General features: G+C 41.1%; 6 protein-coding genes, 2 long non-coding RNA genes and 1 pseudogene across 13 annotated transcripts; 3 read left to right on the forward strand and 6 right to left on the reverse strand.

The window, feature by feature from the left end:
* Positions 1-240: 240 nt before the first annotated feature.
* On the reverse strand, positions 241-44,166 carry DCAF10 (DDB1 and CUL4 associated factor 10). Its single transcript, XM_041763173.1, has 7 exons — positions 43,517-44,166; positions 34,340-34,453; positions 23,097-23,294; positions 13,361-13,563; positions 10,955-11,068; positions 7,959-8,104; positions 241-6,788 (listed from the first exon to the last, which is right to left on the reverse strand). The coding sequence occupies exons 1-7, from the start codon at positions 44,065-44,067 to the stop codon at positions 6,420-6,422; spliced, it is 1,695 nt and encodes a 564-aa protein (XP_041619107.1). The 5' UTR covers positions 44,068-44,166; the 3' UTR covers positions 241-6,419.
* LOC121495564 (ATP synthase subunit ATP5MJ, mitochondrial-like) lies at positions 19,359-20,026 on the reverse strand. Its single transcript, XM_041763185.1, has one exon. It carries the CDS (start codon positions 19,674-19,676, stop codon positions 19,494-19,496), a length of 183 nt encoding a protein of 60 aa, XP_041619119.1. The 5' UTR covers positions 19,677-20,026; the 3' UTR covers positions 19,359-19,493.
* LOC121495566 lies at positions 43,533-46,746 on the forward strand. The gene is made up of 3 exons (XR_005989017.1): positions 43,533-43,605; positions 45,198-45,358; positions 46,625-46,746. It is a non-coding gene; the product is annotated as an uncharacterized LOC121495566 (long non-coding RNA).
* Positions 46,662-70,870, reverse strand: LOC121495565. The gene is made up of 2 exons (XR_005989016.1): positions 70,763-70,870; positions 46,662-46,902 (listed from the first exon to the last, which is right to left on the reverse strand). It is a non-coding gene; the product is annotated as an uncharacterized LOC121495565 (long non-coding RNA).
* Positions 58,977-59,451, reverse strand: LOC121495563 (annotated as a pseudogene).
* A 1,523-nt stretch (positions 70,871-72,393) lies between the features above and the next one.
* EXOSC3 (exosome component 3) lies at positions 72,394-77,467 on the forward strand. The gene is made up of 4 exons (XM_041763183.1): positions 72,394-72,753; positions 73,649-73,798; positions 75,646-75,797; positions 77,086-77,467. The coding sequence occupies exons 1-4, from the start codon at positions 72,430-72,432 to the stop codon at positions 77,285-77,287; spliced, it is 828 nt and encodes a 275-aa protein (XP_041619117.1). The 5' UTR covers positions 72,394-72,429; the 3' UTR covers positions 77,288-77,467.
* A 567-nt stretch (positions 77,468-78,034) lies between these two features.
* Positions 78,035-94,320, reverse strand: TRMT10B (tRNA methyltransferase 10B). Of its 4 annotated transcripts, none has more exons than XM_041763176.1 (9): positions 94,271-94,293; positions 87,344-87,546; positions 86,814-86,922; positions 86,082-86,206; positions 84,116-84,268; positions 82,900-82,978; positions 82,165-82,232; positions 80,090-80,213; positions 78,035-79,529 (listed from the first exon to the last, which is right to left on the reverse strand). In XM_041763176.1, the coding sequence occupies exons 2-9, from the start codon at positions 87,527-87,529 to the stop codon at positions 79,423-79,425; spliced, it is 951 nt and encodes a 316-aa protein (XP_041619110.1). In that variant the 5' UTR covers positions 87,530-87,546; positions 94,271-94,293; the 3' UTR covers positions 78,035-79,422. The 4 variants fall into 4 exon arrangements, with proteins under 4 accessions (XP_041619110.1, XP_041619108.1, XP_041619112.1 ...); XM_041763174.1 differs by having other exon boundaries at positions 78,036-79,529; positions 94,258-94,320; XM_041763177.1 differs by lacking the exon at positions 78,035-79,529 and adding an exon at positions 80,975-81,193 and having other exon boundaries at positions 94,258-94,320.
* A 4,406-nt stretch (positions 94,321-98,726) lies between these two features.
* On the reverse strand, positions 98,727-191,239 carry FRMPD1 (FERM and PDZ domain containing 1). Of its 3 annotated transcripts, none has more exons than XM_041760619.1 (16): positions 191,219-191,239; positions 148,747-148,851; positions 134,106-134,263; positions 133,136-133,238; positions 130,271-130,316; positions 122,695-122,802; positions 118,783-118,878; positions 113,887-114,012; positions 112,896-113,015; positions 111,762-111,898; positions 110,538-110,664; positions 110,322-110,417; positions 108,247-108,429; positions 107,237-107,384; positions 104,546-105,352; positions 98,727-101,223 (listed from the first exon to the last, which is right to left on the reverse strand). In XM_041760619.1, exons 2-16 carry the CDS (start codon positions 148,845-148,847, stop codon positions 98,843-98,845), a joined length of 4,737 nt encoding a protein of 1,578 aa, XP_041616553.1. In that variant the 5' UTR covers positions 148,848-148,851; positions 191,219-191,239; the 3' UTR covers positions 98,727-98,842. The 3 variants fall into 3 exon arrangements, with proteins under 3 accessions (XP_041616553.1, XP_041616552.1, XP_041616554.1); XM_041760618.1 differs by lacking the exon at positions 191,219-191,239 and adding an exon at positions 190,765-190,895; XM_041760620.1 differs by lacking the exons at positions 130,271-130,316; positions 133,136-133,238; positions 134,106-134,263; positions 148,747-148,851; positions 191,219-191,239 and adding an exon at positions 124,317-124,435.
* A 59,124-nt stretch (positions 191,240-250,363) lies between these two features.
* Positions 250,364-254,573, forward strand: TOMM5 (translocase of outer mitochondrial membrane 5). Its single transcript, XM_041760406.1, has 2 exons — positions 250,364-250,558; positions 253,948-254,573. Exons 1-2 carry the CDS (start codon positions 250,438-250,440, stop codon positions 253,980-253,982), a joined length of 156 nt encoding a protein of 51 aa, XP_041616340.1. The 5' UTR covers positions 250,364-250,437; the 3' UTR covers positions 253,983-254,573.
* Positions 254,574-265,280: the final 10,707 nt, after the last annotated feature.

Below are 265,280 nucleotides of genomic sequence, written 5' to 3' on the forward strand. Positions count from 1 at the left end.
GGGGGTTATAGGATTGAAAAAGTTTAGAATACCTCTACAAGAGTCCCCAAGCCACTGCCCGTGTCACAGCATTTTGCTTAATTCTGATCTGAAAATAAACACCTAAGCAATTTAATTTTAGTATATGTGCTGAAGCGAGCATAACACCTAAGCAATTTAAGTAAAAATTTGAAAGTACTGCTAAATGCAAGCTTCCTATCAACCTTTCAAATAGGTTAACCACACAAAAAGTGTGTCAAATGTTTTAAAGTAGCATTTATTTTTTAGAAGCACCTCGAGGTAGACTTCCACCAAAACACTCAGTGCATATATTAAAGTTTTACTGAAACCTTCAAATTGCATGTAGGTATGTATGTACGTAGATAAAATCACTTACAACTCCACATTCATCATGAATTCAAGACCATTCAATTGAAGCAGTAAAAGCCAAATACAGATTTAGAAAGCTTTCCTAATTCTGAAATGAAGATATGTGAAAAAGTTTGTGGGAGGGAAAGAGTTTTGATTTTAGGTTTTAGAAGTTATTTTACTAAGTCACTTTATGGCTAGTTTTCAATGAATGTGAATATCTTTACTGGACAGTAGATATTTACTGTTCCCACCATGTCAACATGGTAATATTGAAGCAGGACCAGCTATGTAATTTGGAAGCCCAGTGCAAAAGAAATATGGGCCCCTTGTTCAAAAAATTAAGAATTTTACAATGGCTTCAGCAGAACCTTACACCAAATGTGGGGATTTTCTCACTGCAGGGCCTTATATGACTGCACTGGCCACACACTCATGAAGGCAACGCTACAACCCTAGTTACCTTTGTCCTTGAGTCCATAGTACTGGACAAGCCATATAGTAGGGACTCAGATGTTGCTTTCTTTCTTTTTTTTTAAGATTTTATTTATTCATGAGAGACAGAGAGACAGAGAGAGAGAGAGAGGCAGAGACAGGCAGAGGGAGAAGCAGGCTCCTCGCAGGGAGCCTGACGTGGGACTCGATCCTGCGTCTCCAGGATCATGCCCTGGGCTGAAGCCGTTGCTAAACCGCTAAGCCACCCGGGCTGCCCTCAGATGTTTCTTGAATGAAAAATGGAGTTTTTCAGTTTTCCAAAGCAATGAGAAATAGTTTTTCTGATCTATGACCAGAAAAAAATCTTACTATATGATTTCTCTATTTGCACATCACATTCTGGCCTCATGGAAATTCAAGGCCACGTATGTCTAAAGTTCATTTGATTCATACAACAAATAATTTATTGAACAATTACTCTGTCAGATTCTGGACTGGGCACTGGGGATAGCAGAAAGTGAGAGTTCCTGCCCGCAAGGAGCTTACAGTCTAGCATAAGAACTTAACAATACCTCAGAGCCAAGTGAGAAGACTTTCCAGTATCTAGGATATTATCCAGAACATTCTCAACTTTCCTAAAAATATGAGTCTAAAATTTACCAGAAAGCACATTTTAGAAATGGAAGATGCAGTGAAATTTAAAAGAAAATCAAATTTCCAAACTTTAATGTAGACACCATGAAACTGAAATAAGAAACTTAGGAAAGCTGAAGATTCTATTTTAAATACTATAAACAAGATTTAAATTTTAAAATGATTTTATTGTCTCTGGGTGACATTTTCATTTATAGTGACATTCATATACACATACATACACGAGGTGTGCATATGTGAGATGTGTTCCTTGGAGCTTTTGATAAAACCTATATTTCTATTCATTTACAACTAAAGCAGCAGCATACAGGTTAATTTGAGACTTTCCTTTTGATAATTTCTATTGTCATTTGAATGGGAGAAATTCTGAGGAATCTTTGGGGTATAAATTTTGGTACAAACTAAAACTCTTTGTAACAATGTGTGATAATTTAAACATGTATTTTAATGGCTATTGACCAAGTTTAATGGCATCAAAAATACTCAAGTCTATCTGGATTTAATTTTCATTGTTCCCCCTTCCCTCCACTGATTCTCCTTATTTTTTTAAAGCATGAACGATCCATGTGCAGATACAGAGCCTTTGTTGTTACTTGGCTATACTTTGGTGCGTTGCTGTTTATTCCTTAATGTAGCAGCATCCTTAGTCTGTAGTATTTTACTTGGTGGCAACTGAAAAAATCACTAGCCTAGGCCTTACCTGGGTACTTCTATTATCCAGAAGGTTATTGTGAACCGGTCAGAAAGCTGGTGAGCAACCAAAAGAGCGGTCTCAAAGACTGTATATGGGGCTCGTGTAGCTCTTTAGACACCAAGCAGGCTTGGTTATTGCTTGTCCCAGCTTGTAACAGATGAACACAGCACATATGACAAAGAGCCTGTTAGAGGCAGGCAGGTGGACACTGTGGTAGGAGACAGAACAAACTACCTAGCAGATAGAAAAATTTTTAAATAAAAAATTCCCAAATCCCAGCAACCTGAGGCAAATGATCATATAGACCTCAGGGCTGGGGGAATTATTTTACAATAATTGATATTAACTTATGTTTGTTATATAGCCCTTTACATTTTATGAAGTATTTTACATACATCAGAGCTCATTGGGTATTTGTAATAACACATGAATATAACTTTTACTTTTCATCATGAAAAAGTGAATTATACCGAGCATGCTGTTTAAGAAGGCAGGGAGGTATACTAACATATCTGAAACACTTGCATCAAAAATAGATTACAAGTTTTAAATTTTGGCACTTAAGAGATATGTATTAGTTATCTAAAAATTCACATATATGCTTTCTTTCATGACCAACACAGGGTATTACTGCATGAGTTTTCATAGCTCTTCGTGGCCACTGGTCATTAAATGGGGATGATTGTCATCAGTGTTATCAGACTAGTTTTCTTGCTAAACACAAGCTTTAACAGATACTTATGGATGCCAGTACCATATATTGACTTATATGGGAAACATTAGGCTTCTAAAAGATTCTCAGAGTGGTTTTCCTATATTGCACTTTCTGGAAAACAAAACTTAAACCATGATATGCGACTGTGGTTCTAGAAAGGAGAGGGGAAGCTTATCCTTGCTTGTTTTCCTAAAATTTTTGGTATAGCCTCATCTTAGATATAACGAGGAGAAATAACAAAATATACATGTTCTCTGGGCTTCTGAGAAAAAAAGGATCACATACATTTTCAAAAGATAGAGGTCTTGTCTGCTTTAGCCACTTCATTTTCACAATTAAAGATAAGGAACTACTAAATATATTTTATGTTCCTAAACTTAACATAGCATTTCTTTAGAAAGTTTTTTCAAGATTCTTTTTAAGTACAACCTACCCCTCAAGGTGAGGCATGAACTCATGACCCCAAGATCAAGAGTTGTATCCTCTATGACTGAGCCAGCCAGGCACCCCTGTAGAAAGCTTTTTCAAACAAGTATAATTTATACTATATTTACCAACAATTATACCACATTATCATTTATAATACATTCACCAATTATCATGAATAAAAATGATTAACAAAATTTATAATAAACAGATTAGATTTTATGCTGTTAAGTGAAATGAGACCTTGAAATTGAGATGCTGTTTCCTTCAAGAGTCTAGCATTCTTGATGCCCTGTAATTCCTGGATTAATATCCCCCTCATGAATTTTTTGATCAGGACTGTACCTCAAAGAGGACAAAATTGGTTTTGTTGAGTTTGCTGGCTTATTTTTAATTCTCATCTGTTTGGCTCTATTTTTATACAAGACTATTTATCCCACATTTTTCTTTATTTTACAGCTACTTATCCTGCTTGAAGTCTTTCAGTTAGGAATGGACAGTCTGTGTGCCCTGTGGTTTATGGTGCTCATTTTCATGGACATTTTCAGTCTTCTAATCGGTTCCTTTGGATGGTGTGGAAGGTAAGCCAGCACATGCCAGCTTCCCATCCTTTATAAACAAAAGGGCAAAGTGGTTGAGTTCTAAGCACAGGCTTTAGACTAAAACAGCTGGGTTTGAATCCATGTTGCCCTCTTCCAGTGCCAGCTCTGAGACTTTCAGCAAATCACTTAACCTTTTGCATCCTCCATTTCCTCCAAAGTTGGTGCTCATATCACCTACCTTGCAAGGTATTTTGAGTGAAGGTTAGCAATCAAGTGTGTAGATTATTTGACACCATAGAAACTCTATAATGGTCGAAGAATCATGGACTGAAATTCAGAGTTGGGCGACATGTGGACATGCAACTCTCCAAAAGGGATGCAATATGTGGAACTTTTTTTTACCAATATAATTATTGTACTTAGTAGCTTATTTTTAATGTTAACATTGGGTGTGTTTGCCTCCAAAACATTACTTTCCTTTAAATATGTGGGGTTTTTTGAAAAGTTTATGGCAAACTTGTGTTTTCATTATACTTTGTGGTGATTTTCTTAATGGCTAAAAAAATTCGAATTTTTTAACAACCTTGGTAAAATGATCTAATTTTTAAAATTTGTCCTAGCGCCAAGGATTGTTCCAAGCAAGACATAGCCTCTGCACATGTGTGTGAATGAATGGCTGTCTGGTAGGGTCTACAACAAAATGTCATTTTTATTCATGTGTTTGGGTTGCTTAGCCCACTTTAAAGAAATGCTTCAATATTTCTATAAGATTTAAGATTCTTTTCTTAGGGCTGGAATTCTCAGCATCTACTCCCATGCCTTTTTCAATCTATTAGCCAGTTTAAGGATAGTCTCAATAATATAACTTAAAAACAAGATAAAGTGTTCATAATTCTTTGTTTTAACAGCCAGCATAATACAGTAGAAATTGCCCTGAGCAAGGAATTAGGAGATAAGTTCTGCCTCTGCCACTAATTTTGTAAGATAACTTTAGGCAAGTCACTTAACTTTTCTCATTCATCAAATAATGAGATTGATTACATTTTCTACCTCTAAAGTGGATTTCATTTACTACTTTTTTAAATAATCAAAATGCCTTCTGGGAGTTAAGCACCTGATAGGTACAGAAGTACTTACTGATGTTTAAGGTAGTGTTTTTCGAACTCTGATCCAGGGACCACCTGAATAAAGATTACTTGAGGTTCCCATTAAAAATACAGATCCTGTCCTCTCCCTGGCTGAATCAGAACCTCCTAAGGTGAGAGCCAGGTTTCTGTGTTTTTCACAAGTTTCTCAATGATTGTAATGCACCTTCATGTCTGAGAACCACTGGCCTAAGTGAACATGATCTGAGAGGGAAAGAGCTAGCTTGCGGCTTAAAATTACTCCAGCCTCTGGTGGATCCCTCCTAAATATAATACCATTCCAAGTGGAGACTAGAAGAAAGCTGCTTGCTTCAACAGAGCAGTCAGCCCTGTGATTGACCCTTGCTTCATGTTTTTTACTTGCTGTGTTCCATAACAAAATACAACAGGTCTTCACGTCAGCTCTTTGTCTTGACAACCAAGTGGCGGACTACTGTAGTTAGGTCACGGCTTGAAGAGGGCTGCAGTTCTCCCCTCCCAAATGCTAAGGGGGTTGAGCCTGTGCCACCTGGCTCAAGGAGTAAAGATGAGGAAAACACAACCTCTTTACTCTCACTGCCCTCTCCACTCTAGTATCATAACATGTGACCCTGTGTGAGTCAAACAGTTTGGCAGAGAAAACAAACTCTAAGCCACATTATTCTTATCACTCTGTGACCAGACAGTACACTAACTTAATGACTTCTCTTCTATATAAGAGAAATGACCAAAGCCCATTCCTTCTCCTCTTTTCCTTTCTAAATGCTGTTAAAGGGAACAAAATACCACATAAGGACACATGCTAGAGATTTTTAAATTCATACAAGTAAATTACAAAGAGAGGCGGTAGTTTTTCTAGAGTTTTACAACAGAATTCCCCTCACGGTGAAAAAAAAATATGTATAATTTTAACAGGAAACTTAGAAGACTTTTTTGTTGTAAGATCATCTAACAGTTATGAGAATAATGCCATTATCTGTGCTCATTATAGAGAAACATAACAGCAACTTTAAAAGGCCAAGTATGCTGATAAGTGAAGATGAAATTTCTTTTTCAATGACCAGTATGCTGACATCAAACTTCCGGGTTTTATTCAATACTAGTGTCATGGGTTTCTCCTAACCCAGCCACAACTCCTGCCAGATGTTCACAAAATTCACACCGAAATCAAAAAACAAGATATAAAGAAACTTGACAAGAGCTACCATGCAAAATAACCAGAAGAACCGAAGTTCAGGTGGCACAGATGAGCAGGAGCAGAGGAATGCGGCAAAAGCTGCTGCTGCGTAGAGTCTAACTTGGTGAGGCCCCTACGATGCCGGACGGCCAAGTCCTCAGGTCACAGGTGTGTTCGTGGACCCATAAGAACTGGGATCTTGACCCAAACTTTTAAGATCTTCTAAAAAGAAAATACTTCACCTAAATTGAAGTAATTTATAAGTCAAACACCAGAAAAGTTCCTTATTTGATGTAAGTTGTGCCTAAAACTTTGGCTGATACAAAGAAACCCGTCCACTAAGGCACCCTGAGGCAATCTGACAATGTGTTGGAGAGAATTTTGTTGTCAGTACCACATCATTGTGAGAGTACAGAGAACGGATCACCCGCAGGGGACTGGCTTCTTTGGGCAAACAGTCTATTAGTTCACTGCACTGTTTGTCAAATCCCAACAAGCGAATCCCGTAGCCATGTGGGGAAGAGATCATTCGCCCATCAGGGCTGAAGCAAAGTTCTTTGATATAACCCCTGCCTACATTGGCTTCTTCAATGTAATGAGTTAATCGTAGAGAACAACGAGGTGAGACAGGTCGCACGGGAGCTCCTTCTTGGAATTCATAGACACAAGTCCACTAAGGGGAGAGAAGAGAGACAAACCAAAGTTAAAGAGCCCCAGGTAATGCTAGATACTTATTTTTGTAAAAAGCTCAACAGACTGCCAAAGCCACAGAATTGTTGCAAGAAATCAAATGACTACCACTGCCCTTCTCCCAACTACTAAGATGTGCAGTCCCCAAACCTTCTTATCTTCAAAAAAGCCAAGGTTATTCTGTGTACTATGATGTGTTCAAGCCTTTTATTCCCTCAGGCTGCTGTGACTTCTATGGTAATAATTCCCTTTTGTGAAAGTAACAGCCTTGATATTTACAAAATTCTAGAGTTCAGACATCTAAGCCTTAAAATATTTCTCTTCCTACATATTTCAAAGGCTCTTTGAAGTTGTGACTTCTAGAGCTAGTGAGATCCTCCTGCTTTCCAGAGTGACAAGATTCATGAGGTCATATAAGGCCCTTTTCCCTAGTCATCAGTTTAGCCTTTTTCCAATTTCCCCCTGGTTTTATTTATTTATTTTAAAGATTTTATATTTATTTATTGAGAAAGAGAGCATGAACAGTGGGGAGAGGGAAAGGGAGAAGCCGGCTCCCCATTGAGCAGGGAGCCCGATGCCAGGCTTGATCTCAGAACACGGAGATCCTGACCTGAGCTGAGGGCAGATGCTTAACCATCTGAGCCACCTGGGAGCCCCTTCCCTGGATTGATTGATTGATAAAGATTTTATTTATTCATGAGAGACACAGAGAGGGAGAGAGGCAGAGGGAGAAGCAGGCTCCATACAGGGAGCCCAACGTGGGGCTCAATCCTGGGTCTCCAGGATCATGCCCTGGGCTGAAGGTGGCGCTAAACCACTGAGCCACCCGGGCTGCCCCCTTCCCCAGATTTTAAAAAGAGCAAATTCCAGTACTCAATTGGCTTAGCAAAACCTTACATTTAGCCAGTTTGGCTGAAGCATCTCCATCTAAAGTTTATTATATAACAGGTGTGTGGTGAGATGAAGGAGGCAAGAATTAAGAAGCTGGGCACAATCTGAGCTGATACTGGTTTAAAGTATTTCCCAGTGTGCCACACTGTAGAGGAGGCTGCAAAGGAAGGAGAGGTTCAAGGGATAAAGATTCGATGAGCATATACAGCAATGGCTATTTTTTAAATTAACTGCTTTAAAGGTGGAGTGCTGCTACTCCTACCTCCTGATCATCAGTGTTGCTTGAGCACCGAAGCAGAGTGGCCCAGCCTTTTGGGTGCAGCTGTAAGGACGTGATGCAGTTTCCACGGTCTCTCTCACCAGGAACCTCAGGGGTTAAGACTTCAAGACTATTTCGTGGTGATACTCCTGATAAGAAAATTAGGATATGAGATTTGTATTATCAAAGGCAGCTCATCAAAGCTTTCATTTCTGACAGCCACACTGCCCCCAGCCTTCATTCCACTGTCAGCCTCTTGTTCTACCACATGTAAAAAAACAAAAAACAAAAAACTATGGGGGTGCTTGGGTGGTCGTTGGGGGTGGGGGTATGGGGAAAGGTTATGACTAGGACTAAAGAATCCAAGTTCTTGCAGCGAGAATCCCAGTAACCTAAGACTAAGGCATTAAAGTGGACTAGGGATCTTTTTGATTAAGATTTACAACTCAGAAAACTTTTAAGAAAGTTATGTGACATGAAAGGAATGTAGAAAAGTAAAAGGTAATTCTCATCTCAGAGGACCTATATTCTCTAGAGAAGGAAATATGTGGAAGCCATGCAGACTGCCTTAATATAAATAAAAGGCTATCAGGCAGCCTGGGTGGCTCAGCGGTTTAGCGCCACCTTCAGCTCAGGAAGTGATGCTGGAGACCCGGGATCGAGTCCCATGTCCCATGTCGGGCTCCCTGCATGGAGCCTGCTTATCCCTCTGCCTGTGTCTCTGCCTCTGTGTCTCTGCCTCTCTTTCCCTCTCTCTCTCTCTGTGTGTCTCATGAACAAATAAAATCTTATAAAAAAAAAATAAAAGGATATCATGTGTGCAAGGAGCAGGACTTATGGCCCCCAAGGGCAGTATTATAAATAACCAAACGGATCTATGATTTTGGAGGCAAAGGAGAATATTTCACATACGAGTATGTCAAAACAAAGGAGACATTACCAATCATACATATGACTGGTACTCTGTTAGGGCTCATCATGTCCTTCTTCCTAGCCCCCCATGATAGTGACTGCTACAGCAAGCCGTTACTACTGGGAGTTACATCCTATCCCTCAGGTATGCGGAGAACCACTTTCACAGACATTATAAAGAAGCAGTTTAGAAATTTAGTATCAAGAGAAATATTTCAACACTTCTCTACCTGTGGAAGGAAATGCTGTGAAGATTGAGCTCCTTCTGTCAGACCTTTGTGAACTGTTTCTCAAATAGATGTTATCTTTTAAAGTTTCCCTTTAGATTACTATAGCATTGATGGAAACCTGTGAAGCTCTAAATTACATTGTTATAACCAAACTATATCTAAATAATGATTTCACATGTGACTGAACTTTAATAACAATTTTAGAGAAAAACAAACAGCTATTTCCAGAATTAATTCTGAAACTTGAACAGAAGCAGAAAAGAAACCCATTAAGTAAGTAGTGGTTTTTGAGCTGTGCTCCTTGAAAGTTCCTTTAGTGCTGGCAAAAGGAGGGAACCACATGGGGATGGGCTAGGAAAGACTGGTCAAGGAATGCTTTAATTTCACTTGAATCAGTTTTTGTACTTTATCTGTGCTATAATATAATCCACAGCAGATTTCATGTCAAAAATGGAGTTCTAGGGGCACCTGGCTGGCTGGCTCAGTTGGTAGAGCATCTGACTCTTGATCTCAAGCTCTGGAGTTCAAGCCCCACTTGAGGTGTAGAGATCACTTAAAGTTCTAATCCTAAATGAGCTTGAGAGCCTCAGCTCTTTTCAATACTGTATCTGTCAAACTATGGTGCTAACATATTCTGACACCCTGAAGACCCAAGATTGCCAACATTCAGAACAACTTTATGTATGAGCCCCACTTTCTTCTCCATACTCTGCCTAGGCTCTCCATACATCATTTCTTCTCCCATTCCCAACTCTATATCATGAAACTGCTGTGTAGTTTGATTTTGGGGTTTACCACTGCAACAAGCAGTCAACTACTTTTTTTTTTCTCATGTATGGTTTAGTTCAATAAAGATTTTTCTCAAAGATTTTTAAGAGCCTTGGCTTGTTTTCTGTAGCCAAAGTAGAAAAACAGAATCTATAAAAGAAGTTTATGCTACAAATCAAAGGAAAAATGTTACATATCTGGGCATAAATCTCTAAATTTATCAGGAGGAATTTTTAACCTTACATGTCATAGTCTTGAACATCCAGAGGAAAGTAGATAGGTTGTAGGTTTAGGAAGGGCTCTCAAACCATTCATCAAGTATGCAATTATCAAACACTTACCAGGTGAGGACACCCAGGAAAAACACAATTAGAAGTCTAATGGATAGTCCCTCCCCTAAAGATCTAGGTAGAAGCCATGTGCATCTCCAAAAGGTGACCCAAAATTTAAAAAAAAAAAAAAAAAAAAAACACATCTGGCCATCAGTCCACAAAGGGGAGGACAAACCAAAAATGCTTAGATGTGAAACTGGTATGGATTTGCATACGTAGAAAGCATTTCATTTAGGGAGTGGAAAGAATAAGCTAAACAGCTAGTTCTGCCAGAGTGGTGGGGAAAAATGGGCAAAAGCAAAATAGGGCCAGGTTGTAGTCTACTTTATCCCACAACCCCTCCAAGGCTGTCAGGTGTTGCTCAGATAAAGAAATGGCAGAGCAAAAAGCTACCGGGCTGGAACCAGGTGACTTTCACAAGTACCTAACAAACTCATCACGTATACAACACCATCACATGCATATCTTATTTAATTTCCTTAATCTTGATTGGGATCTACATGTCCTAACTACTTTTTCTCCGATCTAGACCAAACTAAGTTCAATAAATAAAACCAAAGCTCAAATTCCAACAAAGATTTAAGCCCAAGATATTCAACCCTAGAGACTCTGGTTATCTTCTGAAAATGAATGACTGAGGGGCAAAGAATAACCTCTTCTTTATTGGCTTTTATTTGTATGGATTAAAACTAAACCAGAGAAAGCTCTTTGGTAGACCCTGTTGTTGCAAGATTATAAAATCCCACTTTTAACCTACCTTCTCTTTGTGTGGCTCGTGACATGTGTTTCTCAGAAGATGAATTAGAATCACTATGATGACAAGGTGAACCAGAAACTCGAGGACCAGATGAACTTGATGAAGTGGTCAGATCTTGAAAATACAAAAAAATTCTGACAAACTCAGCAAAACTCTAGTAGTGTCTCTTAACTTTTTAATCTAGTTGAAGCATATTGTTAAAATCCATCTGAAACATGGCAAGTACATGGCCCCTTAAAGCTTCCTTATAGGATGCCTGGGTGGTTCAGTGGTTGAACATCTGCCTTTGGCCCAGGGCGTGATCCTGGAATCCAGGATCCAGTCCCACATTGGGCCCCCTACATGGAGCTTGCTTCTCTCTCTGCCTATGTCTCTGCCTCTCTCTCTCTCCCCATGTCTCTCCTGAATAAATAAATTTAATCTTAAAAAAAAAAAAAAGCTTGCTGATAACTAAGACCAAGGTAAGCAGGGCAGCTCTTTGAAGTGTTCTATCTAAGGCCTGGGCCCTTTCTAAAATCTCTTCTCCCAATGACTTAAGTGAAATATGACTAACTAAAACAGGAGCATCTTTGGGTTTCCCCATCACTTATGTAGTAAAATGGAACAAGAAAATTCAGTAAATATGAAAACTGAGCTTGTTGTTCATCAGCCCTTTGAATCCTAGAATAGGGTCCAAATACCAGCTCCATTACTGAGAGCATTAAATGATCCTTCTTGAGCATGCCAAACAATTGTTATCATTCATGAAATTATGTGAATACTATCTTTGAAATGCAATACCAATTTTATACTGGTATAAAATGAGTATCATTAAAACAAAATCAGTATCAGATAGTTGGGTTTGATGTATTATTCCAAATAGCAATCTCTATTTTACCCTACTCTTCTAGTGGTCCCAAACTTTTATGAGGATGTCTTCATCTAATTCCCTTTGATTTATTATCAGAATTACCCTTAGAAGAAATGTTCTTCGTTTCTTTTTTCTTTTTTTTTTTTTTAATTTATGATAGTCACACATTGAGAGAGAGAGAGAGGCGGAGACATAAGCAGAGGGAGAAGCGGCTCCATGCACCGGGAGCCCGATGTGGGATTCGATCCCAGGCCTCCAGAATCGTGCCCTGGGCCAAAGGCAGGCGCTAAACCGCTGTCCCACCCAGGGATCCCTTGTTCTTCGTTTCTGAATAAAAGAAATGCCAACCAGATCTTCTAAATCACTACTTCTTACTAAGCTAAAGTTGATTATTAATGTTGAACCTAAAAATAAATTTCTGAATGTAAAAGGATTATACTCACATATTTATGAAATCTCTTGCTTTGCAAGTAAGTTGGTAAAACTTAAATTTCTGCTTTTAGCAGTGAAGTTGGGCAAATGCAGTACAATGGAGCCTGCACTTTCCCAAGAGTCTTCAGAAGTGGCCCTGCCTTATGCTTACAGGAGAGCGTCTAACCATCTGAAGCTGATTTTAAATAGCAATTTATACACATTATGTATTTTGAATGCTTAAGTCTTTTTTTTTTTTCTGGGTTCTTTTTCATAAAATGCAAAATTATAAACAATAGGTATATTCCTGGAACAGCCCTCCTTTTCCCAAGGTGATGAAATATAATCTCTATTCACATAATATAGATAAATTATAGTGCCTAAGTTTTCCTGAGCTCCAATTTCACTGAAGTTTAATGGAATCAGCAACAGGAAAAAGATTACTACCACTTTAGGGGCGCCTGGGTGGCTCCGTTGGTTAAGTGGCCAATTCTTGGTTTCAGCTGGGGTCATAATCTCAGGGTCCTGAGAGAGATTAAGCCCTGCATTGGATTCCCCACCCCAATGTCTATACCTGAGTATAGACATCTGGAAGTCTAGGATGTAATATAGACTTAAAACTCTATACTGAATATATCTTAAAAGCCATGCTAGGTGGGGTGCCTAGGTGGCTCAGTCAGTAAAACATCTGTGACTGGACCTCAGCTCAGGTCTTGATCTCAGGGCCATGAAATAAAGTAAGATAAGATAAAATAAGACAAAATAAGATAAAGTAAGATAAAAGCTCTGCGGGGTTTCAGAAGCACTTAAAGATTGATCCTACCTTGAGCCACCACTAATTTTTGAGATAGCAATGATTTAGAAATACTGATGATTTTTGGATAGCAGAAAGAACTAAAAGAAAATATTTTTATAGTTAGCAGTTTCTCCTAAATCATTGGTGATACAGAAGCACAAAATAATGCTATGTCAGAGATTCAAACAGTTCATACTTCCTTAGGAAAAAAGGTCCGACTGAGCTTTCCAAAAATATCTTCTAATTTCCTTCCCTTCTTCCTGCTGTCTTTCTCAGAATGGAAGCATATACCATCCTTTTGTGTGAGACTCTCTGGAAAACTCTGTTTAATCAAAAAAGAAAAGCTTACCTGAACTTGATGTAGTTCTTCTTGCTCTCAAAATAGGATAGCTGCCTACTTCTAAGGACTTGGTTAAGTCAAGATCATGCAAAATCAAGAGATATCCAGAGGACGTTGAGATCAACATTTTGGAACAATCTGGTGTTAATCTCATTCGCATAAGAAAACGTGTGTGAAAGAACTTCTTATGTGGACACCCATCTTCTGTACACCTACAGAAGAAATCAAAACAAAACCTAGAATTATCATAAATATACGATTTGGTGATAGTTATACTTTTGGCTTTCAAACTATAATTTGCAAAGTATGCTTAACCTTATATACATGATAATTTTTTTCCTCACCATCCTTAATTCATCTCCAACTTTGTTTTATTCTTTCTGCAATTAAATATTTTTAAGTAAGATTTCATTGAGGTAAAGTGTCACCTTATGTTCTGAAAATCTTTCTTTGATTAAAGATTTTTAGCTGAGCATGTAACTTCAGGTTAATTGTATCTTTCCAAATATTGGGGATACATATTCTATTGAACCCTGGCTATTTTTAAGTCTGCTGTTAGTACAATTGTTACTTTGGACAATTTATTATTTTTTTTCCTTTGGTTGATCTTTCTTTGGAATACTTGCAGTTTCACTCTGATATGTTTAAATTTGGATTTTTTATTTTATTGGGATTCATTTGACTTTCTAAATCTTAAGATCCAAGACCCCTGGGTGGCTCAGTGGTTGAGCATCTGCCTTCAGCTCAGGGTGTGATCCCAGGGTTGTTGATTGAGTCCCGCATTGGGCTCCCTGCATGGAGCCTGCTTCTCCCTCTGCCTATGTCTCTGCCTCTCTCTGTGTCTCTCATGAATAAATAAAATCTTTAAAAAAACTTAATATTCATATTATTCATATATTCTGGGGAAATCTCCATCATTTTTTCAATATTGTCTCTCATTTATTCTTTTGGAGCTCCAAACAGATGTCTGAAACCTTCATATTTGACTCTCCCTCTCTCATAGCTGCTATTTCATGTATTCTATCTTTTCATTTGTTACAATATAGATAATCTATTTTTTAAAGTTGTGTCTAATCTGCTACTTGACCTATCCTGGTTTTTAAAAATTATTTTTAATTACTAAAAACTATATACTTTAAAATTTTTAAATTATTTGTTGTGATAAACAGGAACACTACTGACTTTTACATTTTGATCTTCTGTCAAGCAATCTTTATGAACTCTTATGAATTTTGATAATTTGTCAGCAAAATTTCTATGGTTTTCTATATAGTTAATTGGAACACAGCATTTGTGAATTGTCTCTGGCTGCTCAGAGACTATACAGCACACTAAAGTATTACACAGTTCTTTACAGAAAAATTTTCAACCTTTCATACAATCATATCATCTGTGAATGCGATTTTCTCATTTTTTCCTTTCCAATCCTTATATATTTATTTTACTGCACCAACTAGGACCCTGCCTTCTCCCACTCCAAAACAATGGTAAACAGTAGTAGTAATAGCAGCCATGTTTTCACTTCCTATTTTTATTTTTTTTTTAAATATTTATTTATTCATGAGAGACACAGAGAGAAAGAGGCAGACACACAGGCAGAGGGAGAAGCAGGCTCCACGCAGGGAGTCTGATGGGACTTGATTCCAGGAATCCAGGATCACGTCCTGGGCTGAAGGCAGACACTCAACTGCTGAGCCACCCAGGCATCCCTCCCTTCCTAATTTTATAGAGAAGACTTTTTTCATCATGGGACTTGAACTCACAACCTCAAGATCAGCCAACTGTGCCAGCCAGGCACTCCTATAGAGAAAACTTCTAAAAGTTTCACCATTTAAAAAGGTTTTAGGGATCCCTGGGTGGCGCAGCGGTTTGGCGCCTGCCTTTGGCTCAGGGCGCGATCCTGGAGACCCGGGATCGAGTCCCACGTCGGGCTCCCGGTGCATGGAGCCTGCTTCTCCCTCTGCCTGTGTCTCTGCCTCTCTCTCTATCTCTCTGTGACTGTCATAAATGAGTAAAAATTAAGAAAAAAAAAAAATAAATAAAAAAAATAAAATAAAAAGGTTTTAGTGTATCCTTTGATGAGTTTTCTTCTATTTTTAACAGCTTTGAGATATAATTTACATATCATAAAATTCACTTAAAGTTTACAATTAAGTGATATTTAGTAAATTTATGGAGTTGTGCAATCAACCCAACTTTATTTTTTTATTTTTAAAGATTTTATTCATTTATTCATAGAGGCAGAGAGAGAGAGAGAGAGAGAGAGAGAGAGTCAGAGACACAGGCAGAGGGAGAAGCTGGCTCCACGCAGGGAGCCCGACGTGGGACTCGATCCCGGGTCTCCAGGATCACACCCCGGGCTGCAAGCGGTGCTAAACTGCTATGCCACCAGTCAACCCAACTTTAGAACATTTTCATCATCCTAAAAAAATGCTTCCTGCTGGGGTGCTTCGGTGACTGTCAGTTAAGTGTCTACCTTGGGCTCAGGTCATGATCTCAATGTCCTGGGCTCAAGCCCCACATCAGGCTCCCTGCTCAGTGTTTGCTTCTCCCTCTCTGCCTCCTCCCCACTGCTTGTGCAGTCTCTCAGGTAAATACAATCTTAAAAAAAATCCTTCCTGCCCACTAGCAGTCTCTCTCTGTTCCTACTGCCAGTCGCACACAGCCACTAATCTACTTGTCTCTATAGACCTGCTTATTGTGGACATTTAATATAAATAGAATCATACAAGTGGTCTTTTGGTTTGGCTTTTTTCACTTAGTGTACTTTTTTTTAAGGTTCATCTATGTGTAGCACATATTAGTACTCTGTTCCTTTCATTACCAAATAGTATTCTATTGTATAGATACAACCACATTTTGTTTATTCATTTACCAATTGATATTTGTACTGGTTCTATTTGGGGTATATTATGAATAATATAAGCATTATTCTGTTATAAGCATTCATGTACAAATCTTTGTGTGGTGATAGGTGTTCATTTCTCTTGGACAGATACCTAGGAGTGGAATGGCTGGTCAGATGATAGCTCTATGTTTAACTTTTTAAAAATTTTTTATGTTTAACATTTTAAGAAACTACCAAACTTTTCTAAAGTGGCAGAACCATTTTACATCCCTATAAGCAATGTGTAAGGGTCCAGTTTCTCCACATTTTTGCCAATACTTGTTACTGTCTTTTTAAATTACAGCCATCTTAGTGGATCTGAAGTGGTTTCTCATTTTGGTTTTGACTTATATTTTCCTTATGACTAATTATGTTGAACCTTTTCACAGGCCTATTAATCATTTCTATTCTCTTCCTTGGTGGAATGTCTATGCAGATATTTTGCCCATTTTTAAATTGGGTTATTTGTGTACATATAATTATGTTTATATAAAGTGAGTTCTTTATATATTTTGGGCACAAATCCTTTATCAGATATAATTTACAAATATCCTCTCTCATTTTGTAGTTTTTCTTTTTTTTTTTTTTGTAGTTTTTTTCACTTTCTTAATGGTATCATCTGATACACAAAAGTTTTTAATTTTAATCAAGTCCATTTTATCAGTTTTTAAAAAATCACTTGTGCTTTGGTTTGCATGAAGATTTACTCCCATGTTTTCTTCTATGAATTATACATAATTTTAGCTCTTACATTCAGGTTCAAATCCATTTTGAGTTCCTTTTTTTGATATAAGGGTCTATAAATTCATCTTTTTGCCTGTGAATATCCAGTTGCTCAGGTATCATTTATCAGAAAGACTATCTTTTCCTGAAGCACTGAATTAGCTTGGCACCTTTGTTGAAAATCAACTGATCATAAATGCAAGGTTTTATTTCTTGACTCTCAAAATTCTGTTCCTTTGATTTATACGCCTATCCCATGCCAGCAAACACAGTCTTAATTACAGTGGTTTTGTAGTAAGTTCTGAAATTCAAAATGTGCGTCTTTCAACTTTTTATTCAAGATTGTTTTGGCTATTCTGGGTCATTGGTATTTCCATATAAATCTTAGAATCAGCTTGACAATTGGTCCAAAAAAGGCAGCTGGAATCTTGGTAGGGATTGCATTGAATCTATAGATTAATTTGGAGAGAACTGCCATCTTTAAAAAAGATTTAAGTGGTTTGTCCTCTGTAATCTTATTTATTTTTTAAGTAAGCTCTACACCCAATGTGAGCTTGAACTCACAACCCTGAGATCAGAGTCCTGAGTCAGCCAGGTACCCTAAGAATTACCATCTTACTGATCCCAAATCTTACAATCCATGAGGATGAAATGTCTCTCCACTCATTTACACCTTCTTACATTTATTTCAGCAATGTTTTTATAGTTTTCAAAGTACAAATCTTGTACTACTTTTGTTAAATCCATTCCTAAGTACGTTATTTCTTTAGAGTCTATTATGAATGGAATTTTCTTCATCCATTTTTAGATTGTTCATTACTTAGAAGTACAATTGATTTGTGTATATTAATCTTGTATAACTTGTTTACTAGTTCTAGTATTTATGTGGAATCCTTAAGATTTTCTCTATATAAGATCATATCTCCATATTAAGACAGTTTTACTACTACTTTTCCAATCTGGATGCCTGTTATTTCTTTTTCTTGCCTGGATGCACTTCCAGTGCAATCGTACCTTCAATATTGAATAAAAGTGGTGGAGCAGACATCCTTGACTTGTTCCCAGTCTTAGGGGGAATGTATTCAGTCTTTCAACATTAAGATGATTTTAGCCAGGGGCACACGCCTGAATGGCTCAGTTACACACCTCCTTTGGTTCAGGTCATGATCTCAGGGTCCTGGGATAGAGCCCCACATCATCAGGCTCTCTGTTCAGTGGGGAGTCTGCTTGTTCCTCTCCTGCTGTCCCTACTTTCAGCTTGTATGATCTCTAATAAATAAATAAAATCTTAAAAAAAATTTTAGCCACAAATTTCCTCATAGATGTCCTTTATCAGATGTCTGGGAATAAAAGTTCCCTATTATTCCCAGTTTTATTACAAATGCATGTTGGATTTTGTCAAGGGCTTTTCTGCCTTTCTTGAGATTATCCCATATATGGGTTTTGACTTTTATTAATATGCTGTTATTACAGTAATTGATTTTTGGATATTAAACCAACCCTATATTCCTGGGATAAATTCTATTATGATATAGACTTCTTTTTAAATGATGCTAGGTTTGGTTTGCTAATATTTTGTTGAAGATTTTTGTATCTATTCTTCTTTTTGTTTTTGAGGAATATTAGTCTGTAGTTTTCTACAGACTTGTCTGGTTTGGTATCAGAGTAATAATACCAGACTCATAAAATGAGTTGGGAAGTGTTCTTTCCTCCTCTATTTTCTGGAAAAGTTTGTGAAAGATTAGTATTATTTTATAAATGTTTTGTAAAATTCATCAGTGAAGACTTTTGGATCTGGGCTTTTCACGGTGGAAAGATTTTTAAATTACCAGTTCAATTTTTTACTTGTTTTAGGTATGTAGGTCTATAGATTTTCTATTTGTTCTTCAATCAGTTTAAGTAATTTGTCACTTTCTAGGTATTTGTTTATCTAAGTTGTCTAAATTGTTGCTATAAAGTTGTTTCACGTATCCCTTTATAATCTTTCTAATCTCTATAATACTGGTAAAAATGTCTCTTTTGTTTTTAATTATGATCAAATATTGAATTTTACTCCTTGATTTAAACAATCATATGGACTTGTTCATGTGATAAATTATATTAATAGAACTTTTATTGATATATCTCTTTTAAGATTTTAAATAACCTCTACACCCAACATGGGGATCGAACTCAGGACCCCAAGATCAAGATTCACATGCTTTTCCTACTGAGCTAGCCAGGGCTCCAGATATATCATTCTTTCATCCCTTGCATAAACCTAACTTGGCTATGATATTTTGATTAATATCTTACAGGATTCAGTTTCCTTTTATTTACAATATTTGTATCTATATTCATATTACAGAAAGACATTTCAATTTTTTTCTTATCTTTCTTGATTTTTTTTTCACTTCACAGTTACATTTATTCACGCTGCAGCAGACACGACACGTGTACACGTGTACGTCGGGACTCCATGTTCCCAACTAGCAGAGCATGCAGAGATTTACAGCCAGACTGACGTTCCATCTCATGTGTTCCCCGAGCTGGTTAATGATGGCCATGAGCAGGGGCAGGACTCGAGGCTTTCAAAGCTTTACTTCTTTTATCAGCACTCCTGATTTTATAAATGATGGCACTCATCAACCCCATTCCTAACCAAATTTCCTGGTAAGCTTGGGTATAGTAGGGCTTCATGGGGACCCAAACATTTTTAACAAGGTTTTGAAGCATCTTGACGCGACACTCCTGGCTCAGGCCGCTGCGACACTACCGCTATGGACTCAGAAAAGCTTGATTTTATGTATAGGTTATACTAGCTTCATACATGAAGTAAGGAGAATTCCCCTTACTTCTGGAATCTGAACACTTAATAAAATTGAAATGTTCTGCTTCTTGTACCATCTTGTAGAAGTCACCTGTAAAACTAACAAGCCTACTGTTTTCTTAGTAAATAAATTTTAATTGATATTTTCCATGTCTTTAATGGCTATGGCAGAGGCAATATTTAGAATATTTAACCAGAAAGCAATGCATGAAAACTAGCAGGCAGAATTGATGCAATTCACAGTGTTGGAACTGGGTCCTAGAATCATTCTACTCTAAAATTTTAAAACTCCCATAAGCAAAGGGTATATCTTGGCTGTCTATAAACCAGGGTTTGACTCTTGGCTCATATTTTACTGTCTTATTGACAGTCATGTGGGCATGTTACCCAACCTCTCTGACCTTGATCTCTTTAGCTCTAAAATGGGAAAATACTTAACTAACTCATGAGGCTGTTCTCAGAATTAAATGAGATGCTGAACCAAAAAAAAAAAAAAAAAGGAGGGGGAAGGTGAGGGTAGTTTAAGGGGGACTTTAGCTACTAGATCGTAGGGAGATCTTGAGGGAGGTATCCATAAAAGAGGGGCCCAGGTAACCACAGGGTGCCAGGATACAACTACCTGGGGATGATTTAGGATACTGGCTATTTATCATTTAACTACAGTCACCACATTTAACGTTTGTATTAACTACAAAAGTATTAGTTTAATATTTTAACCATGACTTCCGCTAAATCAGTGCATACTGGTTAAATATCAGTCCAGGTAATAGGTGTATTTCAAATTTTCTATTTCTCTCTTGATCAAGTTTTGCTAAGGTGTATTTTTTGAATAAACTATTTCACCAAAGTTTTCAAGTATACTGGCATAAAGGTGATCTTATTACTTTACTGTATATTTTTTTTTTGTTGTTTCCTTTTTTTGTTAAGATTATCCTTTTGTCTTATTTATCTGGATGAATCTTCCTAGATAATTGCATATTCAATTAGCTTTTTCAAAAAGCAGGCTTTTAAAAAAACTTTATTGTATTTTCATTTTCAATTTCATTAACTTCTGCTTTTATGTTTATTATTCCATATCTTTCATTGGGTTTACTCTTTTTTATCTTTTTCCAGTTTTTTTTTTTTTTTTAGCAAAATGCTTATTAGTTCACTAATTTTTAGCCTACTGATTTCCCTATGATTTCTTCAATCCATGAATTATTTAGGAAGTGAGTTTATAAGTCTCCAAACATGGGAATTTTCAGTTAGCTATGTTAAACTATACTGAGGTCAGGAAAAAATCATTTTTGTGATAACAAATCTTTGATATTGGTTGCAACTCACTTTGTAGTCTAGTATATGCTCTATTTTTGTACATATTCTAAGTTAGCTTCAGAAGATGTATTTACTATTTGCTGGGAGAATTGTAAATATGCCTAATAAAAAAGTTTATTACAGTAAAATCTCCTACGGTCTTACTAATTTTTTGGTCTATTTTATCTATTGTAAATTAGAGAATGGTGTTAATATTTTCCACTAAGATGGGGAGTCTCACTTTTTTCTTCTAATTCTGTCCATTTTGCTTTTTATGGTTTGAAGCTATGTTATTAAGTGCATATATGAATTCTTTTATGTTCTAGTGAAATAAACCTTTTAATATAAAATACCTTTTTATCACTAATAATGCTTTATGCCTTAAACTCTATTTTGTCTGCTATTAACATATATATAACTGTTTTTCTTTGATTTGCATTCGCCTGTTATTTTTTCTCCATCTTTTTACTTTCAGACTTTCTCATTTGCATGTTTTAGATGTGTGTTCCTTGCCAAGAACATAGTTTGGTTTTCTTTTTTAATCCAATCTAACCCTATCTATAATATGTATTCACTGCAATTATTGATATTTGGATTTTCTGCCTCCATATTTTTGTGCTTCCTGATTTATCTCTTTTTTAAAAATGATTTCCCCCCTTCTCTGCCTCTATTGGATTGATCATGTTTTACTAGTTTTTGTTGACTAATTTGGAAGTTACCATTCATATTCCTATTCAAATTTCATTTCTAAATTTAAAAAATAAACTTCTAAATTTTAACAGATATACTTGTCTTAGTCTAAAGAGATCCACATATCCTCTGTTCAAACAGTATGTATAGTTAGAAATCTTAAAGAATATCCCTTTCTTTTAATATATGACCTCTGAAAAGAGTATTTCAGAAGTAGGCCTGGTGCATTATTGTATTGTCATTTCACTATAGCTAGCAACAGGTATATTTTCAATATTTCTCAAACTTCAACTCTTTTTCTTGATTATTATTATTTTTTTTTATGTAGTCACCACACCTAGCATAGAGCCCAGTGTAGGGCTTGAACTAACCACCCTGAGATCAAGACCTGAGCTGGAAAAAAAAAAAGAAAAAAAAAGACCTAAGCTGAGATCAAGAGACACTTAACCAAGAGAGCCAGGTGCCCCAAACTTCAACTCTTCAAATAATCAATTTCTCTACATTGAAGTGTTTCACAACAGAGGCATTACTGACATTTTAGATGGGACTAGTCTACTGTACAAAATGTCCCATACAGGATGTTTACAAACTCTGATCCCTGTTGTAAAATGCTAGTAGAAATCCTTTCTTCTCCCTATGGTGTCAAAACTGCACCACACATTATTTCCAAACATTTCCCTATAGATCAGTACCATTCCACCTGAGAAACTATTATTTTAATGCATGAATAAGGGTACAAAAATTACAAAATAAATAGGTTTAGAAATGAAAGGTTGAGGAATAAAAAATATTTCAGTTCCACAGAAGAAATAAAAATATTTTCCCTTAAATTCAGGAAACTCATGTATAAACCAGTTTTCATCATTAACGATACTACTTGGTCTCTTTACCATATAATTTTCTCCAAATGTTTTAGTTTTATTTTTTATTTATTTATTTTTTTTTTAGTTTTATTATATGACTAAGTGCAAGTAATAAAAAATGGAATCATTTTTTGATTGTTTTCCTCAAAGTTAGGTTCTTTCTCCTAAAGAGATATGAAAGCTAAGACAAAACACTGACTTTGTTTACCCCATCTTAAACATTTTTGGGGAGCACCTGGGTGGCTCAGTCAGTTAAATGTCCAACTCTTGATTTCAGCTCAGGTCATGATCTCTGGGGGTTATAGGACTGAGTCCCACACTGGGTTCTGTGCTCAACGGAGAATCTGCTTGAGATTCTCTCTCTCCTCTCCCTCTGCTTCACCTCTCCACATGCTCACTCATTCTCTCTGTCAAATAAATAAATCTTTAAAAAAATTTTGTTGTTGTTCACAATCCTAACACGGTCTCCTATTCACAAACCTGTTGGTGTCCCAAATAATGACATTTCCATCAAATCCTGATGTTACTAAGAGTCTTGTATTAGTATCATATTCGATGTTCTTCACCCAGCTAGTGTGACCGTGTAAAGTGCATACTTTGGTGTTGAGTTTTCTCAGATCCCATAGTGCTATTGTAGTGTCATCAGAGCAGGTAGCAAACAGCCGGTTATCAAGAAATCTACAAAGCAGAAAAGAAAAACTGGTTTATTTAATCTCTTGTTAAAGAAAACTTGAGAAACAGTCTCTATATTACCTAATCAAGAAAACAAACGAACAAAAAGCACCACAAACTAACTATATAAACCCAGTGATATGGATATCAATAAACAGTACGCATAATTCACATAATCACAGGGAAGGATACTATGTTTTAATGAGGACCACAATGTAATTTTATCCAACTGCTTTATATTATTGATTTTTATTTGGAACTAAAAATAGGGGTAGATGTTTGGAGAACAGTGCTAGAAAGAAAGAAGAAAAATCTATATAGGAAACACAAATGGTAAGAGAGAATTTAATAGGAGACAGGAGATTTTGAAGACTTGATTGTAGAGGAAGATATGTTAAGCAGAAAGGGTTCATAATTATGAGAAATATTTACTTTGCTACAAGTAATGTCTTTCTATTTAGAAGGCATTTACATATAAAATTTGCTAATAAAATGCCATATTTTTTAATCTATTAATTCAAAGGCATTCCCCCAAATAATCATACTTAGCAGTATTTTATTAAGACCAGTTAAGATTACAAGATACACCAATAAAATACTCTATCATTCAAACTTTTAATTTTAAACTTATTTCTCAATCCTTAGAATATATTTTATACAAATACTATTATTTTTTATAATAGACTACTAATAACACTTGAATTAAAAAAATTTTTTTCCACACTTGAATTTCTGCCTAATTCAACATTAGGATGCTTTCTCTAACATACACTGTTATACATTACTTCCTAACCTCTTGCAGAGAGAAAAGAATTCTAGAACTTCCTCCAAGATAAAATTAAATAGATTTATCAGAAACCACCCTCAGTATCCACAAATACCATTAACAATCTTCCTAAAACTTAACACAGTTTTAAAATTCCAGGCTTTTATACAAACTGTTTCTGTTACTTGAAACCACTTTTCTCCTACTCCTTGACCTAACTAACACTTGTTTCCTTTTTATTATTCAGCTATCATCCCCTTGAAGAAGCCTCCCTCTCTAACCACCCTGGGGTAGATTTATGAATCTTCTAATCTCCCAAAGTACACTATGCTTCTGTCACAACAATTAATAAACAGTGTAAGGAATAACTTTATAAGGCTATAAACTCCTTAAAGATGGGAACTGTCTACATAGTTCATTGTTAGATCTGTAGTACCCAACACACACAGTGGCAGGCACATAATAAGCACTTAAAAATATTATGCAAAAAAAATATTATGCAAGAGTGAGACAGTTTACTGCCTAGTGGAGAAGAAATTATAAATACATAATTGTGCAAAATAAATGTGTGGAATAAGCAAAGAAAAATGTGGTCAGGAAAGACTTCATAATGGTGTCATTTGAACTGACTTTAAAAGATGAAGCAAGCACTCACTAAGTGGCCAAGGGATAAGCAAAGGTACAGAGGCATGTAGAGAGATGGTATACTCTGAGAGGCAACAGTAGTTAAGAGTACTATGTGTGAAAAAAAAAAAAAAGTACTATGTGTGGAAAAGTAGAGATAAGAGGAAAATACATCATGGATTTATTCTATAGTGATTCTGAATCACTACTTTTTTTTAAAGATCTTTGCTTTTTCTTTTTAAGGTTTTATTTTAGAGAGTGAGCAAGAGAGAGAACAAAGTAGGGGGTGGGAGAAGGAGAAGCAGACTCCCCACTGAGCAGGGAGCCCAACTCCGGGCTCGATCCCAGGACCCTGAGATCATGACCTGAGCTGAAGGCAGACTTAACCAACTGAGCCATTCAGGCACCCTCCCACCCAGTAACTACTTCTTAATTATAAATACATGCCCATTGAAAATATTTTTAAAAATATTTTATTTATTTATTCATAGAGACACAGAGAGAATGAGAGGCAGAGACACAGGCAGAGGGAGAAGCAGGCTCCATGCAGAGAGCCCAACGTGGGACTCAATCCAGGGTATCCAGGATCACACCCTGGGCTGTAGGCGGCGCTAAACCGCTGCGCCACCAGGGCTGCCCGAAAATATTTTTTAATGGAAAAAAAATCTACCATAAAAATAACCACTGTTATTGATAGCCTCATTCCTCTATTTCAAGCCTAATATCATGTCATAAATATTTTGCCATGTTAACGATTTATTGACAAAATGATTCTTAATGGCTGAACAGATTTACTGAATGAACCGTAATCTTTTCTCTTTTTTTTAAAAAAAAAAAAAAAAAAAAAAAAAAAACAAGCAAGTGTTGGGTGTTTATACTGCTTCCAATTTTTTACTACGGTTTATACTAAAAACTATAAAATTGTTTTATTTAGTGTAAAAAAGTTTACACTAAAAAAACCCAGCTAAATATTAATCACATCCCTAGTTATTTTTCTAAGTATATTCCCATAAAAATGTTTTGCTAAAAAGGGATTTAAAAAAATGTAAGGCTTTTGATACATACAGCCAAACTGTCCTCAAAAGAACACATCAATATGTAGTTCCACCAATAGTTAGGAGTGTCCCATTTCTCTAAGCCCTGTCACACAGATTTTTTTTTTAAGATTTTATTTATTTATTCATGAGATACACAGAGAGAGAGAGAGAGGCAGAGACACAGGGAGAGGGAGAAGCAGGCTCCTTGCAGGGAGCCCGACGTGGGACTCGACCCCAGGTCCCCAGGATCACACCCTGGGCTGAAGGTGTTACTAAACTGCTGAGCCACCTGGGCTGCCTGACTTTTAGGCTTTTTAAAATAAATATATTTTAATGACTTCCTGACAGGAATTATATGATTAAAAAATATATGCAATGACAAAAGACTACTACTGGAAAGTCAAAGTTTTAAAATAAACTGATAGTCATCATAGGGCATCTTCATACATTTTAAAAATTTAGGGAAAAAATAAGATATTTTATTTAGTCTACAGAAAATACTTAAAATGCACATATGGATTCAAAACCCTGGTGGCATTATACTGCCTTAGGCCACAGTGGTCCGCCTTGAAGGCTTTAGGCAAGAGAATGACTTGATTAGAGTTTCAGAAAGATCTATGAGGTAGGCAGTTTCCAAAACTCTTGGATTTTCATAAAAAATAAAATGAGAGGCGCCTGGATGCCTCAGTTGCTTAAGCATCTACCTTTGGCTCAGGTCATGATCCTGGGGTCCTGAGATTGAGCCCAATGTCAGGCTCCTTGTGCAGTGGGGAGAGGCCTGCTTCTCCCTCTCCCTCTGCCTGCCGCCCCCCCTGCTTGTGCTCTCTGACTCCGTCAAACAAATAAATAAATAAAATCTTTTAAAAATAAAATAAAATGAAGTAGAGGATCAGTTTTAAAATTGTTACCAATAAGGCCACTAAAAAATTACCATTGTTGAATGAAAAATATTTTAATACCAATGATGTATAAAGAATATAATCTCGGAACAAAAGCTAATAATTCAAATTGAATAAATTTACCTTAATGAAAAATTCAACACTTTGACTTTAGTTTTCTCATTTTGCCTCATATTTTTCCCTGTTAAAAATCTTGGTGTTAGAGAATCATTGGTGAAGAGAATAGATAAATTATAGAAAATTAAGAATGTAGATTAGGACACCAGTTAACATACTAACAATTCTTATCTTAAAGCAAGCAGATGTAGAGAATGTAAAGTATTAGACAAATTCTTGGAGATGTGGCTTAATCTTCTCAAATTAAAACTCAGTCTAGCCTAGTAAGTTAATAACTGTAAAGTGTTTTTAACTCCATAGTCTCTTATAAATAGGAGACACTCTAAACACTGAAGCCTATGAGTTTATGAAATATAAAACTGCTTCATATGTTCCCATCAAACCCCAACATATAACTATTAACAGTTCTGGATAAACTGGACATTGGATAAATTGAGGTCTTCATTATCAGAGGATACTTGGTGAACAGCAATTGAAATAGAATTTCCTTAAAACAGGTACCAACATGTCATCATACAAGGGAAACAAAGTGTTGTCTTTATTTAAAAACTAAAAGTCATAAAAAAATTTTAACATTTACCTTACATTTATTTAGCTAAATGCAAATTCTTAGAATAAGAAAAATTAAATGTTTGAGTTTTTCTCCATAATCTTTCCAATGAAATTATGATAGCAAAATATAACACCTTTATTTGAGTTTTATACTATAATTTAAAAAGAATCAGTTCTATATAACCTTCAAGGGCTTATCCATTTCAAGGGTGTTTCCTTAGTCCCATGAAATATTCATATAATTCTCTGAACTATCATGTCCTCATTTCTGTCCTTTCCTTTTCTTTAATTGGTAACTAGTCTATCATTTGCCAATGATTTTACATGTCATTGATTAGTTTTCTAATGTCACTCTCAGAGTTCTGTGAAATCCTTTGCAAGATAAGAAATTTCATGTTCCCAGTGTTGAGCACTGCATTTACATTATAGTGTTTGAAATATACCAATCAGGAAAAGACCAACAAAGACAGTAGGAGGGAAAAGCAGATCTTGGAATATTTAAATAGGCACTATTTTTTTAACTGCCATACCACTAAGTGAATATTATGATAACCTCAACTACCCTTGTAATGTCATAACTGAAGGTTGGAGGCTTGATCATTAAATGGACTCTCAAATCCACATACAGAGCCTTCATGAATGAGAAGTAAACCTATGTAATGGGCTTAAGAATTTAAATTACACATTTTCCCCATATGAAGCAAAGAAAATATTCTTCACAACTATGAATTTTTTTTAGTTTACAAGATAAGCAAATCTTAAAAACTAAGAAATGAACTAGAAGACATTACTAAGTATGTGTAAAATCACTGTGGAGGAAATGTATCCCCATATTTCTGAACAGTTCAGTGAGGTGGTCTAACTGAACTGAACATGAATTCCAGCTCCACCACTTGCTACATATTAACCATGTTGGGCAAATCTCTATCTAAGCTGCAATTTTTTATTCCTTAAAATGGGTACAATATCAGGATATTGTGAGAATTAATATTGCATGAAAAGTGCTTCACAAAAGGTTTGGCACATGGTAGGCACTCAAAAAAATTAAAGTTAGTATTATTAATAAGTAATGCACATTTAAGCTCCTGCCAGAGGACCCCTCAGATCCTCATGCAAAACTCTTAAGTGATATGTCCTTCTAAAAAAGCTTTAAAATCGTTTTTCTAACCAACAGATAAGTGAATTCAAATTTGCAGGTGTGGAGTACTAAAGCAGATACACTGATAGCAGCAAATGAGAGCCGACATTGATAAAGAACAAATTCTAATAGTAGATTAGTCAGAGATCATTCTGAGTAGGGGCAAACAGCACATCTTTTCTTTTTTGAGATAGAAAATTTTAAGTTGTAAAATATTAAAAACATATAGAAAATTATGAAGAATATAACAAAACCTGTGATACCCACCACCCAGCTTTCTCAAATTTTAACACTGTTATCTTTCAGATTTTTTTGAACATTACAAACACAACTGAAGCACCCTGAATATCCCTCCCCAATCCCATTCCCCTCCCTCCCTCTCCAGAGGGAACCACTATCCAAAATTTGTTTGTCACTCCCCATGCAAGTTTTTAATACCATGAGTTCCTAAGTATGTATCCATAAACAATGTATAGTTTTGTTTTGCATTCAATTTATTCCGTTAATATTTAATTAGCACCCACTATATGCTAGGCACAGTTCTAGGTGCTAGGGAGCAGAGAACAGACAAATACATGCCCTCATCAAACTTATGTTTGTATATTTTCAAACTTTATATAAATGGTATCACACTGTTCAGCTCATTTTACAATTTGCTTTTCTGACTCAACTTTGAATTTCTGAGAGGTATCTCAAATGCTGATGCTTCCAGTTCATTTATTTTAACTGATGTATAGTATTCCATTGTAGGAGTATACTGGAATTTATCTTCCTTTTGATGGAGATTTGTTTCCAACTTGTATTACTAACGATGCTATAACAAACCTTTACACAGCTCCTTGTTTACGCATGCTTTAATCTCTTAAAAATAAAAATCTGTTTGATCCTCAATTTTGCCAGGTATTCCTGAATTGCTCTTCAAAAAATTTTACCAATTATACTCCATCAACAATGTCTTAGAGTTTCTACTTCTCAACATTTTTGCCAATACTTAGTATTTCTTCATTGTTTATTCTTATTTGCATTTTCATGATAACTAGGAAGTTTGAAAATGTTTCCAAATTTATTGCTCATTTTAGCTTCTATGATTCTCTGCCTGTTTTGCTCCAGGGTAATTGTCATATATATTCTGCATACTAATCCTTCTGTGGCTATGTGCATTGAAAATATCTTCTCCCACCAGCTTATAGCTTATCTTTTCACACTGTTATTTATGTCTTTGGTTAGAATAAAGTTTTAAATTTTAATGCAGTTGAATTTAGCAATCCTTTAATCTATGTTCTTTTTTCTTAAAAAATCCTTTCTCATACTTAGAATGTAAATATATTCTATATCTCTTCTAAAGCTTTAAAGGTTTGCTTTCATAAATAGGTCTTTAACTCACAGATATTTCCTATATATATAGAACTAATTCTCTTTTTTCCTCCCCTCCCCCAATTTGTAATCCCCCTGCAGTCATATATTAAATTTCCCTATATGCATGGGTCTGTTTCTGGAAGTTCTACCCCATTTCTTTAGGCACTTAATCTATCCCTGTCCTAAGACTGTTTGGTATCTGGAAGCCTGCCAACTTAGTCTCCTTCAAAACTGTCTCAGATATTCTTGGCACTTCCCTGTTCAATATGAATTTTTAAGTCAAGTTAAAAAAAAAAGGTTGGTATTTTGATTAGAGCTGCACTAAATGTATAGACTAATTTGGAAAGAATTGACTTCTTTATGTTACTGAGTTTTCTTCCTCAGAGAAGACTTGCATTTGTTTTTGCAGGTACCTGGCAGTACTACCATCCTAGATCCAATTTTAAATTGCTGGCTAGATGGTTTTGGACCATATGGTAGTATGAATTTGGGCCCCACACATGCATGAATGCTGACTTATGGTTAGAAATTTACTGAGGAAATTTTCTGACACTTCTCTACCAATGTCATGATCTACATGAACAAAGTGGTATGTTTCTAGATCACTGTTATGCTGTTAAGAATAGCCCTTTGGAGTACAATTTTCTATTAGACTCCTCATCTTCAACTGGCCATAGAATCAACTCTCCTGTCCACTATAACTCCTTATACATATCAAAACAGAAGCTCAAGGTCACCTGCATTTGGCAGATAAAAGCCAGGGTAAAAGCCAGCTGAACCTGTTTATTTCTTTGCATTCTGGCTTCTACTTCATTTTTGTCTCTAGGATTCCTTTCTTATCAGCTCAACTTTACATTAAAAAAATATTTTAAAAAAATCTTATCCCTCATTTATATTTTTAGTAGAAAGGTTGTCTAAGATATTTTAAAAACTTTTATAGCTTAATTTTTATCTATTTGATTTACTAGTTTGGGATGGAAATGTATTAAAATCTCTCTCTTATTATGATTATAAACTTGTAATTCCTTTTCTGCTTTGATTTGGGTTTGTTGTTTTTTGAAATATACAAATTTCAAGTTGTATACAGAAGTTCATAATTATTATATGTTCTTAGTTGATTTTTCCATTTATTAATGTGTACTGTTACACTTTATCCTTATTAAAATCTTAGGTCTTCCATCTGTCCAATAAGGATAATCTACATTAGTTTTTTTAGTGTGGTATCTCTCTAAGGAATATACAGATGATTCTTGTTTTTGTTCAAATTGCTGTTTCTGTGTCTTTTAATAAAGAAGTCAATCCATTTATACTTACTATGAACTACTCATATACTGGGTCTATTTCTACTTCTTGTTTTCTACTTATCATTCCTTTCCTTTCCTTTGTTTTATTTATTTATTTATTTATTTACTTACTTACTTACTTACTTTTTTAAGCTTTCCTATCTTCCACTGAAAACTAATCAAGCTTTCAATATTCCCTGTCCCCCCACTTCTACTGCTTTGGAAGCTAGCTACATACTGTATGTCTGCTATTTTACTTACCTTTAATTTAGTTTTTTTCATTGTATATATTTAATTATACATTGTTCTGAAAGAGTCTAAAATTACTTAATATTTCTATCTTCTTCCTGAACATGACATGAACCTTACAATATTACACACAACCTATTTGTTGTTACCATCTAAAGCTATACTGTCCAGTTCAGTAGCCATCAGCCACATGTGATATGTGGCCTTTTCAGTCCTTGATATGTGACCAGTCTGAACTGGGTTGTACTCTAAGTATAAAACACTAGATTTTGAAAAATTTCCATTAAAAAATGAAACTAAAATATCTCAAAAAATTTTATAATGATTACATGTTGAAATGATAATATTTTAGTCCTACGAGGGTAAACATTACTAAAAATTAATTTCATGTTTTTTTCTTTTTAATTGACTAGTAGAAAATAAACCTAGACTTCTAGTTTAAACTTTGTTTTAAATATGCTCCCCCAAAAAACCTAAATTATTATCTTTCTGCTATTAATAATTATAACATTTGTCATTTCACCTAATTAAATTCTTCATTATGGGATAATAGTTTACCTGGATATGATATGGCATTGGGCATTATTTTCCCTTAGTATTTAAGATAGTACTACATAATCTCCTAGCATCAACTGTTGCTGATGAGAAGACTTCTGTTATAATGCTAAGTTATACCTCTGTAGGTAATCTGGCTTCTAACTTAAGTGGCTTTTAAAATTTTCTCCTTATCTTGGATATTCTAGAGTTTTACTACAACCTGTCTAAATGTAGATAAATTTATCTTTATTTAACCTACTTGACACTCTAGAGTTTACTTTTGATGCAAAGATTCAGGAACTTCTTCAATGCTTAAAATTTTCTGCCTCTCCACCAATCTCTGCATCTTCTTTTTCTGTAATTCTCAAATATATACATTGGAATCTCTTAATTAATTCTCTATGTCTTTTAAGTACTCTTAGTATTTTTGAACCCATTAATTCCTTCATCAATGGCATAAAGGATAAAATTTATCCCATCTTTTAATTTTTTTATATACTAAGTACATTTTTAATTTCTAAGAATTGTAGTTGCTTCTTTTCCACATTAACCTGTTTCTTGTTTCAATTCTTTTGTTTCATAATTTTGAGTTATCTTTAAATGGAAAGTATCAGTTAACTTATTTCTTTGAGCATCCTAAAAATGCTTTAAGGTTTCTTCCAATCAATGGAATACTATGCAGCCGTTAAAAAGAATAAGATCATCCCATTGGCACTAACATGGAATGATTTCTAAATATGTTATAAAGGGAAAAGCCAAGGTATATAATTGTGTATGTAGAATGCTACCATTTATATAAAAGTGTATGTATGTGTGGGTGTATATGCTTGTACATGCAGAGACTATCTCAAAAAGGATAGCAAGAAATTGGTAATAGTGGTTGCCTCTGGGGAGGGGAACTGGGTGGCTAGGGGACAGAGGTGGGAGACAGACTTACTTTTCACTGTTTACCCTTTTGTACCTTTGAATTTTGTACCACGTGCATGTATTACCTAGTCAAAAAAAAATAAATAATTTATTTTTAAAAATAAAGTCTTTGTTGGACTACTCCATAAAATTAATTTCATCCAGAAAAAATGCTTGTTTTAGTTGATTTTGTTATATTAATATTAAATGTCTTCATTAGTTTTAGAATTTTGGTTATAGGCTTATTTTAAAGTAAGCAAGGTTTTTAATTATTTTTTCCTCTCTTTCCTATTTAATGATTTTATAACTGCCCCCACTTGGATTTCTAAACCCCTAATCCACAATTGGACCTTATAATGACATTAAGGCCTCCAGTTTCATACTGATATTGGAGCTATCATACATATACATTCAATCACTGACTCAGTAATAACTTTATTCAATTCCTGGCCATAAGGTTGTATCTTATCAGCCAAAACCCATGGCCTCAGGTAGTGAATAGTTGTTTTCCTTTTTTTTGGCCTTTCACAAATGGGACAGGTATTCTAGCCAATTGCATGGCTTTGGTAGTAATTCGGGCTCTGGTTCCTGCCTCACATGAAGTACTTTAGTACTTTTGATTCTTGACAGGAACCAAAACTACTACACTTCAGTACCAGACTCAAAACCCAGTGGCCTTGTGGTTTCAGCCCTGTAACAGCTTGTGTCTGTGTTCCATTTCTGGCCCACAAAAATGTTTATGTTGTTTCAGAGCCTGGCTATATCTTTTGTGCTATTTAATCTATTGTTCTATGTGTTTGGAGCATAGAGGTACATCAAAATTCAGCGTGTCACCATGACTAGAAGTAATTTCCACATTTCTTTTTTTTGAACATTATAAGTAATCATTATAAAAGGAATATAATCTTATTACATAAGTTTAGTAAACAGAAAATTACTCATTATCCATTCATTCTAAACCATCCCATGTTAGCACTGAAAAATACTTCCTTATCTTCTGCTTCATGTCATATTTTTAACGATTTTTATCATGATTTTAACCTATATTGTCCCAAGCATTTGTCCATGTTGTTATGTAGTCCCTGTGACCATCATTTTAATGACTGCATATTAATCCACCAAGCTGTTCAATTGTTATTTACTTCCCAGATTATTGAGAATTTAAGGAGTTTCCAACATGCTTTTAGGAAGAAGTTCTCTGTGCATATGTGTTTTTTCCTCTCAAAAGTTTGGATTTGGGATTAGGGGTGAGAGAAGCCTAGTGATGGGACTGTCATAATTCTATACAGATCACTAACCCAAAGACATTGCAGGATTGTCATAGTACATGGTTGAGGTTCATAATGATGACCCTGACATATGAAGAGAAAAGGTAAAATCATATGGGAGTAAAAATGCATGTCAGAAAGATTCTAATCCAAAATGGTTAACAGTAAGTTTTGTAATTAAAGGGATATATTTCACAAGGGATAAAATTCACAATCGTAAATGTGTATCTAGCACTGCTGGGCAAAACATTACAAATTTTCATTAACTTTCAAAATAGAATATTTTGTGTCACACTGTAAATTTCACTATAACACTAACCTGATATTATTTACACAGTCTTCATGAGCTTCAGAAAGTGTTTTTATGTGCTTTGAAGATATAGGGTCAAAAAGCAGAACTTCAGTCTGTTCACAAGCAACAGTCAGCACTGACCTGAAAGCAAAGAACACATTTTTCTTTAGTTTTCTAGCATTCTCTTATTACTGATATTCACTTATTTATAATTATACAAACTATAATAAATAACTTCTTTTTGCTCATGTTAGAAGCAAATATCTCAAAAACCGAAACTATCTGCTTTTGGCAATAGTAGGAAATGGTACTCTCAAACATTATAGTGGAGCATAAACTGGTACAGCTTAGGTTTTGAGAGTACCTGATGTATCAAACTTTTTAATGTGTGGACCTTTTGACTGAGCAATTTTTTATGGGAACTTAATCTAAAGAAATAATCATTTATAAATACAAAGAAGCATATATAAAGATATATTTCACCATAATGAGGAATTGAAAGTAACCTAAATGTACATGAAAGGAGAAATTATTGATTATATAGCCATGATATGTAATACTTTGCAATATGATGCAACATTTATTTTTATTTTTTAAAAGATCTATTTATTCATGAGAGACACAGAGAGAATGACAGACACATAGTCAGAGGGAGAAGCAGGGTCCCGGCGATATGGGACTCGATCCCAGGACACTGGGGACCATGACCTGACCCGGAGGCAGACTGCTCAATTACTGAGCCACTGAAGTGCCCTTATGGTGCAACATTTAAAAGGAAAGGGATAGTTTCATATGGATATGAAAGAACTCCAAAACATATATATTTTTTGAGAGAGAGGGAGAGAGAAAGAGCATGCTCCTGAGAGAGAGCTAAGGAGTGAAGTTGGGGAGAAGCGGAGGAAGAGGGAGAGAGAGAATCCCAATGCAGAGCTCAATCTCATGACCCTGAGCAGAAATCAAGAATTAGACACCTAACCCACCGACCCACCCTGGTGCTTCCAAAACATTTTTTAAAAATATTTTATTTATTTATTCATGAGAGAGAGAGAGAGAGAGGGAGGGAGAGAGGCAGAGACACAGGCAGAGGGAGAAGCCGGCTTCATGCAGGGAGTCCGATGCAGGACTTGATCCCAGGTCTCCAGGATCAGGCCTGGGGCCGAAGGCAGCACTAAACCGCTGAGCTACCCAGGCTGCCCCCAAAACATTTTTAAATAAGAAAAGCTGGTTGTAGAAAAACATGCATAGATGAGGCAACTTAGAAAAAAAAAAGTCATATATGGCCAAATTATATATTTCTGTATCAATATCTATTAAAATGTACTGCAAAAGGTTTGGCATATATCCTACCAAGCCAGTTAGATATAGTCAAACTTAATTTTTCCTTTATGATATTTAGTACTGTCTCATTTCAGACCTTTCCTTTTTTTTTTTTTAAAGATTTTATTTATATATTAATGAGACAGGCAGAGACATAGGCAGAGGGAGAAGCAGGCTCCCTGCAAGGAGCCCGATGTGGGACTTGATCCTGGATCCCAGGATCACACCCTGAGCCAAAGGCAGATGCTCAACCGACTGGGACACCCAGGCATCCCTAGTAAATGTTCTTTTAAAATTTTGTTTGTTATTGGTGTATAGAAATGCAGTGGATTTTTAAAATTATTTATCCATCAATCTTGCTATTTTAATACTTTATCTGTAAGTTTTATACTTTAGGTTTTGTTGATAATCATACATCTATAAGCAAATGCTTTGTTCTTATTTAATACTTATTTCATTGCTGCACTGGCTAAGACTTTCAGTACAATGTTAAATGCAAATGTTAATGCAATAGGCACTCCTCTCATTCCTGTTTAAGAATACATTCACCGTTTCATCATTAAGTACAATGTTTGCTGTAGTTTCTTTTCTTTTTTGGGAGTAGATTCCTATTATTGGATTAAGGAAGTTCTACTCAAAGTTGCTATTTTTCCATTAATATATTTTCAGTTGTATAAAATGGTTTCCAACATTTATTGAAATTACCCTAGATTTTTCCTTCAATATGTTAGTGTAGTGATTTACATTATTTTATTTTCTATACTTTTCATTTCTACCATATTGCTTAATTCAGTTGGCTAAAATGGTGGGCTCAATTTCTGGCTTCCCTTCTTTTGTAGATCTTGGTCCTGAAATTTTTTTTTAAATTTTTTTTTAAAATTTATGATAGTCACACACACACACACACACACACACACACACACACACACACACAGAGAGGCAGAAACACAGGCAGAGGGAGAAGCAGGCTCCATGCACCGGGAGCCGGACGTGGGATTCGATCCCGGGCCTCCAGGATCACGCCCTGGGCCAAAGGCAGGCGCCAAACCGCTACGCCACCCAGGGATCCCTTGGTCCTGAAATTTACCTATTGCCTTAATTCTCCAATCTCTTTAAACATAATCTTTTTATAACTTACATTAAATATTTTATATTTCTTCTAGCTTTTCTAATTATTCTCTGTTGAAAGGTTGGTCCAAACCACCTACTCTATTTCTGGAAAGCTACAATCTCTATCTCTTGCATCTGAAATTATGTCCCCTTTCACTCTGAATATGATTTACTTGGGGATTTTTTTTTTTAAGGATTTCATTTATTTATTCATGAGAAACACAGAGAGAGGCAGACACAGGCAGAGGGAGAAGCAGACTCCATGCAGGGAACCTGATGTAGGACTCAATCCTAGAACTCCAGGATCACGATGCCCTGAGCCAAAGGCAGCCGCTCAACCACTGAGCCACCCAGGTGTCCCTGGGGATTTTTTTTTTTTTTTTTTAAGATTTTGAGAGAGTGCCTGTGAGAGCAGGAAGAGGGACAAGCAGATTCAGCACCAAGAGCCTGAGGTGGGGCTCCATTCGCACACCTGAGTTTGTGACCTGAGCCGAAATCGAGTCACTCTGATGTCTAGGGGATTCACTTCATCAATATGAGTGTTTTTCATTTTTATTTGTCTTTTCAAAGACAAGATTTTCTCTGTTGAGTATTTGTATTGAAATTCTACTGTTACTATATTTCCTTCCTTCTGCTTTCTTCAAACTTACTTTGCTATTATTTGCAGATAACTTCACTATTCCCTATTTCAGATGGATACTTAGCTCATTAATTTTCCTTGTCTTCCTTTTTCCAGTTTATTAATGATTGTAACTTTCCTAGTAAGTACAGTTTTACTTACAAGTTTTTAGACATATGGTACTTTCATTATCATTTAGTGCTAAATATTTCTAATTTCCATTATCATTTATTTGGCCCATATATTATTTATAAATGTTTTCTTAACTTGAAAACACATGAGGTTTTTCTGGTTATCTTTTTGTTATTCATTTCTAATGATTACATTTTGTTGAGAAACTCTATGATGATCTTTTTTTTTTTTTTAAGATTTTTATTTATTTATTCATGAGAGACACAGGCAGAGGGAGAAGCAGGCTCCATGCAGGGAGCCCGATGTGGGACTTGATCCTGGGTCTCCAGGGTCACGCCCTGGGCTGAAGGCAGCAGCTCAACCGCTGAGCCACCCAGGCATCCCTTCTATGATAATCTTTTGAAATGTGGCCTTATCAGTGAAAATTTTATAAATCTAACATGTGTTTGAAAAAAAAAAAAAGCAAGCAGGAGATAACTGTTACATATAGTCAAGTATGAGATTTTAAAATGTTTGAAAAAGGGGATCCCTGGGTGGCTCAGCGGTTTAGCGCCTGCCTTCGGCCTGGGACGTGATCCTGGGGTCCCGGAATCGAGTCCCACATCAGGCTCCCTGCATGGAGCCCTGCTTCTCCCTCTTCCTGCGTCTTTGCCTCTCTCTCTCTGTCTCTCATGAATAAATAAGATCTTTTTAAAAAAATTGTTTGAAAAAAAATAAATGTTTGACATTCAATAGCAATATAAGTTAACATATGAATAAAAATTTTAAAACATCTTCAAAATAAACTAACCTATAGATTATAAAAATGTGTGCCAAGTGAAGTTCTAATTAAGTTGCTCATCAAAGTATTCTAGTAATTTCCATTATTTATCAATTTTTGGAAATTGTTGCCATAATCTTTTCTTTGACCCAGATGCCCTTGTCTGCACCATGAATGGATGTAGGAAGTTGCATAAAGCCCCTCCAAGAATGTCCACATTAATTAATTTGTAATGGGGGCATTTGGGTGGCTCAGTCAGTTGAGTGTCTGCCTTGGGCTCAGGTCATGATCTTGGGGTCCTGGGATCGAGCCCCACATCAGGGTCCCTGCTCTGCGGGGAGCCTGTTTTTCCCCTCTTCCTTTCCCGTCTGCTGGCTGCTCCCCCTACTTGTGCTCACACTCTCTGTCAAACAAATAAATAAAATCTTAAAAAAAATTTTTTTAACTGTCATCTTTGTAAGTAAAAAAATTATTTAACATTAACAGAACTATTCATGGGGCTAAATATTCTTTTTAGCTTTTGCTGAAATATATTAACAATTTTTTAACACTTGCTATTTTGTACATTAAATATGTGTTCAATTATATTAATAACTATGCCACAAAACGATCTGTTGATTGTCATGTTTAATTGTATCAGACCTAATCCTTCAGCCCAGATGAGAAGTAATATAATACAGCAGTTAAAAGCATAAGCCAGAATGACCTTCCTGCTGTTGTTTCCTCAACTAAATATTCCTGGTACTGAGATTTATGTTGGTGGTCATTTTCATTAATAAAATGAGTGTCGCTGACACCCATGATGGGCAGGTATTCAGTGGGTTTTAGCAAAACGATCCCACTAAATAATGGTGAAATTCAATAGAAATGATAAAATTAGGGATCTGTATCCCAGGAGTACTGACATAAATCATCCCCATAGGCCCCACTCATCTGCTGTGGATTGAAATCTGTCATGGGAGTACACATTATACCAAGAGTATGTTTGGATACTGCCTACAATAGTGTTACTTTCATCTGACTGCCCTGTTCATCTCTCTGGAACTCCCCAGAGGCTGCAGTTCTCACAAATGACTATGTGAGAATGACTGTGAGATTGCCTGTGAAAGGCAGGCAGCCCCACACTTAGGGAAGCCAAATGGTCACTGGGCATTATCTTAAAGATTTTTTGTGGTGGGGAGTGTATTTAGCATGGATAAAGAGCAATTAAAACTGATGTTATAGCTCTCAAGTGAGATGTTTGCTGGCAGCTTGCAGTGCTAGCTCTTAATTCTGTAGTTGGTATATAATGGGTTGCTCTGGGAGGTTCCATGGAAGACATTCAGTGATCTTGGGGCAGTTAACTATTTAACCACTATGGACATATATCAATACTTTAACAACTGGTACAGCTGAAACAATGTGTACTAGCTGAGTATCAGGTATGAATGCAGTATACTGCTCGTCAGAGCAAGATTTTATTAAGCGGTGGTGTTTATCATATGTTTTGTGTCTACCTGACTGAGGTATACTATAATGTACATTAAAATCTTCCTCTATGATAAATTTGTCCGTTTTCTCCTTAAAGTTACCAATTTTTGATTCATAGATTTTCAATCTAAAAGACTCATTCAATTCAAAACTTTCAAAATTTCAAAATTCAAAAATCTTTCTCGTGAATTGAGCTTTCATGAACATGATGTGACCTCCTATCTCTAGTAATTTGGCCTAAAATCCTAGTTTGTATAGTAATATAGCTCACCAGCTTTAGAGTGTGTTTGATATATTCTCGTCTATCCTACTGAACATCTAGTACTATTATATTTACTGTAATTAGCAATATTTGGACTTATTTTTGGCCATTCTTTGTTTTTTTATTTATTATACCTTTTCTACTTTTTTTCTTTCCCTTTCTTGTCTTCTCTTGGAATATTTTTTTCTCATTGCACTATTTTTTCCTCAAGTATTCTGGAAATAATATATCTTTTCTTATCTTTTGGTCTTGCAATCTTGCAAACTTTAATATGCAAACGTTAAAAACTACAGTTAATATATATCAAATTCTTCCAACACCCCTTCAAAATTTATTATTTTCTTCAATTTTAGTTCCATCTTTTTAAATTATCACCTCATAAGTACTCCTTTGAAGGTCTTTTTTCTCTAGCTTTTAAGATTTTAATATTTGTTTTAGAGTCACTGCATGCCTAGAAAGGATTCCTGCTTGGGGTCTATTGGGCATCTTAAATCATGATCTTGTGACTTTCTTAAGTTCTTCAAGTTCCCAGCTATTATCTCTTCAAATTGTTTTTTTGTTATTTTTCCCATTATCTCATTTTCTTCAGGAGCTGACCAAATATATAGTATGCCTTTTTTGTCTATGCTCCATGTCACTAAACCTCCTTCATATTTCCAATCTCTGCATCTTTCTGGCCTCCAGTCTAGATAATTTCTTCATTTCTATTTTCCGATACTACTCTCTATAGCAGTGCCTGATGTGTTTTCATAAAAGAAAGCCTGACAAATTTCCACACATTATTCTCTAATCTATTAACATCAAATTTCATTTTATAAAATGTCCTCTTAGGAAGTGATACTTCTTTTGATTATATTGTTACTGTAAAAACATTTTTAGAATTCTTTAGAAATTACCTCTACTCCAGGTATCCTTTCATTTCTTTTTTAGTGTCAAATTTTTCCAGTCTGGTCTCTATTAAATTCCTAATTTTAATTCTAATCTTCTGTGTCACTTCTTCTCTGTACTGAGAAGTCCTCATAAATAACAGTGATAATGGTACCCAGTAAGCTGATTTAACCCATATAACTGAAGGATATAAGAAATTATCTCATTTAACACAGATGTCATTTTTCTAGAAAATTAAGTCCTATAAAAATCTGAAGCATATTAGACGTAGTAAGAATACTAAAAAATTATAACGTTTAACTATTTTCAGCTATCTCCTTGACACAGATGAAAAAGAATGGCAATGTGTAATATTGGCAAAAGTATGGGAAGACGGGCACTTACATATGTGTGTGATAGAATGAGAATTAGTAAAATCTTCACATAGGGGAATTTAATAATAGGTCTCCAAAATCTTCATAACTTTCACCCATTCTAGAGAATTATCATGAGGATATAAATTTAAAAATGTTTCTAGAGGTTTTACTTAAACTAATGAAAAATGTTAAATAATGTAAAAATATATTAACATAGGTAATTCACAATATATTGCATGAAAAAGAACAGGCAACAAAATAACATGATTCCATGTTTATATTAAAATAAACATACGCAGGGGCACCTGGCTGGCTCAGTTGAAGAGCATGTGACTCGATCTCCGGGTCATGAGTTCCGAGTTTTACATTGGGTGTAGAGATTACTTAAATAAATACCTTTAAAATATAAACAACACACACACAAAATTCCTTGGACAGCCTTTTAAACTCTGGGATTATAAGTGATGTTTAACTTCTTTCTGTTCATTTATTGCCTAGATTTTCTAGAATGAGTACATATCAATTGCAAATTAAACATTATTAAATTATTTAAGTACCAGAGTGCCTAAATACTTTTTACAAAAATGTTTGTACGGGACTATGTTGTCCTGGTTCAAACAAAACTATCAGTAATATATTCCTCATTCTAATAGCACTGGCAATGGGAATTTCCTCTTCATAACTCATTCTACCCCTCTCATCATGTACCTAAAATCTCACTTCCAAAGAGTAAAAACAGCTATTTCTGAAAGCCTGACAGAACAGATAGGAGGGTGAGAGGAGAGGAGTTGGGGTATGGAGAAGAAAGGAACTGAATGTTTATGAGGGAGAGATTCTTCGTATTTTGGGAGGAGCTTTAGGAATAGGGCTTTGTTGGAGAGAGCACTAGGGAAGGGAGGTTACATGAATAAACGTTAGTAGTTCCTCCTCCTTACCTGTATTCAGCACATTCATTGCTACAGGTTCCACCCAACTGCTTAAGTAGACACCCCAGAGATCCTAGTACCAAGTATAATTAGGAAGAAGCAAATGCATCAATGAAGTGGAATATGGTGTACCTCCTCACTGTGATTCCAAATTCTGCTACTTTTCTCCTTCCTAGCACATTTTAGTTTTTTCTTAAGCAAAACATTTTGCCTTGTTAAGCCATCATCTTTCAGCTTCTCTAACATGACATACTGGCCCTCCAACCATAAGTCCTTTGACATACCAATTCCTCCATCTGGACTACTTCTATCTCCTCCCCCACCCTATCTTGGTTAATTCATCTTCTCATTTTTTTGTTTTCTGGTTAAATGTCACTTCTACAGCAAAACCTCAAACACCCTGGTGTGTACAGTTGGTTCCTTCAAGCCTTTATCTCGATTTACAAATACACATTATGAAATTTTTAGCACGGTTATTTAGCATGTAGTTGAACCAGTAAGTCCCAAGTTTAGTAAGCCTGGTGGTGCCATTAGCTGGTTTGGCTCACCACTGCAACTTCTGCATCTGGAACATAGCAAGTGCTCAACAAGTATTTATTGAATGAGGGAATGAATAAGCGGACAGCTACGCAAATGACTAGAATCCAGAGGCCTTGATTAGGTAGGAGTTATTATATTAACTATCTCCTCTCAGGGTGGGACTGTGTGTAATTTTCCTTTGTTGTTGAACTTGTTCGTGTATTCACCAAAGTTTAAAAAAAAATACATACTATTTTGAAAATTCCTCATAACGCAGAGTAAACCGAGACCGAACAGGAAATATTTAATCTGCCAGGAGACAGAAGCACGTAGTCCCGGCTGGGGAAGTTCACAAATGCCCCCGCATCCCAGGACACCCCGCTGCCGCGTCTTGGTATCCTCCAGGAGCAAAGGAACACGCATGTCCCCTCACGGCAGGTCAGGCACAGAGTACATGGAATCTGCAGGCTCCCTACCCTTGCCAGAAGCTTCGGTGAGAAAAGCGCAAGCCTGGGATGACAGGGAAAGAATGAGCATCTCCTCAGCGCGTTGTTTGCTAGGCCTGTGCTGTGTACCAGAGAACCCTAGCTCGGGCCTGGCTCTGGCAGACCCGCGGGGCGACGGGCCCCACGCGTTTCTGCTTCACAGAGCTCCGCGTCCCGAGGCGCACAAACGAGTGCCGGGCCTGCCTACCTCCGAGGGCCGGGCCGGGACCTCCAACAGCCACACAGCGCTTCAGAAAGTGTCGGGGGGCCTGCAGGCCGGCGGCCCCCGAGCGGGCCGCCGCCCACGGGCAGCAGAGGCAGGCGGAGGCGGGCACCCGCCCTCCGAGGGGCCGCGCTTACCCGTCGGGCGAGTACTCGAGGTTGAAGACGGCGCCGTGGGTGCGGGTGCTGAGGTACACCGAGTCCGCGGGATGGATGGAACCATAGAGGTTAGTCATGGTGCGGAAATTGTCCCGCGCCGGGTCCACGAACAGCCCGCGGCCCAGGCTGCGCTCTCTCAGCCACCCGAACAGCCGGGCGCCGGGGCCGCCCAGGCCGACGCCGAGGCCGTGGCGGCCCCGGCTCCCGGCCCTGCAGTCTGGCCCGGGTCGCCGACGCGGCGGGGAGGGCGGTGACGGCTCTCCCTGGGCGGAAGCGGCTGAGGAGTCCAGGGCTCCGGGCGGCCCAAGCTCCCCGACGCGCGCGGCCAGGGGCAGCGAGGGGGCGCCGGGGCGGCGAGGGCTCCGGGAGGGCGACGGGGGAGGGGCTGCGTCAGCCCCGGGCTGCGGCGGAGCGGGCGGGGAAGGGAGCGGCCCGCCGGCTGCCGCCTGCCCCGCGCGGGGTGCCGGCTCCTCGGCCCCGGCTCCGGCCGTCCCATCCTCTCTGGGACTACCGGGCCCGAAGGGAAACATGACCGACGCACCCGCCCCCCGCTCCCGGCCGCTGCCCCGCCGGCAGACACCTCAGCGCTCCCGCTCCAGCCGCCACTTCCGGCGTGCGACCGCCTAACCCCGCCGGCTGGGAAACGCGCGCCGCCGCGACCGCCATCCGTTGGGGACCGCGAAAGCGGGGACACCGCCCATGGCAGGTGCTTTATGCCGGGAGCGACCAGCTGTGTCTGAGCGTAACTGGGAGAACTCAGGGCTCGGGCTGCACAGGGCAGTGTTAGCATCAGGGCACCCCTGCGACAGTCTGTAGTTGTCAGTCATCGTGACTGTGTGTCTGGGGATGCGTGGGCCTGAATAGTCAAAGGGGTGGACCAAGATTATGTCCTTATCCCCAATTTACTCTAAGGTCACAAGGGGAAAAAACTTCCATATTATGTGCAGGCCCCACATAGTAAGTGGCACGGTATATTGCCTACTCAGACTGGGAGTCTAGGACTCAAGTTCACCGTTGCCCTAAAAGCCCAGATCTGCGGCGTCTCGGTGGTTCAATGAGTTAAGTGTGGAGCTCTTGATTTCAGCTGAGGTCATTATCTCAGGGTTGTGAGATGGAGCCCTTCTTGGGTATCCCCAGCTCAGTGGGAGTCTGCTTGAGATTCTCTCGCTCCTCCTCTCTCTGCCCCTTTCCCCTGCTCTCTTTCTCAAGTAAATTTAAAAAAAAAAGAAAAAAAAAAAAGAAGTCCAGGTCTATACAGAGCCTGGAAAATGGTGTCTATCAGTGCTCTGAATATTTGCCCAACTCCCAGCTACTGCCCAGTAAGGTCAAGATTTTATCAAGGCCGAAGTCTTCCTCTCCTCAGGAAGGAGCATATATCCAGCAGGAGTCACTGAGTGGAGCTGGAGACCTAAATCAAATCAACCTTACAAGCAACAAGAGCCCCAGGTCAAATCCTGCTTACATGTTTCAGGCAGGGCACGGACGGCATGACGGGTACAAGGCCCTTCAACCAGGGCTGTTAGAGATCAATATACAGAACTTATTTGTAAAAGAGTTAATGGGAACTGATGTGTGTCTTGGGAAGGGAAGGAGAGTCTACAATAAAGCAAGGCTTGAGGTACAAGGGAAAGGTGGATATAAGAACTGACAACTCTTCTAGGCCTTGATCAAGAGCTATGTTGTAGAAGGCTCACATGTGATGACAGGAGGAACCTGGAGGATCTTTGTAGAAGAGCTATCCTGTGAGGACAGATCTGAAGGATCTCTACAGTAAGAATGAGATTCAGAAAGGGCTGAACATTCAGCAGGTCCTCCCATCAGGTAAGTTAGTTCTTCAGCTATTGTCCATGAGCTGATTGAAAAAAGGGCAAAAAGCAAGCATCCTGAATTCAGAGATCAGGCATCTGATCCTCTGGAGATACTCTCCATGTTGCTCCACAATGTAGACGGTGTAGAAGTCTATTCTGTAATTAAATAATGTCCCTTAATGACCCCCAACTTCTGGCTGCTTAATAGAGGCCCTCTGTTTGGCCCCTAAATTATGGCCAATGGCTAAAATTTTATGGTGACCATTTACCAATACTATTTTTAATAGGTTAAGTAAAACAATTTTAAAAGGTTACATACATATTCCGAAGTATTTATAATATAGTTCCAACAGAAAAATACAAGCTCTGCAATGAAAGTTTGTGCTGCCTCAAGGTAACAGATTCACAGTTCAGGCAATTCAAAATTAACACAGTATAGTGGTAATAGTAGTAAAAGTGGTTAAGAAATATTCACTAACAATTTAGAGAATCTAGAGAAGCCAAATGGGAAGAAAAATTTTTGTAGGTTTGCATGTACCACTATCAGCTAGAAAATAAGAATGATTCTTGAGAAGCTAACCAAAAAAACAAACAAACAAAAAAAAGGCAGTAGCAGCTGTAACACAGAACAAGTCATTCAGTAATGCTAAGGGTTTTGTTTTCTTTCTTTCTTATGCTTCTATTTAAAATGTGAGTCCTCACTTATCAAATATTTTTTGCTAAAACCTAAAATAATAAATTATTTAAGGACTAAAATTCTATTGAGATGACCATGATTTTACAACCCATCAGTTAAAAAAAATTTACTAGAAGTTAATTGAGAAGGCACTAAAGATAAACTTTCTGTGACTGCTATTTACCCACGGCCTTTGAGAGCCTTCAAACACAACCATGTCAACAGGAATGACTGCAAATCACAGTTTATATAGACCAATTTCTATGTAACGCTATTTCTGAATACTAAAAAACTTTCAACTTCAACAGCTCAGCTTCACAGATATCAGTTCATCAGAAATGCCTAAGCATCCTCTGAACTTCTTTCCCTTGATGTTCCTTTCAGATCACAACACAAGGAAGCAATTGGCAAATGTTTCCCCTAAGCCCGGTATCACATGTCCCTGGATACTCCCAACACTTAGGATCTATCTCATTGAGCAGACAGAAAACCAGTTCATTTACTCTCTTCCCTATCTATTGACTAGATGTTTTTTAAAAATTACTTCCTAAGTGATGCCTTATAATATCATGTGCCTGAAATAACGCTGGTCTTTCTGTTTAGGCTTTATACTTTGGGAGCAGCAGATTTACTCCTGATGTCTTTGACATCATTCTTTATTGGGAACAAGATTGACAAAATGAGCAAGGCAGATGGACAAGGCAAAAAAAAAAGGCTGAAATGGCAGCAATATCCCAGGCATTTTCCTGATTGAAGCCATGCATCTCGAGCTTTTTGAAATGGTCATCTATTACATCATCAGCTTGGGAAATAAGAAGTACAAACTCCAGCATTGCCTTCGCCTGAGCAGAGAGGTTAGACTTTCTCCACTTCACGCAGACCTGCAAGAAAGCACATGGTCAAAAGCAGAATCTCTGTTCATCACAATACAGCTGAGAAAACAAAAGGCCTAACAAAATGAAAAGACCGAAGGTTAGAATAAAGGGGCAAAGTCAGGACAAAATAAACTTTCCAGTGTGATGCAAACTTGAAACTCTGGCTCAATCCCACCTCTGCAAAGAAGTCTTCTTTGCTCACTCAGCTACAAGCTCCTCTAAATACTCATGGCACCAAAAATCTCAGAACCAAGACTCAGAGACTCTAAGTACATAATGACTCCGAATCCAAACTTTTTCTTACTAGTAAAGTGAAGCTCAGATAATTATCCCTTTGTCCCCAATTAATCCCACACAAGACATAATATATGTAAAATTAATAGCTAACACTTAGCAATTACTATGTGCTAATAAGAATGTGCTCAATGCTTCATATTCATTTTGTTATTGCTTACAAAAATCCTAGGAAGTAGTATTTTTATTATTGTCCCCATTTTATTGGCAAAGAAACTAAAGCTCAGAGAGGTCAAGTGACTTCCCCAAGGTCATAGAGTTGGAAAGAGGCAGAGCTGGGAACTGACTCTAACTGTATTTGATTCCAAAGATTTTATTTATAATCATTACCCTTGCTCAAGAAAAATGCTGAAAACCACCAAACACCTAAAAATAGAAGAATAGTTCAGCAAACCATGGTATGACAGCCCACACTATGGCCACCAGAGAAGCAATGATCTTGGATGAACAAAGGTCTGGCAAGTAGACAGGAGGCTCTCAGCAGAGCAAAGGGGGAGAGGATGTACCCATCCCAAAATTATCTTCAGGCTGGCACCTGAAGCCCTTTAGGAACAGTTTACAAGGTCTCCACTCAGGTGGGCTCAGGATGGTAAGCTGGGGGGTGGGAAGACTGATGACGCTCGACCTCAGGAATAAATGCAGAGAACTGATGTTTCTGTTCCCTGGCCCAGAGGATCAGGAATTTCAGCATAGGGATCAGGACTTTTTAAGTTTGGTGGTGACAAACCCATGTTTGCTGTGTCTTTACCCTTAGTTCATTTCTCTGTGAAGAATTAGCATGACCTCTGACACCCAAGGGCCTGGCTTTGGATGAAGGAGATAGTAAGTTGTTGGCTGGGGGAGTGAGACCCATTTCACAACCCCTCTTGGTGGGAAAGATAAGATGGAGGCAGTTCTAGAAATGAGAGGCAGACAGGTGTAGGCTTGGGGCCAGCAGCAAGAAATAAAAGAAAACCTAAGAAACTGGTTTGGGCCCATGAGGAATAATTAGTGGCTAAATTCACACTGGCAAATGCAAACAATATAATGAACAGAAACAGTGCAAGCTTTGAAAATGGACTGTCATATTCTAGTTTCATGCTCCATGTTAAGTGACAGCACTGAACGTCAAGGATAAAATGGTTATAATAAGGCTCAACTTGGAGAGGAAGCTATATGCATTTGAGAGGTCTGTCAGGTATCCAGGATCAGGTCTGCCACAAACCTGGGGCTCAGCTAACCCTAGTCCCAAACATCATGTACACAAAGAAAGAAAGCAGGTGGGCACAGTGATGAGACTGGAAGGGAACTCAAGCAATGGGAAGAGCTCAGGGGTGGGGGGCGTGGGGAGAAGCAGGTGTTCCCTGCACCACATAGTGGCATGGACCTTTCCTTTTCCTTAGATATGAAGACCCCCTGAAACTGGCACAGGGGAGGAACATGGGCACCAGCCTGGTCAGAGAGCACTGGGTTCTTCGAGTAGACCCTGTACCAGGTACTGTGTACGACCATGCTGTATGGGCACCTGTTGGCCAGGCTGGTCAACTACAATGATGAGTTCCTTGTCAACTCAGATGAGCTGGCTTAGGAAGGGAGGGGAGAGGACCTGTCCTCTCAGGACAGATATCAGGTCAGAAGAACCTAGACAGGTTCAGCCATATTTTTTAAAGGTTTTATTTATTTATTCATGAGAGACAAAGAGAAAGAGAGAGAGACAGACACAGGCAGAGGGAGAAGCAGGCTCCATGCAGGGAGCCCGATGTGGGACCAATCCCAGGTCCACCGAAGGCAGCACCACACCACCGAACCACCAGGGCTGCCCGGATCAGCCATATTTTAGCAACAGATTTGCCCACCTTCTCACCTACCCCTTCACTTAAGCATTCATTCCTAGTCTCTTGCTATCAACTACCCTATTTATTTTCTTCATAATACTCAACACTTCTGAAGTTAACCTATTCTTTTATTTTCTTTAGTTGTTCATTCTTTTCTCCTCTCTAACATACATCTGAAAGCCTAGAAATTTTTCTGACTTGTTCAGAGGAGTGCCTGACATATAGGGGTTGCTCAGAAAATATGTGTTGAATATATTACTAAAGTTCCAGAAACAATTTCTGAGGCCCACCAGGTACTGGACTAACACATTCAAAAGAGGAAGGAAAAAGAAAAAAAGACTTCCTAACCTCAGGGGACCTACTACATGGGGATAGGGAGAGGCAGGGAAGGAAGGAATTCATTTTGGCACTGGTAACATTCTGGGAACTTTACATATGTAACCTTATTTCATCCTTGTACCAGCACTACAGAATGGGTATTAATACCATTTTACTAATAAGGAAATCAAAGCTCTGAGACATTTAAGTACTTGTTGAGGTTCATCTGCATCATTTATGGCAGAACTCAGATGTGAACACAGGATCTATCTCTTCCCACCAGGAGACGGGAGCTGTGGAAGCTGTGAAAAGGTAGGGCAGACAGCACTTTGTATGCCACTGGAAAAGGACAGATGAAGGATGCTGTGGGGGGTCACAGAAGGAAGTATCTCTTTTAAGTAAAGACAGGTGAGATGGACTTTGAAGGAAAGATCAGACTCACAAGGCATGGACAGGAGGAAAGGCATCTCAGGGGCACAACAAAGGGTGGACAAAGGTAAAGAGTGGATAAATCATGAGACCTGAATGCTTCAGAGTAGAATTAGGTCTACTTTCATTCCAACAGATGGAACACACAGAGAGGCTGAGGGAAATGAGGCTGGGAAGGCAGGCTGGTGTCAGGCCACAGAGTCTCATTGTGACATGCTGTCTCCTCTTCAATAACAGAATCTCTTCATTTTAGCCATGCATATGAGCACACAGCCTCCCTTGCAGCTAAGTGTGATCATGTGATTAAGTTCTGGCCAGTGGGATGTAGACAGAAGTGATGTGTGTGACTTTCATGTCATGACCCTAAAGGGAAGGAATGTGTATCCATAAATGCCCCCTTTTTGCTCTTTTTGCTGGTAGCAGTGGTGAATCAGCATGAACATGTAGGCAAAGGCAATCCCACACAGTAAACAACACTAATTTGGTCCTTAGCAGCTTACATAGGGACTGTAAGGTGAGAAGAGAGAAAATAAAAATCTTGTTTAAACCACTGTATCTTTGGGTGTGGATAACAGCAACCTAACTTGAATCCTAAGTAAGAAACCCATGATTGCCAGGCTGAAGTCCCTGAACTTCATTTAGGGGGTTATAGGGAGCCAGAGGGCTTTTAAGCCCAACATAAGAAAGATGAACCACAGTCATTACCTAACTTATTTAAGTTCTATATTGACAGTTATATAGTTAAATTCAGAACCCAGCTTCAGAATCCAAAGGATATCTCAACAAACTAGTCTTTCTTAACTTCTTTCTAGCTCCACAGTGATGTGGAACTATGTGAGAAGGAACTCTAGCAAGCAAGCATCTGGATTTCATCTAAGAATGATTTAGCACTGTTTTTCTATTTACCTGTTTCCTTGTTGTATGTGGCATTATAATAAGCAAAGAAGGCTCTGAATTCCAATGGCCAGTGAGACAACATTTTGAAAATATTTGTTAAAAATCCTGTCTGCAGGAAGAAGCACCATGGAAACATAAAATGAAAATTAAGAGCAGAATAGGTGGGACACCTAGGTGGCTCAGCAGTTGAGCATCTGCCTTCCACTCAGAAGGTGATCCTGGGTCTGGGGATCGAGTCCCCTATCAGGCTCCCTGCAAGGAAGCCTGCTTCTCCCTCTACCTAGGTCTCTGCCTCTCTCTCTCTCTCTCTCTCTCTGTCTGTCTCTCATGAATAAATAAATAAAAATCTAAAAAAAAAAAAAAAGAGCAGAATAGGTAACAGTAACTGCTAGTCACTATACTGTCAGTTGAATGCCAGATGCTATCATAGGAAGGCCACAGCCTTGGTGTCGAAGTACCCACACATACCTTCTTCACCTTTTAGGGTATTTTTATAACTTATAGTGTTACTTCTAAAGGTACTTGTGATTTTTTGATAAGTAATTTTGTGAAATTTAGACAATGTTATAACTAAACCAAAAGACACTTCTTAGAATTTAAGCTTTACTGATTTCCTACCTTTTTACAGAGGGCCTGGTGGTGCTCATTTCTTTCTTTATCTTTTTTTTTAAGAGGCTCCACTGGGTGAGGAGCCTCAGCGTGGGGCTTGAACTCACGACCCTGAGATCAAGACCTGAGCTGAGATCAAGAGTTGGACACTTAACTGACTAAACCACCCAGGTGCCTGATGCTCATTTATTTCTAAGAATTAAATTAATAAGAAGCCTTGATACTAGTAAAGTACTTTGGTTTTTTTGTTTTGTTTTAAAGATTTTATTTATTTATTTGAGAGGGGGAGAGGACAAGAGTGAGACGGGGCGGGGAAAGGAGAGGGAGAAGCAGATTCCCCACTCAGCAGGGAGCCCAACTTGGGGGCTCAATCCCAGGACCCCAGGATCGTGACCTGACCCAAAGGCAGACGCTTAACTGACTGAGCCAGGCAGGTGCCCCTGGTGAAGTACTTTGTAACGTTCTTTCATACATCCCTCTCCATAACTTTGTAAGGTAAGGAAGGCAGTTATCACTATCCCCAGTTTACAAATAAGGAAACTAAGGCCCAGAGAGGTTGACTTGGCCAAGGCCATGCCAAAAGTAAGAGGCAGCCTTGGAATTTTGACATTGGCTTTTCAGTATTTTTCCTTTTTTTTTCCCCCAGTATTTTTCCTAATGGGATGTTATGGCAGACAACTATTGGCTCCATTGTTGTGAAGCTCCAACTAATGGCTTCAGCAGCCATTTATCCCCTCCTCCCTTGACAACAGAACCTGGATATTGTTCAGATACCAGACTGCCACTGGTTTCAGGGAAGGTTAAGCCCTTCTCTAACCCTAGTGGGTGAATCCTGATTGGTCTAAACCAATTATGGTTATTCTATTCCAATTCTTGGTGATTGGTCTAGGAATGGGCATGTGACACCTACTGAATAAAAAACAAGGGGACATCAGCTGGGAGCTTTCTTCTCACTCTAAAAAGAATATGAGGAAGAGGTGCATTCTCCTAACCCCTGGAAAGATGTGATGTATTCTGCTACTATATGGCAATCTAGTGACTAGGAGGGGACAAGTGTTAGCCCAGAGTCATCACACAGAGGAAGACAGAACCAAAAAATGCTAAGAACCTCATCCTGCTCTACCACTTAGCCACTGGATTAAATAACTCAGGAATCATCCTGTTGTTATATGGGACACTGAACTGTCCTTACAGTTACATGAACTGGACTGGGTTTTGTTACCTAAAGTTGAAAGCATCCTGATGAAAGATGCTAATAGTCTGTTACTGAGCTAGAAGACATATTATAAAGAACGATATATATATACCAGCTGGGGACAGGGACTAGGAAGTAGAGAGGTATGGACAGGTGAAAGTGGTACTGAGTTAGAGGCTGAGGGCTCCAAACCTTTCCCAATGGAGCAGGTGGATTTTTATCTTTTTTATATAATGGATTTCCATACAAGATTTTGTTTGGAAAAAAATCCTCTAAGTTCTACCACCAAGTTTGAAAAATAAAAGCTTACAACAAATGTCTATGCTCAAAGAAGGGTCTTGTAATTTGGCAACATAGAGTACCAATGTTAAAAAGTACCCTAAGGGGCAGCCCGGGTGGCTCAGCGGTTTAGCGCCGCCTTCAGCCCAGGGCGTGATCCTGGAGTCCCGGGATCGAGTCCCACGTCGGGCTCCCTGCATGGAGCCTGCTTCTCTTCTCCCTCTGCCTGTGTCTCTGCCTCTCTCTCTCTCTGTGTTCTCGTGAATAAATAAAATCTTAAAAAAAAAAAAAAGTACCCTAAGGAAAAAATTCAGGCATGTTCAAGAAAGAAATGCACAAATATCTAAGTGTCCAAGATTGGGAGACTGCTGTAATAAATTAAAATATCTGTATTATACAATAATATATTATGCAGCCACTAATTATAATGATGTTTTGACCTATAAGATGTCCATGATAACATGATTTAATTTTAAAAAGCTACATGTAGGGGATCCCTGGGTGGCTCAGCGGTTTGGCGCCTGCCTTTGGCCCCGGGCGCAATCCTGGAGTTCCGGGATCGAGTCTCGCGTCGGGCTCCCTGCATGGAGCCTGCTTCTCCTTCTGCCTGTGTCTCTGCCTCTCTCTCTCTCTCTCTCTCTCTCTCTGTCTATCATGAATAAATAATAAACTCTTTTTTTAAAAAAAAGCTACATGTATATGGGCGCCTGTCTGGCTTAGTTGAAGAGCATGTAACTTCTGATCTTAGGGTTGTGAGTTCGAGCCCCACGCTGGGTGTAGAGATTACTTAAATAAGTAAATAAACTTTAAAAAAGTTACATGTATATGTATACAAAGAAAATAAGAAAACACATCAGAGGGGATCCCTGGGTGGCTCAGCGGTTTAGTGCCCTGCCTTTGGCCCAGGGCGCGATCCTGGAGTCCCGGGATTGAGTCCCGCATGGGGCTCTCGGCATGGAGCCTGCTTCTCCTTCCTCCTGTGTCTTTGTCTGTCTGTCTGTCTGTCTCTCTATCATAAATAAATAAATAAATCTTAAAAAAGAAAAGAAAACACATCAGAATGCAAATAGTGGATGACCTGGGTAGAATCAGATTTAAGTTTTATTATTTTTGAATTTTCTCCTTTTCTTATTTTTCAGCATGTAATTCTAAGCAGCAGCAAGACATCTCTCATATTGTTTAAGCAGATAGCATGTATCTCAGTGGAAAAATCTCTACACCATATTATAGTGCTAAAGGAAACTATAAGCAAACTTCACAGGTGGCAGAGGACAGAGTGACAAAGAAGAGTCCCAGAACATAAGAGCCTGTGCCTAAGAGGAAAAAATTTGTCCTTCTCATTGGGATACAGCTGGACCCCAAAGGAAGGGTCTGTCCACAGAAAACTTGGGCAGACTAGGGCAACCAGTTCCAGGGCTTCCATTGCGGCCAACACAGTCTGCACTGGCTGACTCCCTACACGAGGGGAGGGTCTCACCCCCTTTTCTACCTCCTTCATGAGCTCTACAATGTCAAAAGACCAGTCCTTCTTGTAGGGAATGGGGTACAAGCTGATGGGTTTGGACTCCTCTTCCTGCTGAGTCTCATAAAGACTCAAGGTCAGGATCACCACAGGCAACTTTTCCCAAACGCTATTCGTCACAAGGTAAAGACAAGACTGCAGGAAACAGAGACAGGTTTGGATGGGCTACTGAAGGACTGGCATGGATGGCCAGTATACCTGGGCCTAAAGGAAAAAGATGGCAAATAGGTTCCACCTCCTGGCATAACTCCCACTGATTATAAATCTCGTCTTGAACAATCATGAAAGGGATTCTGGGCTCAGTAAGAGATAATCAGTAATGTCTGACATGGGTAGGTGATATGAGGCAAGGTGCCCAAGTAATATTATTTTAAAGAGGTCAGATAAATGTTTGAACCTCTGGGTTCAAACACAGAACTGTCTGATTCCAAAGTCTATGTTCTTCCTACTTTGTAGTAGTACTGTCTCTTTTTTTAAAAGTCTAACTAAAAATTTTCAAAAAACTAACAATATTCTAAAAGAAGAATGGGAAACAAACACATAAATTTGAATGAGCAGCTCCTTTGTGCCTTTACCACACAAAGTTCTAAGAGGGGTGTGCTTTTCTAGAAAGTGTGTGGTCGGGTTTATCTATGAAAGATAGTGTAATGTAGGGCTGTCTGAAGCCAGAATGCTGGATCCAAACCCTGACTAAGCAAATAGGTGAGCAGAAGCAGGTTCCTCAGCTTCATCTATAAAGTATAGATAGTAATATCAAATTCAGATATTCAATTCAGAGCTGTTATGAGGACTTAATGAGTTAATACATATAAAGCTTTTAAAATAGAGCCTTGCTCTTAGTATACACTGTAAATTAAAGGAGATGTTACAGGTTTAAAATAAGGGTTCAATGAAAGTATACTGGGGCACACTTAAAAATCTATCAATTGACATTTGCTTACATATTCGATACTAGACCCACAGAAAAGATTTGGACAACTCCCCTCACACCCTCTAGGAACCCAGGATGGGCTGTATCTCCTGTAGCAGCCCACGTGCCTAACATCCACATTCACATTTGACAACCTACTGAAGGGGAAGGTCTAGGCTGTCAGACTTTGTAGCTTTTTAATTTCAGCCTCCCCTACCCACTAGCTGGATGGGACAAGTATCTGAATAACCAGGCCATAGACCAGCCATTAGGCTCCCAGGCCAAAAAGCCCTATCCACATAGATTCATACTCTATGAATTGGGAAATCAGAAGTTAGTTAACTGGCAATGAGAGTTTGGGCTGAAAAGTATGAGACAAGGCAAGGCCACTGGAATCATGATGGGCATGAGTACACCAGAGTGAGAGAGAAATCATGAATAAGCAACAGTTATGAGGGAGAGAAAAAATTTAGGGTGGAGGGTAAGGAAGAAAATTGGTGGTAGGAGGAAATGCAGATAGATAACAAAGACAAAAGGCAGTTGAGACTTGTTCATGGCAGAGTTCCCAGGATCCTGCTGCAGATGTCCCTTGAAGTACCAGAATGAACTCTGAGTTTCATTTCCCATGTGGCATGACTGCTTGGTTTCCAATACTTAAGAGGGCATTGACAAGAAGAATCAGAGATAACAACCAAGAAAGCAAATGTATCATTCCAATCAGGGAACCTTCTGTAACTCAAAGAAAACAATGTAGTCAGGAGTGAAATGGCCCTACCATATAAACTTAAAATAAAAAGCAAACACTCATAAAATACTTAGTACATGCCTAATATTATTCTGGCTGCCACATATATGTATCTGTATATATCTTTCTCTACCCACTAGCTGGATGGTGGGGAGATCTCTCTCTCTCTCTCTCTCTCTCTCTCTCTCTCTATATATATATATATATATATATATATATATATATATATATATATATGATTTTTAAAGATTTTATGTATTAGAGAATGAGCATAAGTAGGGGGGGAGGGACAGAGGGAGAGGGAGAAGCAAACTCTCTGCTGAGCACAGAGCCTGATGCAAGACTCAATCCTAGGACCCTGAGATCATGACCTGAGTCAAAGGCAGATGCTTAACTGACTGAGCCACCCAGGTACCCCACTGGCTGCCTTATATTAATTCAAAACTCAAGTTATGTTGTTATATTATTATCCCAATTTTAGAGATGAGAAAACACAACCACAAAAGAGGTAAGTCACAGCACCTGCAAGTGGTAGTGACAGGATTCAAATCTAGGCAGTCTAGCTCCAGAGTCCACAATCATAATCATGTGCTGTGCTATGTTTAGAGCTCACTGGCAAGGATGGCAACTACTTTTTCAAGCCTCTAAGGGGGTGCCTGGGTGGCACCTTGGTTAAACATCTTACTCTTAGTTTTGGCTCAAATCATGATGTCAGGCTTATGATTCTGAGTCCTGCATGGAGCCCCATGTCAGCCTCTACACTCCACACTCAGTGGGAAGTCAGCTTGAGATTCTTTCCCTCTCCCTCTTCCTCTGCTCCCCGCCCCCCACCAACCCATACATGCTTTCTCTCTCACTCTTAAATAAATAAATAAATAAATACTCTTTAAAATAAATTTAAAAAGGGCAGCCCCAGTGGCCCAACATTTTAGCGCCACCTTCAGCCCAGGGCATAATCCTGGAGACCCTGGGATCAAGTCCCATGTCAGGCTCCCTGCATAGAGCCTGCTTCTCCCTCTGCCTATGTCTCTGCCTCTGTCTCTCTCTCTCTGTGTCTCTCATGAATAAATAAATTAAATATTTTAAAAATTAAAAAAAAATACAACCCCTAAACTCAAAGTCACTCTATAAATCTCAGGTCTGGTCCTCCTTTTCCCCTAAACACTTGGAGACATTTTCATTGTGAACCTTTGAATAACCAGAATACTATTAAAAAGAACAACTTTCCTGTGAGTAAAGTACCATACCAGGCTTATTGGTAGGAGTTTTGTAGACATTGTCTTGGAACATTAATATCACCACTGTATTTCTCCCTACCGGGGCAGCCTGACTCAGCTACCCTGAGGGAGAGCCAGCTCAGTAATGCCATTTGCTCTTTCAAAAGGAGCTGAATGTCAAAGTTCAAAATGAGGCCTGCTGTTAGCCTAATGATGAGCTGTAGTAGTCATCCCTGAATTTTAGATACCTGAGACAGTGGAAAGGCAGGTGTATCCTTGTTCTGGGCACACTGCCCAGTTTATTTCTGGTTTGATTATAAATTAAAATAAAAGCAACCCAAAGGTGATACTATTCTTGCCAACCTTTGAACCTATCGTGGAGGTTCTGGATTAACTCATCAGAAATTGAAATTTTCAAGTGAAATCTGATTATTGAGGGTTAACTCAACTGTTTTTCCCATGAGTGTACATGGGGCAGCACCAGTGCCCACAGAAGCTGTATATTGACTACATGGAAGTTCATTATATGAACCTGTCAACTTTTATATACTTAGAATCATTCATAATAAAAAATTAAAAGCTAAAATTAAATTATTTTTTTAAAACCTGTGGAACAAATACACACAGACACAAAAGTCTGCAAGTTGTTAGCTCACAAATACTAGCTTAAAAAGCCAACTACAAAAGCATTTGAGTTATGAACATGGGCACAGTACTTGAATTCTTAGGTAAGTAAATAAATAATAGTTCTTTTCTTTTGGCCAATGAAAATTGAAAACTTTGGGGGTTTTTTGTTTTATTTTATTTATTTTATTTTATTTTATTTTATTTTATTTTATTTTATTTTATTTTATTTTTTGAAAACTTTGTTTTATATAAAAAAAAACCAGACACTTCATGATTCTACAATATAGAGACTGGAAAAAAAAATAGACTGGGTTCCACTATCATTCTTCATAATACAGCACTAGCAGAGAACTTCCCTAATCTGGGGAAGGAAACAGGCATCCAAGTCCAGTAGGCACAGGGAGCCCTCTCAAAATTCATAAAAATAGGTCAACACCCCAGCATTTAATAGTGAAACTTACAAATCTCAGAGACAAAGAGAAAATCTTGAAAGCAACTCGAGACAAAGTCTTTAACCTACAAGGGTAGAAACGTTAGACTGTCAGAAGCCCTACCCACAGAGATCTGGCAGGCCAGAAAGGATTGACATGATATATTCAGGGTGCTTAATGAGAAAAATATGCAGCCAAGAATACTTTATCCAGCTAAGATCTTGTTCAATATAGAAGGAGAGATAAAAAGCTTCCAGGACAAACGGAAACTAAAAGAATTTGTGATCACCAAACCAGCCCTACAAGAAATATTAAAAGGAATCCTTTAAGTGAAGAGAGAGCCCAAAAGTAATGTAGACCAGAAAGGAACAAAGATAATATATAGAAACAATAACTTTACAGGTAATATAATGGCACTAAATTCACATCTTTCAGTAGTTACTCTGAATGTAAGTGGGCTAAATGCCCCAATCAAAAGACAAAGAGTATCAGATTGGGTAAGAAAGCAAGATCCATCAATATGCTGTCTGCAAGAGATTAATTTTATTTATTTATTTTTATTAACTAAAACAGTTGACAATTTTATTTTCACATTTCACAATACAAATGAAAATTGCCTTTTTTTTTTCTTGTTCTACTACTCCCCTGCAAAAGCTGTTCTCTCTTTGATAGTAAGGGGAAGCAAGTCTTCCTTGTCATGCTGTTAGAAAACACCCAGAGTCACAGGACCATGATCTCCTCGTGAAGTAGAACAAGTAATACAAAATGAATATAAAGAGGTTCCTGTCTCTCCTTATCTGTCTGGTCGAGTCATTCCTGGCCGAGTGGGCACTATCAAGGGACAGGCAGGAAGTCTCATCATTGGGGCCCCAGGCATCATTGGCATGTGGCCTCCCATAGGTGGCCTCATTCCGGGAGCAGGTCCCACTGGCATCATCCCAGAGGAGGGCCCATCGCTGGCATCACGGCAGGGCCCCCCATATGGGGGGCTGACATCATACCAGGGCGAGGAGGACCTGGGAGACTGGGGGGGAGGTGGGATCATTGCCCCTGCAGGAAGAGAAGCAGAGAATGGAGTAGGAGGTACCTTTCCTTGTTGAAATGCAGTGATTGTTTTGTCGATCAGGCTCTGAGCCTGCTCTTCCATCCATTTCTGATAGTAGTCTTTCACCTTCTCTTTGTGTTTCCTACCACTGCAGTGTGTCTTTCTCATAGATGGAGTCATGGGTTAGGTATGTGTCACAGTAGTCACAATAAAACTTAGGCATGTTAAAAAAAGAAAAAAATTAGGCATGTTGCTCTGCAAGCCGTTGGCCACTACAAGAGATTCATTTTAGATCTAAAGACACCTCTAGATTTAAAGTGAGGGGTTAGAAAACCATTCATCATGATAATAGACATCACAAGAAAGCTGGGGTGGCAATCCTTGTATCAGAAAAATTAGATTTTAAACCAAAGACTTTAATAAGAGATGAAGAAAGACACTATATCATAATTAAAGGGTCTATCCAACAAGAAGCTCTAACAATTGTAAATATTTATGCCCCTAACATGGAAGCAGCCAGTTATATAATCCAATTAATAACAAAATTAAAGAAACACATCAATAATAATATAATAATAATAGGGGACTTCAACACCCCACTCACTGCATCGGACAGATTATCTAAGCATGAGATCAACAAGGAAACAAGGGCTTTGAATGACACATTGGACCAGATAGACTTCACAGATATGTTCAGAACATTCCATCCTAAAGTAACAGAATACACATTCCTTTCAAGTGCACATTGAACATTCTCCAGAATAGATCACATACTGGGTCACAGAACAGGTCTCAACTGGTACCAAAAGATTGGGATCATTCCCTGCATATTTTCAGACCACAGTGCTTTGAAACTGGAACTCAGTCACAAGAGGAAATTTGGAAAGAATTCAAATACATGGAGGCTAAAAGTCATCCTACTAAAAAAACGCATGGGTTGGGATGCATGGGTGGCTCAGCAGTTAAGGGTCTGCCTTCAGCTCAGGGTGTGATCCTGGAGTCCCACGATAGAGTCCTGCATCGGGCTCCCTGCATGGAGCCTGCTCCTCCCTCTGCCTATGTTTCTGCCTCTCTCTCTCTCTCTCTCTCTCTCTGTGTGTGTGTGTGTGTGTGTGTGTGTGTCTCATGAATAAAAAAATAAAATCTTTTTAAAAATGTATGAGTCAACCAGGAAATTAAAGAATTTAAAAAATTTATAGAAACAAATGCAGGATGAGCACTGGGTGTTATGCTAAATGTTGGTAAATTGAACTCCAATTTAAAAAAATTTTTTTAAAGAAACAAATGAAAATGAAAGCACAACTGTTCAAAAGCTTTGAGATGCAGCAAAGGCAGTCTTAAGAGGTAAGTATATAGCAAGACAAGCCTTTCTCAAAAAACAAGAAAGGTCTCAAATACACAACCTATTTTTACACTTAAAGGAACCGGAGAAAGAACAGCAAATAAAGTCTAAACCCAGCAGAAGACAAATAATAAAGATTACAACAGACATTAATGAAATAGAAACAAAAGAACAGATCAATGAAACTAAGAGCTGATTCTTTGAAAGAATTAATAACATTGATAAACCCCTTGCCAGACTTACCAAAAAGAGAAAGGACCCAAATAAATAAAATCATGAACGAAAGAGGAGAGATCACAACCAACACTGAATAAATACAAACAATTATAAGAACATGTTATGAGCAACTATATGCCAGTAAATTAGGCAATCTGGAAGAAATGGATGCATTCCTAGAGACATGTAAACTATTAAACCAGAAACAGGAAGAAAGAGAAAATCTGAACAGACCCATAACCAGCAGGAAATTGAAGCAGTAATCAGAACCTCCCAACAAACAAGAGTCCAGGGCTGGATGGCTTCCCAGGGGAATTCTACTAAACATTTAAAGAAGAATTAATACATATTCCTCTGAAGCTGTTTCAAAAAATAGAAATGGAAAGAAAATTTCCAAACTCTATGGGGCCAACATTACCTTGATCCCAAAACCAGACAAAGACCCCACCAAAAAAGAGAAATAGAAACCAATATCCCTGATGAACACGGATGCCAAAATTCTCACCAAAATACTAGCCAATAGGATCCAACAGTATTAAAGGACTACTCACCACAACCAAGTGCGATTTATTCCTGGACTGCAAGGGTAGTTCAACATCTACAGATCAATCAGTGTGATACACTACATTAACAAAAGAAAGGACAAGAACAACAAAAACAAAAAAAGAAAAGAAAGGACAAAAATCATATGATCCCCTTAATAGATTCAGAAAAAGCACTTGACAAAGTATAGCATCCTTTCTTTATTAAAACTCATCACAGTGTAGGGAACAAACCTCGATATCATAAAAGCCATATATGAAAAGCCCACAGCGAATATCACTTTCAATGGGGGAAAAACAGAGCTTTTCCCCTAAGGTCAGGAGACGGCAGGGATGTCCACTATCACCACTGCTGTTCAACATAACACTAGAAGACCTAGCTTCAGCAATCAGACAACAAAAAGAAATAAAAGGCATTCAAATTAGCAAAAAAGAAGTCAAACTCTCACTCTCTACACATGACATGATATTCTATATGGAAAACCCAAGACTCAATCCCCAAATTGCTAGAACTCAAACAGGAATTCAGCAAAATGGCAGGATTAAAATCAATGCACAGAAATCACCTGCATTTCTAAATACTAACAATGAGACAGAAGAAAGAAATATAAAGGAGTCAATCTCACTTACAATTGCATCCAAAACCATAAGATACCTAGGAATAAACCTAACAAAAGAGGCAGCAGATCCGTACTCAGTATTATAGAACACTCATGAAAGAAATTGAGGAAGACACACCAAAAAAAAAGGAAATATTTCATGCTCATGGATTGGAAGAAAAGATACTGTTAAAATGTTTCTGCTACCTAGAGCAATCTATACATTCATTGCAATCCCTATCAAAATACCATCAACTTATTTCACAGAGCTGGAACAAATAATCCTAAAACTTGTATGGAACCAGATAAGACCCCAAAATAGCCAGAGGAATATTGAAAAAGGAAACCAAAACTGGTGGCATCACAATTCCAGACTTCAAGCTATATTACAAAGCTGTGATCATTAAGACAGCATGCTACTGGCACAGAAACAGACACATAGATCAATGGAACAGAATAGGGAATCCAGAAATGGACCCTCAACTCTATGGTCAACTGATCTTCGACAACACAGGAAAGAATATCCAATGAAAAAAGTATCTCCAGCAAATGGTGTTGGGAAAATTGGACAGCCACATGCAGAAAAATAAAGCTGGACCATTTCCTCACACCATACACAAAAATAAACTCAAAATGGGTGAAAGACCTAAATGAGACAGGAATCCATCAAAATCCTAGAGGAAAATACAGAGCAACCTCGGCTGCAGCAACTTCTTGCTAGATACGTCTCCAATAGCAAGGGAAACAAAGGCAAAAATGAACTACTGGGACTTCATCAAGATAAAAAGCTTTCACACAGCAAAGGAAACAATCAACAAAACCAAAAGGCAACCTACAGAATGGGGGAAAATATTTGTAAATGATACATCAGATAAAGGGCTAATATTTAAAAATTTATGAAGAACCTATAAAACTCAACATTTAAAGAATAAATAATCTAATCAAGAAATGGGCAGAAGACACGGAGAGACATTTCTCCAAAGAAGACCTACAAATGGCCAACAGATAAATAAATACTCCACATCACTTGGCATTTGGGAAATACAAATCAAAACCACAATGAGATACCACCTCACACCAATCAGAATGGCTAAAAATAACAAGTGAGGGAACAATAGATGTTGGTGAGGATGTGGAGAAAGGGGAGCCCTCTTACACTGTTGGTGGGAATGCAAGCTGGTGCAGCCACTCTGGAAATCAGTATGGAGGTTCCTCAAAAAGCTGAAAATAGAGCTACTCTATGACCCAGCAATTGCACTACTGGGCATTTACCCCAGAGATACAAATATAGTGATCCAAAGGGGTGCACACTCCAATGTTTATAGCAGCAATGTCCACAACACCCAAACTATGGAAAGAGCCCAGATGTCCAGCGACAGATGAATGGATAAAGAAGACATAGTCTATACACACACACACACATATATGTATATATACATACACACACAAAAACACACACAATGGATTACTAGTCAGCCATCCAAAAAAAAAAAAAAAATGAAATCTTGCCATTTGCAATGACGTAGATGAAACTAGAGGATATTAAGCTAAGTGAAGTAAGTCAATCAGAGAAAGACAATTATATGATCTCACTCATATGTGGAATTTGAGAAACAAAACAGATGATAGGGGAGAAGAGGAAAAACTAAAACAAGATGAAATCAGAGAGGGAGATAAACCATAAGAGAGTCTTAATCATAGAAAACCAACTGAGGGTTGCTGGAGGGGTGGTGGGGTGGAGACAGGTAACTAGGTGATGAAGATTAGGGAGAACATGTGATGTAATGAGCACTGGGTATTATATAAGATTGAGGAATCACTGACCTCTACCTTTGAAACCAAAATACATTTTATGTTAATTAATTGAACTTAATTTCTTTTAAAAAGCAAAAAAAATTGGTAAAAATTTTGATGTCATCAAAATCCAAAACATTCTTCAAAGATAGTCACAAAAATGAAAAACAAGTCATAGACCGGGAGAAACAATGTGTAAATCATATATCTCATAGAGGGTTTCTATCCAGAAAGAAAAAATATATATATTTATTTTAATATATATGGTATAAATCCACCAGAGAACAAGAACAGAAGAGCAGACAACAGCAGATGAAAGTTTTCAACAAATGTTCACAAGACAGAAAATGGAAGTAGAAACTAGTAGAGAGAAGGCAGTTTCCACCTGAAATAGTTGCAGGTGGACTTCTTAAAAGACAAGAGAATCTATTTGCTCCACAGGACTCCCAGGGAGGCTCAGCTCTCGAAGGTACAGACACTATTCGTGGTAAAAGGCAGAGGGCAGGGAGAGCAGCTCAAAGTCTGTATATCACTTGGCCCCTACCGCGATGGCCAGGCTGCTATCCCCACCTTCACCTCCAAAACAATGGCTAGGTATTTACTGAAGAAATGAACTGCAGGTAAGGGTGGTTGCTTTTGGTTAGGAACTAGAGAAACTTTTTTCACTTTCCCATCTGAAACTCTGTACCTATCTGAAACTCTGTACCCATTAAACAGTTATTCCTATTTCCCTCCTCTCCCAGGTTCTGACAACCATAGCTGTTTTTCAAAAAGTCATATAGACTTTTATCTCCACAAGGCTTTTGGAAAAAGAGCCATTCCATAAGCTTGTGGAAACACTATGTTGTGCACCTGAAACCAATGTAACATTGTGCATCAACTACACTAAAAAAAAAAAAAATGTTTTTAAGGCTTGTAGACTTTTAGAACCATTTATCTACATTATTTAGATAAAAATTAGAAGTGAATTGTCAGGAGAGGGGTTTGTATTATTGTTTTTCCTCAAACACATAGAGGAGTGTTTTTCCTCAAACACTTTAGAGAAAAAGTATGCTAAATAATCTCTTGCAGGAATCTGTGACATAAAATATTCATAAAGCTGAAAAAATACTTAGCAATCTTAAGTTAAAAGCTCTTCCTGTACAGAAATTCCTTCAGGCTTTCATGCAATGCCTTTTGATATATTACATTCTAGGCATGTGTGTGTGGATGTATATAAATTTGGTATTTTTAAAATTTTATTTATTTATTCATGAGAGACAAAGAGAGAGAGTCAGGGACACAGGCAGAGGGAAAAGCAGGCTCCATGCAGGGAGCCCGATGCAGGATTTGATCCAGGGTCTCCAGGATCCCACGTCCCAGGCCAAAGGCAGGGCTAAACTGCTGAGCCACCTGGGCTGCCCAAATTTGGTGGTTTCAATCTCATATTTCCTGCTATGATAGATTATGGATAGGGAACTATGGAAATACAGATGAGGGACAGTTAGCTCCAAACCAGGATCAGAAGATATTCCTTGGAGGAGCTGGTGATCCAGCCCAGTTTTGAAGGACAGTTAAGAAGGGAGAGGGAGAATGGTTTGCTAAATTAAGAATTTTAAGCAGAGGGCATACATAGCATGAAGAATGGCACAGATCAGGACACATAAGTAAGAAATTTTCAAGTGACTTGGTATCACTCAGAAGAAAGTCAAGTCAGAGAGAAGCAAGGTGAAGATGGCAGGGTGAGCTGAGGCCAGCTGTCACACAGTCTTGGTTTTTTTCTTATAGGTGACAAGATGACCCCTGGAGAATTTAGGCAGGAGAAAGGGGCATGATCAAAGCTGTGTTTATTTTTTGTTTTGCAGTAACTTTTTCCATTATTTGCTCCACCTCAAGAAGGTATCTATTTTGCCTATCTTCACAATATTTTTTTAGTTATGAAAAATATCAAAATTAGAATAGAATTAAAAACAACCCTATGCCCATCATCCAGATTGTAGATGTTGTTTATATAGTCTAGATACATGTCCCTTATCAGATACATGATTTTCAAATATTTTCTCCCATTCAGTGGGTTCTCTGTTTACTTTTTTTTTTTTTTTTTAGATTTATTTATTTTGGAGGAGGCAAAAGCAGTGGGGCGGAGGGCAGAGGCAGAGTATAAGCAGCCTCCTCTCTGTGCCAATGCAGGGCTTGATCCCAGTACCCCCAAATCAAGACCTGAGCCAAAATCAAGAGTCAGTTGCTTAACCAACGTGCCACCAAGGCACCCCTCTGTTCACTGTAATGGTACCTTTGAGGCACAAAGCTTCTAATTTTGATAAAGTCCATTTTTTTTCCTTTGGGTGTTTGTGCTTTTGGCAGTGCTGTTTCTAAGAAACCACTGCCAAATCCAAGGTCACAACAACTTATCTCTATGTTTTTTTCTAAGAGTTTACTTCATCATTTTGAATGTGGATATCCAGTTGTCCCAACATCATTTGTTGAAAGATTTTCTTTCCTCACGGAATTGTCTCAGCACCCTTACTGAAAATCAGTTGCCCACAAATGTGAGGGTTTACTGCTATGATCTAAATTTTTTTCTTTGATCTGTGTTTATCCTTATGCCAGTACTGGTCTTGATTACTGTAAGCCTTGTAGTAAGATTTAAAATCAGAAGTGTTAAGTTCTCCAACTTTGTTCTGATTCTCAAGTTTTCTGTCTGTTTACTTGTTTTTGCTATTCTGGATCTCCTGAACTTCCATATTAATTTTAGGATCATTTTGTCAATTTCTGCAATGAAGATAGTAGGGGTTTTGACAGGGATTGCTTTGAATCTGTATATATATTTTAAAAGATTTTATTTATTATTCATGAAAGACAGAGAGACATAGGCAGAGGGAGAAGCAGGCTCCATGCAGAAAGCCCGGTGTGGGACTTGATCCCAGGACTCCGGGATCATGACCTGAGCCAAAGGCAGCTGCTCAAACACTGAGCCATCCAGGCATCCCTGAATCTGTATACTAATTTGGGGAGTTCTATTATCTTGTTTTAAGGATTTTATTTATTTATTAATGAGAGCCACAGAGAGAGTCAGAGACCTAGGCAGCCTGTGGGGAGCCTGATGTAGCACTTGATCCCAGGACTCAGAGATCACACCCAGAGCCAAAGGCAGATGCTCAACCACTGAGCCACCCAGGTGCCCCAGGAGTTCTATTTTAACGATATTAAATCTTCTGATTCATGAATATGAAAACTCTTTCCAATTATTAAAATACTTAATTTCTCTTAATAATGTTTTGTAATCCAGAGTTTAGGTTTAGCATTTCTTTTGTTAAACTTATCCCCAAATGTTTTGTTCTCTTTGATACTATAAATGGAATTGTCTTATTTTTAGTTTTCCAAGCACAGAGAAATGCAATTGATTTTTGTATATTGTTCTTAAATCTAGCAATCTTGCTGAACTCATGTTAGTTCTAACAGCCTTTTTTTTTTTTTTTTTTTAGTTCTAACAGCTTTTTAAAATGGATTTCTTAGAGTTTTCTACATACCAGATCATATCACCTCCAAATAAATAGCTCTACTTCTTCCTTTCCAGTCTGGATACCTTTTTTTTTTTTTTTTTTTTTTTCTTGCTGAACTGTTTTAGAGCCTCCAGTACAATGCTGAATAGAAGGGGAAAGATCAGACATCCTTGTCTTGTTCCTGATCTTAGGGAGAAAGTTTTCAGTTTTTCACCATTAAGTATGATGTTAGCTGTGGGTTTTGGTAGATTCTCTTTATTAGGTTGTGGAGGTTCCTCTCTAATCCTAGTTTATTGAGGGTTTTAATCATGATAGGCTGTTGAACCTTTTAAAATGCTTTTTCTGTATCTATTCAGATGATAATGCGGTTTTTGTCCTTTTGTTATAGTATACGAATTGATTTCATATGTTTCTGGATCCTAGGATAAAGGCCATTTGATCATGGTGTATAATCCTTTTTATATGCTGCTGGATTCAGTTTGCTAGTATTTTGTTGAGGATTTTGCATTTATATTCATGAGGGATATTAATCTGTAGTTTTCCTATCCAGTCGTATCTTTGGTTTTTAGTTTAGTTTATTTTTTTTTTAGTTTATTTTTTTTAAATTTTTATTTATTTATGATAGGCACACAGTGAGAGAGAGAGAGAGGCAGAGACACAGGCAGAGGGAGAAGCAGGCTCCATGCACCGGGAGCCCGACGTGGGATTTGATCCCGGGCCTCCAGGATCGCGCCCTGGGCCAAAGGCAGGCGCTAAACCACTGCGCCATCCAGGGATCCCGTATCTTTGGTTTTGATACTGGGGTAATACTGGCCTCACAGAAAGAGTTAGTATGTATTCCCTTCTCCTCCTCCTCTTCTTCTTCTTCTTTTTGAATTTGTAAAGAATGAGTATTCTTTAAATGTCTGGTAGAATTTGTCAGTGAAGCCATCTGGACCTGGGCAGACTCTTACCATAACTGCTGTTACTGACAAGTCCATTGATCTCACAGCTTCATGAGACCTTGAGCTAGTTACCAGTGTACTGCCACAGTGCTCTAAGCTCACCCTTCCTGCCTGCTCTGAGAAAATGGATCTGGACCTTTAAAGCATTTTTCCTTTGCAATCTAGCACAAAGACAGGCTTTATATGTAGAAGACCCTGAAAAAGCATTTCAGGAAGAATAGATTTTGCTTACTGGTTCCAGTGTACATTCTGGTACACTCCTGGAGCATGGCAGCTTCTCCAGCATCTGCTCCTGCCTCTCTTGGTGGCCAGAAGCACCCAGCAGCCAGCAGTTTTCCCTAGGACCCTATCTGGAAGTTTTCTAACAGAGGCTTCCAGGAAACGCTTCCCCAGAATGGCTTTCCCCAGAACCCTAATAGTCCCAGCAAGTTCTGGAGGGTGGATTTCATCTCAAGATTTATTTATTTGAATCTTTTTTTTAAAAGATTTTATTTATTTATGAGAGAGAGAGAGAGAGAGAGAGAGAGAAAATATGAGGCAGAGACACAGGCAGAGGGAGAAGCAGGCTCCATGCAGGGAGCCTGACATGGGACTCGATCCCGGGTCTCCAGGATCACGCCCTGGGCTGAAGGCAGCACTAAACCGCTGAGCCACACGGGCTGCCCTCAAGATTTATTTATTTGAGAGAGAGAGAACATGTGCACACTCAAATGGTGGGGAGTGGGGGGGGGACACAGAGAAAGAGAGTGAGAGGGGAAGCAGACTCTCTGCTAAGCACAGAGCCCAATGCCTCAGGCTGATCTCAGGGCCTTGAGATCATGACATGCTACAGCCAAGGGTGGGACGCTTAACCAACTGAGCCACTCAGACACCCCTGGAGGGTGGATTTCTAAGCAAGCTCCACTGGTACAGGATCCCACTGACTTCTTGCTATGACACATCCTCTCCAACAGTCTCAATCAGTACTGGACAGCAGGAAGAGACTTCCTCAGTTGTGCTACCTCACTGCTAGGAATAATGGCTGTTCCTTACATCTTTAGTGTTTACTTGCCATGATTATTTGTGATTAAAAACATCTGTAGCAAGGAGACTCACTTATAAGGGACAATTGTAAGCATTTATATTTAAATTATTTAAATAAAGACTAACAATACTTACATAGACTCAATTTTTTTTTTTTAAGATTTTATTTATTTATTCATGAGAGACACATAGAGAGAGGCAGAGGGAGAAGCAGAGGAGAATCAGGCTCCATGCAGGGAGCCCGACGTTGGATTCGATCCTGGGTCCCCAGGATCAGGCCCTGGGCCGAAGGCAGTGCTAAACTGCTGAGCCTCCCGGGCTGCCCAGACTCTTAATTTCTGAATGTAAATCAGCATGTAGTTCATTTGTAATTTGAGAAAGACCAAAAAAATCTTAAAGGTTCACTCAATTATCACTTTCTTTGGGACACCTATTCTGATACTTTCCTCCCACAGAGTGGTAACCATTTTGTCCTGTCTACCCTCGGGACTGACAGCCTATCAGGTTGTTACAGCCACCATAACCCTTGATATTTTCATGTGAAGACACTGAACTCTCCCAGGGCAGGAGCCATGATTCTGCTGACTCCTCAGCTCACTTCCTGGCTCAGAGCAAATGCTTAAGTAGTGTTGTTGATTCTAAGGAAAAAACAATATCCCTCTCCCCCATTCTGCCTGGGTGGCTCAGTGGGTTGGGCGTCCAACTCTTGATCTCAGCTCAGGTCTTTTTTTTTGTTGTTTTAAGAATTTATTAATTCATTTATTAATTCATTCATTCATTCATTTATTTGAGAGACAGAGTGTGCAATGGTGGTGGTAGAAGAAGCAGCAAACTCCCCTTTGAGCACGGAGTTCGATTCCAGAGCCCCGAGTTCATGACCTGAGCTGCAACCAAGAGCCCATGCTTAACCGATTTAGGTATCCAGGCACCCTCAGGTCAGATCTTGATCTCTACCTAAAAAACAAGCAAAACAAAACGGCCCAATTTCACCAGTCAACAAAGAAAAGCAACCATGAAATGCTACTTTTGCAGCTTCTCAAGTCGCAAAGATTTCCAAAGAGGAAGTTCTGGGAAATCGTCTGGAAGGCTGCAGTCTGCCAACCTTTTCAAACATCAATCTGGTAATTTCGTGGAAGAGAATCCTGAAGGTTGGAGAGGTGTATGCCACGAGCCATCGAGGGCAGCATCACCCTTACAGCTCCGGCCTCCCCCAAACAGGGAACGGGCCTAAGTCACCGGGGTGGATCTGCGGGGAAGCCGAAACACCGGGGCCAACGGCTAAGCTTTCTCTCCACCCGGGAAGGCCTGCGTTAACCGTATGGTACGGGGCTCCTCCGCATTCCCCAGCCCCACCGCCACTTCTGCACCCAGAAACGGCAGCACGCCCCTGTGGAAACGCCAGCTTCGTCACCGGGACTCCATCGGACCCCAACGCGGGACCCGCATGTCGCAGAAGTCGGTGGCCGCGGCTGGGAGCCGGGCTCTGCACACTCGCTGGAGGCCTCGGCTCCCCACCCACCCGCACGCTGGCGCACCTCCTCCATCCCCAGCCCTGCGCGCCACGCCAGCCCGCACGGTGCGCTTTCACTCACCCGCGGCAGCAGGGCACCAAAGCCGCGAAGCACAGACGCACGGAAACAGCTGCACGCGGCTGGCGGGGTGGGGGTGGGGGGAGACACCAAAGGTGACCTTCCCGCGCGCCCCGCCCCTGGACCCGCCCCCGGGGGCGTGTCAGGAGTAAGCCACGCCCCCAGATCTACGGCCAGCCACTTCCGACCCCAGCTGCCAGTCTTTAGGAGACTGCCCTCCCCTGGAGCTTGGGGTTTCGTCTCTTGACTAGAGAACCAGTCAGGAGGTACCCACGTGCCACCCCTATCGGGTGGTGGACTTTGAAGGCCTCTTTAGCCAGGTTTGGGCCAAGTATTTTTTCCAAAGACTTCTCGATCAGCATGGGGTGCGGGAGGGACCAATCCTGGGACCACTCCCGACCTCTCTGTCCAGCCCAGACCAGAGGCCATTGAGCTCCCTTTGGGCATGGCCTTGGGCCAGCCACCATCTAGGCGGCCTTGGTCATCGAATACCTACTGGTTGCAGGTCCTCTAGTGCTGGGTTGGAGTGGGAGGAGGGAAAAAAATCTGCACCATCCCTCCTGCCAGGATAAACCAATCAACATAGGCTTCTACAACACTCTGACTGCAAAACAACAAAAGTTACGTTTCAGTTGGCCTCTTAATACTCTTACTCGGTCGGCTTGCCAGCACTTTGCCAAATATGGAAGATAAGTTAGAGATGATCTGTCTTAAACGTCCCCCAAAACTAAAAATTCACGTTGGAAGCCAGTGCCTCAAAGGGAAAGGCAAAGCCAAACCCTCCCAGTCCCCCGGAGCTCTCAACCCTGCTAGGGAATTTGACCAACCGCTAACTGGAAATCCTGGTGTACAGAGGAACCTGGATTTCAAGTAAGAGCAGTCCTGATGTTCTATGGATTTGGAATCCAACTGCTCACCTGGTCAACTAGTGTGTCTCAAGGAATGTAGCTACAAGAATCTGATTGCAGTTACTGATTTCCCCAGGCCATATAGGGGTAGGTGAATTATGTGAAAATGCGCATGCGTATGTGTATATTTTAAGGGGGAAAAGGTCTGCGGAGAAATACACACTAAAATGCTAATATGCACTGATTCATCAGGTCCTATCTATTTAGGTGACAGAGACTGGGCAACACAGAATTATCTGGCGGCCTAGCAGGAGACAAATGGGAGCAAGACTAATACCTCTTATTTTCTTTCTATTCTCTTTGTTTTCAACAGTGTGAATTGATATCTTCTCTAGCAACCATAAAAACAGGTTTTATTTAGAAAAAGGAAAATGCTTTTCCTTCAGAGGGCTGAGTCTTGGGAGGAAAGGATCAATCCCGAAGCCCCTCGGCTCCGTCGTCGAGGTTCCCACGGAACCACACTTGGGAGCGCCTTGTATCCAGCGGTGCAGCCCGAGACAGCGGAAGTGAGGTATCTGCCATCGGCTTAAGCCGCGTGTTTCTCGTACTGATCTGCAGAAAGACCGCAAGAAAGGTGACGGACGGGAGGTATTACCGCAGCCACCTCGGCAGGACCCCCGCCCACAGCTCGCAGGTTTCAGGGACGTAGATGGTTCGGTTCCTATAGACCGCTACTACCGGAAACGGAACGCCTCGGGCAGGCTGGCGATTGGACGCGGGGCCGGAAGCGGAAGCTGAAGGTTGCGTGTGGAGGTTCGCGGTATGGCTGAGGCGGTGGGTGCTGCGGCCGAGTCTCTGCCGGGAGACCGGGCGCGTGCGGCGCGCACCGTGCTGGATCAGGTGGTGCTCCCGGGTGAGGAGCTGCTGCTGCCGGAGCAGGAGGACGCTGAAGGCCCAGGGGGTGCTGGGGAGCGACCGCTGCGCCTGAATGCGGGGACGCGCTCCCGGGGGCGCGTCGTGTGCGGCCCGGGCTTGCGGCGCTGTGGCGACCGCCTGCTGGTCACCAAGTGCGGCCGCCTCCGTCACAAGGAGCCCGGCGGCGGCAGCGGCGGTGGCGTTTACTGGGTGGACTCACAGCAGAAACGGGTGAGTTGGGGGACTCCGGAGAGGTGGTACGGCCGTGAGGGGGGATATCCTCGCTCTGCATGGGCCCTGGATCTCTTCTCTGCGAATGCTGGTCCAGAGCCACCGTAATCTTGTGCGCACCGCTGCATCCCCCTCAGAGGGACTGTGAACAGATGGAACGTGGCCCGAGAAGGAGAGAAAGGAGACTGGAAATCTTGGCGTCTAAGAGGATAGGGGTTGTGAGACAGGGTCATTGCCTACAGAGTCTCAAAGGTCAGGGAGCGCCAGAACCAGGCTCAATACGTGGATGTTACAGGGAGTTAAATTTCTCTTAGAGTAGGTAAGAACTTTAATATGGGAAAGTTTGTCTAGCAATGAAATAGCCTTTCTCGGTTGTAAGGACCTCGTCCCCTGTACCATTGGACTTCATATGCCAGCAGAAGCTCTAGGAACTTTTTTTTTTTTTTTTTTTTTATAGATTTTACTTATTTATTCATGAGAGGCAGAGACACAGGCAGAGGGAGAAGCAGGCTCCATGCAGGGAGCCGGATGTGGGACTCGATCCCAGGACTCCAGGATCAGGCCCTGGGCCGAAGGCCGGAGCCAAACCGCTGAGCCCCCTAGGGATCCCCGCTCTAGGAAGTTCTGATAAGGATACAAGAGGTGTGGGATACTGGCCCAAATGAACAGAGTATTAGAAGCTGTAAACCTGAGAGTTTATGGTGTGATATTTTTTTTCTTTTACTGAGAGTAACATCACATTTGTTGTTGATTTGTATTAATTTGTAAACTTGAACTTCAAAATATTTTTTAAATAACTCTAATGACCACTAAGGACTTATTAAAGATATCTTCCAAGATACCATGGAAATGATTGTCATCTATGACTGTTCTTTCATTCTGTTTTCTTCTGTAGTATGTCCCCGTGAAAGGAGACCATGTGATCGGCATAGTGACAGCTAAGTCTGGAGATATTTTCAAAGTTGATGTTGGAGGGAGTGAGCCAGCTTCTTTGTCTTACTTGGCATTTGAAGGTGCAACTAAAAGAAACAGACCAAATGTGCAGGTAACGATGGGAGCTTTTGGTTTCAAAAAGAAGAAAAGAAGAATATCCAGAAACACTCAAATAACCAAAAGGCTACCTAAATTGTCTCCTAAGCATGATCTATTTTCCCAGCTCTATGGGGTCATCTCTGAGCATCTGTGTAATCACTTTGGGGTCCAAGAGTTCCTTCCAGTGCTCCAGCTCTAACCAGAGTCACATACTTATTTTACATTTGCTATATTGGGGGCTGTTTCATCTCTACTGAGTTGAAAGGTTATATTTGTTCTTTCTATTGTTTTTTGTTATGTCCATATCCACTGGACAAGGAAGTAAACCATAGGCTGGGGAAGAAGGAGGGGTAGATGGTGCAAATTGCCATATCAGCCATCTATCCATCCTGATTGACTGGCATCTCACAACTTCAGTCATATCACCATTTCCCAACAGCTTTGATTCTGTCTCTGATGTTTTGCATGTTCATCCCTGTATATCTCCATATTGCAAGTTCAGACCTTAGCTATTTTTTGACCAGACTTGGTCAGTGACCTCCTCATTAACATCCCTGCCTCTACACTTTTGCCCTCTCAAAAGCCAACAGCCTCACACACTCTCCTTTCTCCAAAAGAGGGAAAAAAGTTTCTTTGAAGCCTATAGATTTCATTGGCATTATACTCCAGAAGTCCTTTCTTGTCTACAATTGTATCTATGCTTGAACTATCTCAAACTATTTATTTATTAACTAAAGATTTTATTTATTCATGAGAGATACAGAGAGAGGCACAGACCTAGGCAGAGGGAGAAGCAGGCTCCTTGTGGGGAACCTGCATCAGCAGGACTCAATCCCAGGACCCTGGGATCACGACCTAAGCCAAAGGCAGATGCTCAACCACTGAGCCACCCAGGTGCTCCTATCTCAAACTAATAGCACTACTGAATTCATAAGTCCCTGCTCTTGTGCGTTTGCTCGTGCTGTTCCCTTTATCTGGATTGCTCTGTCCCCTTAGCCTATGGAACATCTCATCTTTTGAAAACCAGGCTAAACACCACCACCTCGGTAACACCATCCCTCATCTACAGTCACCTTTCTTATAACTTTAGCACCTCTTAAATGAACTTTGTTATTTATATGTACATCCTCACTGCCCTCCACGACCAAATGCTTCTAAAATACAAAGAATGTTTTTATTTCTCGTTAGTTGCCAGTCACCAACTAATAGCAGATACACAACAGAACAAATTAATTCTCCTCCATTCCCTTTGTTTCATCATTTTGAAGTTCAACTCTGAGGTTTTATTTTTTAAAGATTTATTTATTTACTTGAGAGAGAGAGAGAGAATGGGAGGAGGGGGAGAGGGAGAGAGAATCTCAAACAGGCGCCACACTGAGTGCAGAGTCCAATGTGGGGCTTGATCTCACAAATTCCCTAGAGTAGTGCTAATAGAACAACTGTGATGACACTAATGTTTTATATCTGCATGGACTAGTATGGTAGCAACTAGCCAAATGTAGCTGTTGAGCACTTGAAATGTGGCTGATGCAACTGACGAACTGAATTTTAAATGTCTAATTTTAATTAATTTAAATGAAAGTTTAAATAACTGCATGTGGGTAATGGCTACTATATTGGATGGTGTAACCTTTGAGGATGTTCTCTTGTCTCTGAGATAGCTCCCAGTCTAAGGAGGGCACACTTCCTCATGTTGTCTTTTTAAAGACTCAACTCCAGGCTGATGGGTATTCTGGAGAACAGTCCCTTAGTCACAGAAATACAGATGGCTGACATTGCTGCCTGTGAGAAAGAACCAGTAACAGCACCTGTAGAGTGATTTGCTGAGAGGAAATGAACTGTTTGAAATTCTCATTTTAGGTTGGAGATCTCATCTATGGCCAGTTTGTGGTTGCTAATAAAGATATGGAACCAGAGATGGTCTGCATTGACAGCTGTGGACGAGCCAGTGGAATGGGTGTGATTGGACAGGACGGTCTGCTTTTTAAAGTGACTTTGGGCTTAATTAGAAAGTAAGTCTTGATGCCTTCTGGCTCACCTGTCCTCTTTTATAATTCTACCTTTTTGGAAAGTTGTCTCATCTTTGGGGTTTGGACTCTTTTGTAACAATGTCTAAATTTCCTCAAATTTAAAAATCATTGTCCATTTTAAACTCCTGCATTTAGTCCCATTCTCTCTTCATGTGAATATGTTAAATTCACATGTATCTAGTGTAGTTTTTGTGTTGATGTGGAGTCTGGCCTTCTCTCCCAGAAAATCTGCTGTTCTTACAGCTGATATACTGCCTCCAAATATAAAAACTGGCCTTTCCTCCTAAGTCATTTGAATACAGAAGCAATTTACAATTGTATAAAATCAAAATTTCTTAGTAATGGGGGCCAGATGCAGGTAGGCTGATGTGCTCTTCAGGCGTATGCATACATTCATTAAGGCTCCTGCTGTTCTCTCCCACTAGATTTAATAGTCCCAGACATAGATTCTGTTAGGTGTTTAAATCTTTACCTATTAAAAAAGCTTTACTCCTAGAACCCCTGAGCCTCAGAGTTCAGCGTTGCATGCCTCTCTTTGTTATTTATTCTGCAGATTTGGACAATTAGTTCAAGACAGAAAAGCATTATTAACCAAGCAGCATCCTTGTAGTTTGAAAGTCAATGCTTCTCTCCACGTACTGAATTTAATACCAGGGAATAACTTACATTGTCAGGGAAATAAGCTTAAACTGTTCTTTTAGCACCATAGATTTAAAAAAAAAAAAAAAAAAAGCTATGAATTCTAAAGCCTAGAATTAAGGTACTCTGACAGTATTGGGGAAGAACTTTATACAGTTTTTGTAAAGTTGGTGACACAGGGAATTTATTTTATTTATTTATTTATTTATTTATTTATTTATTTATTTATTTACAGATTTTATTTATTTGAGAGAGAGACCATGAGTAGGAAGGGTGGCAGAGGGAGGGGGAGCTGCAGACTCCCCACTGAACAGAGAGTCCAATGTGGGGCATGATCCTAGGACCCTTGGGATCATGACTTGAGCCAAAGGCAGACACTTAACCCACTGAGCCACCCAGGTGCCCCAGGAGTTTGATTTCTTTGTAGAGGATAATCCACTGTGTGACCTGTGGTATACTGCTAAGTGTGCTTGGATGAAAGGGGGCAGCAAATGTCATGTGTCTTATTCTTGGATGATGTTGATGGGGTTTTGAATAACTATGGAGAGCTGTCCAGAAAGTAGGAGTCTTCTTCTAAAAGAGAGTCAGGTCACACTTCTTAAATTTAATTTTCTTTCCATTTCTTCACTAGGCTCTTGGCTCCAGACTGTGAAATCCTACAGGAAGTGGGAAAACTCTACCCACTGGAGATAGTATTTGGGATGAATGGAAGAATATGGGTTAAGGCAAAGACCATTCAGCAGACCTTAATTTTGGCAAACATTTTAGAAGCTTGTGAACACATGACAGCAGATCAGAGAAAACAGATTTTCTCCAGATTGGCAGAAAGTTAGATGGAATTTTTTTATGGGTCAGTTGACCCAAGAGACTATGGGTTTCCTGGGGAAAAGTTTTTCAGGGGACTCTCTCCCCATTAAACTTTCAGAAGACAAAATGTGAATGTACATATTGTCTTATCAAAGTCCTAAATATTTTTTTTTTTTTTAAAGTCCTAAATATTTTTATAAAAATGTTACTAGTTGCCACTCATGTTCTTGTGGGTGAGAAAAATCATTATAAAATAATGATGTATTTTTTCTTTACAATAAAGTTTACTAAAAGTATGATCATTTATTTGACATTAACTCCTCTAGTTTTGTTCAAGGGCAGCTTTTATAATAAATCAAAGTAAGTGTTAAAATAACAATTATTTTCTGATAATAGTAAAACATGTTCATCAAAGAAAATATAGAATACGTAAAGAAGCAAATACACTATGGACACAGTCTATGTGAATTTTTTTCAAATTGGAATTATGGGATTCTACTTTTTATACTACTTTATAATATACTCTGTCTGAACAACATTTATTTCTTATGTGATTGTTGTTAAAAAGGCAATAGATCTCATTATTTTCATATTATAGGATATTTTGGGGATGTCCAGCTTTTTGTTTAATAAATGTTTTTATTTTATTTTTTTAAAGATTTTCTTTATTAATTCATGAGAGACAGAGAGAGAGGCAAAGACAGGCAGAGGGAGAAGCAGGCTCCATGCAGGGAGCCCGACGTTGGACTCGATCTCGGGACTCCAGGATCACGCCCTGGGCCAAAGGCAGACGCTAAACCACTGAGCCACCCAGGTGTCCCTATAAATATGTTTTATAAATAACACTGATGAGGATCTCTGAAGCCAAGTCCAAAACTTGATGCCTAGGGTTTTAAAAAATGGTAGAGGTGATAGAGTTGGAGAGGAAATTCTTCCATGCTGTTTGGTGTTTTAAGCTAAGCCTTTAGAGGTGAAAATGAAGCCTGGCAGATGATCCAGGTCAGTGTTCTGGGGTCAGAGACCTCCCTGAGAGTATGAGTTATCCTTGAAGCCTAGCCATAGGAGGGCCCTTTTGGATGACAAAGATTATAGAACTCGTTCAATATGGTGCTAAAGACCAAGGAGCATTATATATTCCCAAAGATATTTCCTGAAGATTGGCTGTTTTTAAGAAAAGGACACTGATATAATTTATAAGGTGATCATAGCTCCTTAAGAATTAAATTCTGATGGGGAAGGGACAGAGCGGAGGAGTAACGTTTTGGTTCTTTTGAGATCTAGAATACATTCTCTGAATTTGCTAACAATTTAGCTTTCAAGTTTACTAACCCAAACTGGTCAGAGTAACTGAAGCAACTGTACATAACTAAGACATGAGAGAAGGGATCACTGAGATTTATGTAATGAGAGGTGATCCAACATGCTTGTGTCAGAAGCAATGTATTTTCTGGTTATTTTTAAATTAGACTTAAATACTGTGGTTTTGCTTTTCAGTTTGACCCGTTAGTTACAAATATATATGAAGAATCTAATTTGTACAAAGCTCAGAAGGGATACAAAGGGATACTCCCACGAAGTGTCCTATTAGGAGGCTACTTTAGGAAGAAAGCCTCCACTCCCACACTCAGAGCAGGGGAAACACGGTAGGAGCCAAAGGTGGGAATGAAGTGCTACAGAGACTTAAAGCAGGGCTAGGTTAGGACAGGCGAATCCTGTGAAACATGTCAAGCATATTACTGAGTTGGGGAAAATGAGCAGCATCAGAGGAGGCTAGAGAAAGTGCTACAACTTTATGATGACAGTTGAGTGAAAATTAAACTTGATGTAACAATTATTTAAGCTATCTCTAAAGAGTAGATATTTCACAAATAGGTATATAGAAAATGAATTAATACATCCAAAGCCATATAGTTTAGGGCTAATTCCTTGTTATGTAAACTTTTTACTTAGTCAATATATATCTGGGCTCTTCCCATGAGCCAGGCACTATGGGAGATAGAAAAGAGCATAAAATATGGTCCCTGTTATTAGTAATTTATATTCTAGGGAAGAACCAGGATGTCAAGGTAAAGGCAAGTGTGTGCCATTGCCAGCCTCTGCTCTGCTTCTCTGTCAAAGCACCTTCAGCAACTTTGCCTCCTGCAGCAACTTAGGCTGTCCATCATTCCACTGGGTCCTGAAGAACGTAGCCTTTCCTGGAAGAAACTCCTTTCTTCAGTGCTTCAGGCCAGTTTTGAGTCTCAAAGTATGTGGACAGGATATCAAATACTGTTAGAAGGGTAAAAAGAAAACAGTGACCACACTGAGGAAAAAGAACTAGTAAAGGACTAATGAGGAAAAGGGTGTTCTGGAATATTTCATTCAACAAAACTACGCTGCAGCACACATGGACCCAACTGCCCACAGGGACCTCAGCCTACACAGATATGAACGAGCCTTTACCGACAGTGCTGCAACACTGAGAGGAAAATAGTACAATGGGAACACCAAGGGGGGCCCCTGACCTGGCTGAGAGGGGGCAAAGAGGGGCCGAGACACTCCTAGGCTGAATTCTAAAGGACAAATGGGAATTCACTGTCGAATGATGGGTTGAATACAGGGCATTTTAGGCCAAGGGAAAAATTTCAACTACCTTTAACATAGTTGGGATCTAGGAAGAAAATGAAAAATGCCTCTGAGAGGCCACAATACCCGTCATAAAGTGTATGCAATAAAATCTGAGCACATCAGTCAGACAGGGTTGCTTCAAGGGCCATTTATACTTCAACACAACGCAAAGAAATAGCACCAGAACTAACACATGTTAAGTGTAGGCCATTCAGCAGTACCTTGATTGATGGCCAATATCTCTGAATGATAGTTTTTCCCATTCTGGCATCTGACCATGTATTCCTGGATTGGCAAGCGGGCTGTCTTGACAGAATGTTCTTGGGCTTTTTGAAATGTCACCTTCTGTAAATCACAGTTAAATATTTTCCTTTTAAAAATAACAAAGATTGTCATTGTAATATGCATAACAAACTGAAAAACCTCATTTACCACCACTCCAATTTCCATCTGTAATCATTAATTACATGAAAAGTGTATTAAAAATCAGTAGCCTGGGCAGCCCGGGTGGCTTAGTGGTTTAGCACCGCCTTTGGCCCAGGGAGTGATCCTGGAGACCTGGGATCGAGTCGCACATCAGGCTCCCTGCATGGAGCCTGCTTCTCCCTCAGCCTGTGTTTCAGCCTCTCTCTCTCTCTCTCTCTGTCTCTCATGAATGAATAAATAAAATCTTAAAAAAAAAAAAATCAGTAGCCTATGGCAGAGTAGAAGGAACTGCAGGTAATGCAGAATATTATTCCATGTGAGAAATGGCTTGTGCAGCAAACATCTCACTTCCTTAGGAGTCATCTATCCACTAGTTTCCATTTACTGCTACTTACAACCAAAAAGGAAATAGAGGCCTATCTGCAGCCACAATCTGTATCCAAAAGTTCAAGAAGTCTAATCAATCAGAGAACACTCCTGACCCTAACTCAGTAAGATACAGTTCTGGATATCTGGAGTTTTTAGCCCATTGCCATTGGGCAACAGCAAATTACAGAAAAGAGAGAGGATTCAAGTCAGATACACCATGAGCAACAAGACAGCATTAAGGTATGAGAGCACACAGCCCAATTAAAAGGGCTCTGAAAACTGCAGAAAAGAGTCATAAGAACCCAACAAACCTCCCAAATCCGAGGCCATTTAGGATCGGAGTACAGTAACTAATATCCCTTTAAAGATGTCCCTGAGGGATCCCTGGGTGGCGCAGCGGTTTGGCGCCTGCCTTTGGCCCAGGGCGTGATCCTGGAGACCTGGGATCGAATCCCACGTGGGGCTCCCGGTGCATGGAGCCTGCTTCTCCCTCTGCCTGTGTCTCTGCCTCTCTCTCTCTCTCTCTGTGACTATCATAAATAAAAAAAAAAAAAAAAAATTATAAAAAAAAAAAATAAATTAAAAAAAAAAAATAAAGATGTCCCTGAGTCATGAACTGAAGTTTAAATTATATTTGCTATCTTGTAAGAAGCTCTGGAAAGATCATCTACCTACTTAAAATTTGAGGATTAAAGAGAAAGGTTTAGATTACTGGGATAATTAACATCCTTGGGTTGGGAAGGGGCCTCAATAGTTAACCATTCCATTCTAAACATTCCTTCCAATCTTGGTGTATCCTCTATGGCCTCCCTCCTAAGTGGGCTCTGTCCTCAAATGGACAATCCTTGTCAAAGGGAGTTCCATGCATCCTGGGGAAACCTACTCTAGTTTTGACAGTACAGGTTAAAAGGAAATTCTTGATAGCCAAATTTTCAGTTTTCTCTGAGCTTTTCACTCATTTGTCCTAATTGAATCCCCTCAGGGCCACACACCAAGCAAGTAAAATGGCTCTTCCACAAGAAGGCCATTCCAATAAAACTCCAAATCAACAAAAGAAATCTGGACTGTCCTACCGATGTTGAGATTATGAAATAAGTCTTATGTCAGCAGAAAAGATGGCCTAAGAAGGAGCAATCTCCTCTCCCACAAAGAACAAATAGCTGGTAAGAATGCTGAGTCAATATTTCATTGGTCAATATCATATCAGAATTACCCTTGCAGAACTAAAAAGAGGAGAGAAGAAAGGAGTTCAACAATAGCTATTTATCTAATTAGCAAACATTCCCATTCCAGTTCCCAACTGGGCTGTCAGGTCAGGATTGCTAACGCTGATGAGGACAGGGAGCTTCACAAGTAGAAGGGTGAAGCTAGGTAGGATAGGTTCTTTCTTCTTAGTCTTGAGTTTTCAGGCCTTTTGCATAAGGTTATGATAGGGCAGCTGCCTCTGAAAGTAAGCCCCACTTTTCAAAATACAGCTGTTAGGTCTGAAATGTACATTTACCTTCTGAATGCTTTCGTCCACAAGTCCACCAAGGATGTAAACTTTGTTTAGATGAATATCTTCAAGAGCTAATGAAAAAATGAAGGCCATTGAGATCAAATCGGTTTTATAATTTCTAAATCCAAAGAAAGTAAAAGCAAAGAATTATTAATGATTAAAAGTAGAAATTTAATGAAATAGAAAACCAAAAGGTAATTTGTTAATTCTCTGAAAAGACAAAGCTTTGGCATATCTGATCAAGAAAAAAAGGTAGTTGATTCAAATCAGTATGAGGACCCAGAAAAGAGACAAAATTAAAATGACAGAGGAACGTGAAATAATTAAAAAAGGATACTAAGATCAACTTGATACCAATAAATTTGAAAATTATGTGAATTAGTCAATTTTCTGGAAAAATATATGTATTTAACATTGATCCAAGAAGGGCCAAGGAAGGGAGCTGACTGGGGAAACTGGGAAAGATTACCAGGTAGCTCACAAGGTCCAGCCGAGGCTGAAGACCCAAATCTATACAGCTGTGCATACATTGTAGGAAACATGGAAAGCATAGTGATGTATCCATCCATAAGACATGTGTAATTAATATTCATTCCTTTTTCTTTTTTCTTTTCTTTCTTTCTTTTTTTTTTTTTTTTGATAACGCTTTGGGTGGCTTTAACAAGTTCTGATACAGAGAATAGTCAAACAAGGGCTAAGAACAAAGTGCTACATGAATCCATGCAGTCAAGTACATACCGTGTTCTGAGTCAGGAGTCAGGTACACAAGGGTTTCCAGAGGAAATAAACTAAAGCAGTCTTCCTCTGTTATGTCTAGCTGAAAAATGTAAATAATCCAATGTAGTGTGAACTAGGTTAAGATGCAGCCCACACTGCAGCAACTAGTTACCAGGCATCTATCTATTCTGCTGGGTATGGCCCCTATGTGCATCAAGGAGATACATGTCTGACAATCTGTTCTCAGAAGGTGCTCAGCTGGGGAGGGGAAGCAGAAAGGACACTCAATCCTACAAAATGAGACAAAGCAACAAGAGGCCCTAACAGATGTACAGGAAGGCTGCCCCAGGATGACAGATGAGGGAGTGACAATACTAGGGATGACCTTCTACTGAAGGGAAGGCTGGAACTTGGTTTCTGAGAGGAGGTGAGATTGATACATACAAAAGGAAGAAGCACTGAATGTGGGGAGAGTCACGGAAGAAAGGCATAAAGACGGGGAAGCAAGGGAACTCTGCAGCCCTAAGAGTGGGCCTGATGGGCTCACATAAAAGAATCATAAAACACTTGTAGAGAAGAAAAGCTGGAAATGGTTGTATTACAGAACAGACTGTTAAGACGGTAACAGTGACCACAACTAACAGTGTAGGACCATACAGGATACTTTGCACGCTCACTGCCTTTGTGAACCTCCCTGGGAAAGTTCACACAGCCCAGTCCCAACTATATAACACAAACACATAGGACATATTCAGTGGCACATCTTAGGAAGTGATCTGGACTACTGCCTGTATTACAATCACTACATTCATTAGACCCTAGGGAAAGATGTAAAAACTGAGTATTCCCTAAAACTCATCTTGAATCCACATTACTTCCATAGGGATTTTCTCTTCCCCCACAACTCATGTTCCCTAATTCTGTATCACTATAATCAAGAAAGGAGTCATGGCATTTTCCCCAATCCTTCATGGAGCATACAGGCTACCATACAATATACAAGATACAAAATCCAGTCCTAGAGACTGGTAATATTCAATCACCAATGCAGTGGAAGGCTGAAAGTTTAGAAATATAAGAACTGATAAGAAGTTCTAACATTTTTTAAATTGCAATAGTGAAAACAAATATTTCACACGTTTTTATATCAAAATATAAAAAAGTTTTAAAAATTTACTATTAGCACACAACCTACTTTTCAAATGACACTTCAAATAAGACACAAAATGAGGCTTACCAGGTAACTAGAAAATCCATCATTCATCCTCAAACACTCTTCATAGAGGGGACTGTCTGTTGTGAATCCAGTGAGGTAGATCCAAAATGGCCTGTCAGCTTTTTTATTTGAACCATACAACCTTCGGATCTGTCCAGCCAGTCTACCTAATTCCTTCAAAGAAATGCCGATGACTTAGCTTGGAAACATGCCCACTCTTTCTAAATTCATTATCAACAAATGGTTACTCAGTAAGTTCGCTGAATGCTACTCTGGGAAATCTCATAAACTAGAAGGGCTCCTTTTACTCTAGGATCTAGTATGTATATGTGGGCCTGCATGTTACACCTAAGTTAAGGTAATGACACTAGCCCAAAAATAGTCGGTTAATGCAAAAACTGAGTACTCTCCCTCCTTCTGGACCTGTTGTTATATATCTAATATGATATATGGAATTGTTCTTCTAGCTCCTATCTAAAATATTACCATATGTTATTTACTATTTACTTTAACAAGGTCAGAATACTATACATTTTCTAATACTCCATCAGATAAACTTGGCAGGTTCTCCCTAACTCTGGAAGATTTACTAGGGTTGGAAGTTTTAACTTTCTCTCCTGATTCAGAGACAACACCCTTAAGAAAGGTAGTTAAACAATCTGGCCTGATTTGGTTCAAAAGAAAAAACATTTTTCTTTAAAAAAAAAGATTTTATTTATTTACTCATGAGAGACAGAGAGAGAGAGAGAGGGAGGGGCAGAGACACAGGCAGAGGGAGAAGCAGGCTCCATGCAGGGAGCCCAACGCAGGACTCATCCTGGGTCTCCAGGATCACGCCCTAGACTGAAGGCAGCGCCAAACTGCTGAGCCACCCAGGCTGCCCAAGAAAAAACACTTTGGGTTTGATTTAATCTGATACCTCAATTACTATAAACAGTAGAAAATTCTTGGTTGACCTTTCAGAGGGCTTACTTAGAGTTTCCATGTAAGAACCCCAGATCTTCAGTCTTTCTAATTTCTCTGAAAAACATGCAAATACCAGCACATACAACAAGAGATGTTGGCAAACAGAAAAATATGTTTTGTGGTGGAAGGCCTAAAATGAAGGCCCACCACTGTGTGTTAATTAGACATCTGGTGAAACCAGATGGGCCCTGAAAAACTCAACTGAAAGTTCTCCCAATTCTCCCTCCGATAAGGTGCCCTAGCTAAAGAGCCGTTTCTATCAAAGGGACCAGGCATAGTTCCTGCTTATCTGCAAGGAGTGAGTTTCAATTCCCTGCCAGCCTAGGAACTTTTCCCAGCAAATCAATCACATCTTCCTTAGGAACCAAGGGGGTATCCCAGGCTCATGACACTACAAAGCTTGCCTCCCACAAACCCTGGTTGTTCAATCTGTTCCTGAGTGTAACCCTCTATGGCCCTACATGGCATGCAGTGTCATCCTTTCCCTGGGCTGAGTACAGGTGACTAATAAACTGCTATCACTCTTATCTGTCCAATGTCAAGTGTGTTTTTTTTTTTTTCTGTCTAGGGTGGAATCCCTCCTTCACAATAGGGTGAATGGAAAACCATTAAAACATATATTGTAGGAAGAAGACCTTCCACCAGGGCATGTCCTCACAACAGGCAACCAGGCAACCAAGCAAGTATTTCTCTTCCCAGTAGAAAGCCAGATTTCATCTCTGGCGAACTGAACACAAAAGGCCCCATCTAGACTAGGGACACCATGAACACAGAGGCAACAGTGTACAGCTCAGAAAAGAAGATAAAACTTTGCAAACTAAACTAGAAGTTATCTATTCTTTTTCTGATTCATAACAACAGCCATCTTGGAACTGAGTGGCTTAATGCATAAAAAACTAAACACTTTTGCTGGTTTACTATGGAATTATAGAAGCTGGAACTATGGAATTATAGAAGCTGGAATTATAGAAGCTCACATCCCTCATGTGAGCAGGAATTCAGAGTTTAATGGATGTCCTACCTTCTTAGACATGTGGTTGGTCATACTCAGATCAATACAGAGTCTTGGTCCTGAGTGTTTGGCTTCCAAAAGTCTCTCCTTGGTTAAGGATCTCAGAAAACGTTTGCTGTGCTGGGGGCAGATGCCTAGAGTGAAATTATCAGAAAGGAATAAAAGTGGGAAAATAAAGGAATACATTCAGTAAGAAAGAAATATTCCCAGCCAACTGAGTACTTTTTGCATACAAAGAGAAACCTGAAACTCATGCAATGTATCCGTTCATTTGGGTACAGCAGAGTCGGGAGGAGTGTGGGCTCTGGAGCACATTGCCAGGTGTAAATCAGAGTTCAATCCATTCATTTATTACTAGATGATCTTGGGCATGTTATTTAATTTTTGAGCCTCAGTCAGTTTACCTACAAAATGGAGATAATAAAAGCACCTATCCCTTAGGGTAATGCATGTAAAAATCTCAGCAATGAGCCCAGCACAAGGCACTGGGTAAATGTTAGCTGCTGATTTTGTCATTCCTTCTGCTTCTGAGCTTATAAACACATAGGTGCACTAGATTTGTGAAAGGCAGCCTAAATTCTGCTTTGATACTTTGTTTCCCAACAAAATAGAAAGGTTCTACCTCCAAGATGTTTTTTACTTAAAAACAATATTCCCACTCTCCCAGGAACATGCAGATACCAGTTTGCTAAGATATAAATATGATTACACCAGTAATTTGATGTATTGATGTATTGTTACCTGAATTTTCTACACGATTGGCCTTTCTTCTTTCTTTTTCTTGCTTTCTTTTGCTCTTCTTTGCTGCAACTATCTTTTCCCAGTGTCTCTGTTTTCTTTGGACATTTTTCTTATGTTATCCAGAAAACAAAATTGAGAACTTCGTAAGCATTAAAATGGAAAATGAATATTCAAAAGTTACTTATTTTTTTTAATCAGATTTAAAGTTAGGAGAGAAAAAAAGATATTAGAAAAAGATTGGATTATGTTCAGAGAAAGCAGAACCCCAGAAAAAGAGATGTGATGTGTCCAAAGTAAATGTATTAGGGACAGGGCCTAAAGCAGACTTTAGATTTCCTGATCCTTCGAAGGTGTATCAAAAATTCCCCTTGAGCTTTATTTACTCTTCTTATGAAGCAAGTGAAACTGAAACCTTAAACCAGTTAGCAGGAAATTCATCCAATTTTGGAATATGCCAAACTCACTCCTAGTCTGTTACTAGTACCTAGGATCATCCCAAAGCCAATGACCAGGCAACTCGCTGCACTTACTGAGCACCACGTTGCACTGCCTGTGGGCAGCGTCTCTCCCTCCCGATGCTCGCATTCCACATCGATCTGTAGAAGCTGGAAGCTTTCAGAGATGCTATCTTCACCTGTGTCCTCTAGGATGACTTCTTGTTCCTGCAGCAAGTTTGAGTCTGTTTTCTGAGCACTCCCTTCCAATTTCCAGTCCATGTGCTTAGTCTTCTGTCCTTCTCACCCAGGTGGGAAAAAGGCATAATTATGTGAGATGTTACATTATTTCACTTACAGAGGTATCAAAGAGTGTTATTGTGTTGCTGAAAGAGTAAAAGAGTGGAAAATATTAACACAGATGTATCAAACAGAAAAGCATCTGTGTCTTCCAGAGAAATGAGTCAGCACAGGAATGTTTTAGTACTAAGGACTGAATCCACTTCTTAGAAGACAAACAAAACTGACACCTCCAAGCAATCAACGATTATTCACTGCTGCAGTGGCACAGTTAATCCAGATATTTATTGTACTCTTCAAAATCCATGTAGTAGTTGAGGGCCGGACAGAAATAGCAAAAGCCACCTCCTCCATTATGTTTCAGTTTATATTCAAAACTATTCCTTTAGCAAACATTTACTGAGTATCTACTATATGCAAAGTCCAGTACTAGAAATATCCTAAGAGAATAAGAGCTAGCCAAAAAATGGTAATGAGTTTCCTGAAACCAACCAAGAATCCTTCTGGGTTGCTGGTGATGTTTCACAATTTGTTTTTCCAAACTCTCTCTTCCCTCTCCCAACTCAGTTAAGTATCACTGCAGCTGAAAGCCACAGTCATCATTGAGAATATTAATATCCATCAGAAGTGCTGAGGTAGGAAAATATGGAGAACCACTGCTATGGCACACTTAACCAATGTCATAATTTCAAAGTGCTGTTCAAAATCCCTGGGAATGTTGTACATAAAAAAAAGCTCCCATCTATAGCTAAGTGTCACAAGGAATGATATGTCCATTGCTCTGGCTGCTCCTCTGAGTCCAGCATGCTACCACCATCCTTGGAAAAGTATTATCTCTGCAAACGTAAATCTATGTAATATGATTCATGCATATAATTTTTAAAAAAGCCCTATTTATAAATGAAAGGTAATGATCCTCACTCCAACCCCTCTCACCTCTAGGGGCAACTTGTTAACCAGGTGTTTTTAGTTCATTTGATAACTGACTCCTTAACATGAAATCATATGCTTTCATTTCTTCTTAAATCGTCACCTTTGAATTATATCAACTCCCTATGAAACACTTAAATTCAAATCACCTGGGCAGCCTGTGTGGCTCAGTGGTTTAGCACCGCCTTCAGGCCAGGACATGATCCTGGAGACCCTGGATCGGGTCCCGCGTCAGGCTCCCTGCACGGAGCCTGCTTCTCTCTTTGCCTGTGTCTCTGCCTCTCTCTCTGTCTCATGAATAAATAAATATAATCTTTAAAATTAAAAATTCAAATCACCTTTATTTTTAATTTTTCTGTTACACCAACCTTTAAAAATTTTTTGAGGTATAATTTAGATACAGTAAAATGCAAAGATTTTAAGGGTATAGCTCAGTAACGTGTGTGAGGGAGAAATATACCAGTTCAATGAATTTTTGATAAAAGCATAAGGCCTGTGTTACTCACACCCTCATCAAGATATGGAACATTTCTATCACTCTAGAAAGTTCCTTTCCTTCTGCACTTTCCAAGTCCATCTCCATCCCATTCCCACAACCACACAAAAGCAACCATTGTTTTTTTTTTCTATAACTATAGATTAACTGTGCCTATTATAAAACATCATATAAATGGATTCAACCAGTGATACTGACAGTTTCCCCCTCAACATGTTTTTGAGATTCATACATGTTACTTCATGTATTAAGTTTATTCCTTTTAATTGATTAGTGGAATTCCATTCTATGACCAAATCACAATTGGTTTATTCTCCTGTTGTTGGATATTTGAGATTTTTCCAGTTTGGGACTATTAAAAATAAAGCTGCTATAAACATTCTCTTACAAGTATTTTTGTAGATGTATGTTTTCATATCTGTTGGCAGAGTTGAGGGACATAGGACAGTTGCCTCATAAAAGACTGCCAAAAGTTTCCCAAAGTAACTATACCATTTTACAGTGCTGTCAGCAATGAAGGAGACTCCCGGATGCTCTGCATCATCACCAACATTTGCTGTTGATAGATTTCTTTATCTTAGCTATTCTTGTGTAGTGGACCCGAGTTGTGTTTTAATTTGTATTTTTTTGACTGTTAATGATATCGAGCACTTTTTAAGGCAATTTATTGGTCATTCATAATATATCTTTGTAAGATTTCTGACCAAGTCTTTTGCTCATTTTAAAATTATCTTTTTATTAATGAGCTGTGGAAGTTAATCATATTTCTAGACACTAGTCCTTTTTCAGATATGGGTATTTAAGAATATTTTCTCCCCATCTGTGGCCTGCCTATTCATTTTCCTAACATTGCTTTTTGTTGACCAGAAATTAAAATTTTTAATCAAGTCTAATTGATCATTCTTTTTCTTTTATAGTTAATGCTTTCTGTGTCCTTTAAGAAATCGTTGCCTACCCTAAAAGCACAAAGATATCCTATGTTGCTTTCTAGAAGCTTTATAATTTTAGCTTTTACATTTAGGCCTATAATCCATCTCAAATTCATTTCTCTCAAGGATAACAGTCTTGTCCTGCCTATTGTCCAATGCCTGAAAGCAGTCTCTTCATATAACCTGTCTAATTTCACAGCTTGTTTTCAATCATAGGAAGGTAAGTCTAATACCATACCTCTGTCATGATAATTACCAGAAGATATTTTTACTATGTTTAATATCTTTAAACTTCTTGTTCAACAATCTCAGGGTTAGGCTCTGAACAAAAACACCCTTATCTTTCCCTTCCTCTCTCTTCCTCCTTCAATGTTCCAATTTTGGTAAGCGGAAACTTTAATTTTACATGTTCAAGACAGGTTCTACATTGTGTTGTGTCATCATTTTTAATCCTTTTGAGCTTTGTCTATCCCCTTGGTTGTTTCTAAGTTTTGTAAACCAATAAATTGCATTTACATTAACCGTGTAAATATTACCCCTTACAGAGCCGAGTAGTGTCTATTTTGTTTTCTAATTTTTTTTTTGTATTTATTTTATTTGAGAGAGAGCTCAGGAGCACATGTACACATGCAACTTACATGCAGGGGGAGGGGCAGAGTGAGAGGTAGAGATTCTCCACTGAGCTCAGAGCCTGACAGAAGGATCAGAGCTTGATCTCACCACCCTGAGATCATGACCTGAACCAAAACCAGACTTGGACACTTCACCGACAGCCATCTAGATGCCCCTGTTCTCTAATGTTTTGACTGCAGTTCCTGTTCCTAGCAATCATTTATAGTGTAGAGCTCATTTTTTCTTGTACTCCATCAAATGCTCAAAATCAGGCCAAATATTAGTTTTATTTTTCATTTAGACATCATAAGTTATTGTAGTGGAAACTGCAGTCTTAGGATTTAACCATGCTTCTCAGGTTCCTACATGTGAGTAGTGGGGTAATAGCTAAAACACTTAACTCTTTGTCACCGATTCTATGAGATGGGATAACACTACATGCCAGGACTGGTGCAAGAACTACACATTCATTTACCTGACATGGAACAACTACACATGAAATACAGGCTGTTCAAACCCCAATCGGTGTTATTCTATTAGTTTTTCTAAAAAGGTAAGCTTAAAAAAAAAAATAAATAAAAAATAAAAAATAAAAAATAAAAAATAAAAATAAATAAAAATAAAAAGGTAAGCTTCTGAGAAGTTTTGGGTATTCATCACATATCATGTGAACAGCATATGACCACCAGATATATTCCTGAAGATGGCCAAGTAAATTACATTCTAGATTTTCAAAACTAAAGATTAGAAATTTGCGTTCATTTTCTTGTACAAGGTAACATTTACTTTTGCTTAGAAATCCTTTAATACTCAGTACAAATTTTAATGTATTTAGTTATACCATTGACTGCATCACTATGAATTTATGGCATACATAACATTTAGTACTGCATATTATTTCTAGAGAAATGTGGAAAATACCAATTATTCTTAGACATTTCCAAAGTGCTGTATTGTTCACATATGAGCAGTGATGTTGATTATAAATACCTTTTTGAAGAAAAGATAGCCAGACCTGTTATGACCATTCCTTTTTTTTTTTTTTTAATTTTATTTATTTATGATAGTCAGAGAAAGAGAGAGAGAGAGAGAGGCAGAGACATAGGCAGAGGGAGAAGCAGGCTCCATGCACGGGGAGCCCGACATGGGATTTGATCCCGGATCTCCAGGATCGCACCCTGGGCCAAAGGCAGGCGCCAAACCGCTGCGCCACCCAGGGATCCCAGTTATGACCATTCCTTTAGATGACTGGACAAATCTTATTGTGCCAATCATCAGAGTCATCATCTGCATTCTACATTTAGGCATTCAAAAAAAGGACAAATGAAAACTTTAGGATAAACTGGTCCAATACCTAACAACCTCATTGTTATCAAGGTGAGAAAACACATCAATTTGTTAAATGAATGCCAGTTTGTTAACAGCCAAGTGCTTTCCCTTCTCTGAACTCCACAGCATCTTGTATCTTTATCTGTTTGTCCATTCATTCAGTTAATAAATATTGACCTCCTCCTCTTTGCCAGAGCCTTTGGGGAATGGCTGGTAGGCAATGGATGTAGATAGCTCATTCAAAAAGTCTGGCTTGGAAGGAGAAAAGAGAGCCAGTGTTGGAGTAGCTGGAGGGGCTGTAGAGTTTTCCACTGTTGTTTAGAAAACTGGAAAGTCTATGCTCATGTTTTCTCTCCCACCAAACTGAATTCCTTTGCAGGAGGGACTGTGTACTTGTATTTACATAAACACTAACAACTCACAGTACAGAACCTTGCAAACAGCAGTGTTTGAATAAATGTTGTTAAACGAAACTGCATTTTACCATTACCATCCCCATTTCCTCCTTCCTATTCCCCTCCTTGTATCTCAGACCTCTCCAAGTTCCTATAATCCCTGAGGATGTTTCTCAGGAACCTGGGATACAGCAATATTGAAAATCCAATGAAGGCAATTCCAATCACTACCAGAAGAGTCTGCAATATAGCAGATTGGGCAGGGACCACATCTTCTTCATCTTTGTATCTTTAGAGGCCAGCACAAAGTCTGGCACAAAATGGAAGCTCAGTAAATATTAAATAGAAGCTTGCTACCTATTGATCCTCAGAAAACAAATGTGAAATTGGACATCACAGAAGAACAAATCTTTATCATCTGTGGCCAGTTTTAGCATTTCATTTTTTCATTAAAAAGTGTTTTCTGGGGTCGCCTGGGCAGCTCAGTGGTTGAACGTCTGTCTTTGGCTCAGGGCGTGATCCTGGGGTCCAGGATTGAGTCCTGCATAGGCCTCCCTGCGAGGAGCCTACTTCCCCCCCTGCCTATGTCTCTGTTCCTCATGAATAAATAAATACAATCTTTAAAAAAAAAAAAAAAGGTGTTTTCTGGTGTCGCCTGGGGGAATCAGTCGGTTGAGCATCCGACTCTTGATTTCAGCTCAGGTCATGGTCTTAGGGTCATGGGATTGGGCCCTGTGTCAGGCGTGGCATTCCACTTGGAGTCTACTTGAGATTCTCTTCCTCTGCCCCTCTCCCATGCTCTCGCTTTCTTTCTCTAAAACAAATAAATAAGTCTTACAAAAAAGAAAAAAAAGATGTTTTCTGAGCCTCTGTTACAGTCCAGTACTGAGTATTGGAGTTTCTCAATTAGTTACTAATCATGTAACAGTTACTAAGCACCCAACATAAGAGTGCATGCTGAGGATTTGAGAATGATGTCCATTCTGCCTTCACAGGGCTCCAATTATCTGACTCAGCCTTGCATCATAGCTGGTCTGTTTCCCCACTACATTATAAGCTCTTCCAGGGAAGAGACGATAAAGAATTCAGGTGCACACACTCAGTGACCAGTACTGAGCCTTGCAGAATGAAAAGCATCATCTTAAATGTTTGATAATTATGTTACCCTTCTGCTCACAACTATGCAATGTTCTCCATTTCACTTATATACATAACTGAAATCCTTACAATGGCCTATACTGATCATTAAGGTCTGCATCCCCCCCCCCCCCCCCCCCATCAAGTGTCCTCTGCACTTTCTGGTCTAATTGCTGCTCCTAACACACCAAGGATAGTCTCACCTCAGGGCTGTGCACTTGCTCTCATTTCTACCTCCAGTGCTCTTCCCCTAGATAACTATATGACTACCTGCCTCATTTTATTCTGATTTTCATTATCCGACATGTTTTACTTACTTTTTATCTGAATTTCTCCATGCCTATCATGTAAGCAGGTGTTCTGTTTGCCTTGTCCACTACCCTGTATGCCTACAAAAAGGCTTGGTACATAACAGACGCTCAATAAATACTTGCTGACTTGATCAATTCCCCACCCCACTCTCCATCTCTGAGTTGGCAGAGGCCTCGGATCTTTCCTCACCCAAGTCCCACCTGATGAGCATATCCCTTGACGCTAAGTGATGGGCCAGCCTCTGCACGCTTTTCTCATTTTTTAAAATTTAGTTCAAAAAAATAAAATAAAATTTAGTTCACCGAAGCTGGCTCCAGTCCTCTGGCACCTTCAGCACTAGAGCACCCAGACCCCCGACCCGAAAGTACCCCACCTGTGGGCCCCGCCTCTCCTACAGGCTGCTAGTGTGAGGGCAGGCGGCAAGGGAAAGCACCAAGAAGGTGGAGGACACGAGGCCACAAGACTGTCGAGAGTACCTCCCCGGTGACTGTGCCGCCCACGCACGAGGTGGCAGTCCCAGGCCAGACCCCTCCAGCCCCAAGTCCGCCCCGCAACGAGCCCCAGGCGTACCTGAACCCCTCACCTCACGCAGCCTCCGCGGCGCACGTCAAGCCCCGCCTCCGGCCTCACTTCCGGTTCCTGCCCCTCTCCGAATGGCATTCTGGTAGTTGTAGTTCTCACCCTGGCATCTAGGTCCAGTCCACCAGTCCACCCGCGCTGACACTAGGGTGTTGCCTATGGTTTACGCAGATGTTGATTGCCTCGCCTGTCTGAGCCTGTTTCCCGGCTGTGAGATGGAGATTACAATCCCAGCCGCTCCCAGACCTCACAGGGTAGCGGCAGGTAACCAGGGGTTTTGAGGGCTGTCAAGAACTGGGCAATTGGGAAAGTGGGCTGCAACCAGCCTTTTTTTTTTTAAAAAAAAAAAAAGATTTTATTTGATTCACGAGAGACACATAGAGGCAGAGACACAGGCAGAGGGAGAAGCAGGCTCCCTCTGGAGAGCCGGATGCGGGACTCAATCCCAAGACCCTCCCTTCACACCCTGAGCCAAAGGCAGATGCTCAACCAGATGTTCCCTGAAACCACTCTTCCCCCCCTCCCTTTTTTTTTTTTTTTTTGAAACCAGTCTTGAGTCACCTTTCATTTCAAGCCTGGGGGCCTTGCCCTCCTCTGGGCTCCTCTACAAGCCACAGAACCCACCAGCTGACACAGCCTTCCCTGAGCACACAGCGGCCCTTACCACCACCTGGCTGTTCAGGCAGAGAACAAAAATATCCCGGTTTGGGGCCTTAACTAATGAATCTGGCCTCTGGCCATTCTCCCTTACTCAACTCACCTCACAGATCCATGGGGAAAGTCAGGCTCAGAGACATGAAGAGACTTGTCCAAGCCTTGGTCTGATAAAAATTATCAACCACTCTTCACTCTTCCCCTTATTCCCAGGGGTCTCACCCTTTCAGAGAGACCCTAGCATGAATGAGCTGGAAATATCTCCTGCCAAAGATACCACAGCCCTGTTGGATTCCTCCTTGACCCCACACTGTTTCCCTCTCTGGACTTTTTTCCCACGGCTCCTCCAACACCTCCACCCTGTCCCTAAGCCTTCAGTTCATCCTTTATTGGCTACTACAGCAATTTAAATTTTTTTTATATTTTTAAGATTTTATTTATTTATTTATGAGAGACACACAGAGAGAGAGAGGGGGGTGGGGGGTGCAGAGACAGGCAGAGGGAGAAGCAGGCTCCATGCAGGGAGCCTGACGCAGAACTTAATTCTGGATCAGGCCCTGGGCTGAAGGTAGTGCTAAACCGCTGAGCCACCCGGGCTGCCCCTACAGCAATTTTTAAATGCTAAAAGTAAACATTCTTTATCTCCCAGAAGGCTTTTCCCAAAACCCAACTATAACACCTCTTCTCTGCTCAGAAGCTGGTCCTGGATTTCACTCAGCTGGGCTTGGGAAGTGGCTCAGATGGTCTTCAGTGGCTCCCATCACACCTACTGGTCCCTGCACTTTGCACTCCCTGCCACTGCTCTTGTATCTCTTCTTGCCCCTTCCACCCTTCACCGCCACCCCCCAAATCCCACCACGCAGTGGACATCTGTTTCCCAGATGATTGTATGTGTCTCCTCTGTTCCAAATTCTAGTGGCTTCCCACTGTACTTGGATATAAAGTCTAACTTTCCCCAAGCCTTCTGGACTGGTTCCTGACTGCCCCACCAATCTCATCTATCACTCTTCCTCTGGCTTGCTGTGGTCCAGTCACACCTGGCTTCTTGAAATGCTTCAAGTATACCAAAGATTTGCAGATACTGTTCCCTTTCCTCTTACTTTTTCTATGGCTGGCTCCTTCTTGTCCTTTAGGTTTCAGCTTAAACCTTCCCTTTTCAGAGAGGTCTTCACTGATCACCCAGGTAAGATTGGCTCATCCTATCCACATCTTGGCACTCTTTGTTTCTGTATATCACCTGTCAGTAATCTTTTTTTTTCTGTGTTTTTCCTACTAATTTTAAGTTCCTGAGGGAACATCTATCATGTTGATGGTTTGGTTCCCAATGCCACTGCATGGTTTGATGATAGAATCACCAAATGAGTGATTTTTCTCCTTTCTTAACACATCCCAAACTTACCTTCCTATCTGCCAAGTCCAGGACAGGATACTCAGTAGCTACTCCATAAATACTTCTTGACATAGTAGTTCTCATTAATGCTGCCTTCTACAGGAAGCCTTCCACAATCACTACTCTGTCCACATCTCCAAAATGACTCCTCTTCTTTGAGCTCTCACAGCATCTTATCTGTCCTCTTTCATTGTCCTGAGCCAACAGTGCCTTATATTATAGGTCTCTATCTTTACATGTCATCCTATCTCAGACTAGGAGCTCTTGAAGACAGGATTCTCATCCAATTATTTACATCTGTAATCCTGCATCAGGCATCACTTGTGATGGGTGTAACAAATGTTTTTATAAAGAAATAGATCAGCCAATGTGATGGTGAGTGGGAAAAGGATAGAGAAGTGCAAATGTCTGCTAGTTTCTTAGTCATTAAACACGACTCTTGCACTGCATCACATTCTGCGTATTTCATCTAGGGGCCTATGTATCTCAAAGTGCTAAACAGGACCACCCCGACCCCACCCTTCATTTTAGCCTCTCAACAATGAGGGATTTCCCAGAACTTCTAGAACTTAGTACTCCTCAGGGGAACTGCAGAGTAAACTACCAACTCCATACAGTAGCAACCCAAGAAAGTTAATGGATTTGAGGGGAGAGCAAGTGAAGAAAGACAGAAATAAACATTTGACTACCTATGCCAGAGGCTTCACAGTCTTCCTGCCTTCATGATTATTTCTCACAATAACACTGAATGTTTATTACATAACGATCTCTAGTTCAGGATGTTGTCCTGTTGATAAGAAAATGTATTCAATGTATCTAAATAAGGCATCTGGTACACTGTAGGCCCTCATTAAATGAGACTAGTAATAGTTCCTTTTGTCCATTGGGGAAACTGAGGCCCAGAGCAGTGCCTATAACAACACTATCAGGATTCAAGCCTTGGTTGAGTTGAAGTCCTGAGCTCTTTAACTTGTGAACCTATAAATCATGTCCATGTAAATAAGCTGCATAGCTTTTCAGAGCTTTCTGCTGGTAAAAGTGTTCAAGTCCTGTTTAATTAACATCATACAATTTTTATTATTTCAGTGTACTATTGTTCCTATTTTTCATGGCCACAAAGTCACTTCAAATCTATGTTCAAGAGCCTTATTTAAATTTTATTCAAAATATTGTGTGAAAAGAAATAGGCCTCTAAGAAAATTCATCTTTTCCTGGCACGAGTACTGGTTAACTGGTTAGTTAACAAGTAACTGGTAACAAGGGGTGAGAAGAGTATCTTCTCTTCTCCTAAAATATTGCTTTCCTCTGATTCCCAAGATCTTAGGTACTTAGGTACTCATTCTGCTCCCTGCTTTTTCTGGGTGAAGGAGAGGAATTAGGGGGCCAGTGCAGACCACAACTGATCAGGAGTACCAGAGGGACAAAGGGACCCCTTACATGAACCTTAGTAGCCCAATGTGAGCATCTCAGCCAGAACTGGCCTGGACAGAGAAGCCAGGCTAAAAAGACATCCGAAGGGTATCTTGGAATCAGTTTTCCCGGGGTCTGAAAACAAAATGTAAGAAATGGTTTCATACTGGTTGAAGCATCCATAAAGTTTGGGAGTTATTATTAACTTTTACTATTTGCTAGATTATTTACCAGATTTCTACCATACAAAGCAGGAACTATTAATATTTAAAGAGAAAACCAAAGCATGGAGGGGTTAAGTAGCTTGTCCAACATCCCACTAAGATTAACTGAGATTAACTGGCTCAACTGAAATTAGTGAGAAAAGTACTAAACATATTTCTTTTGCTCTAATATTACTCTTAAAAAGGCAAATCTAATTCTGGGCTTTAATGTTTGCCGTTTTGGATATTTACAACAAAAGAAAGGGTGCAGTATTCAGATGTGCCCTCAATTTCAGAGGAAGCATGGAGCACACACTCCTGGAGGTGGGTCACCATGCAACTAAGGAACTTACTGCCACCTAGTGGCAGCCTATACGTGTCCTGGGAAGGCGGCCAAGAATACCTGGCCAACAAGCCAAACCTTATGAAAGTAGAATCTATCAAATGTCACATGTATTCACTCCTATCTGTGAGAGTTATTGCCAAATCAGTGTGATATGAGAAGTCAGGACCATTTTTTCAGTGACCGCCACCTTCCTCCCTCATTCCTGTCATCTTGGGATAGTTTGTGAATTCCTCTTGCTTCTTTCCACACCCCCAGTATAAGCTCCTGGTAGGGCATAGTTTACTGATGGCAATCTACTGATCTGTACTCCCCGGGGGGGGGGGGGGGGGTCTGTGAGCATCTTAACCAGGGGCAGGGACTTGTCTTATGCAGTGTATCCAGTGACTGTTGAATGACCATGAGTGAATGCTTTGGACTCCAACTTATTATCATCACTCTGTATGATTCAGGCCAGGATGAAGCAGCAGTTTATTTTAATATTCTAGTAAACATTTTGGAGGGGTGGGCGGAGGAATGGAGGGGCTTCTCAGGAAAGTGTCCAGGGCAGGGTAGGGGCCTGGGCAAGCAGCCTGCTCACAGGGCAGCGGATGCCCGGAACTTCTGCGTCAAACAAAATACGGCAGCAGTGAGGGCTGTGCACCGACGGGCCAAGAGTTTCACACTCAGATCATGGTAGCCTCTCTCACAGGTCAGCTTAGCAGCCTCTACAAATTGATGGTAGGCGTACACCACATCCCTCAGGTTCCCTGCTGCTTCCCTGTGCCGACTGGAGCAGCGGCTGCAGTCTGTGAACTGGAAGCACAGGCCGGCCAGCTGGACCAGGTGCTGGAAGGTGTCCCGCACGGCCCCCTGCATCTCTTCAGGGGACTGGTCCATTCTGATCACATGTTGACAGCTCGACAGGAGTTTCTGGGAACCCATGCAGAGGCGGCTCCGGCTTTCTGAAAAGTGCCAGGTGCACTTCTCCGGGGGATGTTTGTTCCCATTCCCCCAGGCAGCTTCTAAAATATCTTGTAATTCCAGTAAGCTCTCTCTGAGTTGGATGAAGCCCTCTGGGGTGCTGGCAGGGGCAGCTTTCAGCTGTCTCAGAGCCCTGGAGCAGTACTCTGGCCAGATGTGGCTCTTCCTCGGCAGGGGCTCGGCACTGCAGCTGTGGGTCCGGGCAGGCCTCCAAGGTAGAGCCAGCCGGCTTCCTGCAGAGGGTGGTGAGGTGAGGGGGGCTGTGGGGTGTGCTTCCAAGTCCCTGTCTTCTTCCTCTGTCTCTGGCTGCAGGCCACGGAAGCACGTGGCATAGGAGAACTGGCAGCTGCACTGCTCCATCCCAATCCTAGGGGCCACTGTTTCATTCGCACCCACAAACCCCAAAGATGTGGCCATCCTGAGACTGGCAGAAACTTTAGGATGGCTTTCTGGGGCAAAACACAGGAAAGATTTCTCAGCAGGAAGGCAGATGCTAGAGCTTTTGCCTTTGCTTTCTGACAATGAACAATGATTTGAGCCTTCTAAGTGGGGCTCCTTTTGGGGACACGCTAGTGGCTTTGGCAGAGAAGGACCTGGATTAAAACAGATCTGCTGTGTAGTGTCCCTAGAGGCTGTATCTTTCCCTATCATATGGTTAAGTGGCTCTGCCTTGACCCCCTCCAGAGGGAAGGCTAATGGAATGGTCTGGCCCCCAAACAAGAAATCAGGGTCTAAATCCAGCTCTTCCAAGAGTTTTTGCTCTTGGGCCTGGCAGGTTTGGCTTGGGGTTTCTCTGCTCTGTCCTTTGGGGTCTGTGGGGGAATGTGGCAGGATCTGCTCAGTTCCTGTTACAGGAGACTTCAAGGAGAGGGAGGCTATTATTTCACCAGCTGGAGCGCTGACACCAGTCTGTAGCACAGCATTCGACAGGTCACCCCTGGAGTCACCTGAATCTTTCCAAGATTCATCATGAAATAAATCAGTGCCATTTTTGTTTGTAATTTCTCCATCATGTCCCAGAGATAGCTGTCCTTGTTGCTCCTCCTCTGAAGGGAAAGAAGCCATCTTCTCTTCTGAATATATTCCATATTCACCACTTCTAGGCCTGAGTGGAGGAGACAACAAAGGCTCTGTGCATTTGGGGGCAGTTTCTTGCATAGGATTTATAAACAAAGATCCTGATCTTGTTTCAAACTGGACTCCTCCCAGCTCTAGTGTGTCTGCTTGAGAGGCATTATGCGGCCCTGGGCTGATGGCCTGGCAGCCTCTATCTGGGTTGGGGTCAGTACTGGAGAGGGAGGAAGTACTGTCCCCAAGCTCTAGGGTGATTTCTTTGGGGGCACTGCCATCTGAGTGTTGAAATGGAGACAAGGTTTGGGAAGGCTCTGCCCGAGAATTATCTGGGTCAGATGAACCTGGGTTGGAACAGAGAGGGGTACTCGCTGGGGAGCTGGCAACAGTGGCAGTCAGGGGGGCATCCCCAGAACTCTCTTTATGGTTGGGGTCAATCCGGAGGCGAATGGCAGAAATAGAAGACACTCGAGAGTCAATGACTGACTTGGTTTCCATGGTCTCAGGCTCCATCTCCATGACCCGGGAGGCTGGGTTTTTGCTCTTGGGCTTCCTCAAGGGACCCAGCAGTCCCAGGGCCTTCGTCTCCAGGAGGCCGGGCTCACTGTGCATGTCCTGCAGAGAGGATACAGTTGGGGAGGGTGCACCGAGGGCTAGATAGGGCTCCCTGTTGTAGTAGCACACGTCGTCCACACTCTCCAGCGAGGCTGATGGCACCAGAGGAAATGAAACTTGACAGGTGTAGTCAGTCTGTAGGAAAGACCTTCTTTTTCTCAGTGTCTTAGCATACTTCTTCACACCTCCCCTTCTGCTTGGTTCTCTTCCATCTGGCCCAGGATTCAGGCCGTCCTCAAGGGTGCAAGTGCTAACCTTATTCTGTGAGTTTGTGGCACTGGGTTCTGCAGCAGAAATAGCTCTGGGCCCTGAGAATCAAGAAAGGAAAAGTATATGAAAAGCAGAAAAACAGAGAGACTTACAGAGCTTGGGCCCAGGGCTCAGGGTTGCCTGAGTTCAAATCCTGGCTGGGCTGGGTAACCCTAGGTATGCTAAATCTTGACCTCCTCAATTTGCTCATCTAAAAGATAGGGATGATGATTGTAGGAGATAGTTTTTGATTCTTGGTTGTCCACAATAATTTTATTGTCTTTTGGTCACAGCATCCCAATTTTTTTTCAGGGAATGAAATCTCACCAATGGTTACAGTCTGCTAGAACTCTTCATGACTATACCCTAATTCACAATAAGCCAGGCAGCCAGATTTATTATCTAAAAAGTCAGCCACAAATTTCCTAGAACTTCACACTTGAACACATAGATTTAAAATAATAAGGGGTGCCTGGGTTGCACAATTGGTTAATCATCTGACTCTTGGTTTCTGGTTCAGGTTGCAATCTTGGGGTGGTGAGATCAAGCCCCGCATCAGGCTCTCTCTCTGTAGAGTAAATAAATCTTTAAACAAATAAAATAATAATAAAAGTAGAGCACATCTTTTGCAGCCACATTACCCTGATAACATGATGGGGAATCCTGTCACCTAGTCTCCAGGCCTGGTTATTGCCTGTGTCTAAACCAGCCCTTCACCTTTGCTGGCAATTCTATAAGCTCTCTGACATCTTTTTAACATGTCATGTCTCCAGGCACCTGGGTGGCTCAGTCAGTTAGGTGTTTGACTCTTGGTTTCAGCTTGGGCCATGATCTTGAGGTCATGGGATCAAGCTCCATGCTCAGCTCAGAGTCTGCTTGTCCCTCTCCCTCTGCTCCTCCTCCTACTTATGTGCTATCTCTCTCAAATACATAAATAAAATCTTTTTTTTTTAGATTTTTAATTTATTTATTCATTAGAGACACACACACACAGAGAGAGAGAGAGAGAGAGAGAGAGAGAGGCAGAGACAAAGGCAGAGGGAGAAGCAGGCTCCATGCAGGGAGCCTGACATGGGACTCGATCCCCGGACCCCAGGATCACACCCTGGGCTGAAGGCAGGCACTAAACCATTGAGCCACCCAGGGATCCCTCCCCATAAATAAAATCTTTTAAAAAAAAGTGTCACTACTCAGTTGTGGATGTGAGGGATTTTGTGCATACCAGAATGGATGTTTCTGAGTGAAGAAGCACTTTGTAAAGAAGTCCAGGTAATCACCCAGAGGAATCAGGATCATATCCCAGCCCTTGAGAAACTGAGGGTTCTTTTTTGTTTTTTGTTTTTTTTCCTTTTTTTTTTAAATTTTTATTTATTTATGATAGTCACAGAGAGAGAGAGAGAGAGGCAGAGACACAGGCAGAGGGAGAAGCAGGCTCCACGCACCGGGAGCCCGACGTGGGATTCGATCCTGGGTCTCCAGGATCGCGCCCTGGGCCAAAGGCAGGCGCTAAACCGCTGCGCCACCCAGGGATCCCAAAACTGAGGGTTCTTATACTCAGATCAGTTGTTTCCAATCTGGCTGCACCTCATTTAAAACCTTATCAAGTCCTAGGCTGCTCCTCAGACCTCAATCAGAATCTTGGAGGTTACCACCTAAGAAGCTATAGTATTTAAACCAGGTCCCTTGGGTTATTTTGATGCCCACACATGTTTTGGAGCTGCTGCCCTAGGCCACCTACAGACTCACCAAAGACGTTTCTGAGGCCTAAAAAGGGAGAGGCTCCCACAGTGAGTTAGGGACCAGAGTCCAGGCTCAGTGGTCCTAGTTCTGGGGTCTCTCCCCAGCAACTCACTTGCTCCTTGTGAGAAAAGAAAGTGTTCTGTATGGGCTTTATATCCCTGGCTAGATTCCTGTAAAGGAATACCGACTGATGGTCTCTGTTGGGCCACTATCCTGGCCAATACAATGGTTGGCCCAGCAGGGCAAAGCTGAGGGCATGGATGGCAGTTAGGCTGGGTTCTTTGGAGAACAGTGCAAATCTGCTCCTAAGTTTCTCCTTTTCTAGGGGAATGGTCAATTAATGAACTCAGTAGATGGCGGAGAGGTCATTTCTTCATTTAGCAAAATTGCCAGGCGCTATGTGCTGGTGACACAGGGCTGAGCATGAAACACACAGCTCCTACACTCCAAGGAACTCTTGATTTTTAAGTCAGGAAGAGAAACATCAACACACAAATCACACAAATAAATAGACAATTATAGGCAGTGCTAAGTGCTAGGTGGGAAGCCCCCAGGGTGGGCTATGAAACATAGCCCTAGTCTTGGTGGTCTGGTTAGTTTTTTTTGGGGGGGGGAGTGAATTTCCAGGTGGGGCCTGATAGATGGATGGGAAATTAGCAGCCAAAGATCATGGTGAGGAGTGTTTTCGGAGGAAAGAGCAGCATGTGCAAAGGCCAGAGGTGGGAAAGAGCTTGGCACTTTTCAAGAACAGCAAGGAGGTCTGTGTGGTAGGTACACAGAAAGAGGGCTTAGGAGGGAAGAGAGAGAGAGAGAGAGAGAAAGGTCATGTCATAGAGGGTCTTGAGTGGCCTTATAGGGGCTGCTCAGGAGCAGCTGGCCTCTCTCCCACCAGCAACAGGAAACTGTTGGAGGGCAGGGAACAACAGGGAAGGGCTGAGACAGAAATAAAAGGGCTGCAGCTTCCCCAGCTTCTGCTGGGTCACCATCAATGTCTGTGTGCTTATTTCCAATTGTTTTTCTTTAGCATGCAGAGTATGTGTGTGTGTGTGTGTGTGTGTGTGTACATGCATGTGCATATCTAGGTGTCCTGAAAGGATCTCAAGTCAACTCAGGAAGTCACTCTACATGGAAAGACATCTCACACTCCATGTGGAGGAAAGGATGAGGAGCCAGAAAGAAACAGGACCAACAGATCCCCTGCCTTTTCTTCTGATTCTCTTAAGGGGCCACCAATGGCCTATTGGGTTCTCCTTGCATTAAAGTCTCATTTAATGTAGAATCAGGGTTGATAAGGATGCAGCCACTTGCCTCTGCTGAGCACTGCTCTCAAACACTTTTCTATTAAATTCTGTCCAGCTCACAAGGCCCAGCCCATTTGTAACCTCTTCTGGGAAGCCTTTCCTGATTCCCACTCTTGAATTAGTGCCTCCCATCTCCACTCACCTATAGTTCTCTGAACCTCCCTTGTAGCCCTGACTTAAAGTTGTGACACTTAATATTTGGTCCACTGAGCCCAGATGGGCCTTCTCAAATAAGGACCCTGCTTTACCCATGTATTTTTTGCTTCGAGCTTGGTCCCTGCCCCTGCTGGGTGTTCAGGAGCTGTCAGCTGAGGCTACAGACCGGCTGGGGAGGGCTCACCTGAGAGGGTGGCTGGGGGTGTGAGCTTATCAGCAGCATCATAGTATTCCTCATCTGAGCTACCGTCCTCAAAGGCCAGTGGCAGATGCGGGGCCAGGGCTTCCAGAGCAGAGCTGGGTTGGGCCTCAGTCCAGCCCTTCTGACCCCAGGCTGGCAGGCCCCTGCCCTGCCGGGAAGCTGTGCTCTCTGAGCTGTTGCTCAGGTGGCTGGCCAGGGAGACACTGGAGCACAGGCTATAGTAGTCGGTTCGGCTGCCCTCATATAGCCTAGGGTCCAGCCTGACTGCACTCAGTTCTGGTCCCCAGCTGAAAGTCTCAGGAGTGGGGCTCTCAGAAAACTCAGTCTTCTGGCATGGATGACTGGCTCTCTGGGCCAAGTCCAGGAGACACAGGAAGCCATTGGTTTCAATCCTGCTTCTCTCCTCTTGGCTGCTGGAACCAAGAGTCTCTGGGAAGCCTGGTGAGTTAGAGTGGAAGAAGCCAGACCTGCTAGAAGAGCAAGTGTCCAAGTCATCCTCTTCCAGGGCATCCATAGACTCACTGGAGCCACTGGTCCTACAGCCTCGGCTCTCAGTGTTGGCAGAGTCAGAAGCCTCGGACTCAGCACTGTCTGTCATGCTGCTGGCCCCGGAGGTGCTCGGGCCCCTCCTGGCCATCTCAGGCATGGGGCTGTCCCCAGGAGGCTGCTCCTCTTTTACGAGTGGTCTGCAGGGGCCCAGCTTCAGCACGTGCCCGTCAGAGAGAGGCTCCAGCATGCAGTCCACTTCAGAGGACTCCTCTGAGTCACTGCACGCCCTGGATTCGTAGCCTGTAATGCAAGGGACACCAGGGGTTATAAGACAGCATTCAGGGACCAGCAGAGGCTCATGTCCTCCCGCCCTTTACTCTCTCTGCCCTCCCATCTCCAGGGTGGCCCAGCCCAGATCACACTGTACTGACTGACACAGGACTCTTGGGATTCCAGAGTCCACATTCTCCCTGCACATCAGGGCTACTTTCCCACATCAACCGAATTGCATAATGGAGACAGGATTACTTCTGAGGAAAGCTATATATTCATGGAAACATGGAGATTATGTGGCTGGATTTCACTTTGCTATGTGCAGCATCACCCGGATTTGCTAACACCCTTCTCAGATCCCAGCTCTGTCCTGTCTGGGCATCAAAATCAGATGAGGAATCATATTTAAAAAATAAAACAGATCCTCAGCCCTAACCCTGATGTACTAAGTCAAATATCTAGGGGATGGGGGCTAAGAATCTGTATTCTTAGCCACCTTATGTGGGTGTCTGAAGCCAATAGGCTGGCACCATCTTGAAACCTGGCTTTGGAGACCCACTGATACTATGGGGTTTTTAGAACAGTCAAAACTCATTTAGCTCCTGGTACTCAGGAAAGATTCATGGCAGGAAAACTGGGGACACTGAGCCAGGCCTCCAATTTCTCTTCTACCATAGCCTCCATCGTGATATTTCTAAAAACTTCTCTCTGGCCATATCATACTCTACTTAAACCCCCTAATGGCTTCCTCTACACAGGGAAGAGCCTAAGTTCTCCTACTGGAGTTAAGGTCTGTCAGTGTGGCCCTGACCCCTCCTCAGCAGCCTGGTTACCCCTTGTAGGCTTCACATGCTCCAGCCACTATACGGAGCTTCTCACAGATCAGGACCTTGTTCTTGTGTCATGTATCCATGTTGTCCCCTCTGCTTCAAATGATCTCTCCTCTCTTCTTTGCCTGGTTAGCTCCACAAGTCTTTCCAGATCTATTTCAAATATTGCCCCCCTGTAGAGCATCTTCCCTCCCACTGCCACCTGCCCCAACAGAAGCAGTCCCTCTCACTACCAGACCTTCACAACTGCCCCACTCTGCATTGTCTGATTAGACTCTAAGGTATCATCCTTTGTTTATAAACTGTGTTAAAACCAAAAGCATCCAAAACTCATCACTTCCTGATTATTTTACTTTATCTTACTATCATCTAATCTCTTGAGATTGTTCATGCCCATTTGATCTAAATGGAAGAAATGCCATACAATGTTGTGCTACTGAGCATCTCTTCCCATCTTCACGTTCAATGATATCACATTGGTAGCCTGAAATTAGCCATAGTGAGAGTGTTACAACATTTATCAGCAAACCAGTGGGAAAATGCTGTATTAACAGTGCTGAAGCCAAAGCCTGATAGAAACTGGGAGCTGGCCTGGGAGTCTATGCATCTCATCTGGCCTCCACTACTTCATTCCTTATACATGGTTTCTTTCCTTCTATTTCCTTCTATCTCTGGGTACTTCCTTCTCCTAAACACATAAGGCTGAGAACTTCTATTATAATTCACGAGAATGCAACAGAGCACCTAGACATGGAATAAAAAGCTAGGTCATCTGTACTCTCTGAATAAATGAATGGCTTTTTTTTTTTTTTTTTTGCTGGCAAATAAAGACAAAATTCAGTGGATCTTAGAAACAATTTTAGGAAATACTACAGGGAATCAGAGATGTTCAACCACATTTTGTGGCTTTAGATGACTCTCAGATACAAAGAAAACTTCTCTATTTAGGATTTTAGAAAGATCAACTGTTTACCAGGAAATAAATGAAAAAATAGCTCTTATCAACTCAACTCAATTCACTCCCTCCCTTTAGGCTGTGAAAAGGGCCTGTCCTTTATAGGAGCAAGCCTTGGCACCTCACCTTCTTCAGCAGATACCCGGTGCACCTGTTGTTTGTTTCCCGGCCACAGGAAAATGGAGGTATCTGGGTCGACAAATAGCCTGTAGTACCCAGCAATCAGGCAGGCCAGGTCTTTTGCACTGTTGGATTCCAGCAGCAACGTCAGAACCTTTGAAAGTAAAGAGAGCTTTTATATAAAGGCCTAAGGGACAGTCTGAAGGCTGACAACTTCTCATTGGCCCCGCATGGGGCCAATGAAAGATTCAAAGTAAGTCTAGCCATGCCCCACAGGCAGGCCTCCTGGTATCTCATATTCTCACCTGCAAGACTTGAAATAAGCATGCATACATAGGGCCAACCACACGTGCAAGTATATACACACTCATATACACACAATGGGTTTCTCCCCTTGAATCTTACAATGTCTCCTGCCTCTTCATTCCCTAGTCCAATATCCCCATCCCAAACACCCCACCCCACCCTGCTCATTCATACAGTGGGGTCCCCTTCAAGATCTGATCTGGAAAAGGAAAAGGAGAGCAAATGGAGAAGGTGGAAGCAGGTGATAAAAAAAATAATAAAGCACCATCCTTGAACATGTCAGAAACTAAAGCAAAGGAGGGTAAATGTAGGACCTTGCAGAGGGGGTTGGGAAGTACTCTGCATCATTTACCCACTTTCATTGCTGTCCTCAAAAATCTTGGGCAGCCATCCTGGTCCCATGCATGTGATAAAGTCATCTGCTGCTCCCATCTAAGTTTCAAAAACCCATAAGGAAAGTATATATTCCAAGCTCAGTTTATACCAACCTCAAAAGCCAAAAAACCCTCACCCCTTTTAGGACCTTCCCAGGAAAATGCACCATATTCATTACTTTCCTTTTGATGGTATAGGATAGATGATTAATCCTCTTCAGCAAATGCAGGATATTAGCCTTTGTTAATATCCATACTCTCATAAATAAACTACCCTAGGATAATTGAGCCCCAAATTCCAGAAGTTGGATTCAAAATGCCTTCCCCATGCATTACCTTGACGTCCTGAAGATACACTTTGACCATGCTCACTTTCTCGGACTCCTCTGTCAGCTCCACACGGCTGATGTTGGCAAACTCTGCCAACGTGGACATGATGTTGAGTTTGCTACTGATAATTTGGCTAATCCCATACTTGGCTCCAACTAGAAGGGCAATGTAGGATTCTCTATCCTGTAACTGCATTCGGTGGAAGAAGAATTAGTTTTCATTCACAAGCTAGTGAAAATACATTGCACATGCAAGACATGATACCGCTTTCTGCAAAACTCCATGATATCTATTTCAGATCCTCCCTCACCCCCTCTTCCCTAGATTACCAAGCTAGGCAAGAGCCCAATCTGGGCCCTATCTACAACTAAAAGAGTATCTACGTGTCTCCTATAAGATGCTTCACAACAGAGAGCCAGACCATGGGACCCATTACCTGTTCCATAAACACAACCTGTGCTTTCATACCTATCTGCCCATATTCATGCTGTGCCCTACTGAAATCCTGACCCTTCTTTAAAAGCTTCCATCAAAATCTACTGCCTATGGAAAGCAACTGCTTGATCTATCTCCTCCAGCCAGAGTAGTCTTTTCCCTTTGTGTCGTTCCCATACCACAGCCTCTGTACTGCTCTGATAGCACTGAGCTGCCACTTCTAACTGCAATTATTTGTATCCAAGTATCATATTCACATTAAGTTTCCTGACAAGAGTCTATTTATCTACAGTTGGTGGCATCCTTGCACCCAGCAAGCATCCTGAGCCAGTTCAATGGGGCTGGCTTCTTCTCCCATTACCAGTTCTCACCCTAGATAGGAAAAAGTAAAGGGAGGCTGGGGACAGGAACTTGACAGCTGGGAGGGGACAGGACTAGCCCATTGGAAACATAGAAGTTTTTCTTGTATCTTCAAGCCTTCCTTTCTGTGATTTAGTCTCTTGTCCACCTTTTTGTCACCTTACTTGTACAAAGACTCAACTATTTTTCCCTTTCCCAACTATCTGATGCTCTTCCTTTCTCTCCAAACATTGATTCTCTTTTTCCACCTGATTAAACTGACCCATTACTGTAAATGACTGAGAAGCACACCAAATACACTGAAAGGAGCTTTGTTAATATATTGAAAAACCTTCAAATGGGCAAATTGTCTGGTTTTGTGCAGGAGTCTGGGGTTGTCTGAACAGTGCAGCGGGGGAGAGTCCCTGTAGGCCGCAGCCTACCAGTCATGGACGGCTGCGATGCATAGAACTTTAGGCTTAGGCTCCAGAAAGCAGGCTGGGGGAGGAATGAGTAATGGAGCAGAGGACTCTTTCGCTTCTCCTTTCCCTTCTCAGATACACCCTCAGTTCTTCCCTTCTGAACAATCAGGATCCCAGCCCAGCTGTCAATCTAACATTCTCATCCCCTTTTCACGATCTCCAAGTCTTCCTCTTCACCTTCATATACTCAAAGTGCCAGAGTAAACTGTGTACACTTCCCATCCCTCAGAATGCCTTTCCTCCATATTGAAATCTGGCCAAATCCAACCTTCCTGCTTTTCCCTAATCCCTTCTCCTTTCCATATTCAACCCGAAGCTAGCAGTGGTACCCTCTGTCTTCAGACTCAGTCTCAGACTACAGCAACAGTCCTGTGCCTTTCTCATGGCCTCACTTGGTCTGTTGGGTACCTTGCTTCACTGGCAATCACGTCTTACTGAGTTCTGCCTCCCCCAGCATGTGTCACAGGGCTGGCACCAAGCATGATAAACACTCCCCGATGGTATAATATTTTGCTTCCCAAACAAATTCTAGTATATGATGGGGCACTCAGGAATTGTAGGCTAAAAGACACTGATCTTCAGAGGACTTCTACAGTCTCTTATAAGAGTGGGGGGTCGGGACACCTAGGTGGCTCAGTGGTTGAGGGTCTGCTTTTGGCTCAGGGCATGATCCCGGGGTTCGGGGATCGAGTCCCACATCGGGCTCCCTCTGAGGAGCCTGCTTCTCCCTCTGCCTGTGTCTCTGCCTCTTTTTCTGTGACTCTCATGAATAAATAAAATCTTAAAAAAGAGTGTGTGGGGGGTCCACATTTCTATAATACGTACCATTAGAGTAGCATTAAAGATTTTTCCACCATATGTCTTGAGTTCCCCAAGGATCTGTAGATAATTTAAACGTAGTTGGGCAGCAGATATAAGTTGCTTAAATAGAGGGAAAAAAAGACTTTAGAGTTATTCACTTGCCTAAAATCCACACAATGTTGAAAATGCTTTCCCTGGGGTGGGGGGTAGGGTTGGTGTCAGCAGAGGCCACAACATTACCTTTTGTCGGGGTTCCAGCAAATTCTGGTTCCTCTTCATGTGGAAGCTAATAGCTTTCTTGATGTCTTTGCCTTTCATGTTTCGGAGTAAAGTTGGAGATATAAAGTTCTCTATTCCCCAGTCCTTCCTGCCATGAGATATTGGAGATACCATTTTTACAGTATACTTGGCTCTAATGAAGAGCATAATTACATTTGATTCAGGAACTTAGTGTTCATAGAATGCTGCAATCATGAGCTTCTTTTTCAACAGAAGATAGATATATCTATATATACATGTTAATGTAAATATATAAAATATATTCATAAATTTGTGTATTAAATATCACATTTATAAATATGTAATACACATACACTCTCTCCACAAAACCACACCCATTCAGGAGTTAACCCCGCTTATCTTTCTGGGAGCTGATTACTTTTGGTGTGGTATGATATTCTATTAATCAGAACAGATCTCAATCCTTTTCCCTACAGTATATGTGAAAAATAATGATCACATATGTATAACACGCTCAACGAGGCAACACACAGCACCTGTGAATCCCTGAGGCCATGCTTCTGAATGGTACCAGCCTCACAGCCTCAAAATTCCCCCCAAAAATGGATAAAAATATAGATTCTCAGGTTCCACTTCCTAGAGGTTTGACCCAGTACCTTAGAACAGAGCCAAGGATCTGTTTTATTTTTTAAATATGATTCCCTGATTGATTTTCATGTCCAGACAGGACAGAGCTGAGATTTGGTGAGTGGGTTAGCAAACCTGGTTGATGCTGCCCAGAGCAAAGTGAAAACTTATGCTAAGCATCAGGTGGTGTTGAAATCTGAGGACTTGAAACTGCCCTTAAAGAATACAATGCAACACAACCGGTTCACACAAAATTAATTTCCAAGGCACTTCTGCCCTCAGGAGAGCTTTACATGGACATTGTCAACTGATTTCCAAGACATTCTCTCAAGACCTGGGAATTTACAAAGGGATCCTGTGTCCTTCCATCTGCAGTTGGCTTCTGCCCCAGAGGGAGCCGCCAGATTCTGACATCTGGAGGAGGTGGGCTGGGTCAGAGACAGTGGGGAGGGAAATGGATGCAAAGACAATGGACAGACGGGTAGGTAGTCAAGTATCAGCTTTCTGTGGAACCTGGCCATCCTGGCCAGGGGCCAGCCAAGTTATAAATGCAACACAGCTGCTGTTGATGGGACCTAGAAGTCCCCTGCCACTCACTCTATGTACTTCAAAGAGATCTTCTGTGGCTGAGCACATGCGTAGATCCGCTCCTGGATGTGCAGGGCTGCGAGTCGGAGCGCAGAGCTACATTTCATTTCTACAGCAAAGCGCTCCTGGAGCACATCGCTGCAGCTCTAGAAGAGATTACATCAGAGGAATTGGGAGACAAGAATAGATGGATTGTGTTCCTAGTTCTTTTAGGCAAAAAGCTTTGAGACCTGGCTCTGCCAATTCCTGGCTGTGTGACCTTGGTTAACTTACTAAGATTCTGAACACTGAACTAAGACTCTACCCACTGCTAAATGAAGATAGTTAAGTTTACCTTCCATGGTTTCTGTGAGGTTTAAATTAGGTAACATATGAAAGCAGGCATCAGGACACAGCATTATACAAATATACAGTAGTGTTGTTGTAATTATTTGCTGCCACCATTTCTGTAAGATTTGGACAAGTTAATCCACCTAGTTTGAGTTACCTCAATTGTAAAATGGTAATGCCTCCCAAGTAACTCTTTTTTATCAATATAAAAATGATGTGATAAATCTCACCCAAGCAGGCAGAGTTGGGGGAACACCAAGGCTCTGCCACCAAATGCATGACCCAGGCAGATCATGTGACTTCCCAAGACTCCGTTTCATCATTTCTAAAATAAGGCTTCAAAGCACTAATGCCCCTTGTAGCAATAAAAACTGAAGCTCTAAATGGTAGTAGAGGGATGCCTGGGTGGCTCAGTAGTTGAGTGTCTGCCTTTGGCTCAGGTTGTGATCCAGGAGTCATGAGATCGAGTTCTGAATCGGGCTCTCTGAGGGGAGCCTGCTTCTCCCTCTGCCTGTGTCTCTGCCTCTCTCTGTCTCTCATTGATAAATAAATAAAATCTTAAAAAAAAAAAAAGTGGCAGTAGAAAATGTATCATCCACATTGAGGACTAAGCCTAAATTTCATTAATACATAGCAAATCTCCTAACAGCAATTCAGCGATGGAAAGGGAATTTCGAGGGATAATCAGGCCTCTCCTTCTGATAAAGATAATCCCTACCAGGGAGTTGCTTAATTGCCTTAAGCTCATGTTCAAAATAACCCAACGTGCCATCTTTGAGAAACCAGTTATTTTAGGAAGAGCAGACCAGTCACCTGCAGATAGAGGTATTCAAAGGCCACCGGGTCTTCTTTCAGGAGGTCCAGGGGGTCCTTGGGAACAAAACACACCCTAAAGAGGCAGCGGTAGTCATGTGACTCCTCCCTTTCTACCACCTACAATGGGTAAGGGAGATATGGTTAATCTTTTAATCGCCTTTGTTCTCGTAGCTATTCCACAAAGCAATTTAAAAAAAGAAAGATAATAAAGTCCCCAGAGACTTCAATTTTAGTGCTTCCCAAGACAGCTGCAGACCTTTGTTGCTGACTTTCCCATGGGTATAAAATGTAAAAGGCTCAAAAAGTAAAGTTTCTCACTGACCCCGTCAAGTTGCTCCCCTTTCCAAAAGAAATCTGCTCACAGGTCTTCAATGCCTTTTCAGAGATAGTCTATGTGTATATTTGCTTCTACATATGTGTATTATTTTCTCTTCCATAAATAATAGTATCATATACATTGTTTTAATATTATACACCTCACTTTTCTACTTCAACTATCTTGAGGATCTCATTTGATTTTCATTTTCAATGTCAACGGAATAGAAGCATTAAAAATTTGGTACACCAAATCACTGAATGGCTGAAAGATTGAGTTGTATAGACAGACTGTGCCCTATCCATCCGTCAGGGACCAGTTCAGGGAGTAAGTCTTACAATAAAGGGCTTAGACCCAGCAACAAATGCTTCCCTGACTTCTCAAAGGTCTTCAGTGCTGGAGGCAAAAAGATGGGGTTCTATTGGTTTCATTGCCTTCACTCAGTGACCTTATCTTTCAAAGTCACTGTCTCCATATCTGTGAAATGGAATTCCCACATACCTACATACTGATGTGAAAATCAGTCCTGATTCTTGCCCTGTTATCCCCAGGCTGAGTGAGGGCATGAGAAAGTGGGTAAAAATTGCAGAGATGCTGAAACCTAGCCTTGAAGGTTCTGGCTGAGGGATGTGGTTTGCCCAGCCAGGATCTCCTCACAAGGAACAGGTGTACCTGCTGGATGAGCTCCTCCTCGTGCAGCAGGTGTAGCCGTGAGATATTGTACTGCTCTTCCAGGGCCAGTGCGAAGTACTCCATACTTCGGATGGACAGCTTCTCCTTCACGGTGAGGATGATGTCCTGCCAGGCACAGAGAGGCATAAGGGTCACCTGAGGGGTAGGCTGGACTTTGTGTTCAGGCACAGAGCAAGGGGGACCTCCTCGACCTTCTCTATGCTTCTCGGTGTAGCTGGGGAGAAAAAAGCCTGTGCTGACAGGGTCCACTGCCAATTTAGGTGGCCAAACAATCACAAACTGCACGTGGGACTTCTCATCGCCTCTCATGGCCCCATACCCATTGTTCCCCCTCTCCTTGGGGCTCCAGCACCACCCAGACAGCCATCCTGACTTGCTTTATTGGAAGGCTGAAGCCATGTGCTGGGGCTTATGCCTCTCTTCAACATCTCTGGATTCATCCTCTTGCTGGGATATATGCATCTTCAACTGCTAACCGACAGAAGCCCACCACTCTGCAACTGGGAAATCAATCTAACATTTCTCAGCCTCAGTTTCTTCCTGCAAAATGGAGGATAATGATGCCTATGCCTCAGAGTGGCTGACAGCATGGGATGATGATTACTGCTGTGCCATTAGAGTTTGCCATGCCACGTTCCCCTCCTTCACTATAGCAGCCTTTGTCATCACAAAGTCTTTGCTGCCACAGGGCATTTGCCCATGCTGTTCCCTCTATCTGGCACACTTTTCCCATTACTCTTCACAAGGATGTTTCCCTCTCTTCGGAAAGGCTTTCTCCAGTCACTGCATCTAAATGTGATTGCCCTGGCCATTCTCTGTCTGAGGGTCCTGTTCATTTCCCTCATCAATATTTAATATTATGTGCTTCAATAACAGGTATATTCTTTAATAATAGATAGTAAAGTTAAGTGACTGGGTTCTAGAGCCAGACTACCACTACTAGCTGTGTGTCCCTGGTTAAATTCCTTACTCTCTCTATGCCTCACTGTTTTTATTTGTAAAATGGTAATAATAACACTTATCTCATGGGGCTGTTGTGTGTGTTAATTTCCCCACTGAAGGCACTTAGAACAGTACCTAGTAGATGACAAGTGTTCAATACATGCAAGCTGCTAATAGTTGTTTTCTTGCTTCCTATCTTTCACCCACTAGATGGTAAATTCCTGAGAATATGAACTTTGTCTGTTTTGTGCTCCATTAGATCTCCAGAGCGTGGCATTCAATGGCATTCAGTAAACTTTCACTCAGCAAATAAATAATCATCACAGACTCATCAGAGAAGTCCTGCTGGCAGCTCAGGTTAGTAGGTGCCAAAGTTTCAGGTGCTACTTGCTCCTCATGACCCCCCATTCTGAATCCTCTTTCTGCTTGCTCTATCACCCTCCATAATGCATCAGGGATTAAGTCCTGAAGAATCTATCTGCTTCTGTAACTCAACATTATCTAATGGTTGCTTTGAATTGGCCTTGATGGAGAGCCCAATTCCTGACTCCATCCCCCTCTCCATCCTCCTATGTTTAGTGTAGTCTGAGGCTCAGCCATTCCTCCGCTGTATAGAGTGGGATCCTATTGACCACCCTACCACTGTCTGACCTCCACCTTGCATCTAGAGCAGTGGTTGGAAAACTATAGCTCAGAGGTCAAATCTAGCCCACTACTTGCTTTTGTAATTAAAGTTATATGGGAGCACAGCTATGTCCATTTGTTACAAGAGCAGAGTTGAGTAACTGTGACAGAGACCCTACAGTTTGTAAAACCTGAAATATTTAGTATCTGTCCCCTTACAGAAAAAGTTTGCTGACCTCTGACCTACAGAAAGCTGTCTAAGCCTAGGACTGACTGACTGACTGTATACTGATTGTGCTTCCTTGCTCAAGAATAGACCCCCCGCCCCAGCCTGCTAGCCCAAATCCCAACTCCTCAGCTTAATACTCAAAGCTCTCGGGTATCAGGTGTCATCAGGTGTCAATCAACTTCTCCCACTTGATCTGCTGCTGCCTCTTCCAATGCCTTCCACTCACAAGCCCTCTACTCCTGTCAAACGTTCCCATCTTTGGGTGTTTGTTGGTGCCATTTCCCATGCCTGGGACACTGTCTTCACATACCACTCAGGGCCCATTCCTGAGCACACTGCACTTTCCTCAGTTCATGCTGAGTTATCCCCAGGTCTCCCCTCTTGCCCCCAGCCCCACCCCAAGTCTCTGGGCTCCCTTTAGGTGTGACTTGGTATATGTATTGCTGTGTCACTGACAGCTTTGTAGGCACACAACTGTTCACTGTATCGAATGTCGTATTACTTTTCTTGACTTAGAAAAAGAGGGTTTTCTAATATAGGGACTGGGATCCCTGGGTGGCGCAGCGGTTTGGCGCCTGCCTTTGGCCCAGGGCGCGATCCTGGAGACCCGGGATCGAATCCCACGTCAGGCTCCCGGTGCATGGAGCCTGCTTCTCCCTCCGCCTGTGTCTCTGCCTCTCTCTCTCTCTGTATGACTATCATAAATAAATAATAAAAAAATAAATAAATAAAAAAAAAATCTAATATAGGGACTCTGCTTCTCTTGGTAAGGGAGCTGGGAAGAGAAGTCAGTTATGAATGGATGGTGATTTTTCCTTTGTCTGACTCACAGGATTTGTTTGTATCTCCCCCCGCCCTTTCTGTCATAAAGAACTAAAAGATTTGCTTTAAAAAATTTGGTTCCTATAGGGATCCCTGGGTGACTCAGAGGTTTAGTGCCTGCCTTTGGCCCAGGGTGTGATCCTGGAGTCCTGGGATCGAGTCCCACATCGGGCTCCCTGCGTGGAGCCTACTTCTCCCTCTGCCTGTGTCTCTGCCTCTTTCTCTCTCTCTCTCTCTCTCTCTCTCTCTCTCTAATGAATAAATAAATAAAATATTTTTTAAATAAATAAAATCTTTTAAAAAATTTGGTTACCATAGATAAGTAAATGTAACCAGTATTATACCAGCTAAAAACTTGCCCATTTCTCCAACTCTATCATCTGGGATCTAATGGTGCGTGCTTTTATTATAAATCCTCTCCAAGTCTTTTTGGCCACCAAAGTGGGACTCACTTTAAATAAATCATCCCTTCCATTCCAATGCACTTGGATCAAAGATGGCAGAAGTAGAAACCTTGTCTAATTCATTTGTAAAACTTTGGTGCAGGATAGTGTGTCCAGATAGAAGGTCCAGGGCAGGGTCCAGAAACAGACCAAGTTTGAAGCCACTTATGAGCTAGCTGACCTTGACAATTTGGAGATCTCTTGGGCCTGTGTTCTCATCTGCAAAATGGGGATAACACCTGTCACTTCACAAGGTTACTGGGGGCATTAAATGAGATAGTACATAAGGAAGTGCCTGGGAGAGCAGGCATGTAATAAATGCTTAACAAATCCATTCTTCTCTCCTTTTCCTTCTCTGAGTAAGGGCTTTCCAGCTCCAGAGAGGCTTTCTCTGGCTTCTCCTAAGTCATGCTGAGGGAAGACTGGGATAGGGCATTTGGAACAGCTCTGGGAATTGCCAAATGAAAGTGACAGAGAGGAACACTGGCTGGTGCATGTATGTGTGGAGGGATACATGAGAGAGAGAGAGAGAGAGTGCACGCGTGCATGTCTTGGCTACCATCCATTACCTATAGATGCACTGGCTCACCTGAACACCCTTTATTTGCTTCTTCATTGGAGCCTCGCTCTAACACAGTCTACTCCTTCATTCAGAAACCATTGCGTTGTCCCTCACTCTCTGTGAATAAAATCCAAACTCTGTTTCCTGTCATTCAACACCCTCCACAGCTAGCCTTGCCATCTCCCACTCCTCCCACAAGAAAATGGCCTATGCTCCAGGCCCGTAGGACAGATTACTACTTCCTGGGCAACATTTGCCTTACTGGTTCTCACATTAGGAATGTAACTTCCTTAGACTGACGTGTACCCTCCAACCCCCACCAACAGCCCTGTCCCCCACCTTCCCCTGTTGAGCTCTTGGTTGCCCTTCAAAGCTCAGCTCAGGTCCAGCTTTTTTTTTTTACAAAGCCTCCTCTGACATACTGACAGAAAGAACCAGATGGTGCTCTTTCCCTGGCATGCAGAGCACACTTCCTTGTCCCTCTCTTTGCAGCTCTTATTTCATCCTGCTCTGGACTCCCGGGAGCTCCTTGAATGTCTAACCTCCCTCAACTAGACTGTAAGTTTCTGGAAGACAAAACTACCCTTTACCTAGTTTGTACCCCTCTCCCCACCCTGGAGTATAGTATCTCCCTCATATGGAGGTACCTGTCAAATATAAGTTGAACTGACTTCAACCCAGAACAGAATATGCAGATGTGTGGGCCTGCTCTGATACGGTGCTTTAGTTTTTAGCTGCACTAGTCTCTGGTAGCAGGTGGAGTCACATACAAGAGGCAGGGAGCCCAGAGGTCAAGGGTGAAGGCTTACAAGTTGCCATAGGACCTTGGGTACTTCATCCCTCTGAGCCCTCATTTCCTCCCCTGGAAGATGGTGATAAAAATACATCTTGCTGGGTGGTGTACAATTAATGAGGTAACACAGTGCTTGGCTTATGGCAGGTACTCAGGCCATAATGGTTACAGGAACACCAAGGCAGCTGCAGGGCAGGATACCTGGGAGTCCCGGGAGCCAGCAAATTCTCACTGGGAGAGAAACTCAAGTTTACTCTTAATACCTTCACAGTTGGGATCCCTCGGTGGCGCAGCGGTTTGGCGCCTGCCTTTGGCCCAGGGCGCGATCCTGGAGACCCGGGATCGAATCCCACATCGGGCTCCCGGTGCATGGAGCCTGCTTCTTCCTCCGCCTGTGTCTCTGCCTCTCTCTCTCTCTCTGTGACTATCATAAATAAATAAAAATTAAAAAAAAAAATACCTTCACAGTTGTGTTTGCCTCAAACTTGAAAGCTTTGGTCTGTCCATTCTCCAAGTACAGCTTGAGCACGTTGGGCATACACAGCAGAGAATTACCCTGGAAAACACAAGAGTAGTGTTGAAACTGGCCTTTCCTTTCCCTGCGTGTGACAAGTCCTCAGCTCCCCTGGCTCTGCTGGGTGTGGAGAGCAGGATCCTAACTTCCTCACTATGCAGTGGTTGATTCTTGGCATCTGGAAATTCCTCCAGTGGACCAGGTCTATGCCACACAGAGACAGGCATGCTTTGTTCCAGGAATATCCACTAAAAGTGTCAGATATGAGATGGTGGAGAAGAGCGAGCCCGGTCACGAGCATACCCATGGCACTGCATGAGTCCGAATGAGGTCTCACAACCATCAGCTGCAACCTCAATACCTTTGGTTATTACCCTTATGTGATACAATTTAATAAATCAGAGACAAGCATGTACACTCTCCCCAGAGGGCCTTTCCTGGAGGGGTTAGGGGGCTGACTGGGGTGGGAAGCTCCCTCAGAGCTCCTCCCTCCCTGCTACCATTTTCCTGCTGCATTCCCTGTAGTGAAGCATCATCAAAGTGCAGAGGGCTGCTCCCACCTTCATTCATCCAAACCATCGCCCCAGACTTGCAGAATCTCCTAAGGGATTCAACCACTCTTGGAAGGTCTTTTTGGGAAGCAGGCATGGGACTCATCTGTGTGGTAACCCCATGCCAGCCAGACTTCCTGGGGTGGGGGAAGGCAGATTCCCTTTGGGCTTAGGAATCCCCCTAGAGCTGGCCCTCATAAAGAGTGACCTCTGAGTATTTAGCTGCAAATAAAAAGGGCTCTTGGGATTGGTATCCTTGAGAATCAGTGAGTAAGCAGCTCTAGAGTCCCCAAGATTTGAGCTCAAACTGCCCCCGCTTTAGTCTCTGCAAAGAGTTTGGGTATAAAGCCCATTTGGATAGAGAAGCCTATCATCCTTTTCCAAAAAAACCTGACAGTCTGCTTTAGATGAGAATTTTGTATCTTCTAACTGTAAGGGCACTTGTATCTTTTAGGTAAGACTCATACTCATCACTCTCTATAATTTAAAAAAAAAAAAAAGTCTTTTTGTGAAAGAAAAGGGAGGCAAGTTCAGATCACAGTGCCGCTTCATAATCTGGGATGAGGGATTGCAAACTGCTGGCTCTGCTCTCATCTCACGTCTCTGGTTTTGGGTATTTAGAATGACCTTCATCTTTGGATTTCCCAAAGGCAAAATTTCTTCTTTGGGACTTTATTATTTGGGATTTCCAAAAAATATGTCCACAACAGCATCACATAACTACCACCATTTACTTTTCTTTAAGGCTTCTTCCAATTTTTATCTATACCTGTAAATCGTTTTTAGAGAATGGCAATAATAGAACACACACAATTTCTATCTTCATTTTTACTCAACACGTATTTCATACACTTTTTCCTAGAGGTTTAATGTTTGTAATTTTAATGAACTCATGATTTTCTATGGATTTGAAATATCAGAATTGATTTAACTACTCCTTGGCCCTAGACATTGAGCATTCTTTTCAAAGATTTTTTTCTATTTTATATGTCAGTACCATAGGTACTTTGAACATATGGATTTTTGCATTTAAATTATTTTATAAACTAAATTAATAGGAATGTGATCCTTGGGCCATTTTTTTATGGTACTCATTATGTTTTGTTTCCCCTCCCACACACAAAAACAGATGAAACCAAATTACAAAGCCACCAGTTAGTGCATGACTGTGGCTACTTCGTCAGCATCAGGCCTTACATTTTTTTCTTTATTTGTGCTTGGTTACTAAGTGTAAAGTGGCACTTCCTAATATTTTCCTTTGCATTTCTTTAACTGTTAGCAAAGTTAAGTATTTTGCAAGTGTTAGCTTACTATTTTGAATTCTTCTGGGGTCTTATCCTGCTTTCAGGGGAAAAGGTTAATAACCAATTTTATCAACTTTTACTCATTTTTTAAAAAGATTTATTATATATATATATATATATATATATATATATATATATATATATATATAGAGAGAGAGAGAGAGAGAGAGAGAGAGAGGCAGAGACGCAGGCAGAGGGAGAAGCAGGCTCCACGGCGGGAGCCCGATGCGGGACTGGATCCTGGGACTCCAGGATCGCGCCCTGGGCCAAAGGCAGGCGCCAAACCGCTGAGCCACCCAGGGATCCCCAACTTTTATTCATTTTTAAAAAACATTTATTTGTTTATTTGAGAGAGAGAGAGAGTGAGTAGGACAGCGAGGCAGAGGGAGAGAGAATCTCCAGCAGACTCCCTACTGAGTGCAGACAGAACCTGAAGTGGAACTGATCCCACTACTCTTGAGATCATGACCTGAGCTAAAACCAAGAGTCAGACACTTAACCAACTGATTCACCGCAGTGCCCCAGTTTTATCATTTTTTAAACATTTGAAAGGATGAGTAATTAGGTCACAGTGATGAACTCCCATTGGTTTTGCTCTCTCTGCCTTATGCGCCTGATACAGAGACTTGGTGCTCTGACCTGCAAGTGTCCCCAGTGACACATTTTTAGCATTCTCTTTCTCTAAACTTCCACCCCTCCCCAAACTCTGATCGAATTTTTGTAGCCAGTTGAGGTCAAAACCTGTCCTCACCTGGTCTTCTCACAATACCAGCAAGTGGGGGATGGTACACATTTTAACACAGGCTCCAAGTGATTGGGTTCACACCTGCAGAACTCTTATTCTCTACCTGTCCTGTGAGGTGGTTCTAGCCCCTACTTCTCATCACTGTGCATTAGTCTTAAAAACACACACTGAATCTAAATTTAATTTGCTAAAGAGGTTCAATCCACTTCCACAAACATGGACACACAGAGACACAAGCATGGCTGGGTGACAGGGCCTCAGGTCTTTTCTAATGCATTAGGCCTCCCTTTGGCCCGTTCATGAACAAATCCACCTTCCACTCTCAGGTCTAATGAAGGTACAGTCTGTTAAGTAGCAGGTGATATAGACAATAAGGGCTTGGCAGATGTGAACCAGATCACCTGGACCCTTTGTTAAAATGGCCATGACTCCCCCATCTGCTGGTCTCTACAAGCAAGGAGACCATATAAGGATAAGCTCTGACCTGAAAGTTTCAAAGTCTAATATTGATTGCTGAGTTCAGAATGGCAATAGTTTCAGACTATTGGGAAGAAAATGGGTAAACTATGTATAAACGAGTCTTTAATCCAATAGTCGACATTAAAAACATCAAACTCCAGCCAATACTTTCCCTTTTCAAATTTGTCCTCTGAACTCTCAATCCTGGACATCTCCATATCAAAAGACTAGACAGAATGTTACAGTGGAAAACAAAAGAACTGAAGTCACATAGACCTGGGCTCATATATTTTTTTGCTATGTGGTCTCAGAGGTTAATTCTCTTAATTTCTCCAAGCCTCTGCTTCCTCTCATGTTAAAATACCTCCTTTCCAGGGTATCATGATGATGAAGGATTATGTACCCCAAAAGTTTAGGTTCATATAATAGAAGTTCAATACAAAATGGGTTCTCGGGTAGGGGGAAGCCAATCTTCATCACAACCATCACTATCAATATGGAAGCAACACTAAGTTCAAGGCCAAAATGAGAAATTATCATTTGGAGCTTGTTGACATTTCATGGGTGAGAATTCAGTCACAGAATAAAAGAGAAACACCCAGTGTTTTTCTTCCTGGCTCTCCCTGTCCATGGTCAGCAGGTAACTTATTGAGGGTGCTCAGAGTCTTTAGCACACCTATTGCACTCCCTTGGTATCCTCTCTGTACTGCAAGATTCCAGAATCTCAAAGAGGTAAGTACCAGGAGGCAGCTCCCCAGCTTCATGAAGAGTGATTTCAACCCCTTGACTAGTGACGTACCTGGCTGTGTCCACTGACAAGCACTTCTTCAGCAAAGTGCACCTTCACGGGGTTGGTCTTTAGCCTGGCTCTCTTCTCCTCAGTCAGGAAGGATGACTTGGGGACTCCCTGCAAAATATGAACATGACACATTTGAGATCAGGACTTTTGTAAAAGCCATTACACATCTTCTCACTTCTTAAAAACAAAAGTGATAAACCTGACAACTGTTGAGGACTCAATTGAAACCCACAGAGAAGGATAGTCCCACTAAAGATCTCTTCATGAAATTTGGGAATCCCAACCCAGACAATGTTCTTATGTGTCTGAGGACAGTCAAGGATTCAATATGGTTGTAAATAGTTGTGTATGATGAAGCAAGAACTGGCCTGTGAACAAGAATATCCAAGTTCTGTTACTAAACAGTTGTGAAGTTGTAAGAACTACCTCAAACACAAATTCTTATGGAATAAGACCACATGTATATGTGTGTGTGTGTGTGTGTGTGTGTGTGTGTGTGAACAAAATAACTGTGTGTGACATGACTTTGGCCAAGTTATCATTCCTCTGGGGCCTTTCATCTTCCTGTGTACAATGTGAGAGTTGGATCTGAATACCTCTAGGGCTCCCTGAAGCTCTGACCCTTGTGATTGATCCTTGGCCCCTCTTTGCTCTTCTCATCTTTTGGGTGGTACTTTCTTTCCCCAGAGGTAGAAAGAGTCATCACAGGTTGGTATGGGTATGTGATGAAGGCCCTGGCTTAGAATGTATCAGGTTAAATTGTGACCACAATAAACAGTAATTTGCATGATCTAGACCAACAGAATGTGATCTTCCTGGATGGAATTCTGATACATTATTCCCAGCATGGCATGCTACATTTCTTGGTCTGGATAGTCTGTTAGGCCAGCTGTAGAATGTTTACATACATTAAGAGTCTTAAGGTGGAGCTCTGGACCACATTTTGCATAGAGGACAGAAGAGAGATAGAACAACAATCAGAGAAATACAGGAAACAATGCTCATAGCCTCGGATATCAATAGACCAATACCATTAAGTACATGAAGTGAAGAAGTGACCCTGAAATTTTACGGCAAGATAAATTTGATCTTACAGTAACTAGAGCATTCATGTAACAGGTTCATGACTATGATTCAGTATCTCAAATATACAGTTTGCTTTTTAAAAATTTAGTAAAAAGAGAAAAGGAAATAGCGATGTCCCTGGGGAAGAAGTCTACCTGTGTGGTAATCCCTCAACTCCAGAAATTATTTAACCTTGATTTGCTTTCTTCTTCAAGTAGAATGATTTTCCAATCAGAAGAGATAGAAGAAATAAAGGAAAAAAGAAAGTTACAACCTCAAATTGGTGATAAGACTATCAGACTGCCTTGAATGAGTTCAAGACACCTATCTCAGTAAATCTAGGGGTCATATGTAACAGTTGGCATCACCCACAGAAGAGAAAAGGAAGAAATATTAGAAGACTAAAGATGGTTAAGTGTCAAATTTCCCAGAAAATGAACATGAAGATTAAGAAGAACACATATTGGTAAGCCTGTCATTTTTTCTTGGCAAAATTCAAGATAAGAGATGGTCAAGGAGTTTTAGTCATTGATCACTAATAACCAGTATGGAGTTACCAAGAATAAGTCAGAGTCAACCAAGTTCATTTTTCTTTTGAAGATGGGATTCCAGATTGGTAAGGCAGGGTCCTGTGGATATAGCAGTATTCCTTCATTCTTGCAAAGTGTTTGATAAGGTCTCCTATAATCCCCCTGTGGAGAAGGCCAGATGCAGAGCCATTAGGAGGATTCAAAACGAGTTGATCTATGCTCAAAACTGCCCTAATATGTAACTAAGCAACTCAGGCTCCCTTTGGCTCAGTCTCCATTGATGATGTTTAGCAAGACCTTGGATGAAGTCAGAGAAAGTGTACTTACCAAACCTGTGAATGACATAGAGCTACATGGTATCATAGGCAGCAGAAGTTTGGGAGGAAAAGTAAAGGAACAGTATCTAAAGGAGCTGTGTGGAAAACTTGAGGAGCAGGGGTGGCTATGGGCCAGACGCCAAAAAATCACTAAGAACAAACATAAGAGGATATAAGAGGGCAGGGCTGTCAAGACTGAAGGGAACAGAGTAAAGTGAAGGGTGAAAGTGACAGGTGCAACCATCACTATGCTAAAGATTCAAAGGAATGACAAACCAGGGGCAGAACAGGGAGAGATGCAGAGAGAAAAAGAATCTGTGACAGGAGTGTGGGCAGCGGGCAGGCAACCTCTATTTTCTCTCGCCCTGGGGACAGCAACCCTGCAAGACTGAGGCCCAGAGCTGGATCAGACTAAATAAAATCAACTAGCTGGGTAATGGAGGAAGTGGAGGAAGCGTGGGAAGAGGCAGATCCCTGACAGGAAGGGAGAATGAGTACAGCTGATGACTGTACAAATATTCCTTTCAGTTCTGTAATTCCCTGACGGCAAAATCTCAGCATGCCAGAACACTGGGCTGAAGCAACACGATTTGACAGGGATTAATGTGAAGTGTGGCACTGAGGATCCAAAAAACTCAATTGCACAGCATGGGATGGGGGCTTGGAAGCTATTCATTTGAAACACAGCCTCTGTTTTTGGTTAACCACAAGTTTTACCCAAGCCAACAGCGTGACTGGGCCTACTAAAATCTTAACCCAATCTTAGGCATCACTGGCAGTTTTGATGCATGTCAAAAGTGCACCCTCCATTCCCTGGGTACTCTCGCCAGTTGACCCCAGGAGGAACTATATTCCTTTCAGGTGCCACCATTTGGAAAGTCCACTGTGGAACTGGAATCTGTCCAGAAAGCTATCAGAGAAGTGAGAATTCAGAGAAGCATCTTATGATGAAGAGTTGACGGAACAGTAGACAGCCTGGAGAAGAGAAGGCCACAACTCGAAATCTTTGCCAATCTATTTCACACAAGGTAGACTTGCCCTGACTAGCACTAGTCGGTGGGAGTCACAGGGAAGAAGGGCCTCTCTCACATTTGAAACCGCCTAGCTATGAAACTAGCTGCTTTGAGAAAGAATACACGCTCTGTCATAGAAATGCCCAATCCACAGGCACCACCACAGGTCCCACTTTTACATCTGAATGGCAGCTTTGCTGCTATCTGTATGCCCTGGCATCTAAAACATGTTGTGAACCACTCACTTGTGCCATCTAATATGAAAAAGAGGCACTTTAAACAATATGAGCTCCCCATTATTCTAGGATATTTAGATTCTCCCTGGGTTCTAAATTAATTCATCAGAGAGTAGCAGACCTGAGCTGATAAAAATTTTCTCAGTGCATATTTTTACTGAACTAAGACTTTAAAGTGCATCAAAAGGGACAAGTTAAAAAGTTCTATATCTTTTTTTTTACATTGGCCCTGGACTGGTCAATGTCATTTTATAAAGACAGCAGGGTTGGGGTGCCTGGGTAGCTAAACTGGCTAAACATCCGACTCTTGATTTTGGTTCAGATCATGATCTGAGGGTCATGATGGGCTCTGTGCTGGGTGTGGAGCCTGCTTAAGATTCTCTCTCTCCCTCTCCTTCTGCCCCTCCCCCTTAAAAATAAAAAATAAATAAAAAAAGACAGCAGAGTTTAAGGAGGTATACTAGCATAATCCGAATGACTGTGGGTTCTGAAATCTGACTACCTGGAAAATTACCCAGCTCCACTGATTTCTGCGTATGAGACTATGAGCATGTGAGGCCACAGTGTCCTTATCTGCAAAAGGGGGATATTTGTTATCCTGTACGATTTTCTTTTGGTGAAGATTTAATAAGACATTAAATATTGGTATTAATATAATAATACCAATATTAATACCAATATATTATAAATCATTAATATAAATACAGCTCTGCACCAATATACATTTATTTTTCCCCATAAAATTCTATGTCCTACAGAAGTAGTAATTACTATTCCAACTTTGGATTTTAACTTTTTTAAAGATTTTTTTATTTTTAAGTAATCTCTACACCCAACGTGGGGCTCAAACTCGTAACCCTGAGATCAAGAGTCACGCGCTCCACTGACTGAACCAGCCAGGTACCCTCCTCCACCAACTTTGGATTTTATCCTTCATAATTAATTTCAAGCCATTTGAGAACCCTAAGAATCTGCTATGGCAAAGATGAACATCCTTACTAAAGCAAGACATATGTGATCATTTGTATAATTCCTAATAGAGGCCTGAGTGAGCTGGACAATATTCAGGGCATTTCTCAGGACATGGACCAATATAAGCTTTCCCTGCAGGACCTCCAGAGCACAACATTTGCATCCTCCTCTGCTTGGGAGCCTCAGGGGAAACTCAGGAGTTGTATTGGAACATGTTAATTTTCCTCTCCCTATATTTTTCATTTTTAAAAGGATGCAACCACCTGGGTGGCTCAGTGGGCTAAGCATCTGCCTTTGGCTCAGATCATGATCCTAGGGTGCTGGGATTAAGCCCTGTATCAGGTTCCCAGCTCAGCTGGGGGTCTGCTTCCCTCTGTCCCTCTGCCCCCTCCACCCTGTTCATACTCTCTCTCAAATAAATAAGTAAATAAAATCTTAGAAAAAAATAAAAGAATGCAACCATAAGCTGTTTTCCTCTTATTTACTTAACAAGTGTTCTCTTTTGTTTTCATTTCTTGAAAACAGCAGGGGAAAAAAAAACACCTAATTAAGATTAAGATGTTCTCCATTGAGATGCTAATCAGCTAAATAAAAAGAATCTCTTACCACCTGCACAACCATTTATACTGATTAGCTTTCAGTATACTGTTTTTTGTATATTGATTTCACATTATTTCATAGACAAATTCTGTTTAGAAGAATCTCTGTTTATTTGTTCATAAAACCATTTGGTCTGTCATATTTATGGCAAATATCTTAATACTATTTAGGTGTTTTTTTCCTCTATTCTATTTCCAGGAAATAAAAACAAAAAACAGTATTTTTCAAAAATGAGAAGAGACCACAATTTCTTCGCTTTCTGGTGTTGTAAAGCTTTTGAACCATAGAAATTTAATTTTTCCACATAATCAAATAGCTGTTTGTTCATTGTGCTTCCTCCCACTCCCTAGCTAGGAATTCTTTCTATAATCTATGACCACACAGACACTCATCTATATCGTCTACATTTTTATGTTTTTCTATATTTAATTATTATTACATCAAATGGTGTGATGAGACTTTATCTTTTTTCAAATACTTAAAGAAATGTCCTAGTATGATTTTGTGAGTAATCATCTTTTCTTCCAGTGACTTGAGATGCGATATTTTTCACATACTAAATTCTTATCTCAGTACCTATTCTAAGACTTTCTATTTGATTACACTGTCATGTCCAACCATTTTGTCAATATCATATTGTTTTAATTATTTTAGCTTTATTAGTTTTAAAATCTATTACACCAAAGTCATCCTCATTACTCTTACATTTTAAATTTTTTTAATCTAAATTATTTTTTAATTTTTTAACTTTTATTAAAGGTTTTATTCATTTATTCATGTGACACACACACAGAGAGACAGAGAGGCAGAGACACAGACATAAGGAGAAGCAGGCTCCATGCAGGGAGCCCGATGCAGGACTAGAGCCCAGGTCTCCAGGATCACGCCCTGGGCTGAAGGCGGCGCTAAACCGCTGAGCCCCCCCCCCCCCCCCCCCCCGCACGCCCTGGGCTGTCCAAATTTTTTTATTTTTAAAGATTTATTTTTTTGAGAGAGAAAGAGAGAGCAGTGTGAGGGGGTGGGGGGAGAGGGAGAGACAGAATCCTCAGCAAATTCTCCCACTGAGCAAAGAGCATTGACACAGGGTTCAATCCTATGACCCTGGGATCATGATGTGAGCTGAAATCGAAATCGACTGGGCCCCTTCACTGACTGAGCCACCCAGGCACCCCATTACTCTCCTTTTTTAATAAAGATTTTCTTGGTAAGCCTCACTTCGATAAACTTTGCCAAAATCCAAATGAAAGTCCTATCAGGAGTTTGAATTTTGATTCAGAATATACATTAATATGAGAATAACCAATGTATTCATAACAGTCTTCCCATCAAAGAACATGGTATATTTCTTTTTGTATTAAAAAAATTTTTTTTTACATCCTATCTTTCATAATATTCTACTTTCCTTCACATAGGGTCCACCTATTTCTTTTCTGTGAAGATTTCCTTTTTTATTTTTTCCCTTAGAGAACTGACTCTGGGATTTATTTATCAACTTTATAACTTTCGTTTTCCAAAGCATCACTTAGATTTTAATTTTTATCATTTTCTCTCTTTTGCTTTATGTTTTATAGTCTTTTCTTCCAACTTCTTGCACTGAATTTTCTCTTGACCTATTTCCTTATTAAATAATAAAATCACCTAAGGCTATACATTTTACTCTGAGTATAGCTTCAACTGCACATACATTTTAAAAAGCACACTTCTAATTTTAAATTTTCTTCTAACTAGTCTATATAATGGTAGTTTTGCTTTTCTTTCTTTTTTTTTTTTAGTTTTGCTTTTCTATCCGACTCTATCTTTACTTGGGAGATTACATTCTTATTTCCAAATGTCTGGACAGTTTTAATTAAGTTTTTGGTTATTAGCTTCTATTTCATTATATTTTGGAAAAGAGATTTATATAGTTTCTTTTTTTAAGATTTTATTTATTCATGAGAGACACACAGAGAGAGGCAGAGACATAGGCAGAGGGAGAAGCAGGCTCCCTATAGGGAGCCCAATGAGAGACTCAATCCCTGAACCCCAGGATCATGACCTGAGCCAAAGGCAGATGCTTAACCACTGAGCAACCCAGGTACCTCTATATGGTTTCTTATTTGGGGAATTTATTGAATTTTTTTTTGATAGAGTGGTATGTGGTCAATAAGATTAGATTATCAAATGCATCACTGAAATTCTCCATACCCCTATTTATTTTTTTTATCTTTCTGTGGCTAAAGCTAAGAGGTATTTATTAAAGTCTCCAAATGAGAATTTTCTGTCAGCTCTTCCTCCTTGATAGTTCTTTCTCTTAGGACTTAATTATACACTTTCCTCTGTATCACAGATAAAGGGCTCATTGGTCTGTGGCATTTAGGACTGTCATTTCCTACCAGCATATTGTTTAAGCCACACCTTGCCCTGTGATGAACCCCAGGGCTGACAGGACACTTTCACATCCAACATCTCACTTGGTTTTCACAGTAACTCATTAGACAAGACAATTACTGTTATCATCACTGTTTTACAAAAAATGAAAACTGAAAGTTAATGACTTCCCCAAAGTCATAACCTACAAACTTATCTTAAAACTTGTAGTTTGGTGCTTTTGTCATCATCCCACTCTGCTTAATCCTAGATCTGTCTCCTTAGCTGGACGACAAATTCTGGAAGCCTGGACCAATCCATGCCTGTTTCCTCCACAGCACTGATGCATAAGCCGTCTTCAGGCTACATTGACTGCCTGCCCACCCACTGCTTGTCTGCTGTCCCCTCTGCCATTTGCCTTCCCTGTTTATTCTATGAGGGGGTATGGAGTCTTGGGTCCGAAAAAGGTAAAACTAACAGGACATAGAAAGATTTACCGATGTGCAGCGAACAACTGTGATTGAAAGAGGGTCTTCAGCTTCCCTGAAAAAAAAAAAACAAAACAGAATAAAGATAACATTTCATCACTTTGGATGATGTGAGTGTGTGTGTGGGGGAGTCAAGGTCAAAAAGACCAGCAGAATTACAAAGCAGCCTCTTTTGCTTCAGCTTCTTTGGCTCAGCAACATTGAGAAAGACGTTGAGGAAAGCAGTGTTCTGCAGAGGAGCTGACACTGTCCGAGAGTGCCCCTCCCACCTTGAGAGAATCTTCAGATCCCGGCCTCTACCATCTAATCTATACCTCCAGCCACTTAAGTCACTTAGATTTAATTTAGTCTTTATGATGGGGAACTCATGCAGTTGGCATGACCACTAGCTAGGTTAATGTCCAAAAAAAAAAAAAAATTCTTTAAGAGAAAACACAGTAATAACACAGATAATTTACGTTGCTGTTTCAGACAACTGAGGCTAAACATTTCACTAAATTGAATAAATGAATATAGATAATATTTATCAGGTAAAAACCAACCAGTTTGTGTATCAAGATACTAGATATTTCTGTCTTGTTATTATCTTTTAGATTCCCAAAGTGATAAAAATCAAACAGATGTCTGCCAAACTTCCATTTTGTATTAGAGAACAGAACTGAAAAATCAATCTATATTTCCTTTTTCTTTGCCCTTGCTACATTGAGAAGCTGTCTGCAAATAATTTCATTTGACTTCTTGCAATATGAACATTTAGGCCAATTGCTGCTGGTGTGTTGCTTCCTCAAATGGAAAAAAAAAAATCAACTTGTGGTTTCTAAGTGTCTGGGGATTGCCTCTTTTCCATTTTGTATAAGAACAGGCCTTTCCTAAGATAATCTACAACAAACCAAGCTCCAAATGCTCTCAAAAGGACATTTAGGTCCCACAATATCTGGAGGGATTAGAAAGGTTTTGTTGCACCATGTTTTGCTTGGACTTAGCCCTTTATAGGCGGCAATGGCACCGGGAACTAAGCTAAAAAATAAAAAACAAAAAAACGGCCCTCTCACATGCAGTGTAGGATAGAGACCACAGCACATGGCACACATCAAGTAGCATCCCAGCTAAGAAGTCCTCAATGGCTTGACCTTCCAGACGGAGACTAACACCTGAATTTGCAGTGTGGGCATGCGACACCCTTCACCATGTGGGCCTCACTTCCCAGAACGTCACCTCTAGTCATCTGGTGCTTCAGGCAAGCTGAGCCCTCAGCATCTCCCCGTACCCCACCTGGTAATTCCCGCTTAGCACTTCTTCACCTGGATTGTCTACCTTTGTGCACCAAATTCGTCCCAACACTAAAAGTACAGTTGAAGTGCTTCTGGACATCTCTGTTTTGTCAAACACAACTGCCTCACTAGTTGGAGGAATTTGTAGCATTTATAGCCCCTTTTGTCTGCTCCTCTTAATGCATGGTCTGCCCTCAACCTCACAGGGGTGTGCATAGGTCACTTCTGCTCAACCAGCCTGAAGGTGTGTGGAGAATGCAGTCCCTCTGCCCCACAGAGCTTCTTGCCCATTGAAGGTGCTCAGTAAGCAGGTTGGGTTCAGTGTTACCCAAACACCCAAATTCCAGTGTACTGCTTTTAAGTTGAGAATAATTTTTGCATATTAGAGTTTGATCTAGCTTGCCAGAAATACTAGTATCACTGAAAACCTAAAATTAATTTGCTGGCATTGATTATCTTTGAGAAAATCACACAATAATCAGGAAAGCAAACATCATGATTTCCACTGCCATTACTTCATTTCGTAGAAATGAAATAACCAAGTCCCATCCCAGCTGTCCCACCCACTCAACTTATTCTCCAGCAATCCAGAAGCAATACTGGGCTTGGTTGAAAGGATTCTGTTCTCCACACGTTGATGGAAGTCTCTGTAAATCTTAAACTGGGTGTATGTATCTCCCTGCAGTGAGACTGTGTACCTCCTGAGGGCGAAGACTGCCTCCTCCTGCATTTTCATTTTGTCATACTCTTTGTTAGTTACCTATTATTCAGTGTGTACTGTCCATGAGATGCTCTCAGAAATGAAAACCAACCCCAAATCACTTACAAAAAAGGCATAATAAGCATCTTCAAGTTGGTTTTCCTATAACTCTAAGTTCTCATTTCTCTTTATTTATATAAAAGTCATCAAAACAGTGTTGAGTGACCAATTTGGAAGACAAAGTCTGTTAGGTTAGAGTGAGTCTGTTAGCCCTCTTCACACCTACCTGCCTATCCATTGACATTCCTGTCTTAAAACCAGGGTCAGTAACTATTGGTGCTAACTCTCTTGGCTCATTCAACTGAGCTCTCACTATGTGCCAGCTCCTAGGAAGATCACAGTCTAGACAGAAAATGAGGTGCTTGCACAGGTCACAATGCCACCAGGGAGAAGTTGGCTGCTGCCATATCAACGAAACTACATATCTGCCCAGCAGGCTGTGTATGCAAGGGCATTTAAGAAGAGCTATCAGAAGAGTTGAAGAAAGAGCTAACAGATTCAGCATCAATTTAGTCCAATCTTTGGCATATGTTACAACAATCCTAGAAATCCTTACCAGGTAAAGCCCCTGTATTATTCATAACTACAACCCCTGCAGTACCCAGTCCGGTGTCTAGCATAGCAGGGGATTGAGAAATATAGCACCCTAGTGCCTCTTCATCCCTTCTCTAGGTAGATGAAAGAGAGCACACAGTGACCAAGATGGAATTCTCAAATTCCACGTTAAAGAAGCCTGGACCCTACCCACTAAAACCACAGGAGATCAATTATGTCATTCCTGTCACCCGTCTTTGCTCTGTGATAATCTGTGTGACTCTTCAGATAATGGAAGCAATTTAGTACCTCAGTATATTGACTGCTCGTTCACAGGAAAGGCTTTCCGCAGGCTCATCGTTCATTTGGAGGATCTGATCACCAGGAAAAAGCTTGCCGTGAGCAGAGCCTCCTGTTGGACAAAGAAGAAGTAATTGGTCTTCAGGCTAGGAGGACCCAGACCTCATGGGTCACAGCAGCATAACTGAATGGCAGGTTGATTCAGTCCCCAGGACACTAGCTCACCGCCCTCTTCACTCCCCTAGCCAGCCTGGGGCTCCCGTGGATCTATTTCCTGTTTACAAAACATGGATAATGTACCTACCATCCATCACCTTCAGAGGATATTAGGAGACTGTCCTAGGGAAGAAAATTAGTGGAAATCCCCTGAATCAAAAGACCTGGCCAATGAATCTACTACATTCATCTCTAAAGAACTGTGTGTGTGTGTGTGTGTGTGCGTGTGTGTGTGTGTAAATTGAAATTAGATTTTAACTAGTTCCAGATCTAACATCAATACATAGCTGATGTATGAAAACAAACACTAGACATTTCCAGCCTGCTCTTCTTCACCCTGATAGAGCCTGTATTTTACAAAGACTCAAGTGAAAACAAATCAATAATTTCTATTACTCTCTGGCCAGAAACTTTCCCCAGCGTGGAGCATGTAGGGTTTCAGAGAGGAGGGCCAGCTGATCCAAATACTGTCACTGCCCTGAGACTGGCCAGGGAGCCATGGGTGGGCAAAAGCCTGGTTGAGGCCAGCAGGAGCCTGGGGTTCAGATCGGCAAGTGCACTTGGGGCTTCCTCCCTCTCTGCACCAAAGGAAGGTACAAAGCTCTAGACAGAATTAGGTCAGAATTAGATATACCCTATCTAACCTCCTGGGATGGCATTTTCAAAATTATATTCTAGGACAGAGAGATGGGAAGAGATCCAGGGCTGTTTCTCCCCACCCTGAGAGGCCAAAATCCTTTCTTGTTTCCCAGTCAGCCCCTACCTGCTGTGACGGCCACCACTGTGAGGGGAAGGCTCTCAGAAATGTGAAATCCATAGTCCTGGAGGAGGGCATCTTTGTCTATTTTTACTGTGTGTTTCACAGGGGTGATGGTCTGGATTGGGATCCCTGCGGGCCCATCAGCTGCAGCAACTTTAGCCCTGGAAGAGAAGGAGTAATATAAAAAAGAGAGAGAGGAGATTCTAGGTAATGGTCACAAACCAGGACAGCACTAGGCATCCTGGTGGAGAAAGATGCAGAGCAGAGCACAGCTCAACTCTCCTCTTGACAGAGATAAGGCACAAATACCAGTAGATTAAAACATCCAGTAGAATGTAGCACCATGCTCGAAAACAGAAGTATTGAAGTGCTATGGGCACTCAGAGAAGGGGGAGAGCAGTTCTAAGCTTGTGGGGTAGGGGATAAGGAATCAAGGAAAACATTTGCTACCTGGAAGAGGGGGCATTTGAGCTGCACCTTGAGAGATATCGAGGGCATATCTATACATCCCAGATCCAGGCATACAGAAGATATTCACCAGCCACTACTGAGTGGATGGATGTATAGATGCAGGGATGCATGGGTGCATGGATGAACAGCCAGCCATCAGGCAGGAGGCAGTGCTTCAGCAGAGGTACAGAAGAGGAAAAACAGGGACCATAAACAGGAACGAGGAATGTTCAGTTTGGATGCATAATGCTAATTCCATAGATGGATTGTTTCTTAGGTGATTTTTTTTCTTTTTTGCTTTAAGATGAATTTCACTTCCATTTCAACTTGGAAACTGTGAGGATTCCAATATGAAATCCCAGATAGTGAAGGTTCTCTCTATAATGATCTTTAAAAACATACATGTTCCCTATAAATCTAAAAGCAGGTAGGTTGAAAGTTGTATTTTCTCTCTCTCAAAACTACAATGCAAGTCATGAGCTATTTTCTCATTTGTCTGTAGCAAATGATTTTTCTCTCCTACAAGTCAGTGGTCCTTTCTGAGAAAGGTCAAATGGGGATGGGATGCGGTGTTTATTGTCATAATAAATAACAGACTGTGGAGGAATAACAGCACCCCCGGGGCTCTGCATTTAAGCCCTATCATTTATTCTCATCCATTTAACAAATACTGTCAGGAACTCTGCCTAATGCAACAGGACCTCACTTATCTGAAAATCACCTGTCATTGATAATGACCTCCAATTTCAACAAGAATTGGGAAAGATAAAAAACTGCTCCATGGAGTCCAAATGCATGTGACAAAACCTCATGTACATTATCCATCAAGGAGTTCCTCACACCTCAGCTTAGAGCTGATTTAGGCTATTTGAACAGATGATGATCTGACTCCCCAGCTCAGAAGCAAAGAGGATTTCATCTATGCAAGCACATGCGTCATACTAAGAAGCGTCAGCAAATAGACCTCATGAGAGGAAAGAAACAGAAAACTGAAAATGTGTAGTGAAAAAAGCCCATTGCCATTACTGATTAAAAAAACAACACAAAACTTTAAAGCTATAAAAGGGCCTTTCCAAATAATAATATCCTATACCAAGTGTTAAAAATCACATTTACACTCTTTAAAAAAAAACAACTTGGAAAGATACTCTAGATACTACTTCTATTGAATATAGAGAAAATGCACGTAATAGTTATCAGAGAAGGAAAAACAGTAAGACACATAATAAACATAGGAAATGGAAAAGTACCACTTGTTTTTAAATAAATGATGATATTACAACTAGAAAATGATCAACAAAGAGGCCTGCTGGTGCTAAAAAAGTAAGGTTAGTGGAGTTGCAGTATACAAACACAAAACACAGCCTCAAAAAAGCACTCGGTAACTCACTGAAACAGATTAGTTGAATGTGTATTAGGTGCTAGGCATTCTTTTTTCTTTTTAAGAATTTATTTATTTATTTATTTAAAAGATTTTATTTATTTACTTGAGAGAGAGAGAGAGATAGAGTGCGCACACACAAGCAGGGGGAAGCAGCAGGCAGAGGGAGAGGGAGAAATAGATTCTCCACTGAGCAGAGAAACTGATACAGGGCTTGATCCTAGGACCCTGGGATCATGACCTGAGGTGAAGGCAGATGCTCAACTGACTAAGCCACTCAGGCACCCCTAAGATTTTATTTTTAAGTAATCTCTACACCCAACATAGAGCTTGAACCCACAATCCCAAGATCAAGAGTTGCATGCTCCACTGACTGAGCCAGCCAGACACACCTAGGTGCTAAGTATTCTCAATAAGATGATGCATTCACTCTTTCTCTCAAAAATAAATAAATAAATCTTTAAAAGGGGGTGCCTAGGTGTCACAGTCAGTTGAATGTCTGACTCTTGGTTTCAACTCAGGGTGTTGTGAGATCCAGCCCTGCACTGGGCTCCACACTCAGTGCAGAGTCTGCTTGAGATTCTTTCCCCCTCTCCCTCTGCCCCCTTCTGCTCATGTGTGAGCTCTCGCTCTCTCTCTCAAATAAATACGTAAATAAATCTTAATGAATTGATGCAATAAAGGAATAACAAGTAATTGGGCTAAAGTTATGTTGGATTCCTGATTGGGAAAGACCAAATCTTAAAAAATAAAAATATTGAGTTCTAATAAAAAATACAGATTTAATACATCAGTCAAAAATTCTTCCAGAATTAAAAAAAAAAACTTGATAAATTGAAGACAGCAATAGTAGCAGTAACAATGAGAATAATCATAAATAACATTTATTAAGCAATAACTATGTACTAGGGAGTGACCCAACTTATTTTCATAGTTCATTCACTTAACCCTCCTAACAAACTTGTGAGGGAGATACAATGATTATCCCTATTTTATAGATAAGGATACTGAATCTTCCTTCAAGGGACTTTTGCTTAAAATCATGCAGCTGGAAATGGGCCCCTTTCTTCAAAGTTTCTGTGGCACAGCTTCTCAGACAGTGCTGGCCAAGTGGAATTTAATGCAAGCCACATATGTAAATGTGAGTTTTCTAACAGCCACATGAGAAAAGGAAAAAGAAACAGGTGAAATTAATTTTTACAATATATTTTTAAAATTTAATTTATAATATATTTTTATTTAATTCAATATATCCAAAATGCTATAATTTCATCATGTAGCCAATTAAAAAATTGGTATTTTGCACTCTTTTTTATATTAAGTCCTCAAAATCCAGTGTGATATAAATCATATTTAGAGAACATTCAGTTTGGACACTATATTTTTACCAGAAATACTCAGACTTCATAAAATTTACAGCTTAAAAGTAAATTTTCATGCCCGAGTTATTCCAAACATACTTAAAATTTTCCAATAACTGAATTACCAGCCTTTGAATTTAAATTAATACATTTAAATAAAATGAAATATTCAGTCCCTTAATAACATATAAATAAATGCATATAAATTTTAAAACCTAGATAACAGGATAGGGGCACCTTGATGGCTCAGTCAGTTAAGCATCTGACTTTGGCTCAGGTAGAGATTTCAGGGTCCTGGGATCAAGTTCCGCATTGGGCGGTTTCCCACTCAGCAGGGAGTCTGCTTGTCTCTCTCTCTCTCAAGGAAAAAAGTAAGCCATAAAAGCTTATAATTTCTCCCTCATACACACAAAAATTAACTCCTGATGGATCATAGACCTCAATGTAAGAGCTAACATTACACTACTCTTAAGAGAAAATAAGGAGTAAATCTTTGTGACCTTGATATGATACCAAAAGCACAAGTAGTAACAAAAACACAGATACATTGAACTTCATCAAAATTAAAAATTCTTATGCTTCAAAGGACACAATTAAGGGGCACCTGGGTGACTCAGTCAGTTGAGCATCCAACTCTTGATTTTGGCTTAGCTCATGATCTTGGGATGCTGAAATCCAGTCCCATATCCAGCTCAGAGCTCAGGGCTGAGTCTGCTTGTGAATCTCTCTCTCCCTTTCTCTCTGCCCTTCCCCTGGCTCATGCTCTCTTTGTCTCTTTCTCTCTATCAACTCAATCAATCAGTCAATCAATATTATTTTTTTAAAGATTTTATTTATTCATGAAAGGCAGAGAGAGAGAGAGAGAGGGAGAGAGGCAGAGACACAGGCAGAGGGAGAAGCAGGCTCCCTGCAGGGAGCCCGATGTGGGACTCGATCCCAGGACTCCAGGATCATGCCCTGGGCCAAAGGCAGGTGCTAAACCCCTCAGCCACCCAGGGATCCCTAAATCTTTAAAAAAGGGATACAATTAAGAAAGTAAAAACCCACAGAATGGGAAAAAACATTTGTAAATAATGTATCTGATAACTGGAGCTAGAATATAAAGAATTCTTATAAAAGAAAAATACCTCAATTAAAAAGTGGGCAAACATTTATGTGGACATTTCTACAATGAAGATATACCAACAACCAGTAAGTACATGAGAAGATGCTCAACATCATTAGCCATTATGAAAATGCAAATCAAAACCACAATGCCAACCACAATACCACTTTATACCTACTGGGATGACCATAATCAGAAAGATAGGTCAAGTGTTGACAACTATGTGGAGAAAAAGCAACCTTGATACCATCTGGCAGTTCCTCAAAAGACTAAATGCTGAATACCATATGACCCAGCAATGCCATTTCTACATATATCCCTAAGAGAAATGAAAACTTATGTCCACATAAACTCACACACAAATGTTCATAGCAACAATATTCATAATAGCCCCAAAGTGGAAACAGCTCAGATGTACATCAACTGATGAAATGACAAAGAAAATATTTCACTGCAGAATATTATTCAGCAATGAAAAGGAATGAAATATGAATGCATGGCTATAATATGGATGCACTTGGAACACATTCTGCTAAGTGAAAAAAGCCAGCCACAAAAAAACACATACTATGTGACTCCACTTATGGGATATGTTCAGAAGAGGCAAATCTATAGAGACAAAGTAGTGGTTGCCTAGGGCTGAAAGCAAGAGAATTCTGGAAAGAAATGGGGAATGACTGCCAATAGATATGGAGTTTTTTTAGGGTGAAAAAAATCTTCCAAAATGGATCGTGAGTACACTAAAAACCAATGAATTGTATGCTTTAAGTAAGTGAGTTGTATGGTATGTAAATTGTATCTCAGTAAAACTGTTGAAAATAAGGTAAATCAGTTTAGTTTTTAAAAAGATTTTATTTATTTGAGAGAGAGAAAGTAAGACCATGAGCAGGGGGAGGGGCAGAGGCAGAGGGAGAGAGACAAGTAGACTCCTTGTTGAGCTTGGAGCCTGACACAGGGCATGATCCCAGGACCCCAACATCAGGACCTGAGCCAAAGTCCAATGCTTAACTGACTTAGCCATCCAGGCGCCCCAAGATAAATCAGTTTAAAAAAATAAAATTCTGGGGGGAAAATGTTGTGATACAAATATATAAAAAATGGGCATAAGTACATGGAGTAAAATACCGATTTCACATGCTCAAAGCAAGTGAACTGACAACTTGCACATGAAGAAATAAAGCTGGTAAATAACATGAAAAATGTTATTAAAGAAGTACAATTGAAAGGGCTACAGAGTGCTATTACATGTCAAGTAAAGCACCAAAAATATAAATAAAAATATTAAAGCCCAATATGTGCGGGCCCTGGGATTTAAGGCTGACCATATCAATTGGCTATTCAATCTCTCTAGAAAATAATCAGGGAAATTGTAACATGAATTTAAAATGTGATCATTTTCTTTGACCTTCTGTTACTATTCAGACCGCCATTTCTCAAAGTGATAACCCCAAACAAAAACACAAATTATCTTACTAGATTATGAGTTCCTAAAAGACAAGGGTAGTATCTATTTATCTCTGTGTTCCTCAGGCCTGGCAAAGTCCTAGAATAGAATATGAACTCAAAATACCCTGATTCTTAAATATTCAAAAATATTTATCACAACTTCATTTAGAATAGTGAAAAAAAACTCAAAATAACTCAACAGAAGATGGACTTAGTAAAGAATTACTCCAAGACTCTACATCAATGAAATATCACAAGCCTCAGAACTTTAGACATACATGGAGACATAGCTTAGAACATACCCACTCAGAGCATCCTCTAAACTACAGTTCAGATTTACTTCCTAAGAAGAGCTTGGATTATTCTAGACCTAAATTCTCTGAGTGCTGAGTGAAGATCCTTTGCCCATAAGGAAGCATTTGTACTTATTAGATGAATGAATACCTGAGCAAAATACTGTATATAGAAATCATGATACAAAACAGTACCTCAAATGATTGGCAAAGGTAAAAATGTATATATAACCATTAAAAAATAGCAGACAACTTGAATGGAAGTAACAAGAGTTCAATATTTGTCATTTTCCTTTGTTTGCTTAATTGGCTACACAGCTCAGCCCTGAGGAATTAGGACTCATCTTCTCCATGTCCCAGAGCTCAGCAAATGGTATCATGAAAACTCCTGGGAATCATCCTTGATTATACCCCACTCTCATCCCTATTATCTGATCAGTCACAACACCAAAAGATCTCTAAAAATGTCCATTTCCATCTCCTCAGCCACCATTCAATTTCAGGTCTCCATTACCTGTCCTGCAGACAGCTTTCTCCAATAGCCTCTAAACTGGTCTCTTCATTTTTCACTTCTGTTTCTCCTGAATGCTTCTCCATCCAATACCCATATTGATTTTATAAATGCAACCTTGCTCAGATGTCTTCCTTGACGAAATGGCCTCATCTAAAACCCCTTATATGGCTTAATACAGCTCCTGCCCACCACCCTAGCCTTGACCAACAAGCCATTCATCCTCCGATATTCTTGTTCCAGTCAAAGGAGTCTCCTTTGAGTTCCTCAAATACACTGGCCTTTGCACAAGCTCTTCCCTTTACCTAGAATCCTCCCCCAGCCCCATAACCCCTGATAGCACACACACTCCAGAAATTTACCCAACATGCCCAACCCCTACTCTATCCTCTGGTTTGGGCAGAAATATCTCCTGTTGAACACACCCACAGAACATTTTACATCTCTTTTAAAAATATAAATAATATTTGCAATGACCAATGTGAAGTCTCTTGTCCTCTCTAGACTATAATTTGTGAGGCAAAAACCATGTCTTTTTTGTCCCATGTGCCAAACTCAAAGCTAGGCATAGAGTAAGGGTTATTAATATATGGAGAATAAAAGAAAAAAAAACAAACCATACTGCACAGTTAAAATAGAATCCATTTTGATGTTTTTCAAATGTGTAGTCTTTAGTTATCTGACTTTTCCCTTTGGAAGGGTACATTCCTCAACAATTGTAGACAAACAAGGCCCCACTGTGTTGACTTATCTCTGCACAGTGTCAGTGGCTTTGGCCCAAAGTCTGCATTTGACATTTTCCCCAAAGGCCATGTTTCAGCTTTTGTTTGAAAAGGGATTGTTTGAGAACATGACCAAACTGTGGCTTCTCATCACAAAGAGTGTTTAATATTTGACAGGGAGCTGAAGGAAATGCTCTCTGCTGCAAAATTTGATTTAAGATGCTCTGAAGCATCTTATAAATATCGAACTGAACACTGATAATCCAAAAACCTATGTCTGGTTCCTTTGTAACAGCTTCAAACCATAAATCTGAGATAATTCTGATGATTTTACATTGAAACAGAGTAAGACCTAAGGGCACACTAGTGGAATTCCTGTCCGATAAATGAATCTAGCCTACAGTAGGACTAGAAAAAAAATTACATTTACCATGAAAGTAGTCTCAAATAGACAAATTCTATATTTCATGGGTTATTAGTTCACACCGAACTGATCAACACTGAAAATGAAAAAATACCACATGGAAATAGATTATGCTTCCGATATTCTGTGGCTTTTTATCTGTTCTCTAATATATCAGAAAATGTATTTTATTCTATCCTGTAACAACAAAGAATTCATTTTTGAGGGCCAGCAGGACATGGAGAAACTATTTTGAATCAATGTTTAAACACTGTATTAGATGTTCAGCTTGAGTGATTTTAAAAGCTAAAGTCTGGTATAAGCTGAATTTTTAATCTAAAGTTTATTTAAAGAAAGCAGAAATAGAGGGAGCAGTCCATACCAGAAAGCAATGTAGCATGTAGTCATAATCATAGGACTATGCTTATGACAGTTTCTAGGGACTATGCAACGAAGAGACTGTGAATATAGTGTCATAGGGTGAAGGCCTACAGTTGAGAGAAGCAATTATTCTATTACTTTAAAAAGGAGATTCAGAAGATGATGGCAATTCTGAAAACGCAGTGCAAGAGCCTTCCAGCCTGTTCTCAGATCTTTCCACTTTTGCTCATAGGTCAAGAAGCAAATATTGATACCTGAAGTGGTCTTTCTACATCATAGGAATGTCAAAAAGGCCAAATAAGGCCATCCCTATAATTAGTAAATAGTCTTTTTATGGTTGTAGTGAAAAAGTACATTTGGAAAACATGTAAAACAAACAGGGAGGGCTTCTGACATTGAGATGCCACAATACACATGCAGTGCACACAGGTAGGTGTGTGCACATGTGCTTGTGTATGTGCGTGGATGTGTGCACATGTCTGCAACATGTGCATGTGTGTTCATTAATATTAAGATTCAAGGTAAGTTGAGAAATCTTTCTTAAGCCTTGAGGATAGAACCAAGCACCAAGCTGCATTAACCTCTTCATGTTTCTTTAAATCTTGCTCTATAAAACTAATACTTCTAGATGAAGCATAAGAGAATTCAGTAAATCTTATGCTGGGTTGTTTTTTTATTAGGATTTTATTTATTTATTCATGAGACACACAGACAGAGGCAGAGACATAGGCAGAAGGATAAGCATGGTCCCCTCAGGGCGCCCGATGCAGGACTTGATTCCGGGACCCCAGGATCACACCCTGAGCTGAAGGCAGATGCTCAACCACTGAGCAACCCAGGCATCCCTGGGTTGCTTTAATAATATAGTAAAGTTATTCTAAAGTTTATATGCAGGAATTACAAGTAAGGGTAAAAAAATAGAAAATTTATTACAGGGATGTGTAAACAAGCAGATCAATGCTTCAGAATAGTCTAGAAAGAGATCCAATTTCTGACTCACAGAAGAATTTCATAATGATAAAAAAAAGGAGTCATAAATCATTGAAGAAAGGAAAGATCACTCACAGTCAATGGTGATGGAAATAACTACTTACTGTTTTGGGAAAAATCAAGCCAGTTATTTATCTCATAGCCTATACTAAAACTCCAAATTAAAGAACTAAATGTAAGATATTTTTAAGCTATTAAACAAAATGGGAAATTAATTAATTATGGGATGAAGGGATCCCTGGGTGGCGCAGCGGTTTGGCGCCTGCCTTTGGCCCAGGGCGCGATCCTGGAGACCCGGGATCGAATCCCATATCAGGCTCCCGGTGCATGGAGCCTGCTTCTCCCTCCGCCTGTGTCTCTGCCTCTCTCTCTTTCTCTGTGACTATCATAAATAATAAATTAAAAAAAATTATGGGATGAAGATTTTCTAAGCTTAGAAGGAATCAAATAAATCATCAAGAAAATGACATTTAACTACATAAAAGCCAAAACTTTCATAGGAGGGAAAAAATGGTATAATTAAGTGGAAAAGTATACAATTATCTAAATCTTCCTTATGTTATTATTTCTATAGCTATCCAGAGCTATTAAAAAGATGACAATCGGGCAGCCCCAGCGGCCTGGCAATTTGATGCCGCCTTCAGCCTGGGGTGTGATCCCGGAAATCAGGGATCGAGTCCCACATCAGGCTCCCTGCATGGAGCCTGCTTCTCCCTCTGCCTCTCTCTCTCTATGTCTGTCATTAAAAAAAAAAAAAAAAAAAAGATGACAGTTTAGTTCAACGCAAAATGGTTAAAAATTAGGTAATGATGTAATGTCACTATGTTGCAGCTCTTAAGTAGATTTTATTGATTATTATTTTTTAAAGATTTATTGATTTATTCATGAGAGACAGAGAGAGACAGAGAGAGAGAGGCAGAGACATAGGCAGAGGGAGAAGCAGGCTCTCCAGAGGGAGTCCAGTGAGGGACTCGATCCCAGATTCTGGGATCATGCTCTGAGCCTAAGGCAGACGCTCACCACTGAGCCACTCAGGCATCTCTTTATTGCATTATTTATACAGAAATTGAAAACACGTTACAGTGACCATTTAATGGGTTAGGTATTTGGAAAAGAGCAATGACACTATACATGCTATTTTTATGTTGGAATATGAACATAGGTAGTGAGAGTAGTCATCTTCACCACATCTGCATAATTTTGCACTCTTATAAGTTTCACTAGGCCTTGTACCTATCCGCGCATGCACACTTCATTCTGAGCACCACTGTCTGAATTTGACTGATTATAATAATAACCATCCACTGAAACTTAATTGAAATTTAAGAAATCCAAAGCAACTCTGAAAGTTGGCACAGGCATACCTCCAGAGAAAAACACCTGTTTTATGATGCATTATAAAGCTCTAATAGAACCCTAGGTCCTTAAAAGTTATCAATCTGTTCAGCAATATTTGGAAATGTAAATGGCTATTTTGGCTAATTTGCTCCTAAACAATTAAATTAGAGTCAGAAATAAAGCTTAAATTTTATGGGAAAAAAATGGCAATTACCAGTAAAGGAAGTAAAAAGAGGCTGAAATTATTGGAAGTTTTTGAAAGTCTGGAAAAAAAATAACAGGATTGTTAAAAGGTGCATGTAAAATTATATGACTGCAGATGAGCTTCTAGGTTTCTTTATTCTGGACTAGAAAAAAACATGTTAATGTACTTCTTTCTTTTCTTGCTCTGGCTGTCAAAAAACTCAGATCCCCGTTAATACTCGAATGTTAAATCCTACATCTAATTGGTTAACAATGTATAGCATTTCAGTTTATTTAAAATTTTCTACATGTTTTAAAACTATAAGCCATCAAAAATTTTCTTTGGAAGAAGGAAGGACCTAAAATTTTTTTTAATATTTTTTTTTTATTTGAGAAAGAACACAAGAGAGAGAACATGAGTAGGGGAGAGGGGCCGAGGGAGAAGCAGACTCCCCACTGAGTTCTGATGTGGGGCTCCATCCCAGGACCCTGGGATTATGACCTGAGCTTAAGGCAGAAGCTTAATTGACTGAATCACCCAGGCATCCCTAAATGTATTTTAATAAATAATATAATTCCTCATTATGAAAGTCCTTAGCCAATAAAAATCTATTGGACATCTATTAGATACTACGTACTCTTTCAGGGCTGATGATACTTTGTGAAACAAAACAGTTGTGATCCTTGGTCTCATATGTGGAGGTGAGTTGAAAGGAGAAAGGCCATATAATAAACAGGGGATGGAGGGTAGACAATAAACAAGTTATCAATGGATCTATTATTATAAGTGTTATGAGGGCTAATTATTCTGAAAGGAACAAAGAGGAGAACCTGCTATGCCAAGGAAGCAGGAAGAACAAAATGAGATTGGAGAGTTAGGCTGGGGCCAGATCATAAAGGCGCTTGTAGGCTGTGGCACAATGGTAGGTGCATGGAAGGTGAGTATGTGGGACACGAGTGGTGTGTATTGAAAAGTCCACTACAGCTTCTTGGTAGAGAATAGGCTGGATCAGACAAAGAGTTAAGTGACCATGGCAGTGCCCCCAGAGACAGAGAGGTGGATAGACCTGAGATATGTTTGAAGGTGAATTGATAGCTGCTGATAAGGTGGGTGCAGAGTGTGATTAAGAAAACAAGTCAGGATCCCTGGGTGGCGCAGCGGTTTGGCGCCTGCCTTTGGCCCAGGGCGCGATCCTGGACACCCGGGATCGAATCCCACATCGGGCTCCCGGTGCATGGAGCCTGCTTCTTCCTCCGCCTGTGTCTCTGCCTCTCTCTCTCTCTCTCTGTGACTATCATAAATAAATAAAAATTTAAAAAAAAAAAAAAGAAAACAAGTCAGGATGACTTGTTCTTAAGCAGCTGGTGGTGGATGGTACCATTTGCTCCACTCTGGGGAATTGAATTATTTACCCCAAACTTAGCTGCTCAACTCTTGATCACTTTCAAGTCATCGGAGGACCCCAAGAACCCACCCTGTATAAAGGTTGTGAGATTAGAAATGAGAAGCAATTTAGACAAGGCTAAATTGATCCTAGAAACACAGAAATGATGTCTTCCATGCATATTTCCAGGAACCTTTCCCTCTTTTGTTTCTCTTTCTCAAGCACTTGGAAAATATGACTGTCCAGACACATGGAAAGATGCTCAACATCATTAACCATCAGGAAAATGCAAATCAAAACCACAGTGAGATCCCACCTCGCTCACACTAGGAGGGCCACAACAGAAAAGAGAGATAAAAACAAGAATCGACAAGGATGTGGAGGCATGGCACCCTTGTACACTGCTGGTGCAAATGTAAAATGGTACAGCCACTTTGGAAAACAGTCTGGCAGTTCCTCGAGAGATTAAATATTGAATTACCATGTGACTCATCTATACTACTCCCAAATATATACCCAAGAGAAATGAAAACGTATGTTCAAACAAAAACTTGTACACACATGTTCATAGGAGCATTATTCATAATAGCCCCAAAGTGGAAACAACCCAAGTGTACATTAATTGATGAACAGACAAGGAAAATACTTCATAATGGAATATTATTTGGTAATAAAAATGAAACACTGATCCATGCTATAACATGGATGAACCTTGACCACAGAAGGTGAAGTGAAAGAAGCCAGGCACAAAACACCACATATTATATGATTCTGTTTATGTGAAATAACCAGAATAGGCAAATCTATGAAGATAGAAACTACATGAGTGGTTCCCTGGGGATGGGAGAGGGGCAAATGGGGAGTGACTGCTAATGGGTATGATGATTCTTTCTGTGGTATTGAAAATGTTCTAAAATTGGATTGTGGTGATTGTTGTACAATCCTGTACATATACTAAATATATACTAAAAATCACTGACTTGTATATATTTAGTGGATAAACTTCATGATATGTAAGTATATCTCAAATAAGATGTTGGATAAAACAACTTCCTACAGGTCAATGTCATCTTTTATTTACATTCTGTGGAAAAAGCAGGATATTAGAGAGTACCAACATCAAATATTTAGGCAAAAGTTAAAGTTACACAGGTCTCTTTTCTGCAGGAATTCATAGAGCTAAAATGCACTGTGCAAAATGAAAGCAGAGGTGGGTAGGAGTGGAATATGGTCTGTGTCACTTCCAAACTTTAGTGGAATAGCATAAGACGGGACTAGGTTTTATAGAAGACACTTTAGGAAGCAACGCACCTAGCAGTTTCCCCACTCACCATCAAGTACTACTTGACTACATGCAATCAATCTCCTGGAGCTCAATCACCTCTGGGTCATAGAGACGAAGCCAATACTGTCCCTGTGCTCAAAGCTTACTGTCCATGAGGAAAAAAAGAGATGTGCTCAAATAGGATGAACACACCAGGTGGAGCATGATGCCGATGCTACCAATCAAATACAATGGGGTCCCATGGGAATGGTCAAGTCTAGCTATGGTTTGGGGAACACTTCCTGGAAGATCGAGTATTTCAGCCAGATCTTGAGCAGCAGGTATGTTCCGTATGCATGAAGTTGGGAGGAAGGGATCTGGCACAAGAGCTCTGATCTAAGGGATGAGAGGAGAAGAAGGGGTGCTTGGAGTAGGGGAACAATGAATAGTTCCTTTTAGCTGGAGTATGATGTGAAGGAAGCCCAGCAGTAAGAGAGACAGCTGTAAAGGACTAGGTCAATCATGGAAAGCACTGAATGCCAAACCAAAAATGTTTATCCTCTAAGAACAAGGAACCTATCAACAATTTCTGAACAGGGGATGGAGATGATCTTAAACGAGTCATTCTCTGAGCCCCAGGTATTTCAACTGAAACACAGGGCTAACCCTACCAGCTTTATCTCACTGCTGTGTGTGAGGATCTGAGCACTTGACTGCAGGGCAGCCCGGTCCTAAGCAAGGTTTATCGCTCAGCAGCACAACAGCTGTTTCCAGTTCCTTTGGAAGACTGTGAGTCTCAGAAACACCTGACACATGATATTTCATCTCTGTGGCAGGGCCAGATGGGAAATCTGAGATGGAAAATGAACACTTCGAAACAGAACATATTTTAAGTTCTCCTGTAGCAGTCAAATCAGATCTGTATTTGATTTCATTTTATTTTGTTTAGAATGAAATAGGGACTGCAAGGAAGGAACAGCTGCTGGAAACAAAGACGGGGAAAGAGTATAAATAGAAGACTGCCTGACCCTTGCATCAAGTACTAAGACAAGAGGTGTGTCTGTGAGACACAGCTTGAGTGAGTGTTTACAAGTGTATGAGTGAGTGTATATTCCAGAAAGCAGATGCACACATCAGTATGTATGAGTGTGTCTGTATAAGTTCATTTGTGTGCGAGTGTTTGTCTCTGGGAATGTGTGTATGAGTTTGGTGTGAGCGTACATTGTGGGTGTGTGTGGAGAGACAAAGAGGGAAGAGTTGGATGGGGGATAGACAGGCACTCCAGCAAAATTGCCAATCTCTTTATGCCTTCCTCACCGTATGGTGTAAGAACAAAGCAAACTGGAGATGGCAATCCCTGGTGCTGCAAAATCTCCTCCCACCGGGACACCAAATCTTTGACATAAATCTCTGCTAGCCCAGGAGCCTTACCGGGCTGAGCTGTCCCGCGAACGTCGTAGCCATCTTGCCACCATTTGTTCTATTCTGTGTGCTTTCCGTGTCTGGAATAAACTGGTCTCCACCTCTTCCATTTACCTAAAAAGAAGAAGAGCTCTCTTAAGAAGCTAACCAAATATTTGGAAGAGGATTCTGACAAATCATTGTGATGTTTCCTGTATTTGCCCATTTAATGACATGCTGATCAAATAACTGGGGTTCTCTTTCTTTGAAATTAACATAAACAAGTCCTCAATGTTCCTGGAGTGAACAAGTTTATAGCAGCCCTCTGCCTAAGGAGTCCATGGTCTTGTGGGAAACACATTCACCTTTCACATCTTAAAGAGTTAAAGATAAGGACTAGGGAATAAAATAGAGATGGTTTCTCAAACTGTGACTATGGCCTATCATAAGAAACACACCTTGCCACATGACACTGCCTGCTGCCCCAACTACGCATGCATCCCTAGACAGCACAGCTTAGTTTTGCCTGCATTGGAAGTTGCATGTACATGGAAGCATTCTAATCACGCTGTGCCTATTCTGCTGATTGTTGCTTCTTTTGCTGAATATTTTGAATTTTTGAAAAGGATAATTTATTTGTAGAATTCAAACCCTAAACTGTACAAAGAAGATATACATTATTATGTTGTGCACTTAAAAATTTATTAAGAAGGCAGATTTCATGTTAAGTGTGTTCTTGCCAAAATAATTTTATTTATTTATTTAGAGATTTTATTTATTTGAGAGAAAGAGAGGGGAGGGAGAGAGAGAACCAGATTCCCTGCTGAGTAGGGAGCCTGATGTGGGACTCAATCCCAGGACTTTGAAATCATGACCTGAGCTGAATCAGGAAAATGCTTAACCTACTGAGCCACCCACGCTTCCCAAAATAATTTTAAAAGGATAGTCAAAAGTCTCCCTTCTGTGCTGTTCCCATACAGCTAATTCCCACACTCATTCATAATCACTGCTCTCTTTTTTCTTTACAAAGTTTATATCTATATAAACAAATATAAACAATGATTTCATTTCTCCTCCCTCTTAATAACACAGAGGATAGTATATCATACACCTTGTTCTGCACTGTGCTTTCTTATTTATTTATTTATTCATTCATTCATTCATTCATTCATTCATTCATTCATTCATAGAGAGAGAGAGACAGGCAGAGGCACAGGCAGAGGGAGAAGCAGGCTCCATGCAGGGAGCCCGACATAGGACTCAATCCCGGGTCTCCAGGATCACGCCCCGGGCTGCAGGCGATGCTAAACCGCTGAGCCACTGGGGCTGCCCCAGTGTGCTTTCTTCTTAAAATATATATCCTTGGTATCTTTCCACATTGATACATAGAATGCTTCTTCATTCTTTTTGACAACCCCTAAGTATTATACTGTATGAATGTACTGTAATTTAAAAAGTAGTCCTCTCTTGATAGGCATTTGGATTACTGCCAATCATTTACTATTATAATAATGATGTAATGAATTATGTTGCACATATATCATTTCTGCATGTATGTGATTATGTATCTGGATAAGTTCCCAAATTGAATTGCTAGGTCAAAAGTTATATGTATTTGTGCTTTGATAGGTATTGTCAAGTTACCAAGAAAACAACACACGTGCTTGAGATTAAAGTTTTATAAAACAGTATATATTTTTCTATTCTAATTTATTTCACTTTTTAAAATACTGGTTTCAATTCACCAAATTAATTTCACAACTCAGTAAATATCCACACAAAGTAAGATATGACATTAGGGGAAAGAAAGATATGACATTGGGAAATAACTATGGATACAGAGAAAATAAAAATGAATTATAAGAGATTATATTGGTTAACACTACACAAATACATTTTAAAACCTTGATGACACAGTGGTTTGTAAAGAAAAGATAAATGATATGAGATAACCCTTTAAGACACAGAATCTAAAAATACAATTACCATAGAAGAGAAAGTTGATAAAGAGCCACCCCTACAAAAAAGTTTTAGGCATGGACAGATTCAAAGGTGAATCCTTACAAATCTATAAGATGTGCCTCACTCTGATAATTTTTTTATTTTAAATATAATCTTTTAATTTTGGAATAATTTTAGATGTATAAAACAGTTGCAGAGAAAATACAGGGAGTTCCCACATATCCTTCATTCAGCTTTCCCTAACATTAACATCTTACATAGTCATTGTATCTTTGTCAAAATTAACACTAGTCCAATATTAACTAAACTCTAGACTTTATTCAGATTTCACCAGTTTTTCCATTAGTGTTCCTTTTCTGTTCCAGGGTCCAATCCTGGATACCACATTACTTTTAAACAGCTTAGTTTATTTTTCCCCAAATGCTATTTTCACTATTCTAGAGCATAAACATGGAAAGTTCCCAAAATCTTTTTGAATAGCCAGTAGAACATTGATACTAATTCTGATAAAAACAGTACAATAAAATAAAAATACAATCTCTCTTGTGAATATAAAAGTAAATAAACAAAATGTTAGCAAATAGAATCTATCAGCAATTAACAGAGTAATAGTGGGATCTACCCAGGAGTGCACTAGCTAGGGCATAAAAAAAATGAAAGCAGGACAACCAACCTGACCTTGAAAGTGGGAAAATTATACTTTTCAGTTAAATAGCAGCCAAATACAAATTAATGGACAAAAAACAAGCTACAGCCAAAAATAAATTCCATTTACATTCAAGGATGTGTCAGTCTAGCTTTCTTCTACAGTAGGGACATCAGACCTGAATGCTGTCTTCAGTTCTAGACAGTTCACTGTTTTAAAATTATAAATTTAATGTCTGATCATGCATTGAAATCTATTATTCAGTGAAACCCACACAACATACAAAGTTACTTACATATGAATATAAGATTTCTAATTAAACACGGTGAATTCAAACTATGTCTTAATTTCTCCTTTCCCAAACCTTATAAATTCCAGCAAAGGAATATAAAGGGGATTAAACCCATTGAATAAGGAAAAACAAAACAAGAGAGAAGATGATAGATGAGAGATGTAGACAATTTTGGGAAGATAGAAACTATTCAGAGAAGAGGAAACAGAAACCTATGTGCTTTTACAGAAGGATTCTGATGAAAAATGAGCTGATTCTCCCCCAAGATGGCCCAAGAACTAGAGGCAACAGGTATGGGAGAAAGCAGAGATGAAGCATAGGGCTGGAAATATGAAAATGGATTTCTATAAGCAGCAATTTTGTTCACAGGCCCCAGCCCATGCCACTTGCCCACCTAGACAACCATCCCTTCTCCACCATACTAGAGACAAGAGGCTTATTATCTGGAGAAATCAAACCAGAGAGGCTCCAGAATTAGGGAAACCAGGCACAGTAGAGACTCCAGGATTGAAAATAGAAGGATTAACTAAAACTTTTCTTACTGAATGACAAGATTTTTGGTTTTTTTCCTTTGCCCAGTTCCCAAAATACTGGCAGCTAAGACCATAAATACCAAGCAAAAGACTAGATAATTCTTTTCTGGAGAATTAAAAAGAACCATAGGAAAGACGTTCAGGTATTGACACTTCTGGCAACTTGCTGCCTGATCACGCATTGAAATCTATTATGCAGTGAAACCCACACAACATACAAAGTTTCTTACATATGAATTATATTGGAGAAAAGCCATTATTATGAAAAACATATCACACAGAAGAACTCAGGAGAAACAGACAATGCAGGAAACAGAATGAAAATATTATAGATCCTTAAAAAGATATTACATCCATGAAACAAGAAGAAGATTTTCTTTGAAAAGGGGAGAAAAGAATGAGAACACTTGAACATTAAATATAAGATAGCTAGAATTTAAAAGTTTAATTAAAAATTTAAGAGTGTCAGTGAAGTCTATGAAATATTGAGGAAAAGAGTAGCCAAAAGCCAAAGACAGGGAAAACAGAGAAGCATAGAAATGTATATCAATCCAGAAGGCCCAATATTCATCTAACTAGTAATCTCAGAAGGACAGAACAAAATGGAGGTAAGAAAATTATAAAATAATTCAATACAATTTCCCTAAAAACCTAAGTTTCCAGATTAAGAAAGTCTATTATTTGCCCAGCATAAGTGAAAAAAGACTCACATCAAGAGATAATACTATAAAATTTCACAAGCTAAAGGCAGAGAATATCCTCAAAACTTCCAGAGAAAAAAATAGATTGCATACAAACAACTGAGAATAAAAATGGCATCAGACTTCTTAGTAACAATGGAAGCTTGAAGACATTGAAGTTACGCCTCAAAGAATCACTTCAACTTAGAATTCTATACCCAGCTAAACTACCAATCAAATAGTAGAGACGTTTTCAGATGTTCATGTCTCAAAATTTTTACCTTTCATATATTCCTTTCTTAGGATGCTCACAGAGGATGTGCTCCAGTAAAACAAGGAAGTAAATAAAGAAAATAATGGATCCAGGAATTGGGGAAAATACAGACAAGAGGCAAAGGGATTACCCAGGATGACTATGAAGGTATATACTATGGTAACACCTGTACATGAGACCTAGAGAGCAACCTTACAGACTGGTGCATGAAGACCAAGGTCTTAGGAAAAAATATGAATATAGATTATCTTAAGTGTTTCTGCAGAAAAATTCACTGAGAGGCTGTTGGAGAGGGTATGAAAAGAATTAGCAATAAGCTCATGGAAAGTTAAGCAAATAAAAACCAGAGAATTATGAAAACAAAAAGTGGTACAATAAAGTAAACCAACTTTTTAAAGATTTATTTTGAGAGAGAGAGAGAGAAAGAAAGAAAGAAAGAGAGAACCCATGAGTGGGGGGAGGGGCAGAAGGAAAAGGAGAAAGATAATCTTAAGCAGACTCCTCACTGAGCACAGAGTCTGACACAGGGCTTGATCTCATGACCCTGAGATCATGACCTGAGCCAAAATCAAGAGTTGGACATGCAACCAACTGAGTTACCCAGTCGCCCAAGGAAACCAAATTTTAGCTCATCACTTGTCTCAGAAATGAATATTTACATTGTCATAATAATGTAAACACTGAAAAATGATTTCTCAAAAATAACTGATATGATTTGGGGAGGATATGGTGAAGGTGTACATTCTAGTGTACTGGTATAAGAGCTAAGTCCTCATCCACTATAATAATATCTAAAATTAATAAATTAGGAAATAGCAATACAAGCATATTTCCCAGAAATATGGAGGGAAAAATCAGAGGATACAGCTAGAAGTGCTTAAAGAGGTTGCCTCTAAGAAACTAGATGCTAAGGAAAAGTGGAGCAGGGACTGTTGAGTTCTATTAAAAGCCCTTAGTACTATTCTATTTTTTAACTATTTAGCTATTGTTAATTATTTTAGTGAAATTTTAAAAATTGAACATATGCTTATAGTAAAACACACAGAAAAACATAATGAAAATAAAATCACTACAATCATACCTCCCAGAATTATCAACTATTAATTTTTCATTTTTTGATGCTTACATGCTACATATTTTTATTCAAGTAAGATATAATGTTCCCACTTAGTTCATGAATATTATTCCATATTAATATTTAAGCATTTACATCATCATTTGAAATTTCTCTATAGTGTTATTTTCTTTGGCCATATCATAATTTATTCAGTAAATCTATCCTTGGACATTTGTACCATTTGCAATTTTTCAGTATTATAAAAGCTTTACAATGAACATCCTTATTCATGGTAAATGGCTACTTCCCAGATATTTTCTTGGGAATAATTTCTCAAAGTGAAATTAATGAATTTAAGCATGTGTCACTTTTGAGAATTTGGATGTGTATTGTCAAATTGCTTCCAAGAAGGTAGCGGATTTCAATCCCTGCCAGACTTTGTGAACACTGAATATTATCATTTAAAAAAATATTTGCTAATAGGATCAAAAGTAGCATTTAATTATTTGTTGGAATATGTATATCTTCAAAAATATAGAAAAAATAAATATACACATAATTCTATCATATTAAAAATTATACATATATATATAATTGCGTATTAAATTAAATTTAGTACACCAACTTTGCACTAAATTTATACCCATACGTATTACATATATTAAAATATATAGTCCACAAAAATGGAATAGAATCATTCTATACTCAATAGTCTGCATTTTTTTACCCTGTGAATATGTCATGGACATCTTTCCATATCAGAGCTCATTATGGTTTTCATTTGAAGTTATTTAATTACTAATGACATCTGAACATTTTCCATGAGCTGTGGTCACTTATATTTCTTCTTCTGTTACTTTCCAAATTCTATTTTTTCCTTATTTTTCTACTGGAACATTTGCCTTCTTGTTATTGTAAATCTCTTTCATAATAAGGATTATTTAATGTCACTTTGCCAAGGACACAAAAATCACATCATATTTCTGTGAGACCTACCATGGAGGGTAATGGTGCTAGAACCTTCTAGCATCCTGACAACACAGAGAGACTGATCACAAAGGACAGAAGGATAAACACTCATCAAGGCCTACAGGATATTGTTTTCAAATATTAATTGCTTCGGTCAGGCCCTTAATAGGAGTCAGGTGACAATTTCAGGATATGGATATTAATGTTGTCTTATTTCTATTCTAAGCAACAAACTTTTAGCACCTTCCCATAAAGGTCTAGGATGGTAAGAAAACTTAAAACCAAATCATATGAAGACTCATTGAAAAAAAAATCAGAGTATATTTATTTGACTAAGATTTGGAGGTGGCCCATATGATGCTGGTTCACAAACCACCAAAAGGCCACCATGTGGAAGAGACATAATTCATACGATTCTGAGGTGCAGAGCCAGGATTAATGGGGGGAATGCCATGGAGCAGGAGACTCTAGCTCAGGCTAAGCCTAGATCTTTTTTATCTTTTTTAAAATAAATCTTTTTAAAAAAGATGTATTTATTTATTCATGAGAGACCCAGAGAGAGAAGCAGAGACATAGGCAGAGGGTGAAGCAGAATCTCTGCAGGGAGCCTGATGCAGGACTCGAGTCCAAGATCCCAGGATCACAACCTGAGCCAAAGGCAGACACTCAACTGCTGAGACACCCAGGTGCCCCAATCCTAGATCTTTCTAATGTTTCTAGTGATCTGAGGATGGAATGAGTTTGCTCCAAAATGAGCAAGATCCTAGTCAACGATAGTTAAATAGAGGCTAAATAACTACATGGATATAAGAGGGATACTGCAATGGAATATAGGTACCAGATGATTTCTGTGGCTTCTTCCATCCATGCAGCCTGAGGTCTCTAACTAGATCTAAAAACCAGGCAAAATGATATTTTTTGTGCTCTGTCTTTAAATTAAGATCCACATCACCTAGGCAGCTGGAAATTCTGAAATAGCTACAGCACTAGTAAATACTAAATCTCTGACCTCTTCGTTGTTTTAGTCTCCAAATGACTACAAAGATGTCAGGGATCTCAGGCACATTTGAAAGGACATATCCAAAAGCTTTTCCATTCCTTTTGAAGGTCACCAAACTACAATGGTTACTTACAAGGAATTGCTACAAAACTACTACCAAATACAATTTAGTTAACTGACTTATATAAACATATATGGCTTTAATGATAAGAATTAATTTGCTTTATAGATCTGGACTGGGGGTAAGGCACATGCCTTCATCCAGGGATCCCTGAAGACCAAACAAATGACTACATCAACCAAGCCATTAAAAGTGCTCCCTGATTCAGCAAGGTCTGAGCAGGTGAGTTTAAAGTCCAGAAAATGACCTGCTAATGGTTTTAATATTAGCCTCTGGATTGCTGGGCTAATGGAAGAAAATAAGAGTCCAGATAATCTCTCAAACATTTGAATCTCTTCTGCAATCCCACTGCAAAGAAGTCACCTGACCTTTAATTGTTCTGTCATGTTGGGCCCCTCTTATGGCTAGAAAGTTTCTTCACATAAAGCTAAATTCTACCTCTCTGCAGCTTCAGTCCTCAGGAGTAGTGCTACCCTCTGACCACTTCTCCCCACCCCTTCACCACCATCTATAATAAATCAGCTCCTTATTCTATATATTGGCCTTTCTGGATTTGAACATAGCAATCTTGTTGTCTTCAAGTCTCCTCTGCCCCTGAATAAACATCCCCAGTTCCTTCCACAGTTCTTCATATGACAAGACCACTTTGGATCACCCTCCTTTGGGCACACACGAATTTGGCAAAGTCCTATAAGGGGCATGAATCCCCAAACTGAACACACTTCTGGTTGTCTGGGACAAAGTAATATGAAAAAGTAAATTCTCTCAAAATATTTTGCAAATGGAGAAGAGACTAGGGAGACAGCTATCTTATTTTTTTTTTTTAATTTTTTTTTTATTTATTTATGATAGTCACAGAGAGAGAGAGAGAGGCAGAGACACAGGCTGAGGAAGAAGCAGGCTCCATGCACCAGGAGCCTGATGTGGGATTCGATCCCGGGTCTCCAGGATCGCGCCCTGGGCCAAAGGCAGGCGCCAAACCGTTGCGCCACCCAGGGATCCCGGAGACAGCTATCTTAAAAGCACATTTATAATTAAGGATATAAATCCTTCAAAAGGTATAATAAGAGGTTATAGCAAAGGACTTCAAGCAACTAAAACCGGTTATTGAGAAATGAAAATAATCAACTGAGGCAACAAAGGATAGAAGAGAAACTCAAGAGCCAAAAACCACTTACACTAAATGAGAATTTAAAAGAAAACTTGCAATTTAAGTGAAGCTATCAGATATAGAATCAGATTGATGATATTTAACTTAATAGAGGATAGCAGAGGAAAGACAAAAGGCACAAAATTGAAATCCAAGAGTCAAAGGTAAATTTCTTGAGCTGAAAAATACCTGTTTCAAACATAAAGATCACAAAAAGCAACTCACTAATAAATGCCTTGAGGAAGGCTCCTTACACATCAACTAAAGTTCTTAAATTTCAAAGATTGAAGCACCCTTCAAACTTGTTTTAAAAAGGGAAAAGAATATGTCTGCTTGGAAAAGAAAAGATTAGGTTCATATGTTTTGCAGCATGTTGTTTAGGTATAGATTCAAGTTTGCTCTTTTTTTCTCTGGAGAATACAAAAGCTTCACAAGTGGTATTTGAAACTGTGTTCCTGAAAGACATCCCACGGAGTCCTCTTGTGATTTTTTTTTAACCTACTAATGAAGGTCTTTTGTCAACTTAAGTGTTTTCTTTTCTCTTACACTACTTCTTCTCACCTTTTATTACACTGTCAGCAACATGAACGTAAAGACCATGTCTTTTTTTTTAAATTTTTTTATTTATTTATGATAGTCACACAGAGAGAGAGAGAGAGAGGCAGAGAGAGAAGCAGGCTCCATGCACTGGGAGCCCGACGTGGGACTGGGAGCCCGACGTGGGACTGGGAGCCCGACGTGGGATTCGATCCCGGGTCGCCAGGATCGTGCCCTGGGCCAAAGGCAGGCGCTAAACTGCTGCGCCACCCAGGGATCCCAAGACCATGTCTTATCTCTATTTTCTCCCAGGACCTGTCACCTAGGCTCAACAAATGTTTGTTGGATGAGTGAACAAACAAAATTGAAAATAAAAGCAGAAATAAACTGGAAAATTAGTATAAAATTTCACTTAATAGAGGCAAAGTTAATGTGTGTTAAAAACTGTAAAGACTGACAAAGCCAATAAACCAAGGGTACAAATAATTATTAACAAAATGAGAAATGATCAAAGACAGACAAGCATTAGAGAAAAAAAAAATACTAGAGAGTGCTATCCGTGTCATGCATAAGGAATTTAGATAAGCTAAGTAAATATGGGTGGCTTTGGAAGATACATTAAGAATGTTTCTTTCTAGAGTCTTCCTAGTAAGTACTTAATTTTCCTGAGGGGCAGACTCCTGGGTAACAGGGTCAGCCTCACAGAATGGTGCCTTCCAAGATTTCCACATTAACCTTTCAGTATGTAAGTGCACTCTTACCTATCAAGGGATTTTCCTAGACTAGTTCCTTGGGCATAGTGGAAGACGTATACTTCCCATATAGGGTCTTAATAGGAGAAGACTCTAAGACCCATGCAGGAAGATAAAAATAGGAAGTTTAACAGTGAAACCCCCTGGTAGCCTCTGGGAACCTAAGAGACTGAGGGGTTGAAGTTGGTTTTCCTGGATGTGCTGAAGATACTATGTATTTTAAAAAATGAAATACAGGAAACACTCATTTACTGAAAAAAACACTTGGTGCAGATGACCAAGAATGAGAGATGAATGAAATGCAGCCCCCTCTTCAGGGAAGGGTTAACCCCTTTCTTTTCTGTGACTGGTGGTAGGAGGTGCCTGGTACTGAGAGGTACCTGGCAAAGTGGTCAGCATATGTGGCTCATTTATTCTGTGGCTTCAACAAGGCCGATCAACTTCAGGAAACTGAGGCAGTTCACCACCTTTACCTCCAAAAGCAAAGAACCAGGACTAAAAATGTGAAATAGAGATTCCAAGTAAATCTATACCTGCAGAAGAAATTTAGAAAGTGAATTTTTTAAAAAAAGTCTGTTGGGGGGGAAAAGGTGCCCTACATAGATTTTGATGTGTTATTGTGTTTACAACGAATTATTTCAAATTCTCCCCAAAATTAATAGACAATATTCTTCAACAGAGAAAAATGACAGCATGCTACCAGGTTCTTCTAATAATGCAAAGATAGCCCTGCATTTAAAATATGACATAGCTTCACTAAAAATGGGATATAGGTCAATCTCACGCATGAAATACTAAAAAAATTCCTAAATAAGATCATCGCCAGAAAATGTTAATTATTGAAGCTGGGATATGGGTAGGTAAAAGTTCATTTTACTGTTCTATTTTTGTATAGAGAGTTCTTAATATGCTTGCTATTTTAATTTTAAAAAATTACCTCCAGCAAAATCCACATTATAAGGATAACATACCATAGTCAAGCTGGTTATCCTAAGAAAGAAAATCTCAACCTAAGGAAACTATTAATATATTTTATTAATATAGTAAATATTTATACCAAATATAAATAAATATTTATTTATCTCAAAAAATAATAAAGTAAATGATCATAAGATGCTGGAAACTAATCTTGTTTGATTTAAAAAATAATTCAATATTATTTTTAAAAAAATATTTATTTAGGGGATCCCTGGGTGGCACAGCGGTTTGGCGCCTGCCTTTGGCCCAGGGCGCGATCCTGGAGACCCGGGATCGAATCCCACGTCAGGCTCCCGGTGCATGGAGCCTGCTTCTCCCTCTGCCTGTGTCTCTGCCTCTCTCTCTCTGTATGACTATCATAAATAAAAACAAAAAAAATTAAAAATATTTATTTATTCATGAGAGACACAGAGAGAGAGAGAGAGGCAGAGACACAGGCAGAGGGAGAAGCAGGCTCCAAGCAGGGAGCCCGACATGGGACTCTATTCCGAGTCTCCAAGATTACGCCCTGGGCTGATAGTGGCGCTAAACCACTGAGCCACCTGGGCTGCCCCCAATATTATTTTAGAAAGAAAAATAGAAGCATTCTACTTAAAAGAGAAAATAAAATTACAATATTCATTACAACATTGGAGTTGCCAGCCAGTGCAACATGAAAGAGAATATATATAGTAAAGGCACGGAAACCACCAGTGCCAACAGGTGGCATTATTGCATATGGGCCTCAATTTCAAAATATTGGAGAAAAATAACCTACGTAAAATTGTTCAGTTATGAAACTTAGAATTTATGAATAATCACAAATATTGGAATGGACTATATGTGTGAAAGGAATCTGGACTTGTTCTGAATGGCCCTAAAAAGACAATTCATTGAAGTTCAAGAAGACAAATCTCAACTCAACATAAAGAGCTTTTCTAGGGGCGCCTGGGTGGCTCAGTTGCTTGAGCATCTGCCTTCAGCTCAGGTCATGATCCCAGGGTCCTGGGATTGAGCCGCCAGTTGGGCTTCCTGCTCAGGAGGTGTCTGCCTCACCCTCTCCCTCCCCCTGCTTGTGTGTGCTCTCTCAAGTAAATAATACATAAAATCTTTTAAAAAAATAACTTCTATTTTTAAAGAACAATTTAAAACATACACAAAAGTAGGCTGAATAGTGTCATGAATTTCCATGAGATCATGAAATTAGTTTTAACTTTTATCTATTTTGCTCATTTTGTAAAGCATTTTCATAATCAGAGCTATCAAAATGGCACTGGGCTTTCTTGAAGGAGAAAGATCTTTTCATAAGCAAGGTGTGCAAAAACTATACAAGATATTAGCAGGTCAGGGAAGCTACAGAGGATAGTCAAAATTGGATGGAGACTAAATCCCTATATGCCTTCTGGGAGTCTGTGATTTAGGAGGTGAGATAATCCAGATTATAAATTGATCTTGGGCAAATTACAAACAATTTAAATCCTGAAACCCATAACTATATGTTAGTTAACTAGAATTTAAATAAAAACTTGAAACATAAGATAATTATATCCCCCCCAAAATTTTTTAAGTTTTTTCTTTTAGTCAGTTGAGTCACCTCCAGCTCCCAATATAGTCAATAAATTCAATCAGTGTTTGTTAAATAAATAAGTGACAAATGGACGAATGGAACACAAAATGGGATGGTGGAACTTCTACACACTAGTAATAAACAGAAAAAAAGTAATAAGATATAAATAAACCTTTTTACAACACCTAATATCCAATATACACAAGGTCCAAGGATATAAACTAACTGTTGACACAAGAAAAAAACCCAACAACATAAGAAACAAAATGCTTGGCAAAATCCAGTCTTTTGAATAAGGAGAGAAATAAATGACCAAACTAAAATTTTTTTCTTAAACGAATATACATACAGTGTTAAAACTTCTTGATCTTCCTCTCCTGGCTCCTGTGATATCGGTTTCATTTTCCTTCAGCATCTCAGACTACATAAACCTACTAAAGCCTTCTCCACAGACTCCTCTTCCCCCATCATCAAATTCTCGGTTTTGATTTTCAGCTGCAATGTCATCTAAATAAATGGTACCTATTGTTTCTCAGCAAGTGGTTCCAAAACTTCACCACATATTAAAATCACCTCTGGAGCTGTTAACAATCCCAGATCATACCATAGACCAATTAAATCAAAATGTTTGAGGGTACGAGCCAGACACTGATGATTTTTAAAAATAATCCCCCTTCCCCAGTGATTCCAGCGTACAGCAAAGTTTGAGACTCATTGCTCTAACCACTCTCCGTAAGCATTGTCCTCTATTCCCACAGTTTCAGCAGCTTTGGGAACCAACTGACTCTCTAGGATCTCTACCAAGATGTCTCCTAAGCATTTGAGCCAATTATATCTGAAACAGAATTCACCATCTTTCTTTGCTCCATTCCTCAAATACCCTCCTCCAAATGGAATATCTTGTTGAGGAGACTACCATTTAATTTTTCAGAATTATTCTTGACTCACCTCGTTTCATGCCCCACATTGATCCAGTCCCCAAGTTCTTTTGACTTTGCTTCCAGTTATCTTAATCTCTCACTTCCTTTCCTTTTTTAGTGCTACGGCCATATTCAAACTTTGTGACTTCTTATAATAACCTCCGAGTCTACCCTCCTTCAATCTGCCTTCCATATGGCAACGAAAGTGACATGACATAACATGTTATTCTAATCATGTGACTCATTTTCCCTCTTCATCTTTAGACAATTCCCTCTTTATCTTTAGGATAATGTCTGAGCTCAGGAATTACAATACTAACAACACAACTATATTAACAATACTAATGTTTGCTATGAACCAGGCACTGGCCTAAGCAATTCATATGCCTTATTTAATGCTTATTACATTTTTCATTACAAAAAGGAAACTGAGGAAGGAAGAATTTAAAGTAATTTGGCCAAGAGCACATGGTAACGAAATGGCAAGAACTGGATTCCAAATCAGAATTTCTTGCTTATTTCTGGAACTGGACCCAACCATTCCAGCCTACTGCCTCCCTCCTGGCCTCAAGATGCAGTCAAGCCTTCTGTGATCTGGCCTCCGCCCACCTGTCTGTCTCATCTCCCTCACACTGTGACCTCCAGCAGAACTGAATTATTTCTTGTTCTCCAAATAGGCCCTGATTTCTCACATCCTCATGCCCCTGCAGATGCTGTTTCTTCTGCTTTGTCTTCATGCCCTTCCTGTCACCCACCAAATTCCTACTCACACATCGATGAATGGCCAAGGTGGTACACTGGACAAGCACAGAACACTTCTCTCAGCTTTTCTCATCTGGAAAACCCTGCCCAGCTATGTTCCAGGGTTGGTTTAAGGTTTATGTTATATTACTTGTGATGATTCTTTGAGAACTATAAAGTTCTATGCAATGTTACCATTTTTCTTTTCTTTTTTTTTTTTTTTGAAATCTCTTTTTCTGAGGTAGTGTGAGCTCAGCTGTATCACCAAATTTGTCTGAAGCAAAAGTTGGAAGTATAAGAAGTTTACCTCTGCCATATAAAGGAGTGAACTACTGACACATGTTATAACATGGATGAACCTTAAAAACATGTGAAGTGAAATAAACCAGATGCAAAAGGCCACATATTATATGATTTCATTAAGTTTCCAGAATAGGGAAATCCATACATGTAGAAAACTGATTAGTGGTTACCAGAGGCTATGGGGAAGGGGAAAAGAGAATAGACTACTAATGGAATAAGAGATGTCTTTTGGGGACAATGAAATGCTCTAGAATTAGAACATAGCCATTGTACAACCTTGTGAAATACTAAAAACCACTGAGCTCTATACTTTATATGAGTGAATTTTGTGGTATGTGAAACTTTTTCTCAGTTTTTAAAAAAGACACTGCTTCTTTTAACCTCTGGCACTGAGCTTCACCCTTTCCTGTGGTGCTAAGTATACCCTAACTCTGATAAGGAACCTGCTTTTCTTGTATCCCTCTCCTCATTCCTTTTTAGTAAAACCAAGAACACTGGTTCCCTAAAAACATTAAAGCATCTGGAGAGCTAGTTAAAACACAAATTGTAGGGTTCATGAGTGGCTCAGTCAGTTGGGTGTCCAACTCTTGATTTCAGCCCAGGTCATGATCTCAGGGTGGTAGGATGGAGCCCTTCTTGCATCAGACTCCATGCTCACTGGGGATCTACTTGAGATCCCCTCTCTCCCTCTCCCTCTACCCCCTCCTCCAACTCACTCAGGCTCGGTCTCTCTAAAATAAATACAATTTTTAAAAATGTTTTGAACACAAATTGCCCAGAGTTTCTGATTCAGTGGTGCCCAGGAATCTGCATTTATAATATCTCTCTAGGTCAAACCTAGGGAATTCTGAGAAGTACACTGAACTAAAAGTCAGGAGACCTGCTTTCTCTTCCTGGCTTTGTCTCTAATTAAGCCTGGAATTAGACAGTAACCAAATCTCTCGCTATCTCTTTCATTTTAGCAGTGAATTTCTCTAAGTATCTTCCAATTCTAAAATTGTATTATCTCATTTCCCTTCTTAGGTACTCCAAGGCTCCCCATCCTCAAAATCAAACCACTCCCCAAATGTTCTCCTCAATCTCCCACTACTGCTCTCCTGACCAACTTGGAAAAAGGAAGGAAACATCAGTTATGTAACCTATAGCATGTCATTTACTACTCATGACAACCTCACATGGTGGGAATCTAATTATTTCATTTTGAGGTCCCATCCTCTTCTTATCACTTAATTCTCCAAACCCATGACTCTTGATCCCTTCAAACAGCCCTAGGTGGCCCCTCCTTGTGCCTTTGTTCATGATCTCCCCACTCCCTGAGACTTATTCAAATCCTCTCCAACCTCCAAAACCCAATTCAAGCTCTACCACATCCAGGATGGGTTTCTGCCTACTGGTCTACCATGTTCTTCCTACTGCCCTGATTGCAGAACTGCTATGTTATGTCTTATTCTTCCATCCAGCAGGTGACCCACTCATCTATGCTCGTCTTATGATTCCTCACTTCCTATGGATTCAGGTCTTGTTTTCTGCCCCCTACATTGTAAGCTCTTTGACAGTAGGAGAAAGGTGTCCTGTTTCTTTATGAGGGCCTAGCAAAATGCTTGAGCTCAGCTGACATTTGTTGAATTAATAATGGCAGTTTATGGATGTCTGAAATGCTACAGTAAGATCAGAACACCAGAAAAATAGGCAAGTTTAATTCTTAAATGTTCTAAAAATAAAAGAAAGTTATTTATAAATTCTTAGGTAAACTCCTATTTATATTTCTGATGTCAATCAATTGATGTTGCCTTGGTTCATTTCAGTGATCACAGCTCAGTAAGAGATAAGGGCTGGGATCTTACATCTACATTAACATTGTAAAAGGAATTCAGACTAAGATGAGACAGGAAGAGGACTTACCCATCAAGTCACATTTTTATTCTTCAACTATAATTGCAACCAGGGCCCCAGGAAGGAGCGGCAACTCTCTTCCCTCCATAGGGATCCCAGTCAAGTCTTTCACTGCAACATAGCCTCCAACATTCTGACTTCACAAGTCATTTCATTTGTGGTCATAGACTCGAAAGTTAAATAGACTTATTTTATTTTCACTTATTTTGAAATAACACCACACATCATTCCTCTTCCTCCTCCATCTTCCCTTCTTCCCCCTCTTTCAGCGTCTTCAGCAGGAACCCCCCCCCCTTTTTTTAAGAAAAGGGCTTTGAATGCCTGAAATAAAGATTTATCATAGATGTCAGGAAATAAATAAATAAACCAGGGTCTCATGGCAGGTTCTTCTAGTTTTCTAAGTCCCTCAGTCATGTAAAGGAGCTCTGGTCACCTGGAGCCTCTGCCATCTCACCTTGCAATGAGTGTAAAGGAGATGTGGGAGGTGACCCATGGGAAAGTACCCTGGATCATTATCACCCCAGGGTGGCAGTCCCCAAATGACAACTGCCCTCACGGTTCTTGCCATGTCAGCAAACAGCCAGACTAACACACCTGCAACACACACAATCTGTGTAAAGAAGGTTCTATGTGTAGTACTCCCTCTGTAGCTTTATCCTAAACAATAACGTTCATTAAATGACAGATCTGATCATGCCATATTTTTTTTTCATGGTACATATTAAAATAAATATGGTTATACAAAAATGTTCATTCACATGTCATCTAAAACCATCTTGGGTGCCATGTGGCACAAAAAACAAGCCTTTGGGAAACATGATTTGGGGGCATTGTCATGCCACTGAGATTTCACATGCGCAGGACAGGGTTAGACATCTCTTAGGAAGGGCATAGCCTCTTCTCTAGCTCAATACAGATGGCCTCCGCACAGCCCTCTGGGAGCTGCAGGGTGACAACAGGAATAGCCACCCCAAGTAGAAACCTAGGCTGTGCCTTTCTCCTGTTAGATTCCCAGGCCACTCCATGCAGAAGACTGCAAGCTGGTCACACAAGTTATCTACTTTATCAGATGGACAGTGAGCCCTGGAAGGGATATAGGGAAGGGCAGTACAGTGAGAAAAGTAACACTAATTGGAAGGTGTCACCTCCCCACAACCAAGCTTAAAGAGGCCCCATAAGCAGCCTCAAAGGTGGATCGCAAATGTCATTGCTGAGTTGTCTGTGGCTGCCAAACCCCTTGCCTCCACCCTGGACATCCAGAGTACTGGATAGGGACACAGAAGCCCTGCAATCAGGTTCCTGCTCTGCTACCAGCAGAACATGTGATCCAAGTCATGTCCCTTCCTTTTCTGAGGGGTTAAGTATGGATGAACCCTGACAACATTGTCCTAAAGTGAAAGGAGCCATTCACCAGAAGCCACAGCTGATATGATTCCAGTCATAAGGAAGTCCAGAACAGGCAGATCTACAGCAGCAGACAGTAACTGGTGTTTGCTTAGGCTGGAGGAGGTAGGGAACAGAAGCACATAAAAAAAAAAAAAAATAGACAATACTGACACCCTCCTGAAGCTTACAGCCCAGCTGAGGCTTTCAATAGGCAAGAAACAATAAACATAGCTAGCAAAGGAAATTGAGAATGTTAGAAAGTGTAAGTGCTGGGGAGAAAAAGGAGAACTAGATTATTAGTGCCATGAGCTACAGGTCTGGGCTCAGGATGAAGTGCTTTTACTTGGAGATCTCATTATGGGTTTTCCCACTCCTATCTCCAGGGGGCCACAGAGTTCCCCTCTTTCTTCCCAATTCTCTAAGGTAAATCTTTAGTCAAAGTGCTTGGCTGTGACACACTTAGACAAACATTGCCACATCTTCTGCTTCCCTTTCTACCTCTGAGTCAACTCACACCCATACATTCATTCAAGGACGCTTACTGATCAGCAACAACATGCTAGGCACAGGGGCTGAGGAGGACGGGGAGACCGGCAAGCATAGTTCTCGCCTGCATGGAGTCTACAATTCACTAAGGGAATCAGAGCTATGAACACCCAGTTGTAATTCAGAGCAGAATGGAAGAAGACATCTGCAAGAGACAGGAACAAAGGTCGCAGGCTTTTGCACCATCCTCTACAGTTTCCAAAACACTCTCATGGGTGTGGATGATCTCATTTGGTGGTCACATCCTGATCCTCCTCCTTCCATCTTTGACAGTGCTGCTGGACTCAAGGCTCTTCCCCAGTGACCTCTCATGACAAGAGCATGAGCCCTGACATGACCTGGATTCCAATTCCAACTCTGACCAGCCATGTGCTAACCACACATCCTTGGACAACTACCACAGCCTCCCTAAACCTGTACTGACATCTGTGAAGTGGGCTGACTTCCCTTTCTTCCCAGTGTATTAGATAATATATATGAAGTACTACCAGAACCGATAGCACACAGGAAGTCCTTCATAATGACAGTTATAATAATGTTGTTGATTACAGGTTATCCTCTTATCTATATTATTACTTAACTGTATCATCTCTGTCTTTTAGTAATACCTAACATAAATCCCAGATGGCATTTCTCTCCAATTGCCCTTATTCCTAACTACTAGGTAATGAATAAATAAATTTAATCAATCAGTGGAAATTGGATGATCAGGGAAAGAAAAGGCACAATACGTCTGATTTCTTATTTGGATGGCTGGAGATGGTGGTCCCTTTCACCAAAGGGGGAAATATTGGGAAAGGGAAGCTTTGGGAAGAAAGATGAGTTTGGTTGAAAGAGGCTCAAATACCGATTTGAGGTATTTATAAATATTCAGAATTATGTCCATTAGATAGTTGGAGCTGAAAATAAAAAACTGAAACCATGCAAATAAATGAATATCCTAAAAGGTCCTGCATATTAAAATCACTGAGGTCCTTTAAATAACACCAATGTTCAGCCTCTACCTGCCCAAAGATGCTGATTTAATTAGTCTGGAAAAGGGCCTGGGCAGGATTTATTAAAGGAGCCCCTGGAATTGTAATGTGCAGCCAGAGTTGAGTACCACTAGGATAGAATGAGCAGAGCTAAGGACAGAAGGAATAAGCCTGGGTGGGACTATCATTTGAGGGACTGAAGACACAAAGGAATCATGAGGAAAACTGAGAAGAAATAGTCAATAAGGCCTGAGAACCACCAGAAGAGCCTGGAGAGAAGAAAGGTTCCAAAGGGGGAATGAGAATAGTTTCTCATTCTTATTTTCAATAAGTTAAACATAGAATTGCCATTGACCCATAAACTCCACTCCTAAGTATACACACAAAATAGTTGAAAGCAGATATTCAAACAGTAACTTATACATTAATGTTCACACAATACCCAAAAGATGGAAACAACCCAAAGGTTCACTAATGGATGAATGCATAAATAAACTGTGGTATATCCATACTATGAAGTACTGTTTAGTCATAAAAAGGAACGAAATATTTACACATGCTACAACATCAGTGAACCTCAAAAAGTGAAAGAAGCCCGACACAGAAGGCAACATGGCAATTCCATTTACAAAACATATCTATGTAAGTCCACAGAGACAGAAAACAGATTACTCCTTGCCAGGGACTCAGGGAAGGACAAAATATGGTGTTTCTGTTTAATGAGTACAAGGTTTCCTATTGGGGTGATGAAAAAGTTCAGAAGCTAAATAGTGGTAATGGTAGCACTACATTATGAATGCACTTAATGCCACTGAATTGTGCATTTTTAAATAGTTTTTTAAAGGTGAAGTTTATGTGTATAAAGTTTACCAAAAGAATATGTGACCATGACAAACACAGCAAAGACAACCAAAAGACCCACCCTGAAAGGGGCCACAGACTTGGCGACTGGACTCTGGTGATAATAGATCCCCTGCTGCCACCTGTTGCTACACAGCCACAGAGGATCTCAGGCTGACCCTGAAGCCAGGGAAGGCCTCTCCAGCCAGACACCACCAGATCCCACAGTGTCTAGTGTGTCCTTGACATTCAGTGTAAAATTCTTTCCCTCCCCATAGACTTGTGGGTTTTTACAAATGCCCTCATCTGGTTAAGAAAAATTCTCTTGACAACCACCTGGACATAATTCACAAAATGGTGGAACATAAACTCAGCCCTCAGACTTGTTTTTTACTACCAACTGAGTCACCAACTGTCATGCAAGACAACTACTTTGCAGTTGCTTCTGGACATGTTTGATACCAGAGGCACCACAGCAAGTGCAGTCTTGGGGAAATGCAGACCGACGACTCCTACAGGGGCCCAAAGGAGGCAGCTGGATTTGACGGCCTGTGTCTTCATCCATAGAAGGAAGGTGGGATCCCCAAATCCATCAGTGGATGCACAGGAACTACCACAGGTACAGCCCAGAACCAGACTGGCATCTGGAGCTGGGCCCCGCACGATTCCCAGAGCCCCAGCCTCTGGGACCTGGGACATAGGCTCTGTCCTGGCCAGAGAGGTCTTAGATCTTCTCTCAAAGTCCTCATCCTCCCATAGAGTTGGCAGTGGCCGGAGACAGGGGGCTCTGCTCTGCAGAGTTCAAGTCTAGTCCCTGGGTCTTCCGAGCTGAAAGGTCTCCACCATCTTCAGTCAAGGAACTTGGTCCCAAATCAATGCCTTCCGTTCAACTCATCAAGCACCTCTTGAGACTGGGCCTGGTGATGGCCTTGGTAGAGGAGACAGGGTCATCAGACAGTCCCTGCCCTTGGACAGTTCACAGTGTGACAGAGCCTATAAGACACCTAGACAAATAACTCCTGGCAGGGTGTGGGGCCCATGAGACAGGGACATCTACAATGCTCCAGAGACCGACGAAACGGCTCCTGCCAGCCAGTGGCATATCATGGGTCCTGCATCGCTGCATGGGGCTCGGGAATGGCTGATGGCTGTCAGGGAGCCAAGAGTGCCAGGTGCTGCCTGCCAATCGGGCCCCTGTGCAAGGGTTCAAACCAGCAGGCCACTCTGGCTGGCTTCATTAAGCCCTCATTAAGCATTCTACCCAGAAACCTCTTTTTGCTCCTGTACAATTGCCCACTTTAGAGCAAACCATGCAGGGAATCGGATCAGCTGTTGGAGGATGGCAGCTATTGGTGGCAGTGCTGACAATGGTCAATGAATGCCACCTCGGCTCAGAGGTAGGTCACTGAAACAATAGGGCCCAGAAACCAGAGATTCAGCCCTAAGGAAGCATTCTGCCTTCTGTCTCCTGAACTCACAAGTGCCCAGTGGGGTCACCCCTCTCTGAAAGGACACAGAAGTTGCCATGGCTGGGATTTTGCCCAAGGAAAGGAGGGACAGCCTAGGCCACAGGCACCAGTGAGTCACCATGGGAAAGAACAAGAAATTAATCAACTGACATAGAGAAGTTACAGCTCATCCTTTGTGGGGAATCCTCAAAAAAAAAAAAAAAAAAAAAAAGCCAAGAAACTATACAACATTCCAGGAGCTGCAATTGATTTAATGTAAGGTATTTAAAAATAGGCAATGAAGTAAGGTATTAAAAAATAGGCAATAAAGCCATATCTATACAGATACAGCTCTGGGCATAACAGTGCTCTGAGCACAACTGTAAAGTCACGCTGGACAGACACAGAGACGGAAAACAAGTCTGATCTGGATGCTGGAAATAAGCGGTAAACTTACTCATTTCTTTTTAAAACCCCATTATTACTGTTTGTGCACGATGACACCTAAAAATCAGAGAGATCATCTCAGAGAGATTGAATCTAAGCTCCGAGGACAAAGGCTCACAGGGGAAGGGCACCAGGGCCCGTGCCCACCAGCAGCCCGGCCCCTTCTCCCCTGGCGTCCTTAACTCCTGCCTGCAGACCTGGAAATGTTCAAAGGTCTGCACCTCAGATTCCATGCTCTGGCTGGCAGAGAGCTCAGCTGTCTGGTCGGCTCCCCTGTGACACACACAAACCAGCCCACCTTGGGGCCATCAGGAACACCATGAACACCCCACTCCCCAGTCTAGAACCCGGGGGTTGGTCTCAGAGCCTTGGTATCCTCCCTGCCAACCCCACCACTCTCCAGCCCCTCAAACATCTCCCACGTTACCACTTATTTTACCTCTGCTGCCATCACACACCTTGAGGCTCTTACAAGGTCTCTTACCTGGGTCACATGGCACCTGCTCTCCCTGCTTCAGTCTTGCTCTCCTGCCAAGCCATTTCCACAGCACACTGTCATCTTTTTCTTTTTTTAAGATTTGAGAAAGAGAGCGTTCACAACCCAATGGGGGGAGAGGTGGAGGGAGGGAAGGAGAGAGGGGGAGAGAGAGAGAAAGAGAGAGAGAGAGAGATAATCCTCAGGCAGGCTCCCCACTAAGTGAGGAGGCTGTAGTGGGGCTTGATCCCACGACCCTGGCTGGGATCATGACCTGAGCCAAAACTAAGAGCCAACTGCTTAACCAACTGAGCCACCCAGGTGCCCCATGGCAACTTTTCTAAGATACAAATCACACCCTGCATCAAACCCTATGAATCACCCCATCACTTTAAGGATAATTGATTAGGGTCTGCAGCGCAAGCTCTGCAGCCAGTCCACCTGGGCTCATATCGCTGCTCTATCACTTACTAGATCTGTGACTATCAGATTCCTTAAGCCCTTGGTCCCTCAGTTTCCCCACCAGTAAAATGTGGACAACAGTACCAGCCTTACCAGCTCTTTGTGAGGACTAAGTTAATGCATGGAAACTGCTTAACAGCGCCTGGTGAGAAGCATTCTGCAAATGGTAGCTACTATTTTCAGATTTGTGCTTTCTATAGACCTTCAAGGCCCTGTCTGCTCAGGCCCCACTCAGCTCTCCAGGCTCTTTACTCTCCTGCATCCCCTGTATTCCCCTCCCAGGGTTGTCCAGCCCTGCTCACCCTCTTCCCTTCTGCTCTGGCCACTGAGCCTTTGCTCAGGACACTATGATTGCTGGCTGTGCTCTTCCCTCTGTGGCTTGTTTCCCTCTCTCACAACTCTATTTGACTATTTACAATATCCCCTGCTGGAATAGAAGATCCTTGCGAGCAGGGCCTTGGGCGTCTGAGTCACCATGAGTCTTCAGTGCTTAACAGACGCTCAGGAAATATTAGCTCAAGAACTGAAACCAATGGTGCGAACCAGACAAGCCCAGGCCCCAGAAATGCTGCCCTACTGAAAATAATCAACAGGAACACAGTCTTCCCTAGAGGCAAATCCTAGAAGTCACAGCACATCTAGAACTTCATGGCATCCCAGTTTGCTACAACTCTTCCCACTGGAACAGCTGGAAGGAGGCAGATCCTTGTGAAATGAGCAAGATTCAGGTGCTTTAACAAAGCAAATCCCTGACTGAGATGGAAAACAGATTAGGAGGCAGAGGAGGAAGCAGCAAGGAAGAGCCACATCTCAGGTGCTTGCTGTTTAGATTTTATATGACCTGACATTACCAGGTCATTACTGAGTAAAATGAATGCAAATATTTTTATTTAAAAGAAAATGTTAGAGAAGAAAAAGAAGGAAGAAGTTCTGGACGTTTCCTATAAAGCCATTCTGTTGAGCAATTTCTATCTTCTTGCAGATTTCTCATTATGAAATGAGAACTGTGTCCCCTGGACAATAATCTAGCCCCTGGAAGCTTATTTCAAAATTCAATGGCCACCATAAGAAAAGCAATTACCTCCTAATTAAACATTAAGTTGATTGTTTAATGTATCAACATACTGCGGCAAACAGTTACAAAATAAAAACAAAGCCTCCCCACTTCCCCTTCACACACTTCAGTCTACTTCATACTCTGATGGCAGATTACTCTTACTAAAAGACAGCTCTGCTCATGCCTTGCCCTCATTCAAACCCTTTCAATGGCTCTCCATTGCCTTCAGGATAAAGGACAAACTCCTAAGTGAGTGTTAAAGATCCTTCTTCTTTTGGCACTGACCTACTTGAATAGCCAGCCTCATTTCCTCCTAATCACCTTCAAATAACCCCTGCTCCCATCAGAATGCAGCGAGAGCCCCTGCTGTGCCTTTGTCTTTTTCCCACCTCTGCCTATAATGTTCTTTACCCACCCCCAAACTCCTCCTGTCCAAACCCTGCCTCCCTGTGAGACTCACTCCAATGCTCTCTTCCACGAAGTCCTCCATGATGTCCTCCATAACACAGGCTGCCCACCACCTCCAGGCTTCCACAGCCTTTACTGGAGATGATTCCCCTCTGTTGATACCTGGCTGACTTGTCTTACAGTTATTTCTTAAAAAAAAAAAGATTTTATTTATTTATTCATAGACAGAGAGAGAGGCAGAGACACAGGCAGAGGGAGAAGCAGGCTCCATGCAGGGAGCCCGATGTGGGACTTGATCCCCGGTCCCCAGGATCACACCCCAGGCTGCAGGCGGCGCCAAACCGCCACGCCACCAGGGCTGCCCTCTTACAGTTATTTCTGAACAAAATCTCTACCTCCTGATAAACTATAAACCAATACATTTTCCCCTCACACTGAACATATGTCACACAAACACAAGGTACTAAACAATCCTGAATGACTAACAAATGGCAGCAAACAGTACAAAATGGTCAGCAGCCACCCAACTTATCACTGTGCTTAGAGAGGGAGCAAGTCTGGAAACACAGGAACTCTATCCAGTGGCCAGAACATTTGGTCTACAAACCTGTTTCTACTGAAACCCCCTAATTACTCTCATTTTTTACCCAGAGATCTCTCAGTCCTGCAGGATGTGCGTGAGAGTTTGTGCACGTGCATGCATGTGCGTGTGTGTTGTACAGGAGGAAGGAAGCAGAGTGGAGGAGGGGGATGCTCATCAAAACCTGGCAGCAGCAACAAAGAAGCTCCTTCTTCAGGGAAGACAGCTCAAAATCCACGAGAGCCAAGCGTGTCACTGCACTTGCTGTCAAGCACAGAGAGGGAGGGTACGATGAAGTCCTGCCAGGCAGCGGTTCTGACTTTACCGAGTCGCTGCGGAGCTTGTTAAAACACAGTTCTCCTATGCCCAGTTCTGTGTCTCTCACTTGGGGTGGAGCTCAGATTTTGCACTTCTAACAAGCTCCAGATAATGCTGATAGGGACCTCACTTGAGGGATCCTCCGTGTAGATGGGCAAATGAATCAAGAGGTTCAAGGTAGGAGGATCAGCTGTGGTACATGACACAGGCATTTTGTTGTTGTTGTTGTTAAAGATTTTATTTATTTACTTCAGAGAGAGAGAGGGAGAGAGAGAACCTCAGCAGAGGTAGGGAGGCCACAGAGAAGCAGCCTCCCCTCCCTAATGAGCGGTGAGACTGACATAGGACCCGATCCCAGGACCCTGAGATCATGACCTGAGCTGAAGGCAGAAGCTTAACTGACTGAGCCACTCAGGACTCCCTCAACACAGGCATATGGAAAGCAAAAAAACCTAATTTTTAATCAGATTCAGGCAGGCACATGGAAAAACAAAATCATACCGTGATTTTTCCCTCTCGCTTGTAATTCAGAAACTAAATACTACAGGGTAGCCTGGAGAGTTAGGGACAAGGGAGTTAGGAGACCTGAGTTTGAGTTCTGCTTCTGTCACTAGTTAGCTGGGTAGCTAAAGACCCCTCGCTACCTTCTCAGGACATCACTGTACCATTAGAACCACAGAGATGCTCCACCAGAAAAATCTCCAGGATCAGGTCTTACATCCTATGATTTCATAATGTAGAAAACCTGTTGGCAATTTAGTTCCAAAACGAAGTATTACCCATCTCTATAGCAGATGCTAAAAGATACTGCAATATGGGGCCCCTGGATGGCTCAGTTGGGTAAGCTTCTGCCTTTGCCTCAGGTCATGACCTCAGGGTCCTAAGATGGAGCCCCACTTCAGGCTTCCTGCTCAGCAAGGAGTCAGCTTCTCCCTCTCCCTCTGTCCCTCCTCCCACTTGTACCCGGATGCACTAGAGTGGTCTCACTCTCTCTCTCTCAAATAAGTAATCTTTTTTTTTTTTAAAAAAAAGAAAGATACTGCAATTTGGAAACTTAAAATGAGAAATAACAGTTAAATGGGAGAAGAACCCAGAATAAATAATTGCAATTATGAAGACTGAAAGAACCTTCACTTAAACAGGTTTCACAAATAATGAGCATTCAGATTATACCATGGAAAGAGCTTTTAAAATATACAGCACAAATACTCAATTAGGAATACTACTCAGCCATAAAGAATGAAGTCTTGCCATCTGCAATGATGCTGATGTTGCTAGAGAGTACAAAGCTAAGTGAAATAAGTTGGAGAAAAACAAAAATACCATAGAATTCTACTCAAATGTGGAATTTAAGAAACAGATAACGAGTAAAGGGAACAAAAGAGAGAAACCAAGAAACAGATTTAATTATAGACAACAAAATAATGGATACTAGAGGGCCGGTGGTTGGGAGAAATAGGTGATGGGGATTAAGGAGGGCACTTATCATGATGAGCTGGGGTCTCGAATGGAAGTGCTGAATCACTATATGGCATGCCTGAAACTAACATAACACTGTATGTTAACTAACTGGAATTAAAAACTTAAGTTAAAAAAAAAATTAAGTTAAAAAATGCTACAATTTAAAAAGCCCAGCTACCTTTCTGCAACCCTCTGGAGGAAGCAGGACATGTTACAGAATGAGAAAACAACTCACCAGTGGAGCAGAGCTGAGGGGAGTCGTCCAAGGAGAGAATCCAGCCCCCCTTCCCTGCGCTGCCCCCCCCCCTGCCTCCCCACACTGCTCCTGGGCCTCCCAGCACACAGCTCTCTTTAAAGAGAAAAGGCCGCCTTCCCAAGATCGTGGCCACAGGAATGGGAGTATCAAGTGACCTTCCCATAGCTCGTCAATGAGCCCCCGTAAAGCTGATGACCCGGCCATGTGGGCCGAGTGGGAAAGTACCCACAGTGGCCCGGGGACTCCCTCTCCTGCGGATCCTGGGCAGCCTCAGCCTTGCCCTCCGCAGGAGTCACTCTCTCCCCTTTAGCACCACAGGCCCAGAAGCCCTCCAGATGCCGCTCTTATCTCCCTCAGCCACGTGAACTAGCCCAGAGAGGAGACCCTACAGATTCTTTGCAGCACCCTGGCTGCTCCTGAGCCATGGGCAACAGAGACTGTGACACCTGAGGTGTCCCAAGGTGGCCAGTGTGCAGCTGCAGCGCTTACTGGGTGCCTGCTCCCCAGCTAGGTCTGCCCAGCTGCCTCAGGTTAAAGTGAACGGCATAGCATTAAGTCGATAAGCCTCCCAGGGAGGTAGGTCACCCTTAAACACTTTATCCCCCCTCAACAGATGGGGGAATGACGCCACAGGAAGATTAAATGACCTGCCCGGCCTCACACAACCTGCCGCAGGTGGAGCCCGTGGCAGTCCCAGCCCTGGAGTCGGCTCATGAATGGAGAGAATGCTCTGGAGAAAGCCCTTCCGGCAGTAGGAGGCCTTGTACCCCAGAGGTGAAAAAAGACAAAAGCAGAGAGGTCACCTGCTGAAGACCCTTCCATGGTCCCTCTCTGCCCCCGTTTCTCCAGACCTCTGTGACAGAAGGACTTTCAACCACAAGGATGGGTGGAACGGGGTGTGGGTGCTGAGAGGACAGAACAGGCCTGCAGGCAGTGAGGGGCCTCAGTGATTGGCACCAGAGGAGGGGTCAGGCCCAGCGGGGTTCCATCCGGGCCCTGGGTCCTCTGCACCCCACAGGGGCAAGTCACTGAGAGATACAAGAATGAACCAGACCATCCCTGCAGTCAAGAAAGGTCACTGAACAGCATACCCAAACCCCTAAAATACCAAGTAGAGACTAGAAAGGGCCACAGCAGATGAGCTGCTAGACTTGGATGATGGGAGCTCAGGTACAGCTGTGGACACAGGAGGGTGCTCTCAGGGCAGGCTCCGTGGAGTGGGGGACCAGGCCACGGAGGGCAGGAGAGTGACACCTGCAGAGCTGGGGAGGACAGAGAAAGTACACAGAAGGGAGATGGCCCAGGGCTACCCTAAAGACCAGGAAGATGGACAGAAGGACCAAGGAGATGTGCAATAGGGTTGAGGGACTTCTGGTAGGACAGGCAGGTAGAAGCCCTATCACCAAAGGCCTTAAGTGTGGGACTAAGGAGATTGACCTTCGCTTCTGGCCACAGTGCTCAGCCCTGCACCTGCTCACAGCAGGCCCCCATTAATGCTGTGGAGCAACATGCAGGAAGGCAATCCCACGTGTGTGAGATGAGGGACAATTGTAGAAAAATATGCCACAAAGAGTGCCTCCACTCTTTATCAGTTGGTATCTGGTCAGGACCACTCCTACGTTTAGATCAACTAGCTGAAGCATTTGCTATGTTCTGTCCCAAATGGAGACCATAAGACTTGCCATCAGCTTCTCACCCAAGAACGTTGTGAAAATTAAGGATGAGGTAATGTCTGAAATGCTCAGAGCTCTTCAGAGATGTGTGGCAAAAGACATCACTAGTATTAATATTTAAAGAGTCTCTACCCAGCTCTGATCTCTTTTTCTGCAGACTAATGTTACGTCCACAGGATAAGGTGATGCCAGATTGGCGTCTACATAAACCTTTCCAGCAGACAGCACCCAAAGCAGGTGCTTGACCCTAAGCCCCTTTCTTACATGTTGCCGATGGGACCCATGATCCCAATAATTCAGGGGCTGGCTTCTGACGGGTTATCCAGGGCTGCCAGAGAGCAGGGGCAAAATGAACCAGGCAGAAGGCAGAAGAACAAGACAAATTTCAGAAGGTGGTCTTCCTTGAAACTCCAATTTTTTAGCACTCAAGAAAGTCCAGTGAAGACTTCAAGGGGAATCATTTTAGCAAAACCCACATCCTACACCAGTTAACATTTTTAGGTCTAATGCAGTGCCCAAGAAAGGAAGAAATAAGAATGCCTCCTCAGGCTCAATTACAAATGGAGTGGAAAGGATAATTTCAAAAGTTCAAGGGGAAAAACAATCAATCAATTTCCTTCCCCCAAAGCTTTCACGTCTATAAATACACTCACGCAAATGGACCCAAGACCACTCTTCCTTATGAAAACACTACCTGTCTGGCATTTGCAAGATAAATGATGTGCCCATCTTGCTTCCAACGCACTGAAGCTCAAAGAATGCCCTCCAGTTGCTTCTCTCTTCTTAAATAACACTCATCCCTGCACCGTTATAAAAGTCATACATGAGTCTGGTAGAAAATTTTGAAATTATTCTTCTTTGGAAAGAAGAAAATAAAAATTATCTGCCTCAATCTATAAGTTGCTAATTACCCTTCCAGCCTCTATGTGTGAAAATACATATTTTCAATATAATTGGGAACTTTCTGTATGTGTTGGCTTATAGCCTGTTTTTCCCCCTAGAACAATACCTCTTAAACATTTACCTGTGTGTTTATTATTGTACAACATTATTTTGTATATCTTACTGATAGGATTGCCATATTTAAAGCTAACACCTTATTGCTGGATATTTGGTCTGTTTTAGCAATGTCTGCATTACAATATTGAGATATATCTTTACATAATACACTGCTAATTATTCTCTTAGGATAATTAGGAGTGGCGCTGCTGGGCGAAAAACTACACAAGTTTTTACAGCCTTAGATCTAGACAAATTGCCCTTCAGAAGGGCTATTGCAGGCTCCCTCCTTCAGTCATAGAAGAGCTACCTCTCCTAATTGCTCACTGACCCCTACTTTAGTAAGTTTATAAAGGGAATGTTGCCCTTATTTGGGTGTTGCCTTCTTTGATTACTCCAGAAGCAGAGTTTTTCCTAAATGCTCTGTGTCTAGAGTGTTGTTGTTGTTTTTCAGAGGCTTTTTTTTTTTTTTTACTGTGTACATTCTATTCATTAGAAAACCAATGTCCTCTTCCCCCTCAAAGGGCATTCCCCCCCACCCCACCTCGGTGGCTCAGCACCTACCATCCACATTTTCACCTTGGTACCCTCCACTCCTTTCTCAGCATACATTTCACAGTTCCAGCAATTAAGCCAGACACAGAACCCAATGATCAGTTATTCAGCCATCAGTTTATTCACCTGATATCTCCTGGGGTCTAGAACGCTTCAGGAACCATACTGAGAGAGAACTGTAAACAAAACTATGAGAAGCCAGGGGAGGGAGGGTCAATGAGGCCTGAACTTAAATTGAAAGATTAAATTGAAAGATACCTCAGAGTTTTATTGATAGATGAAGGGAAAGAGCAGGCTAGGCAGAGGGAATCACATGAGCAAAGGTCTTGAGGCCTGTTGAAGCATCATATAGGAAAGAAATATTTTCATTCTTTTTATAAAATTCCAGTATAGTTAACATACTACTATAACAATAGTTTTCAGTGTGTGATATAGTGATTCCATTGTATACAACACCCAGTCAGTGCTCATCACAAGTGCACTCCTTAATCCCCATCACCTATTTAACCCATCCTCCCACCCATGTCCCCTCTGGTAACCACCAGTTTTTTTCTCTATAGTTAAGAGTCTGTTTCTTGGTTTATGTCTCTTTTTATCCCCCTTTGCTCATATGTTTTGTTTCTTAAATTTCACATATGAATGAAATTATACGGTATTTGTCTTTCTCTGATTGATTTATTTTGCTTAGCATACTCTCTAGCTCCATCCATGTCATTGCAAATGGCAAGATCTCATTCTTTTATGGCTTAAAAATATTCCCTTGTATATATATATACCACATCTTTTATCCATTCATCTACAGATGGACACTTGGGCTGCTTCCAAATCTTGGTTATTGTAAATAATGCTACTATAAGCATAGGGATGCATGTATCCCTTTGAATTAGGGTTTTTGTATTGGGGAGTAAATACCCAGAAGTGTAGTTGCTGGATCATAGAGTAGTTCTATTTTTAACTTTTTGAGGAATCTCCATACTGTTTTCCACAGTGGATGCACCAGTCTGCATTCCCACCAACAGTGCAAGAGGGTTCCTTATTCTCCATATCCTCACCAACATTTGCTGTTTGTGTTTTTTATTTTAGCCATTCTGACAGGTGTGAGGTGATATCTCATTGTGGTTTTGATTTGTATTTCCTTGATAATAAGTGATGTTGAGTATCTTTTCATGTGTCTCTTGGTCATCTGGATGTTATTTTCATTCTTAAGACATGAGAATGAGGGGCTGGGGTTGAGAATTAAAAGTTGGCCCTTGCTGAATTCACCTGCCTACCTGTTCTTTTCCCTGCACCTTGACTTTGCTTGAAATACCTGGCCATTCTCCAATAGACTCCTCCAAAAACCTTCTTGAGAATCACCCTCACCATCCTCTCTCCAGGCCTCTCTGCCTGGAGCTGAAATCCTGGCACTCACACCAATGTACTCAGCAATCTCCAATGAATAGATGGCTCTGTTTGCTTATTCCTGGGCTAAGTCTTATCAGTCCAGCTGGAAAGAAACTTCTGGATAGTGATATATTCTATCATAGCCATAGCCTTTCAACACTGGGCTTAACTTATAATAGGCAACCAGTAAAAGCTTATAGACTCTAACCAAATTACGTGGGACAGAATAAATACAAGAGAAGGGATAGGAGTGCACGGGTCGTGTGCTTCTAACTATCATCCAGACAGCTGGGAACATTGGGATGGTCTTTGAAAATTAGCTTCTGAACACAATCATGACAAAAAATAGATTAATTCTCTTTAGGCGTGTAATTCTGCATCTGCTTAGACATTTCTCCGTTAGGCACACAAACGATACTTGTTAAACTATGCTGCGTATCCCAAGAGCTTCTGTGCATAAAGGTCAATGTATTCTGGAGATTTGGATTTCTTTTTCTTTGCAGGAAAGCAGGAGGAAGAGAGGAAATAAGGTCCCTAATGCATGTCATCTCTGCTGGGAATTTCCATCTGATAATTCCAATTGAAAGTGAAAATCTTAATGCCACCTGGGAGGAATCAGTCTCCATGATTAATGCCTTCGTGCCAGCAGCAAACATTTCTAGATAATTCTTCCCTGAGGCCGAAGAGCCCATACATTCATCAAGTGACTAGTCTCTCCCTGTTCTGGTTCAGATTCCCCTGGCTCTGGATTCATCCGCTACCAGAGCTTTGAGCACACTGCTTTGCTTGTTTGTTGCCACACTGGGCTGTGACCTCTGCAACAAGACTAGTGACTTTTTCTCCATCCCTATGTGCCCTGGGGCCTAAAACATTCACCAGCCTGATTTGAAGGCCGCACAAAGTGGATGGTCAATCTATGTTGTGGAATTAAATGCAGGGGCCCTTAAGGACCTTAGAAATAACCCAGTCGGCAGATAAAAAAAAAAAAAAAAAAAAAAACTGAGGCAGGGGAAGCAACATCTTCAAATATACACAAAGAGTTAGTTGATAATAATTAGTAGGTGAAAGAGAGGAAGAAATCAAAGATGGTAGCAATGCTTGAGGAATTAGGAGGCTGAAGGGCTTGATGGAATTGGAAAGGATGGAGGGAAACAAAGTTTGGTTTTAGACAGCCTCTAACTCATAGAAGCTGTCCCTCTTCTCCTTATTAGCCCTTTAGCTAACATAAAAGGGAGATTAACATTTATTGAAAATTTACCATGGTTAGGTAGAAGACAGTGGTTGTGTCTTCCTCATGTCTTCTGTAATTTTAACATTCACAGATGATCAACTAAGTAAGCAAGGAAATAATGTGCCTGAGGTCACACAGCTAGGAAGCCCAGGTCTCACTGAGTCAAACTCTGGCACTTTGCCTGCTCCCCACTGACTCTCTGATCCTTGTCCTAAGGCTACAGGGGACCAAGGAAGAGCCAGGCAGACTGAGTGAGTTTACAGGTGGCCTTGGCCATGTCCCAGGACAAGAGACAGCACCTCTAGAGCCTGAATGTTAGGTCTGCAGCCTCCCTGCCTCCCAAAAGTGCAGAGAACAGACACCACTCCGCATTAGCACTTGGCTGACAGGTACCTGCAGAAGCGGTAAAAGACAGAGAAACACAGAGGCCTTAACATAGCCAGGGTACCATTGGTGACCATAAAGAGCAATGAGGGCAGCTGGAGTCAGATGCAAGGCAGGCAGTCATCATAATGACATCTTTCATTTCATCAGTCAGCGTTGTATATCAAGTCTGTGCCCAAGACCAGGCATCTTCTCGGTTCTGGACTGAACCAGACTGAGCCCTTGCCTGAGAAGAGCTCATACTCAAGTGGGGCAGGTTACATGGAAACACCTCTTAGCCACATGATCTGGGGAGTTGCTCCTCTAGCTGGAAAAGACTTCCTAGACAAAGTAGGGCATTTTGATGTGGGGATATTTGTAGGCAGCTCCATCAAGCCTTGTCAAAATGGGAAATCACTCTTCTTTAAACCCAGTAAGCAAAATAAGAAGCAGAGTTCTCTCAACTGCTCCCCACACCTACCCTTAGGAGTCCAAGCAGTGAAGTTGGAATATCTGCCTTCCTAGCTGATCCTTAAGATCCTTTTCAAACTCAAAGTACAGGTCAGGTCTGGTTGGATGACCAAGAAGGTGGCAATCTAGAGTCCAACTGCTCTATGCCAGTCTCTTCTGGAAGCCTTTCTGGATCTCACTCAAGGCATGCCCAGCCCTCTGCAGGTCTCTGTAACATGCAGCACCCTGCCCCACACTGACTTGCTACCAGCTGTAGATGGGGCAGGACTGTGAGTCATCTGTCTCCTCCCTCCTCCCCACCCCTGCATGCCTCTACCCCCTGCACAGACCTTTCTTACCAAAGCATGTCCAACTGAGAGGAGTAGCAGTCAAGAAGCATGCTCCGGGCAGGTGTGAGTCAGTAATCACAGAGCAGCAGTGACAGCCATGAGCAGAGTCTGGAACTGCTCAATGCTAGACTCACCTAGGCCACCATCCTCCTGCTACTTCTCCCCAGCTTCTCCAGACCCAACCCTCCTGCTTGCCCAGGCCTTTTTGGCACTTTGGCATGTCAACTGCCAACAAAATGATGCAGACACTCTTTGGGGAAAAGCGTATTTTATTGGTGTTGCCTTTGAGGGGCCTGTAAGCCCGCAGAGGTCAAAGACTCCACTTAAAGGGCCTTGAACTTCTGAGATAGGCTAGCTAAAGGCCAGGAAGACCATGCTACAACACACTCTGAAAGCTGTGAAGAAGCATTTCCTGGTTTTTCACAGAAAGAGATATGTACTTGGTCACTGAGAATGTAAATAATTTGCCTCCCGCTCAATGAGCCAATCTCAGACTAAATTATAGGGAAAACACAAGGACACTCAATCTTCTTCTCTGTGTCCCTTCTCTATACAGAACGCGTTCACTATGGGATCTCCCCTAAGTCTAAGAACTGGTAATGAACATTTTAATAGCACAGCTTCTCCTTCCTATTGATAGAAACTCACTGACTAGCCAGGGCATGCCGGTGAAGACCAAAGGACCAGAAAGACCTGGCCACATCTGCAAAACAGGGCACCTTGGAGCAGCAGCTGCCATGCTAAAGAAAGGAAGACACATGAAACCTCCAAAATAAAGACCTGAGGCTGGGGACCCCAGAGAGCTGGGTTCAAATACAATCCACAAAAGACAGTCACATAAAGAGAAAGTAGAAAGTCAAAGGCCGAATGGTGGCCCCCTAAGAAATATGTCCATGCCCCAATCTCAGGAATCCATAAATCTTACCTTAATTGGAAAAAGGATCTTTGCAGATGTAATTAAGTTAAGAGTGTTCAGGTGAGGATCTTATCCTGGTTTGTCCAGGTGGGCCCTACATGCAATGACAAAGTATCCTTGTAAGAGTGAGGCAGAGCTAGATTTGACACAGATGGAAAGAGTCGTTGCGACTAGAGAGGCAGAGCTGGCAGGGTTTGGCCACAAGTCAAGGAATGCCAGCAGCCACCAGAAGATGGAAGAGGCAAAGAAGAAATTCTTCCTTAGAGCTTCCAGAGGGAGTACAGCCCTGCCTACACCTTGATTTCAGACTTTTGGGCTTTGTTTTTATTTATTTTTAAAAATATTTTATTTTTTATTTATTCATAGACACAGAGATTGAGAGGCAGAGACACAGACAGAGGGAGAAGCAGGCTCTACGCAGTGAGCCCCATGTGGACTCCATCCTGGGTCTCCAGGATCACACCCCAGGCTGCAGGCGGCGCCAAACCGCTGCGCCACGGGGGCTGCCCCTGGGCTGTTTTTAGCCAGGGTTGCAGTGATTTGTTACTACAGCCGCAGAAGACTAAGACAGTGCCTTAGAAATTATCAGACTGATGAGGGATCTGAGTCCCGGAGAGGGGGCTGCCTCACTCAGTGCCACTCCACATCAGCCACTGGTCCCTGACACTCTCCTCTACAGCCCCACCAGGTCTCTCTGACCCCAACATGCATGTGGTTCCCCCAAAAACTCTAGAGGGGCTCACAAGAAACTCAGTTGGGTCTCAGGTTGTGCTAAATGCAAAGATAGACTCTGAAGTGAGGCTGCCATGGTCTTGCACCCCGCCACACTGGTCAGATCTCACCTGCATGGTCACTATGTCCAATTCTTAGTTCTGTCTTTTTCAGGGAATTGGATAAACTGGGACACTCTAACTGAAGAAGTAAAGACTCGGGGACCTGATCCCTGTCTTTGATTGTCCAAATGGCTTAAATGGCCATCGTGGGGAAGAAGAAGTGGATTTTTATGTGGGGCTTCAAAGGGCAGAATAGAGGCCAACAGCGCAGCCCCAGCCTGTAGGGAGAGTCTAGTTCAGCACAGTGAAGAACTTTCTAATAATCAGAGCCAATTGACAATGGAATAGAAATGCCTCCAGGACTGGCAGGTCCAAGCAGAAAGAGGCTGGGGTGTGCTAGGGGAATTCCTGCACCAGAAAAGGATATAGTTGATCATCTCCGGAGTTCGCAATCCTGTTTGAAAGTCTATGACTGTTCTGTTAGTTAAAATATCCTGTAAAATATTTTACATGAGTCTGGGCTTTTGGCATATAGACAGGCAGTGCTCTAACTAAGGAACTTACCACGCAGCTTTTGTAAAGACAAAAAACCAAAAAATTTAGTACTGTAACTATCCAGAAATGAACTCAGAAAAGAAATAGTTCCTCCTGCTCCTATATACAAATGTCTCCAACACCCAAGAAAGAAGAAAGAGGGAAGGGCACATATCTCCATATGGACATCACCCTTTACCCTGACCAGGAGCCAAGAGCCCATGCTCCAGTACCAAGGGAGCTTTGGGGCTCATCTCCTCCTCCAGGGAAAACCAGAGAAAACAGACTCCATGTTTATTTTAATAAATGCTTTTCCTTTTGCATTCTTCTGAATTCTAGATTTGGAACAAATCAAACAACAAAGCAGTAACTCAGAAGCTTACCTATGCTAATGCTCAAAACAGTCTTGGAGAGGGCTTTTTTGGGGGCAAGGGGAAGGGTATTGTTATCGCCAGTTGTAACAAATGCTAGCCTACACCCTACATTCTGGATACTCAGAAAACAGGAAGCATAGCATTTCTCATCTGCCTGCACATCTGTCTGTCTTCTCTTAAGTCAAAATCTCATCGTTGCATCCGGGTGGATTCCTCTGAAGCTCTTTCTGTTCAGAATTTTGAAAATTTGCCATGTTACCCTTTTACTGAAATGGCTGAGCTTCTCAGATCATTCCTCGAGAGGTCAAAAGAATAGACTTTCATATTTTTGGATTTGCCACCCTATCTTTTCTAGCCTGTAATGAGTGTCCCCCCCCCTCCTTTTTCTAAAGGAACCACTGTTAAGCACACACATCATTTATCAGCCAGCTTGTGAAATGATTGGAAGCCCAAACCATTTCTAGCCATGGCAAAAAGGTCTCCAAACATCAGGTGGGTCCCTGAAAATACTGTGTCACTTGAGTGAAATTAACGGCTACTGCCCTCACATTAGTTGGCCAAGCACCAAATAGGGCTTTCCATTGTCCTTCAGGCAGATAGTTCATTATTTTTAAAAACTCTCCTATTTGCAGAGCTACATAATGTAATCTGTAGTTAGCAAAACAAATTTAAGACATCATTATTCTTCTATGAATGCATATTAAGTTTGGTGTATATCCTAGACTATAGTAGAAGTATGGCTACAACAGCTGTGCATAAATCAAAATTTTATATACTGAATAATGTTAAGTTCACAGGCATGATGTTTTTGTTTTTGTTTTTAAGATTGTATTTATTTATTCATGAGAGACAGACAGAGAGAGGCAGACACACAGGCAGAGGGAGAAGCAGGCTCCATGCAGGAAGCCCAACGGGGGACTCAATCCCAGGTCTCCAGGATCATGCCCTGGGCCAAAGGCGGCACCAAACCACTGAGCCACCGGGCTGCCCCATGTTGGATATTTGAAAGCTTTCCATACCAGCTTTCTTTTGGTATGGTGAAAAATCCTTTCATAATATAAATAATTATTGATGAGTTTATCTAGCTTTTTTGCACAGTATATTTATTAAAAGTTGGCCACATTGGAAAGCTAAATTAAAATTAGACTCCTGTTTGAGTTAACATCAACTCTTCATCAAATGAAGGGCCTACATTTCAAGGCATCAGAATGCCTCAAGTGAGTTCAACTGGGGACCACAAGCCCTGAGCATCAGCATCATGTTTCTGGCATGACTCAAATCATTTCAGATCTCAGGAAAATCACAGGCTTTGGTCAATCCATTGCAGCAAACACATATCAAGCTTGCACTAGGGCTAGGGTCTATGAGAAGGACTGTGAGGCAGAGGTAAGAGGGACATTGTGTCTGGCCTCCCAGGGACTTCTCAAAGCCATTGCCACATGCATAAGTGACGGCACACAAAATCCTCCACAATTGACAGCAATGGCTTCCCTACGAGATGTACTAAATGCAGGGGAAGAGCGGGGCAGACGAGAACCCTGGGACGAGGGGGTCTAGAAGACGGCTGCCAGGGCATACAGGGTTTAAGCTGGGCCCTCAGGCATGGGCAGGATCACCAGGGCTGAGGTACATGAGGCAGAGGGGCCAGATGGAGAGGCAATGGCTGGAGGGATTAAGTGTGGAGGACACGGTGAGGGAGGAGGGGGACTGAGAGAATAAATGGAGACAGCCTTCATGTCCGCGGGCCTGATGACTCTGGACTTCATTATCCACACGCAAGGGATCCACTGAAGGTCTCTGGGCCATACATTAGACAAAACAGAAGTCTGATGTTCAGAGAGGGAATGGAAATGTGGAGACATGTTTGAGGGAGATTTCACAAGTCAAAATGACAGGACTTGGTGAGTGACTGGATTTCAATAAAGAGGGATCAAGGGAGAGAATAAGGTTGTGGGTGACTATGTAGCACCCCCCACATTGCCCCCACTACCATGGAATTTCCAGGGTGGGAGTGGAAGACTGCTGGCCAGAGAATATCACACAGCAAGTGGGCAAGGCTGGCTTTGGTGCCACTCAGCATGCTTCCCCTCTGCACATCAGTGAGCAGTCCAGGGGCACTACTCTTCAGGGTTTACAGTGAGAGGAGATGGGGGAGTGGGGGAGAAGGCGAGGGAGGTAGGGACAGAGAGGAAAGGGAGAAGGGGCAGGAGAGGGAGGGTAAGAAAAGGAGAGTGGAAGGGAAGGAGGGAAAGATACTGAAGGAGGTCTACAGTGGGATGTTCCCAAAGTGGGCAGCAGCTTACCATGCCACTCTAGGTTTGACCATGCTATGGCTGGGTATTCTTCTTTTCAGGATTCCTAAAACATAGCTTTGTATTGAAGGAGCAGAGAACCTGCTCTGGAGTATCCCCATAACTGTAGTAATAATACCCATGCACACAGCCTGTCTGGTCCTAGAACACACAAAGCCTTTCAGGCCTCCGGGTCTTTGCATTTGCTGCCTCGCCCCACCTCCCCCCATCCCCCACCCTCTTAATTTAACTTTCATTTGGTGCTTGCTACATACCTGGCACTATTTCAAGTACATTACATATATCAATCCATTTAATCCCCAAACAACTCTATCAAGTAGGGTTATTATGCCCAGTTTACAGTCAAAGAAACTGAAGCCCAGAAGATTAAATAACCTGACAATGGAATATATTTAGTTGTCAGTGGGGCCAGTATTCAAATACAGACACCGTGGCCCAGAGCCTGTATTCTCACACCAAAGCGACCCTGCCTCTTACTGAGCTGGACTGCATGCCACCCCCACTCCTACCCCCAGCTCTAGTCTGAACTGGCTCCTTGTCTCCTTTAGCTCCCAGTGGTTCAACAGACCTTCCTTCGCCACTCCCATTACCTTCTCTCACTTTACCCTGCTTGTTTCCTTCCCAGCTCTTAGCCAATTTGTAATTATTTATATGTTTACTTGTTTACTATGTTCCTCTAATTAGAATATAAACTCCAGGAAGGCAGGGATCTTCCCTTTTGTTCCAGTGTATTCCTGGGGCACCTGGAATCATTCTTTGGCACAGAGAAGGTGTTCTGTGAATAAGTGTTCCGTGAACAAATGAAGGGCGGTAGAATGGCTGCCATGTGGTGGACACAGATTCACAAAGTATTGCAGTGTCCTTCTTCACCCTCCTGTCCTATTCTCCGTCCTTGGCTACTACAAATCCCCAGCAACCCACACTAAGGCAGATGGGAGCTGGCGCCCGGTTCCCAGCATATATGGACAATGCTGATATATTTATAACTGTGTCTGACTGTCAAATCCCCCCACCTGGGTCCTTGAGCACATAGTGATAAGCTTATGGGAGGCAGGGATTGCGTGTTCTGATTAACTTCTCTGTGGCCTCCCACCACCTAACAGTATTTACAGAGCATTGTTTGCTGTTGATGTCAGCGTCTGATCTGAGCACCCCCAAATGACAAAAAGCCCCTGCCCTTGCATTGTCACAAGAACTCCAGTCTGATGGTGAGGTTCCAAGTCAATACCTATGCTAAAACAAAAGGCACCATTCATTCACTTTATTGGTGTCTAGCAACACTTATGGAGCTTGCCCATGAACACTCTAATAAAAGGCACGATTATCAAGTGTCTATCATTATACAAACACTCTGTTAGGCACTTTATACATGATCTCATTTAACCTTGTATATTTGGAATTATAATTCCCTTTCTGCAAATGTGAAAAGTGAGGTTCAGAGGCCCAATATCCCCCAAATCAGTGTGGATTCAAGCCCAGGTTCAGAGCCTCCTGCACCCCATGGTGCTCCACTCTGTGCTCTGCCTTCCCCTCACTTCCACTTGACCCACTGTTCTCCATTTGGGCCCTGAGTTCTCCTGACCCTGTACCTTTGCTCACACCAGTTCCTTGACCTAAAATGGCCTTTCCACTTTCCACCACCTGTTGAAATTCTCTTCCTCCTTCCACCTTCCAAGACACAGTCTTCCCCATTAACCCCAGTTAAAATCCACACTCCTCAGTGTTCCCAGAGGTCCCCCAGGAATACTCCCAGAATGGCCTGTGGTATGTTCCTCCTTCCTCCTCACTAGACCCTGAGCTCCTTGAGGGGAGGGCCTATTGGTGTTTTTCCTATTTGTTTCCTCCCGAAGGAGTGGTGAGAAAGCACTTGCTGAACCGAACCACTGAAGAAGGAAGAGGGAAGTGACTGGTGGCATTCTAATGCATCTGAGCTATCAGAGGCTCCAGACAAATGAGCTTCCACTACAGAGTATGGCTGGGAAAAGGCAAACATATGTACCACAACTCTGCTATTTTCCTGCCCTGGTCACAAAGGGCACTATTACTAGTTCTCTGATTTCATTAAGCTTGAAACTTAAAACCAGGAAGTCTAGGAAGGAAATAAAATAATAAAATCACTTCCATAAGAACCCTTTCACAGTAGCAGATTTCACTCACACACTGGGGAGACGCTAATTGCAGCACAAGGGGGACAGGAGATTGGGCAAAAGCACAAAGCTCACTTTGAAGGACATGGGTTAACTACCTCATGCTTGTTCTCCTGCATGAGAGAGTTCTCCTTCTGGCTGCACCAGAATGCACCTGTTCCAGAAAATAGGTACTTGCCAAACTGTAGGCCTCTCCAACCATGCCTATGTTGAACACACACCAAAAACTACTTGATTTAGAGTGTTTTTCTACATCATCTTGACTGGAAAACATCACTTTAGGCTAGGGACAGGTAGATATTGGCCTCTATGTCAGGACCCCTACAATGGTGCTTTATTTTTTTTCTTCAAATTATTTTGAGGTTTTAACAAAAATAACCAACTCACAGACAGAAACGCTTGCTGATCTATAAGCCACTCTGAAAACAAATCATTATGCTGTTGAATATTTTATGATGGTCCAAAGCACTGAAGGAGGGAAGGGCAGCATTCACCAATCCTTGCCATGTCTATTTCAAGACTCCCAAAGCATACTGCAAATGCTGCCTTTATTTCCCATTTGCAAGTGCTATAGGTGGATGTTCCAAAACTGTGAAAGAGTTCCAAACTGACCCTAAATAGAGAGACCTGGAAGACTCTACTTCTTCAGAGTTTACAGCGGAAGGACCACAACCACCATCTAGTGCACATTCCTCCCTCCCCACTTCGTGGGCGGCAAAACCAGTGGGGGGACTTGCCCAAGGTCACACAGTCCGTGGGTGGCAGAGGGGTCACCAAAACCCATAGCCCGGACTCCTAGCTCTGGGAGCACCCTCTATTCCCAGAGACTGACTCAACAACCCTCCTGCAGCTCAGCCCAAACTGCTGCTGGTTAGCAACGTGATGGCCCACCCCGCCCCAGATTGACTTCAGTGGGTTCTATCCCCGCGCCCCAGGGAGCCCTGGAGCTGAGACACTCAGGGGTGCCCCGACTCACAAAATGGCAACACCGGCATGCACTTCAGATGATCATCCCTGGCGAACCCCTCCTGGTCCAGGCGTGGCTGTCCAGACGGGGCAGGGCTGGCTGGTCCGAGGTCACTCAGAAAGTTGGCGCTGGCCGCGGCCGCACCTGAACCCAGGTCTCCCGCCTCCCGGTTTGCCGCTCTTTGCAGATCTCAAAAACTTAAGCAACACACTGATACTGTGAGAAATTTAACCGTTGCAGGCCCTGAGCGAGCCCGCGGGCGCGCCTCCCACAGGGATGGGGACACGAGGACTGGAGGCGGGCGCGGGTCACCCGGGGTCGGCGGTGCAAACGGAGCGCACGGCGGAGGGCGGCGCGGAGGAAGCCGAGGGGCAGGCGGCCAGCGGCTCGGGCAGGCGCAGGCCCGGGGCGTGGGGACCGTCAGTGCCCCCAAAACTTTGCGGCGCCGGGACCTCGCCCTTACCTGCAGAGGAGGCGCCGCCCGCGCGGACGCGGACCCGGAGAGCTGACGCTTTCGGCGAGGGGCGGCCCCGCCCGGCGGCGGGCACGGACGCGGGCAAGGCTCGGGCAGCGGCTCGGCTCGGGCTCGGCTCGGGCTCCGCCTCCCGCGCCGCGGCTGCAGCCGGAGGTGGGGGGGGGGGGGGCGCGGGGGCGCAGGGCCCGGCCGCGCCCGCGCCGTCTGGCCGCGGCAGGTGCTGAGGCTGCAGCTGCGGGTTCGCCAGCTGCCGGCGCCGCGACCCTCGCCCCGGGGGAGGAGCCCCGCGCGCCGCCTCCGCGGGCCCCGGAGGTCCCGGCCCGCCGCAGTGGGCGGTCCCGCTCCCACCCGGGCCCTGCCTCCGCCGGCCTTCGGCGGCTCCCCACCTGGGCACGCAGCGTCCGCGGAGTACCCACGGGGAGACTGAGGCCAGGAGAGGGAAGGGGCTCCCCAAGGTCACCCAGCCCCGCGGCGTTCCAGAACTGTAACCCAGTCTCCAGGCACGGCCTTCTCACCCCACCCTTCTCCTGGCTGTCATACTCCAAGGCCTCTCGAAGAACTCCAGCTATGTAGGACTCTGAGGGATGCAAATGACCCCAACTTCCCTGCTCTTTCCTTCTTGGTCACTTCGAGGGCTCCTCAAACCCCAAAGCCCTAAAATGCTGGAGTGCCTTGGGACTCTGCACTCAGCCCTCTTCAGACTCCCTGGGCCATCTTAACGACTCCTCTGGCTCCGGTCCTACCACCTCTCTATCCTTCCCAAATGCATACCTCTGTCCAAGACCTCTTTTCTTTGCTGAAACATCTGTTCCACACCTACTAGATCCCTGCCCCATGTTAGACACTGGAGATACAGCGTCGAATTAAGCGTTCTCCCTGCCGTCTGGAATGTACTGTCTAATGGGCTGTTAATACAGGGCACTTCTTGTGATCCCAGGGTGCCGTCGCTGGGCAGCTACATTGTCTGAGCCAGGGAAGAAGGCCTCCTCTCTACAGAAACCTAGAAAGACCAAGGAGCTTGGCCAGTGAAAGGGAGGAGTGTGGAGAGAGCTTTCTAGGCAGAGGCCACAGGAACAAAGACCCCAAAATGAGAGCATCCCAATGAGGGAAGGACAGAAGCTGAGAGCTGAAGGAGAGGTACACGGAGTTCTGAGTAGGGAAGGGGCACCATCAGGTTGGTATGTTAGATCGTTCTGGTGATGGAATGAAGCACAAATGTAAGTTAATAAATGTGTCCTTCATCAAAAAAACAAAAACAGCATCGCAGCCATTGGAGCCTACCTGGCCCAGGTGAAGAACATCACTCCAGCACCTACCTCTTCTCTTTTACTTCCAAATCCAGGCCTCTTTTCCAAACCTCTCTCCTCAGAGGCTATCTTTGAAAGGCCTCCTAACCAACCTGCAACATCTCTTTTCTCTCAGTGCCTCAAAGATCTCTTTTCTCTCGGTGCCCCAGCTCCTCTGCCACCCAGATCCAGGCTGAGTTAGCCCTTCATTCTTTGGGGTCTGCTTCCCCACCCGTCTCCACTCTAGACACAGTGTACCAAATTCTGCCTTTGGATAAGCACCATTAGGGAAAAAATGGATAAAAAAGTGAAAAGTTCTGAAGCCATTATGGAAAGAAAGTAAGCCTCCAAAAAATTTAAGTGTTGTACCTGTCCACATTATTACAACTCCAGTGCATCTACAATGATCTCTAGAGTTTAGTTTTTTTTAATTATGTGTTGTAAATAAAGATTAATAACCAAATTACTCTCCCTAAAGCAAATTATTACGGACTAAGGGAGGCACCTGGCAGAAAGGAAAATAAGAACTCAACCCTCTTGGCCAGTGTGTATAGATTTTGCCCATGGAATTTTTTCCTTTCCGTCTCCGTGTCCTAGCTGCCTATGCCAGAAGCATCTGCTTTTTCAGGAGATTTAATGGGTAAACAATTTTACCTTTTGGCTCCTGGGTCCCCACTCTGCCCAGGTTCTCATTCTGATTGCTCTTCTCCTTCAGCCTTCCTTCTCTGCTGGCTGTTTAAATGCCAATGCTCCTCATGTCCCTTCTTGATCTCTTTTACCTCTTCCCTCTCACTGAGCAATTCTATCAGATGCATGGCTTCATCCTTCTTCTGTGCTCCAAACCCAGAAACCTAATTGCCAGCTGGACATCTCCTGAATCCTCTTCAGGTGCCCCAGTTTCAAAAGAGCCACAACTAAACCACAACTTTCCCCCTAAACTGCCCCTTCTGCATTGCTTCCATATCTCTAATAGTAGTGGCACTTAAACCTAAACCAGGGGGGATTTCTAGACTCTTCCTTCTTCCTGGCCCTCATTATCTTACTGGTAGCTATGTCCAGTCAACACTGTTTCCATAACACGTCTTATCCATGTCTCCTCCTCTTCATCTTGCTTGCTGCCTGTGCCTTACTTAGGTGAGGCCTCACCATCAAAGCTGAAGTCTATGCCTCTAGTCTAGTCTATTTGCAATTCCTCTTCCACATGCTGCCAGGGATCTTTTCAAATCACAAATCTGGCAAGTCACTCTCCTGCTTGAGAGACCTTCATTGTCTCTTCTCGACCCTGTGATAAAATCCTAAGTGCTTAGCGTGGCATGAAGCCCTCAGTAATCTGACTTGATATGGCTATAGCGCTGTCTAGACATCATTCTATTACCTTACAGCAAATACCTTACGTTCCTAGGGCACATCATATTTCACAATTATAAAAATAGCTACAATTTATTAATGTACTACTGTGTGCCAGGCACTGTGTTAAGTGCTTTACACACAGCATTTCATGTAGGAAAGCCATGGAGTGTAGTGCTAAAATATACAGTCTCGAGCCTAACTGCCTTTCCTCAATTCCCAACACAGCCTCTTGTTAAGCCGTGTCAGTGTGAGAAGGTTCTACAACCCCTCCGTTCTCCATTTCTTCCTCTGCAAAGGGAGCATACGTAAGAATACCTGAAATCTAGGGATCTTCTGAAAAGAGTGACTTAGAGATATAACAGCGTTCATTGTCTGCTACCCAGCACGTAGTCGTGCCTATAATCAGTGTACCTGGTGAGGACACCCATGCTCCTTTTTCACAGAAGGAAACTGAGGCTCCAGGCAGTGCAGTCATTCATGTAAGACTCCACAGCCCATCAACAGCTGCACGGAGCCTCACTGGGGATTTTAAATCCCCCCACAACTAAGTGCTTTGCAGAAGCTGATGCCTCACCCTAGAAGGCTTTCTCCTTTCCCACTTTACCTACAACTTGCTGGACAAACTCTTCCTCCTTTAAAGATTTTATTTTATTTACTTATTTATTCATGAGAGAGGCAGAGACATAGGCAGAGGGAGAAGCAGGGTCCCTGTGGGGAGCCCGATGTGGGACTTGATCCCAGGACCATGAGATCATGCCTGAGCTGAAGGCAGACACTCAACCACTGAGCTACCCAGGCGTCCCACTCTTCTTCCTTTAAATCCTGGTGAAAAATATCTTCTCCTCTATAAGGTCTTCCCAGCCCCTCCTTCATGGCTGCACTGTGTTTGGGCTGTTCTTCAAATAAAGTACCAAGCACACTACATTACAATGATTTATTTACATATCTGTCTTCTTGAAACCTCCTTGAGAAAGACAATTATCTTATTTATTTTTGTCTTCCTAGGACTCTATAGATATTTGTTGAATGAATAAATAAGTCGATGAATAAAATATACATAAGCTTCTTAAAAGAACTTTACCCTAACAGCTGTCATTTCACTCTAGATCACTTTTAATCTCTGTTTTTGTCACTCTGAAGTCCTTTTTGTTGAGAGAATACCATCAAATGATCCAATATTAACATAGAGCAAGACTGAAATTTCTCATATGGCTATTTGATCACGCCTTGTCCCTCTCAGATGTCTCTCCTTTTTTTAGTGACACTATGTAATAACCCATAATGAGAAGCTGTGTTGCATCCTAATGAGACTTCCTGACTAAAAACATCTGAGGTTTGAATTTATTTCCCATAAGTACCATTTCAGCTAAAAGTTTTGCTTTCTCTATGGCATGAGTGTGCCATTTGTTATCTGCTAAGTGCCCATACCTTCCCCTTCTCCATATTAATCTCCTTTGCATTCAAATACTTCTGAGAGCTGACTTAATAGTAAGCTTTTCTATATAATTTCCTTCTTGGAATGCCTAACTCTTCCTGACTTTATATCTATTGTTCCCAAAATAGAATAGTTTACTGCTTCAAATTTCGGATTTACTGCCTATAGTGATTTAGGATGAGTTTCTGCTCTTCCTCTGAATTATCAAATTCCTTATGGCTAAAAAAAATTTTTTTAAACCTTTCCCTATCATTTTGTATGGAGTAGTGTTTTTACAGTAGATGTTAGAAACTTCTCTTTTTTTTTTTTACTTTTTAAAAAATGTTATTTATTTATGAGAGAGGGGGGGGCAAAGACATAGGCAGAGGGAGAAGAAGGCTCCATGTAGGGAGCCCGATGTGGGACTCGATCCCTGGTCTCCAGGATCACACCCTGGGCCAAAGGCAGGCGCTAAACCGCTGAGCCACCCAGGGATCCCAATGTTAGAAACTTCTATTTTGTATACCAGTACACAAGTATACAGTACGCCAATACTTGTATACACAAGTACATTGGCAATTTTAATGCCTTCGTGTTAAATTAATGAGAGGCAGTGCAGGCCAAAAATGTGAACAGTGGTCTGGGAAACAGGGTAAACTAGTACCATTTTCCTACTTGCCCAAGTCCTATTACTCTTCAGGCTACAGAAGACAGGAGAAGTGAGACTGAATGACCTTGGTGGTTTCTTTCAGATCCAAAATGATATGATTCCTTAATAGGCCTCCAAGAGGTCATTCATCCAACATTGTTGACTGCCGGCTATGGACTTGTGCCTTGCGTTATAAACACAAATGCAGACTGGATAGGGAATGCAATGGTTTGGTTATGAGAGTGTTATTATACCACAAAAACTAAATACCTATCTTTAATATTCAAGACCTACTTAATACTGAACTATAACAAAGGCAGTTACTTTGAAACTAGGATGAGCCAAAGGTCATGAACTGTTGGAGTACTTCAAGAAGACCATTAGGAGTAGCTCTATAGGAGATCCAAGGCTGCACTTATGGCGAGCTGCTTGTAGAAAAGCAGTGTCCTGTTCTAAAACCCAGTTCTGTCCTTACCCTGCTGTGTGGCTAGGGGAAAGTCATATCACCTCTCTGAGATACTATCTTCTTCTCTGTAAAAGGAGAGAATGATACCTTATAGACCAAGATCTCTTGAGCTCCAAACTGAATGATTATTTGAGAATAAGGAAACTAAAGTGTCATCTCCTCAGAAAGAGAGGTTCAGCTGTTCTCTGCAAAAGAAACTGGGTGCTTATCATGAGGATTATATTACCTCTTGAGAACAAGTAAATTGTTGCTCTATAGAGAGAAATGATGACATAAAAACAACATGTTCTTACTCCCAAGATTAGAATCCTAGAGGACACAGGAGCGGACATTCGCCACTCACTTCTTAAAAATGAACTCTCCAGCTCACTGTAAAATACAATGAATAAAGAGTTAGGTGAGAGAGTCCATTTTCTGTGTATTAGTGAAGAGAGCCCTGTCTCCCAGGACTCTCCAAACTGTGCCTGACTCCTTATCACACTCATGCTCCTAAAGATGGCCCATTTTTACTTTATTAGGAGGATTGGGGGATGGGGATGTAGAAAGTATGTCTCCCCTCTGGACTGCTTCCTTAGTTCTCCAATCAGCCTTGTCTGCTTACATTTCTTTCCCTATTCCTAATCACATTCTCTGCTTCTTGATAAAGAAAGTGATATTCTACTCTATTGCTAATGGCAATGGATTTCATGACTGGGTTGGGAACAGAGGGAAAGGATGGGATAGAGCCAGGAATGATTATCACAATTTTTTGAAAATATTTGAATTCTTTATGTGTCGTGTCAGACAAGTTTTAAATCTCAATCCCCAGATGATAAATCTTTCAGTGTTCTGAGGAACACCTTTGGAAATAGAAGTGGTTTCAGCATCTATTTCCTTTTTAATTCTTTTTAAAATTCTCTATTTCTCTATTGGTGCAGCTTTTGGGAGATCAGTTCCAATGGCATACCCAAGGTGTTATAGCCAGTGTCTAGCATGGCCCTACTCTGGTCTTGCCACTACATCTGCTCCAATTACCACAGGCTGGATTCTGCTTTAGATCACACTACTTCTCTACTCCCCATAGCCCAAGAGGCAGATGCCACCATCCCTCCATCATCACTTTCTTCAGCTCCTATACTTTTCAAAGCACTTTACCATTTGTAAAACCCCAGACAAAGTAAACATCTCACTTTATTCTCTCAATAGCTCCTTAAGTTATGCAACACAAACATTATTATCCCCATTTTACAGGAGTATAAGCTGAGACAAGCTTAGAGAAGTCAAATGATTTATATGAGGTCACAGCTGACAAACAGGATTCAAATTCAAGTTTATCTGGGTAACAGAGCTCTATCCTTGCAGGGAGGAAGATGGCTGCAACACAATCATAATATGGAGAAATTTCATAAATCATTTTAGGGTGACTATCCGGGGGGTCCTCTAAAGATGTGGTCCTGCATCCTATAACTGACTCCCTTTCTTAGCCAGCTCCATATAGAGGTAAGTCATGCTGGGAGACATATAATGAATGGAGAGGGTAGGATGTGAGGGCCTAGAGCTAGAACATAAAAGAGATGTCACATATACCCAGGGAGACTGAACCAGTGCAGGACTGATGGAGGATGCTGTCTCTGCCACACTGTTTAAAACCGTGGGGAGGACCAACTCCCAGGGGCCTGGAAAGTACCTGTCTTGCTAGTGAGTCTCCAGTGAAGCCTTTTGATTCTGGGGCCACCTGAGAGGCCCAGCTGGCTTTGACAGAGTGGGACCCTTTCACAGGTGAGTAGAAACTATCCCTGCCCACTTGCTGCTCATAGCCCTGAGGGAAGACCCCTACCCTGGCTGAAGTCTATCTTCCTAGAGGGGAATGTCACAATTGGGCCAAACTACCCCTCCCAGGGCCACTACTAGCTCATACAGCACCTTTATGTGGATTAGAAAAAAAGCATCTCCTCCTCAGATGCCTTTGTGAAAACAAGAAAATAATGTTCCCTTCCTTCAGGCAGATGTAGCTCCACACCATGATATACAATCAGCAAGTGGATTTTAGTTCCTACTGATCCTCTCAACCAGGCACCCTTGTATAGTATAGACAACCTATACAATGGCACACAGAAGCCCAACCCTCTCCTATTCATATTGGGATGTCTGAAGATCCTAGAAGCCTCTGCCATCTCACCTCAGCATGGTAGGCCCAGCTGACCAGCCTCGTTCATGACTAGGCCACTGGAGAAGCATCAGCTTCCTTTGCTTTCACGATTGCTACACTGTTGCTACCCAAAAAGGCCATCGTATCCTGATTTGCCCAGGTGCCAACATGAGTGGCCAAAGCAGATCAGAGATCATTTAAGGAGACTCCATAGCTTGAAGGAAGAAGACCAAGCTAAATAGCTAGAAGAGGTTACACATATTGAGATAGGTTTAAAAGAAAAAGTAAGCTTTTAAAATAAGAATTCTGAGGGGAGCCCCGGTGGCGCAGTGGTTTGACGCCGCCTTCAGCCCTGGGCGCGATCCTGGGGACCTGGTATCAAGTCCCATGTCAGGCTCCCTGCGTGGAGCCTGCTTCTCCCTCTGCCTGTGTCTCTGCCACCACCCCCCCCCCATGAATAAATAAAATCTTAAAAAAATAAATAAATAAATAATAAAATAAAATAAGAATTCTGAGATTCAAGTAGAGATTAAAAAGACAGAATCAGAATGAAGACACATGGTTTTGGGAAGTTAAAAAGACAATTTCTAAATTTAAACATTTTAATTGTGGAAGTGAAAAATAGAATGAACACCACTGAAAATTGGTTTAATGACCTAAAAGATGAAAAAGGAGAACAACCCCACCAAACCAAAAAAACAAAGAAATGGAAGTTATGAGTGAAAAGGTTATAACCATGGCTGATATATCTAGGAGAGATAAACATAATAGAGCAGCAAATGGAGCAAAATTAATAAGGGGGTGAAGCAATCATCAAAGAAGTAAAAGAAGAAAACTTTAGGGATTTTAATCAACTTGAATTTTCAGCTAGAAAAAAGACTCATTGAATGCTATTCAGCAGTAATTTTAAAACACATACCATACCTAGGGAGGCGCCTTGCTGGCTCAGTTGGTGGAGCATGAGACTCTTGATCTCAGGGTGGTGAGTTCAAGCCTCACAATGAGTGCGGAGATTACTTAAAATAAAATAAAATAAAATAAAATAAAATAAAATAAAATAAAATAAAATAATAAATAAAATAAAATAAATAATAAAATAAATAATAAAATAAATAATAAAATAAAATAAATAAAATAAAATCATATACCTAGGACTTCCAGTTCTGGATAAGATAGAGGAACATATTTCTCCCTATTCTTCCTGTTAAATATAGCTAAACCCTCTAGACACATGTGTAAAACAAACATAAGGAAATTCTGAATGATGGAGAGAATGCAAACCAGCCAGGCACCTCAGGGCTCAAAAAACAACATGGCAACAAATTCCATGGATTTTCTTTTTGCATCCTATATAATCCCCGATGAGGCACTAGAGAAGCACACAATTAGGAAATGCCAAAGGGCACAGACTTTTTTTTCAAAAGGCCTCAAGAAAAGTCTGATTTCCGTAGCCAAAGGGATGGTAAAGAGCAGCCCAACAAGACAGAAGTCTTTGTGACAACATGTACCCCATTCCAGCCAAACAGTAGAGTAAAAAATTACACACAGTGGTCCTACTCCCACTCTCCCACCCCTGGTCAGTGGAGGCTAAGTAGAGAACGTGGATGTTCACCCCTGCCCTGAGGTCACAAGACACATCTCCCACTCTGCCCCAGGGTGGTATCAGCAGAAGCTGAGTGGGGATTTGGACTTCCATCCCCACCCAGTGGTCACAAGGCACGGTTCTCTTTCCCTACCAGGACAGTGTCTGCCGAGGCCTGCTAAAACAGAATTCAAATAAGATCCAGAATCTCATAACATAATACCCAAAATGTTCAGAATACAATTTTAAAAATCACTTATCATACCAAGAACCAGAAAAATCTCACCTTGAATGAAGGAAAGACAACAGATACCAAAATGGAGAAGCTGCAGATGCTAGAATGATCTGACAATGTTTTTAAAGTGGCCATCCTAAAAATGCTTCAATAAGCAATCACGAGTTCTCAGATGAAAACATAGGAAATATCAACAAAGAAACAGATGTTATTTTTAAAAAATAATGACATGGAAATGATATAACTGGAAAATACAACAAAAGAAGTTAAAAAGTCTCTGGATGGGGCAGCCCGGTGGCTCAGCGGTTTAGCACTGCCTTTAACCCAGGGCGCAATCCTGGAGACCCGGGATCAAATCCCACATCGGGCTCCCGGTGCATGGAGCCTGCTTCTCCCTCTGCCTGTCTCTGCCTCTCTCTCTCTCTCTCTCTCTCTCTCTCTCTCTCTGTGTGACTATCATAAATTTAAAAAAAAATTAAAAGTTCAAACACAAAAGCAATGATAAAAGAAGGAAACTTAAAAAAAAAAGAAGGAAACTTGGAATATCAGAAATAAAGAATGACAGAAAGAATAAAAATATTGGTTAGTGTAATAAAATGTCATTTTCCTCTTGAGTTTTCTGATTTATGTTTGGTATTGGAAACAAAAATTATAATATTGTTAGATGTTTTCAATGTATATAATATTTAAGATAATCAGGACACCTGGGTGGCTCAGCGGTTAAGAGTCTGCCTTTGGCTTAAGGAGTGATCCTGGAGGTCCAGGATCGAGTACCACATCAGGCTCCCTACATGGAGCCTGCTTCTCCCTCTGCCTTTGTCTCTGCCTCTCTCTTTCTGTGTCTTTCATGAATAAACAAATCTTTTTAAAATTTTTTTGAATTATTTAAGACAATCATATTAAAAAGGAGAGAGGGTAAAGGGACCTAAATGTGCATTTCACTTGAAGTGGTAAAATGTCAGCATCCGTAAACTGTGATAAGTTATATTTGACAAAAAAATGTAACTTTATATTTGACCAAAAAACTATACAGAAATACACTAAAAAACATTATAGACAATTCAAATTGGAATTCTAAAAAATTGCTCAAGTAATTCACAGGGAAGCATGCAAGATAGGAACGGAAAATGGGGGACAAACAAAATAAATAATTAAATGTCAGACTTAAGTCCTAATATTTCAATAATTACAGTAGATGTAACTAGTCTAAATATATCAATTAAAAGACAGAGATTGGCAGAACAGAGTTTTAAAAACATGCCCTGATGAAATTCCTGAACTCCAAGAACAAAGCATTAAGATCCTAAGCTTCCAGGCAATGTGAATAGCTTACTTATGAAGGAAAGAGAGTTGCCCAGAATTATTTTGTGGACCCCACAAACTGCCCTTGTTAAAATTCATTGAGACCTAATATTTGTTAGTCAATGTTCTTTTTTTTTTTAACAAAAGATTTTATTTATTTATTCATGAGAGACACAGAGAAAGAGAGGCAGAGACACAGGCGGAAGGAGAAGCAGGCTCTATGCAGGGAGCCTGATGTGGGACCCATCCCAGGTCTCCAGGATCATGCCCTCGGCCAAAGGCAGGCACCCAACCGCTGAGCCACCCATATGGCTCATGGGTGTCAATGTTAGTAAATGTTCTAAGCAGTTCATGTCATCTCATTTTTTAATTCTATGTGATATATGTTATTAGGTCCCCTGTTATATAGATGAGGAGACTTTCCCAAGGTCATTTAATTAGAATCTAAGACCTTAGATTCAAACCCAGGAAAGAAATGAACAAAACTAAAGAGTGACTGTAAGTTAGCTCCCTGAATAAGAGAGCAAGAAGAGAACTCCCAGACAGTGAACAACATACTGGAAGGTTCCAAGGATGGAAAGGAAAACCTATTATATGCCAGGTATTTTTTTTTTTAGATTTTATTCATTTATTCATGAGAGGGAGAGAGAGAGAGAGAGAGAGAGAGAGAGAGGCAGAGACACAGGCAGAGGGGAGAAGCAGGCTCCACGCCAGAAGACCAACGCAGGACTCCATCTTGGGACTCCAGAATCACGCCCTGGGGTGAAGGCAGGCACTGAACCGCTGAGCCATCCAGGGATCCCCATGCCGGGTATTTTAAATACACTATTAATTATGGCAAAACCCCAACAAACAGGTATTAGGGTGTTACTTTTGCTGATGAAGAGATTCAGCAAAGTTAAATAACTTGATCAAAATAATCCAGTAGTAGGTGATAGTCATAACTTAAATCTGGGTCAGCCACCATCCGCTATTGGGTTGACAAGCCAGAAAGGCTCTTAGGACATATTTCCCATGATGGTTGTCTTTGTCAGTCCATAGTTTCCCTGTAGTGTCCCAGCAATTAAAACTTTAAAGAGAAAAGGATCCTACCTTTCTTGGTGATTTTAGCAAGCCCACTGGGTCTGAGTGTCATCTATAAAAGAAAGAATTGAGCTACATCAGTGTTTTTGTTTTTAATTTAACTTAATTTAAAGTAAACTCTATGCCTGACATGGGGCTTAAACCCACGACCCTGAGATCAAGAGTCTCATGGCTGAGCCAGCCAGGTGCCCCTATGGCACCTTGACTTTTTAAATATCTTAATTTTTTTTTTTAAGATTTTAAGTAACCTCCACACCCAGCATGGGGCTCAAACCTACAACACCAAGATCAAGAGTTGCACAATCTACCAGCTAAGCCAGCCAGAAGCCCCTAGTATCTTTCTAACTTTGGTGAAGGGTAGACCAGTGGAATCCTTTATTCAATTCAAAGCCTATTAAATAGAAGCTCAATGTAGAAGACAGGTATAAGCAGAGCAAATCTGACTGAAGGGAGATCTAGGGGTAGTGCTAGCCTAAATCCTCTTCAGTTAAAACACTCTTTTACAACCATGAATTCTGGAAGTAGTTCATGGAGAAACCCTGGACACGGGAGTGTGTTGGAGGCATTCTCTTCCATCTTCAGTGTAGGATAGGGAGAGAGATTGATGACCTAGATTTTGTTAAAAACAAGGCTTTATTCATGTTTTGTTACGATGGACTATGTACCGAGACATTGTGTCTTAGTCTTTTCTTTGAATCAGGGATACTCTGGGAAGGATCTGGGCCATGGATTCAGACATGGCTTGAATACCAGCTCTTGCTCTTGTTAGTTTTGTGACCTTGGACAACTAATGTAGCCGTTCAGTTTTCACATCATAATAAACAGATAATACTGACCTTGGGGAGTGTTGTGGGGATCAAATTAAATAAGGATAAAGCACCTAGCAGAGAATCAGGGTATTGTAGACATTTGATTTTGATTAAAAGCAGGGATCCCTGGGTGGCGCAGCAGTTTGGCGCCTTCCGTTGGCCCAGGGCACAATCCTGGAGACCCGGGATCGAATCCCACGTCGGGCTCCCGGTGCATGGAGCCTGCTTCTCCTCCCTCTGCCTGTGTCTCTGCCTCTCTCTCTCTCTATGACTATCATAAATAAAATAAAATAAAATTCTTTAAAAAAATTAAAAATAAAAAATAAAAGCAGCTATTATTATACACTTTGAAACTCCCAGATCTTGGGGCGCCTGGGTGGCTCAGTCCACTAAGTGTCTAACTCTTGATTTCATCTCATGTCATGATATCAGGGTTATGAGATCAAGCCCCACAGTGGGCCTGGCACTGGGTATGGAGTCTGCTTGGGATTCTCTCTTTCCTTCCACACTTCCCCCAACCCCCTTCCCTCTCTGAAAAAATAAAAAGAAACTGCCAGATCTTAACACTTTAAATCTGCTTTTTCTTTCACAATTTGTGGAGTTTGGGTCTTTCTTCTCTTTTTTTCTTTTCTCTTTTTAAAAGATGTAGATTGATAAATATAAAAAGAGATGAACTTTTTGTGAAAGAATGCTGAAACTACTGTAAATTTAAGTTGTGGATTATGAAAAAACACAATGACACTGAAGAAATATATAACCTAGACCCCGATTAATGACTGTTATATATGCTGATTAGCTTGAAACCAAACAGCATGCATTCACAAAATAATCCATTATTAAAACATACATTTTTTTTCAAAAATAAAAGATCCTTTTCTGATCCTAGTATTGACAAGACAAGGATAACCTGATTTTACAAACCTTCTGTCTTAAAATAAGTGATGTTTTGTGCATCACCATACAGTTGGGGGGCATAGCCTGACCTTCTAAAGCCTACGGTTTATAGAGGCTAAAGTCATGGAAGATTTCCTATAATGGTCCATGAATTCCTGCCACTTTCCATGAAACTTAATGGGAGAACATTTTAGAGCATACGGTACTTTGTCAACTGATACTAATGTGTCCATTAGTGTGATTCCAGAGGGAATTTCAGTCTATGCCTAGGGAACGGTCACTTGGGGAACAGAAATAGCTACTTACAGCCACCATCTCCCAACAACTCTGTCCTCTGTCCAGCCTCCTCCTCTTACAGTCCCACCAGGAAACGACATATAACTAGGTATGTGCCATTAATGGTATCTGCATTATCCACACTTGAGCCATAATCCCTTAGGGCATACCACCTTGATGTCCTTCAAGACCTTATACAGACAATATCTCATTTGACCTTCATAATACTCCTCTGAGCTAGGTTTTGTTATCTCATTCCACAGATGAGGAAAACAGAAGTACACAACAGTTAAACTATTACTTCGAGGTCAGAGGCTAAGTGGCAGAGCTATGCTTTGTCTAATGCAATGGCCCAGCCCCACACTGGATGTATAGAGGCATATACTTGGACTGACTGGGCTCTGTGAATTGCTGTGCTTTGCTAGCCTGATGTGGCCCAAATTAAATACATCCACATTTATTCATTCATTAAAATAACATTGACTAGGAGAGTATGGGTAAGGCATGTGCTATAATGGTGATAGTGTCCTAGAAAGTTCCAGAGCTTTAGAGTCACTCAGAACACAGATATATGGATATCTTGATTCTTATCAAGTGCTAGGTATTAGTAAGGAGTGCTATGAAGAACACAGGTGAATCACACGGGGTCCTGACCCTCAAACATCTCTGAGGGTTTTTTTTTTTTTTTTGGTTAAGATTTTATTTATCTGAGAGTAAAAGAGATCACAGAGGGAGAAAGAGAAGCAGACTCCCCGTTGAGCACAGAGCCCAACTCAGGCTTGATTGGAAGACCCCAAGACCACTACCTGAGCCAAAGGCAGAGGCCCAACTGACTGAGCCACCCAGGAGCCCCTGAAGTTTATATAAATTATATGATGATCTGAAAAAATAAAACAGTTGAATCCCTATCTTACTTCTTATATCTTACTCTTCATTTTAAAATAAAATCCAAATGAATCAAATATTTTCATGGTGGAATCATAAAAGTACTAGAAGAAAATACTGGCTAATGTACAAGGAAGATCATAAACATTAAACAAAAGATCAATAGACATTTTTACATGAAAATTAAAAATCTTGCATGGGGGAAACCAACATAAGCTTAGTCAAAAGATAAATGAAAAGTTAGGGAAAATACGATACAGATAACAAATAAGGGATAAATAAATAAGGGATATATATGAAGTTTCTAAATATATATATACACATATACATACACACATACTTATACATATATACAAAGTTTCTAAAAAGCAGTAATTAACAGGCCAACAACCCTATAAAAAATGGGCAAAAGATAGGAATAGCTAATTCATGGTAAAGCAATTATAAATGGTTCATCTACAGAAGTGCTCAAACTCACTCATAAGAGATGGAAATAAAGGCAACACTGAGATATCATGTTATCTAACATAATGGCAAAGATTGGAAGTTTCCTAATACATGTGTTGTTGGAGACGTTGAAAAACAAACTCATGTTTTGTTGGCAGGAGTGTAAATTGGTACATTTTCTCTGAAGGGCAATTTAGCAATATCTATGAAAAAATTTAAAATGTGGATCAATAGCAAAACATTTTAAACAACCAAAACGGGGGATCCCTGGGTGGCTCAGAGGTTTAGCGCCTGCCTTTGGCCCAGGGCACGATCCTGGGGTCCTGGGATCGAGTCCTGTATCGGGCTCCCGGCATGGAGCCTGCTTCTCCCTCCTCCTGTGTCTCTGCCTCTCTGTGTGTGTCTATCATAAATAAATAAATAAATAAATAAATAAATAAATAAATAAATCTTTAAAAAATAAAAATTAAAAAAATAAACAACCAAAATGCCCATCATAATTATGGCACATGCATTTAATGAAATGCCATATAACTATAAAAAAAAGAAAAAGAAAGCTCTTTAGCTACTACCCATTGAAAACAATTTTTATGATATGTTGCTAGTTTTTTTAAAGCAAGGTGCAGGGCAGCCCCCCTGGCTTAGCAGTTTGGCGCTGCCTTCAGTCCTGGGTGTGATCCTGGAGACCTGGGATTGAGTCCCACATCAGGCTCCCTGCATGGAGCCTGCTTCTCTCTCTACCTGTGTCTCTGCCTCTCTCTCTCTCTCTCTCTGTGTATGTTTCTCATGAATAAATAAATAAAATCTAAAAAAAAAAAAAAAGCAAGTCACAAAGTCACAAATACAATGTGCTACCATTTGCACTTTTAAAAACGGAAGGAGGGATCCCTGGGTGGCGCAGTGGTTTGGCGCTTGCCTTTGGCCCAGGGCGCGATCCTGGAGACCCGGGATCGAGTCCCACGTCGGGCTCCCGGTGCATGGAGCCTGCTTCTCCCTCTGCCTATGTCTCTGCCTCTCTCTCTCTCTCTCTGTGACTATCATAAATTAAAAAAAAAAAAAAATTAAAAACGGAAGGAAATCAGTATTCAAGAATATATACGAAACCCTTAACACTGGTTGATAAGGGGGAAAAAAGAACTGAAAAAGGCTGAAGGACTGGAATGAAAGCTAACCTTTCACATATACCCTTTGTATCTTCTGAATTTTTTAATGGTATTAAATGTTTTTGAACTTTTATATTGAAAAGATCTTTTAACAACCATTTCAATTCTAGGAATTAGCTCTACAGATTATTTACACATGTGTTTCATATATTCAAAGATATTCACTGAAGTATTTTATATAATGGCTGGCAACTGAAAACATCCTAAATGTCAACTAAGAAGAGAGCTTCATAGATTATAATTCAGTCATACAAAGAGTTATATACAATCATTAAAAAGAAGTTGGTGGTACTCTATGGATTAATAAAGAATAATCTTAAACCATTTTGAATAAAAAAGATATATATAGAATAGTCTGTCATGTGCTTATAGTACGCATGTATTTATTTATTTTTTTAATAATAAATTTATTTTTTATTGGTGTTCAATTTGCCAACATACAGAATAACACCCAGTGCTCATCCCGTCAAGTGTCCCCCTCAGTGCCCGTCACCCATTCACCTCCACCCCCCACCCTCCTCCCCTTCCACCACCCCTAGTTCGTTTCCCAGAGTTAGGAGTCTTCATGTTCTGTCTCCCTTTCTGATATTTCCTACCCATTTCTTCTCCCTTCCCTTCTATTCCCTTTCACTATTATTTATATTCCCCAAATGAATGGGACCATATAATGTTTGTCCTTCTCCGATTGACTTATTTCACTCAGCATAATACCCTCCAGTTCCATCCACATTGAAGCAAATGGTGGGTATTTGTCATTTCTAATGGCTGAGTAATATTCCATTGTATACATAAACCACATCTTCTTTATCCATTCATCTTTCTTTTTTTTATTTTTTTTAAAGATTTTATTTATCCATTCATGAAAGACACAGAGAGAGAGAGAGAGGCAGAGACACAGGCAGAGGGAAAAGCAGGCTCCATGTAGGGAGCCTGACGTGGGACTCGATCCCAGGTCCCCAGGATCACACCCTGGACTGAAGACGGCACTAAACCTCTGAGCCACCTGGGCTGCCCTCCATTCATCTTTCGATGGACACCGAGGCTCCTTCCACAGTTTGGCTATTGTGGACATTGCTGCTATAAACATCAGGGTACAGGTGTCTCGGCGTTTCATTGCATCTGCATCTTTGGGGTAAATCCCCAGCAGTGCAATTGCTGGGTTGTAGGGCAGGTCTATTTTTAACTCTTTGAGGAACCTCCACAGTTTTCCAGAGTGGCTGCACCATTTCACATTCCTACCAACAGTGTAAAAGGGTTCCCTTTTTTCTGCATCCTCTCCAACATTTGTGGTTTCCTGCCTTAGTATGCATGTATTTAGACTCCATAAGACCATAGACTATTTCTGGAAGAATATACAAGAAACTACCAATATTGGTTGCCTGGTGGTGGGAAGGGTGGGTAGTTTGGCAGGAGGCAGGGGGCTTGGGACTGACATGTGGCTGAGGGACAGATGTAGGAAGACAATTTCCTTTTCACTGTACATCTCTTTGTGGCTTTGGAATGATTTGCCATATGCAAATATTATATAATCAACAAAACAAGTTTTTTTTTTTTTTTATGATAGTCATAGAGAGAGAGAGAGAGGCAGAGACACAGGAGGAGGGAGAAGCAGGCTCCATGCACCGGGAGCCTGATGTGGGATTCGATCCCGGGTCTCCAGGATCGCGCCCTGGGCCAAAGGCAGGCGCCAAACCGCTGCGCCACCCAGGGATCCCAACAAAACAAGTTTTAAGTACATTATGTTCAAATATAAGTGCCTGCTTGGGGCAGCTCTGGGTGGCTCAGCAGCTTAGCACCGCCTTCAGCCCAGGGTGTGATCCTGGAGACCCTGGATCGAGTCCCACGTTGGGCTCCCTGTGAGGAGTCTGCTTCTCCCTCTGCCTGGGTCTCTGCCTCTCTCTCTCTCTCTCTCTCTCTCTCTCTCTCTCTGTGTGTCTCTCATGAATAAATAAATAAAATATTTTTAAAAATAAGTGCCTGCTTGTATTGAGTCAAAAGTTGCTTCCCTGTGAGTTCTACCTGTTGATTCAGTTTCTATCATTGGGGTCACTGTAAAGTAGGTTTAACCCCCTTTCATTCTAGACAGGGGTGATATCTGATACTCTGAGTCCTCACTTCTCCAGCCAAGCTCCCTCAAAATAGTTCTAGGAAAGATCCTTCCTCATCCTTGTCCCAGTCTTTGGACCCTCTCTGATCCCTAGGATTTCTTAGAAAGAGCATTACCTAAAGCTGAACACTGCTTTTCATGCAGTGTAGTGGGCTGCTGTCACCTCTCCACTGCTGCTATGACCTTCTCCCTACTGGAGTTTCTGCCTTGGATGGGGAGAGTCAAGCCAGTGGGGAATGGCAGGAATACATTATCCCCCTTTCTTCCAGACCATGGAGGTGAGGCTAGCCTGGTGCTTTTTCCTTTCTTTTGGCGGGGAGGGGTGTAGTGGTCTTCCTGCACCTTGTTACCTCTTACCTGCAGCAGAGTCTGGTTCAGAGTGGCTGAAGGAAGGGGCAGTTTAGAACACAGTGTTCACGAGACATTCATGAAGCATTTAAGAATGAGAAATGCTAAGGTGGTTCAGTTGTGAGAGGCTGTGTTCAGGAAAGCAGCCCCAAGTGATGCTGGGAAGGAGCAAAGTGAATTAACAGCTGGCTTAAAGATGTGTTTATGTATACTGGACTTTCCTTGACTATTGTGGGTCTGCATCAAAATAAGGACGCCTCTGAGCTGCTCTGGGAAGGGCAAGATGGACCTCTATGGTCTCTGCAAACACTTCTACCCTTAATATCATCATGAATTTACCTTACCCCTTGGCCTTTCTTTTCTTTTGTATAACGCTTGTTGTTGTTGTTTTTCTGATTATGATAATAATACACATCCATGATAAAAAATTTAGAAAATACAGAAAAGTTTAGAAAAGAAAACCCATAATCTTATGATATATCATCATCTTTTTCTATTTCTGTTTAGTTTGTTTCTTACAAAATTGACTACCTGGCATACAATTTTGTATTCTACTCCTTTGACTGGACATTATAGCCTAACATTTTCCATGTTAACTGTTTTTAAAACCATGATCAGTAAAGCTTCAAAATGGTCTTTCATGAAGACATACTGTAATTTATTTAATCATTCATCTATTTTTAGACATTGTTTCCAATTTCCCCCTAAAATTCCTATGATTAACACCTTTGTGCATAAATCAACATCTGCCTCCTTGATTATGTTTTAGAGTAAAATTCCTAAAAGCAGAATTCTTGGGGCAACTTGGTGGTGCAGTTGGTTAAGCAATCAAATCTTGATATTAACTCAGGTTGTGAACTTGGGATCATCATATCAAGTCCCACAACAGCCCCATGACGAGCCCTGCATGGGGCTCCATGCTCAGTGTAGAGTCTGCTTCTCTCCCTCTTTCTGCCCCTTTCCTGCCTGCACTCTCTCTCTCTCAGAAAAATGAATAAATCTTCAAAAAAGACATAGATGATAGATAGATAGATAGATAGATAGATAGATAGATAGATGATAGATAGATAAATGTAGAATTCTTGAGTCAAAGGGCTCTTCATACATACTGTTCAACTGCATTCCAGGAGAGATGAATCGATTCACTGTGCATATACAGGAACCCATTTCGCCTCACATTTGCCAAACTGAGCATCATGAAAAAAAACTTTTTTACTAATTTTATAGGTAACAAAATGATATCTCATCATTTTAAAAATGTATTTGCATTTATGTGATTACCAGTGAAGCTAAAATATGCTTTCATGTGTTTATCGATATCTATCGGTAATTGTATCGGTTTAGGTTTGTGGACTTCGGTCCTCTTTGAATGTTGCTCAGATTTCAGGGGGGTTCTATATAAAGCACCTGCCCAATAGTATTGCCATCAGTACTTAAGCTAATCAGGCAATGTTTTCATTATTAATATTGAGTTTTTATATAAGCACCTTTATACTTGCTTTTCTCATGGAGCAGCATTGAGGAACAAACAAAAGGTGTCTAAACAACTGCATGTATATTTAAAAGTACAGATTGCAAGTGCCTTCCATTATCTTCCATGAGGCTAATTGAGCCTAAAAGGATCCTGATATGAAATATCAGCATTACAGAAAATGAATCCTCGTGTTTAGTGGTAAGTGCTCTCCGTAGTAATCAGAATAATTGTATTACATAGTTCTGAAAAGACAAGGAAAGATTCTTTCTATTTCACTGTGTAGGAGCAGGAGATGAGGCTAGGCAGCAAGAGTATATGCTTGGCCCTGGGCTGGATCCTAGAATGCCAAGATCCTATCCCTAGCTCAATCTTTGACTCTAGTCTCACTTGTCATGGAACTCAAAACAGGTCTTGGATATTTTAAGGACATCTCTCTCAATTTACAAACAAGGAAACAGAGATTCGGGGTGGGGACAGAAGTCTCTTAGCCGAAGTTATGGGTTTCTTTTCCATGGAAATGACTCCTTTGAAAAGGGAGAAGAATGGACTATCGGTCTGTATGACCAGTTACAGCAGATGCTATACTGGAACAGCGGATATAACTGTGCATCATTTGTTCATCCATAGAGGGGCCCGCCCAGCCAGTCCCTCAGATTTCTTCCCAGCTCTGTTCCTCTGTGAGTCATTGATGGGAAGGTTATTATTTTATCCTGGAGATAGACTGAGTCCCTGTCTGGATAAAATATGTCACAGCCTGTAGTCTCTGGAGGAACTAGCCTATGGATAGCTGGACACAGCTACTCACCATTACCAGAAAAACAAATGGAAGGTTCTATTTGTCTTACAGTGTGCCATCTTCACACTATATGGTAAGCATTTTTAGTTTGCTCACAAACTGCCCTGCAACTTTAAAATCCAGATCCAAATCAGCAAGGGCAGTCTGTCCAGCAAACCCAGAAAAGTAAGTATGAAGCCTTACTACCCATGGGCCTTTGGCTTCTGTAATGGCTGCTGCAGCACCTGCACCCTCCATTCAAAGGGAAGTACTCCTGGGACACATGCAAGGCAGCAGTCTCTAAGCACATGTTCTTGGCAGGTGCATCATGGGCACTCTGCAGCAAACAACTACAGATGTGCTCTGTGACAGAAAGGTGTTATCAATAGTTACAATTCCCCCATGGGGATCTGGAGTTCTTGAAGAAAAAATCAGCCATATGGGGGAAGATTATGGCTGTTTTCAATTCTCTGGGGGTCCATGTAGTACAAGACAAATTCAGCCTATCCTGTGGGCCTCCAGGGCAGAGCCACAACCAATGGGACTGGAGATGGCTGGAAAGCAGAGCTGAAGGCAATAGAAGGAAGACTTCAGGAGTGAAGTCAGACTTCCATATTAGGTTAGGGTTCCTTCCCTCCTGCACTGGCAAAAGTGGGAGTACCTGACTTTACAACCAACGAAAGCAAAACTAGGCCCTATCAAATGTGGTATTAGTAGACATGACTCAGTGTTATCCATAGAGGGGAGCAACTTGATCTGTAGCCAGCTCTACTCAAATGTGACCCTCCAAAAATTCTTAACTCCTCTATTTCCTTCCCTTACAAGGAAAATTGGTTCCATGTGAGGTCCCTCTGGGCCCTACAGTTCTCAGTTTATAATCTTACATACTTGTATCCACACCATCCATCCCTTTCTACAGACAGATCACTGTATTGCTCTCATTCAGCTGCATTTCTGAAACACTTGAACACCACCATTCTAACAATCTTTGTCCAAAGTATTCAAAAAGTGTCTCACTTCAGAAAATTTTGCTGAAAAATTCCAGATTATTGTAAGAGATGAGGAGAGAGGGTATTGGACATTATGTTTTCACAAAGCCAGATGGAGAGCTTTGTTCAATTGTGTACTTCTCTATTAGATTTTGACACTGAATTTTCTTCACAATATAAAAATATGTTTTAGAAAGGTCAGAAAGGTAAAAAGAATTTTCATTAAGGAAAAAAGTTGCCATTTGTCATTAAATTACTAAGAAGACAGAGGTATAAAAGTATTTTTTGACTATGCTTAGAATTCTTAAATAGCCTTAGCTGTTTTCCAGTCTAACTGCCTACTTTTTCAGACGAGGTCTAAAGAGATTAAAGTAAGGCAGCAACTGCACATTGCCTACCCAGTATCCATCCTGCACTTCTTCCTTAGTAACAAAGTCCTGGGTATTGTGCCCAACTGAAACTACATTTCCTAGTCTGCACCCCGGATAAAGATGCCCATTGGGATTTAATCTCTTGGGAAAAGATTCCCAGGAAAGCTCTTTAATAAAGTACCCCCTTTGCCCTTCCCCATTTCTTCCTTCCAGTTATCTGGGCTGTGAATAAAATAGCTGGAGCTGTAGCAGCAATTGGGACCATGAGGTGATCTTAAAGATGGAAACCTATGCTAAAGACTAGGGAACAAAAGGACATAAAGAGCTTGAATATATGTTGTGCTCTCTAGGGTAGCCACTAAAATAATAATAAAAGAATGTATAATTAACAAGTTCAGAGAAGAGAAAAAAGGAATAGTGTATAATAGTTGATTCATCCAAAATAAGGTGAGGAAAACTATAGAAAAGAGTATAAAACAGGTGAGACAAATAGAAAACAAATAATAAGATGGTGGCTATAAACTCAAACAAATCACAAGCCTAACTAGCTGCTGGAGCCCCATCTATCATATCTCCACACTGGCCAAAGTGGGGATAATCTGAACCTCAAGAGGATATAAGAGCACTGGATTAAAACTCACCTAGTATGTTTAATTCCATGAATTCATAATGATATGAAAATCCTATTTGATTATCTTTGGAAAATGCTAGGGAACCAATTCATTACCTTGAAAGCTGGCAAATAAAGGGGGAAGAATGGAGTATTTAACCTGTCTTTCCTATATAAACTGTAGCCAGTTGTGTGCTGGTGAATGTCTAACAACTGACTCTAGGGGGAAAGCCCTGATTCGTACCATTTGCCAACTTCCATGTTGTAAATTCTCTTACCGTGGCCAATTTCAAGCTACCAATGTGATATCAATGAACATAGGATTGGGAAGAGACATGCACAACTGACTCTCAAGAGCCGGTAAAATGTGGCTTAAGCACACTGCTGACAATATCTCTGAGTAGCAAAATAGTGGGTGAAGGGAAACATCTCTTAGTCAAACTTATAAGTAAAAGAGAAATAATATAACATCACCATTTTTGCAACTTGTAGTGATTTAATGGATTTGGCATTGAGCACCAGAGCTACTAACACCACACTAGTAGGTGCAACTGAACATCATGTGCCTCCAGATGAAAGAATGCCACACCACTTAGAGTCCTACCAATAGGATCCAACCCAACTCCACAGAGTCTCTGGATCCAGCTGCTAGTTTTTTTTTTTTAATTTTTATTTATTTATGATAGTCACACACACACACACACACACACACACACACACAGAGAGAGAGAGAGAGAGAGAGAGAGAGGCAGAGACACAGGCAGAGGGAGAAGCAGGCTCCATGCACCGGGAGCCCGACGTGGGATTCGATCCCGGGTCTCCAGGATCGCGCCCTGGGCCAAAGGCAGGCGCCAAACTGCTGTGCCACCCAGGGATCCCCCAGCTGCTAGTTTTGCAGGAAATATAAAGAACAGGGGATTATGTTAAACTGCACCATGAGTGTGGAATAAGAATCCAGGTTGCAGGAAACCCCACAGGTCAAGTGGTCTAGGTTCTTCAGCAGGTGAATTATGAGAATAAGAAAGGAATGGAAGGGAGGCTGGTAGATTAAAAGAGATGTAATTGGGCAGGGTGGCTCAGCGGTTTAGCGCCACCTTTGGCCCAGGGCATGATCCTGGAGACTCAGGATTGAGTCCCGCATCGGGCTCCCTGCATGGAACCTGCTTCTCCCTCTGCCTGTGTCTCTGCCTCTCTCTCTCTCTCTCTCTCTCTCTCTCTCTCTCTGACTCTCATGAATAAATAAAATCTTAAAAAAAATAAAAGAGACGTAAATGACATAATGAACTTTAATGGGCAAGATATTTTATGGACAGGATTAACATATAATGTCTGGGGATGCAGAGTTAGGTGATGGAACTATAAACAAACTCAAGGAAATGATCATTCTAAGAGTAATCACTTTTTACTGGAATGGAGTTTGAGACTTGCGGTGGGCACATGGAGGGCCCTGGGTTCGCTGCAGGGTCCTATTTCCTGATTTAGGTTACAAGAACTCATTAAACTACATACTTGTTTATAGTTTTCTGTATCTACATGTAATTTTACTTATTTTTTAAAATATTTATTTATTTATTTATTTATTTATTTATTTATTTGAGAGAGAGAGAGAGAGGGAGTGTGCCCATGTGGGCTTGAGCAAGGGGAGGGGCACAGAGGGAAGGAGAGAGAATCTCAAGCAGACCCCATGCTGAGTATGGTGTCTGACATGGGGCTCCAATTCACAACCTGAACCAAAACCAAGAGTCAGATGTGTAACCAACTGAGTCACCCAGGCACCCCTATATATGATTTTATAATAAAAGAGGTTAAAGCTTCTGCTGTCAGATGAAAACAGTACATACTAACGATTTCATTTAACAAAGTTCAAAACCAGACAAAACTAATCTCTTTGTGCTAGAGGTCAAGATAGTAGTTACCCTTGGGGAGAGCTAAGATCTGGAAGGAGGCACAAGAGGGCTTCTGAGTAATGTTCTATTTTTATCTGGTCTCATGGGTGGGCTCAGTTCGTGAAAATATGTGAGAGAAAATTAATCCATGTTGAACTAATACGACTGTTATTTTAGATTTTCTGTTACATGCCGCTGACCTTAATCCAAAGTCCCGTGATGAATTAATTGTAGGGTGTCCTCTCTCCACACTATCACTGCAATGCTGCCAGTCCTGTGAGTCCTTAATGACTAAGCACAGCACCAGTTGCTGGGGTTTGGGTCAATCTCCTCTCCAGGAAGCAGAGGGTCCTGAGCACTGAGCCTCCCACTGCCTCTGAGAGTCACATGGTCATTCCACCAGATTTACTGAGCCCTGACTTCTAAAGTTACAGAGATGAGTCACACAGTTGCCATTGCCATGGAGTTGGGAGTTAGTATAAAGAAATGTGACATTATTATTTTAAGCTATGCTGTTCAAAGACCCCAATATTAAAGTACACATAGGAAATTCCTTACAATTTAGCACCAGGAAAATAGTTTTTCTCTTTTGACAAACTGACTTGCTTCCCTTTATCAATTAATGAAAACTATCTAACTCACCACACATCTCTTTTTGACGGGGCTGCCAAGGAAATCAGAGTTACATTTATTGCTAAATGACAGCAAATTTTTCTAGCTGATAGTGACAAATCCCACAACCTCACAGCCTATCCTGCTTATTTCCAAATATCTGTTTTCTACCCAACACCCTCTTAAATTTATTCAATTCCTTAGTATGACAGAGAAAACTGCACAATCTGATTACAAACAAACCCTCCTACCTCATCTCTCCCCACTCACAGCACTCTCTTTGCAGGCCACGAAGGTTTGCTCAGCACTTCCCAAATGGACCTCACACTTCAGGCTCAAGCACTTTCCTTTGGAAAGGTATTAAAAAGAACTTCATTGAAGTATAATTTACATACGAAAAAAATTCACGAATATAAGTGTATCCTAAGTACATTTAGGCATGTCTTCCTTTTCTACTTAGCAATCTCCTATTCCTTTTTAAGAGCCAGGCACTGTCACCTCCTCTGTGAAGTCACACCCAACGAACCCATGCTGACTCAATTTTTCCCTCTTTAGACGTTTATATTTGCCTTTTATGGCATTTAGCATTTTACATTATTATTCCTTGTTGACCTTCATGTGTGTCCACTATAACATGAGCTCCTTAATGACAGGTGTGCATCTAAGACATTTTCCACCACTACACTCTATTCCAGAACATTAATCATTGCCCAAGAGTAGTCAACCTGCCTAGAGGAAGCTACTGATCCCCAGCACCAAATAACCTAAGAGACGCCACAACTGTGGGAGCTCTACACATAACCAAGTAAGTACCTCCTGCTTAAGTTTGTCAGAATGCCTAAACCATGGTACACACTGGCCATGAACTTTCATTCCAGATGCAAGGGTTATACAAGAGTTTTAGGCTTCAGGAAATGATATGGGTGAGAGCCCAACACAGAATGTTTTCTAAGGAACATCAACAATGGCAACAATATACCATATTTAATTGGATCTAAGGCACCAAAAATTGTAAGATACATCCCAGTCTCAGAGAGGGGAAAGAGGAGCTTCTTAGGGGCACCTGGGTGGCTCAGTCGGTTGAGCATCCGACTCTCGGTTTTGGCTCAGGTTGTGTGATCTCAGGGTTGAGAGATCAAGCCCCACGATGGGCTCCCTGCTCAGCATAGGGTCTGCATGGGATTCTCTCCCTCTTCCACTGCCCCTCCTCCTGCTCTCATGCACTCTCTCACTCTCTTTAAAATAAATAGATAAAATCCTTAATTAAAAAAGAGGAGCTTCTTAGAGTCTATGAAGTATGGTGACTTACTTATTGCATTCCTTAGGGAAGAACAAGGAGAAAGTCAGGGCAGAACAGGGAACTTTAAATACCCTAACCTTGAAAAGGTTGTATAGTGCCCATCATGTCCCCATCCCTGCCCTGAGAATTTCAAAAAACTTTTTAAAAGCACTAAGCAATAAACTAAATATAAAGAGGTCTAATGATGTTCTGATTTTTCGTATGAGGAATACTTCAATGTTTTTTGGGACCATCAGGTATCAAATTTTTTTTCCAAACACAAATACCATTGGTGAGTGGCCCTGCTTTGCTAGTATCCTAGATACGCACTTAGTATGCCTATGATGGGCCATCTGGCGCCAGAGCAAGGGAAGGATGGGAGCTGTGATTCAGTTCACTCTATGCAGAGCAGGCCCATTACTGTCCACAACCAAGCAGCTGTGAATTGGTGGCCTACAGCGCTGACATCTGCCTCAATTGCCTACATCTGCTCTGCATGTGCTTCCATGACTTCATTTATAGAAACACAGAATGACTAGTCCAGGGAGTGTCAAAGTTGAGCATGCACCAGAATCACCTGGAGGGAGTTTCTGATGCGGAAGGAATTTTGCATTTCTGGCAAGTTCCCAGATGATGCCAATGTTGCTGATTCAGGGACCGTGCATTTAGAACCACTGACCTAGTCCAAACTATTCATTTTACGGAGAAGAAACTAGAGCCCTGAGAAGGGAAGGAGCTTGCCAAAGATTAAACAGTAAGATTATGGTGAAGCTGAACCAGGAGACCCAAGTCCCTTCTCCTCAAGATGCTACACTACATTGCCTCCTCTCACATAGCTACAGTAGACACCAACCCAAAGAGGAGTGATAAATAATCTGATAAGCACTTTGTACCCCCAAAATTTAAGTTTTATATTTAAATTTTAAGGATGGTTACTCATAATCAAATGAGATTCCTTGGGTCATGAAGTATGTTGGTGCAACAAACCCATCTGACCTAAGCCATTATTTCTGTTTGCTTTTAAAACTGGATTTATCCTCCCTCACCCTTTCTTTTTCTCTGTCCTTTTTTCTCTCTGTCTACATTCTTCAGAGCAATTTGCAGTAAGATTTCCCCAAAGACTAATATGTTTACAAGTTCTTTCTTGTCTTGAGTCCAAGTGTCTCCTTCACATTTTCCAGGAAGACTCCATTCTGCCGCTGCCCCATCCATTATCACAGAAGCAGACGGAAGACAAGTAGGACTGGATGTGTTGTTGCACACAGAGTCCTACAACATAAAATCTTACAAAAAAATCTTTTTGTGGAAACCCCAATTCACAGCAACTAGGTGAAAAAATATACATAATCAAAGAAATTATTTTTTTCATTTAACAAAGATGTTCTTAAGTGTCTACTATGTGCAAAGGAGCGTGCCTTAATGAGGGTCTGCCAGGATTGGGTTTTCTTTTTTGTCTGAAACTTATCCTGCCTTTAACTGTGCCATTCTATATCATGGTCCTATTCCTACACACCTGATATACATCCTTGTCAGTGCGTAGGTCCCCAATAAATGTTGGCTGAATTGAGCTGAATTTAAGTCTAAGCCTGGTTGGACCCTGCTGATAACTCTTAGGAGCCTCCCATTCTTCCCATTATTTTGTATCCAGAATAGGCTGTATATTTTCCCAGCCAAAATCTGGCAACTTTACACAGTGCCTGAGGATGTACCCTGCTCTCCTCACCATCCCAAAACTAAAGAGATTATGTATGAGTAACCCACTCCGGAGGAAGGAATGATGAAATAAAATTGAGGTGCTTAAAATGGAAACCCAACAATGACCGGAGATGAAAGAGAAGGACCCACAGAGGACAGTGATATGGGATGATGCCAGGGATAGAAAGAAGAAGAAATAAAATTTTGTCAGGGGAGTTATTATTTCAGAAATTCAAGGAGGTAGAGAACAAAACAGAAAAACTTAAAAGTGGGGCAGGGGGCAGGAGAAAGCAAAGAGGTCTCTTGGGATTTCACGTGGCCCCTGAGCCAGGAAGGAGAAAGACCAGGAAAGTTCTACAACTCAGGGAACTGAGGGGATTGGGCTAGAATTCAAAGGAACGAGAAGACTGCTGTTTCAAGCTGGAGTTGAGAGAATGGAGAGTGAAGGGAAAGGACTGCTTCTTTGGGACCATCAGAACTGACATAAACAACTCTGGGCAAATATAAGAATTGGATTAGCAAAAGTGGCCTGGCAGATGGAGGAACTGACAGTTGTTCTAGGAGCCCATTCCATGAAAATCTGTTACACTCAGTGGAACGAAGACAAACACAATCACCTCTCTGCATGTGATTTTACCCACCAGATCTGCACACTCTCCAGCAGGGCACTATCTGTACTCTAAACCAGTGTTTCTCAAACTTCAAAGTGCACATAAATCCTCCAGGGGCCTTGCAAAAACTCAGATGGCAGGACTCTGCCCCCCCCCCAGAGGTTTTGATTCAGTAGGTCTACAGTGAGGCCTATAATCTGCATTTTTAACAAGCTCCCAGGTGCTGCTGATGCTGCGGATATGCCCACCACACTTTGAGTAGCACTGCCCACACAGCCTCATAAGGGGAAGCACGCTGGTGGGGATGCAAAGGCAAAGCTGCGAATACTATGCTGGTGGACATGGAAAGGCAAAACTGTGCATACAAGGTGTCTTCTTTGGAGATAACTGCCCCTTCCCTCCCTGAGATAGCTGCAGGGAGAGAACCACACCATGCTCGTCACCCTACTTATCTCCTTCCATGTCCTACACCTGCAGTTCCTTCAGCTACTTACCATTAGATCAGCATGCCGCTGGGACAGATCTGTGGTCAATAGATTCCCCTAAAACATTTAAGAACCAGTCAATGTCCAGGAGAAATAGGCCCGTGGTGAGCTTCATTTGTCCATGTTGTTTGGGACAAAATGAGGAGCACTCCTCACAATGCAGGAGTCTCCCTAGGCTTGCTGCAGCAAGCGATGCACAGGACTTCCTCAACTGACTTCCCAGCACAGAGCTCTCTGCCTGCCGTTCCTCCAACATACTTCAGCAGAATCAGGGATCTGAAGGCAAATTCATAAGATTTGGAGATGGAACCAGCCTAATATCTCATTTAGGACCTGTCCCTGAGGGCCAGACTAAGTTAAAGCAATTACAGTACAAGAACCAGGTGTTGTCACCCATGGGATTTTAAGATTTCATACAGCTTTGAAGGGCTTTTCATCTTTCAAACTGCCATCTCCTCCAAATCTGCATGTGTAGCTGTCTTAAGCCGTGAAAGGAAACTAGTAAAGTGAGGTAATGAATCCCAGGCTCAGATCTGGTGTGTGTGGTCAAAACTCCTAATAATGACCCACTCTAAGAACACGTGATGGAACTGTCCCTTGATGAAGTGCAGTTTAATACTTTCCAGCGATTTGAATCCTGAGGGGGTCTTAGTTTTTTTCTTGACAGGTTATCAGGCAGTGGAACATATTGAAGAAGTATAAAGCCCCACAGTAACAAACCTGAATGAAAGAGGTCACACATGAATCATGGGAGAAAGAGTATGTGTTTGGAATTGAAGTTAATTCAGTGCCAAAGATAGTGATTGAGCAGCCCTCTGGCCCAGACACTGCTGGTGGAGCGGGGAGCACCAAAAGTAGAAAGGATGATCCCAGACGACAATAACAATCCTACACATCTATCTTTCTAGTGATGTATGCCAAAAATTAATCTAAAAAACACTTTTATAAACCTTATCTCACTTTCTTTTCATAACTACCTTACAGAGTGGGTACAGCAGGAATTAATAGCATTGTTTTACAGACAAAGATTCAGCAGTGAAATTATGTGCACAAGCCTGGCCCTCACCTTTCATTATTTAGATGTTATTATTAGTTTTTGTTATCAAGCATGTGATGACTATCAACTAGAATCAGATCTCATAATGAAACCTTTCTATTTGAAATCCCTAGGATTTAAGGAGCTTAGCATTGTATATTGGTTATTCTCCATTTGCTCCCCCTTACACTCTGCCCTATATATATTTCTGCTCATGTCTCCCCCTCCTCTGTGCCCTGAAAGGCCCACTCCTGTCACTAGTCACCTTTTCAGGAGAATCTGGCCAGTGAAAGGAACCAGAAACCCAAAGCGCTACAACAGAGAGAGGTAAGACCACAGCATCTCCAAGACTCCAACTCTCATTGGAAGCTGATAATAGCATTTTTCCCCTTGCCCCTTAGGGGTACTAACAGCTTTCCCCTCTAATTAACGTCTAGGTGCCTCCCCTCTCCTTGTTGGTTTCCTTAATCCCACCCGCACCCCTGCAAATGGTGCCTTCATTAAAAGCTCTTGAACCACCTCAGTTAGATTCTGTTTCCCTGCTAGGACCCTGAATCATGCACACCTCTCTCCCACACAGCTCCAACCTGTAAAAATAAATCTAATACCCAGAGGAACGCAGTGAGCCTAAAACATCCACAGTCACGAACTCATTGATTTTTCCCTTTTAATAATTAATGTATGTTTCTCCAGGGCTTATTTGCCACAATCTTACCTTGGGCCCTTGTTTATCCCTGTTCTGAACTTTGTGAGGGTCTCCTGAGTGAACTCCCATCTCTGGTGCCTCCCAATTTCAATCAGTCGTATCCACAGCCTTCTACTGGATTAAATTTCCCTGTGCACAGTTTTGATCATGTCATTCCTGCTATGGTTCCCAAATGACTACAGCATAAAGTTCACACTCCTTTAGCCAGCACGCAGGGCTCTTGCCTGGGTCTCCAGCCTTATCTACAACTCCCCTGTGTGCCTCCATGCTCTCTGTTTCCCAACCCCTCACCAAAATATATGATCTTGACTTTATTTGCACCATTCCCTTAGCCTAGAAAGGCCTTAACTTTGAAACTGTTCACAGACTTCCAGGGCTAGCCCAAACATTGCTTCCTGCCTGAAGATTTTCTGTTTCTCTACAGAGATAAACAACCACTTTCTCCTAAATTCTCATGGGTCTTTCTGCATCTCTTTCTTATGGCACTCAACAAGTTGCACCTCTCTGTATACTTATCTGTGTCCATCCTATCCCACACCCCATTCTAAGCATCTTTTCCAGACAGTTTCATGGTCCTAAGCTATGAGCACAGGACATAGCACAGAGTAGCTCTCAGCAAGTATCTTTTGGATGAATGGATTCAATTTAATATCCCTTTAGCACCTAACATGGGTCTACTGTGGTTAGACCTTAAAATCATTTGAATAAGTTGAACAACCTGGAAAATGTATGTTGAATGTCATGTATGGGATGCTGCATATGAAAATATCTGCATATTTGCCTATTTTATATGACTGTCTCTTAATATGAATACATACTATTTCATAAAAAAAATCTCTCTTAAAAAAATCTATTTGGGGAAAGTGAACCACACACATAAGCATCTTAAAACAACAACAACAAAACAAACTAGCAATGCCACAACTGAACAGGGTCCTAGTAGAGGTTTCTGAAGGGCAAGTGGATGCATGCAGCTTTGAAATATTCTACTTTTTCTCATTTCCTATCAGCCCCATCCTTTCCCTGCATCCAATTTTGTTTAATGAGGCTACTGCAATGTATTTATTTTGGGGTGATTGAATTTAGAAAGACATTCATCTCACACACAATTGCTGCCACAAGCTGAATGGCTGAATCATAACAGGGATGATGGCATTAATCTGAGGACAGCTGTTTCTTATCATTTTGAACACACAGAAAAAGCTCAGGCCAGGCGAGAGTCTTGCTTCAGTTGCAAGATGGGATTGATAGGGTCAGAAGCAGAATGCTTTTGGGCAGGTGAAAGTAGACAAGGAGAAAGAAGAAATGCCCTGTGAGGGACTAACCCTTTGATTTTTAGCACTTTGTCTGATGTATGAGAGCTCCTCCAGCCCTTTGGGATACTAAAAAATTCCAGGCATAAGGAGATAATTTGATAAGGACAGCAGAGGCCTCTGCGTGGTAACTAACCTTTTAAGAAGCACTTACAAGTTTGTTGTCAGGAGTTAGAGCTATTAAGAGTAACAATACTGATAACAATACTAGCTCTCATCAGAATGGTACATTATCGTTTACAACCTGCTTTCACATTTACTCTCTCAGGCAAGGGTAGCTGCCCAGGTGCCCAGAGCTCAGGGTCACATCAATGATGGTTCCCAAGGAGCTGGGATGCCCCTTCCCAAAGAAACCTCCTAGGACACTTGTCTGTGGCAGATGCCCAAATCCACCATGAAGGCATTCCTTCTTTGAGCTCACTTTTACTGTTAAAGCAAAACTGTTCCTGGAAATAAGCATACAACCAATTCTGTAACTCATTTACACCTGAGTACAAATGCACGCTCAGCACCTTCTCTGCAGAACAGCTGGCCGAGGCTTTAAGCAGGTCACCGAAGTACTAGGAATAAAAGGAGGTTAGGGCCCTAACAAATAGACATTGCTGACACTCCACTTGCTACAGCTTTTGAGGTAACAGGAAACAGAGTGGTATTAATTTCAACATGGGATCTTAATATAGCTAAGAGCTACAGAATAATCTACCACTTAACAATTGCATGCCTTCCAAAAGTAATAAAATGTTATGAGAATTCAATTTTTTATTTATTTTTATTTTATTTATTTATTCATGAGACACACAGAGAGGCAGATACATAGGCAGAGGGGGAAGAAGGCTCCCTGTGGTAAGCCCAACATGGGACTGGATCCCAGGACCCCAGGATCATGCCCTGAGCCAAAGATGGACACTCAACCATTGAGCCACCCAGGCATCCCAAGAATTCCATTTTTTTAAAGGCCTAAATTTGAAATCTCAGGGCAATCTAATATAAACAAACACTCATATATTCATTCTGTAGCCAGTAAGCTAAACAACCCAAACTCATGGAATACAATGAAAACACTATTTTTAATCTCCTGCCTTTTAAACTTACCAGAGGTGAAATGGGGAGAGAGTTTCGTTCCCCTGCCACAAGACAGAAACTCAAGCATGCCCCTGTGGTTGGGCAGTCCCTCCTAAGTAGCCAAAAGTCCTTCCTTCACTTAAAAGGAAGGAACACAGTTTCAATTCAGTAAATTAAAATATCCATATCCACGTAGTAATAGAAACTTCTAATCTCATTCAAGGGGCTTTTGGCAGGTGAGAAACCAGGGTATGAATCTTCTCTTTCCTTCTTAATACTCCCAGCTTGCTACCTGGGGTTTTAAACCCCCTCCTGGAGAAAGAGAGGAGAGTGAAGGTGGCAGAGAGTGTTTGTTTGATGGGGACCCTGGTGACATGGTACCACACTAGCAGGGCTAGCAGTTGTCTAGAACTGACTTTCTCCTATATGGTATTACTGTGAGTTCCTCCAAGCCCTGCCCCCCAACCTAGGTGCTCTCACTTGAGGATTCTTTAATTAACCAAAACAATCCATTCAGACAGGAGTTCCTGCCCCAGGAGGCCCTAGCGAGCATTCCTCATCCAGCTTCTCAGCTGGATCTACGGACACCCTATTAAACAGATCTTAGGTGCTTCACAGCCAGGCTCTAGAGCCCTTGCAAGGGCCCATATCTGTTCCTGGGAACATTCTTTGACCTAACAAATTCTAGGAGTACTGGCCAATCAGGAAGTAGCAGCAACCTCCTTTGCTCCACTGCCAAAGCATTAAGCCTGGCTTGTTTTTTTTTTTCTGTAAATTTTCAGAGCAGGATTCAGACTCAGTGCCCTGGGCCTCCAACAGCAGGATGCAGCTCAAACTCTGAGTGGTCCTGTTGAGACCAGGTAAGATAAGATGGGCATCCACGTCCCTTACTTCCTGAGTCCAGGAGTGGTACTTAGCACGCTCACTGCTCCCTCCAAAGAAATTCTCTTCAAAAGCCTCAACAAGGGGCACCTGGGTGGCTCAGTCAATGAGGCATCTGCCTTTAGCTCAGGTGGTGGTCCTGGAATGGAGTCCCATGTTGGGCTCTCTGACCTGCTCATGGGGAAGTCTGCTTCTCCCTCTGCACACCCCCTCCCCAGTTAATTCTCTCTCTCAAATAAATAAATCTTTTAAAAAAATAAGCCTCAGGAGCACCTAGGTGGTTCAGTTAAGTGTCTGCCTTCAGCTCAGGTCATGATCTCAGGGGCCTGGGATGGAGCCCCACATCAGGCTCCCTGCTCAGTGGGGAGTCTGCTTCTCCCTCTCCCTCTGCCTTCCATTCCCCCTGCTTGTGCTCTAACAACTAAATAAAAAATCTTTTAAAAAAATTAAAAATTAATTTTAAAAAATTAAGATATAATGGTATCTTCTGACCTTTGACGTGAGAACCTGAGTCATATAACCATTCTTTGCTAAATCCTTTGTGCAGATTCTTCTGGGTGGTTTGTCCCTCAATTTGGCTATCTGATAGCTAGTGTGTCTTGATTCTCTGCGGGAACTTGGAATCTAACCCTCCTGTACAACAAACTCATGTATTTGGCCAACAGTTATTGAAGGTCTACCTTAATGTAGACTGTTTGTTACCTCTTTTCTCTTCCTCATTTGTTCTATTCTTTACCTTCCTGCTATCCAATGTTATGATGAAGAATCAATCATTCCCTCTCTCTACAGATTTCCAGCTATCATTGTAGACATGTGTGAAAAAAGTTTTTCACTCTCTGTACCAAAGTGGAAAACAAGCAGACTAAGAAAACATAAAATAAAAAGCTACAGTAAATAATGAAAATATTGGATATCAAATTATCCTCCTAGCATAGTAACTTTTTGAACCCAAAGCTTAGGATGTTGTCTATTTGAATTTGGGTTCTTCAAAGTTCAAGTTGCAAAGTTCTTGCAAAGCTTTTGCAAACACAAGCCTTAAAAATGTTTTAGTAAAGGAGGTGCTTTATCATGTATTCCCAATATATAGAGCCAGGGGTAGTAGGAAACAAGCTGAGAATAATCAGGGCCAGTAAGGAATTTAGTTATTGCTAAAAAAAAAAAAAAAAAAACCAACCATACTTCCTATAGCATATAAATACAGGCATATGGACAGGATAAAATAAAAGCAGGAGTTGAAAGGAATACCAAGTACTCTAAAACTGCTCTATCAGACAACTGGAACATCTAACAGGATTTCTGAAATATCATATAACAGTTGTCTACTTCACTAAGCCCTTAAATCCTTAACCTAAATAGTTTTTTTTTTTTTTTCAATAATCATGATGATCGATAGCTACCATTTACTTAGGGCTGTTTCTATGCTGGGTGCTGAACTAAGTTATTTATGGCATGTGATATTTTCACAACGGTCCTGTGGTAGAAAAAATACTATATATTCCCATTTTATAGATGAGGAAAACGAGCCTCAGGAACTAAGGCACTTGTCTTGAGTGGTGAATATGTTAGCTATGCTTGGCTGGCAGTCATGCCAGAGCCATATCTCCCTCCACTATGCTATGATGATCTGACATAAGGGCAGATTCTAGTGAGGGTTCCATTCCTAATGTTGCCTATCTGTGCAGAAGCAAGGGAAAAGGAATTTCATCTTCATTTAGAAGCCTTTGATTTTTTTTTTTAAAGCTACCCTAAGTGGCCATTGGGCTGGTCTTTGCTAGTGAAATCAGCAATCACAATGACCCCTCTGTTGCAGAATAGGAATGGAGTGTGGCTGCCAAATCCCTCCTAATTGTCTTTATTGAGGAATGTATCAGCACCAATTCCAGGATGCGAAGTGAGGGAGAGCGTGAAGTGGGGGGAGAGGATCTGGGAATATAAGGTTTTTTTCTTATTACTCAGTGTCAGCACCTACAGAAAGCCATATGAAGCAAGGGAGCACCTTCATTATATCAAGCTAATCTACCCAGACAATATGGTAGGATCCCCACGTAGGACTGTACCTCTTTGGTTTCAGTTTTCTGTAGCCTTCACCCTGTCCCATCTCTACATGAATAAACCTTCCCTGCCCTCCCTTCCACCCTCTTTTTCCTCCCTGCTGACAAATAATTGTTGAGCACCTACTAAATGCCAAGCACTGGATTTGATACAAGGCTAATAACAAAGATTAAGGCTTGGTCCCTCAAGGATCTTACAGTCTAGTAAATAAGTCAGACAAATTAGCATACAATTACAGTACTAGTTTGTGAATACCACAGTTGGGGACAGGAACAAGAGGGACACAGCCAAGAGGAGGAAAAATCAGGGAAGGTTGACAGGAAAAAACAAAACCTTTTCTGGTCTTTCCTGTTTGGATATATTTCATCCCCATTCCAGCCCAAATTTTGTCCCACCTTAGAGCTCTGGCAGAGAACCCTGTGGTGTTTTTGGCTTCTATCAGTCACTTCGGGCTGGGTTTATTTCCTCCATTCCATTCAGTATAATTCACCCCATGTGAGCACTGTCCTAGCCACAATTTGGGGGAGGAGAGTAACAGCCCATTAAAGACCCCCTTCCTCGGAGAACATGCAGGAGGAAAACTCTGTGACATGAGAGAAGGTTAAACCAAATGCGATGGAGGATACCATGGGGATGGATGACATCCCACTAGAGAAGGCCAACATTACAGAATGCTTCAGGAAAGAAGTGATGTTGAGGGGAGCTTTGAAAAGTGAGCAAGATCTTTCTAGTCAGACGAAAGGGAAGGCCTGCTATGCTTTGTAATAAATCAGGGAGGAAAATGGAGAAAGAATGAAGACAGGGTGTTTGAGGGAATTGTAGTAGACCAGTAAAGCTGGCATGTCGCATAACCAGTGGAGGAGAACTGTGTAAGTAGAGAGAAAAACCTTGGGAGACCAAATTGGACCAATCTGTGGGAGCTTTAAATACCAGTAAGGTATTTGCATTTCATGTGCAGGCAAGTGGGAAACCAGTTTGAGTGGAGAGTATGTGACCAAATTTGTTTTGTAAGATTGTGGTTGAGGAAAGCTAAGAGATAGGGAGACCAGTTAGGGGGATGACTGCAACAGTCCAGGTAAGAGGGCCTGTAGGGGCTGGTGAGAAGTGGCAGTGGGAATGGAGAACTGATATCCTCAAGTCGGGGACTGTCACCCATTTGTGTCCCTGTAATGTCCAGCACTGTTTTCTGCCTTAATTAGGTTTTGTAAATATTTCTGAAATTGAACTGCATTAAAGATTCAACTTGAATATATGAATTTATGTCTTGCAGGTGTTCTGTTCTTTTTATTTTAATCTTGTCACCTAAGTTGCCCAATTCCAGGTCATAGAAGGCGCCTGCCCAAGGCTCTGTTTATCTTGCATTTTTGGGGGGCACCGCAGAGCAGTGATGCCTGATTCGTGGTCCTTAATTAGCTCATGCACTATTTTAATTGGTCTGCAGTTGTCTGGGTGAACAGACCTGATTTCCTCTCTGGAGTCAGCGAGGGCTGCCCCACCCTGTCCTGCCAGCTCTGGCATCTGGAACATCATTAGCTGAGAAGACTCAGGGAGCCTGCTGAGCTCCAAAGCATGCGAAGAATGGGTTCTCACAAGGAATGCTAATGACCAAGGGCTGCTGGGACCCACCTAGTGTAACTCTCCAGTAAACCCAGTCACTTTATGCAGGCATTTCTAAGAAAGGGAGGAGGAGGGTACAGTAGTGGCAAACTGTAGGGACCACCTGCGATGTAACCCTTGAATTCTAGATGAGGTTTGATATTTACATATCAGATGTAAATATTAACATTTAATAGGGATCTATTAAAATGGTTAAGAAGACTCCTCTAGAAAGCAAACCACCTCAAGAGATGGCTTAGAATTATAGAATTAATGAGACTGCAGGGTCTCCCAAATCCAACGAAGGAGTCAGATTGGACTGAGACCAAGACCTCAATTTAATCAAAAGACAATGGCTAATTTTATTGAGCATTTACTATGTACCAAACACTCTTCTAAGCACTCTCGTTATAATAATATATTTAATGCTCACAATGACTCTATAATGTGAGTACTACTATTACCCTCATTTTACAAGCAAATAAACAGACATGGTGGGGGTAAGACTTGCCCCAAGTTACACAGCCGGCAGGTGGTAGTCTGAATTTGGATCTGGCAGTCCAGGTCTAGCATGTAATGAAATGCATCACTTTCTGCTTTTGTCTCTTGTTCTCATTACTCTGACCAGCAGGAACAGAAGACCTAAGAAGCCTGAACTGTGACATCTTCTGAGACATGAGTGTATTGAGGGTCAGTATGACACAAAGAGAAAAGCTTGCTCTTGCATCTAAACAGACCTGCCTTAGAACCCCAATTCCACTGTATAGTAGTGACTGACCTGGGGCAATTTACTTAACCTCTAAGGGTTACAGTTTCTTGGGTATAGAGTAGAGCCAATACAATCTTCAGCTTGTTATGAGCAAAATAATGTATCTAATCCCTAGCCTGGCACAGTGTGGGTGCTCATTAAGAGTCATCATAGGGCAGCCCGGGTGGCTCAGTGGTTTAGCGCCACCTTTGGCCCGGGCCATGATCCTGGAGACCACGAATCGAGTCCCGCGTCGGGCTCCCTGCATGAAGCCTGCTTCTCCCTCTGCCTGTGTCTCTGTCTCTCTCTCTCTCTCCTCTCTCTGTGTATTCTCATGAATAAATAAATAAAATCTTAAAAAAAAAGCGTCATCATAAAGAGAGGTAGGCTCTGTGAAATCTGGGACAAGGAAGCAAAGAGTAAGAACGTATATTTTCCTTGTATATCCAGCAGTGCTTAGAGGAAAGAATGTTTTGATTCTAGAAAGGCTGAGAGGGGCCATTTACCCTTCCCTGCAGTTTGGTGGCAATATCACTCAGGATACCAGCTTTCTCTTTCCGAGTTCTGGACTCACTGATGGCCATTCCAGTCTGATTGGGTCTTTGTTCCTACTGCTCCTGCCAGCTCTGCCCAAAGGGGTCCATCTAACCCCACTGTTCTGCTTCCTTGAGGTAGGGATGGGATTGGGCATGTCTATTGCTAATCAAGTCCTAGATCTGATACTAAAATCCTCAGTCATGGTTTTCATCCTAAGCCTCAACACCTGACTTCTTTGCCTGACCTTCAAGTGAATAAACAATAGTATTATTTGAATGTTCTTTTCAGTGCAGGTGGCATTTAAAAGAAAATTCTCTTCTCTTGGTGAAACAGCAGGATTACACAAAAATAATCTGGGGTCTGAACTCTGTCTCTGCCTCTTAGTAAGTATGTAGTAAGTATGTGACTATGAGCAACTCCAATCTCTGCCCTAGTTACTTCAAGAGTTCTTAGAATGATTGAATAAAATAACAGATGTTAACATGTGTTTTGATTGCAATGAAACACATGAATAGAATGGCAGGGGCCATTATCACTGAGGTTATATCTAATTGTTGAAATTCTGACAATGTTAAATAAGATTTTCTAAGCCATCTGGGGCTTAGGGTGCCCTAGAATCTCAATGCTGGCAAGTGTTGTAGTACTAGGGGCAACTCTGAGTGATCCTGAAAGAATTAGAAATGAGATTGTCCTTTGAGAGTTTAATGAGGACACCAACACATAATTGATTACAGCAGAGATTTGCTAAGTCACCTTAAAGAAACAGAATGGTTCTCAGACCACGAGAACTTGACAAAATCTGACTGAAAGTATTAATACAAAAAAAAAAAAAAGAAAGAAAGTATTAATACAGGGGTACCTGGGTGGCTCAGTGGTTGTCTGCCTTTGGTTCAGGGCATGATCCCGGGGCATGATCAAGTTCTGCCTCAGGCTCCCCATGGGGAGCCTGCTTCTCCCTCTGCCTATGTCTCTGCCTCTCTGTCTCTCTCATGAATAAATAAATAAAACCTTTTTTTAAAAAAAGTATTAATACAGCTGAAGAAGGAAAGCACCAGTCAAAAGAGATATTGACTAATCATGAAAACACAGGAAAGGAGGTCAGATAAGCAAACCTTGGCATTACCCATCTAATACCATCCAGGGCAGAGGGGCTTTGGTTAAGAAAGTGACCCAGGTAATTCTGGTGACAAGTATCTTCCTACTACAGAGGTCTAGGTCAGATGTCTCTAAATATACTTTTAATGATTTCCCCTTGCCCTAACTGTAAGCTTATCAAGCAATCTGATTTGAGTTTGATTTCCCATGTAGATCCACCTACAGGAAATGAATACATTAGCCATTGGACTTGGGCGTCCTTTGGTAATTATATTTCTTATTGTGAGTTAATAAATTATATTATATATATAAATTTATATATATATAAGTAATTATAATATGGCTTCTTCTACAGCCTGCTTACAGGGCCAGAATGCTCTTGTCATAGGACTTGAACATTTTAAACCTTCAGCAATTGTAGTTTACCTTGTAAATCACTAAATTACCATTCTAGATTATATACAACAGTGTTGTGAGCTTAGATCTACCCTTGAATGCTTCCATATCAGATTTCTGAGCCTAATTGGCAGAGGACCAGAACATGGACCCTTCGAGTTCAATGAGGTAATACCCTACAATAAAAGACCTTTAGGGAGACAGCCAGCTAACCTTCTCTTGGAGTAATCCCCTCCTTGTCATTGCTTGACACCATTTCTTTTTGGAACAATGCAGAAGGAACTGACATCACCATCACCACACCATACAAGTATTCCTTTATGGCAAAGCCTAATAGCAGATGAATAAATCCAAATACTTTATCCTGCCTATCTCATTGAGACCCTGGGCTGCCTCCCCATGTTCTGTCCCATTATTCCCTACATGCACTCTAAATTCCAAACTTGATATCCTTGCTCATGTTATCCATCTCTGGCTGGAACTTCTTTCCCTCAGCTCCACAGATCAAATCCCCATCTTCAATTCAAGACTCAGGTCCTGTGCCCTCTCTTCCATAATCACTTCAATAATTGCAGGTCCATCTCTAAAGTCCCATAGCTCATTTCCTGTTCAATCCCACTTTCTATCTTATGTTAGAATTCTGCAGTAAGAGTGAGGTCTCCAAGAATTCCAGAAAGAAAACTCATCTCTTAGAGTGTTCTTTGCTTATAGGAAAATCTTCCTGGGAAATCAAATTCATTCAGTCTTTCATTAACTCATTCACTCATTTAACAAGTATTTACTAAGTGCCTCGGTGTGCTAGTTAGTGGGATATGGTGGTGAATAAGACTGACAGGGTTTCTACCCTCATGCAGCTTCCCATCCAATGGGGAAGATGGACACTAAGAAACCATAAATCAAAGCTGTGATAAGTGCTATGAAGAAGTACAGGAGCGCCTGGGTAGCTCAATTGGTTAAGCATCTGCCTTCAGCTCAGGTCATGATCTCAGAGCCCAGGGATGGAGCTCCATGTCGGACTCCCATGCTCAGTGGGCAATCTGCTTCTCCCTCTCCCTCTGCCCCTCCCTCCTGCTTGTGTGCACACTCTCTCCCTCTCTCTCAAATAAATAAAATATGTTAAAAAAAAAAAAAAGGAGAAATACACAGTGCTGTGAAAGTGCAGAGGAGGTTTTTTGGGAAAGTTAAATTTAAGTCAAAATCTGAGCTTGGACTTGGCCAGAAGAAGAGGAAGGGGGATGGTTGAAAGAATAAATTGAATGATTTCAGTGGCCAATGTCACTGAGTTGCAACAGACTGATGTCTTCAGTCCCTGGTTGATTATCCTGTCTTTAGATAATGCTAGGAACAAATTCACAGAATATTTTTCCTCTGACCTTCTGTCTTCTAGCTCCAGGCAGACCATGCCCTTTATACCAACAGTATTCCCAGTCACCAACATATGATCTCATATGTTGTATTTAACCTTTCTTAGTTACAATTATATCCCCACTCACCAACTGATTTGTTTCATGTTAACTTCTTCTAATTTCATTCTCAAAGGGTAACATTAACTTCATGCTTTAGGGGTTCTTATTGTCAATATCATCTACCATGTGAAGAAACCAAACCCTTTGCTTTGTTCATTGCTGTATTCCCAGTGTGAAGATGCCTGGATGAATGGATGGATGGTTGGTTGGATCGATTTACCTTCCTTCTTATACCAGAAGCTCTCTAAGAGCATGGTTCTTGCCTAGTTCCTAAATGGGTTCCTCTGGCACTTAAAACAATGCCATGCACATGGCAGGTAATCAATTTGCTTGAGCTTTGCTTGATTTTTTCCTTAACTAGATAGAATTCCCTACTTTTTTAGGCAGCTAGTTCTGCAGTTGAACTGCTCTAGCTATTAAAGTTCCTTCCACTCTTGGGCTAACATTTGCCTCCTCACTGGTCCTAATTCTGCCCTCTCGGCCCATGAAGGGTAAATCCACATCCTCTGTCCGATGGCAGCTCTTCTGATGTCAGGGACAGTGACCTGGTTCCCTGCAGTTACTTACAAACAACACATTTCTCCAGCATGAACTCAAGTACTTCAAAATACTTTAGAGTACTTCTAACATACTTCAAAGAAGGTCTCATCCCTCATAAGTCTGTAAGCTGTTCTGCAATCCCACAGAGAGCCACTGTACAAGCAAGTTCTCTCTTAGGGTCAAGAACCCAGGCCGGAACTGATGGTGATAACAACAATTAATGTTTACCTTGCAATTAATTATGATTTACTGGTTCATCCACATAGCACCCTCCGGATATAGGTCAGGGTTTCTATGCCTATAAATGGTCAAGGGAATCAAGCCAAAGACAAGGGCCTCAGCATATTTTGCACACATGCTGGGGTCCAGTGGAGGAGAGAATTGCATTGCTAGGGTCTCAGTGGCTCAAGAACCTATATCCAGGCTGATCTACTTGGAAGCATCATTGATTTCTCTCCTTGGCTGACAGAATCACTTTTGGTTCAATTTCATTAATACCAGATCTGTGAAATGCTACAAATTCTAGGATGAGAGGCAAAGGGAGAAGAGGATACAGAAGACAGAAACCAGGGGCTTACTGTACCAGGCTCTACATTAGCCTCTGAGTACTGAAATATGTTGAAAATGTTCCCAAATACAGCACCTTACACACAACTGGCCCAAAGCTTTGCATGCCAGTTTGATACTATTTGAAATAAGAGAACTTTTAGCTGGAGACTCAAACATCTTTTTGTTACACGTAGATTTCATTGCAGTGGGATTTATTCCAAATCCACTTTGAACTGATACACTTGGGTCACAAAGAGTCTACTAAAATAAGTGCATATATTTAATTTTGTCAATTTCATTGTCTTGCAAACACACAAAACATTTTCAATGACTACTTTAATCAAAGAATCTTTTCCAAATCATTTTATGATTTGAATAAATCCCTTCTTTAAATTGGATTTTCAAGAGTGAAACTTCCTCCAATCAGTAATTAAGCTTTTGGAAGATTTTGAATCCTTCAAGAACTTGGTAACAAGCCACATGGGCTCCCCCTAAAAGAACACACAGATTCACATATGAACAAAAGATTTCATAAAATTCAGAGTCTGTAAACTCAAGGTAAAGATCAGAAAAGAAGTTGGCCCCTGATGAGACTCTGTAGCCATTATAAAGTCTTTGATTTCCACTCTGAGTCAGATGGGTAGCCGCTGGAGGGTTTTGAACTTTCATTTTAACAGGAACTTTCTGGCTACTGTAAGAAGACTAGACTTGAAATGAGCAAGGGCAGAAGGAGGTCACTGCAATCATCGAGGTGTGAGAGGATGGTAGTTTGAACCAGAGAAGCTGCAATGGAAGAATGAGAAGTGGCCAGATTCTGATATAGTGTGAAGCAACAGGATTTGCTGACCAGATTGGATGTGATGTGTAAGCAGAAGAGATGAATCAAAGCTGACTCCAAGGGTTTTGGCCCGTGCAACCTGAAGGCTGGAGTTGTCATCACCTGGGATGAGGAAGACTGAAGGGGTATTAGGTTGTTAGAGGCAGGGCAATAAGAGGTGGATATCAGGAGCCACATTTTGGATATTTTGAACTTAAGACACCTTTTAAACATCTGAACAGAGGTACTGAGTAGACAGTTGGATATCTGATCTGGAATTCTGGAGGTTGGGCTATAATCATATTTACATGTGAAATTGAAGTAATAATACAATAATGCCTACATAAGAGTACTTACTATGGGGAGGATGAAACAAGACAATGCATGTAAAGCTCTCAGTGCAGTACCTGGCACACAATATGCCCTTGCTATCGTTTAACTATTATTTTAATGGAAACCTAAACTCTCTGTCAGTATTTCTATCATTACTATAAAGTTGTGAGTGTGGTTGTTTTTAAGATTGATCACTGTCTCTTGTGTCAGTTCTTGGGTGATTTACAGAAGAGTCTTGAGCCATGGCAGTGCTGTTGGAATTGGTCTCTAGCCCCCAGAGTTTAAAATTTGGAAGGCTTTTGCATGCATTCAATAGTCTTTCTAGGTAGGTTAATCACATTTCTTAAATAGTATGTTAATCAACTCAGAATTTATTTCAAGTTTCAGGGAGTGTCTGATGCAGAGAATGAAGCAGTTTATCAGGAGAAATTGGAGACCAGCAAGGATCCTTCAGGGAAAACATTCCCAGCCCATTCTGTGGCCCCTGTGATATAGGAGGTGTAAGTGGAAGGAACCATAAGAAATGACTCCCTACCATGTCTTGACTTCAGTAGCTACAGATGGAATCACTGGCTACAAGTTCATCTGGCTCCTTTTAACATTGATTCACAAAGGCCACAACTCAGGTCTTCCTGAAACAGCAAGCTTCTTAGAGGAACTTTCTTGGAGAAGCACACTCTTATTATCTTGTGTTAATTTATTCAGTGATCTTTAGCTGTTTTATATTGAGAAAGTGGAAACAGAGCTGGTGTGGTTTTATTACACACTTCTAGATCTTTGAAGCAATGAGTTTCTGGCATCAAAACCTAAGCAATGTCTGAGGTTTCTCATTCCTTTTATATCTCTTTGAATTTTAACTATAAAATCCTTGACCCTGTAATTCTCTTCAACGTCAATGACAGAGCTAAGGCTCCATAATTGTCTATTAATAATCCGCCTAATCTCCATCTGTATCCAAAGGAAAGAGATGATGAAGAGGTTCAAACAGTCCAAAAATGCGTCTGTAACAAATAGGTGACTAAGGTCACATACAATGATATATTTTGCTTGGTGGATTTAGCAACAGCAGCACACCACCCCAGATGGGATAGATGCGCTGTTGAGAGGAGAGAGAGAAAAGGACACAAAAGACAGGCTCTTTCCCCGAATCTTTGTTTTCTTCCATCTGTAAACGAGGCCACATAAACTGAGTTGATTGCTGCTAATGAGCAGAGTAATGCTCAATTAAACTCCATGAAACACCAATTTCATTCCTCTCCCTGATCCTTTTGCAAGTTTCTAATAATTGCTACATTCATTATGACCAGGCTTCAAGTGGATCTCCAGGGGTGGCTCCACATGAGAAAATAACTCTTCTCCCTCCTGTCTCCCACCCCAGGAGTCAGGAGAGGACACTTCGGAGACTAATACTTTGGGGTCCCATAGTCCAGCAGGACATGTGCATTCCCTCCAGACACCCCATCACGGCCTTTCTCTGGGTGTGTGTCCCAGAACTCTAGGTGCAGGAGAGCTAAAAGGTCCAAGAACTGGTGACTCTAACCTGAGCCAGTCCAGTTGATCTGTGGAAAGAACTGAATGAATTTGTACCCTGTGTCTGTTTTTCTATTTTATTTTTTTTTAAGATTTTATTTATTTATTCATGAAAGACCAGAGAGAGAGGCAGAGACATAGGCAGAGAGAGAAGCAGGCTCCTCGCAGGGAGCCCAATGCGGGACTTGATCCCCAGACCCGGGATCATGCCCTGAGCCAAAGGCGGATGCTCAACCGCTGAGCCACCCAGGTGTCCCTGTTTCCTATTAATTATTTTAAGTAAATTTTGGTTTTATATTTTTCCAGCCAAGCTAAGGAGGAAAAGGAAAGACTTTTGTCCATATCCAGGCATGGTGGTGACAAAGGAAAAAGCTTTCTAGCATGAGGTGTTTATGCCCCAAAATCTTTTGGGCTTAAACTTCAGAACTCAGGTTCACCAGAATAATACAGGGCTTTTTTGTGCCTGGACAGTGTGATCATAAAATTTATCATCCAAATCAGGATACTTTTCCAAATGAAACAAGGCAATATAAATAATGCCACCGGTATAGCAGTATAATAAGCATAAACTGGTGCTTTCCAGGCAACCAGACAACATTTTGATCACCAAATGAATCCTGGCCTATCTAATTCTCTCCTTCATTCAAGAGAACTGACCTGAAAGAAGTTTCCACAGCTGAAAATAAATACCCTTGCCTTCCTACTGGGATAAGTAGGTCCTTGAGTTTTATGAATATGGGAACAGGTTTCTTTCTTTTTACTTATTCAACAATTGTTCTAGCCATTTTAATTGCAGAGTCCTTTCACAAGTTCTGTCTACCCAGTCTTGCCACCAGTTAGCCCCCACATCCTTGATCCAGAAAGTTCATCCAGGAGTCTGAAAATTATACAGCCTGTCTCCTTAATTCAGTTAGTGGACACTGGGCTGAACATATAAAATCCCACTGAGAGAGATAGTATGTTTTAGAATTAGTTTTGTCTGGCCCTACAAAATAGGACAGGGATCATAAGGCAGTTTGGGGGGTTCCTATCAGAGGCAGCCCTTCCCAGTGTCAAATGGGGCTCCTCCAGGGCACAGAATGTGCATCACCCAACCCTATATCTACAGTGGCTATTGCCCAGCAAAGGGGCTTGTGCAGAGTGAGTTCTCAGCCACGCTATGGAATGACAGGGCTGCTTTCCCACACCCCTGGGTCCCAGGCTTCAGAGTGCCCATGGTTTTCTTCTCTCTTCCTGTGCAGGAAGGGGGAGTTCTTCCCATGATTCCATGCCAGCTGGGTTTCTGCTGCCAGCCCTCAAGTACTGGCTAGCATTCTGCTTTTCTCAGTACTGTGCTGAGCCAAAGAGGGCCTCCCAAAGACTCCAGGTACCAGGTTTGGGCACAGGCTAAGTCCACTTGGTTCCATTCAGTTCGGGAACACTCAGCAAAGCCCATTACCTTCTCAGCCCCAGGATGGATGCTAGAGACACAGAATTAGAGAGACATGCAACCTTGAAAGACTGTATGTGCACCAGGGCATGAGTGGTTAACAGCGATGACTGCAGTGGGGCTCTCTGGGTTTGTATTCTGGCTCTATGACTCACCACCTGATTATCCTTGGGTGAATATTTATTTTCTCTGTACCTGAGTTTTTCATTTAGAAATGGAAATATGAAAAAAAAAGAAATGGAAATATGAGCCTGCCTCAAAAGGTTGGTGTGAGAATTATGACGAATTCCTATTATGATCATTATGATATAGAACCATGCTTGGTACAGAGCAAATAATAAATTTAACTATTACTATTTTTGACCAAAAGTTGCTCCTCTTCCCAGGTGGCCTAAAGCTTGGCACATCTCCCTTAATTCTCTCTGCATCTGATGGGTTTCCTCATTTTCAGGAGGGGCTTTTCTTTGCTCCTGGCCCATCCCATTGCTGAGAGCCAAGAACGACACATCTCCACCCTAAACTTGGTCAACAGAGAGGAAGGACCAGATTTGAACGGTGTCACCCTAAGCCAAGAGCCTGAGCATCCCTTGTGCCCACGTATTTCCAGTTCTTTCAGAACCAAAGGCAGGAGTTTCCACATACCTCTCAGAAATTCAGATACCAATGAACGGTGAACACAAAAGAATCTTCCCAGGAATTTTTCTGAATCATAATGTTATTTTCTTCTCTACTCACCCTACGTTCTCCACTGAATAGATCTTCTTAACCAGTAAAGGTTGACTATGATGTATTTATTCAATTAGGCAAATGCATACTATACTTTTCCTTGCACTTCCCAAGGAATCATTAATTATCAAAACCACTACCACCCATTTAAGACAGATAAAATTTAAAGTAAACTGGATTTTTTTTTTACTTGACTAAGGTAATTCTGGATTTCCATGACTTGAAAGTCTCACATTCCAAATAATCTCAATTCACCCACCTAACAGTTCCAACTCAAAAATACATATTGCTGCCATGCCTGCCCTAGCCATGCTCCCAGTGGTACTCCTTGCATCATCTCTAACACAGTTTGGATAATATCAGTGCAAAGGAGATAATCAAAGCTATTGACCAATAAACACAAAAACTTTCCCCAAATGTGATCGTTTTATTATTTAGCAAAAATCACCACTGCTCTGCTGCCCACCTTCACCCACTCCAATTCTTGGAATTGCTTCTTCATGATAGACTTGAGTTAGATCCTCAAGATACAATGTTGAGCTACTATGCCCCAGAGGTCTCTACTTCTAGGATGATTTAAACAAATCTCTGTCCTAGCTTGGTTTCCTTTTGCTGAAGACTGCTGCTGACCTGGAACCAAAGGTTAATTGCCCTTATGCTCCTAGTACATACTTACCTGCTTCCTTCCACTCGTGTCCAGGCCACACACTGATTGCAGAATCCCACAGCATCAATCCTGGAACAGACTTTGGAGACCAGCTAATCCAAGCCCTCATTTTACAAACACAGACACTGGAGCCTACAGAGAGGAAGATGTTTGGCCAAGGTTACACAGCTCATTAATGAAAGAGCTGGAATTAGAATTGCCAAACTGGAGATTCATCTCCCTGTGGTGTCATTCTTCCTCCAACTGGTTCTTTTGCTCTCTGCCCTAGTTGGCTTTCATGCATTCACCACACAGTCCACACCCTCCTGGGATGTGTCAGCAGCCCGTAAGGTTCACCCAGAGCAAACTAACCCAGCTCAGCTGGCCTGGGGTGCTTTACCTGCAGAGGAACGAATGTCATGTGACTCTCTTGGAAACAGACGCACTGGGTAAGGACACATGTGATGTTCAAGTGTATCCAGCACAGCATGTCTCCCAAGTTCGTCATGCTGAGAAACAAAACTACGAGTCACTCATAATGTCTGATACTTTTAAGTTCTTTTTCGTAGGCCTGTAATTTCAGGTTACCCTACAACAAAAGCTTGGTATTGTCCCCCTAAAAACAATATATTTAACATCAAAAATTTACTCAGGAGATACTTTGTGAGCATTGCCCATTTGCTAGGCATTATGCTATCAGGAATAAACAAATGAGGAAAGCATGATTCTCAACATTTTGCAGTGGAAGAGGCAGACACATAGACAATGGCCAGATATTATGTTAAGAGCTTTGAATCTAGGACAGCAGGTCCAAGTCTTAGAGAACACAGAAGTAGCAGCTAAGCGAGCACAGGAGGGTTAGTGGAGACTTTTTAAAATGATATTTTAATTTTAGAATAGTTTTAAGATTTACAGAAAGGTTGCAAAGATAATACAGAGGGTTCTCATATGTCTTTCACCCCAGTTTCCCATAGTGTAAACATCTTCTCTTACTGTGAAACATTTCTTAAAACTGAGGAACCAGCATTAGCTCATCACTTTTAATTAAACTAATAGAGACTTCTTGAAGGAAGTGACATCTAGGGTGATTTCTGAATGACACTAGAAGTTAGCCAGATGAAGAGGTAGGAAAAAATCATTTTAATCAGAAAGAAAAGCATGGCAAAGACCCAGAAGTTAAGGGTTTTGTGAGTTCAGGGAACAGCCACGTGGAGGTGGAGGTGGGAAATTTGCAGGGGAAGAGGACAGAAGAAGAGGAGACTCCTGATATGGGAAGAAGAGTGGAAAGGGTGAAGTGAAGGTTAGTGAAGAGGACAGGAACCAGATTGATAAAAGGCCTTCTAAACAGACCCAAAGCATTTGTACTTTTTCCTGAGCACCATGAGGAATAATTAAGGCATTTTATCCAAGAGACTAACCTTATGAAAACTATACTTGAAAAGATTAGTTAGACTGCAAGGCAGAAAACACACTTGCAGGGATACGACAGAAGAAAGAAGACGAGCTGATGGGTAGCCTGAGCAAAAATAGTGATTGGAAGGGACAGAAAGAATATAATGAATTTTAGAGATAGTACAGAGATGGATTTGATAGAACTTGATGGTTAAGCAGATATAGAAGCAAGGGGAGAAGGAAGGCTCAAGGTTGACTCCAAGATTTCTGGTTTTGGCAACTGGAGGGACTGGATGGTGGTATCAGTTATTAGGCCACAGAGCACAGGAGTTAAGGTTGATTAGGAAGAGAAGAGGACTGGTTACACTTTGAACAGTGATGTATGATGTATCCATGGGACATCCAAGGAAACAGTGAAGTCAATAGGTTCGTTGGATATATGGGTCTGTGTTTCTGGAGAGAATTATGAATTAGAGACATATGTGGTGAATCATTAGCTTAAGGATGGCAGTTAAAGGCAGATTAGACTTCCCATGAGAATGGAAAAGGGTCCAGGAAAGAACCTTAAAGAAAGTGGCCATTTGGGAAGAGCTGTGGAAGGAGGATGTGGAGCATGTAGAGGAAAACCAGAAGAATGTGGTACCCATGAACCTAGGAGGGGAGAGCTTCCCTGAAAGGGTCCTGTGACCAGCAGTGTCAAATTCTGCAGGGGCGGGGTAGAGGCCCACAAGGGTCCTTTGGATCTGACAATAAGGACTTCCCTTAAAGGAAATAGTTTCAGAGAACAGGTGGGGCCAGAAGCCCAATCCGTCCTTGGGCTACAAAATGAATAGGAGGTAAAGACAAGAGAAATAGGAGAATGGATCATAATTTTAAAAAGATTTACTGTGAATCAGAGGTCAGAGAAAACTGAAATAAAGATGACAAATGATAGTAGGTCCTGTTGCAGTAAAAAAATTACTTGTTCCATTTAGAGTATGCCAACGCCATCCTTTTTTTAGAGAAAAATTATATCTTATGATTAATAGTAGCTACCATTTAAAGAATTCCCACCCTAGGCAAGCACTTTGAAGTTCATCATCTTATTTAGCTTTTAAAACACTTGGAAGTAGATATTAGATCTCTCTGTCACAGATGAAGAAACAAAAGACCAGAAAAGTTCAGGCACAAGATCTCAAAACAACTTCATGGAGCAGCTGGAAGTTCAACCTAACCTTTACTCCAAAGTCCCCATTTTTCCTATTGCAACCATACTACCTCTTGTTAACATGTCCTACAGTTGGCCTTCATTTCCAGTGCAAATGGCCAGAGCTAAAACAGATGGTCAAGGAATTCCATCCACGACTGTGAGAGCCCTGAAGGAAGACACAGGTAACCCAGGCACACACTTCTTGTTCAAGGATAATCTCTGAGTAAAAAATAAAGAATCTCTGGTTTTGAATCCCAGAGATTCTTGCCAGGGACTCAATATGTCCCTTTTGTTGGGGAGACAGGCAGGGAAGCAGTTAGTGGGGAAGGTGTGAGGCCAGGTAGCTCAGAGTAAATCAGTCCGTTGCTAACTAGAAAAGTTAGGGTTGTAGATAAGGAGAAACTGGAAAATTCTAAGAGAATGTTACAAAAATTATTTTTGGCCTAAAGAAAACAAAGAATAAAGGAAGAACCAAGCTGCCTTTATACATCCAACGAGAAGAATGATCCCAACTGGCTTCTGACACTTAGGAAGACATAACTAAAACGAGTGGGAATATGGCAGAGAGAGGCAGATTTTGGCCTTAAGGAAAACAGCTTCCTACCTGAAGACAGATGGAACTGCCCAGTAAAGTGTGAGCTCCCTGCCACTGCTGACTCTAGTAGAAGCAGGGATGTTGGAGGTAGGGATCAAGCATCAGAGAAGGACTTTAAGAGACCCCCTGGATGTTAAGATAAGTTTTCACAAAATAAAGCCTGGTGTTTATTTTCCCCAACTGGAGTCTAAATATTACATGATGGGAAGATTGGCATGTTCCTTAATTCACAATTCGTACAATCCGCAGCAATTCAACTTTAATATGCAAGAATAAAATGTATTCCTACTTTTAGAAAGCTCTGTGTTTGTTTCTTTTTTTTTTTTTTTTACTGTGTTTGTTTCTAAGATGATAAAATATGCTTATAGGTAGCTACTCATTGGTTTTGATCAGGCAGGGCTGTCATCCTGAAAATGTCAGGGACAGGGTGTGGAGAATAGATACTGATAGCTTACCTTTGTTTTCTGTGGAGACTGGATATAAAGAGCTCACTTCTTGCTTTTTAAAAGGGCTCTTGACATGGGATGAGAGGTCATCCAGCAGTGTAGAACTGGACCTATAATCACTGAATCAATAAATAATTATCTCTTTCCTCTTCTTTCACTTTATAAATATTAATCAAACACCTGCTATACTACAGGCAAGAAACCTGCACTTTTTATTGAAGGCAAAAAACTATACCCAGCTGTATAAACACATGTCCATAACATATATGTGTGTTTTTGTGTAATGGAGATAGTGTGGGAGTAGTGACAATATCAGCTCTCCAATCTCAGTGGGGAGATGGCTGGTAATTGTTATGTGTTCTAAATAATGTCAATGCAAACTAAGACCTTCAGTATGTTTTACTTTCCCTGCTGCAAAATAAAAAGAATTTACAGCACAAGGCAGCAAACCTCCTTTAAAAACAAATAAAATAAAAACAAAAAGTTTCCACCCCTTGTTTGTAGTTCTCAAAGGTGTTGAGATCTGACACCTACACTCTTGGCCAAACAGAGCTTTTTCCTCAGACAAAAAGAAGGTCACTAGGAAAAATTAAGAACTTTGAACTTAAGGTAATAATTGTAATGATTGGAAATTTTTTTTATGTGTGCACAAAGATATTGTTAGAATCATGTTCCCTGGAATTTATTTATAGAAAAAATATGAAAGCACATTAAATGGCCAAAGGTAGAGGAATAGTTAGATAAATTTTGGTACATCCATGTAATGGAATACCATATAGCCACCATTAATGATGCTTAGAAGAATATTTAAAGATATAGGAAGATAGTCAATATAACTTAAACAAAAAATGCAAGTTAAAATAGCATATACCATATGGCATATATATGTGGTGTGTCGATGTGTATATATATATATATATATATATATATATACACACACACACATGTCCAAAAAAAGAAAGCTATACATGTATACAATAGAAGAAGAAAGGCTGATAGATTGATTACCAATACGTCAATAGTGGTTGTGTGATATGGGGGATTGTTCTTTTTTTCTTTTCCCTTAATTATATATTTTCTGGGACACCTGGGTGGCTCAGCAGTTGAGCATCTGCTTTCGGTTCAGGGAGTGATCCCAGGGTTCAGGGATCCAAGCCTGTATCAGGCTTTCTGCGGGGAGCCTGCTTCTCCCTCTACCTATGTCTCTGCCTCTCTCTGTCTCTCATGAATAAATGAATAAAATCTTTAAAAGAAAAAAAAAGAGGGGGATCCCTGGGTGGCGCAGCGGTTTGGCGCCTGCCTTTGGCCCAGGGCGCGATCCTGGAGACCCGGGATCGAATCCCACATCAGGCTCCCGGTGCATGGAGCCTGCTTCTCCCTCCGCCTGTGTCTCTGCCTCTCTCTCTCTCTCTGTGACTATCATAAATAAATAAAAAATTAAAAAAAAAAAAGAAAAAAAAAGAGGGATCCCTGGGTGGTGCAGCGGTTTAGCGCCTGCCTTTGGCCCAGGGCACGATCCTGGAGACCCGGGATCGAATCCCATGTCGGGCTCCCAGTGCATGGAGCCTGCTTCTGCCTGTGTCTCTGCCTCTCTCTCTCTCTGTGACTATCATAAATAAAAAAAAAAAAAAGAAAGACAGAAAAAGAAAGCAGAGTAGGGGTATTGAGGAAACAGGACGATCATTGAATCCAGGGGAGGGATGCTTACAGATTGGACTCTTTTGTCTCCTTTTGAAATTCTCCATAACATCAAAAATCCCAAAGAGCATGGGTCATAAGATCAAGCCCCACCTTGGGCTTCACACTGAGTGGGGAGTCGGCTTGAGATTCTTACTCCCTCTCCCTCTCCTGCCTGTGCTCTCTCTCTCTGATAAATAATAAAAATAAATCTTTTAAAAAATTATGTGTTTTCTAAGTTGTATAGAAATAAACATGTACTTTTGTGGAAAAAGTTATTAAAAGCATATGGTTATATTATTACATATAATATATATTTTACTATATATGGTTTCAACTGGTTATATAGCCATAAATAAGTTAAAGCAAGTAAATTTTGAAGTTCTTTTTTTTAAAGTTCTTTCCTTAATCTTGCCTATGATATATAAAAATTATTTAACATATTTTAAAATCATTATTTAAGGATTTTTATTTAGGCAAACAAAAACAAGTTATACAAAAAGAGGTAAAAATAAATCACTACATTAAAATATTATGGAGGACTTTGGGTAAATTTCTATGGGGACAATTTCCTTTTTACATGATAGATATACAAAGCTACCAATTTTTCTTTTTCTTTTTCCTTTTTTTTTTTTTCAATTTTTCAATTCTAAAGGTTAGCAGATATGAAGTTCATCCACTCAAGGGGTACTTTCTGAGTTTTTACCATGTATAAATATCAGTCCTGTTGTTTGGAGGATTAACGTGAATGTTCCTTGTACTTGAGGTACTTCCAGTCTACTTTGAAAGATAAAACATTCATGAATCATCCAGACAACAAAGCCCTAAAAATTAGAACAGAGAATAGGGTATTATAGAAGGTAAACGCCAGTGAGGTGAAGGTTATCAAAAATCTACTTATGTTCTAAAGTCCAAAAGGTCCCTCTTCCTGACGATGCCTCTTGCTGGGCAATAATTTCTAGAAGTAAGCTATCCCATTTGCTGGGTGAGGACTCTAGTTAACATCTATCACAGAGCACCCCTTCCCCTGTCCTCACTTTTGTTTCATTCATGGTGGGTCCTGGATGGACTTCAAAACAAAGTTTATTTGGGGAACATCAGACCATGTTCATCTCCTAAAGGAATGAGGAAGAAGATATATGGAGCTGTCTAGTAACACAGTCCAGATTAACTACTACTGATGGGGGTGGAAACATGGAAAGATGGACTGCCATCACCCTCTTGATGAATGGCAACCACCCTTTCTCCTGTCCCTCTCAAACTGAGGTTGAACAACACCCCATTCTTCCAATCCTTACCTCTGAGGGGAGGATCATCCCCTCAGATGATTCTCTCAAAGTATTTAAATCTGCAAAGTAGAGGGGGGTAAAGTGCTGAACTGGAAGCCCAGAGACCTACCTGAGTTTACACTAGCTCTACCTCTAGACTCCTTCTAGGCCTCAGTCTCCTCCTCTGTCAAATGAAGGGTTGAACTGTGCAATACCCAAAGCCTATAGCTCCCTATACATTAGAAACCACAAGGTTTCTGTGAATATATGTCCAAATTATTCCCCAAACGTGAATCATCCATAAATCTCTGACCCTGTAAATACAAATTCCACCCCAATGATGGAATTGAAATGCTTAATTTTCTTACGGGTAAATTGGATACACCAAACAATTGTGTGTCTGGGAAGTCGAGGCAAAGGAAATAGCTCCTAAATCCCTCTTGTGATCAAAATGGAAAAGAAGATAGGCTATGACATCAGCTACCATTTCCTCTATGATCAGACTAGAAGTATCAATATGAAATTATGTGTGCATACTTTTTCATTTTTACCTTTCCTAACAAAATCATAGGGAATCCTTTGCTTTTAGCCTTTCAGCAAGGTTATGAAGGAAGAACAGGAAAGATGAACATAATTTCAGCATTTTTGAGCTGCAAGTGATATTAAAGATTAGGCCCAACCCCCTCATCATTCCAATGTGGGAAAAAAAATGAAGAGTCCAAGCTGTGGCATAGCCCACTCTGATGCGAACTTCCTCAAGTGTGTCCTCTCCATTTGTCTCATGTAAACCAATGGTCAGTGGACTATACCGCCACCCACAGGCCAAAAAAGGAGGGGCGCCCCCCCCCCCAAAAAAGAGGAGCCTAAGCTCTTTTAATGAGTTTTCTTCATTCCAAGTGGAGGAGCCATGCAAGGGGAAGACAGAGTTCAGGCATTTTTTAAACAGTTCACCCTCCTAAGCTGTATCCAGAACCAGTTCCTCCCCTCAAGACCGACTGCTCCTTATTTCTTTCCACTACCTTCCTTTCTCCCTATAGGTAGGCTGCCAAGCACCACATACCTCTCTAAGAGAATTGTTATGAGAATAATGTTGCCCTTTAACAGGTCAGCTATTTGCCACATCACCAGTCCAGTCAATAAGTGCTGCTTCATATAGCATTGGATGAATAAAATTCAAACGCTAAAAAGTGGATCTTTTTACCAAGATACATGACTTTTTGCTAATTTCTCCCCTCTTTGAATCCCTGTGAACCCAGGCAAGTTACTCAAAAACATCTCAGTAAAGAAAAAATGGTAGTTCTATATGAGAACTGTGTATCTAAACTCAGCATCAGGGACCTCAGTTACTGGTCCTCATTCCTTGAGGAATGAGGTCTGCCCATCACCAGCAGAAAGATTTGCCAACTCATTTTGCCAACTCATTTTGCCTCACTATTTAGATGGATGAGATATGCCTTCTTGTTACATTCTCCCTACTGCATTCTTCTTCCTGGCTGCCTTGATGCTTGATGTCAGACCACATTTGATAATATTTTGATTCCCATACACTCCAGACCAGAATGCCCTAGATGATGCAATTAGAAATCAAAATGCTTAGATTGTTAGAACTGAACAGGACTCTCAAGAGCATTTAATCATATCTTCTCCTTTTACAACTAAAGAAATGGAATTGCATTGAAACAGAGACTTGTCCCTCATCACATGGCTTGATGGTGGCAGTGCCAAATCTAGAGCCTGTATCTCCAGTCTTCCTGTCCAGTTTCTTTCCACAGGCCCTGCTGCTTTCCAGGGTCAGTGCAGGCTTTCTATACACTCTCAAAGTGTTGGATAGTGGCTGCTCCTTGGGAGCAGCCCCTTCCATTCCAGAGCTGCCTCTGCTATTCCCCTACATGAGTTACGGATAGGAGAGGTTACTAAAGCCCAAATATGTAGAGGAGTTCTCTTTCTTGCCCCAATGTCTTACATTCTATCAATCAGGAAGGTGGGCAGCACTGCTTTAGTTACCAGTTACTGCAGTAAATTAATGTTCTAATTTATCCAAATCCAATGTTGTGCAATGTGCAGTCAGGAAGGCACATTATGGTTTTGTTTGTTTGTTTGTTTTTTAGAGAGGGCAGCTGGTGGAGGGAGGGAGAGAGATAATCCCAAGCAGGCTCCATGCCCAGCTCAGAGCTCAAGGTGGGGCTCAATCTCACAACCCTGAAATCATGATCTGAGTTGAAATCAACAGTTGGACGCTTGACAGACTGAGTCACTCAGGCATCCCAGATATATTCTGGTTTCGAATTATGTGAGCAATTCAATCATCTGGTTTGTGTCTAAAAATTATAAATGGCTGGGCACTTGGGTGGCTCAGCGGTTAAGCATCTAGACGCCTTTGGCTCAGGTCATGATCCTGGGGTTCTGGGATCAAGCACCCTGCAGGGAGCCTGCTTCTCCCTCTGCCTGTCTCTGCCTCTCTCTCTGTGTCTCCCATGAATGAATAAATAAATAATCTTTAAAAAATTATATATGGCTAGTTGGCCTGGAAAATTGGGGGCTGCACTCTTTTGATGACTCTGTGACAGGGAATCTGATTGCATTAAACCTCTACCTCCTGACTCCAGTCTTGGCTATCCAGGCAGGCACTAATGGTTAAAGATTAAGAGAGGAGCAGTGGAAAAAAAAAACAAACAAAAAAAAAAAAAAAAAGAGAGGAGCAGTGGGGTGCAGGGGAAAGAGAGTGCAACTTGATATTATAATTATCTGCATTAGAACTCTGCCTGTGGGCACCTGGGTGGCTCAGTGGTTGAGCTTCTGCCTTTGGCTCAGGTCATGATCCCTGGGGCCTGGGATGGAGTCTCACTCACATCCAGCTCCCCTTGGGGAGCCCGCCTCTCCCTCTGCCTATGTCTCTGCCTCTCTCTCTCTCTCTCTCTTTTTTTCACAAATAAATGGATAAAATCTCAAAAAACCCCATCACTACCCATCACTAGCAGAATGACTCTAAGCAGTGCATTTGGTTCCTCAGCTCCCCCTCCTCATCTGTGAAATGTTGAAAGGACCTGAACTTGTTTTATATATACTGTATGACTGGGCCAATATGATAATCTATCAGGAACAATTAACACCAGAAATGAGAATATAGCGATAATATGGAGTTAAAAACTTTTATGTCCGAGTCCTACAAATGTAAACATAAAACCCTACTGCAGGGGTGCCTAGCTGGCTCTGTCAGTATAGCATGGGACTTTTGATCTCAGGGTTCTGAGTTCAAGTCCCAGGTGGGGCATAGGGCTCACTTTAAACAAACAAACAAATTTCTGTATATAATAAAATGAGGATGACAGTAACATTTTTAAAAACCTATTGCATTTACTAGCTGTGTAATGTAAAGCAAGTTTCATCATCTTCATCTTTTGTTTTAACTTGTCAGGAAATTTTTCAAACATGCTCAAAATAGACTAATTAAAATGCTATATTAATCGTTCTAATTGATTTTCAACATTTTTCTAATATCCTTTCATCTCCCTTCCTCAACACTCCCCCCCCCCCCCCCCGCCCGCCAAGGTATTTTAAAGTATATTTGGGCAAGTTGTTTTAAAGCTCTCTGTGCTTCAATTTTCTCACCCAGGAAATGGAGGTTTTGATACCTAACTCACGGCGCAGAACCGTAGCTATTATGATGTACGGCGGGGTCTTCGTGCACCGCCCGCTCGGAGGTGTAAAAGCGCTCGCAGCGTACAGCGCCGGGCTCAGGACACAGGAGGACCCGGCGTCGCGCGTGACTGAGAGACCACGACCGCCCTCTTCAGGCAGCTCCCTGCAGAACCTCTCAGGCAGGAAGAGGGTTGTCCCTCGCAGCCCCCCGTCGCCGCGCGCGAACACGAGGGGCGGGAACAGGAAATGGGGTGGGGCCGAGTTCCGGGCGCCCGGCAGCCTCTGAGGAGAGCAGAGCGTGGCCGCTGCGAGGCTGAGAAGCAGAGCCGTGATGTTCCGCATCGAGGGCCTTGCGCCGAAGCTGGACCCGGAGGAGATGAAACGGAAGATGCGCGAGGATGTGATCTCGTCCATACGGAACTTTCTTATCTACGTGGCCCTGCTGCGAGTCAGTGAGTGTCCTTCCCGGGCTGCGGCCGCGAGACCCGCGGGGAGCTCGCGGACATGGCCCGCCCGACTCTGGTCCTGGGGTTCTGTGGCGGCCCGCGAGCTGAGCGGTCGCGGGGAGGGTAGGACATGTGTGTCGAGGAGAGCGGGCGCAGGCGCAGGCGCAGCTGGGGGTCTGCGGGTCGGGGTCCGGGTACAGAAGTGCCTGCGGTGGCTCGGGCTGCGAGGGTAGTCCCGCCTCGCCCTGCCTTAAGAGCGTTTGAATGGAAGGAGCCTCGAGCGTTACTACCTCCGCCTCGCAGCAGCTCTCGTTTTGCCGACAGAATCGGAGAGCTCGAATGGAGAAATGGCTGGCTCAAGGTCACGCAGATCCAGTGAACGATCTTGATCTAGAATCCACAGTTCTTAATACCACGTTTCCTTCCTTCAGTGCTGACCTCTGAGATACAAAAAAATATTGCTTATTTGTACAGAGGGTGAGGTAAATAATTGCTTTTTTTCTTTTCTTTTTTCTTTCTTTTTTTTTGATAGAAATGAGAAGGAAAGGGTATGAGTCTATATGGCTAATAATAATAATACCTCAAGGTTTATTTGAATTTACGTTTGGCCGAAGCATATTTTTGCGTTGTCTGGTCTTGACAGTAGTGCTCTGAGGGAGACCAGGCTTAAGATTCTGTATATCCCGCTTGCAAATGAGAACTCACCTTTCAGAGGGTCTTAACACAAAATGTCAGAGCTAAAGGCACACTGGATATTAGAGCTGGGTGCACTTCTGTAGGTCACGTCTCTGGCTTTGCTGATAGGAATCTCAGAAGTGATTTGCACCCCACCTCCCAATTCTCACTTCACCTCTCTTTTCATTGCACCTTGTTGTGTTTTGCGAACATGTCTGGTGGAGAGGCAGAAGTGATTCAAATAAAGGCCATACCGAGGTCACCCTGTAGAAGTCTCATGTTGGGCCTAGGCCAGAGCTCACTGAAGCTTGGTACCCCATCGCTGACTATGGTATTACCTTGCTTCCCCAGGAGAGGGAGCCCTGCTGAACAGAAACCCAAATCTTCAGCTTTTTTTTTTTTTTTTTTTTTGCAACTCCCAACTTATTTATTTTTCTCTTCTTACCTTTTTTGTTGACTTAGCTGCCAGTAAAACATTTGCTTCTTTTCAGTGACCTTTGTATCTGATATGAATTAGTTTTCTTAGGAAAAAAAAAAGAGGATACTGTTTCACATTACCACTTTTTATTATTTTTTAAAATATTGGGGATCCCTGGGTGGCGCAGCGGTTTAGGGCCTGCCTTTGGCCCAGGGCGCGATCCTGGAGACCCGGGATCGAATCCCACATCGGGCTCCCGTTGCATGGAGCCTGCTTCTCCCTCTGCCTGTGTCTCTGCCTCTCTCTCTCTCTCTCTCTCTCTCTCTCTCTCTCTCTATGTGACTATCATAAATAAATAAAATTTAAAAAAAAATAAAATTTTATTTATTTATTCATGAGAGGCACAGAGAGAGAGAGAGGCAGAGACACAGGCAGAGGGAGAAGCAGGCTCCATGCAGGGAGCATGACGTGGGACTCGATCCTGGGTCTCCAGGATCAAACCCTGGGCTGAAGGCAGCGCTAAACTGCTGAGCCACCTTACCGCTATTTAAAAGAAGATATAATTTACATGTATACAGTTCACCCATTTAAAGTGTGCAGTTCAACCTAAGGGTCTGTCTATAAACGGACAAAGAAGATGTGGTGTGTATATACAGTGGAATATTACTTAGATATAAAAATCTTCCCATTTGCAACAACATGGATGGACCTATAGGCTATCATGCTGTGTAAAATAAGTCAGAGAAAGATAAATATCATAGGATTTCACTTATATATAATTTAGTGGTTCTTAGCATAGTCAGGGTTGTGCAACCATCACCACCATCCCCAGAACTCTTTATCTTGTAAAACCAAAACTCTCTCTGTGATTTTGACATCTCTTAAGGCTCTCATATAAGTGGAATCCTACAATATTTGTCTTTTTGTAACTGGCTTATTTGACTTTGCAGAGTCCTAAGGTTCATCCATGTTATAGCATATGTCCAAATCTTCTTTTTAAGGCTGAATCATATTTTATCATATACCACAGTTTGCTATCCATTCATCCGTCTTGGATTCAGATTGCTTCTACATTTTAGCTACTGTGAGTAATTCTGCTATAACATGGATATACAGATATCTCTTTTTAATTTTTTGAGGACCCATCATACTGTGATCCATAGCAGCTGTACTATTTTACATTCCCACAAACAGTGCACAAGGGTTCCCATTTTTCCACATCCTTGCCAACAGTTTGATAGTAGCCATCCTAATGGGTGTTAAGTGGTATCTCATTGTAGTTTTAATTTGCATTGTCCTAGTGATTGGTGATGTTAAACATCTTTTTGTGTGCTTTTTATTTCGGCCAGAGCACTTTTAATATAGGACAGTCATAACACTTCTTTAGATTTAGATCAGTCTAACAACATTTTTGTTTTCTAGCCCTTTCTCTTTGCACCTTCCTACCAAACCCTATAAGAACTGAAGTAGGATTGTATCATAAATGATTTGGATTACATAAGTGATATATAGCTTTATTTATTTGGGAGAGGGGAACAGAGGGAGATGGAGAGAGAGAATCCCAAGCAGACTCTGTGCTGAGCAGGGACCCCTGGTGCCGGGCTCAGTCTCAGATCCTGAGATCATGACCTGAGCTGAAATCAAGAGTCAGACCTTTACCAACAGAGCTACCCAGCACCCTTCAGATAGGTTTTTAAAGGTGAAAAATGGCAATTTGTTTTTTCTAGTGTTTTATTCCTTTAACGGTTAAATCACCCAAAGTAAAAAGAGTGTCCTTTAAAGGAGGATTGAATTTGTTCTTTATGGTCGTAAGAGAACTACCTGGAGAAAAGATTTTATATAGTGTAAAAGTGGACCTTAGAATATAGTCAGAGCTTCATGACATTGGAAAGATGGTGATCTTTTACTAGGTTTTCAGTCTCAGGTTTGGCCATTATTTGGAGTTGTTTTTAAAAATGTACTAAACTGGGATCCCTGGGTGGCGCAGCGGTTTGGCGCCTGCCTTTGGCCCAGGGCGCGATCCTGGAGACCCGGGATCGAATCCCACGTCGGGCTCCCGGTGCATGGAGCCTGCTTCTCCCTCCGCCTGTGTCTCTGCCTCTCTCTCTCTCTGTGACTATCATAAATAAAAAAAAAAATAAAAAATAAAAAATAAAAATGCCCTACTGTCTTTTAAAAATAAATAAATAAAAATAAAAATGTACTAAACTAAATCTCTAAGATTTCCCCTCCAGTCTTATAAATTCTGTAATGTAACTTTTGGGCTAATAGATCTGAAATTCTGGGTTTATTTTTCTTTCAGCACCTTTTATCCTAAAGAAATTGGACAGCATATGAAGATGGGCATCACATGTGAATGCGAGATATGAGGAACCCAGTTACAATTTCTACTCGATCTGCAAATGAATAGGCCCAGAAAGATGTAAGAGACTCTTTGATGAATGGACATAAAAATTCTACTTGTTAAGAACAAGTGTGGCTCTGGTAACTGACCTTCATAGCTAAAGTTTAAAAATACTTGGGAAGTAAAGACATCTTGTGATAGTACACCCATATGCCTGTGATGTTCAGCTTCTGTGAATGTTGATATAATTGTAAGTAATGTCAAACTCTATTTTCTAACAAGTATTAATTATAAGGGAATTCTGTCTACAATAGCACTGTCTTGCTAATTTCTGTTTACATTTTTACTTCTTTCTGGAGTACATATACTGAATTGTTCCTTATGATTAAGTTATATTTTACAAAAGCCAGCACACAGCCACAACACTTGAGCACAGGACCGTTGGTCTATATTTTTAATTAAAGTATCAACTGAGGAAAAAATTGGGATTTTATTTCTCTTAACCTACTTTTTGCTGCAGACCTCTTTGATATTGTAATTATTACAAACTACATTAAACTGAGTTCCTCTTGTTTTGGACTGAAGGATTTGCTGATGCTGATAAAGTGACATTATTTAATTGTTGAGCAATCTTTATGTATGAAAGGCAACATTACTGCTTGATGCTGGGAATCTATAGTACCACCAAAGGAAAAAATGCTGTATTTTACATCAGATAGTTCTCTAAGTTTATTGGAGGAAGGGGACAGTTCTTAACCTTCTTCCCAGAGGCAACTACAGTTACCTCTTTTAGCTAATTGTTTTGGTATTTACCTTCATGTCTCTAAACAGCATGATTATATTGTTATTTTTTGAATTTTCTCTTTAGACCTTGCCTTCTCCATGTATGGAAGGATTAGGTCTCTTTCCTCTCCTTAACTCCATCACTCTTACCTCTCCTCATTTCTTCTTCCTTCCAATGTACCTAGTGTGCTTTTGTTTGAATTAATTTCATAAAAACTCTAAGTGCTGTTTGTTTTCTTTTCCTATACGTCTTTTTGTTTTCCTAGGCTTTATTTTCTATGAACTTACCACTAAATCAACTAGACTTTTTGCCAAGTATCTAAATTGATCCCAGTGTTCAGTTTCACTAGATACTCTGATCTTGTCAAGTAAGTCTTTTCTAGGGCTTTATGACCTGTCCCAGTCTGGACTGTAGTCTCCTGTGCCTGGTAAAGGGCTGTATTCTGGGAACTCCCTTCACTGCAATCCTGAGAATTCCTTTCCTCTTCTCCCATGTTGGATCTCTTGTTTTCTTTATCTCCTGTCTAGTATGGATTTGAGTCTCTGCATTGAGTATAGTACTTCTGCCCATCCCTGCCTGGCATCCCATAATCCAGAGAACCCTCTTTTTTACCCTTTTCAGAAAATAAACTACTTATGGAAGGGAGCTGAGCAAGAAGCTGCTTAGTTATGTAGAATTGCAGAGAGCATTCCAAATACTTAGATCTTCAACCAATCCTTATTTTAGTGTCTACTCCTTCACTCCTACTTCCAAAAGGTAGATGAAGATCTTGGTTCCTGAACCTTTTAGGGATTCTGGGATGTAAATTGGGTTGTTTGTTTTCGTTTTCTTGGGGCTACCATGTTATTTGCTACTTGTCTGTTTCCAACTTCTAACATTGTGCTATTGTCTCCTCTCTTCTTTTTCAATTATTTTAGGTTTATGCCTTAAAATGAAAATCTTTACTGTCATTTAATGGAATTTCAGGAGGGAGTGGAAGTAGATTTATGCTCGATCTACCATCTTTACCCAAATAGCATATGTTTTTATCCTGTGATGCTGTGTTTCATGTTGGTAATTTTGATCCATTCCTGACCTAAGGAGGTGCGATAAATAGCACCATGGTCACAGTCACTGGCCCTAAAGACAAGCAGACTTGATTTTGTTTGCTGATTTCAACACTTAGGAGATGAATGACTTTTAGCAACTGAACCTCTATATCTCATTTTCTTCACCTATAAAATTAGCATAGTGGGAATATCTGTCTACTTCAGAGTATGTAAGGATAAAGTAAGAGAATGCAAGTGGAGCCATTAGCACAGTGCCTGACATTTGCCAAATGCTATTTATTGTTAATGGTTAGTGTTTGGTATAAGGTGATTAGAAGTGATTTGTGCTAGCAGTCACTGCATTAGTAGGTTTCATTCATATTTTCAGATGTTGTGAGATAGCATGCTTAATTCTAATTATATGCAAACTTCAACATTACTTAAATTCATTATCTAATAACATTGTTAATTTTGCAGATGAGGAGTTTGAGACTCTGGAAGATTTGGTGGCTAATAGCAGCTGTCCCAAGGTTGAGGGGCTTTTAATGCTTGCTTATTGTATCCTATCCTTAAGTGCTTTTCTTGGGATGTGTGATTGTTACCCTGGTTTCCAGCAGATGTTCAGGCTAGGGTAAGGGAAATGTGATGGTGTGCTTTTTTTTATCACTGACTTTTTAAAAATTCAGGTCATAAACTCCACAGGGTTGTGGGGTGTCTAATACTTAATAAACAGTTTGAACATGGTACATCAGAAAACAATTGACCATGTGCATACATTTGGTTTGAAGGTGTAATGTGAAATAGGAAAGAACCATAGCAGATTGGAGTTTTGTAAACTTAAAATGGAGCATAACAAGAAATGTGGATAATTGGGAGAAAATATTATTCCACAGATTTTATAAAGGGATACAATCTTAGAATTTTGCTCCTCAATCAGGTTAGTGTTCTTCCTACTACCAGAGTTTCATTATTAAACTCCTTATCATTGCTTTTTGAAGTTCTTCCATAAGTAAGTTACCATTTCAATAACACTGTGTTCCATAGGTTACAGGTGGGCAAACATGGGCCTAGATTTGGAAGGAAGAACAAGTGTAGGAGTGTGAACTTTCTTCCCCCTCCTTTGCTTGAGCTAAGCATATCTGTTTACCTCTAAGATCAGGCAGGCACCAGATAGATACAGTAGATGGTACAGAAAGGAAATCAGCAAGACATTTTAACCTTCTGGTAAGGGTCAAATGATAAATACTTTAGACTTTGTGAGCTCTGTGCCCTGTCAACTCTTCTTGCAGTGTGAAAGCAGCCATAGACAATATGTAAACCAGTGCAGCTTTGAGCTGTCAGCAGCCAAAACTCTTAGCTGCTGGGGGAATGAGTGCCTTGGTCCTAAGGTTGAGATCTGGGTCATTCACCACAACATCCACCATAGTCCTCTTGAATCCTCACCCCTCCACATCTAGCATGCCATTTCTCTGTTCTCTTTCATAGTTCAATGCCTCAGTGAATTGTTTTTTTTTTTTCTTTTAAGATTTTATTTATTTATTTATTCATGAGACACACACAGAGAGAGAGAGGCATTGAGATAGGCAGAGGGAGAAGCAGGCTTCCATGCAGGGAGCCTGACGTGGGACTCGATCCCGGGACTCCAGGATCATGCCCTGAGCTGAAGGCAGATGCTCAACCGCTGAGCCATCCAGGGATCCCGAAGTGGTTTATTTTCATTTCCTTTCTCTGGTGGTCTGTTGAGCCCACTCCAGTTAGGCTTATATCCCCAGTGATCCTCTGAAACTGATCTTGTCAAGGTTAACACTGACCTGTCTCACACTGTCTGCTGCACTGGACACACTATTTCATTATTGTAACCACCTTGCAGACCTTCCATAACACTAATCTCCTAATTTTCTTTCCACCCTTTCTATTCCACTTACCCACTCTTCTTCAGGTTCTTTTGTGGGTTCCTCCTTATTTCTAACATGAAACTTGCAGTACCCCAGCCTTTAGTCCTCAGATCTCTTCTCTTTATTTATTGAATCTACTGCTTAAAATTCTCCAAAACCTCCCTATCTTGCTCAGTAAAAGCCACAGTGCTTCCAGTTGCCTACAAGGTCCTGTACAGTCTGGTCCTCATTACATCTCTGATCTCCTCTTTTATGACCCTTGCCTTCTTCACAGCATTCCAGCTACACTGGCCTCCTAGCTTCCTCAAACAAACTAGACATGGTGCCTCAGGTCCTTTGCATTGGCTGTTTCCTCTGTCTGGAATGTTCTTCCCTTAGATTTTTAAATGTCTCACTCCTTCAGGTCTCTGCTTAATGGCATTTTTTTTCAGTGAGACCTTTCCCACTGTTTTATAAGTTATGGGATGTTTCAACTTGTGAAAATCCAGCAAGTTGTATACTTATGCAATTTCTTTTGTTATCTGTCTCCCTTCATTTAGTACATGCTTTATGAGGGTAGGGATTTTGTCTGTTATGTTCACTGTAGTATCTTAGTACCTAGAAGGCATCCTGGCACCTTATAGGTACGGAGTATTCATTAAATAGAATTAGAATGAAGATGTTTTTAAATTAGTTATGAGAAGTGTGAGAATAAGTTAACTAGAGAAAGCTAAGCTTGTCAGATGAGATTGGTACCCCAGTTAAGATGGGGGATTATGAATTTGCAGTGCCTCGATGTGGCCTTTTTCTCTAGCACTGCTTTGCTGTCCAAAGGCAGGCTCAGAGAACGTAGAGAGTTGGGTTCATCCAGAGCTGGGGCTTGCCACATGGCTGAGGTGAAATGACAGGGTGAGGGAGTGACTGAAATAATGCACAAGCCATCTAAGCTGGATCAGGAAGAAAAGAAAGGAGCTGATGGGCAGAAGAAAATAGAGGGGTCAGTGCTGCTGAGGTTAACTGCAAGAGTGGGAACAGTGGAGCAGCAGCCCTGAAGACCTCTTTATGCCTGAAATATCTTTCCTTCACATTCCATGTAGATAAAAGTTCCTCTTCTCTGAAATAGCATCCATTCATTTTGTGTTCTAAAAGAAAGAAATATCACCAATGTTGTGTGGCCTTTCAGGTTGTTAGCACAGGAGATGGTATATTTGAGTTTGTTGGTTTTACAGCTAAGTATGTATTGGAGGGGAGGGTTCTGACAAGGACCACATCCGGCCCTACTACCACAACTTACTCTTCCCCAATTTATATGTTCATTTAGGAGGAAAGAAAATCGCTAAGTGCAAATATGTTCATGATACCAGGAGACTGAAGACTAATTTTTATGGGACAGTGCGGAAACATCATGGAGACTACTGCTGGATGTGATACAGCAATGGGAGTTTATAAGATGCTTTTCTTCCCAAAATTCAAATTGCATTGCCTCTGATTATTTGAGCCGATGGGATAGAAAGCAATACATAGATAATTTAAAATAATAAAAATATTGCAAAGAAAAAGTTTTTAGGAATGTGGTAGATAAGAAAACAAGGAAATATAGGAAATGATCAAATGAATTGCTCTCATAGTATTAGTACAATGCAGCTTTTATACAACTTTAGTGTACTTCTGAGTAAAATTTAATAGGCTTAATATATATTTACATCAGCAAAAATTTTATAAATACTCAATTTTCATAATTCTTTTCATTGGTCTGAAGCAAATGACAAAGAATCTTTATTGAACATGAAAGTAAAAGTACAAATAAGATCTTAAGCCTACTAAGTCAAAAAAATGATTCTTAATAAAATATTGTTACTAGCTTAGTGAAACAATGATTGCTATTAAAGTGTTGAGGGAAAAGGCATTTAGTTTAACATTTTTTTCCTCTTTAACCTTCACTATTTTTTTTTTTTTTTAAGATTTTATTTATTTATTCATGAGAAACAGAGACCGAGAGGCAGAGACACAGGCAGAGGGTGAAGCAAGCTCCATGCAGGGAGCCCAACGTGGTACTCGATCCCTGGTCTCCAGGGTCACGCCCTGGGCCAAAGGCAGGCCCCAAACCACTGAGCCATCCAGGGATCCCCTTAACCTTCACTTTTGTTAGCAAGCACTCTACTGAACTTGTGCTAGATAACAGACTCAAAACATCACTTAGTTCCTTCTTCCTGATTCATGTCTAAAAAGATGGTAAAATAGCATATTTTTAATATCTGTTTATTGGTAGAAAAGGGACTCTAAGATAAATGTGTCTTCATATTTATGAGGAACTGATGTTCCATTCACATACAACTTTAATAAGAGTAAATGGCTGCTGGTTGTCAGATACCTGGGTATCAAAGAATGCATACTTAATGTTTGGAAGGATTTTCATACACCGGTACCTCTTGGCTCCCTGCCGCAGGAGAGCTTCAAGTATAACAGAAAAAAACCCTGGTAATGAGTATGGTATATAAGGCAGTGTCAGGCATTGTGCACAGAGGTGCTTTCCTTTTTTTTTTTTCTTTTTTTTTTCTTTTTTACAGAGGTGCTTTCCAAAACAAGCTACATACCAAATCACATGGGAAGCTTTTATTTTTTTATTCATTTATGATAGTCACAGAGAGAGAAAGAGAGAGGCAGAGACACAGGCAGAAGGAGAAGCAGGCTCCATGCACCGGGAGCCCGATGTGGGATTCGATCCCGGGTCTCCAGGATCACGCCCTGGGCCAAAGGCAGGCGCCAAACCGCTGCACCACTCAGGGATCCCACATGGGAAGCTTTTAAACAAAAAATTCTAAATTAAAATTGCTCTGGATGGAGCCCAGGCATCTTTTTGAAAAGCATCCAGGTGTTTTAATTCGTCCAAGATCTGCTTTGGGTAATGACTAAGTGAGTTAACCTTAAGGCCCCTTCCAATTAATGAAATTCTGGGCTGATTTAGGAATAAGAGTCACAACTAAAAATGAAAGCAATTTTAGATTGCGTTTGTAAAATGACAATATTAAGGTCTCCTGACAGACTTCAGGAGTAGCCAACTTGTCAGAGTTTGGTAGAGTACTAGAGGTGACTGGAAAGCCTGCTATGAAGATTCAAAGAATTAAAGGTATTTAACCTTGAGAAGACCTAACAGTGGGAGTCTGAGTGCTGTTCTTAAGAACTAAAAGTGGGACACCTGGGTGGCTCAGCGGTTGGGCATCTGCCTTCAGCTAAGGGCGTGATCCCGGAATCTGGGATCGAGTCCATCGGGCTCCCTGCAAGGAGCCCGCTTCCCTCTCTGCCCCTCTCTCTGTCTCTCATGAATGAATAGATAAAATCTTTAAAAAAAAAAAAAAAAACTAACTAAAAGTGTATTGTCATAGAATTGTCCCAGCAGACAGATTAGGATGAAGGTATAGAAGCTAAGAAAGATTCCTTCTTGAACTCCCTAACAGCTGCTGTGACCAATGTGGGCCAGGTTGGATATAGGCTCTTTGCTGGAAACGAGTAAGAATCTGAATATGGATACTCTAAAACAGGGATTGCTATTATGGGAAAAGGGTTACTATCATTGTCTTTTTCTCTGTTACTGAAAGACTGAATACAAGTGCTGTCTCACACGTTTTTCTGTCCCACATAGTATCTTTACAAAGAAGGGGCTGAATAAGTGCTATATTGAAGGTGGAAAAACTGACTTTCTGGACAACACCTGTTGTATAGGCCTCAGGAAAAAAATTCTGATTCTGTTTGGTGGAGGTGTGCACATTCACAGATATTTATTCAGTGGCTACAGAGGAGCAGGCACTGATAGCTGAGACTGAAGGGAATTCAGTCATGGTACCTGTCTTTAAGAGGCTTACAAGCTAGCAGGAAAGGCAGACATTACCTAATACTCTATAAAATTTTGTGGGGGTGATAGCGCAGGTAGTTGTGAGAACTTGAAATAGGGAAGCCCTGACCTGTTGGGTTGGGGAGGAAGTAGGGAAAGCTCCCTGAGGAAGTGATACACCAAAAAAAAAAAAAAGTAAGATTATAGATGAATAGTAATTGACCAGATAAAAGAATGGGAAGACTTTTGAAAGAGTGTTAAAGCATGTGTGTTTAAGGAAGAAAGGCCAGTGTGATCCAGTGTGTTTTGAGCACAGAAGAGCAAGAAAACCTTCAGTCCTTTCAGAAACTCCTGTTTATTTTATTTTCATTCTTTAGTCTTAAGAGATTGCATCCTGACATCTGCTGGCTAATGTATATACTGCAGTTGAAAATTACACAGGAATAACCACCAGAAACTTATTTTCTCAAAGGCTACAGTAGGAAATTACAAATAAAGCACCTGGTCTTTTCCCTACCTTGCATTATGGACTTCACATAGGAGACTGAATGGTTGTGACTTATAGGCTACTTGTGTGAACTCAGTATTACAGATGTGTATGTGGTGCCACTTGTCTACTTTTGTACAAGTTCACAAACACATAGAAATCATATATATAAAAGTTGAATAGACTTGTTACAAGATGTAAAAAAATTACAAAATCACTATCTTTTAAACACTACCCGATGAAATGTTTTGTGAAACGTTCTCAAACTATATCCTTCACAAAACACCTATCTTTAAGGCAGTAAACATTCTACTAAGGCTTAAGGTGTACTTTAAGCACATCTGATAATTTTCATCTTTTTCTCAGCCACATTTGTATATTAATTTTTCACTTATGTCTATAAAGTACAAAAAAAGTTAGTATTACATAAGCAGCTGTACTGACAATGATACTGCTGCATCTCAAACTTGCACTGGCAGCTGCTTCACCATACAGTCGTTTGAAATAATCAGCTGGCATTAAAAGGATAAGTTTGGTGAACAAAGGGTGATTCAGAGATATCAATGTGTAATGTAAAAAAAATGTGTTGTTGGAGAGTAAAGATTTATGTTAGGAAGGAACACTAGATTAGTAGTTAAAAGTCTTTGGTTATAGTTTCAGTTCCACTCTTAATTATGTGACTATGAGTCAGATTTTTTTTGCTTGAAACACCCAATTCTAGTTTGGGTAGATTTAAAGACAAAAGTAATTCATTGAAACTGTTAAAGATCATTTAGCATCACCCGGAGGCCTGGAGAATAGGGCTCAGACTAGGCAACTAGAACATCACCCTTTGTTACTTGGTCCTTCCACACAACCTTGTGCAGTGAAGATCCCATCTCTGCCAAGGATTAGATGCCACCATTAACCAAAGCCACAGACCCAGAACCCTGTGGCTGCACTATCCTGACAGCCAGTGTTGCTCTAAGAACTTCACCTTGCTGTGTTTGCCATGGTCACCAAAGAGAATTATGCCAGGTCTCTACTTTGCTGTCTCTGGCTTCCAATTAAGAGTCCAGGGGATAATTTGTACTGTCAGGGTCATGTGGAGAAGCAGAGAAAATATCTGGATCTCAGCTTTTAAAGTGAAAGATCTGCTCTGATTCCCAACAAGCTCAAAGATGGGGAATTCCCAAATATAGCAAGGGAGTTCAGATAACTGGACAGCCAAAAAGAATAACACATCTATGTTGACCCTGGACAAATCACAGCCTTAATTTTCTGTAAAGCAAGGTAAATAAAGATTACATGGCCAAGGAGATGGCATATGTTTACATATCCATTTTATAGTAAATACCAACTATGCTAGGCTGCAAAGGTGAGCAAGTTCTCACCTAATGGAGAAGTCAGTAGACAGCAAGTGGTAGAATAGAGGCATGCATGAAAGATACAAGCAGAAAGAAGGAAGAGAGAAAATGTGAAAAATCACATTTTCCATGGAGCAAGTGAGGCTTGCACAAAAAGGCAGACAGCATGCTCTTGTGGAGAGCTGCTGTTGCACTCTTGAAGGGCTTAGCTGTTCTATAGAAACACCAAAACAATGTTGGCTGGCACAAATCCAGAAAGTCAGGCTTTTGATTGCTTATTGACATATATCTAGACTGCCAGTTTCATACAATAGGACACTTTTCAAAGGATTAAACATGTCATAGTTTTGCCAGTCATCAATAAGATAAATCATCAAGCTCATTGTAGTGTGAACCACCCCTATTCTGATCTGACCTAAGTCAGAGCAGTCTTTCTACTATATCTGGCTACTGTGTATACAGCTTTGTGTCTTTGCTCAAAAGAAATTGTTGGCTTTAGGCTTAGGGTGTTTTTTGCTTTGTTTTGTTTCAATTTATAAAGGAAAGCAGCTGCATGGTAACTTGGACCTTATCCAGAATCTAATGCCAAATTCATCATGTGGTGATAACAGATGGAATACATTTTTATCGAATACATTCTATAGAACCAGAACAGAGGTCAATGGGACCACAACAGTCAGCTATTACAAACCTCAATCCAGTGCAAAAATTAATTTTTCACAGCATTCTCAAGTTAAATTTCTGTAGCTGACATTCTCTTCTATAAAATCTAAGGGTCTACGGGGCACCTGGGTGGCTCAGTTCATTAAGCATTTGACTCTTGATATCAGCTCAGGTCTTGATCTCAGGGTCGTCAGTTCAAGCCCTGTGTTTAAAGTAATTAAAATCCAGGGGTCTAGATCCAGCTGTCGTTCTGATCACTTCATTTGGGTGACCTGGCATCTTAAATTTAACAAGTCCTAAATTGATTTTTTGATCTCCCACTTGTAAATATCTTCCTCGTACAGTAGTTAACCAGTTCAATGAATAGCACCTCCATGTGCCCAGTGAACTAAGCTAAATGAGGAATCCCTGTAATGACCCACATCAAACCGGTTTGACTCTACCTCAAAAAAAGTATCTCAAATCTATTTCGCTCTGTCTTCATTACCATTACCCCAGTCCAAGTCTTAACCAATTTTCCTGCTTCCAGTCTTACTTTTGTCTATTCTCCACATAGTAGCTGGCATAGTTTTTTGTTTTTCTTATAAAGGTAGGAAACCATTCACACCCTCCACCACATCAATGGCTTCCTTTTACATAAAAATGTAAAACCCTTATCATGGCCTAGTAAGTGCTACATGATCTGGCACCTACCTACCTAACTTCACTTACACTGTTCTCTCTTAACAATCTGGACATCTTCCATTTACCTAAAGAGCAACCTTCTTTCCTTTGCCCTGCCTTGCCTCCCCCATCCCACCCAAAAGCCTTCACTCAGGCTTTCCCTGCCTCTCCTCCATCTGGCTAACCCCTTACCTTCCTCTGAGAAATCTTCCCCAACCACGTTCACCTTGCCCCATAATTTAAAATCGGGGTTCCTTCAGTGAACTTACCATAATTTTAAATACGTTTATTTAAATGATATGTGATTAATGTCTACCTTATCCACTCAAGAATTAACTTTAGGAGGGCGGGAACCATGTAAGTTTTGTTCATCTCTGTGTCCCTAACACCGGCAGCAACCACTAACACCAATGCAACATTTGCTGTGTGCCTGGCATTGTGTTCAGCACTATACACACAATAATTTAATACATGTATTGTCTGGCCCCTAGCCAGTGGTCAGTTCGTTGAATGTGCTCCTGCGTACACACCCACAAGTCGCTCACCGCCTCCTGGAGCAGCGCATCACCCTGACAGATAACTGGTGATTGGAAGACTCTTCCTTGTATTGACCCCAG

The sequence above is a fragment of the Vulpes lagopus genome, chromosome 7 (genome assembly GCF_018345385.1).
Source record: "Vulpes lagopus strain Blue_001 chromosome 7, ASM1834538v1, whole genome shotgun sequence".
Classification (NCBI taxonomy): domain Eukaryota; kingdom Metazoa; phylum Chordata; class Mammalia; order Carnivora; family Canidae; genus Vulpes; species Vulpes lagopus.

What these genes read in the sequence shown, in the direction of transcription:
- LOC121495564 (XM_041763185.1), bottom strand. Translation starts at nt 19,676, where the DNA reads ATGCTTCAAAACCTTGTTAAAAATGTTTGGGTCCCCATGAAGCCCTAC.
- DCAF10 (XM_041763173.1), bottom strand. Translation starts at nt 44,067, where the DNA reads ATGTTTCCCTTCGGGCCCGGTAGTCCCAGAGAGGATGGGACGGCCGGA. An exon ending in GACTGTGTAAATAATATCAG is followed by an intron (nt 23,295 to 34,339) that starts GTTAGTGTTATA and finishes TCTGCTTTGTAG; the next exon opens with ATTTCTTGATAACCGGCTGT. An exon ending in GCAACACTGATGATCAGGAG is followed by an intron (nt 6,789 to 7,958) that starts GTAGGAGTAGCA and finishes CTCTCCCCTTAG; the next exon opens with TGGACTTGTGTCTATGAATT.
- EXOSC3 (XM_041763183.1), top strand. Translation starts at nt 72,430, where the DNA reads ATGGCTGAGGCGGTGGGTGCTGCGGCCGAGTCTCTGCCGGGAGACCGG. An exon ending in GAAACAGACCAAATGTGCAG is followed by an intron (nt 73,799 to 75,645) that starts GTAACGATGGGA and finishes TTCTCATTTTAG; the next exon opens with GTTGGAGATCTCATCTATGG. An exon ending in ACTTTGGGCTTAATTAGAAA is followed by an intron (nt 75,798 to 77,085) that starts GTAAGTCTTGAT and finishes TTTCTTCACTAG; the next exon opens with GCTCTTGGCTCCAGACTGTG.
- TRMT10B (XM_041763176.1), bottom strand. Translation starts at nt 87,529, where the DNA reads ATGGACTGGAAATTGGAAGGGAGTGCTCAGAAAACAGACTCAAACTTG. An exon ending in GCAGTGCAACGTGGTGCTCA is followed by an intron (nt 86,923 to 87,343) that starts GTAAGTGCAGCG and finishes GGATAACATAAG; the next exon opens with AAAAATGTCCAAAGAAAACA. An exon ending in CAATCGTGTAGAAAATTCAG is followed by an intron (nt 86,207 to 86,813) that starts GTAACAATACAT and finishes ATTTCACTCTAG; the next exon opens with GCATCTGCCCCCAGCACAGC.
- FRMPD1 (XM_041760619.1), bottom strand. Translation starts at nt 148,847, where the DNA reads ATGGAAGAGGTGGAGACCAGTTTATTCCAGACACGGAAAGCACACAGA. An exon ending in AGTGGTGGCCGTCACAGCAG is followed by an intron (nt 133,239 to 134,105) that starts GTAGGGGCTGAC and finishes TTTGTCCAACAG; the next exon opens with GAGGCTCTGCTCACGGCAAG. An exon ending in AGGCAAACACAACTGTGAAG is followed by an intron (nt 114,013 to 118,782) that starts GTATTTTTTTTT and finishes TGTGCCTGGCAG; the next exon opens with GACATCATCCTCACCGTGAA.
- TOMM5 (XM_041760406.1), top strand. Translation starts at nt 250,438, where the DNA reads ATGTTCCGCATCGAGGGCCTTGCGCCGAAGCTGGACCCGGAGGAGATG. An exon ending in CGTGGCCCTGCTGCGAGTCA is followed by an intron (nt 250,559 to 253,947) that starts GTGAGTGTCCTT and finishes TTTTTCTTTCAG; the next exon opens with CACCTTTTATCCTAAAGAAA.